Source organism: Bicyclus anynana, chromosome 18, assembly GCF_947172395.1.
Source record: "Bicyclus anynana chromosome 18, ilBicAnyn1.1, whole genome shotgun sequence".
Lineage (NCBI taxonomy): Eukaryota > Metazoa > Arthropoda > Insecta > Lepidoptera > Nymphalidae > Bicyclus > Bicyclus anynana.
In genome coordinates this window covers 8,302,309-8,539,863 of record NC_069100.1, presented here as the reverse complement: position 1 = coordinate 8,539,863, position 237,555 = coordinate 8,302,309, and the positions used below count along the sequence as shown (strand labels likewise).

Below are 237,555 nucleotides of genomic sequence, written 5' to 3'. Positions count from 1 at the left end.
TATATATATATATATATATTATAATTATTGTCACAAATAATTTATTCATTATAGGTTATGACTCAAAGGTTCTGTATTAAAAGTGTATTACCAAAATGTTAGGGGACTTCGCACGAAAACTAATGAATTTATTAGGTCATTGAGCTTATCTAATCATGACATAATTTGTTTATCTGAAACGTGGTTAAATGATCAATTTAACTGTGAGGAATTATTTGATGACCGCTACTGTGTGTGGCGCAGAGATCGAGATTATATTAGAACATCTCAATTACGCGGAGGTGGCGTGGCGATTGCTGTCCACAGAGACCTTATAGCGGAGCATAATCCAAGCTGGTCTTCCTCAGCTGAAGACATATGGATCACCGTGCGATTAAAACGTTCACTCAATGTTAACCTCCATCTCTGTACTTTGTACTTGTGCGAGGAAACCATAGGTAATTCTTTCCATACACAACTAATTAATTTCTCTGATAAATTAGAATACCTTATGGCCACTCACCCTGATGATAAGTTTTTAATATTAGGTGACTTTAATATGAGTGCCATTAATTGGATATTAGGCTCCGATCATGTCTTACAACCACATTATATGACAGCTAGAAACATTACTAACTTTATTGACACACTTAACGTTTGTAGCCTACGTCAATTTAACTCAGTGACTAATCGGTTTGGTCGTATTCTGGACTTGGTGTTGTGTAACGATAACTATATAGCTGTGTCTAACTGTTTAGATCCATTAGTTCCCGAGGACCCATATCACCCATCATTGGACATAATCATTAGTTTTCCTGTTGAAAAGCATCTTATTCCTTGTAATAGAATAGTTTTTAACTATAAACGCGGGGAATATAACAAAATCAATGAGGAGTTAGGCAGTATGAACTGGCAGGAACTGCTGTCAGTCAACGACATAGATTATGCGGTTCATCTTTTTTATAAATTTGTATATGGCTTGCGTGATAAATACGTACCTAACCGTATGAATAAACCTAAGAAACGTTATCCGATTTGGTATTCTGGTGAACTAATTAAAATTGTAAAGGAAAAGTTTAAATATCACTCTAAATTTAAGGTTTATGGCAATCTCGATGATAAATACGAATTTGAACGTTTTCGTGACAAGGCTATAGAAATTGAAAATATATGTTATAAAACCTACTTAAACAAAGCTGAAAACTCAATAATAACTAATTCTAAATTTTTTTGGTCCTACATGCATAATAAATCAAAGCACAATCACATTCCTTCATCTATGACCTATGACACACGGAGTAGTGACTCGGGTGAGGGTATATGCAATCTCTTCTCAGATTATTTTAGTTCTACCTTTTTGAGTCGGCAACCTGCCTCACTGGGCACTTCGCATAACTATGTTGCACCTGTAAATCTTGCGTTTAGCGCAAGTGATATACACAGCATAGAAATAACTCAAGATTTAGTATATAAAACGCTTAAATCACTTGACGTCAATAAATCTGCGGGGCCTGATCACTTGCCACCATTATTTTTAGTAAATTGTGCAAAATCTCTGTCCTATCCTGTTACCTTACTATTCAACAAATCACTTCGAGATGGCACTGTTCCTTCAATTTGGAAGTCTGCCTTTATAACACCTATACATAAAAAAGGTGCCAAGCACATAGTTGAGAATTATCGACCCATCTCAAAACTGTCTGTCTTAGCGAAAGCAATGGAGCGCTTTGTTTTTGATCAGTTATATTCAGTCATTAGGTCACGTTTCAGTCCTTATCAACATGGTTTTGTCAAAGGTAGGTCCACAGTACAGTACACTAACTTAGTACTCTTTACTGACTTTGTGTCTGAGAAAATGGATAATCAAGAGCAAGTAGATGCAGTTTACACAGATTACAGCAAAGCTTTTGATAGAATTGACCACGACCTACTACTAATCAAACTTTCTTTGGCCGGAATAAGAGGTGACTTGTTTCGATGGTTCTCTTCTTATGTAAAAAATAGATGTCAAGCTGTGGTTCTCAATGGTTACACGTCGCATTGGAGTAATGTACCATCCGGTGTCCCACAAGGTTCTTTGCTGGGGCCCCTATTATTTATTATATTTATTCATGACATTGACGCTTGCTTTCAAAATTCAGAATTTTTGCTCTTTGCTGATGACATGAAGATTTTCAGGGTAGTGAACAATCTTAATGACCAAATGCTTTTGCAGGATGATCTATTTAGACTTGATCGCTACTGTAACATAAATAGACTAGATCTCAACGTATCTAAATGTTGTACAATTAGTTTTACACGAAAACGTAACGTTTTTCAATCTAATTATAAAATTAAAGATCATGTGCTAGACAAGGTTTCTGAAGTACGCGATTTAGGTGTTATAATCGATAGCAAACTTTTATTTAGTGAACATTTAAATCAAATAGTTAATAAAGCATCAAAAATGTTAGGGGACCTATGCCGATCATCAAAAGATTTCACTCAATTAAAAACAATTAAAATACTTTACTGTGCTTTAGTTAGAAGCAATCTTGAATATGCATCTCAAGTATGGAACCCTCAATACGATGTGTATATTCAACGTATTGAACGAATCCAGAAAAAATTTATACGATTTCTTAAATATCGATTTAAACTACCATCTACCATGAGCTATGAATCAGCGTGTGCTCGAATGCACCTACTTCCACTACTATAAGAAGGAATATTAATGACATCACCTACTTACTTAATATTGTAAATAATTCGGTTGACTGTGGCCTGCTCCTCAGTAAATTATATTTCAGAGTCCCAATTAATACTCATCCTCGATCACATTCAATTTTGTGTAAGGCGTCTGCGCATACTAAATTTAGAAACAATTCTTATATACCTCGGTCATGTCTTTCTTTTAATAAATTGAGATTGACTGACCAAGAAATTGACCTCTTCTGTACCTCGGCTACCACTGCCCGTAAATCACTGGCCACAGAGTACTTTAACTTGTATATGTTAAGCTAGCTTGTTTACTTATCAATTTAGTTTTGTTGTTTCTGTTTTCTCTTTCGTCTTTTATATTATTGTATCTCTATTTTTTTTATATATATAGGATTATGTTTTATTGAAGTATGTTTTCCTTGCGAGCTTGCTATCTAATATGTAAAATTTATTTGCGAAAACTTGTAATTGGCTATAATCTGTTTTCTATGTTGTTACTTTTATTATCTTTGTATTTAGCTGTAAGTTTTCCTTTCTAAATAAATAAATAAAATAAATAAATAAATAAATAAATTATCTAAAAGTACTGTAATTTGTAACGCACTATTGTAACGCTAAGGATCAATAAAAAGGCTTTATTATTATTATTATAACTTATAAGCAAACAATCTTGTAAATTGAAAAAATAATTTAATATTCTATATATCACTAGTCACCAGTTGCTTCGCGGCCTCTCTTCGAAAAACATCTTTAAAAATCGAACTTTATGGGTCTTTATAGCGAAGGATTGCCACAAAGCATGTACTGTCGAACTGTCAACCTACAAATGAGGTTTTATTGTAATTTATTAAAGTAAAAACATAACTCTGGACAGTCGAAATGTCGTTCTCTTTTCTCCTAACGCAATTAGGAGGAGAGAGAGGATTTTGGATTATGTCTCATTTGGTGCCATATAAGGCGCACATACTCCAGAAAATCATCTCACCATCTGCATAATGTTCTTCCTCTAATTTCAGTAGCCGCATTAGATCATCATCATCATTATATCAGCCGATGGACGTCCACTGCAGGACATAGGCCTTTTGTAGGGACTTCCAAACATCACGATCCTGAGACACCTGCATCCAGCGAATCCCTGCGACTCGCTTGATGTCAGCAGTCCACCTGGTGGGGGCGTCGAACAACACTGCACTTTGTAAGTGTTCGTTGTCGCCATTCCAGCACCTTCGGATCCCAACGTCCTTCGGGTTCGAAGTATTCGCGAAGCTGAAGTGTGCACATAGTTGTGCACACTTCAGCTTCGCGAGTCGTTGAGCTTTTTCGGTTATTTTGATTCTTCTGCGGATCTCCTCATCTCTGATTCGATCACGCAGAGATACTCCTAACATAGCCTGCTGTGTGACTCTGAGCCTTCTTATGAGGCCCATAGTTAGCGACCAAGTGTTCGCATCGCCCAGCCCAATTCATTTATTTTTCATGGTCATATGGTTAATGCATCTTTTATTTAAAGTTTCCTTTCCTTTTGTGTTTTGTATATTTTTCTAAAAGGCGAATTTATTTTAATTAAAATTTAAAGTTTCACAAAGGATTGTGATTGTGCAACTTTAATTTTAATTGCAGTTTTTCTTTGTTAATGGCCATGTTTGTGAGCCATAGGTATGGGATAGGCCGAGCCTCGTTGTGTTACAACAATCTACTTTTCCACTACGTTTTCACGCTCTGTATATCTAGACATGGCGCAATGCTCTTACTCCACAGCTCTAACAAAACGTCTGCTTAATCTTTTTTTCTATTTTTTATTTGTTACAAGGTTTCGTCTGATTTGAAAATCATCACTCAGAATAATCTACCTACCTAAACATATAGAATTAAGATGACTTGAACATTTTGGGCCGTGATAGCCCAGTGCATATGACTTATGCCTCCGATTCCGGAGGGTGTGGGTTCGAATCCGCTCCGGGGCATGCACCTCCAACTTTTCAGTTGTGTGCGTTTTAAGAAATTAAATATCACGTTTCTCAATCGGTGAAGGAAAACATCGTGAGGAAACCTACATACCAGAGAATTATCTTAATTATCTGCGTGTGTGAAGTCTGCCAATCCGCATTGGCTTACCCCTCTCATTCTGAGAGAAGACTCGAGCTCAGCAGTGAGCCGAATATGGGTTGATGACGACGTTAGCCCAGGATCAGGCATATGACTTATGTCTGATTCCGGAGAGTGTGGATTCGAATGTGAAGTCGACCAGCGTGGTGGACGTGGACTATTGGCCTTACCCCTCTCATTCTGAGAGGATACTTGAGCTCAGCAGTGAGCCGAATATTGGTTGATATCGATATCGACGAACATTTTAATTCTCAGATGGCTACAGTATGTACTACAACCGTTCTAAAGTTATACCTTTTTTATATTTTAGTGTGCAGGAAAATATATCTTCTTCTTTTTCTTTTTTTATTTATATGTATTGATTATTGATCAATATTATATTTGATTAGATAGGTACTAAATAGATTTACCTTTGACTACAATCATAACTGATGGAAATCAATGTTAAGGTCACGGTTTGAAAGCGCTTTGAATATGCATATTTACTTTTATTTTGTAAATATAAAGCATAACAGGTCGAGGTGGCAGTCGGGTACCGAATAGATCTAATGAGTTGTGACCTTAATACTTTACTTATCTCGACCACAATATCAAGTATCAAGAGCCAAGGTAACTCTGTCAGGAAGTTAAAACGGTTATAACTTGTAATTATGTTCGTCATAATATAAAAACTGTATAAAAAGATCGGAAATTAGGTATCGTCTGTAAGGACGCTTTTTGTACTCCACGCTTCAGTTAAATAACGTAGTATGCGCCAAAAAACGAATCCGTTCGAATCACCAGAATACGAAAACATTCCTGGGGGTAATAAAAGCTACACAATAATTAAATAAATAAAAATAAAAACGTTTATTTCAGTTTCTAAAATTACATCTATACTAATATTATAAAGAGGTAAAGTTTGTAAGTTTGTAAGTTTGTCACATTTTTTAAATGGGGTAATCTTCGGAACTACTGGTCCGATTTTAAAAATTCTTTCACCAGTAGAATGCTACATTATCGGGGAGTGCTATAGGCTATATTTTATATTAGTATCATATATATTAGCCGAGTTATCACAGTTTTTGTCATACAGGTCGGACTGAAAATCCTCTTAAACAAACTTATTCGCATGCGCTGCCTTAACTATTGTGTAAAATTGAAATTAATGTATAGAGACTTTATGTATCTTTAAAAGTTCTACAAAAAAGTCCGCGACACCATATATCTATCTTCTATATATTAGCAGATATAGTACCTTTTGTGTTTTAAAAATTATTAATTTTATATACTTAGGTTTACGTCATTATTTATACAACTAAACTTTAATCCTTATTAAAATAAATTATTTAATAATCACAAGGATATTATGGAGATAAGATTTGCCCTTTACAGTATGTTAATTACTTAAATAGTTTCGGAGATAATACAAAATTTCTAAAAGACGCAGAAATTCCGCTATATGACGCCCGGCGCTTTCATTTACGTAGTTCCCGTTCCCGTGTGAATATGGGGATCAAACATAGCCTATGACACTCGCAAATAACGTAGCTTTCTATTGGTAAAACAATTTTCCAAATCGGTCCAGTAGATCCAGAGATTACCTCCTACAACCACACGAACTTTACCTCTTTATATTATTAGCATAGAAGTCTATTTCTCTTGGTCATACCACTACTCTCGAAGGACTGGACCGATTTTGCTAAGGGTAGGAGTAAGATAGAGAAGTTACAGGGTAGGGTAGGGTACGGGTAGGGAAGCGTAGGGTAGGTTTAGGGTAAGGGTAGAGGTAGGGTAGTGGTAGGGTAGAGGTACGGGTAGGATAGGGAAGTGGTAGGGTAGGGGTAGGATAGGCGTGAGATTGGGGTACGTCTGCGATAAGGGTAGGAAAGGGACAGGGTACGGGGAGGGTAGGGGTAGGATGGGGGTAGGGTGTAGGTAAGGTAGGGGTAGGGTAGGGGTAGGTTTGGAGTAGGGTAGGGGTAGCGTGGGGGTAGGGGTAGTGTGGGGTAGGGTAGGGTAGGGTTAGGGTAGTGGTACGGTAGCGGTAGGATAGGGTAGGGGTAGGGTAGGGTAGGGGTAAGGTAGGGTAGGGTAGGGGTAGGGTAGGTAGGGGTAGGGTAGGGTAGGGGTAGGGTAGGGTAGGGGTAGGGTAGGGGTAGTAGTAAAGTTGACATCGAAATTTACGCGGACGAAGTCGCGGGCGTCCGCTAGTTTATATACATGCGAAATTGGAACGTTCTTATTAGGAGTAGTAAAAACTACCTCTGTAAGTATTAGAAGACTCTTCCATATCTAGTACATAGTGTAATGACAGATTTTAAATGAATATTACTAAATTAATTGATAATGGGTTGTTTTGCACGTTGTGTATGTGATTGTGTGTCACCGACATAGCTCAACGAGTTGCGAAGTTGAAGTGGCAATGGGCGGGGCACATAGTTCGAAGAGCCGATGGACGTTGGGGTCCCAAAGTGCTGGAATGGCGACCCCGCACTAGTAAGCGTAGTGTTGATCGACCCCCCGCCAGGTGAACTGACGACATCAAGCGAGTCGCAAGGATTCGCTGGATGCAGGCGGCTCAGTATCGTGATGTTTAGAAGTCCCTGCAAAAGGCCTATATCCTACAGTGGACGTCCATCGGCTGATATGATGATGACTATCAAGTTTATTTTCCTTGAATAGCTTCATTTTGATGTGACGCTCAACTTTTTTATTTACGAAAATTCTTGTTTCTGGTAGCTAACTAGGTCACCAGGTAATAAAAATTTCGGAGCGTAGGAACGAGATAATGTACCACGCAATTTGTAGGACATTGTTGCTATAACTAGCCGGGTTACGAAAAAGATACAAAAAAAAATTACACGTTAAAACACATTGTACAGAAAACTCAGGAATACAATGTCCTCTTTGTTTAGCATTTGTAGAGTACCTATACGAAAAAGCTTTTGACTCTATCGAAACTTGGGCAGTTTTTGATTCATTGCAAGTGTTTAAGTTGTAAAAGTATTAATTAAAAAAAAACAGCCGGTTACAACTTTTAGTAACCTCGTTATTGATTCAAGTTGGGAGGATTGCAGTTTACCAGAAGTTGTTACTAACCAGAAGTTTTTTTTATTGTTGCTATAAAAAATACATATTATATGTTTTATTTAAAATCAACATAAGTTGATGTTTATGGATGATATTATGTATAAAGAATATGACGTCATAGCTATATATTACAAAGCAAGACAGTGTAAATAAACTTGATAACAAATAGGTACATTTTAAAAGCCAAAAAAGTGAACGGTGACTGGTCTAAGTGGGCGGAGATCCTTATTTAGGTGGTGTGGTGTGCAACCTTTACAGTTTATTATTATTTTGATAATACCTAAACACTTCCATCCTGCTTGGCTGGGTCATCATCATCATCATTAATAGCCGATGGACGTCCACTGCTGGACATGGGCCATGGACTTCCAAACAAAATGAGCCGCGAGCATCCAACGGCTCCCTGCGACCCACTTGATGTCCTCGGTCCACCTAGTGGGGGGTCGAGCAATACTGCTGTTTCCGTTGTGGGGTCGCTATTGCAGCACCTTAAGACCCCAATGTCCATCGGCTCTTCGAACTATGTGGCCCGACCATTGCCACTTCACAGTCGCTAAGCTGAAGTGATTATCGGCTGGGTATAGCGTTCGGAAAACTTCGCGATATCTTTTCGTCCGAAATTCCCGAGTATCTGAAGACAAAAGTCTGCGAAAAGTGCGTGCTGCCAGTGATGCAACGAAACAGTATAGACATATCTACTGTTTTCGAGGTTTCGTAATAGGTACCTAGGTAGTTTAATGCTTTTTCGTGGTTTTCATGCTTAGTGGTGTGAAATAATTCAATGTTGGCTTCGTCGACTAAATTAGGTACTTTTTATAGATGTCAACTAACCAAATATATAATAATGCTTTTGATATTTATTTATTTCTAAAATGCTCCAGATCCGACGATGCATTGCCTCTTTCCGGAGAAAGGTTATTTGAAACTTAGACGGTACCGACCTCAGACCAATTAGATAAGGACCTGCTCGCTAGACGTTACTTTTCTGTCGAAGTATATGATAAACGATCTAATGCGATTATAAAAACTGTTTCTATAGAACCGATGTTTAAGGAGCCCCTTGTAAATTTGTAAACCTTTTTGTGTAGTTCAATGGTGTAAAAAACGGTCAAAAACTTCCACTTTAGTTATAACATACATACCAAATCTAACTCGTTTCTTCAGAAAATGACAGACAATTATGTTCGTGAATTTGGGTGCGATATTAGTCCGACGGCTTATATGGCTTATAAGTGCTACTATGTTTTTTATAAAGAAGAAAGAATACCAAATAATTTCAGCCACATAGCCTAAGCACTAGACCATCGATTCTCAAAGTGGTCCAGGTGGACCCCCAGGGCTCTACGGAAGACTGGGCGGGGGTCTACGTTGACGTGACATAAAAATTAGGGTTCACGTTCATCGTAAGCAGTGGTCCACGAAAATTTATCTGGTATCATACTGAATACGAAGTTTTCTAAATAAAATAGTTCGTGAATTCATTTCTTCCTTGTGCTGTGAGTAGATATTATCAAAAATTAAAGTTGGCTGAAAATTTTGTCATCCACTCACAGCACAATCAATTATTATTAATTAACCAAGTGAAAAATTCTCACATTTTTTTTGAAAACTGTTATTTCGTGGTGGCTGTTGCTGCAACGTAAATTTCCATCACCAGGTGATCACATTTTTTGTCGAGTTTTGGATATAAATTTAAAAACTGGAAGGGAAATTAGAAAATGGTCTACCAGAAACAAAAGTTTGGGAACCTCTGCACTAGACCAATGACGCGGTTTACCTAGGGAGTAGCTATTTACAAAATATAATTAGAATTTCTTTATACTACTTAGGTATTATTAAGTACATTCCGAAGTTAATTTAGATAACAATCTTTATATTATAGAATTTTATAGCCATTTTCATCAGCTTAATTACAAAAAGAATTCGCAATTCGTATGTTGCTAGTTGATTTTGTAAATAATATTCGTATTTACATAAAACCTTGATTTGTGTAAAAATTGTGTAAAAATAAAAGGTGAGTGAAGTAATACTGGTTCGCTCTAAGGTTCTTACTTTTTATCAATTGCATTTAGATCTTTGGCAATTTGTTACATTTTGCATTTTCACAGTTCAACTATGAAACAGACTATTAGACAAAATAAATATACATAGCCTTAATAGCTCTTCAGTTATGGAGTTCTTCAATTAAATCCATAAGGTCTAGGGTTCAATTCCCAGCTTATTTGGAGTGGAATGGAAATATGTGTCTTATTTATGGAGAATAAATTATACCTAGCTACTATCCAAAAATATATGTATATTAAATACTTTTTGAACGAAGTAGTTAGCTACATATGTGGTATTGGTATAATCGTATTATGTTAGCAGTAGCTTAAAATAGTAGTCGGTACCAGCGGCGAACAGGTCATACAGTCGATTCCCGCCGGGTTAACTTTACAGAATCCGCACATGCATATTCATTATTGTAATGAGTATCAATATATGGAATTATGTATATATGAGAAACCGGAGTTTGTTAATTTCCTTCTCTTTGAGACGGCTTACCTTCGTCGAAATTCCATCCTTCGCCACTAGTCGGTACGTAACTAAGCTAAGCTTAAGCGCTTAAATATTCTTAATTTGTATGATCAGTTTAAATGAAAACCTATTCTACAGCCTTTCTTGATGAATACTGTTTAACAACAAACAAATTATAAATGAGGGTATATATTACCAGTCATATTCACACCTATTAGTAATTATAATTAACTTGTTTTTAAATTAATGAAAATAAGTTTGATTAATAAGCTTAGGACAATTAATATATTTAATATGGTTAATATATTTTATATATCATTTTATAGCCAAGCCATACATAATTTAAAATAAATAAGTTATGAAATGACATGCATTTTCTACCTTCATTTCTAATTTCTTAAAAATTATCGACTATTTCTCTGTAGTATTTAAGGCGGGTGATGTCGCGGGCATTCGCTAGTGTTCAATAGCTAATACAAATGATTACGTTACTCTGACGTCATTTTCAGTTTCACTTTCAGTACCTGTATCGTGTTTTTTCTTAGATTTTACAAAGTAGAGTTTTGTGCTACTGGGATCTTAGGTCAGATTTGCTATGTTTGCTTCCATATCCTACTAATATTAAACGCGAAAGTTTGTATGTATGGTTGGATGTTTGTTACTCTAAAACACCGCAACTACTGAATTTATTTCATTGAAATTTGAAACGTAGATAGATTATACCCTAACTCTAGATTAACACATAGGCTTCTTTTATCCCGAAAAATCCATGGTGCTTGCGAGATTTGCGAAAAACTGATGGTTATGATAGTGTGAATGTTTGTTACTCTTTCACGACGTGACTAGAGAACCGAATTAGCTAAAATTTGGAATTGAGTTAGATTATAGCCTGGATTAACACATAGGCTACTTTTTATCCCGGAAAATTACATATTTATTTTTCGCCGATAACACCGCAGGGCGCAGTACAATATGCATACCTTAAACATTCACGAAATAATACCTAACATCAGTCCACGCAATGGGATTAATAAAAAGATTTATGTACAACTAGCGGACGTCCGGGACTTCGTCCGCGTGGAATTTAGTTTTCACAAATCACTCGGGAACCATGGATTTTTCCGGTAATCACCATCAAGCGATTTAGCGTTCCGGTACGATGTTGTGTAAAAACCGAAAGGGGTGTGGATTTTCATCCTCCTCCCAACAAGTTAGCCCGCTTCCATCTAAGATTGCATCATCACTTACCATCAGGTGAGACCGTAGTAAAGGGTTAACTTGTAAAAAATAAAAAAAATAACTTCTGTACATAGATAAATACTCACGGTACTTTAGCATCCGCACCACGGAACCCCTTTACACTGTTCGCCGATAACACCTTAAAAGCATCCCCATCACTGGCTTTAACACTTTTCACCCTCTTGGCCGAGCCGGGCGCACTTTTCACCTCAAAACTATCCGCTATAGTCCTAACAACACCCTTCTCTCCAACCCTAGTCGATAAATCGAAATATCGATCCTGAGCGTGGATTAAATGCGTCACTGTAAACGAGTCTGTGTTTTTCAAATCGATTTTCGGTCCAAATAAATCGGTTCGATCGAAGAATCGATCGTTTTCTATGTCTTTGGAGGGAGACACGTCTGTGCGAGAGTCGATCGTGATATCTAATAGCGGTTGGTTGCGCGGCGAACGCGTCGCGAACGCATATGGCGTGTTCGCGAATTCTTCTTCGAAGCTGTTGTACCTACTCCTGAATAGAGACTGGGTTTCGCTGTCATCGTATTTGCCTTCATTGTCGTATTTCCCTCCGAATAAGTCGTAGTTTCCAAATCTGTTGTTTATTGTATCGAATTTTGGATCGGTGGGTTGGTCCGGTTCTACAGGACTGCTTGACGGACTCATGTCTATGTGCAAGATGCCGTGTTCGTCCGTATACTTCAGTTTCAGCGCCATTTTCTATTTTCACATTTTCTCGTTTTGTACCTGTAATGAGAGATATGGAGTTAGTTACCTTCAATTATTATTTTCAAAAAATTACAACCGACTTTAAAACAATAACATATAGGTACCTACCATGAAACAAAAAAGCTGGCTTATGCCATGCTTATGTCTTATGTTATGGCACAGTAAATATTTATGTGTATATTATTTATTGTGCTTGTGGGTGAAAGCACAGATATAAGAGGTAACTAGATTTATAAAGTGTCAAATCTTTGTATTGAAACCAGCGTACCCAGGGGCGTGGAATAAATGGCAGTTTAATATTTAGTGAAAACTGAAATATGTCACCCTTACTTTAGAGTTGAATATTATTTATTCCTTTTGTCACAGAACAAAACAAGACTGCTAGTACATGCCCGGACACGCTTGCGATGTTCCGCACACCCGGGTGTACGCGGGCCACGCCCCCTTGCTACTTCTATTACTAAAAGCGTTAGCTTTTAGCGTTGTCTATTCTGTGGGTGAAAGGGTGCAAGATGGAAAGTCGAATAAAGACTTTTTTACCTCTGTAGCTGAAAAATGGCGCGTTTCCTGATTAAAAACAGTGAGCAAAAGTGGAATTTATTCACTGTGAGACAAAAATATTCACATTCTTTTGTTTTTAGATTTGTTTTAATGCCTCACTTGCGCCACCATGATAATAAAAATTAACTGATAACTGATAAATGAGAATTTATTATAAAAAGTAAATTTTGATAAATTATTCCTTGGTTTCGGAACGATATAAAACTATAACAAATACTTAATTATTTCATTGCATATTTATTATACTTTTTCAATAATCATCCAAACTTAAAAATAACAGAAAACGTAAAATAAAAATCTTTGGCCGTGGTAATACTGCCAGCCTTCTGGGCACTTAACCAATGAACATCGATTCGGACGAATTCTACGACGCCTAAGTCCTTAGATATAATTTAAATTTAGTATATTTCCTTTTTTAGCCTAGAAGATGCCTATTCACTTTTGACTTGAAGATACCCATGCTGTAGGTGGTGGGGAAAACCGCTTCGTTTAGATGCAATTTTTTGTCGAGTTGTACGTACATACCTAGTGTTTTTATAGATATTTCTCAACCAGGCGTCTCAAGGCAGCAAGGAACTAGCGGACGCCCTTAGACGTCTTTAATCCGGCCTTATCGCAAAATCCGTTCTTAGCGAATACCTACTAATTACAGACTACCTCCCTGCCAAATTTCATTTTTGTCACATCAAGCTGTTTCCAAGATATCGTGATGATCACATTACCTATATATATATTACTAGCGGACGCCCGCGACTTCGTCCGCGTAAATTTCGATGTCAACTTTACTACTACCCCTACCCTACCCTACCCCTACCCTACCACTACCCCAACCCTACCCAACCCCTACATCTACCCTACCCCTACCCTACCCTACCCTACCCCTACCCCCACCCTACCCCTACCCTACCCCAAACCTACCCCTACCCTACCCCTGCCTTACCTACACCCTACCCCCATCCTACCCCTACCCCCATCCAACCCCTACCCCCATCCTACCCCTACCCTCCCCGTACCCTATCCCTTTCCTACCCCTATCCCACCCGTACCCCTATCTCACGCCTATCCTACCCCTACCCTACCACTTCCCTATCCTACCCGTACCTCTACCCTACCGCTGCCAATACCCTAAACCCGGCCCTAAGCCTACCCTACCCCTACACTACCCCTACGCTTCCCTACCCGTACCCTACCCTACCCTGTAACTTCTCTATCTTACTCCTACCCTTAGCAAAATTGGTCCAGTCCTTCGAGAGTGGTGGTATGACCAAGAGAAATAGAGACTTCTATGCTAATAATATAAAGAGGTAAAGTTTGTGTGGTTGTAGGAGGTAATCTCTGGATCTACTGGACCGATTTGGAAAATTGTTTTACCAATAGAAAGCTACGTTATTTGCGAGTGTCATAGGCTATGTTTGATCCCCATATTTACACGGGAACGGGAACTATGTAAATGAAAGCGCCGGGCGTCATATAGCGGAATTTCTGCGTCTTTTAGAAATTTTGTATTATCTCCGAAACTATTTAAGTAATTAACATACTGTAAAGGGCAAATCTTATCTCCATAATATCCTTGTGATTATTAAATAATTTATTTTAATAAGGATTAAAGTTTAGTTGTATAAATAATGACGTAAACCTAAGTATATAAAATTAATAATTTTTAAAACACAAAAGGTACTATATCTGCTAATATATAGAAGATAGATATATGGCGTCGCGGACTTTTTTGTAGAACTTTTAAAGATACATAAAGTCTCCATACGTTAATTTCAATTTTACACAATGGTTAAGGCAGCGCATGCGAATAAGTCTGTTTAAAAGGTTTTTAGTCCGACCTGTATGACAAAAACTGTGATAACTCGGCTAATATATATGATACCAATATAAAATATAGCCTATAGCACTCCCCGATAATGTGGCATTCTACTGGTGAAAGAATTTTTAAAATCGGACCAGTAGTTCCGAAGATTACGCCATTTAAAAAATGTGACAAACTTACAAACTTTACCTCTTTATAATATAAATATTAGTATAGATGATAACGCCAAATTATTGCCATTATAGCATTATAATAAACTAGCGGACGCCCGCGACTTCGTCCGCGTAAATTTCGATGTCAACTTTACTACTACCCCTACCCTACCCTATCCCTACCCTACTCTATCCCTACCCTACCCTACCCCTACCCTACCACTACCCCAACCCTACCCCTACCCAATCCCTACCTCTACCCTACCCCTACCCTACACCTACCCCCACCCTACCCCTATCCTAACCCTACCCTACCCCAAATCTACCCCTACCCTACCCCTACCTTACCTACACCCTACACCCATCCTACCCTTACCCTCCCCGTACCCTATCCCTTTCCAACCCCTATCTCACCCATACCCCTATCTCACACCTATCCTATCCTACCCTATCCTACCCTACCACTTCCCTATCCTACCCGTACCTCTACCCTACCACTACCCTACCTCTACCCCTACCCTACCACTACCCTACCCCGGCCCTACCCCTACCCTACGCTACCCTACCCGTACCCTACCCTACCCTATAACTTCTCTATCTTACTCCTACCCTTAGCAAAATCGGTCCAGTCCTTCGAGAGTGGTGATATGACCAAGGGAAATAGAGACTTTTATGCTAATAATATAAAGAGGGAAAGTTCTTGTGGTTGTAGGAGGTAATCGCTGGATCTACTGGACCGATTTGGAAAATTGTTTTACCAATAGAAAGCTACGTTATTTGCGAGTGTCATAGGCTATGTTTGATCCCCGTATTCACACGGGAACGGGAACTACGTAAATGAAAGCGCGGGGCGTCATATAGCGGAATTTCTGCGTCTTTTAGAAATTTTGTATTATCTCCGAAACTATTTAAGTAATTAACATACTGTAAAGGGCAAATCTTATCTCCATAATATCCTTGTGATTATTAAATAATTTATTTTAATAAGGATTAAAGTTTAGTTGTATAAATAATGACGTAAACCTAAGTATATAAAATTAATAATTTTTAAAACACAAAAGGTACTATATCTGCTAATATATAGAAGATAGATATATGGTGTCGCGGACTTTTTTGTAGAACTTTTAAAGATACATAAAGTCTCCATACATTAATTTCAATTTTACACAATAGTTAAGGCAGCGCATGCGAATAAGTCTGTTTAAGAGGATTTTCAGTCCGACCTGTATGACAAAAACTGTGATAACTCGGCTAATATATATGATACCAATATAAAATATAGCCTATAGCACTCCCCGATAATGTAGCATTCTACTGGTGAAAGAATTTTTAAAATCGGACCAGTAGTTCCGAAGATTACCCCATTTAAAAAATGTGACAAACTTACAAACTTACAAACTTTACCTCTTTATAATATTAGTATAGATAAATGATAGCATATATTGATGTTGTTATTTTTGTAGATATTATTCTTTAAGTAATACTATTGCTTGACTGGTCACCTTGGCGGTCACGCGTTCGATTCCCTCTCACGCACCATTGGCTTTGCTATAAAAAAGTTCAAGAACAATTAAACTATTATCGTAGAAAAACCTTACTCACAAATTCGTAAACTTTTTATTACTTCTAAGGTAAGAAAATTGGTGTTTTGATCGTAGGGTACTATATAACGTCGACTCTTCGATTTTTTTCTGCAATAATTGATGAAATGCTCGATCTTAAGTACCACCTATCGAGATCTTTAATTATAATACTGAATGTTATGTTTTTTTTTAAAGAGCAACTGTTGAGTTTCTTGCCGGTTCTTGTCAGCAGAACCTGCCTTCCGAACCGGTGGTAGAATCTTAACAAATAGTCAACTGAGGTTTCAAAAGTGTTTGTAAACTGAGCCTACTTGAAATAAATGAATTTTGAATTTTGGATATTGATCTAGCTGAGCAGACTCGCTAGAAAGTAGCAACATGTCTTAGTACAATGACTTACGAAGTAAATATGAATCACAATGGTTTCCCACTTAAAATTTACTCTTGTCTATTACTCAACTCTAGTCTAGTTTAGTCATCATAAAATAATAATAATCCATATTCGGCTCGCTGCTGAGCTCGAGTCTCCTCTCAGAATGAGAAAGGTTAGGCCAATAGTCCACCACGCTGGCCCAATGCGGATTGTCAGACTTCACACACGCAGAGAATTAAGAAAATTCTCTGGTATGCAGGTTTCCTCACGATGTTTTCTTCACCGTTTGAGACACGTGTTGTAATTTCTTAAAATGCACACAACTGAAAAGTTGGAGGTGCATGCCCCGGACCGGATTTGAACCCACACCCTCCGCAATCGGAGGCAGAGGTCATATCCACTGGGCTATCATGAGAGAGACTTACGAAAGTTTAAAAACTGTCGTCTTTACAAGATGAGTGAATAGAAGTAAGTCAATAACTGATTTTTTTGTGTTATAGTGTTTTTTAGATAGCATGGGTAGGGTGACACTCCGTTTCAATCTTGAATGTTTGCCGCGATTCACGATAATAGTACGTATTATGAAGGTCATAAGGCAACTGTCACCGTACCCATGCTATCTGAAAACACTTTAATAATAAGTTTTGCTGACAGCCGAATAAAACTTAGCTAGCGAATGTAATAAGGTCGCTAATTAGCTGCGACATAAATGCCATGAGTTTGTTAGGACGAAGAACACAGTGGTTGAGGCGTGGCGTAAGTGCAAGCGGATTTAATATAAAATGGCATTTCATTACTATATGAAATAAAATAAAATAAATGTATATTTTAAGAATTCTATTCTATATTTAAATGTACTCAAAATTTGTAAAGATAATTTTAACATACATTTACTATATCAATATCAACCTCATCATTATCAACCCATATTCGGCTCCTCATCTTCGTAGAATGAGAGGGGTTAGGCCAATTATAGTCCACCACGCTGGCCCAATGTGAATTGGCAGACTTCAAACACGCAGAGAATTACGAAAATTCTCTGGTATGCAGGTTTGCTCACGATGTTTTTCCTTCACCGTTTGAGACACGTGATATTTAAATTCTGAAAATGCTTACAACTAAAAAGTTGGAGGTGCATGCGCTGGATCGGATTCGAACCCTTCAGAATCGGAAGCGAAGGTCATATCCACTGGGCTCACGGTTCTCCTATAATACCTATGTATAGAATATATACCTATTTATACAATATATACCTATGTATACGATATATACCTATGTATACAATATATACCTATGTATACAATATATACCTATAGGCACTTTTTAAGCCAATTAATTGTTAAATCGCTAGATGGTACTAAACAAACAAACAATTGCAAACAATCAGTTTTACGTGCGTAATTAAAGTTTTAGAAACGCATGACACAACCCGCGTGCGATAAGTTGGTCGTTATTTATATAGAAATACAGCTAAACGCTAAACTTAATCTGAGAATATAAATAAATTTCAAACGGACAAACATGACGTTTCTTAGGTGATTGTAAACCAAGACTACTTAAAATAACTGATATAAATTTCGATTTTGAATCTGAATATTTCAACTATTGAAGCCAAATTCAAAGGCGTATAGGTATTCACGTTTTTAGGGTTCCGTAGTCCACAAGGAACCCTTATAGTTTCGTCATGTCCGTCTGTCCGTCCGCAGTTTAGCGCAGAGACTATTACTACTAGAAATTTGTAAACATTAAAACAAAGTCGTAAAATAAAATCTTAAAAAAAATACGTTTTCTCGCTTACACTGCGGCCCAAACATCTACAATAACATAAGAATCCGAAGTCAAGTTATTACGAAGTTTCAGTAACGCAACTATAATAACAAAATGCGGGAATTTTTTCTGCCTCGTACGGAATAAATTATATTCATAACGCGACGGTTTTGCATACGGCCTATTTAGCGAACCGAATTAATAAAAAAACGACTAAGGTGGCGTCCATAACTGACATAAAATCAGACGCTGATATGTAACCTACTTGTTTGTACATACATCATCATCATTATCAGCAAATAAAAGCGACCCAGGGCCTGCTTCCTTGCAGGAGAGAGGGTGTGAAGTTTAGCTTAAGGAGACACTTATGAGCGTGACGAGAGAAATTCGTCATTCGACAGTTTATACAGTACCTATTGCATTCCACAGACGTTGCTTTTTTGTAGTTCGTTTGTTTTAATCTATGTAAAGTTAGCCCTTTTTATATAAAGTCTAACAGCCAGTTTCTTCATGTAAAGCTAAAGTAACAGTAAAGGTAGTAAGTAGTAAAGAAGACTTTATTTTTCCGTGATTAAGACCGTCACTTTTGATTTATGACGTTACTTTGACTGTTACTTAAGATGAAGAAACTGGCCGTAAGATAGAAGCAAGCTTACTTGGAAGAAGTAGAAGTTATTCTACCCATACCTCTGCCGGCTTCTACGCGGCGTGGTACCGCTCGGTATCTATGTCTTTGCCGGTAGAGCAGTCGGCCAAAGCCGACCACCAGACAATACTATATTTACAGCAGGGCCATTATGTAACTCGGTGAATGCTTTAAAATCACAGTCACGACAACAAATGGCAGCGATTTTTCGTTTTTGCGATCATGTAACATAGATCTTCCACCGAAATGACGTCATCTTGGATCGTTCTCTGTCACGGTCACTTGTAGGGATTTATTCAAGTTTTAAGCCTGTTTTTACGTATCGATAGTCAGTTTAAGCGATTATGTAAGCATAGTGATCATAGAAATAGGTGACACTGAAGTTGTCAAAGTCAATCGCTATAGAAACTAATAGAGAGCAGTGTTTTAACAAAGTTTACTTGACGCCTGTGATTCATTATTTACAAATAAAAGGACTTATAAGGATTTTTTTGAATTTTGTACTATAAAGGTATTATTTTATAAGTCAATAAAATCAGAATTAGAAAGTTATATATCAGTTTTACGTGTAAAATATTAACTATAATTGTGTTATTTTTGTAGTGTTTACTGACATCGCCGTGTCCTACATGCATTTGTATTGTACGCGAGATCCACAGAGATCTAAGTGATCCATTACAGCTTTGTGAGACCGAGTTCATTGCAAAACTTTCGTGTCGCGATACCAGCAGGTTTTAGAAGAAATACAAAGTCTTCGAACAACTGCTGTTCGCAATAAACTAGAGGTAAGTACAGTTCGCGCGGCGAGAGTTTGGCTTTGACCTTCGGATGGAGGGGATTACTGCGCATGGGTACTGTCACGCACACAATACTTTTCCTTTTTTATGTACCAGGTTGGATATTTGAGTGGGTCAAAATTCATGTATAGTGATAATAATGCTAGAAAATAATACGAAGTAGATAAACTTCTTCATTTATTAAAACTATTGATAGTTATTTTACATATTTAAAATGTTTATACAGAGACAGCAATGAAAATTCTAAATAATTGTTTTTAATAAAATTATTTATTCCAAGATACATGTAAAATTGATACATAAGAACAAAAGAAAACTTAAAATAATTATTAAATACAGTGTGTCCCTGGATAATCTGCAACACCAAAAGGGGCTAATATTAATATTTAACAAAAAAACTTAAACAAACAAACTCAACAAATAATAACAATCGACAACAATTAACGAAAATAGCAATTCATTTGTGAACGTGATTGTACAACAGGAGTGCGCGGTACGTCGTTTCGGTGCGAGAGGCAGGTAACGACTGGAGCGCCAATCAGAGCACCGCGCACCCGCCCCGCACCCCGCTAATGCCCGTTGATACCCAATTTCTGATTTCTGCGCAATAACGGTCAAAGCCAAACTCTCGCCGCGCGAACTGTAAGTATTGTGGAATAGGAACCTGCATTCCAGAGAATTTTCTTCACTCTCTGTGTGTGTGAAGTCTGCTAATTCACATTGGGCCAGTGACGTGGACTATGGGCCTAACCCCTCTCATTCTGAGAGAAGACACTAGCTCAGCAGTGAGCCGAATATGGGTTGATAACGAATATGGTATTTTTATATGGTGAGCTTCCATAGGATAAGTTAGTTTAAAATTTGGAGTAGGTTTATTCAGTACTAGCAGACACACCATAGTTTGACCGGTGTAGTTCCCGTTCCTGTAGGAATATGGGGAATTAATTATAGCCCATATTACTCTGTGCTGTAGCTTTCCAATGGTGAAAGATTTTTTATAATCAGTCTAGTAGTTTTTGTGTTAGATTGTAAGAAACAAATAATATTATCTAAAGATGTGTCACTGTCATCCTAAGAACCTAAATTAAACCATTGAATATTATTTACAGGTCAATGCCAATGGATCATACAAATGTCTCTATGATGGCTAAGGCATCTTTTACCAAATGCCTACATGAGTCACTGACGCTCCTGAATACCCCAGCTGTTTAAAAAAAATGTGTTAAGTTCCCTTTGCATTAAACACAAAATCATTATAAATAAGTAAGTAAGTATGAAACTAACTTATAGCACAGTATGAAACTAACATAAGGTACCTATTCATTATATTTTTAGTCTTTTTTTTTCTAAGACTCAACTAATTTGTGTTCATTAACACACTGAATCTTTCATAGGTTGATTTTGCATAAAAACTTATTTGTATAATGAGATTGATTATTGATTGAGATTAATAAATAATACACAGAGTGCTTATTCATATCGCAGGATGTTACTGTAAATAGACATATACCCAGGTGCTTAATCTAGATTAACATCTACTTACAGATTTATGAAAAAATTTGGATTGCCCGGGTATTGATTGCACCCATGTGACAATAGTTTGGCCTACAGGCCAAGAGCTAATAGGAGGCTAACAATAAGAATTGAATAAAAGCATGGTACCTCCTTTTATTTAAACATTAACTTATTTATATATTGTCAATTAATATTTCAGATATGTGATGCCAATCTAATAATAACATAGTGGATGCTCAATTTGGTGGTGCATCGTATGACTTGTACATGTGGAACCAGTGCAATAAAACCACTTGAGGAAAACCTGCCCAATAGAGACTGCTGTTGGTTGTTAGGTAAGCTGTTGCTTAGGTATAACTGTCAGTTAATGAAACTACAGGATCCAAATCTAAATTATGAAACTGTTACTTTTATATAGGCAAAATACATAATACATTGCAATACACACTTCAATTCTTTCAGGTGACCAATGTTTGCATGATGACCCCCATCTTGGGAGCTGCTCCTAGATCCCATTAAGATATGCACAACATTGCTGTGTCAGAAATACGTTGGAGCCTTGTAGTTGGGTGCATATTGTAAAATGTTTCCTCACTCCAAAACCATGAACTCTGGTTTCCTAAACCCTCAAGCTATGCAGCCGAAGGAGGAGACTTATCACAGGTCAGTATATTATATACCTACTTTATAAGAACTTGTTAGGCAGTACCATGTATACCTACATTATGATTTATTTTTCTAGGAGAACCACTAATAACTTTGAAGAAGTGAAGAGCTTAACAATGTTTCAACCAACACCTAAAGAAGCTTTCACTTGGCTGTTAGATCAAGGGCTGGATACAGAAAACAGTAATCCTTGTGATGGCAGTATTGTCCAAGGATTCCTCACTCAAAACCATGATAACAAGTTGCTAGAACCCTCAAGCTATGCAGACAAAGGACTGGATATATTTTTTCGTGACCAAGCCTTCTGTATAATTTATACTTAAACCATACAAAGCACTATCTAGCCCCAAAGTAGGCATACAGAGTAGCTTGTGTTGTGGGTACTAAGATAGTTGATATTATAATATTCATTTACATTTATATACTACCTATAACTACTTATATAATGTATAACACACACACTGGAAAAAACCCATGCTCTTCACACAAATATTTTCCAGGTGTGGGAATCGAACCCATGACCGTGGATGCAGGAGCACTACTTACTGCGCCACGCGTATATGTTTTTATTTTGAAGCAAATTATTAAAGTTGATAATTCAAATTGTAGTCATGTTTTTAATTAATCTATAATTAATTTTTAATTTACATTTTTGTTAAATATTTACCTATACTTCAGTCTATTTTTGTTAGAGGGGGTACCTATATGTGTAAGTAGGGTCGTTTCTTGATTAAATTAAACTAAAGAATGAAAGATATATATTATAACAAAATTTGTCAACAACAATATATCTAGTCTGAATAAAAAATACCAACACAAGTAAATATATTTTTTATTTTTAAGTAATAGATGTTACACAAATATAGAGTATCTACTTTAACTACCTGGCCCTACCTGCTTAACATTAAACAACATTGTTTTTAATCAAATCATTATTTATTTATTTCCTACAATGTGGTAGGTACATGTTTTGTTCTTAAAATTATTGAATTGTATTGAAAACAACTAATGTAATATTTTTCTTTTACAATTACTTAAATAATCATCATCATCATCATCATCATCATCATCATCATCATCATCATCATCATCATCATCATCATCATCATCATCATCATCATCATCATCATCATCATTATAAACACATATTCGGCTCACTGCTGAGCTCGAGTCTCCCCCAGTAAGAGGGGTTAGTGCCTACCCGCACTCGGGAGACCCCGCACTGGAAAGCGTGGTTGGTCGGTTGGTTGGATGTTCGCGGCTCAAGGTCGTTGTGCTTGGAGGTCCATGTAAGAGGCCTATGTCCAGCAGTGGACGTCTATCGGCTGATAAGGTAAGGGAAGGCCAATGCCTAACCCCTCTCATTCTGACAGGAGCCGAATATGGGCCAGCATATTTGGATTACATTGGCAGACATCACATATGCAGAGAATTAAGAGAATTCTCTGGTATGCAGGTTTCCTCACGATGTTTTCCTTCACTGTTTGAGACACGTGATATTTAGTTTCTTAAAATGCACACAACTGAAAAGTTGGAGGTGCGTGCCCCGGAACGGGTTCGAACCCACACCCTCCGGAATTGGAGGCAGGGGTCACATTCACTGGGCTATTAGGGATAATAATAATAGTTAAATAATATTTCCTCCTAATAATAGATAATAAAACATATTTTGATGTGCAATTTTACAATAAAATTTTTATCTAATACTATGTAATACTGAAATTAACCAAATGATAATAATCATATTCTTTATATACAGTGATGTCATAATTAACTATATTAAATTAAAATGAAATTATATTTGACAATTTTCTCTCATATGCAATGTCATTATTGATAATAATCTTATAAAAAATCTGTTCATTAAATGTTTGTTTAATTCTTTCTTCATGAATCGTTCATAGAGATGAAGGATTCAGAATGACCAATTTTTTCAAGGTGTTTTGCACCTCAATGGTGACCAGCGACATGGAGACTTCCATAGTCAGTCCCTGGCACTCAAAGTTTAGAGCCCACATCTTCATGTTGATCTGAAATGTAGAAAATTTTTTTTTATTACATGAACTACATATGCCCCCGGTTTCTTTAAGTAGATCTCATTCCTGTGGGAATATTGAGATAAGAAATGGCCTATGTATTATATCTTGATTAAGAGTTTATATAAATGACAAATCTAGGGGGGGGGGGTTAATTGAAATATTTATACCTCAGGTATATTACTTGCTTCTACAATATATTTCTGTGAGATGGTGATAACAAAAATAATACTTTGTTGTATTTATGTTGAGCTTCTTTTCAGACGAAGTTAATAAATATAGTTATCACTAGCGGACGCCCGCGACTTCGTCCGCGTAAATTTCGATGTCAACTTTACTACTACCCCTACCCTACCCTACCCTACCCCAAACCTACCCCTACCTTACCTACACCCTACCCCCATCCTACCCCTACCCTCCCCCCGTACCCTATCCCTTTCCTAACCCTATCCCACCCGTACCCCTATCCCACCCGTACCCCTATCTCACGCCTATCCTACCCTCACCCTACCACTTCCCTATCCTACCCGTACCTCTACCCTACCACTACCCTACCTCTACCCCTACCCTACCACTACCCTAAACCCGGCCCTAAACCTACCCTACCCCTACGCTTCCCTACCCGTACCCTACCCTACCCTGTAACTTCTCTATCTTACTCCTACCTCTAGCAAAATCGGTCCAGTCCTTCGAGAGTGGTGGCACAGTAGATATATTACAAGCAGTATAATAACTCGGCCATATTTTTGAAATAAATACCTACAGCCGCGCGCTCCGTAAACATGTGATAGGGCTGCCTACCTCCAGCATTTTAATTACATTTGCCAACTTTGTGTTTCCATTTAGTTATGTGATTGTAAATATACTTTTTTTTAAATAAACAAATAAAATACTTTGTAAATTGTAGTAAAATAGGAAGTGATCAATAAAATGCGTGTTGTTTTTTGATTGGTAGATTTAAATAAGGCTGATACTAATCAATGATCTTGAAGGACCTTCATATATTTATTTTGGTGATGCCATCTATCTATTACCACCACACTAGGTGACCAAATAATAAAAAATCGGTCAAGTGCGTGTCGGGCCACGCGCAGTGTAGGGTTCCGTAGATTATGTTAGCACTTTAAACCCTTATGTAATGTACAAAAATACCGATAACGATACCCCCACACTATAGAATAGACGATAAAAAATTGACCCTGACTTGGCATGTAGGGAAGGAACTACAAAAAACAAATTGAGATTGACCGGGTTCGCTAGTAGTTTAATAAAAAAATCTGGATAGGTATATTGATATCAGCTGGCTCTTTACTTTTTTTATTCAAATACATTAAAGTATGAGCAACACAATAATGTTGTTAAATTCAAACAACTTCTTTACGTAAAAATAATAACTTTTTTCCTAGTCGTCATAATTAAAAAATCCAATACACTGCGTTCGTCACCGCGGCACAGTCGCAACGGTCTTCACCCCACGATCACCCCACGTACGAGCTGCGTAGGTATAGCTCGCGTTTCGACCTTTAGTATGAAGTCCAACTACTGCTTGTAATATATCTACTGTGGTGGTGGTATGACCAAGAGAAATAGAGACTTCTATGTTAATAATATAAAGAGGTAAAGTTTGTGTGGTTGTAGGAGGTAATCTCTGGATCTAGTGGACCGATTTGGAAAATTGTTTTACCAATAGAAAGCTACGTTATTTGCGAGTGTCATAGGCTATGTTTGATCCCCATATTCACACGGGAACGGGAACTACGTAAATGAAAGCGCCGGGCGTCATATAGCGGAATTTCTGCGTCTTTTAGAAATTTTGTATTATCTCCGAAACTATTAAAGTAATTAACATACTGTAAAGGGCAAATCTTATCTCCATAATATCCTTGTGATTATTAAATAATTTATTTTAATAAGGATTAAAGTTTAGTTGTATAAATAATGACGTAAACCTAAGTATATAAAATTAATAATTTTTAAAACACAAAAGGTACTATATCTGCTAATATATAGAAGATAGATATATGGTGTCGCGGACTTTTTTGTAGAACTTTTAAAGATACATAAAGTCTCCATACATTAATTTCAATTTTACACAATAATTAAGGCAGCGCATGCGAATAAGTCTGTTAAGGAGGATTTTCAGTCCGACCTGTATGACAAAAACTGTGATAACTCGGCTAATATATATGATACCAATATAAAATATAGCCTATAGCACTCCCCGATAATGTAGCATTCTACTGGTGAAAGAATTTTTAAAATCGGACCAGTAGTTCCGAAGATTACCCCATTTAAAAAATGTGACAAACTTACAAACTTACAAACTTTACCTCTTTATAATATTAGTATAGAAGTATAGATAAACAATACATTATTGTAAATGATAACAATATTCATTATATGTGATATTTAACAAATCAAAATGATGATATTTAACAAATCAAAATGTACAATATTTATTAAGCTGAACATGCACATAATAAAAGAAAATATAAAGTACAAATTATTATTTGAATTAGCAATTATTATCATTAAGAATTACATACATTGGATTAGGTAATACTATTCATTCATTCATGATTAGACCAATAGTCCACCACTCTGACCCCAAAGCGGATTAGCAGACTTCACATAAGCAGAGAATTAAGAGAATTATCTGGTATGCAGGTTTCCTCACGATGTTTTCCTTCACCATTTGATACATGTGATATTTAATATCTTAAAATGTACACAACTGAAAAGTTGGAGCTGCATGCCCCGGACTGGATACAAACCCACACCCTCTGGAATCTGAGGCAGAGGTTACACTCCACTGGGCTATTGCTGTGCTTATGGACCTATATCCCTGGCAAACCCTCTAGTCTATACTCTGCAGCAACTGGGCTTTTATGGGATTAAACTGAGCTCTTTTGTTTTTTGATTTGCCTTATATTTTATCCAGTTTTGTAGGAGATACATATACTTGTAGGATTTAACTTAACTATATATTGTAATTGAAATTTGAATTAATTATTTTAAGTGGCTAGCCTCAATCATCATAAAAAAATTACTAATCAAGGTAGGATTTTATATTTAGCCTTAATGTAACTAAAACAAACACCTACAAATACAAACAATTCTAATACATCTGCATAATAAGACAAAGTTTGATTTTGATTATTCGTGTTGTACTTAATGCTTAGAACTTAAAGGTTACATGGTGCAGGTATAGTTGTGGTTTAAATAGGCTTCTTAATGCAATATGCTAGTCACAAAACCAAGTATTATGTTAAGCTTATAATAGAAAATTATGAATTTCAATTGAATATAATTACTATATGATGCTTGACGGTTCCACCTGCATAGTTCCCACTCCCTTGGGACTATAGGGATAAAATATAGCCTATTACACTCACAAGTTATGTGACTTTCTGTTGGTGAAAGAATTTTTAAAATCGGTTTAGTAGATCCAGAGATTACCCCCTACAATATCAAAAATTTCCTCTCATCCTCTTTAAAATAATAATATAGAATATAGATATGTGATAACTTACACAACGCCACTGGCAGACGCGAACACGGAAGGTTTATTTAGTAGCCTGACTTTCCAAAGGCCCTCCAAAACAACCCATCGCCAAGTTTGGGTGGCACTCTGCAATCTCCAATTAGAGTTCCAATTGGCGATCATTGAGTTTCCCGGACATCTTTAGTTGCAAGCGATAAACTTTAATATACAAAACACTATAAAATATACTTTACATATTGTCACAACGACCATTAAATTAATCATAGGCAGACGATAAAACTTTGAAGAACTTTCGTGTAGATAATGTTTTATGTAAAAGTGGCCGTTTACTTTGATAAATTAACTATTAACACTAATAAAAATGTATACGATAAAATGATTAATTAATTACTTCTATTGAAAACAAAAAACTAGCAGTAGCAAGTACTTTGATCCAACGAAACCAATTTTTTTATTAATATTTTAATACGGCTTTGTTTACCAACAAAGAAACTATGGCACTTCACTTCACCACAGACAAACAGCAAAATCAAGTATAATGCGTATATGTGCAAAAGTATGCCGCACCCGTAGTAAGTAGTACCGGGAAAGGGTGTATTTTATTTAGTCGCATAATGTCGATAAAATTTTGCGCCTAGAACGATATCACTAGGCATTGTGGCTGTCTTTTGTCTTACATAATCGGAATTGCAAAAACACTCTAGTGTTCAATTTAGCTTTGCGTTACACAGTTAGAAGTGATACGTCGAGATACATAATCAGCCTGCAGGACATTGTAGTGTAATGTCAGCCCAATGATGAATGTCATCACACTAAATATATAGGCGTCCAACATTCTTAACGTAGTTAAGTATCGGGGGAATTACATTCAACGGATTTTTAATTTTACGGTAGACCATAAATGGCTATTGTATCTTCTTACGCACTAGGGTTAAAAGTGAGCCAGGCAGGCAGGTTGGATACATCCTTATAATACTGTACGCTTTAACAATTAAAGTAATTTAGTATTCTGCTACTTAACTTGTGGTTTACTAGAAAGTATATTGGGTTAGGAAGGTTTTAACTTAAATTATGAAATAAAATTAACAATTATTACCAACTATAGCCCCGTTAACCAAGAACCACAAAGCAAAGAAGTCAAGAACATAGCACAACGAATTGTGAAACTGAAGTGGCAATGGGCGGGGCACTATAAAGAGCCGTCGGAGTCTCAAGGTGCTGGATTGGAGACTCAATGCCGGAAGTTGCAGCGTTGGTCGACCCTCCACTAGGTGGACCGTTGGTGTATCCAACGGTCCACCTAGTGGAGGGTCGCTCCACACTGAGTTGAGTAGCTCAACACTGGTTGTATTTGGAAGTTTTTAAAAGAGACCTGTCCAGCAATGGACGTCCATCGGCTGATAATGATGTTGATTATGATAATTATCCCGCAACTCACGTGCGTAGCAGTCTATAAATATATATGTTATTTTCCAAAAGAATTCCCATTTCTTTTCCATTTAAGGAACTCTAAAAATAACAATTAAGGGAAAATGACCTCCGCAAGTCGTAATAGTCGTATCTTCAAGTAGGTAAGGTAAGGAATGTGTATGAATAATGACCCATCGCTTTGGTAACGACGGTAAACGCAATAAAGTTATTTCACCAACAATAGCCAAGGTTAATACCGTATCTATTATATCTGTGAAAGTAAGTGCTTCAGATTATTTCTAAAACTAGTTAGCATTTAAAAGCGTTAATTTGAAAAACATCCAAAAATCCAAAATTTTGTTAGAATAATGAATTATTTGACTGATTTTGATTTTTAAAAGCATTATAATAATAGCCTATCTATCATATTATAAAACAAAGTACTCTGTCGTGGCTGTCTGTCTGTTCGTGATCGGTGATTGATTTTCATTTCCACCAATACATAAGAGTGATTCATGAGGAAGTTTTATGCATATAACTTATCAATGTTATGAGTAAATTGGTTGAAATATAACAATAACTGTTTAAATTGTCGACTTCCCTTTAAGATAGCTATTAACAATTGCATTAATATTAACAAATGCAGGGTAGATTTTAATATACCAAAAATAACATGTTAAATTGTAATCAGTATGTTCACAATATAATGACAGATTACGCTAGATTAGATATAAACTAACGTATTTTACAATTTAACGGTGAAATATACAAAAGTTGCACACGAAGTTTGAAATAAATGAATTTCTATTCACGTGATTGGTAAGCGTTAGCATTCTAAATTCTTTGTTGTTCTTATGTATATGTAATTATATTGATAGAGATGTACCAATGGGATATATTGGTTTCAGATTGTGTTATACTGTGGAAATAGTAAGACGTACCTATTCATGTCTAAATAATTTACCAAAATTAGTAATAGAATATTTAGTAGTTGTAGTGACCAGTCGACTAGCCTTGGCTCAGAGCAGAGCCGCGATAGCAGGCAAGGACGCGCGCCGACCTTGTGTTGTGACGTGATTTACACGAGTCTTTAGCCTAAAATCCGTTATTATGGCTACTTTTTATAAGACGCTGTTCTTTGGTCAATAAAAAGTTAAAAGAAACAATAAAAACTTAAATTATTAAAAGGTCCAAAATTGTATGGAGCCCAGGTCTATTGTACCCTGGCGGAAATAAACTAATATATTATTTTTAACTATTTTTGATTATACAAATCTACGAATTTACTTTAATTCTTTCGAAATAATAATATCACCCAAGAAATGCAACACAATTATGGGTAGTAATGGCGGATAGATGACGTTTTCAATACATTAATCGATTTGACGTTAGCTGTCAACTGTCATGTCATAGTTGCTCTATGGGCGCCATCTTGATATAACTTGATAAAACTTGGGTTTTTATTTTATTTATTTCTTTTTAATTTAGTTAGATTGATTCACTTTAATAAATTCCCTGTATTTTTTAAATTTTAATGATATGGGGTACAAGAGTGGACCTGAAACGGATCATCTCCTTTCTTGGAGCAGCTGATTTTACAACATGTCAGTTTGACAGCTCCGCCACAGACCATATGCTGGTGACAGAATGCATTGAGCTCGACGATACGTTAGTGACAGAATGCAATGAGCTTTGAGAGTACTTTGTTAGATATATAAAACGAGGATGTACAGATTTTTTGGAAAACAGCAATATCAATATGTCTTAGAAAGTCAACTTGGGACAGATAGTAGGTACCTATCGCTACGAAAATTATTCAGCACAGCAGAGTTATTCGTCTAATTTGATTTATTGCGGAATTAAAGTCAATCGAGCGTATTTGAGAGTGCATTTTTCATTAAGTAATACAAAATATAATAAGTATTACGTAGCTTTAGGAGATAAGCTAGCTAGATAGCTACCTAGATAGATAATAAAATAAAATAGATTAAAATATTGAATATCATTCAGCAGTATGGCAGTACTCCTTCTCCAGAAGGGCTGTAAAATAAAGCCGAAGCCTCGTTTCAAACATCCCCTCCAGTATTTTCAAAATTAACCCTTGCAAAAGACACAAATAAAAGTTCTATCACTTAAAAAAGCTCAGTTAAAGTTAGGTACCTACATCAATAAGTTGTTAACAGTACAGAGCACTCCAATCAACGAGATAATGGCTGCGATTATTCTATTGAGCTGAAATACATTGCTTCAATGCCAATTGACAAAAGATACGAATGGTTCAACCTCCAAATGCTCTTTTTATGGGATCCTCATCCATTTTTTAACAAGCAGCTAAGGTTACAAATCTTATGTAACTCAACGTCATCATTTTATTTAAATGGCCCATAAACAGGCTCTTTCTATAAAATAATGGAATTTGAAAAACCATGCTGCAACATTGTAGTTAAGTGGCCGCTGAGTGATAAAATAATTTTTGATTCTGGAAAGATAACTTCATCATCATCATCATATCAGCCGATGGACGTCCACTGCAGGACACAGGCCATTTATAGGTACCTCCAATCATCACGATCTTAAGTCGCCTGCATCCAGCGAATCCCTGCGACTCGTTTGATGTCAGTACACCTGATGGAGGGGTGACCAACACTGCGCTTTCTACTGCCATTCCAGTGATTTGAGACCCCCAACGCCCATCGACTGTTCGCACTATATTTATGTGTGAAAGATACATTCTGTTGATGGTGACCGGGGCTGACATCCCAACTACCAAATTACCAACTTTTATGATACTAAAAATTTCTTATATATATATAATGATAATTATTTCACATAAATGTGATAGTAGTAATAAAAGCTTGATTGTGTTTCTATAAATAAAATATAATTGTTATTTACAATATTTTACATTAAATTATTAAATTAAATACTAAACTAAAACTTACCTATAAATAAAATATAAAAACAACATTCAACGCTATTATTTACATTTACTTTATATTTTAATAAAAATTTTAATGTTTTGCTAATAAGTCAAAAATAATATATCGAATATTTCAAATGTGACAATGTCATGAAAAAAAAGTACCAAAAAGAAATAATATTAAAGAGGTTTTCTTTTTACATCTCCCCCCCTTAAAAAAGAACTTTATCTAAATAATGTTCTCTAATTTATAATTGTTCTCTCATTAAGAACAGGATACAGTTTTGTGATATGATAAAAGTTTGATTCCGCTTTTTTGTGGCCGGTATCAACTTCATAGATTGAATTGGAAATCCTTTGTACAATTTTGAACGGTCCAATTCTTAATTCATCGGTTTTCTTTCTATTTAAACGATTTCCGTTTTCTACATATACTCTATCTCCTATTTTCAATATATATTCTTGCCTATTCTGGTGGAATATTTTTTTATTATAATTGTGAGATTTTAGTGTGTTTTCCAAAGCTAGTTTTCTGTCTCTTTCTAGATCGTCTTTAGTGTATCTTGATTTCAGTTCATTTGGCAAAATATTCACATTTTCTCCTTCTAAAAGGTATTTTGGAGCAAATTTCGTAACAGTGTGTTCTGTTTCATTATATTTTTCTACACATTTTTGCGCAATTGTACTCCATGCTGTTTTATTCTGATTTTCATTAATCTTACACCTTATTTTATTGACTAATGTTTGATTTAGCCTTTCATTAAGTCCATTTGAAAAAGGTGTATCCACAGCAGTGAAAATCATTTTTATATTTTCCTGGTTCAGAAATTCTTTGAATTCCTTGGAATTGATACCAGGGTACTGGTCTGTTAATACCATATCTACTTTGTAAGTTTCTGTAACATTTTTCATTAGTTTAATAAAATCTGTGGAGCTTTGTGTCTTGGATGTAGAAATATAAGCATATCTTGTGAAATGATCAACTAAAAGATGTAAGTATTTTTTTGTTGATCGTGATCCTCCAAAACCGCCAATGGTATCAATTGATACAATGTGAAAAGGTTGTGTTGCAGGACCTAAATGAGACATTAAACCATATTTTGATTTCTTCCTTGATTTGTTTTTAATACAAGTTTCACATTCATCACACATTTCTTTAATGTTTTTGATGAAATTTTTTGCTGTATAAAATGGTGTTAATTTATTTATCATCTGGGTCCTCCCAATGTGACAATAACTAACGTGAACATCTTTTATAAGATTTATGCTCATCTCTTCTGATAATATAATCTTTTCCCGTCTTTTATTCTTTTTGTAGTAAATTCCATTTTTGTTAATAAGTTTTTGTTTTTGCAGGTCTTGATTTCTATATTGGTCATTCTTTATATCTTGTAGACTTATTAAATTTACAACTTTTAAACAATCATCTCTGTTTTCGTGTGGTTCTAAAACTGGGTTTCTGCTTAAGCAGTCGGCTTCCTGGTTGGATTTTCCTGGGTTATATTTTATCTTGAAATTATATTGAGATAAATAATACATCAAATCTCCTAGTTCCTCATCAGTCCTTGATTTAATGTTCATATTTTCTAATGGTTTATGATCTGAATATACAATAAATTCTTTTCCCATAAGCCAGTGTTGCCAATATTTTATAGATTCTTTTATTGCTAGGCACTCTAGATATATAGCTTTCTTCTTTTTTTGAGTTTCAGTTAACTTTTTTGAGAAATAAGCAACTGGTCTTATATCCTGATTTTTATCTTTTTGTTTCAAAACCGCTCCTACACCCTTTATACTAGCGTCTGTATAAATGTATATTGGTAGTTCTGGGTCAAAAATATTTAAAACTGGTTTTGAACATAATAATGTTTTTATTTTATCAAATGCTTCTTGACATTCTGCAGTCCATATGAATTTCACATCTTTTCTTAATAAATTGTGTAATGGATCTAAAATAATTGCACTGTGTGGTATGAATTTATGATGAAAATTAACTTTTCCTAAGAATTGGCGTATATTTTTTTTTGTTTTTGGAAGTGGAAAGTTTTTTACAGCAGACAAATAATCTTTCAAAGGCCTTACTGAATTATTTTCTATTATGTGACCCAAATATTTTGCGTATTTTTCCGCAAATTTTTATTGACTTATTAGCAAAACATTAAAATTTTTATTAAAATATAAAGTAAATGTAAATAATAGCTTTGAATGTTGTTTTATAATGATAATTATTTCACATAAATGTGATAGTAGTAATAAAAGCTTGATTGTGTTTCTATAAATAAAATATAATTGTTATTTACAATATTTTACATTAAATTATTAAATTAAATACTAAACTAAAACTTACCTATAAATAAAATATAAAAACAACATTCAACGCTATTATTTACATTTACTTTATATTTTAATAAAAATTTTAATGTTTTGCTAATAAGTCAAAAATAATATATCGAATATTTCAAATGTGACAATGTCATGAAAAAAAAGTACCAAAAAGAAATAATATTAAAGAGGTTTTCTTTTTACATATATATTATTGGCAAAAATACCATAATTGAGTAGGTACTTAAGCCTAGCTTGGATGTGGATTTTTGACCATAGTGGCTTTGAGAGGTCATCTATCTATCTATACTTATAATAAATCTGTAGAGAGGTCATTTCTGTACATGAAATATATTTTCAAAATAACTATAAGGGGTGGTTAGTGATCGATACTGATGTCAAAAATGCAATCAGTAAAATTATTGTCTGTCTGTCTGTATGTTCGTTATAGAAACAAAAACTATTCGACGGATTTTAACAAAACTTGGTATAATTATTCTTCATAATCCTGGGCAGGTTATAGTATACTTTTCATCACACTACGATCAATAGGATAATTTTTTTGCCTCTTCCATAAAACACATAATTATTATGTACAGCATAATATGTGTTTTTACAGTACATATTTTTACAGCTTAAATACTATTTATCTCTGAAAAATTGTTGGCAACCCTAATAGGTCTAGACCTCCAACTGTCCAACTCAAAGGCTCTACCGCGCTTTTCGAACTCTAAATTATGTCTAAAAATGAATGTCGCCACTCACTAGATATGTTTCTTTTTTACTGTCGGTTAAATACTATAGGGGTTAGATTTTCCCACTTTCATGTCCCGACGCCATTACGGTCCGTTCATTGGAGGTAAAACTCGACTGTGTCGGTGCCTGCGCCTATATTAATGTATTATTTGTAATTTCCCCTCATATTGCCAAGGCTAGGCAGCGGCGCGGCGGTATTAGACTCGGTTTCATAAACACTGATCAAGGCAAGGGTCACTTCATCTGATCAAATTTCCTAATTAGAATAAAATTGTGTTGCCGATTAACGACTATATATTATGGAATTTAGGTATATTTCCTTAAGATTTCAACATTTGAAAATTAAGTATTAAAACATAAAAGAAAGTTGTTTTTCCTTTAAGACATACATGCCTACATTTGAAGGCCGTTTCTATATAAATTCCTAAATTGACGCTTTGCACTTTACTCAATTTCAGCTCATTTGACAGAATATTACAATTTAGTAATTATAAGAACACACTTGACATGAATACATTTAAAATATAAAACTCACACGATACACAGAAGTATATACACGTATGAGACGTACCAAAAGTGCTAGTAAACAAAGCCTACTAGATATAAATGAATTTGATTTTTTAAACTTCAAAATAATTAACTTATCCATCGGAATGACAAGCCTCTCTGAAACTGAGGTAAAAGTTTCTAATATTAAGTTGTGGACAAGTTAACTTCCAACTGTTTAGGAGCTCGTAATTAGTTCGAACTCATTTGTGGTATGCTGGTAGTGTTCCACTACTAAAACTATAAATGTTATAGCTTGTATGTTTGTATGTTTGTTACTTAAAACTGGTAAATATAATTTTGCAAACATTTTATTTCTACGAGTATGTACCTACCTATGTGTTTTAAGTTTATCTCTGAAAACTATAAACGTATTGCTATGCGCCCCTTTCAGATACATAGATAAGTTAGCTTAGAGTTTAGTGAAAGAAATTTTTAGGAGTTTCTCTGAAGGACAAAATTCGGAACGAGGAAATCTGTAGGAGAGCGAAATTATTCGACGTAGCCCAAATGATTAGCAAACTGAAGTGGCAGTGGTCAGGTCATATTTGTCGCAGAACAGATGACCGCTTGGCCAGATATTTTCTGGAGCGGAGACAACGTACCAGTAAAGCGCAGTGTGGGACGCAATCCAACCAGATGGTCCGACGACTTTTAAGAAGGTAGTAGGAAGTGTTTGGATTAGGAAGGCGGAGGATCGTGTGTGGTAGCGCGCTGTTGGAAAGGCCTATGTCCAGCGGTGGACGGATACAGGCTGATGATAAAAGAATAGTTCAATCTTAGAACCCTTCGCTTTCTAGCTTTGTGTATGTGGCATTCATGGCGAGCAGGAAAAAGTTATAAAAATATTGCGTGTTTACGTGAACATAGTCGCTGCTATCTGCTAGATGTAAACTAATGGTACGGGTAAGTAAGTTCCGGAATTTATAGATAAAGTGCTCGCATTCTTTTTAAACTCTTGTCCGGGGTTCAATCCTGGGTATTGAACTTAACGGGTCAATTGAAGATTCAGCAATTTCATGAATTTGTTCAGGGGCCGAATTGAAGTCTGAGAGGTATGGGTTCGGTCCCTGTTGTATTATTGTCGTATTCAGTATAATACAGGCTTTTGGTTATAGTTGGACATGCAATGACGACATATTTAAAACGTTTAAATTTTTTCTCTTCAAATATATCAAGGCGCATAGCGCAAGGGTTTGACGGCATGGGGTTCGCGACAAGATTTACGTAATGGTGGCCTGATAACTGATACCGAGTCAGAATTAAGGTTAAAATTGTCAAAAATTACTCCTAACATTGAATCCATTTGCGACTAAAAACAAGGACACCCATCACATTATTATGGTACTTTATGTGTTACCTTTTATTCAAATAAAAGAAACCTTATTTCTTCAACAGTCAAAGCCTCTTCAGGAGGGGGGAGGGGGGAAGTTTGAGAAACCCTGGCCTACAGGAATGTATCAGAGAAAAATATGGATATTCATTTTATGTGTGTGAGCAACTATTGTGTCAGCATTAATGTACTCGTAGCTGTAGGTCGATGTGTGTAAGAGATAAATATTGAAAACAAGTGTGAAACGCTCACAGAAATTAAATTTCCCACCATCGCTATCAATTTGTTAGCGTCCCGCATTGAGCGTACGATGAAAAGCGTTTATGGTATCATGCACCATGATTAATGGTGTCCGTGTAATACTGTAGAGTGCAATTTATTTGTCTACCCTCAATCTAGTATAGGGTCGAAATTCACATGTATATTATAAATTCTCTTTTATGGAGTGGAGAAAATTTTTAATGTTTCTTTACATTTTAAATGTTTACGAGTATAAGTTTTAACCTATTCTGTGACTCTGTCTGTGGCATGTTCTCTCTTCTCTGAAGACTGAGAAAAAGTTTCGTAGCATTTAGCATTAAGCATAATGTACTATGAAGATCGGTTAGCTAGTTTAAACGAATGAGTATTTTACATGACTAAGTAAGGAATTACTGCCACAAAAATCGACATTCAATCTATTTTATTTGGTAAATGGCCACTGAACCTTTTACCTTATTTGATTCCTCTCACCAAAAGTTGTCTGGAAGAGATCGCTTTAGCAATAAGGCCCCCTTTATCTGTCTGTCTGTCGGTTCCACTAGTCTATTACCTACATTGGTGATATAAAATACTGATAAATGAAAGCTAGCAAATTAGGCTATTATGTACTGTAGGACATTAGTTCATTGGTCCTGCAGTGACACTGAATCATCGTGAATTCCTGACTCATAGGTCATGAATGAATCGTATAAAAGACACGTATATGACATAATAAAAGTAGGAAAATGTCCGCAGTTTCGTTAAATTTTCCGCGATAAGTTCGAAACTACTGAACGGATTATCATGCGGATTTCACCAATAGATAGATCTATTTATGGGGAAGATTTAGAAATTGATAAATATGACGAATTCTCAGAAGTGTCGGCAAAAGTTAATCCTCCTGGAAATTTTCATCGAAAACCGAATCTAATCTCTTTGAAATATAACAAAACAAAAAGGGTGGGATATTCTGCTATTAAAAAAGGATTCCAAACGGGTAAATTTGCGGGCGTCTGCTGGCTTTTATTAAATAGTTGACTGACTAATCTGACGGTGCCCTTGATGTTTAGAAGAAATTTAATACAATGCCTATCTGCTAAATGCTACCTTTTTGAGAGATGGAAGTCCTAATACGATGTCCAATTGCACAAGATATACCCAAGTAGTTTCTCATCAATTCATCATCACCATCAACACAATCACGATGGGAAAATGGATATCCGTTGCTTGACATCATGGACCACAGATATAAGCGTTAGCTTTTAGCGATCTCTGTTCTGTGACATGGACCATGTAAGGACTTTCAAACACTACGGTCCTGAGACGCCTCCATCCAGCCGTGGCTGATTCACCTATAAGGGAATACTGTTTGTACCGCCAAGCGATTTAGCGTTCCGGTACAATGCCGTGTAGAAACCGAAAGGGGTGTGGATTTTCATCCTCCTCCTTACAAGTTAGCCCGCTTCCATCTTAGACTGCATCATCACTTACCATCAGGTGAGATTGTAGTCAAGGGCTACGTCCGTAGGTTCTTCGAAGTATGTAACACTGCCACTTACTCGTAACTATGCGATTTGTTGATAGAATATTATCAGTAATAATAATTGCTCTGAGCCTTCGTATAAGATATGTAGCAACCACGTCCTGGATCCGTATGTCATCAGTGGTAACACGTACTGTTTGAAGACATTGGTAATTGGGCACTGACGAATTTGGACGGAGTAGATAGGAATTATTTGGTGTACAAATATTCGCCATAAGAGCAAAATATTTTGATTTATTTATAGGAACTAGTTAAGTATGTCATGTAGACTAGGTATGTTATTAAGGTTCTTTTTGCATAATGCATATTTAATAGGTATGTTGTTCAGCCTTGTGTGTAATCACCGCCACGCCGTCTTATACTAGTCTGGCCCTTGGGCACTTTAGAATTTGGGGCCCTTTTTTGGTAGTACAAAAGCGAATTATACTAACATTTTTTTCCAAATATGACCATTTATTTTAAGTAATCAAATATAGTATGAATATATGATTAATGATATTAGTGGTACATATATGATATCATACCTTCGGGCCCCCCTGAGAACTGGGGCCCTCGGCACGGGCCCCGTGTGCCTATGGTGAATTGTGTGTATATATTGTGAGTAACTTCAGCAAGCATACTCTTCAGATCGAAATATACATATAGTCTGGCAAGTTCGTTGGTGACACTCGCATGATATGCGGGCGACGGGGGGGAAAGATTGCGCGAGTGTGAAATCGTGCGCGTGGGGAAGTGAGGTGCATCAGTCGTGGGTTTTTCATTCATCGCTACACGCTTTCCGACCCGCGCGGACCTTCGGGAGTGTTACGAACGTTACCAAGCTATAGCAATGTTGCTTTGCAGGAATAAGCATAGAAATAATGTGTTTTTTTACATTAGATACCAACCTTCCAGGACAAAATGCACCGCGAATATATATAAAATCACACAACACACACAGTTTTATATCAAACAGAGTACAGACAAACAATTCAGTTCACATTTCGCTGACACTATGTTAGTCTTTCCGCCGACGTCATTTCAACTTGATTTTGAAAATGTAGAACACCACCGGCAAATTCGCGATCATGATTGATTTTTTGGCGCGAAAACAAATAACGGTGGCCATTTTTAATTGTAATCGTCAATCGAGTCAACGTGACAACTTATTATCAAGGAACGACAGGTATCTTCGGACATGTTGAATTTTTCCAACATTTTTGTTTTTTATTTTTTCATTCACATGTATTTTCTATTAGAAATTTTCATTGTAAGCAATCAATTTGAGCGTTTTTTTATTAATTAAAAACACCATTTGACCATTTGTTTGTTTTTTTAACCATTAGCACTGTTTTAGAATGTCTTCACTTTTTGGTGGTTACAACTTTTTTAAAGTTAATTTTAATGTAAATTTAAATGAAATTTATGGTTTTTATTCTCCAAGTAGGTGAATAATTTGTTTATTTTTGTTTTGCACTTAGTTACTAAGGCGACACGGTTTGCGAGAAGGCCTGTAGACTACTGACCGTTGTACGAAGAAAGGGGGTGGTGAAGGGTGGTAAGTTAGGTGGTAGTTAATGAAGGGGGTGGAATAAATTTGCCCTTTTTAATTATGGCGAAGTGCGTTCGATTTTTGCGCCAAATTGCCAATTATGGGTGTTGTCTAGTGTTTTAACGTAGATAAAAAATATTCTAAAGGCCTTTCCTAGATTAACGTATTAATGACCAGCTATAATAATTATGACAACATCTGGGTCATGGTTATAAAAAGTGATTTACTGGTCTCATGGTATATTTTTACCCTAAAAATAGAAACATTTTAGGCTAATCTTTAACTAAAACTACCGAAATATTTAGGTAAGGACCTAAGTAACGTATTGGTTTTTTTTTTAAATAATATTATCATCAGCCTATTTTTAATGGTCCACTGAACATTCTGACTTTCTTTAATAAAGAGGATCCAGAGCTTATACCCACCATGCTACTGCAATTCGTGTTGACGGTCTTAGGATAATTTTTGACGACCTCCGTGGCGCAGTGGTATGTGCGGTGGATTTACAAGACGGAGGTCCTGGGTTCGATCCCCGATTAAGGTTTTCTTAATTGGTCCAGATTTGGATGATGGGAGGCTTCGACCATGGCTAGTTACCACCCTGCCACCGCCAAGCGATTTAGCGTTCCGGTACGATGCCATGTAGGGAGTGTGGATTTCATACTACTTCTAACAAGTTAGCCCGCTTCAATTTTAGATTGCGTCATCACTTACCATCAGGTGAGATTGTAGTCAAGGGCTAACTTGATGAAAAAAAAAATGTATGATGTACCTATAATGAAATACTTGATGCCATCCTAGGGGTACCTACGGGGTAGCTAAAGAGGAAGAACACTTCAAAACTTCATTGCTTGGTGGTAACGATGTTTTTATAAGTCGAAAGTTTCGGATTCGGTTCTATCCCTCTATGTGTAGAGTGTGTCTTGGCATTGGTTCTACGGAAGATAGAACAACCTTACGGATTACGATTTTTTTTATCCGTTGTTATTGAACGATAGCTAATCGTGAAGCACCGGGCTGCTTCTGGTAATTTCTAGAAAGAAAGAAAATCTGAATATTTCATAGTCAGGGCCGGCCCGTCATCAATACGGCGAACGGAGCAGTCGCTCCAGGCGCCAAATCCTAGAGAGTGCCTATGAAAGATAATACTCAACTGTAGACGGTACTGCGCCTGATTTTCAATCGGTCACCCCAGAGTATGGTCAAGATCTTCGCGTTCATTCTTACTTTACACTCATGATTTGGTATAGGTATCTTCATATTATTAGGAGCAAACAGGACAGGCGCCATAACTGGATCTCGTTCCATTTAAAAATTTACTTCGGGCCGGCGTTGTTCATAGTCAATACCTAGTCAATATTCATTTATTTCAATTAAGCTAAGTTTACAAGCAACGTTAGGTATTAATATTATAATAAAATATTGATAATAATTAATCGAAAACTTAATATTAAAGTTACGAGGGTTCCAAATGCGCCATGGTCCGAGAAGAGCCCACAACAATTTTCTATAGATTACGTTTAGTAAAAAAATAGCCTGACCCAGGACTCGAACCCAGAAGGTTGTGATCCGAAGACGCATAGGCTAACCACTGGACCAACAAAGAATTTATGCGGACATTATCATTATACAAATGTTTGTTTTACTTCAGCGCGATTTCCAAATACCTAACTATTGTCCCATATACATTAACTAGCCTATTAAGTCGAGAGTGATAGTATCAAACGACATCAAAACCTTCATAGATAAAGATCTTCCTTTGACAAACACGCAGGTAGGTATATAAACCTAATATTGTGTATTTTTACAATGTGATATCCTGTCTATTAAAACCTTAAATAATTATGCTATTAGCTAGCCCCATGATTACACTCGCGTAGATTCGCGCACATTCATATGGGATCTATTTCGGTGCTAAATTCATTCGTTCAGACCTCAGACCAATTAACTACCTACGACAATGATCTATAATTTGGTCTGAGGCTCCGACGTACCAACGAAGATATTCATTTAGTAAAAAATCCATCCTAACTTTATGCCTCAGTGGTAAAAGGGCCGGAATCATCGCCGAAAAGTGGGTGGTTCGAGCCCCGCCCGTTGGACTATTGTCGCACCCACTCTTAACAGTCTTTCCCGTCTAATTGGAGACGAACGGGAATATAGGTCTTATTCAAAAGATGTGGCAAATATTCTTAATCACGCATATTTTATAATTAGACGCCCGCGACTTGGCCAGCTAGAAAATCGATGACCCTTTTAGCTTTAAAGAAACAATTAATTATCATCACATTCCAACCGTTTAAAAAAAACTATTTGTTTGTTTGTTTGGAAGTTTAGAACCATAACTTACGAGTATCTACAAAATATCTTTAACGGTAGTTTTCGTTGGATTCTCGCGGAACGAGGACATGATTGTTATGCCAAGGAAAATATTTTAAAAAATACGCTTCATAATTGGACGGTTGAGGGTCTGGAATCTGCTACCTTCACAGCCAACACAGGCTTAACTCTATAATTGACTACCGTACCTACTTATCTACGGTAAGAGCATAGGCTAACAAAGTTTCACCCTTCATACAATGAGGTTTGTCTGGCTATCGCAGATTTTCAGGCCATAAGGTCGTTAAACTTTGAACGCAGTGGTGTCATCTTTTGTACGATAATCCTTAATGGATTATTTAGGGATAGACGCGGAGAATGACTTGAGTGGAGTAGGGGAGTGTTAACTAGTTTTAAAAGACGTCTTCAACCCATACATCGGTCACAAGTCCGGGACTTCGCTCAAAGTTATTCTCTGGTCTGAGGGTTTATGGTAATATTCTTAGTGGGAATTGTTAGACTTGATTTCAATCCGTTTCCGACATACACTTGACTTGAGTAGGTAAGTTGATGAATGCGTTGCGAAAGTATTCGTGCTGCCATCTACAGGCATACTGAAACAATGTTTATTATTTTAATCTACCGGTAGATGGCGTTCTTAGAGAACTTTAAAACAATCCCTTTCTATTTACCTTACGAACCTGTTGCGATGCAGTTATGCCTGAGGCTCATAGATGGCGTTATATTTTTAAATTTTTGAAAGAAGTTTTACTTCCGTCGTGTGGTCTACCTTTAATGTAACGTGGACCCGTAATATTTTGCATTTAAATTGGTCAAATAAGAGACACTTTACGAGCAAATGTGTTATAAATTTAGATTATTTTGACTTGTTACGTCAACACGAGCCGTGATAGCCCGGTGAATATAACCGCTGCCTCCGATTCCGGACGGTGTGAGTTCGAATCCGGTCCGGGGCATGCACTTCCAACTTTTCAATTGTGTACATTTTAAGAAATTAAATATCACGTGTCTCTGACGGTGAAGGAAAACATCGCGAGGAAACCTGCATACCAGAGAATTTTTTTAATTCTCTGCGTGTGTGAAGTCTACCAATCCGCATTGGGCCAGCGTGGTGTACTATTGGCCTAACCCCTCTCATTCTGAGAGGAGACTCCAGCTCAGCAGTGAGCCGAATATGGGTTGATAATGATGACGTCAACACACTCACTGTTTTTGTGTACAGTAGGCGCGTTATAATAATAGATTATATAAATTAAAATACTCATTAAATTTTTCATAATAAAATTTTAATTTAAAGCACGCATGACATTCTTAGTACATGTCATAATTATACAGTATCAATAATAATTAAATGATTAATTATTATAATTAATAAACATATTATTATATAAATAATCACAATTTCAATTTGCACAAGTTATATATTACAAGCGGATAAAATAATTAAATAAACATTGAATTTTTTTTACATAATTTACAAATATACAAAGTAAAGTAAAAAAATAAACTGAAAATTTCAAACATTATGTACCTATATGGCATGGAATCTCAAAGTAATCAAAACTTATAAAAAAAAATCCAATTATTTCCGTCGCGGTCATTCATTAATAATTCCGCGCATATAAATTCCAAGTATTATCTAGAAATGCTATAAATCATCAATAGTTAACTATATCAAGGTACGTATACAGAATATAATGATTATTTCATTTAAACAATATAATAACATTATGATAATAAAAAATAAACATTATTTTATTTACAACATATAACATAAAAATCGGCTGTACAATTCTAAAACCTAGTAACTGACATTTCGTTATAATGTGAGTATTTGCTAACGTTGATTCACGTTATTGCAAACATTGTGTAGTTCGCTAGTCGAAATGTTCAAAATATTAACCTACTGTACTAAAACTTATTTCGTAGCACCTGCTAGGTTTTAACTTTGAACAGCCGAAATGTTTTTATTTCATATAATTTTAAGGGTCTGAATGTCAAAAAAAAGGTACCTATGATGTATAAGCTTGACCAGAAAAATAAAAAACCTTGATGTAGATGCCGAAAGTATTTCTTGTCTTGTTTTTTAACTAGGACGTCCAAGGTTCGATGTTTAGTTTTGTGGCAACTTAAGAATTTATTTATTCTTTCTTGTCTGGTAGACTTCGAGAGGATAGGATTGACGATATCTTAACAATGAATGAATGAATGAATAGAACGAAGAAATCTAGCCACGATCTAAGCCTTCTACTAAACTCTAACGACGATACCTATTTATAAACATAAATTAAGATTTAAATCTCAATTCTCTTCAAAGCAAAGCGAACTTTAAATAGTAGTAATTAGGGTCACTTTACTTTGAAGAAAATTGAGGAGGTAAATCTTAATCCTTGTTTATAAAATGGCCGTAAACGATTTCGATACTAACGTCTGACAGTATAAGCATTTGGTCGACTTGATATTAAGTGGTATAATTAAAAGCACCAGATAACATAGCTTTTAAGCCTGATGCAGTTGCAATTTCAAAACAACCAAACGATTCACACGGCCCCCCTTATTATGGGAGAGGGGATATGGAGTTTAAATCCACTACGCTGCTCAAATGCTTCGGAGGTCAAATTCTTTAACGAGAACTATCATAATGATAATAACCGGGACCCACAGCGTAACATGCTCTCCGATGCACGGGGTCGTCACCTCCCAACTCCGGTCTGAGAATTTGTACTGAAAATTTCTTACAAGAAACCGCAGAATGTCATAGCCTGATTCAGGACTCTAACTCAGGACCTTCGGATCCGAAGCCACATATTTGATTCAGTTATAATTTTCTTAAAACACATACATTCAAATGTATTCCTAGGCTAACCAACGAGGTAGTCTATCCAAGCTAATCTTAAAGGTGAATGCCCATCGTTTTCAGCTGAAAATCAGCGCTAGGCATTACAATGAATGCCTTAATGCTGAGCTGTAAACCCTTTCTGTTTGGTATCACAGACAGTCATATAATATCTAAGATAGGATGTACTGTTTGTGACACTAAAAATTAATAAAGGTATTTAACGTATTTGCTCAAACAGGTCGCAGGTGTACCAAGGTGGCGAAGTAACCTTTAAAGCTGTATTGATTTTTTTTAACAAACAAACCAATCATAAGTCTTCAAAAAATGTCGTAAAACTCAGGTTGTATGGTCAACGATCTTTCGTTGTCCTATTTGTTGTGGACAAATTAAAGATGAATTAAAAATGTCGTTAAACATTGTAGCAAACTTTTTTTATAAAGTAATGATCTCATTATTAAAGTAAAAGTATCAAGATTTTTTTAGATATAAGTAATTGTCGGGCTGTCAGGAAAGGCAGTGGATGGGCATTCCCTTTTAGCTGCTTTTTAATAACCCGAGGCATAGTTATTTTGCCTTATGTTACCTATAATTTATAAGGACGAAGCCTAAGGCAACGGCTATATCCTATAATGGATTCAGTTCTGTTAAAATACATATACTTATGTATAATAAACAATATCTTTCATTAATATCACATGTCCTTTAAAACGTGTTTCAAAATGGCGCCCTCGTTATTCCGGGTCTGATTGACCCCAGTGTCTAAAGTGTTTATTGGAATGGCCCTGGTATCAGACTCTATGGAAACCTGGGATGAGGTTTCTACGGAATCCATGTTCTGGAATAGAAGGTTGTTTGAACCTGTCGATGGGTTTCTTCTGTGACCGACGTCGAAGACCGGGTGTGGTCCTGAAAAACAAAGAACGAATCAGCGAATGAATACTACATCCAAAAATTCCAGTAACAACTAAGTACCAGATTCTTTGACGACTGAATATACTTCTTATTACGTAAGACAAAATAGTAAAAAGAAAAAGTAGGATCTAGAATCGTAACATAAGGGCCAAGAGTCAAATACTTATGTCTAAATATTGCTGTATTTTTCGCAAAGGAAGTAATAGCATCCATCGCAACAAAAGAGACAGCGATAAATAGACGAATTAAAAAATTTGGAGGTTTATTATATCCGACATAATGAAAAATACATACAACTTTGGTACTCGTACTACAGCCTTTAACCAAGAGTAGACGTATATTACATTCTAGGTGGGTTTCCATCATGTTTTATCAATTGGACAATATCTATACTTATAATAAATCTGTAGAGAGGTCAATTCTGTACATGAAATATATTTCCAAAATAACTATCAGGGGGTGATTAGTGATCGATACTGATGCCAAAAATGCAATCAGTAAAATTTTTGTCTGTCTGTCTGTCTGTCTGTCTGTCTGTCTGTCTGTATGTTCTTTATAGAAACAAAAACTACTGGACGGATTTTAACGAAACTTGGTACAATTATTCTACATTCTCCTGGGAAGGTTATAGTATACTTTTCATTACGCTACGATCAATAGGAGCAGAGCAATGAAGAGAAATGTTGAGAAAACGGGAGAAGTTACTCCATTTTTTAAGCTTCCGTCGAGTGTACAGCCTTAATGGTTAAAGTTACATAGAAATCATGTATGACGGAAATGTTCTCCTTAAAATTATCTATAAAAACACAACAGCATATATATGTCTATCTTTTATGGTTGACTCACAATAACACGTGTAACTCCCGATAGCTTAGCAGTTCGGAGCTTACTAATTATATTTGTCTACTCTTATGTTTATAACACTCATCACTCATCCCTAACTAAAAAAATTAACATTATTACCTATTTAATAAAAAAAGAATCATAAAAATCGGTAAAGAAACAAGAAAGTTATACAAGAAATACGCTAAACCATCGCGCGTGAATACTAATTCATGGTATATGGATTATTTTTGTGTATAGGTTGCCGCGGTCGACGCGACTTAATTAAATAGGTAATAAATAAAGAAGTGCAGCCTTAATGAGTAGTGGTAGGATAGGGGTAGTTGAAAGTTTACAACGACTTTCACGCGGACGAAGTCGCGGGCGTCCGCTAGTATTAAATAAAATAACAAATCGCTTATAGCAAAAACGTAAAATAAAAAAAAATATATTACCAATGGTAGAACTTTTCCTTGAACTAGCGGGAGTTGTTCTGCCTCCTTGCAGTCCCATCATATCCGGCAAAGGCGCTCTTGGCCTCGACTCGTTGTGGAGAAACTTGACAAACTCCGCAGCCAAACTGTCTCCAGCATTGGCTGACCTGACTAGACCCAGCTTCTCACATTCCGTCTGGTTGAAGTCCAACACTGTGGAGAGGATGCGCAGGACTTGGGTTCTGGAACAAGAAATCGTCTTTAAAGTAAGCAAACTATACTTCCCATTTTGACGGCCTCCGTGGCGTAGTAGTGTGCGCGGTGGATTTACAAAACGGAGGTCCTGGGTTCGATCCCCGGCTGGGTCGATTGAGATTTTCTTAATTGGTCCAGGTCTGGCTAGTGGGAGACTTCAGCCGCGGTTAGTTACCACCCTAACGACAAAGACGTACCACCAAGCGATTTAGCGTTTCAGTACGATGTCGTGTAGAAACCAAAAGGGGTGTGGATTTTCATCCTCATCCTAACAAGTTAGCCTGCTTCCATCTTAGACTGCATCATCACTTACCATCAGGTGAGATTGTAGTCAAGGGCTAATTTGTAAGGAATATAAAAAATAATCGAAACAGTACTCTGTTCAGGTGGACTGTTTCGATTTTTATGATGAGAAGTATGACGGTGTTGATACAAAAATTTAATTTTCGCTTAGAAGACTATTAGTTCCTCGAAGGTAAGATTTTGGACTAGATCATCTTGCTAAAAACAGAAATGGTTAGACATTGATAGAGACTAGCAAAATAGAAAAGCTTTTTGCATATTGACCGGATAAACTTCATTTTTGAACATAGCTCTCACGAGTCTTCTTTCTTTAATTTTAAGATAATTCGTATATAAATAGTTCTTTGATACAGGTTTAATAAGCTGATTATGGTATATCGTATTAGAATACTAGGTATTCTAATAGCATAATGATTTCTATGGGTGAGTTTTTGAATATTGTCATCAAGATTTTTTTACGAAATATACGCTAGGTATGGAAAGCCATGCCAACGCATTGTGACTGCAGCAAGCAGCATTGTCATGGTAATGCAATACGCAAAACCAGTAAAACGCAAGATTATAGTCTTATTATGTTAACGATTATATAAATGATCAAAAAGCTTAGTGTTGAACTGCTTTATATGATTGTGTACTTATTCTAGATAAGTTTGTAAAATGGTGATAAACTAAAAAATATAAACCTTGGCTAAGTTTGTTTTGGGCTCCAAGGCGCTTTGGAACCCTCGTAACTTAAATTTTAAGTTTTCGACTTTACTCACCAGCAATCATGACCTAACTCGACGTTTCAAAAGTGCTTGTAAACTAAGCCTAATTGAAATAAATAAATTTTGAACTATGAATATTGAAGTACCTGTTAAGGTCATTCCTGTTAGCCGTAAGCACGTAGTTGACGACCAGGTTCTTCACCAGGTTCTTGTCCACCTTGTCCTGCTGGTTGGATATAGCGCTGTAGTACCTCTCCTCTGCAGCGGTTATCGACGCCTGGAGAGCTCGCACTGGGGTAGTATGAATAAAGTTCGTGTTTGAATGAATAATCCAGATAAGGTCTTATTTACATATTAATAAAAATAGTAATGTGGACATTACTTAATAAAGAAATCTTGGACAGCAATTTTAATGTACACTGCTTTTTGTTTATGCATACAAATTCAAGAAAAGGATCTCTTCCTTTTCAAATATACACAAAGGTAACACTTAGATATAGCTTGTGACTTTTCACAATATGCAATATGAATGTACTGGCTGACGCCGCGCGGTTTTACCCGCGTGGTTCTTGTTCCCGTAGGAATACGGAGATACCATATAACCTTCCTTGATAAATCGGCTATCTAACACTGAAAGAATTTTTCAAATCGGACCAGCAGTCCCTGAGATTAGTGCGTTCAAACAAACAAACTCTTCAGCTTTATAATATTAGTATAGATAATGTATGTACCTACATTATCTATACTACATTATCTATACAAAGGAAATATGAAGACGATTGGAAACTAACATTTCTAAAAACGCTATTTGATATAATTTATGTCAAAACCTCCCAAAAAACCAAGAATTCAAAAGCAATTGAGTTACCAATCTATTGGTGATGTGAGGTTTGTATTAATATATAGTTTATAATGCAAAACTATTTTTTATATGTACATAAAGAAAAAACTACACTAATTAATACTCTAAAATATTTACAAAACTAATAACAAAATCATTCAAGTCGAAACATACTATATCACTCAGCTATTGCGATAAATCAGTATCGCATATATTTATTATATATTATGATTTATACTAATAACGCATAAAGTAGAGCGTTGTTATCATTTTAGAGTGATGTAAGAATGTTTCCACATTTAAAATAATTTATAAAAATAAAATCCATCAATGTCTACTCTCACCATGCAGCTTGTCGTCGAAGGATGATGTAGCTCGCACGATATCAAAGTATTATTCAGACACTGGGCAGGGAACGAACGGCACTGACACTCGTAATGGCAATTGATCACCGTCACTCATACATTATCCAAATACCCAAAGCGTTTAATTTGAATTTGACAAACAATGCCAAACATTTGTCATAACTTGGCTTGTATTTGTTGTTATTATTTTCATGTCGTAAACCCTTTGCTAAATGCCCTATAAGATTATATAGTAAAAAAAAATATTGAAATTGCGATTTTTTTATTTGGCTTAGTGTGACATTTCATTTTCGGAAATATACGCCAAGTTGCATTCCAAAAAGTCTTACAGATCATTTAAATTTACAGGATTAGTATGGACATGCTCGGCTAAATTTTCTCATGTCTCGATATCTGCATTTGATACTGACATATAATGTTGATAAGTAATTGTATCACACAAATCTTTGTCACAAGTTGGTTGTATAGCCAAGATTTTTTCAACCAATTACGCGCCAAGTATCAAGAAAATTTATCTTCGTAAAATAGTCGTGACGTGGTAAATTTTCTTTCATTTCAAAGAAGAGAACGCTTGATGAGTTAAATAAATCGGGCTGTAACTTGGCTAAGGTACAAGTATGGCCAAGTGAAATTGCCAAAGTCGGCGAAAGCGCTGCCCGATCCCATTTCTAATACTCACCAGTACCTGAAGTAATACTCAGAAACAATGCGGCTATTGTGAGGGTCTTCTCTACTTCTTCTACTGGATGGGATAAAAAAAATACAGAAAATTTTGTTTCAAAACCATGCTAAAGTTTTGTAGGTAGGTAAGGTATTTAGAAAACCACAGAACAGACAACGCTAAAAGCTAACGCTTTTTGCGTGTGCGGATCATCGCAAGCGTGTCCGCGCATGTATTTGCAGTCTTGTTTTGTTCTGTGACAAAAGGAATAAATAATATTCATCTCTAAAGTAAGGGTCACATATTCCATTTTTCACTAATTTCATTTTCAAATTTTAATTTCTAAATTCGCTCATGGCGAAATAAGCATGATTTTGAAACAAAAAGAAAACATCACTGAAACAAAAACAAAAAAATAACATTCAACAACAACAAACATTTAAAACAACATAGGTGCAACAAATATTGCGCGTGATGCTGGAATTAGATTGTTTCATTATTATGACGATCTTTAATGTTTTAAAATAGTTATTCTTCATAAATTTTTTTATTACACGAAATTAACACATTGATGAAAATAGTGTATGGCTCCATAGACCACTTATTTTGACCGACTTCAAAAACAGAGCCGGTATTTAAATCATATTTATACACTATCAAAATTGAAGTAAACAATCTAATTCCAATTTAACGAATATCAATAACTAAAAACAAAATACGACACAATAAAAACAAATGGCTGTTTCATTCATGAATTTCTAGAGTCTGCGTGGAATTATTTGGGCAAGAATCAAGTTCCAGATTTAGTCACGTACTTTAAAAAAATCCATACTGTATACAGCTGTACACAATTTTCTAATTAATACTGAAATGATAAATCTAAAAGTATTACTATCCTTTACAAAACTTTTCACGTAGAAAAGGAATATTACTAGATCTCTCATTTCAGATTAGTTAAGAGATTTGTGTCATCAATAAATAAACACAATTAAAATTATTCAAATCGTAACTTTAAATATGTTATGATTTGAATGTAAGACATAAAGCTAAGGTTCGCTTGTTCGAAAATCGCCATTACAATTTAATTCATACGTTATTGCTAAAATCTTATTATGAATACTATTGATAGTTTTTTTTAAATATCAATATATATATCAATAATAGTATAGTGTTTTTGTCTGGTACTTGTACAAGGAAAGTATCTGTTTTCACAGACATATGGAACATTGTCAATTGCAACTTGATTGAAAAAGTGAAATTTCTGCCATATTTTATTTGTATTGGCAATTTTTGTTCAAGCTGACCTTAGGAGTTGTGAAAAAAAAACGACGTCACGATGGTGATACCACACTCCTCAGTCGAACCCCACATGGTAATCTGAGTGGAGCGCGACATCAGCTGTCATGACATCACTGTGACAGTGACAGCTGAGCCGCGGCGTCACGACGTCTCACAGTTACCAAATGAGATTAGACCGAAGCAGGTCTGAAGCTTCTTGAATGCTGCTCAAGCTTAACAATAATAATAATCGCTAGGCTGGATAATTATTGCTTGCCAGTGCATGTATTAATTACCGAGAAAGCGAAGGATTCTAAGATTGGACTACGGGCGAAGCGAGCGGTTCAAAATTGGAATCCTGATCGTAGGGAAGGATTCAACGGCGCTACTTGCAAATAATGCATCCGAAATACATCGCTCATTGTAGTACTATTTGAGCAAGAAAATTTCAATGTTTCTCACTTCTAACAGAACTTTAAATCGATTTTTTTTGTCTAGTACATACATTTACAAACAACAACGACAAAAATCAAAATAAACAACAAGCATAACTGAAAAAGAAAAATTCAAATATAAAAGAAAACAATACTTACTCGTACTACATACAGTGTTTCCACAATATGATACATGGATACTTCAGCTTAACAGTCATACAGTTTCTAAATGATTAAAAATGTTAGAGAGTTCCAACAATATATGGACATTTTTTCAAAACGTTTTTATCTGTATGATTATTAAAGTACGGCAACATTAACAGGCGACCATTGACAGTAGAGCACGAATGGTGATTATCTTAAATGTACTAAATCATCATAAAATTAAAGTTGATATTCCAATAGCACAATAAGAATTGAACATTACAGTCAAAGTTAAATAGTATATAGGCAGGAACCATATGAAATAACAATTTTAGAATTACATTATGGTGTTTCTTTTTTAAAATTAAATGTAATTAATTTAAATCCTGATAAACTGTCGTTCCTCACTGTCAATGGTGGGCGCTATAAGACACACGTTCAAAGCAAGACACAACGGCAACGTCAATAAAAAACGTAACAAACAAAACTTATTCGGTCGAGCACGTGACAAACAAAACTTACTCGGCCGAGCACGTGACAAACAAAACTTACTCGGTCGAGCACGTGACAAACAAAACTTACTTGATCGAGCACGTGAACTTACTTGATTGGATACGTGTGTCTGGCTAACTCTACGGAAGCAGTGCGGGGTCCAGCGTGATACCAACTGATAGTCTGGGGGCGAACCTACCCCAGAATTACCAGCTGATATTTGGCCAGCGCCCGCACACTATGCTACTTCGATGAAACTTCTTTTCAAATTAATATTAACACTACATTATTGGTGATATAAAAGACATGTAGAATTTCCAAAAATTTTAGAAAGCATAAGTATCAAAAAGAACAACCAATAATTTATATTCATGATACCCAGGTATAATCCTGGTGTATATCAAAAAATATTGACTGATAGGGTATTTATATTTGATGCAATCCCGAAATAAAGGCTAAGAAGATGATAAAATAGTATAAAACAAGAGAAAGTTAAGTTTTAATTTCAATAATTTTCTTTTCTTAAAGTTTAAGCTTTTTTTTATTGTTTAAAAAGGTTTCCAAGATCTTTAGAAATTCATTCTAAGTGTATCCTAATATAAATATGAAATATACATTTTCTAGTATAGCACAGGCGTTACTATCCGGAAGTTGGTAGTACAATGAGTTAACGAATAACAAAGTCATTTTTCACTTAAGTGCAATTTTCGAGGGTGTTTTGTCTAAGGATATGACAAAGATACACCACAGAACTTTGTAAAATTTTATTTTATTCATTGTATTTCTTGGACTTCCATAAAGTTCCGCCTGGTTCCATTCAATGAATCACGCAAAGAATTCAAGAATGGTTTTGGCGCTTGATTGCAATATCACATAACTTGACAAATCCTACAAAATAAAAAATACCAAATTATAATTTCCTTAGTTCCTTGCGTGACGTCATTTGAAAAACATACATATGGATCATAAAGTATTATTAAATTGGATGTATGACTATTTTGAAGATCACATACCCCGAATACACGTAAACTTACCTTGTTCCTTGAGATCGTTGATCTGTGCCGTCTTCGTCTCGACCTGATCGCCCAGCCTGGTAGCAGCTTTCAGGCCGGCGACAGACTCCTCTAGTTTTCCATTCAGTCGCGCTATTTCGTTGCGTAACGCGTCGTTTTGGCGTTTGACCTCCTCCATTTGGTTTCTTATTTTCTCTGTTGCGCTGTGGATGTCTCTTTCCTTGTCTGAAACGTTGAGTTTGTATTTGGTTAATTGTTTTTTTTTTTAAGAATATTTGCCATAACTTGTCGGGAAAGACTGCTAGGAGTGGGTATGACAATAGACCAACGGGGTGGGGATCAAACCACCACCCCTCGGTGATGAGTCCGACCGCTCTTACCGTTGAGCTATTGAGGCTTATATTATAAAATTGTACAGTCAAAGTCCTTATGCTAGCCACCGACCATCCGATAAGCCTTGCCCGCAGCGCTAACGGCTTGATGTTCGATGAAACTGATCGTGTGCTGGTCGCGATCTCCGTGATGTCATGCATATCGCGACCAAGACATGAGCCCAAAATTTCGCGATATTTCGTCTGCGTCCAAGTTTTTCCACAACTTATTGAGAGTTGCCATCTCTGGATACCTAAATGGGCCCAAAAACATACTAAAAAATCAGACAAAAATCAACAAAAGTATTGTTGATTTTTTCGATTTCGACATGCATAAAATGTTATCGATGTGTTATTTATAATTTTTGCGTCGACCAGTAGTCATCAAATTTCAGCCTAATTTTGTTGATATCTCCATATAGGTGAGAATTTGAAGCTCAGACCCATAATGCTGTTTTAATTCGGGTTGGCAATCCGTTGGAAATCCGATCCAAATCTATCACAAGCACAAGTTCATGAATAATTACCTAATTGGAACTGTTCCAGCACAACTTGCAAGTTGGTGAGCGCTGCTTCGCTTCTACTCCTCGCGTCGTCCGCTTCGCTCAGCTTAGCTTGTACTTCTTCACGCTGTTTCTCCAATAGCTTGATTTGGTTCCTCAGCGTTTCTACTTCTTGATTGGCTCGAATGCTGTAATGGAAATTATTCGGCATTTATAATGGAACAAAACTGACATTCTAAAAGGCGTGAATCCAAGGATCGCTGAAAGAATTATTGATCCAATACCTAAGCCACAAGCATCTAACAGGAAGAGTAGTAGGGTTATTCTGCCAGCTATTTGTGTCAATTGCTTTAGAGAAGTAGAGAATAGAAACTTAAAGATGTTTAAGGCAAGAGTAAATGGAAATGTTGGAAGAAGAATGCTTTGGGAACGTTCTCAATAGAAGCCAGATCACAAGTACCTCAAACTGACAAAGTCTCTTATTAGTCTCGATAGCTCAAATGTAAAAGTGGTCGTATTCATCATCGGGGTGGTGGTTCGATCCCTGCCCTATTGCCCTGGACTATTGTCGTACCCACTCTTAATACAGTCTTTCCTGACTAGTTGGAGGGAAATGGGAATATTGCTCATATTTTAAAGATATGGCACATATTCTTGTTTAAAAAAAAGTTGTATGAAAGGGTTAATAAGAATACAAAATGCAAGATGCGCAAGGACAAAAGGATGTATGTACCTACCCTTGGGAATGAGGCATGATGATATGTATGAAAGTGTTTGTATCATAGCATCGCAAAAAAATGGTTAAAAACAATAGGAATGATGACAGTTTTTTTAATTGTACATAAGTTAAGAGTATGCTAATAGTAAAGCAATTTTGTAGAAGTAACAGAGTGTCTGCGATCATTAGTTTCAGAGCAACAACGACTTGAGGGGTCATAGATCGCTAAAAAAACGCTTTTTCAAATGGCACGAAAGATTGACGTCGTAGTTGAGCGAGATCGCTAAATTTATATGTGCGCTAAAACAAAATTACAAATACCTTTGTTATGCATAAACGCATAAGTTATATATGTTTTATACATCATATAAAGAAAAATGTCACATTGAATGTAAGGAAGCTGAAGATGTATGAATTTTCATCTAATGACGTTAAAAGAATTTTAATTGACTTTCTAATTTTATAATCTTATTAATTTATGTTACAAACATCCAAACAATCTTGGTTTTTTATGTATTCATTTGTTAATATAGACCTTATTAACCCGAATGTCTATCAAATATATATATAGAAACCGTGTCATCATCCCAAATAACATCGTAGTATTAAATTGAAAACCTATAACACCGAAGCGAAGCGAAGCGGTCTGCAAAAGAAAAAAAGTCACGGACATAGCTCAACGAGTCGCGAAGCTGAAGTGGCAATGGGCGGGGCACATAGTTCGGAAAGCCGATAGACGCTGGGGTCCCAAGGTGCTGGAATGGCGACCCCGCATTAGAAAGCGCAGTGTTGGTCGATCCCCCACGAGGTGGACTGACGACATCAAGCGAGTCGCAAGGATTCGCTGGTTGCAGGCGGCCCAGGATCGTGATGTTTGGAAGTCCCTACAAAAGGCCTATGTCTTGCAGTGGACGGTTCATCGGCTAATATGATGATGAATAGCGATTACTATAATCCAACTTAACATTAGGTCTATAAGATTAAGTCGGATTGCCACTTAACCTTAGAGAGGATTAGATGACCGACAACTTTAATTCGACTTTTCCAACTCTGCAATTTTCAGTACTAAACCTGTTTGGGTTGGGGCATGCAACTTTTCAGTTTTGTGCATTTTAAGAAATTAAATATCATGTTTCTTCTTAATTCCCTAGTGTGTGAAGTCTGCTAATTCGCATTAGGCCAACGTAGTGGTTAGTGGCCTAACCCCTCTCATCATGAAAGGAGACTCGTGCTCGACAGTGAGCCAAATATGGGTTGTTAATAATGATGATGATGATGATGATGATGATGATGATGATGTACCTTTATAAGGAAAAAGGCGTTCTCTTCTACAAACACTAACGCTTTGAAAACATAAAAATGTATGGCATGCATCAAACAATCAACCTATAAATTGGATATATCATTGTCATACATTTTTTTAGTTAGTTTTCGAAGCGATAGCGTTTGTAGAAAGATAATTTATGTGTAACTTAGCTACAGACTTTTCAGTCGATTAAAATTACCTATTGCTGGTGTAAACGGTGCTGGTTTGCTTAGCCCTCTCCTCGACCTGATGCAGCCTGGCCTGGCACTCGCACAGCTTCTGCTCAGAAGCCATGAGCTCCTGGGTGTAGTTCTCTTCTAACTCCACGAGGTGGTGGCGCAACCTTTCCAGCTCGCGCGAGGAGTTCTGTTCTTGCTCTGACAACTAAGAGCAGGACAAGGAAACGAGTCAGAGCGAGGGCACACGGTGCGTTGCGGCGCCGCATCGCAAAGAGTTCACCGTATCAGCGGGTACAAGAGCGGTGCGGTGCCGCAACGTTATGTCGCAGCGGCGCCGTAGCAGCGTTGTACAGTTTGTAAATCATTGTGAAGTTGTGACGTATAAACAACTGAGCGGTGCCGCTCCGACGTCGCAACGCATTCACCCCTCCCCGCCTCGTGTCGGTGGTTGCAAGTACGGTGCGGCGCCGGAGCGCATCGTGTGACATGCCACAGATATTTCTATGTAAGACGACGCAGGGTAAATATGATCGACGATTTGACAGCCTCCGTGGCGCAGTGGTATGCTCGGTAAATTTACAAGACGGAGGTCCTGGGTCGATCCATGGCTAGGCCGATTGAGTTTATTTAAGCGGTCCAGGTCTGGCTGGCAAAGACGTACCGCCAAGCGATTTAGATTTCCGGTACGATGTCGTGTAGAAACCGAAAGGGGTGTACATTTTCATCCTCCTCCTAACAAGTCCACTCCATCTGTGTTCGAGATATATTTTTCAACAAATTGATTTTTTTTCACAATTCACCTACCTGTACATTTTCTGCCGTCAATTTCTTTACAGTCTCCAATTGCATTGCTAACTTTGTTTCTAGATCTTCGCATCTCTTCGTCAGATTCTTAAATGCTTCACTTGCGTTTAATAATTCCGTTTTTAACTTTTCTTGTTCTGTGACGTTTTTATTTAATGCCACTAGTATGTCATCCTTTTCTTTGAGATTTAGTTGTAATGATTCACAATTCGTGCAGTTAGTATTATTTTTTAATAATAGATCTTTTTCTTCGATAATTTTTTTAAATTCATTATTCTGTTCAAGTAGAACTTGGTTTAACCTCTGTATTTCATTGTGGTATTGTATACTTTCATTATGTTTTAAATTCACTAAATTTATAATGTCATTCTTTTCAATGGTAGCATTATCTATGACAATTTTCAATTCTTTAACTGTATTTTCTAATAACACCATTTTATTTTGTGTATCTACTAATTCTTTTTCTTTTATGTTTAAAACTTTCTCTAGTTCTACTGATACCTTTTCTATTGCCTGTTTCTCTTCTAACAATTTAGCATATTCATCGTTTGGTTGAGTGGTGTTCTCTGAAGCTTTTATTTTGTCTGTTAATTCTACAATGGACTGTTTTAATTCCTTTATTTCTTTATCTTTACTGTCTAATTGTGATTTGATTTCTGTATAGGATTTTTCTGATTCCGTAACTATACCATTCATTTTAGAAATTTCCGAGTTTTTGTGAATAATTTCATCGTTAAGAATGTATATTTGTTGGTTAAGTTCTTCTTTCTCTACTTGTAACTTACTCAATTCTTCGTTACTTTGGTTGGAACTGATTGTAACGCTGTTTAGTTTTTGTGTTAGTTCTTCCACAGTTATAACGAGGTTCCTAATTTCTTGACTTTTTATTTGAACACTTTTTTCAAGATCAGTAACATTTTGATTTAGACTTTCAAGTTCAAGATTATTTTTATTTACCGTCATGTTAAGGTCATTTATTATGGAATCTTTATCGTTAATATCTGCGATGAATTTTTCAAATTCATTTTCTAATTCCATAATTTTGTTGTCCGTGGAAGATATTTCTACTTCAAGTTGTAATTTTTTATCTAAAAGGTATTTGTTTTCATCTTTTAAGATTAAGAGTGTATTATTGGTAGCATCATACTGATCAGCTTTTACTTTTAAATCGTTAATGATCTTTTGAAGTTCAGACTTCTCGTGAGCCTCAATAAGTATCTTTTCTTTTAATAAATTAGTTTCATTAATTAATTCTTGTTGTTGGCTTTGAAGTTTTACAAAGTCATTAGTTAGTGATTTAAATTTCTCTTCAAGAATTGATTTTTCTTGCAGTAAACTATCTCGCATATTTACTGTCATCGTTACAGATGATGCATTTTCAACAATGGCTTCAGATTCTGTAGTTATTGTATCTTCGTTCAGAGGAGTATTTTCTGAGTCAATATGTGGACTTCTTTTTTTAGCTTTAATCTCATGCTCGAGTTGTTTTATCTTGTTGTCTAAATCTTGTTTATGATTTATAGATTCATCTAGTTTATTCTTAAGATCATTTATACTGCTATTTAAAGTATTGTTTGTATACTCTAATTCTTTGTGCGCATCGCACATTGACTGTTTTTCTTGTTTTAGGTCTTCAATTTGTTTAGCTAGTAATACTTTATCGTTTTCCAGGATATGAATGTCGATAGAAAGTTGTTCATTTTTAGAGTTAGCGGAATGTAAGCGTTTTTGCAAGTTATCTATTTTATCTATAGCTTCCTGTAATTTAACACTATGTGTAACATTTGCATTATTTTCTAGTTCTTGTACAGCTTGTGTCTGCGCTTTACACATCTTTAATTCATTAAGCATTGAAGTATACTTATTTTTCATATCATTAAGGCATTCTTGTAATATTTTTTTCTCATTTTGTACATCCTTTAGCTCGTTCTCTATCCTTTTTATTTCGGATTCAAATGTTTTGTTTATTCTATTACAATCAGCGAGTTCAGTCTCTAATTTTGCAAGATTGTCTTCATGAGTTTCAATGATTGGTTCCAATTTAGAGGTATTTTTTAAGGCCGCTATTTCTGAAAGAAGAAAATCATTGTTCTTTTTCATTTCTTCCAATTCACTCTCAAGGTGCTGTATATCGGATGTCAAATATTCATTTTCCGTAGTCACATCTTCAATTTGCGATTGTAAATTATTTATGCAAAGCTTTTTTTCTGATAGTTTGTTTTCTAGAGCATCAATATCTATTTTAAATGAATTCAAAGTTTTAAATACACCCTCTAGTTTTTGCATGATAACATTTTCTGTTTCTGTCGGGATTTCACCTACATAATCTACAGGTAAATCAAAATTAACGTAACGATTATATAACTGCATGATTTTATCTGGTTTTATAAATTTAATTTCTATAGTCTCATTATATTCTCTATCGCGTTGAGATAACTTTAATTTCAAGTCATCTATATCTCTTTTAAGTGTTTCTATTACACTTTTAGCATTATCGTCTATATTTACTTCATCTAGATGTACTGAATTAGAGACACGCCTATGTTTCAAATCATTTAATTCTTTTAATATGTTTTCATACTTATCCATCGGCACCATGTGTGACGGTTCATTCAATTTATTAGCCACTTCTGCATCATGTTCTAATTTAGTCACTTTTTCTTGTAATTTAAAAACTTCTTCATGTAATTCCTGATTTTCTTCTTGAAACTTTTCAGCATTTTCCCTTAGCAAGCTATGTATTCTTTCTAAGTTCTGGTATTTGTGGAAAAGAGTATCATAATCAGGATGTGCTGTTTTAAGACTTTCTATTTCTTGATCTTTCTCACTTATTTTACGTAATAATACTTTTATTTCATCTGTGTATTCATCATTGCTGTTTTTTAATTCTTGATGCTCTTGTTTCAAGACTTCAAAGTTTTTCTGTAATTCTTTTTTCAATGTTAGTAGCCTTTCCATAGCTATTTGGTGTTGGTTATCTAAGTCTTCTAAGCTGGATGTGAGGTTTTGATTTTCTTGTAGAAGCCTTATGACTTCTTCATTGTTTACATCATCTGGCAGGTTCCGATCTTTCAAGGAGGATAATTCACTTTGTAAAGCTTGTATTTGCAACTTGTATTGCTTTTCGATTTCATGGTCACTTCTAGATGCTTGTGAAGGTGGATCCCAGTACCAGCTCGATTCTTCTTCTTTAAGTCCATTTTTCCTCGACAATCTCTGTAAAGACGGAAAGAAGAATATTAACTACAGCTTTAAAAAATATATTGAAATTTTAGTTCATTGTCAGCTTAACAAAAGTTAAATTTAGAGTTAAATGTTTCTAAATCGACAATGGCATTAATGGTACCAATTTTAAAAGTTTAAAATATTTTAAATGATTGTAAAAAAGACGAAGTCACAACAAAATTATAATTACACATCACAATGACTTCATAGATAACAGTTACCTGTTTTAAAGAACCCTGAAATAACAGGTAAGTGATAATATTTAAATGGCTGATAAGTACAGTCAAGAATAACTGCCAAGTACTAAGTACTTAGTAGTCAGTCTGATTGGTACCGGGTTCGATTCCTGGGTCTGACCAAGAGGAAAATGAATACATTTTCTCTTTATTCCATTTAGTAAGTTTAATAATAAACTAATCTATACTAATATTTTGAAGAGTTTGTTTGTTTGCTTGAACGCGCTAATCCCAGGAACTACTGGTCTGATATGAAGAAATCTTTCAGTGTTAGATAGCCCATTTATCGAGGAAGGCTATATATTATCCCCATAATCCTACGGGGGTGAAACCGTGCGGCGTCAGCTAGAAATATTATAAAGAGGAGAGATTTGATTGTTTGCGTTGAATAGGCTTTAAAACTTCTGAACCGATTTGAAAAATTCTTTCACTGTTGGGAAACTACACTATTCCTGAGTGCTATAGGCTATATTTTATACCTCCATCCCTACGGGAATGGTAACTACGCCGATGAAACTGCGTGGTGTCTGTAAAGTTAGTTTAATAATAGTTAGTTAGTTTAATAATAGTTAGTTTAATAATAGTTTAATAATAAAGTAACTAACAAGTTAACTTGTTAGTTACTTTATTAAACTAACTTTACAGACACGCGTAAATTTAAGTAAGAGAAAAGGTTATATTCTAAAGACAGCATTAATTATGAAATAGTCATATTATTACGTACATAATAGAAGAAAGTAATATGTATAGGAGAATGTATGGGCGTACTACAAATCCAATATGAGATAATGAGGCCTGGCCATGTAGTTGCTAATAATGATGATGACTTAAAATCCTAGGTAGGTATACAAAGATTGTAGTTTTTTTTTTAATGAAGCTATTTCCGAACAAGTGGAAGTGGGGTATTTGCGTATACCTACTCACTCGATGCAGCACTTAAAACTAGATATACCTGTCACTTTGAAAACTGAGCTTTATGATATGTTAAATAAGATCGTAAATAGAGTGACTGGATGTAACTGTCCGTCTGTTTGTGCGCGATACGTTATCTGTATTTTACAGCGGCCTGACTCACGTTTGTAACACATTGTTAACGCGTTACAAGCACACATATATACATATATTTTATACATACAATGTGCGTAGCGTAGGTTTTTCCCTAGATTCGAAGTTTGAACCGATTTATTAGTAACTCGCGGACGCCCGCGACTTCGTGGATGGAAAATCCATCCACGGATGGAACCATGGATTTTTCCGGGATGAAAAGTAATTTATTAATCTAGAGTAAAATCTATTTCCATTCCAAATTTCAGCCAAATCGCTTCAGCGTAAAAGAGGAACAAATATACTTACACACTTACACACAAACTTTCGCCTTTATAATATTAGTGTGAAGTGTAATAGTCGAAGCAGCTCTTTGTGACGGAGTGTGTCCGATAGAGATACAGAGCTTGTCTAATTGTACTGTACCTATGTACAATTATATATGTATAATATAGGTTTTTCCCTAGCTTCTATGTTTGAGCCGATAATAGACAGCAGATGTCGGGGTCTGTCGAGTAGCAGAGAGAAAAACCCTGGACTTGTGACCAATAGGCGTAGGGTTAAGGCATTCCTTGACAGTCGATTAACACTCCCCTTTTCCTAGGTAGGTACAACTAATTTGGTAAGATCTACTAGAACAGCTTTGGATGCATGTTATAGAACTTGGTCAAGTTCTAGATAGGCAAAGATCTTTAAGCTAGTTATAGAGAGATTTTGCTAGTAATCCTCTCGCACTTACTTCTACGATTACGATATGATATGATACGAATATTATACTAATAATGTAAAGGGGTAAAGTTTGTGGTATTATAGGGTTTTTTTTTTATTCTTTACAAGTTAGGCCTTGACTAAAATCTCACCTGATGGTAAGTGATGATGCAATGATGATGATGATCTACTGAACCGATTATGAAAATTCTTTCACCACTAGAAAAACACGTTATTCGTAAGTGTCGTAGGCTAAATTTTATCCCCCTAATCTCACGAGAACAGGAACTACGAGGGTGAAACCGCGGGACGTCGGCTAGTTAGTTATCATCACAAATATCAGCCTATAGGTTACTATACACGTCGAACAATACGCTGCCCTGAAGCTGAGTTAAGTCTAATTAATAAAAATTCATCATATTTTAATATTATTATAGGTAGATTTGTATAGATTCATGTATAAAACATTTATCCCGAAGACGGTAATACAATAAAATACCAGTGTAATAAAAAGTCTTGGCATTGATTACAATAATGTTAATATTTGCTAATTACGCGCTGATGCAAATTATAAATGTACACTCGGCTACAATAATTGGATAACGATAATTATTTTATTGTTTTGTATTTTATATTCTAGCTGTTGCCAACGAATTCGCCCGTGGCAAATCCTAATAATAATACCTACCTAGAAATATGTTCTGGTTCCAACTAATAAATATTTCACTCACTTTAAATTTCTTTGTAACCGACTTCACTTACTACACTTTCATTTACTAAGTAACCTCTGTCATTCTCCAAGCTCCTATTAATATCATAACCAATTTCATTGAAATCCAGCATTCTATATTTAGTATAGAGAGGTAAACATAACAGCCCCTGTAGGCAAGAGGCACATCGATTCTCTTTCTACAATCGCAAACGCTTCGAAACCTAGAAAAATGTATGGTGATCTATGATCTTGATCACGTAACATGTCAATAGCAAATGTCATTGTTACAGGGCAACTCGGCTACAACTGGGCTACTTGGCTACAGAAGCAAAGATAAGAGTAGACAGAGTTAGTTTTAAATTTGTATAAACAAAGAACTCAGATTTGACAGGAAGATGGGAATCGATACAAGGTCGAATCCCGTCTATACATCATCAGCGAGATCCACAATCCTGTGACTAATTTAGGACCTACACTGTAATATTCAGCTGTAAAGTAACCGTACACTATTGATGATGTTGTTTTATTAATATAACTAATTGAGTTCGTAAATTGGTGGTAAACAAAAAAAAAAAGTAAACCTTGGCTGAGTTTGTTGTGGGATATGTACATCTATGGTTGTGGGTTCTTCTTGGACCAAGGCGCATTTGCAACCCTTTAATTTTAAGTTTTCGACTTCACTTAACACCATTAAATCATGACATAACTTGACGTTTCAAAAGTGTAAGTAAGTAAATAAGCTTAATTGAAATAAATGAATTTTGAATTTTAACAAAATCATAGTGATATAGTTTCCTTCCCTCCTTAACTACAAGAATCGCGAATTATAACAAATGTACATACTACCAATGTTTTTGAAATCTATCAAAAATGCAATGTCTGATCTTAGAGCATGTAAACGCGTGTCCGACTGTACGTGGAACAAATTACATTTGCCCTTGCGGACTGTCGTTCACTCTTTGGAACCGACGATTCTACCTTTGTACGTTGCTATGCTTAGCTCCGCCGTACAACATAGTATCTTGTAATATATTCTTGTGCTTCTACACCTTGGCCCTAGTAGACCTTGGAATATTGCCTCTTGGGACCTAAAAGTGCCAATATTTTAGAATTCATACTATGCGTCAGCGTAGAAAATGAAATAGAAAAACGACTCAAAATCGAATGATTTTTGGAAATTTGATCGACTAGTTTCGAACTCATGCGGGGTTTTTTATCATGAGTCCATTCATGTGACGCGTTAACCAAACTAGTTAAGCAAAATCCAACAAAAGTAACTCTTCGTTCTGTTTAAGTAACTCAGAGCCTTTCTGTGTACTTTCACGCCTTAACTACTAAACCAATTTTGATTATTTCTATAAAGATAATCTTGTCTTTGTAGAACAAAATAATCACTTAACTACTAAACCAATTTTGATTATTTTTTCTACAAAGATAATCTTCTTAACTTTGTATAAAAAGACTAATCAAAGATCGTAGGACATTGGAGAAGCATAAGCTACAATTTGTCACATGAATAAATTTAAAGGTTGTGGGAAAGAAAACTATCAATACTTTTAAACTGTCCGTTAAAACTAAAGGTGACTCGTTGGAAATGACAACAAAAGAAGATTCAACACAACAGTGTTACGTAATATGTTTGCATAATTACTAACGTGACTTTGGTGAGTTTTTCTTAGTACTCGCAGACGGAACACTGACGAAATAACCACTCAATTCACAGAGTAATAGTACATCATAGTAGTAGTGGTAGATCATACATCGGTGAGACTCGCCGTAACATCACCACAAGAGTAAAAGAACACACAACACGGACAGTTCAGCAATAGCCGAGCATGTTCTAGCTTCGGGTACGACTCATTATATCCGTTTTGATAAGGCTTCTGTATTATCAAGGGAAAAGTTTCTAGTACCTCGTAAGATACGTGAAGCGATAGAAATTAGTCGTCACCCGAATTTTAATTGGGATCATAGATGGTTGCTGCCCACAGCGTGGAAACCGCTATTTCTTTCATTGTCACATACAACAAACTTGGAACAAGATAGCATTAGTTCGGTTTGCTTACAAGAAGACGAGTCTAATGAAGATGACTTAATGAACCGTCGGAGAGTGTAACGGAACCTTCACTCCCCATCACCAGGGGGTGGAACTACTGGTCCTATTTGAAAAGTTCTTTCAGTGTTAGATAGCCCATTTATCGAGGAAGGCTATAGGCTATATATTACCCTCTTATTCCTACGGGAACGGGAATCACGCGGGTGAAACGAGCTCTACTTCTCTTGATGCACGCCATTGACGATCAATTATTCTCACGTTTCTGCAGCACCCACGATTATAACTGGTCGTGTATTGGTCGCTGCGTGCATGACGGCTTGACTTATGAAACGGCTTTGCTGCCGTTTGCGCTGCAGAAATGTGAGAATAATTGACCGTCAATGGTTAACTTTACAAGAAGCTACGACTTCTCATTAATAAGACTACAACGTTCGGGAAGGTTCGCCTTAAGTGATAATTAGTTAGGCATTATTGCGTATACATTTATGTACATACATGTACATTCGAGGTGACATTTTTTTTATATGGAAACGAGTTTTTTTTAATTCCTACTTAAGCAAACGGTGCGTGAAATAGCGATAAAGCCGTTAGCAACAATCGCTTTGCGGTTAAATTTAAAATTAAAACTTGAACGTTAATTGAAAATAATGCTTCGTAATGAATAGGTTGTCAGGTTACCATGCTGTGTTGAACATAAAATCATTAACTTCGACATAAATACTATTTCATAGGCATGTTTTTTTTAAATTTCATTTATTTAAATAAGCCAGTAGATAATTTTTCTGAAAGCGTGTGTGTCATTACTGTAATGTTAATAACTAGAAGAAAAACCATTTTTCTTTTAAAGTAAAGTCTCTCTTTCTGTGAGTCAAATATAAAAGGCTACTTGACAGTTTTTTTAAAAGGTCTTAAGTAGTTCATTATCGTTGTACTAGATATATTTCAAATGTTTCATGACGTCACTATAACAAAACTCCTACAAACGGCGTGTTTGACCAAAATGTTAGTTAACTAGCGGACCCGGTCAAGCTTCGCTTTGATGTATGCACTTCTTAATATTATAAAGGTGTAACTTTCTTTATTATATAATGATTTATTTATTTTGCTATCCTCCGCGAAAATTCGGCGAACCCATGCGACAACGTCACCCAGGTCCGACAAAATACTCTCATTTAATACTTCCGACAAAATACTTTAGAGAGTATTTTGTCGGACCTGGGTGACGTTGTCGCATGGGTTCGCCGAATTTTCGCGGATGATAGCAAAATAAATAAATCATTATATAATCATGATGAACTTCCGCAAAGTAACGCCTGCTTCTATCCAATAACTTTCTTTAGTTGTAGGGGCTCTGGATCTACTGAACCGATTTCGAAAATTCTTTTACCACTAGTAAGCCACGTTATTTGCGATAGTCTATATTCTCACGGGAACGGGAACTACGCGGATGTAACCCCTGTTCATGGGCTAGTTATGGTATAAAAATATATTCTCTATATGTTTGTTAGAACAATTTTCTTGAACTTTATGTGCGGAATGGTTTTCATCAACGTCTATAGAACTAGAAGCGCCATAAAGCAGTTCGTGCGGCAACAATGGCCTATAAAACGTTGTATAGCGGCCGAATGGTCCGGGTTCACTTCCTGGTTTAGTAAGTGACCTTAGGTCACATAACTTTTATTACTGTGCGGCCACATTGATGATTAATTTCTAAAAAGACTTGGGTATTTTGTAAAAAAATTGACAGTGATTATGTGACAGAGACATAATAATTATCTTGGGTCACTATTTTTCTGTACAATGATATTAAATACTGTTAGATGTGTTACTAGCGCATGAAAAATGAGGCGCTCAAAAAAGGAAATTTATACACAACTCAATGTTAGTTGTGGTCAACAACGAACGTTATTTAAAGAAATAATACCTAAATATCGTCTACAATGTCGAGTTATGTGTTCAGGAAGTGTAAAAACTATATATACATAAATATATAACGGAATTAAAGACAAAATTGTGCTAGTGTGTGCGCTTAGTGTTGTAGGCTACTATTCGGATCACTTTTTGTGGTGATTTTGTAGGGACGTAACCGATCTATTGTATAAATTATCATTGCTTTTGTATATTTCTACAGGCAAGCGATCAGTGGATTATAGGAATCTAGCGAATGCTCGCGACTTCGTTCTCCTGAATTTCCGTCCGCATGAGCTATGTATTTTCCGGGATAGAATAGGTATATATAATCCATATTCCGCTTCAAGGTCCAAAATTCCTCTAAATCGATTTTAGAGTGTTTAGTGAGAAGCAACAGTCAGACAGACTTACATTTGCATTTATAATATTACTTTGGATATGGATAGTATCGATCGTTGCCAGTGAAATTACAGGTAAAAGTATCATTCATCATCATCATTATCAACCTATATTCGACTCAAGCTCAGCTCGAGCCTCCTCTCAGAATGAGAGGGGTTAGGCCAATAGTCAACCACGCTGGCCCAATGCGGATTGGCAGACTTAACACACGCAGAGAATTAAGAAAATTCTCTGGTATGCAAGTTTCTTCACGATGTTCTTCCTTCACTGTTTGAGACGCGTTATTTAATTTCTTAAAAGTATGTATAGCTCAAAATCTAGGTCTCAGATATATGAATAGGTTCAAAATTGAAAACTATTTGAACTTGTTTCGCAAACCAAGTTAATGTAATATTATGTTCACAATGGTTTTACACAAGTAAACGATTCATCTGCTTATTCCTGCAACTAAACAGCATTGCTTCACCCAGTGCTAAGTTAAGCTGAGTTTGCCCAGCGCCAAGCGGTCACCGATAGCAGATAAGATAACCCCATACCTTCCGCAGTTCAAATATAGCGACCGTTATGAATGCGTTGCGTCAACTTAAATTTTAAAAAAAGATTCTATGAAAATTTTTCAAACTTTCATCATCAGCCAATTTTTGATAGCTAGCTAACTAGCTACATAACCAGCCCATGTAGCCAAATGGCTCGTCGATTCTCTTTCTACGATCGCAAACGCTTCGAAAACTAGAAAAATGTATGGGAATGACATTTGCTATCATCACGTGATCAAGATCTGTCATTCCCATACATTTTTCTAGTTTTCGAAGCGTTTGCGATCGAAAGAGAATCGACTTGACACTTGGCTACAGGGACAGGTCTCACTCCTTGAAGAGGGAATTTGGAATTCAGACCTACAACGCTACTCTAAAGCGGATACAAACTATAATTTTTGTCATGTAATTCAGAAGGCCTATTATTTTCATGTCAGTTAAAAGAGTATAAACGAAAAGTTAAAGATAGAAAGAAAGAAACACTTTATTGTCACAAAGAGAACATCTTATCTATACTAATATTATAAAGCTAAAGAGTTTGTTTGTTTGTTTGATTGATTGAACGCGCTAATCTCTGGAACTACTGGTCCGATTTGAAAAATTATTTCAGTGTTAGATAGCCCGTTTATCGAGGAAGGCTATATATTATCCCCGTATTCCTACGGGAACAGAAACCACGCGGGTGAAACCGCGCGGCGTCAGGTAGTTTTATATGATAATACGACTGTCTGTGACACCAAACATATCTTGAGTAAGATCTTAATCTTAAAGAAGCCAATCACAATATTATTTGTTAAAGTAAAATCATCAAACAAATTATATATATATATATATATATATATATATATATATATATATATACTCATATAATAAATACCTCAATATCCATATACTGGGCGGAGACGGAGGTTTGAACCATCTGGTAAATTCCGAGAAACACCGGCAAATATATCATCTTCTTTACTTTCCAATATCAAAAGTTCACTTTTTTATTTTTGACATATCATTTGAACATTTTACACTTTATGTTATTGTAGAGTTTCATCATTATCGGCAAATTTAAATAACCTAAACCGATCCTTGCCCCAGTAACAATATAAATTCCTAAAACAGTAGCGCTATCCTGTAACGATGTCTTTGTAAAAGTAAGAGTTTAGAATTCGTGTCTATCTCTTTCTATTTATAGTATCATGATAGACAGAGAAAGATAGAAACGACGACTCACACTATCGAGTTAGTTAGTTAAAAACGTTACAGAATAGCGCTACTGACCTGTGGCGCTATGGCCTAGTTCGGACTACTTTAGTATTTTAGTCGAGTACGAACGATTTTTGGGAGGTAAATCCAAAAATTGTTCGTACTCGACTCAAATACTAAAATAGTGCTAACTAGGTATTACATGCGTTCAAGTGAAGAGAAAATAGACAACATATCGTCCAATGGCGGCGAAGTTGTCCAAGTCACAAGTTGTCAAGTTTAACAGCCGCGTGGCGCAGTGGGCAGTGACCCTGCTTTCTGCATCCACGGCCGTGGGTTCGATTCCCACAACTGGAAAATATTTGTGTGATGAGCATAATTATTATATAAACGTATATTAATATTATAATATCAACTATCTTAGCACCCATAACACAAGCTACTCTGTATGCTTACTTTGGGGCTAGATAGTGATGTGTATTGTTTAAGTATAGTATATACCTATTAAGTAAGTCCCATCTCTTTCGTTCCAACGCAATGAAAGAGATAGTATTTTCGGTTGCACCGCCATTTTTTGAAATTTGTTTAATTTTTTTTCACGAGATTATCTCGTTGGTCGCATATTAGCACATATGAGCTACGAATCAGACTAAGGGACTTTCTACGGACATCTGCGGTAGATATCGTTGAAAGGAGATCATTTATTTTGGGCGTACGTAATACGTACCTAATACGTATCAGTATTTTCCTTGATGGCCACTTTCAAAAATCAATAAAATGTATGGAAATTATTAATCGTTGAACCTGTGTATAGTGAGTTTAATTCACAAAGACGCTCCACACTCTTTGTCAAACTTTGACAAACATTTTTAGTCAAATATGAAATTCATTTTGATTTAATTTTGTGTGCGTGTGCACACATTGATACTCATTGCGTTGTAATAGAACTCACACCCTTGCAGTTTTCATTGCATACTTGTACTGTGAATAACATTATATGTATAGTTTAAAAAACTAAAAACACGCTGGATTTCAAACATCCAGTCCGCCATCTTGGGGAGGCCGCCATATTGGATTTGTAATGACGTTTCTTAGCTAGTCATGTATAGTCATCAGAACTCAGAACGTGTGCAAAATTTCATCCTACACGAAGCCCGGAAATCGGGTCTAATTGGGATTCCAAGATTTGTCTTTCCTACATAGTTAAAATGATTGGGGAGACTGCCATATTGGATTTGTAATGACGTTTATTAGCTAGTCAAGTATTGTCATCAGAGCTCAGAGCGTGTGCAAAATTTTATCCTAATCGAAGACCGGGAAGTGGGTCAAATTAAGATTCCAAGATTTTCTTACATACACAGTTACAAGTGAAGATAATATAAAGCGTGTAAAAAGAGTGGGGCACGTCATCATGGATTGAACTATCTATAACTTCTTACATCCTACAACTTTTGTGCCATATTAGCTATTGCCCCAAATGGCCGGACCAAATGTATGGACCGTAAATGATCTCCCTTGTAAGTCGTTGTAACACTGTTGGTTACAAATACATAGGAAAAATAAAATATAAAACCTCTATTGATACCTATACTAAAAATACGTATTTTTAATGTGCATCACCGATTGTCCAACCGTGTCATTCGCTAAATGACACTCACACACACTTTGCTATCAGTTATTATCACGCTCTGTATAGAGTATTGTGAAGTTTATATAATGTACGAATACGCTTGTTGCAATGGTATTTGGTTTCAAATGACACGGTTTATGTGAACGTATCGATTCAGATACACCATTACAATTATTAAAATTTTAATTTTGGATTTGTAAAAATGATAATTTTAAACAATGCGTTTCCATTTACAAAATTCTTACTTTTGTAGCTCGAAATGTACTTTATCTAGTAGCGTGGAAAACATTCGAATGTGGAGGAAATTTTCAATTGCTTTTCTTGTTTATTGAATTTTCATGTGTAGTGTTGTACATAGCTCATATCATGCGTAGAATCCCTCGCTACGCTTGGGATTTGACTTTTTGAATAACGGGTCAGTTTTTACTCAGTAGAATCTCCCTTCTTTTTAGAATATGTATTTGTTTTATTTACTCTAATAAAAAACACAAAATAATTAGAAAAAATATAAATATTCCAAGTAGTTAATTTTGTAAGCAAAATGGAACACTTGGGGTAATTTTTAATAAATGGCGTTTGTGGATATATCATTTGTGGAATTATCAAGATTTTTTTATATATAAGAAAATTTACGGGTGGTTAAGGTAGGCCGGGGATGGGCATTCCCTTTCGCTTTATACTTAAGTCAAAATAATTATTTATTTATTTCCACATAAAATGCGGTCTACAATCTACATAATATAAAGGTAATCTGTAACAGGATAACGCATTACTTCTTTACTTGTTTCCCATTCCTAAACACGTTCAAAAAGTAATCGAATTTAACTAATTAGTAACTAAATCAGTAACAAATTGAATATTAGATAGTTTTAGATTAAACACTCGCACTGTTCTCGGTAAACGGACTGAATACACGTCCTAACTCACAACTGTCGAGTGACGATACAGGCAACAAGTAGTTACCGGTTCGGCTTAGTTTTCATAACACAACCCTTTGTAAACTAAGGCTACTGTTGTGACTGGACTAAGATGAAACAATTTCATTTACGAATAACAACAATTGGGTGGACGATGTTGTCATTTGTGTTACATATTACGACATCGTAGTAATGTCCAAGTAATGTCATCAGTGGCGTGCACAAGAATTTTAACTATGGTAGGCGCAATATTACATACATAATAAATTGTGCACAGTGAAAAATTCCTTCCCCATTTAATGTTTTTTTTTTATTCTTTACAAGTCAGCCCTTGTTAACGTACAATTATCTAAAATCTAAGATGAAAACGGAAAATTGCATCCTCAATTCGGTTTCTACACGACATCAAATTCACAAACAGTGATTTTTTGCATCTATTTAGTGCACGCCACTACTCCATAGTTCAAAGAGCCGATTGACGTTGGGGTTCCAAGGTGCTGGAAAGGTGACCCCGCACCGGAAAACTAGTATTGGTCGACACCCCACTATGTGGACCGAGGACATCAAGCCGAGACCATTTTGTTTGTAAGTCTATGCAAGAGGTCTATGTCCAGCAGTGGACGTCCATCGGCTGTGAATGATGATGATGACTACTCCATATAGGAGAGGAGATACGGAGTTTTCCACCATGTTGCTCCAATGCCGGTTAGCGGGCTTAGAATTTTAATGTTAAAATCTTTTACGATGGTGTAGCACCGTCAAATTCCTCAATCTGGCTTAAAATAAAAAGACACAATTTTTACCAAAACAAATCATCGAGAAAGAAATGCACCCCTTTCTTGAAGCTCTCTCAAAATACTTATTCTTATTTACTAATAACATAAAATTTAAAATTTTGAAAAACCCCCGAAGGTCATGAAATTATTAGTTACACTCTCGATCAAGTCATCAATATTCTCTTTATGTGCTTTTATTAGAAACCCCACTCGAGTATATTTGCAGACATTCGCTTTTTCTTCCCCACTTTTACTTCCCACAACTTTTAAACGGCTCATCTGATTTTCATCAAACATGTCACATTTACTACAAAAAAAAAAACTAAAATGCAATCGTTTCATCGGTTTGGGAGTTATGGTGCCACAGACAGACTGACAGACACGTGAAACTTGTAATACCCCTCTTTTTGCGTCGAGGATTAAAATATGGAGTTTATAGGAAAAATTTGAAAGTCAACGCCGAAGATTTGATTATAAGTAAAAAGAAGATGAAAACCAAATAACTTGACTAATTAGTAGGTAGGTATACCTATTGTATAATCAAAACATCTATTTTGTTAAAACGCTATATTAGAATTAGTAACAACTTAAAATAATGAGCTAAACTAAAACTACAAAATTAGGCAGTAATAGAAAGTTGTAATAGTAACGCATAAGGTTTCTGCAAGGAAGTACACTTGTACCCGGAATGTACAATATATAAAACATCAGTCCGGCGGCAATTACTAAAGATAATCAAATAGATTCAATTTCACATGACTGCGTCCTTCACGACTGCAATAGCGTAACGAGTTGCGTGCGAAATTACAAACAATCAAAATACGACCTTAACATCTGTAATGTAAAGTATTAATTTCATCAATAGAAATGTAATTATTAAGCAAATCGCCAATCGGATTTAAGCTCAATCGCCTTAAATATAGAGTACAAATTTGATTATCGATAAAAATAACCACGTTGGTGTAAAATTAGCTAAAGATTGTACGAATGCAGTTGTAATAAAGGTTATTCTCATACGACAAGTCCTCTTATTGTGACGCGAAGAAACAGTAAAAACTTCTAATGACACGTTTGAAGGACTTGCTGGAACGAAACATCTTATCTCCTTATTAGTTGGAAATGATTCTAAATCTTATAACTATGAAGATAAGGTTGATTATGAAATAATTTGAGTTGTAGTACCGACTTTTACAGATGATTTACAGCTCGGTCCATTCACAGTGCGGTCTAATGTCACATTGTCGGTGGATGATTGACGCGCGATTGTCTGAAGGTGGAATGTGTAAAACATGTACAATTTTAGAGGAATTTTTACTTTTTTTATAGGATATTTTAAATATTGAATATGTTATATGATATTTTACTTTACGGGAGATTGAAATGAAAATAAAATATTAGGATGAAGATTAATGAGAAATTCAGATTTATTCATGGAATTTGTAAAAAAGGTCTTTCCTGTTTGGAGGATTCCAGATCTTTATGGCTCTAAAGATAACCCACTACAATAAAATACCTTTTAAAAGTTATTTTTTATTTCTAATTATACTTATGATAACTGCAAATAGCAATGTACATTATACGAGAGTAGTGACGGAATGTATTTGATAATAAAACGTTAACAAGAAGCATCGCTGAATTTTGGTCTAAAGTATAAAGTATAATATATGTTTGAAATTGCATAAGGCTTAACACCCTAGATAGGCACAGGCCAGCCCATTAAAGGAACGAGGACTTGGTCCTAGCAAGTGTGTCATGCAAGATGAAATTAAAGAAAAATAAGAACTTAGCCTTTTTTAACTTTTACGCCTTTGAAGCGTGATGGCGATATACCATTGTCATTTTATAGCCATTGAAAGTTCGTTTCGTTTGTACCTGATGGTAAGTGTAGATGTGGCCTAAGGTACTTCACTCACTCTCATCTTAAAGATGCCCAGGTTGTAAGAATTAGGAAATACTGACTACCAAATCTTAGCCATGTGTATAAGAAACAAAGAAGCAAATCGCTTCGTAGGACTTCCAGGGATGTCAATGACATAGAGGTGGAAACCTACCTGGTGTCTTGCAGTGTGATGTTAAAAAGGTGAAGGCGGTACGAGCTCAAATGGCTCCTGTGCACTCTCCGAAATATATTTTGTAAAATACCGAGAGACTAGCAGGTTTCCTGCCATGACCAAGGCTTTCAAGTTTTGTCAAAAGAAGTTCAGAGTCATTAGCTTTGTCCCGTCAACTATTAGTCTAAAAAAATCAAACCATCGCCCCATAGAAGCCATAGCGTGCGTAGCGGAAAATCCGTAAGTCGGTCATGGCAGTATGTTTTATGTCCGCGAATTATCACCCGCAACCTTGGCTCCACCATCACCCGTAGATGCATACAGCACGCGTGCAGTGTGCATAGACACTTTTTTATAGTTCGTGCATTGATTGACGTAGGAAAATTTTCAACTGAATTTACCTAGACTAACTACATGACAAAAAGGGAGCCGCTGGATGCTGGCGGCTCGATACCGTTTTGTTTGGAAGTGCATGCAAGAAGCCTATGTCTAGCAGTGGACGTCCATCGGCTGATAATGACATGGCAAAAAAATTAGAGCACATTTTCAGTTCGTATAATATAAAATGAAGAATGAGAAATGTTGGGAATATTTAGAGAAATATAAATTTAAACTAGAATAGTGAGTCAGAGACTTGGGAATCTAAGAAATCGGTGCAGAATGCACACACCTTCAAGGGGTTATTGGAAGGGGAATCGCCAAAGTAAATATAAATTTAAATTATTCTTGTTTAGCATGATAAAACCAAGATGACCAATGGTTGTTCTGCGTTTTTTTAATCCTATTTTCTGTAGAAGACCTACATGTAACGAATTATTTTGAGGTGCTATTATAATAACTCCTTATTTCACGTATCGTGCTTCACCTCACGTTCAAGAAACAGTTCTTTATAGAAGTACAAGTTAAGACAAAAATCAAAAAGTAATCAAAAATTTTAATGGAATCATTATAGTCAAAACATTAATTATATTGATTTGTTCCAACTTACATTCAAACATATTAAGTGTAATAGGAACTATTCAGTTACGTTTGAAATACAATTTAGCCGATTCACACGAGGCTAGACCATAATTGTCAATAAAGACTTCAGGCCGCCAACTGTTACAAGGCTGCAATGCTCTCATGACCTGTCGCCAGCCAAGCGTCTTGGTTATTGACGAAACAACTATGTAATTTGCACGAAAATTCAATTTTAATTACAACCGTTAAACACTTTTAAGTAGGTATGATGACCTTGCCGCGAATACTTTACGAGCGATTCACTATACTTGGATTAGTTTAAGTAATTATTATTGAAACTATGCTTGCTTCTGTGTATTTTTTTTAAAACAATATTTTTGCAGGTGACCCATATTTTCTCCTCCTTTCCAGATAAGCGATAAGATTATGCTATAAAATTGTAAATTTTGGAAAACCCCACATGTCATGGAATTATTTATTACACTCTCGATCAAGTCATCAATATTTTCTTTCAGTGCGCTTTCATTTGAGACCCCACTCGAGTATATTTGCTTCTTTTGAGATTCTTCATTTATTCCCCACTTTCACGATATCAATTTTTTTTTTATTTCTTTACAAGTTAGCCCTTGACTACAATCTCACCTACAATTAACTCTACAATTAAATGTTTTTTTTATATGGCCATGATACACCATTTTGAAATCCTCTGGATAAGCCCTTGAAATTGAGTGAATTAATAGAAGTTATGGATTTCTTATAAAACTTAATTAAAGATCATATATTTTTTCCCAAGACGTCATCAGAATCAGAAAGCAGGTGAAAACCAACGGTTGATGCGTTACCAACGGACGTAGAAGGCCTGTCAACCCCACACCACATCACCATCGACGTGTGGTCGCCAGTGTTTGGTGTCTATTTGAAGGGACAGCGTACACCTCAATGGTTAACATGACACCAACAGACCAACTGACCCGGTAAGCTAACCGCATGCTCCAAAATGCCGGGACCAGTGTAGCTTTCATCCCGATACGGAAGAATGCTGTGATGCACCAGAGGAAAAAATTCAATAATTAAAAAAGTTAGAAAACCCGACTGCCTAACCTGCTCGCACCTAAAGTATAGCGATTAATAAATAACGTTTTTCTTATTGTACGTTTTTTTATATGGCCATGATACACCATTTTGAAATCCTCTGGATAAGCCCTTGAAATTATGTGAATTCAGAATTGCTTACTTTTTTATATTTAATTTAAATAAATTAGATACTAGCGAACAGCCACGACTTCGTCCGCGTTTAAATAAAGTTAAGAACTTTCTATACAAATTTTCAACCCCTATTTCACCCTGTGATTTTATTTTCGTGACAAAAAGTAACCTATAACATCATTCGTATTATGTTCTCAAATTGCGCCTTTCATTAGAATTCATTTAGTAGTTTTATCGTGATGCCCGGTCACTAAAAAGAGGGATAAAAATAAAAATTTATATATTTTTGGCTTTAGTGTCAATTATAATAATGCAACAAAAATTCAAAATACCTTGATTCAATGTACTGAATTTGACCTAATAAAGTTTTGTTATATTATGTATAGATATTCATATATTTAAGATATACAGTGTATATTTAGATAAATTCTAAATATGGTACAAACATTTGGTTTCTACTGTTTTATTGTAATATACATTATTTAGTATTTACTGTTTGTACGTGTTAGCGGTGTGTCATTATGTAAGGTTTTCATACTCGTAGCTTCGAAGGTGAAACATAACTATACCACGTAACTGCAATCTACATGATTTTAGTGTGCATATATATTGTATATACCTACTTACCTACTTGTTTGTGGCGGAACAATATAACTTTGTGGTATTGAATAATGTGCGTTTAACCGATTTCGTCACAAACAAGGTTTTTAATTTTTCTTTAATAATATTTTTTCTCAAATGGGAAACTATATATAGTTAAGGACAGCGACAGAAAAAGAACCTCTTATAAAATATAGTTATAAAGAACTGGCCAAGTGCATGTCGGGCCATGTGCCGTGTAGGGTTCCGCAGTTGTAAATCACCAATTTGGACTTAGAATGGTGGTTTTAGATAGAGTCAATAGAGTTAATAAATTCACTTGCGTAATATTTTTTTTGCTGCGTACTGCTATAATTAGGTAGTATATTATATAAGATAGTTATAATGCCAAGAAATGTGGCAGTTTCTGTGGCAATTTTATACGCGGGTAAAGTCGCAGGTAAAATCTAGTATATAATAAAATCAATAACCATAACAATTTTATACTCCACTTTTGCATACAACATCGATCGTTCAACTCAGGCGCGCAGTGTAAACAAACGTGTTGCCTAGCAACCGAGCCAACATGGCCGCCGCAACAGACCGACATTATACAGAGTGTTCTATTTGTTTAGGAATGATCAATATTTTTTATACCAGTGATTATATCAGCATATGGAAGACCATTGCAAGTTTTGCTTTTGCTTCGGTACCGATTCCATTTGAAATTAATATTTTTTAATAAAATTTAGCAAAATTTGTTTATGTTTAATCAAGTGACATTATCTAATCCAAGAAAATAAGCTAATCTAAAAAGGCAGTTAGATATGTATATATAGATAGATATGCTGAAAATGTTTATAGCTACGAATATAAACTTTATGCGTAGTTTAAGCAATATAACAAAGAAAGTTCCGTGCCAGAAAGATCTATAACACTATAAAAAGTGTATTAAATTCTTAAAAAAAAAATTCAACAACCTGTATATGTACTGGCTACGTGAGTGAAAGAGAGGTCAGAGTTTGTTGAACGATAAAGGCTGCGCGGGCGCAAAGGTAGTTCACGGTTTATTTGGTGTTAGGTTTTTATGGGGGCAATTATTACTTCCTACACCATTATTCTACGCGCCGGTATGGGAAATTAATAAAAGACTTCCATGACGATGTCAAAGCTCAATTGAAAAATAGTGTTTTTAAGACTAAACAGTAATAAATATACCTACTTACCTACACTGAGCCCCAAAGCAAGCGTCTAACCTTTGTTAAGGGTACTAAGATATTTATATAATGTATAAATACACCCATACACTGGAAAACACCGATGCCCATTACACAAATATTTTGCAGTTGTGGGAATCGAACCCACGTCCGTGGATGTTAAAAGCAGGGTCACTAACCACTGCGCCACGCGGCCGTCTAAATAAATAAACTGAACCGCACATTAATAGTCAGACTAAGTAAACTAAATCGGTTACTGGATTAATTAACCATTTATGAAACCAGAATTTGTCATTTACTATTTTCTTGCCTCAGAGAACATACATGTAAAAACAAAAAAAATATTACTTCTACTTCTGGCCGCGCCTGAATGCTTTTACTTTGAATTAAAGGAATATCCAATAACTTTTGTATTGGGATTCAAAAATTAAGGTTAAAATTATATAGTCCAAAACGTAAGATTAGAATAATCACAGAGAGGGTAGCGCACTAGGTGACTAAAGATATGGTTTAGTTGCAGACAGATTAGCAGCAGTGACCACGACTGGTCGTGAAGGTGGCAAAAGTCAGGCTTGCAGATGGTATTCTTTGTGTGAAATACTAGCTGGACGGGCTGCATTGTAAGCGAGCAATCATCATTAACGATCCATATTCGGCTCACTGTTTAGCAAGAGAATCCTCTCAGAAAGAGTGGGGTTAGGCTTAGTAGTTCCAACAGGGAGTGGCAGACTTCACACGTAGAGAATTAAGGAAATTCTCAGGTATGCAGGTTTTTTCACGATGAAACCTTCACAGTTTGAAGCACGTGATATTTAGTATGCTAAAATTGGTAAATGCCCCGGACCACATTTGACGGCCTCCGTGGCGCAGTGGTATGCGCGTTGGATTTACAAGACGGAGGTCCTGGGTTCGATCCCCGGCTAGGCAGATTAAGATTTTCTTTATTTGTCCAGGTCTGGCTGGTGGGAGGCTTCGGCTGTGGCTAGTTACCGCCCTACCGGCAAAGACGTACCGCCAAGCGATTTAGCGTTCCGGTACGATGCCGTGTAGAAACCGAAAGGGGTGTGGATTTTCATCCTCCTCCTAACAAGTTAGCCCGCTTCCATCTTAGACTGCATCATCACTTACCATCAGGTGAGATTGTAGTCAAGGGCTAACATGTAAAGAATAAAAAAAAAAACACATTAGAATCTACGACCTCCGAATCAAAGGCGTAAATGACCTCCGAATCAAAGGCGTAAATGCACATAAAGGCAAAGAGCGACCATTCATAGCAAACTATACGTAGCTTGGTAGCAAGGACCAATTCGGTTTCTATAATAAGCCTGGTAGTTGCTGCCACAGATCGTGGTCGTGGCCACATAGTGCGTAAAGTGCCTGAGTCGTTGCCACATCAGATGTAAAAAAAAAATAAAATAAATGTACAGGTCACGAGCAGGCATACAAAATTATCATACCGTTGGAGGCGAGAACAAAAAGCCACCGAAAACTTACAATAGCTCAGATGACACAGACAAAATACCGAAAGCGTTGCTAACGAACGGCGATGGAATATGGAGGAGCTAAAAAGGACAATGAATGCATAGCCAAGTGACAAAATGCTGCAGTTAATAGATTAACTGAAGTAGCAGAACCGAGATTGTTATTATTGTGTCCAAAAAATTAAAAATCCTTGTCCTGTTGCAAAAAAAAAAATATTAGTTTAAAAAACTAAAAAAAACGCTTGATACCGATGTGCATTTCAAATAGCCTGTCCGCCATCTTGGACGTCCGTCATATTGAATTAAGTCACGTGACTATTTTTTTCGTATTCCTGACAGCAAACCCTTTCATTTGATATCCATATCATGTGGGTGGATTTCAAACAGCCAGTATGTCATCTTGAATTTGTAATGACGTTTCTTAGCTAGTCATATTATATTGTCATCAGAACTCAGAGCGTGGCAAAATTTCATCCTAATCGAAGACCGGGAAGTGGGTCAAATTAAGATTCCAAGATTTTCTTACATACAGTTACAAGGGAGGCGAATATAAGCGGGTTAATAAGAAACTAATTTCTTCCAGTACTACGAGAACAGATGGCTAATAAAAAAGTACTAGTGGACCCTCGGGTTTTATATTTCTGGTAAAGCTATAATATCAAGAAATAAACGCTTCGTATGTCAATCAGAAACATATGAGCCCTATATCAGTCTAAAGACTCTTGAAGCATTTATTGGCGCTACTGGAATTCAACGTCTTCCACAAAGTGACGTATTATATTTAGTACGTCATGGTTATCCAAAGAAATAAAAAGCAAATAAACTGAAAATTGAATAAATAGCAACTGGCGTGCTATTTATTTATTTTAGATTTATTTTAGATTAATTTAGATTTATTTTAGATTAATTCACTGAAGTAGGTACATAAATTATTTGAATCATTAAAGCATGGCATAGTATATAAATTCTATGATGAGCACTGACTGTTGGTTTGAATACCAAGTTATGATAGCAAAGCTGACCTCGGAGTAAAGACACAGTTAAGCCAACTATTCGATTGCTCTGAGCAATGGTACTCCTAAACCGTAAAGTACGAAATGACTAAACAATTGACGTATTTCAACGAAAATTCACACGGTTATTGGACATTTCAATGTAGAATTAACTTTTGACCACCACAATTTGTCGTGTCAAATGCCCATATTGGGTTTGACAGTTTGCATGGTTATTTTGCTGGCACATTTGATTTAGATAGACCAATATTCTCAGACGAAAGCCAGTTTGAAACCCTTGTAGATTTAAATTTAAGTTTACATCCTTACTTACTTTATCACAATTACTCCATACTTAGAGTAAAAAAAATATAATTTTAATTAATGTTGATACAGTAATTTTATAAATAGGAATTCTCTTTTATGATATTGTTTATTGTATTCTGGGAAAACGATTTGGAAATCTGTAATGTCTTCTTAGGTATTGTTTCTGTAAATATATAAATAAATATTGTACACTAACTCTATATTTAAATTTGAGCCGTTTGTCCAGTAGTTACACGCGGTTATAAATCGCCAGGTCCTGTTTTGGACTATGTAATAATTTAAAGTTTAAAATAAACATAATATATCGATATTAATTAATAAAAGTTGTTTTCAAATTTTCCAAACGTCAAAAACGCTGTCCATTTTGTGACGTCACAATGTTACTTGATGTACTAAGCGTCAAACTAATTGTTAACTTTTGTCAAATGTTCCGTTTGTAAGGGATTTGTTGTGGGCCGCCTGGCGTTTTGGCTCGTATTGTCAAAAACACATTTAAAAACTAAAATTTTCAAGTGATCACGTCTCAAAAAAATACGAAAAAAAAATTTCAATCTAGTAGAACGATAATGAATATTTTTTAAGACCATTTAAAAAAATGTCAACTAGCTATTAGTTTTTCTTTCTTCCAAGAAAATATCAGCAACCCGAAAGTTTGTGATGATGTACCTCCGCCTTGTAGTACCTTAAGTAGTAGGTCATTATCATTTCATCTGATATGCATATTTACAAAATCAGAATAATTTAAAAAAATACGTACACCAAAAGTACTTGAATAGTGTGGCGGATCTAATTATTATCAATAGGGATGATGACAGTTTTTGGAAAAATGTCACATTTAATGTAAGGAAGCTAAAACGATAAAAAAAATTTAATAGATTTTGAAATTTTATAATCTTATTTATTTTGCAAATATTCAGACAATCTTTGCTTTTTATGTATAAATTAGTTAACATTGACCATATTTAGCCGAATGTATCATAAAAATCAAAATATTCAAACCTAGTCATCATCCCCATTCCCTCAAATATCTACCCTTGCAGTGGACTACTAGAATTGAAATGAAACTCGAGGAGGTTGAACGGATTTATCTTATTTTGGTCTTGAAATGTTCGTGGATGTATAGGGAAGGTTTAAAAGGTGAGAAAAATTAGAATAAATCCAGGCAAAACCATAAAAAATAACCCTTTTCTATTTCCTATACAATCGTTATAGAGTCAATTATAGTTCTTAAGGGTAGGGGTAGGGAAGGGGAGGGGTAGGGTAGGTGTAGGGTAGGGATAGGGGAGGGGAGGGTAGGGGAGGGGAGGGATAGGGTTGGGGTAGGGGTAGGTTAGGGTAGGGGTGGGGTATAGTAGGGGTAGGGGTAGGGTAGGGGTAGGGAAAGGGAAGAATTGCACGTAAGTGAAAGAGAAGCTTGATCGGGTCCGCTAGTAATCGATAATTATTAAAAATCACGCGAACAAAGTGACTTAATAGTAAGGTAATAGCTAATTAAAGACTAAGAATAAATTATTGGCACTAATTAGTCACATAATTAGGCTAGATCACAATTTTATAAAGTACCAAATTGGCACTTTAAAAAGAGAAAAAAAAAATGTTCATGTTACCTTAAGATTGACTGAAGATGTGACAGCAGAACTTCAGTGTCCCTTGGTATCTTCAACAAGGCAGTGTATCATCATCGGATAAAAGCACCACCTATTTGCACAAAGTCCTCAACAAACACACGACCGGATTGTGTAACTGTCGCGAAGGAAGTGAACCGATTTAAGACCGAAGACGAATAAACAACAAAACTCAAAGATTACATCACGTACTATAGAATATTCAGCGCTACAGCGTTACCTACTTACGCCAAAGGGGGGACGATTTGAATTAATTTAAATCACAATAACAGAGCATTACAATGGTAATGTTTTCGGGTTACGTGCGGGGTTAAGTCACAAAATAGATCTTCGGTCTAGAACTGTGTGGATTTGTAAAGGTGTGATTATTATCTAGGAACGTGGAACGTTTGCGGAAAATGTTATCATGGTTTTCTATAGGAGCATCAGTATTGAGAGGAGTATAAACATATCGAAGATGGCATCGGTTATGCAAAAATCTATTATGATAAAAATAATGTTTTGTTCGCATAAACTATTGTTACAAATTGCGTGTATCTTAACATATTAACATGACAAACGATCGATTCCCGATAGATGGCACCGATCGATAGTTAAATGGAACAGTCGACGACGATCTACTTGGTGTTATTCTATTGGCAATAATTATCATAATGTACAATGTGGAGCAAATTTTCTTAACCAATTTTTTAGGGTTCCGTTGAAAGGAAAACTGGAACCCTTATAAGATAACATATAAATTTTGGAAACGCGTGGAGTTAATAAGTTGGAATTTAAGCCGTGTAAGTTGTGAAAAAATCAAACTTCTAATAAACAAAGTTAACTTGTTAAGGCTTAAGACTGCAATGAAATGTTTTCCTTACTTAGCTTAGGTCCGGAATAATTTATTGACGAACAGAATTTTGAACCACTTGAAGTAAGTTTTGATTGAAGAGCCCTCCAGAAGATATTAACATTCCCAAAATATTCAGTACGATATTATTTTTTTTTTCTTAATTTTCATTTTTTAAAATTACCTGAAATTTAATTTGAAATTTTGAAGGATTGTGACTTAAAAGACGTTTTTTCAAAAGAAGTTTTTTGAACACAATTCGTGATATCAATTTCTCCAGAAAGCCAATACAATCAATATACGACAGTACCAAGTGGAAACAGTGGAGAATGAACGAATGGCTCCCCAAACAGTTAAGACATCACAAATAAAAAGATCCGCACCGAAATTGAACTGCCGACAAAGGACTTATCATTCGCAAACACGTCCGGAAGGTAAACAGAACCAAAAAAAAAAAAAAAAGAAAACATAAAAACCGCTCCGCCGGCCCACCCACCCGCATGTTCGCACTTCCCAACGCATCTCACAACATCGCACTAATGTTCTCATAAAACAAACCATACACGCGAAATGTTTCGCTACATATAGGGAGGGGGGGGGGGCTTTCTATAGTAATAATAGGGGTAGTTGATTCATTTAAAATTTAATATAAACAATATTAATTTCGTATAATACCTACATGGAATAAGGGTCCGAAATATATCGATATCAATTCATTGAAATTAAGGATTTCATAGAAAACTTAATTAAAAAATTGTGTATCTAATCAATTTTTTCAAACGTACCATTCCATTTTGTAACGTCACGATGTCATTTTATTATATAACGTCACGTCTCAAAAAACATGTCACTTTTTCAATCTAGTAGAACGATAGTGATCAATTTAAGACAATTAAAAAAAGCGTCAAGTAGCATATTACACCGGCTACCACGCCCTTCAGACAGTGACAAAGCAATGCTGCTAAGAAGTATGGCAGTAGTAGGTACTTCTCCAGAAGAATTCTGTCACTAAAAGCTCTACTACTTCTAGAGTTTATGATAGCTAGTTAGAGATATTAAAGGAGGTACATTTTCCAAACGTCAAATACGCTGTCGTCCATTTTGTGACGTCACAATGTTACTAAATGTCAAACTAATTAAATTATCTAATATTTGTTATAGTGACGTCATGAAACGGTAGAAATATAGACCATCATGGCCGACAGGCGTTTTGGCTCGTATTGTCAAAAACATTTAAAAATTAAAATTTTCATGTGATCACGTCTCAAAAATATATGAAAAAAAAAATTTCAATGCAATAGAACTATAATGAATTAGTTACCCAAGGCCATTTAAAAAATTACTCAAACGTTGGAAGTGCACGCCCCAGACCGGATTCAAACCTACGCCCTCCGAATAGAAGGGTGGTCATATCTAGGGCGTAGGACGTATAAGAGACGTGTTAGCCCAGTGGAGGACACAATACGTAGCCGAAATTAACTAATTATCTCTTTCTCTCTCTACAGTGTAACACACGGTACATGGTAGTATACACTTGACAGGTGTTACAGAAGCCCGCATGTCAAGTCAATGGCGTATGCCGCTCACGTAGTGTAAGAAACATCCATTGACAAAGTAAGTGTAAGTAGATACTTCTTTTTAAACCGACTTCAAAAAGTGCCCATTCACCTACGTAACCCACTCGTATACGAAACGAAGCACGCTACTTTATGTCCATATTCCACCAAGAATAGGATCTACGCGGAAATAACCGAGTCACAACTAGTAATTATTTTAAGGAGCTTACACACACAGGCGCTGTTAGATTACTACAACATTCAAACCAATGGGGATGATTACTAGGTTTGAATATATTGATTTGTATGATACATTCGGGTAAATAAGGTCAATGTTAACTCATTTATACATAAAAAGCAAAGATTGTCTGGATATTTGCAAAATAAATAAGATCATAAAATTTTAAAATCCATTAAATTTTTTTTTATCGTAATTAGATGAAAATTCATACAGTTTTAGCTTCCTTACATTAAATGTGACATTTTTCAATAAATGAACTATAAACATAAACGCACAAATAACAAAGATTAAGAATTAGTAATTTTGTTTGAACGCCCATGCAAACCTAACGATCAGCGAGCCAACGACGTCACTAAATCGTGCCATTTTGTATGGAGCGTTTTTCAGGGATCCGCGGCAGCGCCGCAAATCTGACCCTTTAAATCCCTGTAGCTCCAAAAGTAATGATCGCAGATACCCTGTTACTTTTACAAAATTGCTTTGCTATTAGTATACTCTTAATTTGTATACAATTAAAAAAACTGTCATCATCCCTATTCATTCAATATGCCGTCCGAAAATAGAATATTCACCAATTATAAAAAAAAACTAGTTGAAAGTGAAACCGTGCGGTTAACTACAAATTAACTGGATGCGGGTAAACTGGATGGTTTCTACTGTTGTTCAGATGTACATCTTTATGAACGAGCATTGAATTTTAACGAGTAGTTTTATTCGAAAATATCTCTTTAGATTGTATCTTGTAAACTAGAAATTTAGTTGAAATAATACGTTCTACATACTCGTCATATGCACACCTGTCTTTTATATGTAATGCTTTGCGTAATCTATTTATACTAATACTAGCGGACGCCCGCGACTTCGTCTGCGTAAATTTCGATGTCAACTTTACTACTACCCCTACCCTACCCTACCCCTACCCTACCACTACCATAACCCTACCCAACCCCTACATCTACCCTACCACTACCCTAAACCCGGCCCTAAACCTACCCTGCCCCTACACTACCCCTACCCTACCACTACCCTACACCTACATTACTCCTTCCCTACCTGTACCCTACCCTACCCTGTAACTTCTCTATCTTACTCCTACCCTTAGCAAAATTGGTCCAGTCCTTCGAAAGTGGTGGTATGACCAAGAGAAATAGAGACTTCTATGCTAATAATATAAAGAGGTAAAGTTTGTGTGGTTGTAGGAGGTATTCTCTGGATCTACTGGACCGATTTGTAAAATTATTACCAATAGAAAGCTACGTTATTTGCGAGTGTCATAGGCTATGTTTGATCCCCATATTCACACGGGAACGGGAACTACGTAAATGAAAGCGACGGGCGTCATATAGCGGAATTTCTGCGTCTTTTAGAAATTTTGTATTATCTCCGAAACTATTTAACTAATTAACATACTGTAAAGGGCAAATCTTATCTCCATAATATCCTTGTAATTATTAAATAATTTATTTTAATAAGGATTAAAGTTTAGTTGTATAAATAATGACGTAAACCTAAGTATATAAAATTAATAATTTTTAAAACATAAAAGGTACTATATATGCTAATATATAGAAGATAGATATATGGTGTCGCGGACTTTTTTGTAGAACTTTTAAAGATACATAAAGTCTCCATACATTAATTTCAATTTTACACAATAGTTAAGGCAGCGCATGCGAATAAGTCTGTTTAAGAGGATTTTCAGTCCGACCTGTATGACAAAAACTGTGATAACTCGGCTAATATATATGATACCAATATAAAATATAGCCTATAGCACTCCCCGATAATGTAGCATTCTACTGGTGAAAGAATTTTTAAAATCGGACCAGTAGTTCCGAAGATTACCCCATTTAAAAAATGTGACAAACTTACAAACTTACAAACTTTACCTCTTTATAATATTAGTATAGATATAGATTATAAAGCTGAAGAGTTTGTTTGTTTGAACGCGCTAATCTCAGGAACTACTGGTCCGATTTGAAAAATTCTTTTAGTGTTAGATAGCCCATTTATCGAGGAAGGCTATAGGCTATATATTATCCCCGTATTCCTACAGGAACGGGAATCACGCGAATGAAACCGCGCGGCGTCAGCTAGTATACTAATATAAAGAAGTAAATTTTGTGAGTTTGTGATGTTGTATCTGTGGATCTACAAAGCTGATTTTGAAAATTCTTTTACCAATAGATAGCCACGTTATTTGTGAGTGTCATAGATATTACGTTACAACCAAAAAGAGCAGAGCATCAATGAAAAGTAAGGCAAAAACTGGAAAATAAATTTTCTTTTGAGAGCTGCCGTTGCGTGCGCTGCGTAATCGATTAAAGTTCATCTTAATGAGTAAACACAAAAAAAAAACCATACTAATATTATAAAGGGGTAAAGTTTGCGATGTTGGAGGGGGTAGGTAATCTCTGGATCTACAAACCAATTACGAAAAATCTTTTACTACAAGAAAACCACAATAATTGTGAGGGAACTTTGGCTAGTATTTAATACACTTTCTCAATACAATTAATATTTTTGTCATCCTTCATAATATTTTCGACTTGTAACTTGTTTGGCGAAGCTTTTACACTTTCTTGTCGTTGGTTAGTAGATAATCCTAAATGCAAAATGGTGCCGTAGACTTCGAGTCACAATGTTCCGATGACCCTCATTAACCCAACACATCCTGCGTTGACACAACTGAGTCAATAGCCACGACACTGCACGCAATGCCGACTCCGAGTACCTACTTTCATATCAGAGACATGCCTTTACTCTATACACATTACAATCCAATTGCCCTAATAAGTTTCTAAGCCTAAGGTTGCCTGGAAGAGATCGCTACTAAGCGATAAGGACGGCTTTTATATTCTTTTTATGTTTCTGTTTTGCTTGTTTTTTTTTTAATTAATGTGGTGTACAAATAAAGAGTATTAAATAAATTAATAAATTAAAATCCTAGAAACGAATTAGAAAAATAATCACAGTTCCACCATGCTCTAGAACCGTCAAAGTACTGTACAGAGAGTAAAAGATGTTGACTAATGTAGACACTCATTACAATGTTATTTTTAATTTTTTATTTTTATTTTTAGCACTAAGCGCACACACACAATCTCAAAGCACTAGGTACCTATCAGAAAGATGTTTTATATTTTCGATTGGAATTTCAATGTTCTATGTAAGAAGGTTTTGAAAAAGCAATGTGATGTAAGAAGTTCAAGAGTAAGACTTACTATTTTTTATAAATTATATTTATTTATTTATTTAGTAGTTATTATTGGTACTACACATAGAGGTATGTTTAAAGAACTACTTCTAGATTTTAGATTGAAAGTTTAGAGTATTCATTACTCTGATAAAACAGACGTGATAGCCCAGTGGATATGACCTTTGTCTTCGATTCGGAGGGCGTAGGTTCGAATCCGGTCCGGGGCATGCACCTCCGTTTCAGTTATGTGCATTTTAACAAATGAAATATCACGTGTCTTAAACCTAAGAATTTAGTTAATATTCTACGTGTGTGAAGTCTGCCAATCCGCATTGGCCAGCGAGGTGAACTATTTGCTTAACCCCTCTCATTCTGAGAAGTGACTCATGCTCGACAGTGAGCCGGATATGGGTTGTTGATGGTATAAAACGAGAGCCTATCTATAAGCAGCGGCGTGCACTTCATAGATGCATTAACGCAGTGCATACCCCGAGGATTCATTACGTACCTGTATTAGAGAAGGAATTTTCCGTTTTGTAAAATTTGTACCTATAGTGCATACCTTAGTTAGAAACCTTGTGCACACCGCTGTATATAAGCAGACATACCTATTATATGAAATGAAAATTAATGAAACATTGTCAGCCTATGCTCACACATAGCATAAGTATTATAAATACGGTGGCCAATTATAGAAGCTAGACCATAAATAACTAACTAGAGTTTATGGCTTATAAAGGTAGCACCACTTCAAGGTTTCAGGGGACTATATAATACATACTAGCTGATGCCGCGCGGTTTCACCCGCGTGGTTCCCGTTCCCGTGGGAATACCGGGATAATATATAGCCTATAGCCTTCCTCGATAAATGGGCTATCTAACACTGAAAGAATTTTTCAAATCGGAACAGTAGTTCCTGAGATTAGCGCGTTCAATCAAACAAACAAACAAACAAACTCTTCAGCTTTATTATATTAGTATAGATTAATGTCCAAGTATAAAATATTTTTTTTTGATATTATGAGATATCATGTCTTCAGTCGCCAATCTTAGCAACGTGGTAAACCTTGGTTTAACATTCTTAAATTTTAATATTTTACGATGGTTTTAGAGGTTGTATTAAGGTGTTTCTGAGGATCTTATTTGTGCCTAAAGTAAAAAACAATATTTAGGCGGAATTGCGTATAAAAACTTATATTAATCATATAATGCTAGCCACAAACTGTCAATTCTCACGTTTCTGTAGCACCCACGACTATAATTGATCGTGTGTTGGTCATTGCGTACATGACATGTATAGTATGCCGCGTGGGTACTGCCGTTTGCTTTTCAGAAACGTGAGAATAATTGACCGTTAATTGCGAACATAATGTACTATATTATATAACCAAATACATTGAGCATAGAAAATAAATAAAGGAACCTTGTAAGGAAAGCAGTGTGTTTACGCTTGTAGTCCACACCTCTGTCTACGCGCAACATACATCAACTTTTTTTTTTTTATTATTTACAAGTTAGCTCTTGACTACAATCTCACCTGATGGTAAGTGATGATGTAATCTAAGATGGAAGCGGACTATTTGTTAGGAGGAGGATGAATAAAATCCACACACCTATCGGTTCCTACGCGACATCGTACCGAACGCTAAATCGCTTGGCGGTACGTCTTTGTCGGTAGGGTGGTAACTAGCCACGGCCACAGCCTCCCATCGTTACACCTGCTTCATTACATAAATCATGGTAAAAAAAACAGTAACAAATAACCCTGAAAACTGCAATAACACATCAATAACAATCAAATCTTTCGCAACAAACAAAGAACGGTTCGAAAATCATAATACCAAAACAGTAACAATTTGCAAATGGCGATTTATCATCAAAGATACAACAACAAAGAAAAAAAAAAGAAATACATAAACCATCAGCTTAATGTTGGTCAATAGTTCGGTAAACAGTTTTGAATTTGAAATTCGGGGCAATTTATTTGCAAACGGGACGTATCAACAAAAAAAAACATGAGAGACGGTGACTTAGCCTACGTACCGTAAAGATAAAATTTTTATACAAATCGAATATGTTAAATAAACTAAGTCCAAAATTGAACTATTCGATCACTCCCCAAACTGAGACGAATTTAATGACAACCTATCATTAAGGCTGCAGATTAAAAGCCACTTAGTCAAATCTTCGTGATTTTCAAAAGCTGAAAAGACCATAAACTTTTGCTTTAACTATAGACATATAGATGGTAGGCAACAGAAGTTAGGATCGTGGCAACTTTGAAAAGTTGCTTATTTCAAGGGTAGTTTTTCCACGTATAAAACGCAATTTTTATATTTTTCTTATAATAAGAAATTGCCATCAGTTTCAGCTCAAAACCTGTGAGCCCCGGATCGTGAAGAAAACATCATACAAATTGGAAAAATAACGAAAAATAAGAAAATGTGCTGAAAAAAGCTTGTTCAAATTATAGTAAAACGATTTTGAGTTTTGAATACAAAATATCCACTTTGAAAGTGTAATTGTATTTTAAGGTTCGCATTAACATATAATACGGGTCACATCGATGTTTTTTGACCCTCGTCGCGGGTTGCGTCAGAGCTTTTATTAAAATGGCTGACCCGGGCAGTGCCACTATTACTGAGCAATTCTTTCTCTCTTCAACTCTCTTCTATACCACATTTTCTTGCATTCAATAGCAATTAGTTACTAATTGCCATGCGACTTTGGATCATTATGTGTATTTGGGTACCAGTCCTGTCCTGTTATAATATTTCCTTGGTACATGCAGCACAATGCTGAGCTGGATCCTTTTTCAAGGTTGTGCCAATTATGACATAGTGGTGTTCTGATGTTTAGACTAAGTGGTTTGAGTGTCAAGCACTACAATAGTGTGAAGAGGCTAAGTGTGGCACAATTTTTAAAATAAATGTTTTTTTTTCTTTCTTCTTTTGTTATAAAATAGGTATTTAGTTTTTTTTTGTTCAGAGAAATTTTTAGTAGCATGCCGGAGTCGGCACTGATATTTTTTTTATTTATTTATCTTATTTCCTTACGTCAATGGACCAAAGTTCTTAACTTATTCTACCGTACCGTAACGACGAAAACAAGAATTTGAAAAATTTTAATTGAATCGACCTGAGAATCGAACCCAGGACTCTGCAATAAAGCAATGCACATCTTGCAGGAAAACACTACACCATAGAAACCCTTTAAAAATCTTTAAGTACTTTATAAATATGAACATAACTGCATTTTTGTTCACTAAATGTTTAAAAATTTTATGTACATTAAATTTTTATTGCATTATAAGAGCCTAAAGATAAATTACTCAGCAACTAGGTAAAGTAGGTTTAATCTATCACAAAACTCGAGTAAGGGACAAACAAACAAATATTCTCGGAAACCAGCGGTACCTTTGTATACCACAAACAATTTAAAATAAACCTTAATATCGTGGATTACGGTATCAAATAAAATACCGACAGGTTTACCCGAGCGTCGTTCGTTGTAGTTTGAATATAGACTCTAATACCTTGTAACAGAGTTCAAATTGAAATCATATGCTGTTATGTATATAAAGTAATAGTCGAGTAAGCGGTGTTGTATGTCCGTTTAATTCTCACACCATTTTTGCTATTTGTAGAATTTTATATCTTTCACACATTCTGGTATGAATTTTGTGTGGATTGCATTAACGTGGTATTCAATTGATAAGCTCATCAGTGTAGTAACTAGACATTATGAAACATTTTAGATTGAAATCCTACATAATATAACATTTCATGTAAAACTTGCGGACCCGGTCAAGCTTCGATTGACACATTCCCTACCCCTATTCTATTATACTCCCACCCTACATCTACCCTACCCTACTCCTACCCCTTTTAGTCACAAATAGTCTGCATACCAAATTTTAGCTTTCTACCTTGAATATTGCGGAATGCTCAATACAAACTCCCTACCCCCATTTTATGGAAGAGGAGGGTCACAAAGGGACAAAAAGTAGCCCATGCCACTAATATTAGTATGGATAATACTAATGCGAAAACATATTATAAGAAAGTTATCAGATTTCATAGAGTCAACTCTAAGGCAGGGCAGTGTATTACCGAATACTCTCCAACTCTATCTTAAAGTAGACTATCACAGCATAGACTACTTTAAGATAGAGTTGGAGTTGGAGATGGCTACTTACTGGCTACTATCAGAAAACTAGCTTAACAATAATGGTCTAATTAGTTGCAAATCAAAGAAACGCCCAAACCATTCATTGTGAATAACGCTAGCCACTCACTATCCAATAAGTCCACGTGCCTGCAGCCTTAACGACAGGGCATCCTGTAAAACTGATCGTTAGTTGGTCGCGATGCGCTGCAGGCACGTGGAATTATTGGATGGTGAGTGGCTAGCATAATATAGGGTTTGATACTAAGGAAGGAAATACTAGAGACTAAGGATTCACACAGAACGCTATACGCTACGATAGTTAGTTTACTTAGCTTACAGTGGAATTCATAGACGTCGCAGGGGCACCCCCAGGGGGCCATTCACACTCTGAGTGTCGAATTCTCAAACGGTGAACGATCCCCTGGGGGCGTCCCCTCAACGTCTATGAATTGCACTGTTAGTGTACTTTCAAGGGATTTTCAAAATATTAAATTTCATTTTGTTCGATCCGAATAATCACACATTAGCATCACTGGGCTTCGGAAAATCGATTTTTTACTGTAAGTTCCCACAGATAAAACATTAGGTACTTTACCTATACATTTAATTATTGTCACGATGAAATATATAAAATGCGACACTTAACATTATCTACCCTTCTGGCGAAACGTGACGCGCCGATAATAAAGGCGGTATCGGTGTGAAAAAAATAAATAAAACAAAATGGCGTATGCAAATGGCGGCGCATTTGGCGGGAAATGAAATTGATAGTGACGCTTTATTGAGTAACGTATTGATTAGGTGTAACGCTTTATTACCTCGAATTATTTATTAATATGTATGTTTGTTACGACAAATCAGTCAAATTAAATTTTGATTAAAACTTTCCTATAACACCTCGTTGGTGAAGCGATTATGGCTGTAAATGCGCTGCCTGCTACGAGGTGTGATTAACGATTTTTTACTACTAGACATAGTACTATCATAATAGTAAGAAAACGTAACACATCGTGTCTACAAAATCGCCGCAAAAATCTAAGCTAAGCACTAAGATGCACAAATGTACAATTTTGTGTTAACTTACATTATATATTTATGTACTTACTAGCGGACGCCCGCGACTTTGTCCGCCCTATGACCTCCTTATTCCGGCCCTATCCTCACACCTCACCTCAATTATCAGCTATATTATCAGCTAACAGGACACCTCAATTATAAGCTACCTCTCTGCCAAAATGTCTTTTTTGCACGTCAAACGGTTTTAGAGATTTCGTGATGAATGTTTCGCATTTATATTTAAGATATAGTTATTAAAAGTTGTTACTAACCAGCTGTCTTTTTTACTATTGCTTACTAAATAGTTATACAATTTAATAGCCACAATGTCCTACAAATTGCGTGGTACGTTATCTCGTTTCGATGCTCAGAAATTTTCATTTCCTGGTAAGTTAGCTACCAGAATCAAAAATTTTCGTAAATAAAAAAGTTGATCGTCTCATCGAGATGAAGCTACTCACGATAAATTAACCCAGATAAACCTACCGACCCATACATGGGTTCGTAAGAATAAAAAAATCTACCGTCAATATTTAATGTATTTAAACCAAGTTACACATTTTTTTAGAATCTTTAGTAGATACCTGTTAATTGTAGTGACAAATAACGCAGTGAATTAATTATTTTCTTGTTGTTTCACGTGATTGAATATATGTTTATTGGATATTGTAAAAAATGTCTTCAAAAAGGTAAGTTTATAATATACTAATTGTTATAATTTTAAAAATATAGAAGTAAAAATAGAAACTAAGTAACATTTCAGTATGTATGTTGAAAATAAAATAATGAAAACCTAACTTTTTGTCACTTTTATATGGCCGCAAATTTTATGAACCCATGTATGGGTCTGTCGGCACAACCATAATACATTGAAAGTTTTGACTGAATATTTTGTTTTTTCCTGTTTTAGATCAAAACCTTTATCAGTACACGAAATTTTGAACGAGTTAGAGAATGATGATAGCCCGGTCCCAGAATGCATAACATTTGAACTACCAGATAACGCTAATACTGCGGTTACTGATGAAGATTCAGGAGAAGAGGATAATATTGTTATACATAACCTGCCTGGTTCAATTTTACGTGCACCTGCTGAAGCTATTTATGCCAATCAGACTGATTCTGAATCGGAGAGTGAAGATGAGATTTCTTTGGCTAGTTTACAAAAAAGATCTCGCATTGAACAGCCGCTTCAACAGCCAAGGCCATCTACATCTGCCGAACTAGAAGATACAGTAATTCGTCCTCCATCAGTGCAAAACAAAACGTACGAATGGAGGAATCGACATCGACCAAATGATTTTCCTAATTTCCAGCCCTTAGAAGGCCCCAGAAATATGTTACGTTCTCCGATAAACTATTTTGACGATTCAATGACGAAGTTATAAATATGCTTGTGGAATATACCAATTTGTATGCTTCTCAAAAAAACAAACCAGGCAATGTAACTACCAGTGAAATGAAATCTTTTATGGGAATATTACTTTATAGTTTGCTTGCCAAGACGTCGACTGTATTAGGAAAACTCGTCCGATTGTGAATTTTCTCTAGTGAACCAATCTCTATCTCGTGACAGATTTACATACATCATGAACCATTTGCACTGTTGTGACAACTCATTGATTCTGACCGAAAGTGATAAATATGCTAAAATGCGGTCTTTATTTAGCTTGCTAAACGCTGTTTTTCAAGAAAATGCACCCGTTGAAGAGATGCATAGTATTGACGAGGCTATGATTCCTTACTACGGCGGTCACAGTTGTAAACAGTTCATCAGGGGTAAGCCAATGAGATGGAGATACAAATATTGGATTGGGGCTACTCGTTTAGGGTATGTAATTTGGTTTGATCCTTACCAAGGGCAGTCCACACAACTACCAGCTGTTTACAAGAAATTTGGACTTGGTGGCAGTGTAATACTACATTATGCAAATACTCTTCAAAGCATGTACCCTAACAATACTTTTCATCTTTTCTTTGATAATTATTTCACATCTATCCCTCTTTTCGTTTTCAACTGAAAAATAGAAACTTGAAAGCAACCGGTACAGTTCGTGAAAATCGAGTGTCCAAGTGCCCCTTGCCATCCAACCAGGCATTGAAATGTATGTATGTAAAAATGTATGAAATTGAATGTAAAAGAAACTGCAATTATATTTGCGTGAAGTGTATACGTATATACGTTTGCATCCTAAAGAGTGTTTTCTTAGTTACAATTCAGAATAAAATTGTCGCAAAAACTTAAATCTAACTAAAACAATAATAAATAATACTTTTATGCAATAAAATGTATTTTATTTATGCCTCCATACGTTGTTCAACACTTAATAGTAAATAGTATATGTTTTGCCGACCGACCCATATATGGGATATCATTTTCCAGCTTTTCCGAGGGACACTAATTTTTTTTATTATTTTTCCTGAAATACTGAGGCAATAATTAAAAATATATAAAAAAATCGCAACTTTCTAAGACAAAAATAGTTTCAGGCTTATCTGGGTTAACTTGTTAATAATCAGGTGTAAAAAATGTTCTACGGATCCCTGACTATAAATGTAACAATTAATAATAACTTATTATTTAACAGTTTATCATCCTTGTCTGCAGGAAAGTCAAGATTCCTTCTATGAAAAATTCTTTGTCATTGACATCACAACTCTACATTGTGACACTAGGGCTGAAAGTAAACCGTTTAACGGTCGGCGTTAGATTTTACGTCAGCTTTAGACGCGCCCTAAGAGATAAGAGATAACATATAACGGGTCACAGCACATTAGTTTCCCGCCGTTTCCACCGTCACCTGTTATCTATGGTAGGTGTAAACTCTATGCTCTATTTGTTCTTTCTAATTGCACTCGGAATTCGTGAAGCGTGAGCCGGCAAGTGATAATGGTTTGGAAGTACTTTTTAAAAGGCGCCGAGGTCGTAGTGTTGAGCTATGTACAAATATCGATAGTTATTTTTCTTTTCTTAACTTTATTATATTAAAATATTGTAGCTCGCGTTTACATATTAGTAAATAAATGGTGCAAATTTTAAAACAAAAATTTATTTTCAGTCGGTTTTTACCGTTTTAGTGAAAATGTCTTTTATGAGAGCGAACATTTCTCCTGTCAACCAATTTTTATCAAAACAATCTTCTTCTTGTTATAAGTTTTTATGGAAATTATTGTAAGATCGACGTCATCAGCAGTAGTCATAATTTGTTAAGTTATATAAAGCTTCAATTTTTGTAATGACAATTGTCAAATTCAGTAAACTTACTTTACGACTGATACTAAACCTGCTTATGCGGGTTACTTGCAATTTTAGCTGTACAGTGGAACTGTTCAATGAAATCGCCTGCAATAACTGTATAGTTTTTCTAAAGATTTTGGTAAATGTTGACACTTTTAACCACTACAGATCTTCAGTTTTTAAAATTGCGCGGTTTTAATCATAAGAAAAAGCTTTTGTCTACACACGGACGTTTTAAAACTTAACAGTTAAAACTGCAGGTCCCGCATTAGACGACAAGAGTGGCCGCTCCGTTAGAGATATCGACTATCGATATCCACGCCGTTCATTAAGGCTAAGATCGCACCACTAGCGGCGCTCTTGCGATAAATAGGTTCGAATCGTTAATTAGTGGCTGAATATGCATGAAGGTTTCACTCGCGATTGTTCGGCCTGACAAAGTTATACTTTAAAATATTGCAGCCGCGACTCACGTACGGAATGTGTAATACGTACATTTTACTTAAAATACAAGCCGACGCCCCGCGGTGTCAACCGCGTATTTCCCGTTCCCAATAAAATTTTAATACCTAATACAAATATAATATTAATAATAATTATTAATATTTGGTACAGAGCGATTAAGTAGAAATATGATACACATATGAATTCCAGTGACCCAAACGCATAGGTGTGACGTGAATAGACGAAATCTGATGTGGTCAGTTTTGGGGAGCAATCATTATCATCATTATCAACCCATATTCAGCTCACTGCTGAGAACGAGTCTTCTCTCAGAATGAGAGTGGTTAGGCCAATAGATAATAAGGAAAGGAAAAAGAGGAGTTATTATTTAGTCCTCCACGCTGGCCCAATGCGGATTTGTAGACCTCACACACGCAGAGAATAGAGAAAATTCAGTGATATTTAATTTCTTAAAATGCACAAAACTGAAAAGTTGGAGGTGCATGCCCCGGACCGGATTCGAACCCATACCCTCCGGAAACGGAGGCGTCATATTCACTTGGGAGCAATATGGGACATTAAAAATGCTAATAATATTGTTATTGCTAACTAACAAATACTTAAAAGATTACGAAAAATCCTATAAGAAGTCAATGATCTTCAAATAACATGGTAAATCAGTCAGTATTGTGCGTACCAACTTAAATTACGGAACCCTCTTCACGCGAGATTAACTCGCACTTGACCCATTTCATTTTTTTATAATTTATTTCTACTATTGTCTCTATGTTTTCCTTATAAATACAATAAATAAACAGATATGCAAGCAAGTATTGTGATTTGTGACGAGTACCATTGGAATAGGTAAATCAATTCAATTACGAACCTCTAGCGCGGTAATACTGCATTATAACCAACTGCCTGTAGACACGCGAGACCATTGTCTAGAGTTATAGAAAAAAAGAGGGACACATTTAATTGTCTATGCTCGGCAAGATGGTGATTGGTTACGCGTCATTTTTGTATTCTCAACTTTTTTCTGTAATAAATAAAATAATCTGTATAACCTGAGTTTTTCGTCAACTATTTTTAGCAGCTACGGAAGAATACACTCTGGGTGTCATACAACTTTTTAACTAAGCCTTTCTTTTTTTCTTTCGCTCGTAAATGCTTTCACGCATCGCTGTTTTAGCCCGGTCCGGGGCATGCACCTCTAACTTTTCAGTTATGTTTATAAGTCCGCGGGTAAAGGAATCGAGGAGTTAAGGCAAAAGCCTCTCTCTCCTCCACTAGCCCTCTAGGTGTAGCTAAACCATCCATAATTTACTACGAGTACCTACCATACTGTGGTAGTGAAAGTGTCTCAAACGGTGATGGAAAAACATTTTCAAAAATTTTCTTGATTCTCTAGGTATGTGAAGTTTGCTAGTTCGCATTATGCCAGCGTGGTGGACTATTAGCCTAACCTCTCACTAATAGCCTAGACTCGTACTCAACAGTAAGTCAAACATGGGTTGTTAATGACGACGACTGTGTTAGTAACTTATACTTTTAAACCTGCTTATACATCTACCTAGAAAATAATTATTATTACGATCCATCAGTGGTGTTGTATCAGGTGCTATCATTGTATTTCTATACAGCTGATCAAACTGCGTGCAACATTCTAATTGAGCCCTTGTGTTTATCAACTTAGAGCATTAAATGGCTTGCATTGAAAATCCCAGCCGTTGCTACGGTTTGTACAAACATAATTTTCATATTTTTTGGATGGGTCACACTTACTGCAGGCTGCGTGCATGAGAGAGAAAAAGAAGAGACGAAGAACAAAGATGTGATGTTTAGTGTATTGACAAAATGAGTGTAAAAGGAGCAGACAATAACTCTTATGATATCGCTTAAGAAAGTCTTGCATTGATTCGTCTAAATCTTTTATTTTGTATTTAGAATATAGATGATACATTGATCAAAAATATGTCTCGCACTGCCGCTTTTAATAATCTAAGAGAGGATATTTAGTCTTTTCTCCGTCATAATTTCCAAAAAAAAATTACAAAATCTTTTTTTTTTCTACGTAACACGTTGTATCACACTAGTAGTCTCGCCTGTGCAAAACCAAGGCGGGACGTTAGTACATAATATTAACCTTGATTTTATGTGCGTGAATGACGCTGTTTTTAATATTTAATGCATAATAAAAATCTTTATTGTGTTTCGCGAACTTCTTTGTTACAAAGTTCAGTAGATGAAATCTTTAACTTCAGAAACATTTAATACTCAAGATACGACAGTATATGAGTATAATTTTCAAGTTGGTATGGAGGTTATTGGTCGTTTTAGGTAAGAATTTAAGTACAATATTATTAGCAATAATTTCCAAGTTAATGATGTATAAAATGAACATTTTAGGACCAAAAATAGTTCCTTGCAGAACACCACGTCCAAAGGTAAGGCGGCGTCATTTAATACTGTAAATATGAGGAGTAGTTAAAATAACAATGCAGTATTTGCACACGAGCTATCGCGCCTTGACATCGTTGTACTAGCACGCAGGTTGTAATCCACATTACGACCAAATTCTAAATACTATAGTACTTTTTTATATTGGCCGTGATACCCTAGTGGATAGATTCGGAGTGCGTAGGTTCGAATCCGGTCCGGGGCATGACGACCACCTCAAACTTTTCGGCTATGTACATTTTAAATTTAATTTCTAATGTCTGAAACGGTGAAGGACAAACATACTGAGGAAACCTGCTGAAAGCTGAGAATTTTCTAAATTCTCTAATAAAGTCTGCCAATCCGCATTGAGCGAGCGTGGTGGACTATTTGCCTAACCGCTCTCATTCTGAGAAGAGACTCGACCTCAAAAGTGAGCCGAATATGGGTATTTACTGTTAATGATGATCATGTTGATAGTGTTTTTTTGGATTTTAAAGTGAAACCGCTTTAGCGAGCGTTAAGAAATTTTGTTATAGAAAATCTTTTAGGGTTAACATTAGTTCTAAGGGGTATACTCGTTGGTAACAATGCCTTATTATATATATACGCTTATGTTATCAAACATAACATGTGTATAATAGTAGTCAGGGGTACATAAAATTTGTATTGGTGCTGCATTAACCTTTTTGTCAGTAGCAGAAATTTAATTAAAAACCCCTGCTCCTTAATTAAACACAAGCAGAGGCATATGCCCTTAATTAACGGCTGATAATATGATGATGATGATGATCTATTGAGCAGCTAAAGCTCTTCTTTACGGTTAACCTGCGAAAGCCCTGCCAAAGGGCGAGCGGCATGAAAATCGAAAGCCAAAAATATTAATATCTACGCATGAGATATTTTATCTTGCGTAAAAAGTCAGCCAAAAAGTAACGTGGAGCGGCGCTAATAGCATATTTAGCTCTAGGGGAAAATCTATTTATTTTTTTCATACTGCCAAAAAACTCGACGCTTTTAGTTCAACTTCCAATAATGATATTCATCAGTCAGCTTATTTTAACGGCCCACTATAGGGCCAGGCCTTGATATGGATCTTAGAGCCACCACGCTGCTTCAGTGTGGGTTGGCGGGTGTTAAATTATTTAACGAGCATTATCAGATATTAGTAAGTGTTCTCCGAGGCACGAGGGGCTGAGAATTTTTACTGAAAATTCCTTAAAAAAAAGAAAAGCTCAGTATTTCATAGACCCAAGACTCGAGTACAGGACCTCATGAAGTTTTTTTCTTTCTATAATTGGAAGCCGAAGAAACACGAAGCGACTATACAAAGCGCCAGCGCTCCTGGCATTCAGAAATTGCATCATACAAAAATTAATTTAATTTCATCCCATACCCTTTAACATTATGAATACTTGCACAATCCCTAGCGCTAAAATTATTACATGGTCCCGCGTGCCAGGAGCATTGGCGTACGCCTACTTTTCACGGGACGAACCGTAAAAGTGATGTCACGACCAACTACAAAAGAACGTGACTCAAGTCAAAGTAAGAATAAGTGAAAAATAAACAAGCAAAGAAAAAGAAGTATCCCTTACTTAACCTGTGCAACCTCGCAGCGTTGCTAATCAAAAACAAATACGCTCTAAAAAGAAAATAAAAAAATGGCGTACATAAAAAAATGTAGGACTCACCCAAAATTCATGCGGATATCCTACCGAACGAAGCCGACAGTTTTGAACTAAACGACACTTGATAATTTGGTAATATATAGTGAACTTGTCAGCGTAGTATACGTCCGCACGCCGTCACGTCTGCGGATCAACTGAGCGTTAAGGCGGCGCTTGCGCGGTGCGCGCGTGGTTTTACACGCCTTCACGCACACATGGACGCGTTCAATGTGTGTGCGTAAAAAAGCCTTCATGAAAATGCAATGCGGACAAAGGTGCAAGACCACGATGTTTTATGGACATTCAATACTTCAGTAGCGGCAATATTTTGAAACTGTTTTGTTCTTTCGAATAAGTAAGATTTTTTATTTGGAATCGGAACACTTTTGATGTTATACAGCTATATTACAAATACTGGTATTCTATAGTTTAGTTTCGCAAATATGACTTTACCTTAAATCTTTATTTACAATTTACATAGAAGTCTAAAGCGTGTAACTATAATCCTAAATTTTGAAAAACAAAAATTCTGATGCGTAATAAATCCTATTTTTATTTTACATTTAAATTAAATAAAATACTAAAACACAATGCCGCTAATGCAAACATGGGTCCAATTGTACCCAAAACCGCACCAAGCAACGCGCGTAACATTCTTTGAAAATTAAATAGATATAAATAAATGTATTATTATCCTTTATTAATTGTATTTATTATACATAAAGCTATTATAGATGCTCGTAATACCAGGACGCATTCAATGCATGAAATTTACATACAAACATACACATAATATAAACCGTCGTAACCTCTGCACTTTTGTATAATTTAATGATATTTTTATAGAGGAAGCCCGATAATGTTATACAATACGGCACGTTACCACTTACCGCCACGGGAACTGGGGTCCCGACCTAACCTCCTGCCTTTCTTACAGCAGTATCAACCAGCACCTAAACCCCAATAGCACCGCGGTTAAGAAGCCGAAAATATCCTACAGGGTTCAAACTACGTCCGTTATACTATTGACGTAAATACCCAAAAAGCTTTCGGAATATTGATAATTATGTTTAATAGATATACAGGGTGCTCGGGAGTATTTCCCATAACTTCAAGGCGTTGATGAGTCCATTTATAGGAGCCGAACTGCATAACTAATATTTTTTTAACTAAAAGGAAAACTTTTTATGTTTTCATATAAAGTAGTTCAAATAATTGAGACTATATGTAACACACGCCTTTATCTATCCTTGCTTTTTAAAATACGTCAAACTTGGCTACGTCATAATTAAAAGGATGCATAAACGGGCCACAATTTAAAATCTATTTACAAAAGAAATATTTTTCTCCGAACTCTGAAAATATTAACTTTAGAACCCCTTAGACAGTTTTAATTAATTTTCCTTATAAAACATAACTTAAAGAGTTATGGGAAATACTCCTGAGCACTCTATATAAAAGCGAAATCACGAATAATCACGAAATATCGAATACCTCTTGACGTCCAAAGATGAAATTTGCACACATTTTAAGATCTATTTAAAAAAGAAATATTATTTACTCCGAAAATATTAATTTTAGAACACATGTTCCTTGAACATTTTTAATTAATTTTCGGTAAAGAATATAACCCCAGAGTTCTGAAAAATACTCCCGAGCAACCTGTATAATGATGATTAGGTATTCGTATCTATACTAATATATTGTAAAGAGAAAAGAATTTATTGTTTGTTTGTTTGCATTATTTGTTTGTTTGACTCTGAAACTACTGAACCGATTTGAAAAATCCTTTCACTGTTGCAAAAGCTAAACTTTTTCCGAGTGTTATAGGCTATATTTTATCCCCGTATTCCTACGGGAACGGGACCCACGCGGACGAAACCGCGCGGCGTCTGCAAGTAGTAAATATTTGTTCTGTAACAATATATTTTTTGAAGTTTGCTTTTAATTATTAATAGTTATATCAATGTTAATGAATAATTAGTGAAGACACTGCAGACACAATAGCAGAAATAGATTGAATTTTGGAGAAAATAGAAAAGAAAAATCTTGAAAAGTTTGATAATTTACAATTCAACAGTTGTCAGTAGGCTTAGGATCCCCTTCTCGACATAACCCCTGAAGAAAAAAGACATTGTCGACCAATAACGGCTAATGCTCCACAATATTTTTTTCTATTCACGAGAAGTGTCATTGATGAATGGATCTACAGGTCCTAGATATGAAATATTCATGGTTTTCTATTAAATAAATGGCAATAGCATGAATTAAAAAAAATCTGCTAATTAAACAGGAAGGATTTCAAGATCTTGTAGTGGAGTTCTCATATTTTCTATACGTTTTTGTATCCACTATAAATTAACTAAATAATTATAGTGACAGTTATATAATCTAGAAAAATGTATTTTTGGAACAGTAATTAGAAATTATGTTTGTTTTCGTTAAATTATACATGTAGTTAAATTAAAATGTTTTCTAACATATTATTTTTTTGCTCAATTTTGTGGTAATATTTAATTTTACTTGCATGTGACTTTTGAAAAATCTTGAGAAGATTGATAATTTACAATTCAACAATTGTCAGTAGGCTTACAGGATGCACTCCGCGACATACTCGTATGCCCTGAAGAAAAAAACATTATTGACCAATAACAGCGGAAACGAAAACATCGTTTTACCGCTATTGGTCCACAATATTTTTTTCTCTTCACAACATATATCGCTAGACCTACAGATCCAAGATATAAAATATTTTTGCTTTTTATTGTAAAAATAAAGTATGTAATTAATCGATAAATCGTCCAATTTCAAACAACTATTCTATTGGTTGCAAAAAATGAATAATGAAATTCAACATACCACCGCCGGCAAGGAGCCACCACTAAACAAAGCCACGAGCCTGTTATCAATCGCTTTTATATACTCTTATCAGTCCCTTTTGAGATCGATCAATATATTTATCTCCATACACCCAGCAGATACCGGTTTGTTCCAACAACTTACAGTTTACTACATATTAAAACTTTACTATATGAAAAAGCTTTGTCGACCACTGGCGCAGTTGCTAAAGCTGTGGTTTTCAAAAAAGGTCCTGGGTTCGTTTTTAGATCGAGATGAATGTGTTGCACTGCTGTGCTCTAAAAAAATACTGTATTCATAAAAACATCAGCAATTTTTGAGAAATTGCAGTTTTTTTTAGGGTTCCGTAGTTATAACCCTTATAGTTTCGCCATATCCGTCGGTCTGTCCGTCCGTCCGTCTGTCCGCGGTTAAGCGCAGGCTATTAATACTAGAAAGCTATAAATTAGCATGAGTAGGTATATTAAAAACTAGCTGACGCCGCGCGGTTTTACCCTCGTGGTTCCAGGTCCCGTAGGAATACGGGGATAATATATAGCCTATAGCCTTCCTCAATAAATGGGCTATCTAACACTAAAAGAATTTTTCAAATCAGACCAGTAGTTTCTAAGATTAGGGCTTTCAACCAAACAAACAAACAAACTCTTCAGCTTTATGATATTAGTATAGTGAATAAACTCGTACAATAAAATCTTGAAAAATATTTTTTTAGGGTACCAAATGTAGTGGGGTTGATTTTTTTTTACTCGTTTATTTCATAGTATGGGGTTTCTTTGAAAGTTGTGATGGGTCTTCTAGCAACATATTTCGATTAAGGGATCCGTTTGTAAAAAATTAAGTTTTTAAGAGCTAATTTTTGTTAGTTTAGTGTCCCAACCCTCTACCGGCTAAACGGTTGTTTATGGATAAGTGAAAAATTCACGAGAGTAGAATATACAGGCTGTCCCGTAAATATACACAGTACTTACTCTACAGGATGATAGCTAACATCAATGCCTACTAAAATAACGCAATATTTGTTAGCCGGCACAAAATTTGTTACACTGCGCGTGGCTCGACACGCACTTGGCCGGTTTTTTCTTTTTGTTTGGTTTTTTAGTCAAAAGTTATTATTTTCGATATATTAATAGCTAGCAGACGCAGCTCGGTTTCACCTACATAGTTCCCGTTCCGTGGGAATACTTATTATAATTGAGGGTAGGGTAAGGGTAAAAAAAATAGTTGGGTTGAAATTTTACATCGACTTGCGGACGAAGTCGCGGGCGTCTACTATTATATAATTATAGTTTAATGTATTATACTTTTTTTTTCGAAAAATTATAATTTTGTGATTATTTTCGTTGGATTTGAGCCGCAAGGCAAATTTCCATAATTAGACATCATTTTTTTTTTATTTTCTTTTGCCCAATTTTGGGAAATGGGAAATTTCAAAAGTCTATAAGAAGAATGTTTGAGAACCTCTGCTTTAGACGCAAACACTGCGATTGTATTTAGCACAAGAAATTAGCATGATAGCAAATAGGTCAAATAAGTCACCGGATGAGCTTTGTTACCAAGATACCTATTTATGATAAAAAATTTAAATAAATATAATAGTTTATTAAATATCTATTGTCAAACACGCGTTACACATTGAATATGATCTTTGACACAACTATTCATCAGCTCCCCAGATTTTATCGACTAAAGAAACTAAATTATACAAAAACACTATACCTTTTCAAAAGACGTACATTTTCAAAAGGTATCCGATACCAATCAATACGAAGTTACTTTTAACTATTTCACAATATTAACATAATAGTTTGAACTCATTAATATTTAGTATTTCCTGTCCCGGTTTTTTTAGTAAAAATTATTATTCGGATAGATAAGTTGCCTGCGACTTCGTTCGTATAATTATGACCTCCGTGGCGCAGTGGTATTCGGAATTTACAAGACGGAGATCCTGGGTTAGATCCTCGGCTAGGCCGATTGAGGTTCTCTTAATTGGTCCAGGTCTAGCTGGTGGGAGGTATCGGCCGTGGCCTAGTTACCACCCTATCGGCAAAGGCGTCGATGTCATGTAGAAACCGAAAAGGGTTTGAACATTCACCCTTCTTCTAACAAGTTAACCCGCTTCCATCTTAGATTGCATCATCACTTAATATCAGGTGAGAATACAAGGGTTAACTTATAAAAAATAATCTTGTTCAATTCGTGTTTAGGTCCAGTAATGAGGATGTCCGGCTACAGATAGTCCTGGGTTTGAGGTGGGACTGTATAAGAATATTGGGGATTTCTTTATTCTGAAAAATTTTCTGTAGCAGCCCGTAATTGTGAAGTAGCTGGTCTTACATCCACCATGCTTTGAGAAGTATTATAAGTAGTCGGTTACATTCCTTGTCATTAAGACCTCATTCGCTCGAGAGCTTTTTTAACGCACGTCAAATAAGCTTTCAATTACAACAAATGCATTCCCAAGTATATTATTTTACCACGACAGCGTTTTTAAAACACGTCTCTTTTTGCTGTATTGTTGTGTTGCATTTTAAATTGTGGGCGTTGGAAATAGACCTTCGTTTAACTTCATGCTATATTTTTTGAACGCTTTTTAACGTCCGTTAAAAAAACTCTCGTGCGAATGAGGACCTATATCCTGATTGACTAACTACTTGGAGCAATTTGAGCTCGTACCACCGTCACATTTTTACCAGCGCACTACAATTAGATACCGGGTAGGTTTCCATCCCTATATCAACGTACCTAGAACACGTACGAAGCGATTTACTTCTTCGTTTCTTATACGCATGACTAGTGTATGGAACTCTCTCTCGAATTAGAGTTTCCTTCTTGCAACCTGGGCGTCTTTAAGATGAGAGTGAATAAGCATCTTCTAGACAAGCGCGTTCTTAGGCCACATCTACACTTACCATCAAGTGACACCGTGGTCAAGCGCGGGATTATTCCATATACCTATATGAAAAAAACTTAGTTACATGGAACTTAGATCCACCTCACTGCTCCAACGTTTGGGCTAATTGCTTAATCTGCATTATCACACTAACACCTTCAACATAATATATAGCCTATAAGGATAATATATAGCCTATAATCTTCCTCGATAAATGGGCTATCTAACACTGAAAGAATTTTTCAAATCGGACCAGTAGTTTCTAAGATTAGAGCGTTCAACCAAACAAACAAACAAACAAACTCTTCAGCTTTATAATATTAGTATAGATGTGAATAAACTCGTTCAACAGTATTAAAGTGGCGTGGTGGATCTAAACATATGAATGAATAGGCATCTTTTAGGCAAGCGCGTTCCACCTTAGGCCATATCAACACTTACCATCAGGTGAGATCACGGTCAAGTGCGAGCTTAACCAATATAAAAAAAAGCTCCAGATCCCCTATTGGAGATGAGGCTTATCTTATTCTGTATGTCGATAATTTTCGTCACCAAATAGTGACAAGACTGCTTAATTTAAATACCTAGATCACAGATAACTTTAAATAAAAGTCAAAGTCAACATTCTTTTATTTCAATTAGGCTTAGTTTACAAGCACCTTTGAAACGTCAAGTTAAAAAAGTCCAAGAACTTAAAATTAAAGTTAATTTATTAGGAGTGACATTACTTTGGGCCACCCACACGTCATTTAAAATTCTAGTCTCCTTAATTACTAATTTGTATAATTATCGTTTAAAACTACTATTTAATTTAGTAGGTAATTACTAACCTGCCTGTTGTCTAAAATAAAACTAATAAATTATTTCAGGAACTTTAGAGAAATCAAAATGTATACTTCTATATCTATATTAATATTATAAAGAGGTAAAGTTTGTAAGTTTGTAACATTCTTTGTAAGGGGTAATCTTCGGAACTACTAATCCGATTTCTATAGGCTATATTTTATATTGGTATTATATATATTAGCAGTTCACATTATTATATATATTATCACAGTTATAAACCGACTTCAAAAAAAGAAGGAGGTTATCAATTCGACGGAATCTTTTTTTTAGACCTTCAATCTCGTTCATTATCATTTACATCTGAAAGTTTTCGTTACAGAATCAAAACTCATCAGCCGCCTACCAGAAATGCATTGGAGAATGATGATGATGATCTGATGGTGGAGGTGGGCCAAAGCTTCATATCACCTCTCCAGCAAGGAGGCCTAAACCTGTAGTAGGCCTTAAAATAGGCTGATGAACAAAAAATAAGAGTTGGCGAAAAGTAAAATCACATACCTCAGATTGCAAAGTGGCTTGTAATTCATCGTTTAATTTCTTCAACGCTGCAATCTGAAATGATAAAAAATACATACTTATTACTTAAATAAACAATACTAGCGAACAATTGCGAATTCGTTCGCGTTTTTAGGAACAAATCCATCATACATGAGCGTAACCATCCTTGATAAATGGAATATCCTACACGAAATAAAAACAATTTTTCAATTTGAATTACTCGTACATACGAGACTCCTAAGATCAGGGTAGGGTTGGAGTAGAATAGGGGTGGGTAATGAGTCAAAGCGAAGCTTGACCGGTTAAAAAATAAAATTTAATATTATGTATTTTTTAATATTATTTATCTACATAATATCAAGTTTCAGGGTGCAGGGTCGCCACAAAGTATCTACTTATTCATCATCATCATTAACGACCCATATTCGGCTCACTATTGAGCACGAGACTCCTCTCAGAATGAGATGGAGTCTCATAGGCTAACAGTCCACCGCGCTTGCCCACACGTAGAGAATTAAAAAAATTTTTAGGTATGCAGGTTTCCTCACCATGTTTTTCCTTGACCGTTTGATTATTTTAATTTGTTTACTTAACCTGTCTAATATTTGTATTTTTTTAATATTTTTCTGTGATGAAAACTAAGACCATTCAACCCTCTCATTCACTCATTAGAACCCTCTAAATCTAAGCAGAAGACAAAGAACAGCAAACAAAGAAAAGAACAGACATTATGCGAATACATTCCACTTTGACCTATTGGCGGTTCGCATTTAAATCGATTCCAAATTTAAATCCATATATTCCATTCCAGATTTGAAATTCAAAAGCCCACCGTCCACGAGTTTGTGTTTTTTTATGATAATCGATTTATTTCGGTGTCATTGATCAATGGTCTATTTTAACCGACTTCAAACAAAGGAGGACTAAATTGTGTTAATTGGAGTGTATTTTTATACAGACTAAAATACGGTTTCACCCGCGTAGTTTCAGTTCCCGTGAGAATACGAGGATAAAATCTTAATATATAACTGCGAAGGGTCATTCATCAAGAAACTTCAAAAACCGCTTGATACACAAAGATGAAATTTGGAAGGAGGTAGTCTAGTTAGTAGGTATCCGCTAATAACGGATTTTGCGAGAGGGCCGGATTAAAGAGGTTAAAGAATCTCGTAAGTTTGTATGAAAGTTCTTATTTTTTTTATGCTAGAAACTTGAAATTTGGCAGGGTGGTGTTATATATATAACATGCGTAAATATAAATAGGTATAGGGTTTGAACGTTTACATAAATTTTCACGCGGAAGAAGTAGCTGGCGTCCGCTAGTATATCATATGACATTCACAAATAACGTGGCTTTCTAGTGATAAAAGATTAAAATTGGTTCAGTAGATCCAGAGACTCACCAACAACACCACAAACTATACTCTTTATAATATTAGTATAGATATATTAAGGGCTGCTACTAGACAGGAATGTAAGGGGTTTTCGAAACAATTTTCTTGTCGCGCCATAGTTAGAATACACGGACAGACCAACAGTATTGCGCTAGAGGCTCTGGACACAAGGGTGTTTTTTATCATCAACATTATCAGTATTTTTAAGCATGTCTAATATTCCCATTTCTTGTAAAACTAAGCGCCCTCGACATAGTCTGCGTTTAGACCTCTTTAATCCGACCCTGTCGCAATCCGTTCTTAGCGGTCGTCAACTAACTATAAAAATGGCAAATTTCATCTTTGGACGTCAAGGTATTCGATATTTCGTGATGATTGGCCTGTCGCTTTTATATAGAGTGCTCAGGAGTATTTCCCATAACTCTTTCAAGTTATATTCTATAAGGAACATTAATTAAAAAATTCTATGGGGTTCTAAAATTAATATTTTCGGAGTAAAAAGTATTTCTTTTGTAAATTGATCTTAAATTGTGTCCCTTAGACGCATCCTTATAATTATGACGTAGCCAAGTTTTACGTATTTTAAAATGCAAGGGTAAATAAAATGCGTGTGTTATATGGATAGTCGGAATTATTTGCATTACTTTGTATGAAAACATAAAAGTTTTTATTTTTTAGTTAAAGATATATTAGATAATATGCAGTTCGGCTCCTTTAAGTAGATTCGTCAATACTTTGAAGTTATGAGAAAAACTCCCGAGCACCCTGTAATGTTATTATTATTTTACTATGAGTGGATAGTTCAGGGGGTGGGGATCGGAACCCAGGACCTTTCGGATTTGAGCCCGGTCGGTTCTAAATGATTAATGCGCGAATCCGAATCACACTTGGCACATTTTTTATCTTCCAGGACAATGCTCCCGTCCTTTGTCTACGCTATTCGTCAATGTATCACAAGATATAATCTGTGATTCTAATTCAAGCTCCCAAATTCAAAGTAAATCGCTAGTTTATGCTAAACTAGCGGACGCCCGCGACTTCGTCCGCGTGAAAGTCGTTGTAAACTTTCAACTAACTATCCCCCCCTAGGAACCCCTATCCTACCCTACCCGATCCCAACCCTACCCCTACCCTACCACTACCCTACCCCTACCCTACTCTACCCTACCCCTGCACTACCTCTACCCTACACTACCCCTACCCTACCCCTACCCTACCCTAACATACCCCTACCCTACTCATTAAGGCTGCACTTTATTTATTCCTCCCACCGCGAGTCCCGTCGAGCGCGGCAACCGTTAACCGCGGTAACAAAAATAATCCTTAAAGCATGAATTATACTAATAGCATTAACAACTGAGTCTTAGGGCCATAAATCATTTCTCTATATCTATCTCGCTTGCACTTATGGGTCTTATGGAGCCGTCTAGTGAAGGGTGTAACAATGAAAGACATATTATCGATAAGTAAAGTTTATTATCGTATCTTGTTCACAAAATTAAAAAAATTAACAATATTTGATTTAATATAATACATATTTCATATTATATAATTATTAACTAAATAAAATTAATCTTCATCTGAGTCTTCATCATCAGAATCTTCGTCTTCTGCCAAATTTATTATATATTAGTATCCATAGTGCGCAACGAGTAACACATGAATGTATTTATTTAATTGCAGTAAACACATTTATAGCAAAAAAAATACGCAATGCAATTACATTAGAAACCGACCAATCAGAATCGTCCAAATCATTATTGACTCATCATTAGCACGTGCGCAGGTAGCCGTTTATCGATAATTAGGGTGCGCAGGTAGGCGCGCTGCACATTCCTATCTTTTTTGACTTTTATGACCGGACGACTCAGATGATAATGCGCATACTATAGTATTCACGCGCGATGGCTTAGCGTATTTCATGTATAACTTTGGTGTTTCTTTACCTATTTTTATGATTTTTATGATTTTTCTCTTTTTATTGAATAGGTAATAATGTTAACTTTCTTATTAGGGATGACTGATGAGTGTTATAAACATAAGAGTAGACAAATATAATTAGAAAGCTCCGAACTTCTAAGCTATCGGGAGTTACACGTGTTATTGTGAGTCAACCATAAAAGATAGACATATATATGCTGTTGTGTTTTTATAGATAATTTTAAGGAGAACATTTCCGTCATACATGATTTCTATATAGCTTTAACCATTAGGGCTGTACACGCGACGGAAGCTTAAAAAATTGAGTAACTTCTCCCGTTTTCTCAACATTTCTTTTCACTGCTCTGCTCCTATTGATGGTAGCGTAATGAAAAGTATACTATAACCTGCCCAGGAGTATGTAGAATAATTGTACCAAGTTTCGTTAAAATCCGTCCAGTAGTTTTTGTTTCTATAAAGAACATACAGACAGACAGACAGACAGACAGACAGACAGACAGACAGACAGACAGACAAAAATTTTACTGATTGCATTTTTGGCATCAGTATCGATCACTAATCACCCCCTGATAGTTATTTTGGAAATATATTTCATGTACAGAATTGACCTCTCTACAGATTTATTATAAGTATAGATAATTTTGGCGACAATTTCTAGCTACCTGGCGATTTGGTTCATCTAAATGACTATATATTTTATACCAGCTAATAAATATATTAAGTGTTTGTCTGTGTATTGTATAACTTATTAAACAACTCTCTCAATAAAGTGGTAGGCCCATTTTTGCAGGTTTTGAAGCTAATAAAAATCTAATGATTCGTAGGTAGTCGACGAAAGTTGGGACTCTTTTTTTAACCGACTTCAAAAAGGAGGAGGTTCTCAAGTTGACCGGTATCTTTTTTTTAGAGAATTTCCTTTTCTTCCAGAGGATAATCTGGCAAACTTTTAGCAATTATACAATGACGAAGTACTTGCCCCAGGCGTTCTGTAAAGTTTTAGCGCTGTAACATCCAAGTTAGAACCAACTTCCATGGCAACTTCGTTGCTCCGTTTACTATTGATACTAATATTATAAAGAGGAAAGATTTGATTGTATGTTTGTATGTTTTGTATAGGCTCTGGACCTACTTAACCGATTTGAAAAATTCTTCCACTGTTGGGAAGCTACACTATCATTGAGTACTATACGCTTCATTTTATACCCGTATTCCTACGGAAACGGGAACCACGCGGGTGAAACCGCGCGGCGTCTGCTAGTTAGTTATATTTTAATTTTAGAATCCTATAAAGCTCAAATTTAGTAGAAGCCTCAATAGGTCTACGGTAAGAGCGGTCGGACTCGTCACCGAGGGTGGTGGTTCGATCCCCGTCCCGTTGGTCTACTGTTGTACCCACTTCTAATACAGTCTTTCCCGACTAGTTGGAGGGGAACGGGAATATTGGTCATATTTAAAAAAGAAAAAAAAACATATGGCGAATATTTAAAAAAAAATTGGATCAAATGTGTCATAGGCGAAAAGTTCATCGACGTGTGTAAAACAGCGAAATTACTCCCCAGGATCGAATCACCGACGTTTCGATAGAAAGCCGAAGTCTCTATCACCGCGTCATTACGATGATAAAGCGAGGTAGGTAATAACCCCAGTTGGTCGTGAGTACAGTGTACCAGTAAAATGCCTGTAACTCGAAATGTCCGTTGGCGCGGGGTAGATAGGGTATCTCTGTTTGCACAGTGATACTGAGATAACGGAATTAGCTTTGGGATTGAAACCTGCAGCGGGCGGCTAGTGACGTTATGAACTATTTGTAACCGACTTCCAAAATACGATGATTTTTGTCTTTCCATGACCTAACAAATGAAATAATTAAAAATGGCTATGTAGTTAGTCTGTACGCCGTAGAAGTAGGTGCGGGAGGATTACCAGCAAAATCTCTCTATAACTTGCTTAAAGACCTTGACCTCTTTAGAAGTGCAAGTAGTTCTATATTAGAACGAGTATCCAAAACTGCTCTAATAGGATTTTACCAAATTTGGCTAGGCAGGGAGAACAACACGAGCAGAGAACGGGGTGTGTTGATCGATCGTCACAAGTTCAGGACGCTGCTCGGACTTTTTCTCTCTACCACGCGATGGACCCGGCACCCGCACGGTGAATCCATGGAATGCTAAGATATTCGTCTCTCTATGACATTATTATCAGCCGATAGTCGTCCACTGCTGGACATAGACCTCTTGCATGGACTTCCAAGCACAACGGTCTCGAGCCGCCAGCATCCAGCGGCTACCTGCAACCCGTTTAATGTCTTCGGTCCATCTAATTAGAGGTCGTCCAATACTGCAATTTCGGATGCGGAGTCGCTAATCTAGCACCTTGGGACCGCAACGTCCATCGGCTCTTCAAACTATGTGGCCTGCCCATTGCAACTTCAGCTAAAGCTATGTCAGTGACTTTGGTTCATCTGCGGATCTCCTGATTTGTGATACTAAAGTGGTAAAAGGCAAGTTTGTGATGAGATGAGATGATGCGTACCGACGTAAGTATCTCGAGAAGAAAAAGCTCAGCTAAAGTGTTTTATGTTCTGTCCTTGCAAATCAAATATTACTTTTTTTAATTCATATAAAACGTCACATCCTGACAATATTATAAAATCTCTCCCACTGCCAAGGGTCACTGGCAGAGATCTCTTATAGAGATAAGTGTTTCCTTGTCCACTGTTTTTCTTTTTACTTTTGTGTGTTACTAATATTGGTACAAAATAAATTGAAAAAAAAAAAAAAAATATATTTACTCATTGAAGGACTTTTTGTCAACCCCCCTAATTTTCGATAACAATATGCGGGGGTGACAGCACCTAGATACAAATATTTATTTATATTATTATTAGCAAAATATGGGTTGTTTATCATTGGGTTTTATTAAAGGGTGTTATGAAATCCTAAAACAAATGTTGTCTATTGAAACTTACTACTTTCTAATCTATCTATCTAATATGAACAGGTCAAATTCTGTACATTGAAGATATTTTGAAAATTTTAGTGGGGAGGGCATTATAATATAATCAATACTGAAGCCAATAATATATATGTTTTATTGTTTGTGTCTGAATTTTATGTTGACCGCGTCACGCTGGAACTACTAAATAAATTCAAATTAAACTTGGCACTACTTGAACACAGTGTAATTTCCCTTGAAAATTACCTATTGGAAAGGTCCACTTGGTAAAAGGAAAGTCTATAGGAAGGTGGGTAGACGATATTACCGCAGTGGCTGACCAAGGTTGGATGGAACTCAAAAAAGAAAGGGACAAATGGAAAAAGATGGAGGAGGCTTATACCCGAAGGGGCCCATTATTAACTAGTACATAACATAATTAATTATTGAGATAAATATACAGATTAGTTAGAATAGTTTTAAGATATTGATAAGTACTATCTAAATGAGAAAAATAAAGCTTATTATTACTACTTGAACACACGTCACTCAATCGTCACAGAAACGTCACAGAAATTAAAGGAGTGAAATAGGTTTCGAAAGTCCTGCAGTTTCAAAGTTACATTTGTAAAAATTGGTACGTGTACTACCAAAACAATATCAAAAATAATGTCATTCAAGATTTCTCAAACTTCTATCCTGAAAGAGTTAAAAAAGGGGTTGAAGTTTTTGGAGTTTACTCCTTAAGAATCGATTTTTCATATATAAAGCCCGGTATGAAAAAAATATGGGCAGTAAAATTGGATGAATGAATGAAAATGAATGGTTTTTGTGCGCATTTCTCACTTTCCAGGCATGAGTATTGAGAGGTACATAGTGTATACTGCGGGGCAACATACACCTATTTAGACAGTCAACCTGAATACTAGTATTTTGTATTTTTTAAACATTGTAAAAAAAATAAGAAAAAGTGTAAATAAATGAATAAGAGATTATTTTAGAATTAAAACTATTGTGAGTGTTATTCATATTAACTTATAATGAAACACTACTAAAACTCACGTGATACAATGTTGCAGTATGCCACTTTGCAAGAACCAAGTCATGACTAAGGGTCCTATATGGGTTTTAAACTAGTCGGGCATACTCTGACGTTGTATCACGTGAGTTTTAGCCTTGTTTTATAATAAATTAAAATAAGAGATTAATTACTTCAGTAATTGTTTGTTTTGATTTATTCTGATTTAGCAATTTTGTCCTAAAACACTCCAATATTATTTGGTGGAACTGGAAACAACAGGCAGGGGGCAACTGTGAAAAATCTGCAAGGGATCGAGAATTGAGGAGAAGCTTAGAGGAGGCCTTTGTCCTATGGGACAATCACATGAACTCTGAATAAAGGCTTTTAATTATTTTAGAACGAGCGGACGTCCCCGACTTCATTGTCATGATGATGAAATATCCCATAATAGCTCATAAGCATAAAAACCCCTTCTGTTGCCTTGTTAGATCTGTGTGATCGGTCCTTCAGTCTATATAAAATGGCAAACAGAAAGCATTAAACTGATATCAGTAGGCCTAGGTAGGTCACATTGGTAGTTGATATCAATACTTTCAAAGGATATTTAGAACACTTGAATTTATATATACTTAGATGTTTATAATAGAAACCACAACAATTTTTTTTTTATTTCACGTCAGTATGACACATATGCATTGACCTCTTATAATTAAAGGATGCACAATCATGTAGAAAATTTCACTTGAAAACTGGCCAATATTGCTTTGACAGTTTTAGAATTATTGGTAAAGAAAATTATACCTAAAGGCCTTTAAATATGGTCCAATGTTTAATAAAATTCAAAATTCAGAGCAAATTCAACCTTAAGGATTGAGGTTGATTGATTTAAGGTTGAATTTGCAAATGCGACTACTTGAATTGAGTGCCAAGAAGTTGTGTTTGGCACTCATTGAGTGGAGATGTTTTTTGTTTGCTCATTGTGCATCCACTTTTTAATAGGAGATTGATGCACATATGACTAACAAAAGATGGTTAGTATGTTATTTTCGTATTTAATTGTAAGTATAGAAGAAGCCAAAAATAAACTGTATTATTGCTAAATCATAATATAAGATTTGATGTTTACACTATTATCTTATCAGAAACATATCTCCTCTACATATAAGATTTATTACTTCCTAATCACTTTTAATTATGTTTAGCGCTCTAGGTTTTAGTAAATTGAGATATTAAACTTGTTTTCTTATGTTTAAGTTTATACATTCAGTCTTTTATGCGAGTTTTAAAATTAAAAATTGATGCTGGGTATATTAAGCTTCTGGACACAATAAAATGTCTATTAAAGTATATTGAACAGCCAATAGGCTATTAAAGAAGTAACCGCTGTTAGAAAATTGATTGAATAATTAGAAAAACATAACCTTCAATCAGCTGTCAAAACCGATATTACAATGATACTTTTACACCAAGTTTTTACACTCAAAACTGACCTCAGACTCTTGGTTACTGCACTTCTCTTCAAGCTCCTTTACTGAAGATAGCTCTCCAGAAGATCCTGCTTCGTTATCTGGACTAACACCTTCAGATAACACTTCTGTAGCAAAATTGGTAATCTGCCCTTTCAGGCTATTTAAACTCTGGTTCAGATTAAGCCACGACATTTTTTAAACATGAAATCAGGACCACATATCACAGAAGAACGATTGGCGTATAAATATTATAGAAATACTGATGTAAACAGTAAATAAACTGGCATTATTTTGCCATTGACAGGTTTCGCCTAGTTGGCAAAAGTCAAAACATAGCAATTTGCAGTAAAAGATGTCATTTTTGAATTTTGACAAACTTACCAGCTGACAGAACAGACAGACTATAAAATCAGCCGTTCCTTTTTTTCTGATTGCGTCGTGTTAGTTATATATATTAGGCCTAGTTCGGACTACTTTAGCATTTTTAACCGACTTCCAAAAAGAAGGATGTACGTATGTTTTGAGAGCCGTGATAGCCCAGTGGATATGACCACTGCCTCAGATTCCGGAGGGTGTGGGTTCGAATCCGGTCGGGGCATGCACCTCCAACTTTTCAGTTGTGTGCATTTTAAGAAATTAAATATCACGTGTCTCAATCGGTGAAGGAAAACATCGTGAGGAAACCTGCATACCAGAGAATTATCTTAATTCTCTGCGTGTGTGAAGTCTGCCAATCCGCATTGGGCCAGCGTGGTGGACTATTGGCCTAAGCCCTCTCATTCTGAGAGGAGACTCGAGCTCAGCAGTGAGCCGAATATGGGTTGATGACAGGACGTATGTTTTTCTTTTATGTATGTCCAGCGGTAATTCCGTCTTTTTAATATTGTGGACCGATTTTGAAAATTCCTTTTTGTTTGAAAGGGTATACTTCCAGGGTGGTCTCATTTTTTTCATATCAGGATCCGTTAATGGAATCCTGGAGAAAACGGGGGAACTTTCAAAAATCGTAGAAACGGCTAGTGCGATTGTTAGTTTATACATTAGGTATTTTAAAGCCCTACAGTTTTATTGAAGGTCTAGGCTTGATCTGATGATGAAGCCAAAACACAGACGATGGAACTCGTAAACGATTTACAGCAGTTACCTTGTGTTTGGGCTTGATTCATTTGTATTGATGAGACCTTCCACCCATATGGGTTGTGACTGCATTAGGGGTCTGGTGATGAAGACGGAGGACAGCTAAGAAACTCCTCATTGATTATGATAACTTTTGCGTGTTTTTGGATATTCATATTACATGTGGATAAAGGGCGAGCGAAATTTTGTAAAGGTAAGTAAAAAGGTAGTAAAAGTAAGGTAAAAGGTAGTATTTTCAAAATTGGGATTGTAGGACTTGGGTACTAATCATAAGAAAATAATTTAAACACTAAAAATAAAAAAAAATAAAAATTTTAATAAAAAAATTCATAAAATAACATAAAATATAACCTAAACTAAAATGTGTAACAAAAAAACCTAAACTAAAAAGTGCTACCTTCTGATCAGTTTGAAGGCGGTGCCAATCCAGTGTCGTGTTTTAATTAAAGCCGTTTCTGATAGAATTTTGTAATATCAATGGTTTGAATTGAAACATCATTGGCTTTGCACCGCCTTCAAACTGACTCTACAGTCAGGCTGCGACCAGCCGAATTTTTTTTTCTGATTTGTTGTTGATTGTGTCGAGTACGAACGATTTTTGGGCGTTTGCTGAAGAAGTCTATAACTACACAGATTAGATATTTACTATAAGTAAATATCTCTAATCTGTGTACCTAATCTTCATAGTTCATTTGTCGTCTGTGCACGTGCAGATATCTTTTTAGCCGTTTGTGGTGCAGTGCAGATATTATCTGTCATTTGCTGTCATTGACGTTAATAAACTATAAAGTTTTTAGCTAAAATTTCTCTTTTTAACTAACCATTTAATTTAATGAAAAAAGATTTATCTTTACGCAATAAAATAAATTATAATTGATTTTCGATTATAAAAGATGAACCAGGAATTTGTGAACAAATATGTCAAGTGTTATGAGAGACTCCGCAACAAAACAGTTCTAGTCGGTAGTCAAGAAAAGAAGCAAGACGATTTCAGAGAACCTTTGACTACGAAAAACGCGGTGAAGTATCTTCTACAAGGAAGTCTTAGGTTAAGAGTTTGTCGATACTGTTTGAATATCACAAGCAGATTGTCAGAATTTGATGAAGTACTGACATTGGCGGTAGACGGAGCTCTCCATGAGGTTACCATAAGAGATATAGTTGCAAGTTTTCACCCATACAAGGTAATTATGTTTTATTACATATATGATTATAAACAGCAAGACTTAAAAAAAATTTAATTGATTATTAGAGACAGGCGAATATCTTAACATTCCATGGATTCACCGTGCGGGTGTCGGGCCCATCGCGTGGTAGAGAGAAAAACTTCGAGCAGAGTCCTGAACTTGTGACTACAGGATGTAGGGTTAATGAATTGCTTGACGATCGATCAACACTTCCCGTTCTCTGCTCGTGTTGTTCTCCCTGCTTTGCCAAGCTATTATGTGCTATGAGAACAAACTTCATGAAAGCCAAGTCATCAACATTCATTGAGTATCCCATTAAGTCTGAAGCTGTGGGGGGTGCTTGCTATTTACCAGACATGAAGATAAGTTCATGCCATTAAAGAACCTAAAAATTTCATTATCATTATTCTTGACTAAAGACTAAAGACTTCAAGACTAAAATCTTTTTAGTCTTACATTGTTATTGCTTTGACAGCAACAATAATGTAAGGCTAAAAATTTGGTGTTTCAGTGCTTTGTCAACATTCTTCTTTTTGCAATAAGCTAGTTCCCACATACAGGGAAGAAGGAGTATTATTTAACTGTCAAGGATATCCTTAACCCAACACCCCATTGGTCACAAGTCCAGGGCTCTGCTCAGAGGTTTTCTTTCCCACACGGGATCTTAATTCCCTAATCCTAAGTCATCCTAAAATTTCTCAACAGGTGGGCCTGAAAATGCTCCACCCAGTTATAATTGAGAATGCTGCACCTCTATCTCTGCATGATCAAATCAGAAATGAGGAGATCCGCAGAAGAACCAAAGTCACAAATCGGTATAGTGGTAATGGGCGGGGCACATAGTTCAAAGAGCCGACAAACATTGTTGTCCCAAGGTGCTGGTATGGCGACCCCATACTAGAAAGCACAGTGTTGGCTAACCCTCCACCAGGTGGACTGACAACATTAAGCGAGTAGCAGGGATTCACTGGATGCAGGACACTCAGGATCATGATGTTTGGAAGTCCCTACAAAAAGCCTATGTCCTACAGTGGACTTCCATTAGCTGATATGGATGTCATCCTGAAATGAATTTATTTAAAGTTGAAATTTTTAGTTTTTGATATTTGCCAAGTCATAGTTTTAATAGCAAAAGTATTTGAGAGTCAAATTTCTTTCTATATTAAAACTGTTTTGTATGTGTTATTGTTATATTATGTTATAATTATTTGTTTTTTTTGTTTTCTCACACTATCCTTAAATCTTTTTCTAGGTAGCAGACGATGCAAACTTTCCAAACAAAATATGCAATGAATGTGTAAACAGAGCAATTAGCTGCTATTTATTCACTCAACAATGTGATAGAGCAGAAAGGGCTTTACGTAACTGTTTTGATGACATATATGATAAATTTGAAAAACTGGATTCATTAGAACCTATCAAAAGGAGAGGCAAACGTAAGCTTCACCCAAACCCTAATATAATATATGCAGAACATGAAGAGGTCATTGATTATGCTGAACCTGTGATCAACATTGTTAATGTAACCAACCAATGCACTGTACCAAGTAATACAATGAGCGAACTTGAATGCCAGAAATGTTGGCAGGTCTTACCAAACGTAGAATCATTGTTAAATCACGAGAATTCACATCCAAAAAGCATGTGGTACAATTGCAGATTATGTGGCAAATCATTTGTCAAACGTTCACTTTTAAGGAAACATATTAAACACACACATAAACAGAATAAAGAAACTATTGATGAATATAATGATGAAAATTTCAAATGTGTTGTATGTGGTACTGAAAATAAATCACTCACAGAACATTTGCAACATAATGAAAATCATAAGTTCTCCTCATTGGTCAAATCGTTGCTTCAGCGGAAAGTTGATACGTTATGTACAGTTTGCTTGGACAGGAGTTCTCATTTGATGAATATGAATGATGTTGTTCACCTTCATGGAGGTTATTCAGGCTCAATGGGTGATAAGAGTATCCAGAATATTTTAACTGCAACAATTCCAGATGTAAGTATTTTTGTTTTTTATGTAATCCATACTAGGGGTAGGGTAGTCAGGGAAGAAGCGCACATAAGTCAAAGTGAAGCTTGACAGGGTCCGCTAGTTGTGCTTTAAAATTCTGTTGTCTTGTGTAATGAGTGTACTTAATAAGTTTTATATTAGGGCACTCTGAAACTGATGGATAATTTTAAAGCTTTTTGTATTTTAATTATAAGGTAAAAACAAAGTGAAAATGTTTTTTTTATACATTAGGCCTGATGGCAATGAAGTCTCACAGTAAAACATAATGTACCCTATGATAAAGATTCTTACCTATAAAGTGCTTAATCACAATTTGATGCATTAAAATTTTTACAAATTGGATTTTAAGCAGCACAGAGGTTGAGGACATTGATATCACATCAAATCTTGGCTACTTTTCATGTACTGAGATTATTAATAGTCATAGGCATAGGTTTTCATTAAATGTAAACAGTAATTTTTTTCATTAATTATTCTTGTTTTTCAACAATTTTTGTACTCATTCTGCATATATAATTGGAACTTAAATAACATAACATAAAGTTCCAATAAAAAATCACTCTTATTTCTTCTTAAAAGCATTTGTTTTCACATGATTAAATGTATTAGATGTTTTAGCCACGCAAATATAAGTATGAGGAATTATTAATTCCACGAAAGGCTGAAATTGTGAAATTAACAAAACGGATAAAGAAAAATAAAAACATGGAATTGAATTCTCAAGAGACCAATGATAATTTTGCTTTTAGTCCACCAATTTTATTATATAAAGCTGATGTTGGATTTACAAGTTCTATCACATTTAGATTTTCTAAGCCTGAACAAGGTTCAAATAAAATAAGAATTCTAGAATGTGAAACCAATGATAGTCACGCTACTGTTTGTGAAATGTCAATAGAAGAACAAAAAACTACAATTAAATCTAAATTCTTGTCAGAATTTGCTTCACCAATTGTTGTAAACAGAAGTGATTTTCCAGATAATGGAAAATTCATTACATTTGTTTTTTCAAATCCTGGACATCCAAGTGAATTAGAAGTTCGAGAAAGTGATGTTCATGAACGTGAAATTCTTGTTGATGATTTTCATATTAAAATAAATTCATCAGATATTTTATTGAAAGATGAACAAATTATCACAGATAAATCTCGAATAAGTTCGTGTAAAATATGCTGGATTTTTAAGACTGCAACTTGTAATAATTGTTTGAAAAATTCAATTCCAATTTCTCAAGATGAAAAATATAATTATTTTACGAAAAAATATGATTGTAAACATTGTTGGGTTTTCGATAAAGCTGGAAAATGTGGTCACTGCACAAAACTTGATTGTAAAAAGAAATTAGACACAGAAATAGATGTGGTACTAGATGTAAATGGAGCTGGTAATGAACTTTCAGGAAAACCACCCATAACTGATGCTAAAGTACAGAAGATGTGGCAGTGTAATGTTTGCTTATCAAATAATGATAAAAATAGATCAACATGCATTTGTTGTGATGAAGAAAAAGTTAAAAAGGAAAACGTGTTTACAAGTTTTAAAGAAAGAAATATTTTTCGTACTGAGATAAGAAATTTTACTATTGATAGTAGTATAAAAGGTTGTCCGAAATCTCAAAATATTACAAAGGAAAACACTATTTACAAAGATGTAATTGATGAGACATTGGAAATCTTAAATAGTGACACAGAAAATAATTTTCCATGTGTAAAAGAATGTGATTCAATTATCAATACAGACAATCTGCCTGACAATACTAATAATAATTTAATCCATATAGCAAAGATTGAGCATTTGGGCGATGATTCCAAAATGGACATAGAGATAACATATTTAAATAATAATTATAAGATTGTAGAAGAAATCAATGAATATAATAACAATATTTCAAAAATTGAACATATGGATACATCTGAATATCAACCACCAAAATCAAACTTGGATTTTTCAAGTATACAAGGATTGTCAAATATTAATACCGGTGTAGGAACTTATCAAAATGCTTCTCAATATACATTCAGTATAGGAAAAGGCAATTCTAAGGAATATAAAAATAGACCAACCAAAAGAGCTTCAAGGAGACTTGTGTCTTATAAATAAGATTTTCTTAATGTAAGACATTGCTCTATTATGAATGTTGTGACTAGGGATTAGCTTAATAGTAATTTTGCTTCGACTTTATTTCACTAAAGTTAAAAAAAATATGAAAAAAAAAAACATATTTTGCAAATCCCTAGTTTGTCTAATTTCTTAGTTTTTTTATATATTTATTATTTAATATCAGTAAATCTGCTGAATTACAACTACAATATTAATAAATAGTGTTTCATTTATCATAGGTTAGGTAAAATTTATTCATTTCTATTTATTTACTGAAATACTACTCACAGTCCCCAGCTTTTTTTCAATTTAGTTTAAATGCGTTTTTTTGTTTTGTTGCAGATCAACCTTACCACCTACACTGGAACTAAGATATGTGATAAATGCTATAACCATGCAATATCCTCTTATGTTTTTATTATAAAAATTCGCCATGTTAGAAGTAGATTGAATACTTGTCTTAGCGGCATGCTAGATAAACTAAGTAGTATAGATGATTCTGATAAAAATTTAATGATAGAAATATCGCAAGATACTATACTACCAATTTTTGAATTAGATGAAGTAGAGGAACCACCAAAAATTTATGATGAATATGAAATTCTAGAAGATGAGTTCAGAATATCTGATTCAGAAAGCTGCGATTCAATAGAGAGCGATAGTTTAAATGATACCGATCATAATTTCGATGTTAAACCTCTAAATAATGTGAATAAAAGTGCAATCAAAACATATACAAATGTCAAAAAGTTGGTCAACGGTTACCAAAACGATTATGGTAATAGTATATTCAGAGATGTGTGTAGTGAATTTTTAACGTTCAACAAAAAGTTTAATAGGCCTAAACATATACCGAAGTATAGGTATACATGTCCATTTTGTAATAAGCACTTCATATCAGATTATTTCCTTAAAAAACACATATTAAAACACATACAAAGAAAAGTTCAATGCAACATATGTTTGCATTATTTCAATTCGAAATTCAGTCTTTTTGAGCATAAAAAAGCAGCGCACATATTACAATTGGAAGAGTACATGACTTGCAAGTGTTGTGGCAGGACATTTAGCAATATAAAGAAGATGAAGTCTCATCAAAAGAGTCACAGGATTAAGGATTGTCAACTGTGTGACAAATTGTTCTTACTCCAAAAACATTACGACATCCATATGCAACGTCATGCGATTAAATTCAATGCATATAAAAACGAAGATGTTCAAACATGCAGTTTTTGCCAAAAGGCATGCTCGAACGAAAATGAGCTCTCTCTGCATGTAAATAAGGTTCACCTTCAAATGAAACCGTACAGCTGTGATATGTGCGATCGACAATTTTACACTGAAACCAATCTTTCGAGTCATAAAAAACTTCATAGTCTATTTTCCAAGGAAAATTGCGCTTTTTGTCGTAAAACTTTCAAATGTCGCAAAGATTTAGTCGTCCATGTTAGAAAGCATATAGGTATGAAACCACACGTTTGTCCTGTATGTAGACAAACTTTCTATTCTGATGGCAATTTAAAAAAACATATGAGGATATTCCATGGTGGTATATATTCTTGCAGGCTTTGCAGGTCAGTGTTGCCTAGTCAACTAGAGCTAAAGTCGCATATAAATCTTATACATAGTTCTATGTAGCATTTACTTTAACAATATTGCACTGAATAAAAGGGAATTTATATTATAATATAGTTATACTTAATTTTAGTTATTAACATAGTGTTACATTTGTAAATGTTCTTGGACTCTGGTAGTACCTATAAGAAAATTGTTATATATGAAATTCTTGAGGACAACATTTGAAAATTCAAATTAGATATATTTTTTTTTAAATTTTGCAAAAAATGTTCTTTGTAAGATTATATTGCAGAAATATGTATATAAATAAAACCATGAAAAGGAGACAGACTATCCATATTAGTGTAATTTAATAAAAATAAATAATTTTAGACTGCTTTAATTTTAGTTTGATTGATTTTTGCATAATCATTAATATTATCAAGTACTTGCATTATAAAATGCAGGATTTCAACAAAAAACTAGTGACAAAAAAGATTACCTATATGAAAGTGATTTATTTTTGGTGATTTTGATTTATAATAAATTAGGATAATTTTTTTCTGTAACATTCTTAGTAAAATGGTCAATCTCCTTTTTTGGTTTATTATGATTTTTACTAAATACCTTTAGGTTTAGTTTAGGTATAGGTTAGCTTTGCCGATACTGTACTTTTTTTTTTTAATTTTAGATTACAAAAATGGACTAAACTAAAGATGCTGCTGATTATAACCTGTATGTACATTTGGATGATCAATTAATTTACAACAATATATGCAAATATAATGTACAATTTATATGATTTAAGATAATAATTAGGAATTACAAAAGTTATAGCCACATATTTACTGCACAATATGTTTATTTAAGTCTTGAGGGTGTATTGTATACAGCAATCTTTATGATTCAGGTATTCTATGTATTATCTAGGTAATGTATAGATACCGGGGCATTTTGGCAATGTATGAAATATGAAATGTTTTTAATAATGGTTTTGCGGCTCTGGGTTCTAGCTTTGTTCACAACAGTAACGTAAATTGGTAACATGCCAGACTAACAAAGCCATCATTTTTCAATACTCAATACTCACCTCACTCAGGCCGCGGCAGCACACGTGGAAAGGTGCGCAGAATAGGTTGCGCACAAAAAAACGTAACGCTGTCATTCGTTCATCGAATTTTGCTGCCCATTATTTTTTATTATATGAAAAATCGATTCATAAGGAGTAGGAAAAATGTTCGCTTAAAATAAATAATATGACAGTGCCTTAACGTATGTTTTCAACTTTAGGGGCTCCGCTTAGCCAGAGAAAAAAAAATTACCTTTTTTTTATTTTATACATATTATATTTTTTTTTATTTTTCATTTTATTTTTAAAGAAAAGAGATTTACCTGCGATTTACTAATTTTGCATTAACACGTAAGGGGCCTCTGGATTCCGGGGGCCCCGTATTATACGGCTGATACGGCGGCTTGTGGCTTTGAAAGTGCACAGAAGTAAAGATTACGCAATGAAATGAACTGATTACACTGCGTATATTTCTGCCTACCGTCTTTTACATACATTACCGGCTGCACATTAGATATTGATAGAATACCTAGGTAATGTATGCAATGGACAATCATATTCGTATTATTTAATATATTGTCAGAATACCCTCGTCCCGCAGTATTATATACATCGCTTATAGCTTGGCAACTTCGTTCTTAACACTCCCGAAGCGGGAGCGGGCGGGGGGGGGGGGGGGGTGTTATAGCGATGAATGATAAACCCACGACTGACGCATCTAAATTCCCCGCACGCACAACTTCACACCCGCGAACATCTTGCGCCAAACTAGGCTTTGTATAGAACAACGGATTGTACAGATTGCCCGACATAAACAAGTGTAGGCGATAAACTTTTATATTAAACAGCATGGAGAAATCGGGAACCATAACCAATTTGTTAATATATTTCTCATTATTAGAGGAGATTCTCAATAGCTGTTTTATAAGATTATCTCCCTATAAAGGAATCATTAGCGCTGTCTGTTTTGTGATGTTTTCATACCACGATAACTCTCCAATTAGAACCCGTCTAGTTAAAAACATCGCAAGATGCTATAGCACTTAATTCGAGGCTCAATATATGTTTTCCAAGTTTTGAATTTAATTAGGTATTGCCCATCTAAGCTAAGGTGTAAATCCTAAACGATGCCTTCAAAATACTGATATTAAGAAATTATGTCTCGTGTAAGTTTAAAATCCTTTTGTTGTTAGCAAAACAAACATACATAATAAGTAAATATTCTTATATTAATTAGAGAAGTAGGTACCTACCTAAAAGTTAGTAGGTAGGTAATAGGTAAAAATATGGTTCTTTTCATAAGCACAATCTATACCTAAGAAATTAAGTATGTTACAAGAGTAATAATATACGTTACCTATACATACATTGTTTGTTTTTATTCATATTCATTCACTTACCCTCTGCCTTCAAATAATCAATGCATACCCACAGAACAAAGATGATCCAGAATGAGTCTACAAGCAGCGTGGTGAAGCCGGTGAAACCCATAAAAAAAGTCTCGCGTCTCCTTAACATCCGTTATACACCTATGTACAAACTATTTCTTAGTATTTCAAAATATAACACTACCTAATAACAATTACGTCAATTAATACAGTAATCAATAATCTATATATATATAAAAGAAAGTCGTGTTAGTAACTCCACTTATAACTCAAGAACGGCTGAAACGATTTAGCTGAAAATTGGCAGGGAGGTAGTTTAGAGCCAGGAGAAGGACATAGGATACTTTTTTTTTTATACTTTTATTTTACGGGTAGGGTAGGGTAGATACAATACAAGTACTCTTATTTTGTTACTTTTGGGAACAGTTTTAAAATATTTAAAAACATATGACTCTTTGTCTTGCACTGACTACGACTATTTGGAACGACTACGACACCGTCGAAGTTCGTGCGCTCTATCTGCCTATTATTCATTAATCTGTGTGATTAGTGTAAAAAAATGATTAGAATTCAAAATTAGGAAATGACTTATATCTTAGCTATTCATGTGTTTAAGCATTTGCAAAGAATAGAAGTAACACATTTTTTTATTTGTATAGTCCAAGGGTCATAGATAATACACTAAGATCATAGAGAAGAGAAATGTTGTACAAATTGTTTGAAAAAGCTAGAACCAAGAGCTTGTCGAAGTAATTAATAAAAAAAAACAAAATGTCAAAAGAAAAGTTTGTAAACAAAAACAAACGAAAACTTTCTTTCGAATTAGTTTGCGGAATGTAATGTATTTTCAAATTGAAATCAAACAATGGAAGGAATAAACGTTTTATTAGGTTCAATTATAAATAAAAATGTGTGTTTCTTGTGTTTTAAAGAAAGTATGAATTTACAAAACGTCTATGATAGACTCGAAATTAGGAGTCAACGTTTTAATGAAAATTTAACTTTAAACGATATGATTCTAAATTTGTTGCCTTCATTCGTAAGTATAACTGTTATTTTATTATATAAAAATATTTAAACTAAACGATAAGTATGCCAGCTTAAATGTTCTAACTTACTTAAATACCTACCTACTTAATTGATTTTATGTGGGCTCGGGGTTTAACTTTCACACCATTATTGATAGGTATGATGACAGAAATTTGCTAAATTGCCCAAAACAAATTATAAAAAATATACTTAACTCTATCCAACTATCCCAGATGTGCTTAGACCATTAATGGTTTAAGCAGATGGCGGATACTATACTAAAGTAGTAGTTAGGTATCTAAATGGTTAATGTTTATTTTCAGGAGCTGACATTTACTAAGTCCTGTGTAGACTGCGCAGACCTAATCATCAGAATGTATATTAAAATACACAGAAATAATGTCATGAAAAAAATCATTAATAACATTGTTGATACTATTGATAAGGAAATAAGTAAAAATAATTTATCCCTCTTACAAAATCATGGTAAAATAGATATAAATATAAATTTTCATAAAATTATGAAACATTCAGTTAAGATTTCCCAAAATTACAACTTATGTAATACAGTAGACGAAATTTACGATGATAACATTGCAAATAAATCTGAAGAAAAGAGTCAAGAAAACCAATGTTTAATTTGTTTTAAGTTACTTGATAATATCAAAGACTATAAAATCCATGTGAAAGGTCATAAACGAAAACGTAAAACAGTTGATTACCACTGTAATTATTGCAATTACAAAAGTCCATCCAAACAGTCACTACAGGGGCACATTAATAAGAAACATTTAAAAATCAAACCACATGTTTGCAACATATGCTACAAACATTATTACCATAAAAAGAATTTAATTGAACATGAAAAAATACACTCACAAATCAGGAATGAAATTTGCGAGGTATGTGGTGATAGTTTTATTCATAAAAAGAATTTGCTTGAACATCTGAAGCTACATTCAGGTGAGAAGCCTTACCAATGTGAAGTGTGTGACAGGAGATTTATAACTTCAGGCCGTAGATTGGAACATATAAAGAGATGTCACAGTGAAAAGAATGAATGTTGTTTACTGTGTGATAAAAAGTTTAGTCTGATCAAGGAGTTGACTCGACATATTAAGACAGTTCATTCATAGCTTAAAAATTCAGTCACAAATTTGGCTATTTCATGCTGATATCAAACGGTACATACACGGTAAATTCATAGACTGCTAAGATATTTGTAATGCAATGTTTGTGGCACTTTTTTGTATAAATCATGTATGAGCTTATATTATAGATGGTGGTTACTAACAGTAAAATACTGTTGAGTTAACAAATCCTGAAGTTTTGTCTTAGTTTGAATCTTAATATGCTCAATAAATATTTGCTCAAAACTATCTAAAAATAATTGAATAGGTGCAATCAGATTGCATTATTACCTAATTATTAGTTGGAAATTTTCTAGTTATTATATTAACAACAGTTTTTAAAATATTAAAAAACATATGACTCTTTGTCTCGTACTGATTCGACAATATATTAGTTTTTGAATTTTGTATTTGGAACGTCTACGACACCGTCGATTTCCGTGCGCCTATTATTCTTTAATATGTGCAGTGTTACCAACTCTCCAAAATATCCCTAAATTTTGTGTCAAAAACCCCTAAAAGCGCCTTAATTATTTAGTTGTCCCCCTAAAAAATATAAATTCATAAAATTTTGAAATATGTGAACATAGTGTTTTTCAGATAGGGTATGTTGACAGCTTATTTGACGATTGAAAGTTTTCCGCAATTCACGATAATAGTATGTATTATGAATGTCATAAGGCAACTGTTACCATACCCATGTTATCTGAAAAACATTTTACTATTATTATATTCTGGGAAAAAAGTAAAACTCTGCAATATTTGTTTTATATAAAAAGGTGTATTTATAAAAAAGAGGCAAGAAGGTACAAAGGGAAACTATTTTTGTTTCACATTCCAATAAATATCCATAGTAAGATTTACGATTAGTTACCTCAGTATGTTATTAATAATACAACTATACAATAAATATACACTTAAAGGCAGTGAAAAATGAGTATTTTACAATTACTTAACAGTATCATTAACCATTAATATTTAATATTGAAAAATGTCTGAAGAAAATAATGAAAAATCTGTCTTATAAATACAGAATTCTATTATTATTGTTCATTAGTGTAGATGATTGTTTTTTTATATTGCTATATTTACATATAGCTATATAAAATATTGCCAATAAAAGTATTTTTTTAAAATAGTTCGTGATAATAAAGCTACTGAATTTATTTGATATGGAAATAAATATATTAAAAGGGGTCATGACGGGCAGACTCTTGGGCGCCTTTTTTTATGGTTGCCCAAGTTATATATGTATTTTGTCAACCATAGAAAATACGTCACAGATTGGCATTGGTGTATCTATGATTTTTTGCTAGGGTGGGCCTGGCCCCCGCACATCAAGTCTATTATTATTAGTATCATAAAATAATTCCATATCGCTCGCCTACTCTAGGATTTTCCTAGAGTAGGCACAGGTCCATACTAGGGTGGGCGCGGCCCACCCGGCCGCCTATGCAGATTGATCAACTCTTAATTTCATTTTTAAATTTTTGTAGCAAGTTTTTTATTTCTATGTATACACAATGTAGTTTTAAGTTTTATTTTTATACTTAGGTACAGTACCTATAGTAAAATTGAACCCTAAATAAAAAAATAAAATCATTAAAAAAATTGTTTTTCTTTTGCTATGATAATCTTGATTTTGGTAATTTGGTAACTCTGTTGAAGCCTACATATATAATTAAATTGCTTAAGTAAGACTTAATATTATTACTATTTTATATTTACCAATTAAAATAACTTAATAGTAGGCACATTTGATGTTTACATGAAAGTATTTTTTTTACTTTACAAAGATGTATGATCTTATTCATGAATATTCACATTTTCATGTTGGGATTTATATACTACTAAGTAGCGCCATCTGTTAATAAAAGGCACAAATTATGGTCAATTATATTAGTCTGTATGATAATGAAATGATTACTGTTAGCGCCATCTGTTGGTGGATGGATCAACGATTGGTGAAAAACATTCTCAATAATTTACATTTTTGAAATAATATTCTGCAGCATAAAAATAAATCACATTTAATTATTCTAAGTGGCATTTCTTGGTCATGTTTTAAGGTTTCTAAATTCTAATAATGGTAGCCTTCGCCTTGGTTAGGTGGGATGTATGGTTGTCCGGGTCCCGACGGGTAGCCGCCTCCTTGGGTGGGCTGGTCGGGATATCTGGCTTCGCCTTCGTAGGTCACCTGAAACATTAAGGATTTACATTACCTACTGGTTGTTTGGTTTTGACATACCTACATACTGTCTAAAAATAATTTTTAGGCCTGAGCCATTTAAAAATAATGAATTTTCACCGTTTAAATTTAATCTTGAATTGAGCGAATGATTTTCAGCCAAGATTTATTTCTTTAGCGTTAGCGTTTGTCGAAAGAGAATCGATATGTTACATGGCTAGAGGCTCTATCGTAGCTGCGGATTTCACTAACATTCGTGTTATAGTTATGTAAAGGTATACACTACTAGCAAAATAATTAAAGGTCCACTGAAAATGGTCACAACCGTACCGTCTCGTCTAAGACCGTCTCCTATGAACTTTTACACCTATATTTATATACAAGGATTAAAATTGATCCATCATTTTAATTCAAATTAAAGTGGACCTAATCACTACTAATTAAAGTTCACTTTACTTTGAAGTAAATTGTTTAATCGTAAAGAAACGTGCGTCTCGGGACGCTAGACTGAAGTGATAATTTAAACCCGATGCCGTATGCGTGTGAGAAATGAAAGCTAGACATATTGGCGCCGTAACGCGTTACGTTACGAATTGGCTAACCCTCCTTAAGAAGTTATTACAATATATGGCCGATAATGAAAAAATAATAGTTCTAAAAGACGTGTCCATACCTCAGCATTGAATCCATTCTTCCAGTCTGCGGTGTACCTCACGATCTGCGTGCGACCGTCGGGCAGCGCGATCCGGTACTCGCCGCGTGTGACGTCACCGTCCGACTTGGCGTTGTGACTGTAGTCGTTGCCGTCTTCGTTGACGGCGTAGGCGAAGTCGAACGGCATGCCGGGCTCGTGGTGGTGGTGGTGATCGTGTTCATCGGTGTGGGGATGCTGGAATTCATCATTAATAATTGTCATCAACATCATCATTATCATTATCATTATTATCACTATCAACATCTTCATTATTATATTATTTTTGAGGACTCCTTACAGAACATACAGCTTTAGTAAGGCATTTGAAGACATTTGAATTTCTAAATCAGCTTACAATGGATGGAATGATTTGACCGCGGAAAAATTAGTTTTCTAATTAAAAGTAACATGATGGTGAATTTTGAAGATTATTCTCAGAACTATGTAGGTACAACATCGAACCCGGAGAAAGTAAAAAAAAAAATTAATGACCATAAAACATTTTTCATATTATGAAACGGCAATTGCGCTAAAATCTTAAAAATATTTTGTGTCAGAACTACCCGATCTCTTCACGAACGAAGATTATATAAATAAAATATCACCACATTTTAATTAGTTATTCTACCTATAACAGAAGTCTCCTACGAATAACACTGCACTCATAAATCTACGTTTTATCTAAGTGTAATATGAATCTATAAACTATGTTAGAGATTTGCGCTCCCAAAACATACAGAATCCATTTTTTTTTTACAATTATTTATATATTTGACGGCCTCCGTGGCGCAGTGGTATGCGCGATGGATTTACAAAAACGGAGATCCTGGGTTCTATCTCCGGCTGGGCAGATTGAGATTTTCTTAATGAGTCCAGGTCTGGCTAGTGGGAGGCTTCAGCCGCTAGTTACCGGCAAAGACGTACCGCCAAGCGATTTAGCGTTCTGGTACGATGCCGTGTAGAAACCGGGTGTGGATATTCATCCTCCTCCTAAGAAGTTAGCCCGCTTTCATCTTAGACTGCATCATCACCTACCATCAGGTGAGTTTGTAGTCAAGGGCTAACTTGTAAAGAATATAAAAATACTCCTGTATTGTATGTAATATCTACCTACTGTAATTAATGGTGACTAAGATAGCAAAATGAAACGCATAGTAATGGGCATTAATCTACGAAGTGAAAATGGTAAAATAATTCCGTCTCATTCCAATTATGTTGTAGGAGGTAAACAGAAGTCGTAAAACGTTTAATTCAATTCGTAAATATAATATTTTATGCGGGTTCGGCTTAGGCAATTTTATCGTAGCATAAAATTTGATGCCAGCTACGGCCTTGGCAGTGTTTCACAATACAATAGTCGGTACGTAGCGTAGCGGGAATGAGAATTGCACTGAACAATTATATCATTAAAAATGGATTTAAAACGCGAACGAAGGCTTTGCTTTATGTTTTGGTAATGTTTTTTACACTTTACAAGTTTTAATGGCTCTTTTAGAAGTTTCAAATATATATACTATTGTTTAACTTGGAATTATGTATTTTGTTTTGTTCAAATTCGTCTTTGTAAAGTCAAATCAAGTTATGTTAATCAAAAAAAGTTAGAGCCTCAATAGCTCAACAGTAAAGTGGCCGTATTCATCGGGTGGTGGATCTATCTCCGCCCCGCTAGACTATTGTCGTACCCACTCCTAGCTCCGACTAGTTGGAGAAATGGGGCTATTGGTCACATTTAACCCAACTAATTTTGATGCCCCTCTAAGGCACGCTACGCCACTAGGTACTTTTGACGGATATGGCCTTCACCTTCGAAGTTTTCAGGTACCTAATACGTATTTAATTGATTGTACGATGAAAATAATTTCAATTGAATTGGTTATATTTACATTTACAGCTATGCCTAACAAATATATCAATATACAGATGTATGAACTTAAATCACTCTGGTAAGATATTATATTTAAGGCTGGTTTTAGAATCACTGTGATCGTCGGCGCTGACAGCTCAGCGCATAGCGCGCCGACCACGGCGCTGATAGCTACCTGTTATTCTGAAACGCTCCCCAGGAGTTCATACACTTCGTCTGTCAGCGCCGACGGTCTGCGTTACTCTAAAACCAGCCTAAATATTTTGTTTGGTTCAATAATTTGGAAACTGTCTATCGTATTTATCTCATTGTTTGAACATAAATAGTTTCAGAGACTCCACGTAAAAACTGTAAGTAGGTAACTACTACCTCTGCATTTTATTACTTATAGGATACCTACCTATATTTACATATATTGTAATAATTCTGTATTGAAACCCTTGAAACAAAGATTAATAAATAATTGATTAATTAATTTAATGTCCGATTTTTTTCAATTTATATTTTCCTAAAGTTGATAGTAGATATGCAGAAATGAACGATTTCTGTCACAAACAGTCTCAAACAGTGAAGGAAAAACGTCGTGAGGAAACCTGCATAGAACCTCAGAATTGTCTTAATTCTCTACGTGTGTTAAATCTGCCAGTGTGGTGGACTAAGGCCTAAGCTCGTGGTTAACTGTGGCCGAATATGGGTTGTTAATGATGATGATGATGATAAATAAATGTAGGTTTTTAGAGCCAAGAGTGTCTGAGGTAATGGTATCAAAGTCAAACTTGGTAAACTACCCTTTAGTTTCCTTGTTATTTTTAGGAAAGCTTAAAATATTTAAAACATCTGCCACAAGTATGTTTTTTGCTATTAGACGCTAGATGGCAATATATCAATATTTGTTAAAAGTAAAAAAAAACATTTATTTTTTGGTGTAAAAAATATTACTTCATTTATAGATCCTCGTAAGTACCTTCTTGTCTATTTACATTTTTTTTCTTATAAGTATGTATGTAGGTATTATATTTATTTACAACTAGCGGACGCCCGCGACTTCGTCTGCGTGAAACCTTACTACTACGCCTACCCCTACGCTACCCTACCCCTACCTTACCTCTACCCTACTCCTACCCTACCCCTTATCCTACTATTCTTATGGTAGGGACCATGCGACGGCGACGGAAGCTTAAAAAATGGAGTAACTTCTCCCGTTTTCCCAACATTTCCCTTCACTGCTCTGCTCCTATTGATCGTAGCGTGATGAAAACTATACTATAACCTGCCCAGGAGTATGAAGAATAATTGTGCCAAGTTTCGTTAAAATCCGTCGAGTAGTTTTTGTTTCTATAAAGAACATACAGACAGACAGACAGACAGACAGACAGACAAAAATTTTACTGATTGCATTTTTGGCATCAGTATCGACCACTAATCACCCCCTGATAGTTATTTTGGAAATATATTTCATGTACAGAATTGACCTCTCTACAGATTTATTATAAGTATAGATAGATTATTTTCGAACTTTTAAAAATGCTTAGAAAATACGAAATATACTAAATTAAAACACTTTGTTATTTTAAGAGTACGGAGAAAGACTATCAAGTAAGTAAATATTCTATTTATACATGTACATAAATATATATAGATATCTACCTAATATTGTAGGTAGGTAGGTACATACTGGACAGGACTAGGCTTGCCAGGTGTCCGGCTTTAGCCGGACATGTTTGGCTTTTTGCGGTCGTGTCCGGCCAAATATGGAGGTACATGTTCGGCCTGTCCGGCTTTTGTCAGGCTTTTTGTGTGTCAGAGTGGCGATTCTCGCTAACTTAATAAACATTTCAAATTCGTAAACAAGTTTTTTTTATTATAAATATGATGTGCATCTTTTAATAAATATCGAATATGCATATATCTGGCACACTCATCGATCTCATCCTCACTTTACATCACATATAAATACTTTTTTCAACAGCCCAGCTGTAAAAACAATAAGTTTGGCAATAAAAAAAACATGTCCGGCTTTTAGGGCAAAATGTCCGGCCTTATATAGTGCGAAGTCCGGCCTTTGCATTTTATGGCCTGGCAACCCTAGACAGGACAGGTAGGTAGGTATTAGTTACTGTAGTTTTATATATTAGAGATCTAATAGAAAATCCTATATTTCAGGTATTGAGTCAACCGGTAAGCAATAGTTCCGCAACTGTATATTAGAAAATAACAATTATTAAGCAACTCTAACAAAACCTAATAGTATGAGATCAAATATAGGAGGCAATAAAATATATAAGTACCCTCATCTGTTATCTATTAGGCATAAGAAATAAATGAGAGAAAATATTCATATTGACACGTTGCGAATAGGTTGTACCTAGTAAAATTGCGGCCGAATAGTATTAAATGATTACTTTTTATATAACATACCTCCCTCATTGGATAATTGAAAAAATCGTACAGGTATATGTTGCCTGCTTCACACTACAACTTTAACTTATAATTATATCTTCATCAGTTATTTAGTCGTCTAAAATGTCAAATGAAAGCTTATTTTATGCTTAATTTAAATCTATTACGTTGCTTAATTGATCTAGATCCTATTTAGTAGGTAGTATTTTCCTAGAATTCCTAGATTGTTAAAGACAATTTATTCAGGCAACTAGGTACCTACATACTCGTATTTGCAATGTGTTACTGTAAATAGTAGGAATCTATTATTTATTTATCACTAATAAATAATAGACGAGGGTATATATTTCTAATGCCGTATCGTTAGACCGTATTCGAACGTACCGATATGTAAGAAACGTATCAAAAGTAAGGAATTACCTACCCAATAGAGTTGAAATTATAGCAAACTATTTTTATTTTTATATTATTTATTTTTATATTATATTATACTCGAAATGCCGAGGGTAAATCCACGGTTTCCACAGGATTTAGGATTAAGGCTAAACTATACTGTATACTGCACATGACTTACGAGTTGTTTCAAAATTCTTCGCAGAATTGCATAATGCCTTAAAAATGAGTAAGTATCTACTCACCTACCTACTCGTAGTTTTACGTTTCATTAAAGACATTCCACGGTTTCATCATTATCAGCCGATGGACGTCCTCTGCTGGACATAGGCCTCTTGCATGGACTTCCAATCAAAACAGTCTCGAGCCGCCAGCATCCAGCGGCTCGCTGCAACCCGCTTGCTGTCTTCGGTCCACGGTTTAACCCATGTTATTCCTGTTACCTGTTACCTTGCAGCTATAAATCGCTTTTAAGGAGGAACAAACATACACACTTACACACAAACTTTCACCTTTATAATATTAGTGTAATTAGTAAGGATGAGTTAATAAGTTATAGTATGGAATACTAATCCTACTAATATTATAAACGCGAAAGTTTGTAGAAATTCTATGAATTGTATGGATGTTTGTTACTCTTTAACGCCGTTACTACCTACTGAAGCGATTTGGCTGAAATTTGGAATGGGTATAGATTTTATACTGGATTAACACATAATATGCAACTTTTAATCCTAGATTTTCCTCTGGATTGACACATAGGCTACTTTTTATCCCGAAAAAATCCATGGTTTGATGATAATATGAATGTTTGTTACTCTTTCACGCCTCGACTACTAAACCGAATTAGCTGAAATTTGGTATTAAAATATATTATAGCCTGGATTAACACATAGGCTACTTTTTATCCCAGAAAAATGTATGGTTCCCGAGGGATTTGTGAAAAACTAAATTCCACGCGGACGAAGTCGCGGGCGTCCGCTAGTCAATTATTAAATGAAAATGATCAGGAATATGAAATATTCTTTCTACTATGAAATATTTTTTCATGATCCGGCGCACACGTGGCCATGCTCACCGGCAAGGGTTCACTCACCGAGTCCACGAAATGTACTACCAATCAACCTATTTTAGGTAAGCATGTAAATAATCATCACAAACTATAATATCGTATTGACAATAACTGACATAGCTTATATATTTACTGACAGGCTACCGTTAAAATGCCTATTTCTTTAAACTTTTGACGAAGGGACTCGCGTGATTTTAGTTGATATATTGCTCGAATTGCTCTTTTTTGAAGTACAAATATAGAATGTATATCAGTAGCCTTGCCCCACAACAAAATACCGTAAGACATTACGCTGTGAAAGTACGCAAAATAAACAAGTCTAGCTGTATCAACATCAGTAAACTGTCTTATTTTTCTCACTGCAAAAGCAGCTGAGCTGAGTTTACCTGACAGTTTTTCTATATGAGCACCCCACTGAAGTTTAGAATCCAAGGTCACTCCCAGGAAAACTGTACATAAATATATATAGATATCTACCTAATATTGTAGGTAGGTAGGTACATACTGGACAGGACTAGGCTTGCCAGGTGTCCGGCTTTAGCCGGACATGTTTGGCTTTTTGCGGTCGTGTCCGGCCAAATATGGAGGTACATGTTCGGCCTGTCCGGCTTTTGTCAGGCTTTTTGTCAGAGTGGCGATTCTCGCTAACTTAATAAACATTTTTCTCGCTAACTTAATAAATAATCATCACAAACTATAATATCGTATTGACAATAACTGACATAGCTTAGCGAATCGCGAAGCTGAAGTGGCGATGAGCAGGCCACATAGTTCGAAGAGCCGATGGATGTTGGGGTCCCAAGGTGCTAGAATGGCGACCCCGCACCGGAAAGCGCAATGTTGGTCGACCCCCATTATGTGGATGCTGGCGGCTCGAGATCGTTGCGCTTGGAAGTCCATGCAAGAGGCATATGTCCAGCTGTGGACATCTATCGGCTGATAATGATGATGATATTAGTAAAAGGTCTTTGCTAAATAGATCTTTGGTGCCGTGAAGACCAGGTCGTTCCATAAAGTCAAAGATCATTTATTTCAATTAGGCTTAGTTTACAAGCACTGTCGAAACGTCATGTAATAAATTTTTCATTTTTTTTTTATAAATTTTTAATAGTGTTTTTTTTATTACATTTTTATATTATAACATTGTTAAAAATTAAAAAAGGACAAATAAATTAATGAAAGTAAATAGTTATTAGATAATGGTGATAATAATTGATCGTAAACTTAAAATTAAAGTTACGAGGGCTTTCTAAACAAACGGATTGCGCTGGCAATCTATATAGACGTCGTAACTCATACAGATGCGTCGTCATCAACCCATATTCGGCTCACTGCTGAGCTCGAGTCTCCTCTCATACAGATGCAGTTGTTATAAATTCTGTTAAGTAAGTATTACATTTTCATTTCAGTCGGCAAATTTGTTCCTGATAGCGGTAAGTCCATATTTATGGTAATAAAATTTGCTAAAACACTTTACCGATTTCGAGATTCTCTTTTAGAAATCGTGGTTCTGTTTGGCAGATTTAAAACTAGCCAGAAATTACATTTATGCATTTTGAATGCAACATAAACATAGTTTTTAATCACTGACGTAAATAAAATCTTTTTAACAAAAAATTTTAAAGCTAAAAATAACATCGTACCGTCGATGATTCGAACTATATCAATGAGTGTTAGGAAATCAAAATTTTACATTTTCCCTTTAATGTATAGAATCAGGAGATAATCATGATGAAAATGAGGAGAATGGTATCGACAAAGAAGCCGAACAAGAAAATGAGGTATTAAGTGATAAAGACAGTTCAAATGAGAACGATGAAAGCAATCCAGGTGAAGGCAATGAAATCGATGAAAACCTACCAGAGCAAGTCAATGAAAAAAATCTAAATCTGGACGGTGAAGACACTCTGGGTGAGAACGGAGAGCAGGAATTTGAAGAAAATGGTATTATTATTTTTAATTTTATTCGAATTTATTTCTCCTAAATGTCACATGAAATCACGCCGCAACTACTGAACCAATTTGGTTGAAATTTTCGAAATATCAAATACTGAATTTATTATGTATTTTTTTTTATTCTTTACAAGTTAGGTCTTGACTGCAATATCAACTGATCAGTTGCGTGCACTTCATACATGCATCGAAGTACTGCATACCCTAAGAGTTGTCTTCTTAGTGCTTATTAAATACAGGGTTTTTTCCAGTTTGCTTAATTTTATTACTAGTGCATACCCTGATCGACAACCTTATGCACGCCACTGCACCAGATGGTAAGTGATGACGCAGTCTAAGATGGAAGTGGACTAACTTGTTAGGAGGAGGATGAAAATCCACACCCCTTTGGGTTTCTACACGACATCGTACCGGAACGCTAAATCGCTTGGCGGTACGTCTTTGCCGGTAATATATTGATAAATATAATGATGATGATGAATTATAGATAATGTATACGCGTTAAATTAAAACAACATCGTGTAAAGTAGAAATCGTATTAAAATATTTGTAAATATTATATTAAATATCTAAATCTAAATGCTATAATTAATTTGTTTTCCAGAATCATTGCCCGTATCTAAAATATACAACACACCGAAGCCGGGAAAACTGCCAGACCACTATGTTGATGATGCGTAAAAGAAAAGCATTATCTTTTAATTGAATCTCAAGTATTACAAGCAATAATTTTAAATAATTAATAAATAGTACCTCTGAGATCTTTCTTTAGTTTGATCATTTTCTTCTCTCTTTGTTAGCCTTCTCCTATCGGAGGTTAGCAATATTTAAGATTAATGTTACTTTATTTACTGCTGCCCGAGTGATCTGGTACTCATATTGAAGATTAGCGTACGTTTACGACGAACCCCTGTAGCCAAGTGGCACGTCGATTCTCTTTCTACGATCGCTAACGCTTCGAAAACTAGAAAAATGTATGGTAATGACAGATCTTGATCACGTGACCTGTCTATAGCAAATGTCATGAGAATCAAAGTGCCACTTGGGTACAGGGGCAGGCACTAGTTAAAAACCTTATGCACGCCACTGATAACCAGTGTACCAAGGTTGTAGTACTCACATCTGGCGGCGGAGGTGGCGGCGGTACGTAGGTGTTGGGTCTCGTCGGCGGCGGGGTGGTCCTGATCGGCGGGGGAGGGGGGGTCTGGAATAGATAACATAACTGTTACTTCATCATCATTAACAACAAATATTCGGCTCACTGTTGAGCACGAGCCTCCTCTCAAAATGAGAGAGAGGAGTTAGGTCAATAGTCCACTACGCTGGTGGCCCAATGCGGATTGGCAGACTTCACACACGCAGAAAATTAAGAAAATTCTCTGGCATGCAGGTTTTCTCACGATGTTTTTCTTTCACCGTTTGAGACACGTGATGTTTAATTTCTTAAAATGCACGTAAGTGAAAAGTTGAAAAAATCTATGCCCTCAAAATCGAAGGCTGAGGTCATATCAACTGGAATATCACGTCTCTCAACTTAGTTTCATATAATTTCTGTCAATCTTCAAGTTTAATCGTCTAGTAGGTGAAGTCCCTAAGCTTGCGTTTGCATAAAACGAAAGCTGTTAGCTCAGTGTTACTCATGAATTTGAATGTTAATTTTTTAAAGAGCAACTGTTGAGTTTCTTGCCGGTTTCTTCTCAGCAGAACCTGCCTTCCGAACCGGTGGTAGAATCTTTACAAATCAAATTGTAAACTGAGCCTAATTGAAATAAATGAATTTTGATTTTTTTGAATTTTCAACCCATTTCACATTAGTATACGTTTATAGAGCAATAAGTACAAATTCGGCCTGACTTAGAGTAGTTACATCAATACTTTCTTTAATGGATCCTATGTGAAAAAATCATGCTTATTAGCAGACTTCACACACGTAGAGAATTAAGAAAAATTTCAGGTATGCAGATTTCCTGTGATGTGATATTTAATAAAAAAAAATATGCGATATCTTTAAATCCTCTATACGCAATTTACTTATCTATGAATATACTTCTATACTAATATTATATAGAGGTAAAGTTTGTGGTAATGTATCTTGATCTAGTGAATCGATTTTAAAAATTTCATTACCAATAGAAAGCTACAGTATTTGTGAGTGTCATAGGCTATATTTTATCCCCGTATTCCTACGGGAACGAGAAATAAACGGTTGGAACTGCGGGTCGCCTGCTAGTTTATAAAGGTATCAACACACGGATTAGCATAATATCCAGTTCACGGCCAATAATTCGCTACTAAAGTCCCGTGCAACAGTTTCGACGTATGAATGGACGTTTAGTGTTTATCCGAAGGCTGTATGTGGCCCATTGTTCACACACAATGTTTTATAATGGCACTATAAGACAATCGGCCCGTTTTTTTTCACCGTTTACATACCTATTTGGTATTTATGCTCGATTGTATTGAGTTATTATAGGCGCTAATTGCCAAACGTATGAGTATGTGTTGATACTTTTTTCATTATAAGTAAATTATGTACATGTGGTTATAAAACTAGTAAAACAAATTACCTACCTTTATGGTTTTATAATAAAGAATAATTAATTTTATTTGATTGTATATAATTATATACATAATATTACAATCTTGATAAAAGTGGCATGCTGTCTAGTAAAACGTAGCATGCATAGCAAATGATGAGACAAAAATAAAGCCTCTTTTGTAATATAAAAATTATTTCTTATCTGTAAATACTTTATTAATTTTCTTAATACCCATTATTAAAGAATGTTTAATGGTGTCTGTCTTATACCCAAAGGTTTGAGCTTCTTTTTTTTTTCGAGCAGACGTCACGCGGTTTTACCTGCCTATAGCACCCAGGGATAGTATAGCTTCCCAATAGTAAACGAATTTTTACTGTTCAATGCAAACAAACAAAGAAATCTTTCTTCTTTATAATATTAGTTATTAGCCAATCATAGGTTCTCGCTCTACTTACTTATTTTTTAAACTTCAATCTCACTTGATGTTATGTGACAATACAGATTTTGTTGTTGAGAAAGTATAAAGAACGGTGCCAAAGGGGTTGTCAAGCATTTAAGTGAGTTTTTTTTGGCTAGTTCTATACTCACTCTGGTGGGGAAAGGTATTTTGGGTACGTCGTAGTTGTACCCCTTGCTGGGGGGGAGGTACTCGTTGGCTGCCAGCGCCATACTCAGCATACAGCTGGCGACTAAGCAGGACAGCATCATCTGGAAGAAGAGATATAACATATTTAGTACATGTTATACAAGTATTTTAGCGATCCAGTACAGATCAATTTTTAAAAAATGAAGAATTTTATCCATGGTTTTTTTTAAACAAGACCTCTCTTTTCCTCTTGAATTATAATCGTAGAACTGTGTCAAGAGTAATCGACAGTCAGGGTTTGAACCCAAGACGGTTAAGACTAGTGTTTAAGCTCAGAGCTTATTAGTTACTAGTTGAGCTTGTAGCTTCCACAAGCTCAACTAAGCTCGTAGCTTATTAACTATGGAGCTCTTTATTAGTCTTGAGATTACTCTTGTGTTTAATAAAAACAGTAATAACTCAATAATCTCCAATATCTTACAGTGAAGTTCTATTAAGATCGGTCCAGACGTTCCATAGATTTGACAAACAGACAGACAGATAAAAAGCTTGTTCGGTGTCGTGTAAACAAATAACTATAATATTAATCACACAGTAATTTTGAAGTCACAGACAGCCACTTAATTTTTTTTTAATTTAATATATATTTTAATTTTATTTATAACTAGCGGACGCCCGCGACTTCGTCCGCTTGAAAGTCGTTGTAAACTTTCAACTACCCCTACACTACACTACCCCTACCCTACCCCTACCCTACTCTACCCCTACCCTACTCTACCCCTACCCTACACTACCCATACCCTACCCTACCCTACCCCTACCCTACTCATTAAGGCTGCACTTCTTTATTTATCCCCCCCCCCCGCGAGTCGCGTCGAGCGCGGCAACCGTTACACAAAAATAATCCATATAGCATGAATTAGTATGCACGCGCGATGGCTTTGCGTATTTTTTGTATTATAACTTTGGTGTTTCTTTACCGATTTTTATGATTCTTTTTTTATTGAATAGGTAATAATGTTAACTTTTTTAGTTAGGGATGAGTGATGAGTGTTATAAACATAAGAGTAGACAAATATAATTAGAAAGCTCCGAACTGCTAAGCTATCGGGAGTTACACGTGTTATTGTGAGTCAACCATAAAAGATAGACATATATATGCTGTTGTGTTTTTATAGATCATTTGAAGGAGAACATTTCCGTCATACATGATTTCTATATAGCTTTAACCATTAAGGCTGTACACGTGACGAAAACTTAAAAAAGTGAGTTACTTCTCCTGTTTTCTCAACATTTCTCTTCACTGCTCTGCTCCTATTGACCGTAGCGTAATGAAAAGTGTACTATAACCTGCCCAGGAGTATATAGAATAATTGTACCAAGTTTCGTTAAAATCCGTCCAGTAGTTTTTGTTTCTATAAAGAACATACAGACAGACAGACAGACAGACAGACAGACAGACAGACAGACAAAAATTTTACTGATTGTATTTTTGGCATCAGTATCGATCACTAATCACCCCCTGATAGTTATTTTGGAAATATATTTCATGTACAGAATTGACCTCTCTACAGATTTATTATAAGTATAGATAATTTTGATAGTTCACGATTGTTGGGCGTATGATTCGTGTAAGATTAAAGTTGAAAATATGGAAATTAGGGTGAAAACATTATTCAATTTTATTTAATAGCCAAACAAACATACATCTGTTATAACATAATTTTTATTGACCTAATTTTTCCGTAAGTGTCATTAAAGTCAAATAAATTCAAAGTTACCTTTAAAAAAATAAAAAATATAATTACCCAGTTTAACAAATACAAAGTCATTATATCATTCATCTAATTTCTAGCATTAGTAGGTCTTAGTAAGAATGTGGCTGTACCTAAAAACCTTAATCATCTAAAACATAGATGTATTTACAACATAAAGCTTTACATACAACAGAAGTATGCAAGCAAGCCTGTAGCGACCTTGCACTATCGATGATGCATTGTTCAAACTATAATGCATCCATGTAGCGACAGCAGAACGAAATTAACTTTTATATTTTTATGATAAACTTTAAATTTATTATTGTTTGATAGTTCAAGGTTGTTGGGCGTATGATTCGTGTAAGTTCAAAGTTGAAAATGTGGAAATTAGGGTGAAAACATTTTTAACAAGCAGCTTGTTTTATTTAGCAACTAATACATATACAACAGCGGCGAAGAGCATACACACCGATTCCTGTCGGGTAAGCTTATAAAAATCTATACATACATGTTCATTATTATAATGACTATATGTATTTGTATATGTATGGATGTATGAGAAACCGCATTTTGTATCAAGCGGTATGAATTTCCTTTTCTTTGGGTCGGCTTACCTTCGGCAAAATTCCATTCTTCGCCACTGATATCTATATCTATATTAATATATAAAGCTGAAGAGTTCGTTTGTTTGTTTGATTGAACGCGCTAATCTCAGGAACTACTGGTCTGATTTGAAAAATTCTTTCAGTGTTAGAAAGCTCATTTATCGAGGAAGGCTATAGGTTATATATTATCCCGGTGAAACTGCGCAGCGTCAGCTAGTAGAAGTATATTTTAAAGTGATATTAAAAATAGTTCGAATCTGGTCTATATATATATTTTTTGTCACCGTATTCCTACGGGAAAGGGAACCACGGGGGTGAAACCGCGCGGTGTCAGCTAGTTAATTATACATACTAATTTTATATGTATAGCCAAATTTGTTGCCGTCGCTACATTTCCCATGAAGTATTGTATTCCGAGATTGTCCACATACCACACGACGTCACAACCGCTCAATGGGAGAATATAAACAAAAGAATTGTTTGAGCACCATCACCACCACACGCGATACTATACATAGCTACGAGCCAGCACAAGTTATATCAACTATTCTACATAATTACGCAGGCCTTCCCACCTGTGCTAATACGTGGCTAATGAATGCGGGACAAAGATGCAAATAGGATTAATTTTTACAACACGAGTTATTTCAACTATTCTCTCGCGTGCTTAATCTCGCAGATTTGTGCTTCGTGATTTCGCTATACGGATACGCATTAAACATACGAATCGGGTTGATTTTTACAGCTTCGCTTAGTACGAGTAGTAGTAAATTTATTAGATGTATAAGATGCAAAACGACGTCAAATTTTCAGTTCATTCACACGTTCATAGTCCTCGCTTTTCAATGAAAAGGGCGAAAACACAAAACTTCGGTGCGTCGTCGGATCGCAAAAATCTACGATGTCGCACAACGCACCGTGCTTTGCGTGCGCTCGTATGCACTCCAATATGATTGGTTACGATATCGATTATCTCGTTTCATTAATTCAGGAAGGACCTGTCCTTCGGGATTAGACCGTAGAAGAATTTAAGGTTTTTTTTTTAAAAAACAGTGGCGTGGAAGGAAGTTTATAAGAGTATGGATTCTATTTTGCAGCTTTGCTCAAGCTGGAATGCCGCCCTTACTGCCACCCAACATCGCTCTGGCTATTTGAAATATTCCACGGTTAATTTCGTAGATTAAGAGTTAAAATGTTACCGTAAAATCGTCAAGACTGCGGTATTTAAATTGAGATGTCATGGTGAAGTGATTAAATAACCAATGTGGTTGTGAATAAGTAATTTATTTTGCCATTTTCCGCGAAAATTTATATGGCGACTGGAATGTTGACTTTACAATAATGTGTAGATAGTCGTAATTTACTTGTACTAATTCACATAGATGAGTTTATTAGTAGATATTATACTTAATTTAGCCCCCTAAGTGTGCCAGCTTTGTGGTGCCAAGCTCCAGATATCCTTAGGAGTAGTAGTATTGGTAGTAGAAGAGGAGTCAAAGAGGGGATTTTGCAGTTACACGAGCGTGGCAGATGAACATAAGGGAGTATATCTTGCACGTTGTTGAATAATGTTGAAAAATATAATAATTGAATTGAAATAAATATATAAACACCTTTAACAATAGGCACAAGTTTGTGGGCGCAAGCTGCAGACGATGTGCGAAAATCAAAAATATGTACAATGTAGTGAACATTTCGTTTGCGGCCCATTGTTAGCCTGTGAAACATATTTGTAACATGCTTTCCGATCTAGACGATCTCGAATATTGGGTAATACCATAGTATACTAATCTCACAGAAGGGAAATTGGTGTAATAATATCAAGGTTGCGCTGCAGAGATTGCAACTAAGCGATAAGGCTTTGTATTCTATTTTTTAAATTGTTTCTTGATTTATAGGTTATAGCTTGCAATAGAACAATGAGTATGTGAAGAGTGTATAAAAGTATATGAATAATATATTAATACTTTTCCTAAAAAGTGTCTTTATTAACGACATCCTTATTGTTGTTTTAAGTTTTTGGTGACTAGTTATTATTATTTTTGAGAATATAGCCCATGACGCAAACAAATAAAGTAGTTTTCTAGTGGTAAAAGAATTTTCTAAATCAGTCCAGTAGATCAAGAAATTATCCTTTCAATACCGCAAACTTTACCTCTTTATAATATTTTAGTACTAGCGGACCCTGTCAGTTGATAGTCGGTTTTTTTCATTTGTCTCTCAAGCCATCTTCGTACTTTTAATAAATATTCTAAAAAAATAATTAGCTTATTAGAAAAGTGATTTGCGCTTAGTAAGAAATTCAAGATTCATTTTTATATAAATAGAAGTACGGATATATAATATATACAAGTCCGAATTTTCTTTTTCAGAATTCAGTTAAAAGAACTTACGATGAAACACGTCAACGTCTGACAGTTAATACTTCAGAACTGTAAGCTTATTAAACTGCGATAATCCGGTCCGAGAACCAAGGCATGAAATAGTCCATAACAAGATAAATTCCCAGCGTATTTCGACGAGTGGCAGCCGAACTTGCAACAGGGTAATTTATGTGTTACAGATCAGAGAGCAGGCAATAGACCATGAGAGGTGTTTTCTCACCTATTACCCGGCTTTTTATTAAATTCGTTCACAGCTAGGCGCCCTTGCTTTGTATGGCGTTTTTTTTTTTTTGCAAAACCTAGTAATCGAAAAACAGTTAATCTTAAGGGATTTGGGGTACGTTGGACTAGTTAATTGAGCCCATACGGAGGCCTTAGTCATGAGTTTGTTTATGCATTTTCGTTTCGAGACAAGTTTGGTATACTCTGACAATAATCTTGTCAGTTCAGCTGTTACTTTAATTTTTCTTTAATAGCTCCACGGTATTAGCACTGAAATGTCATGGGTTTCCCACCCGCTGGAATATTGTTGTATCAATTCCTAAATCAGTCTTTCCGACTAATTGGGGGGGGGGGGGGATATTGATCGTATTATATATACCTACACTTCACCTTCAGTTCAAAGAGAGAACGGAACCTAGAATTAATAAATTTAAGTGACAGTAAATAGAAGAAAAGGAAAAAAAAAACATGGAATTTTTTCCGGCAGCAAGAATTTGCAATTATTTTCGATTTCGACTTTCAGCAACGGATTTTGTCAAAATTCTAAAAGGAACCTTCCACCGCCCTAAGTTTAAGTTCGTGATACCAGTTTCACTTCAATCATAACATTTATATTAATTCTGACTATGAATAGATTCAAGATACGTATTTATGATCAACAAATCACGATGCTTCATTTAATAAAAAAAGATAGATTAACTAATGTCGTTGTCACGTTTCTATAATAGTTGAAATCAAGACCTATCTAAAGAGATTCCAAAAGTTATTGTACCTAAGTCAGGTGTCTATTATGTGTTGCGGTTGTGTATGAAATGTTCCCGTGGCTCAGTCATCAGGCGGCGAGTTGGAACACCGTGGGGTTTTAGTCGGTTGAAGTCCGACATAACTTTCTTGCGTCCCCGTGGCGAGAGGGTATCCATGAGGATTTCCCCACGTAAAAAAAAAAGGTGTCTATTATGTCCACCATTTTGTTTTTTTTTAGAACTGCAACCATTTACAGAACCTATGTTTACGAAGATTGATACATATAGGTGAGTGTGTTTAAGAAATTAAATATCACGTGTCTCAAACGGTGAAGGAAAACATCGTGAGGAAACCTGCATACCAGAGAATTTAATTCTCAGCGTGTGTGAATCGGCATTGGCCAGCGTGGTGGACTATTGGCCTAACCCCTCTCATTCTGAGACGAGACTCGAGCTCAGCATTGAGTCGAATATGGGTTGATAAGGAAGGGACGGAAGGTTAGTGTGTACTGTTTAGTATAGCTGATATCTACGAACAACAATAATTTTAGTAACTACTTCATGAAGTTACGTTTCCAAATTAATAATATATACGAGTGTTATTTAGAACGAACCGAATCAACGCAGTCAAAGAAATTAGGAGATCTGCAGAAGTATCAAAGTCACTGATATAGAAGAAGAAGAAGAAAGAAGAAAGAAGAAAAAGAAGATATAGCGAGTCGCGAAGCTGAAGTGGCAATGGATATGGCACATAGTTCGAAGGCCGATAGACCTTGGGGTCCTGGAATAGAATGGAAGGTGCTGGAATGGACCCCGCACCGGAAAGCGAAGTGATGGTCGACCCTCCACTAGGTGGACATGGACACAGTCTTTGCAAGAAACGTCTCAAGAGACGTTTAGGTGTATTCACGCCCATCATTAAGATGATGATGATGATAAATGATGAATGAATGAATGAAATATACTTTATTGTACATCAAAAAGAAGAATAACAAGCAAGTAATTAACTTAAAAACGGCCTTATCGCTAATGGGCGATCTCTTCCAGACAACCAATCGAAAAAGAGAAAATAAATGAGAATGATGATGATTTAAAAATTAAAAACAAATAATATACAACATTAGATTTTCTAATGTTGTTGAATTTGAATCAAGTGAAATGTTGAAATTAAAGTAAAATGAAAACTAAGATGGATCCCAAATTAAATTTCGTGACCGTAATAGTACCAAATGAAATGAACAAATCTAGATTTCTTATACTAAGTAGTAGTTAGGGGACATTTTGACATTTCGCGTCGCAGAACGCAGAACCGCGGAATGCTATATCACGATGGGTGCAACGGCATGCCGATAGGCGTTGTCTCTCACGATGGATTCGCGAAATGTTAGGTACTCAGCTGTATAACTCGTGCGCATTAACTTGACTCCTGGCTACCAAACACAACCATACAAACAAACGTCATTCGAGACAAGTTATTCCGCACATGCTGTATCTAATAACCCTTGGCTGAGTTTGTTGTGGGCTCTATTCGGACCGAGGCACGTTTGGAACCCTCGTAACTTTCTTTAGTTTTAAATTTGCGCCTATTATTACCACCATTAGCTTAGATTAAATTATGACATAATCTTGACCTTTCAAATGTGCTTGTAAACTAAGCTTAATTGAAATAAATGAATTTTGACTTTTTTTACTTTTAATAATTACTTTTAAATGCTTTTAGTTAATGTTAAAAATGTAGCTGCTAGTTAGTCTATGTGGTTTTCATCATTCAATTCATCCGCATAGTTCCCGTTCCCATGAGTATACGGGGATAAAACATACGTATAACACTCACAAATTTCAAAAGCTTCTTATCACATAGATCCAGAGAATACGCCGTGCAATACTACAAATTTTACCTCTTTATAATATTGCTAGCCCTGCGGTTACATTCGCGTAGTTCCCGTTCCCGTGAGTATACGCTCATAAAACATACCTATGACACTTCCAAATAATATGGTTTTTAGTGGTAAAAGAATTTTCAAAATCGGCTTAATTAATCCAGAGATTACCTCCTATAATACCACAAACTTTACCTCTTTGTAATAATGGTATAGATAAATTAATATAGATGAGAAATTGATAATTTAACTATGCGTGGTGGGTCTAAACTCTATATTATTTCTCCTTTAAGGAGGGAGGCCTGAACCTGTGAGTCGTTAGAATAGGCTGATAATAATATTATGTAAGTTTTACTTAAGTTTTGTGCGTTTTGTGATATGTATTGGATTCATTTCTATTTGAATTTTATTTATTTGACTGTGAAAAAAACATGTCATTCACAACGGATGGCAGGTGACGTTTTTTTTAAATGTTATTATTAAATTTAAAATTTTTATTTAACTTAAGTTGATTGATATGTAAAAAATATTTATAGATACCATTTTTCGCCAACAATTAGGTATAGCTTTGGTTGACGGACATCTTTATTCTCACGCAAACTCGTATAACATAATTTAAATTAGAATCGCATTGCAACACACCACACAGATAGTGATCACCGCAGTATTGTATGAACACATTACAATGGTGCCATCCCACAGAAATTTTACCATGTAAATATTATAAGCATTTGAGATTTCGCGGTTTAACCGCCTTCTGAAACATGAGGTCCTAAATCCCACGAGTGGTAGGTTTCTTTGTATTAATAATAAAATAGTAATAAAATAGTTTCGTTAATAAAAAATAAAGTTTGTAAACGTAACCCGTAGTAACCCGACTACGTAAAAAAGTGGTCTAAAAAGGACGAAACAAGTAAATATTTCTGATTTTTGATTTTTTTTTGATTGATTTGATCAACCCATAACAGGCTCACTGCTGAGCTCGAGTCTCCTCTCAGAATGAGAGGGATTAGGCCAATAGTCCAACACGCTGGCCCAATGCGGATTGGGAGACTTTACACACGCAGAGAATTACGAAAATTCTCTGGTATACAGGTTTCTTTACGATGTTTTCCTTCACCGTTAGAGACACGTGATATTTAATTTCTTAAAATGCACACAACTGAAAAGCTGGAGGTGCACGCCCCGGACCGTATTCGAACCCACACCCTCCGGAACCGGAGGCAGAGGTCGTATCCACTGGGCTATATATTTCTGATATAAATCGGGAAATGCATAGGTACAATAAAAAAAATTCATAAATTAATTGAACCGACTTCAAACTCAGAAATTAAACTAATAAGCGAAAAATAACATCGTACGTGCTACCTTTTGAGCACTTTGAAGGCGGTGCCAACACAGCGATTCATTAACTCAAGCCTTTTAAATAATAAAGGTTTTCGATTTTCAGACAGTTCTTTCCCGTGGTTCTTTCAGAAACGGCTGTAATTAATACGTCACTGGCTTGTCACCACCTTCAAAGTGGTCAAAAGGTAGCACATACGATGTTATTTTACGCTTTTTTGTTTAATGTCTGGGTTTGAAGTCGGTTAAATTTTTTTATGATTTTTTTTTTATTTTTACATTTTTAGTGATAGGTACTCTAGAACTAGCTTCATTTTCTTTCCAACAAAAAAAAAATATTTTTAAAATTGGTTAATAAATGGCGAAGTAATGAGGTAACAAACATCAAAAAAAACATACGTGTCGAATTGAGAACCTCCTCCGGTTTTTGAAGTCGGTTAAAAATGATTAAGGTCGTGGTCGAACCCATTTTATACCTACCGCATACTTTCTGCATAATCACAGTAGATATATTAGTAATAGATGCGACCACGGCTCTACGTGGCTCTACCATGATCATTTTTGTTCCTATGAAGTCTGCAAATCCAAACCATTGGGCCAGCCTGGTGGACTATTGGCCAAACCCTCATCGTGAGAGGATACTCGATATCAGCAGTGAGCCGAATATGGGTTGATGATCTACCTATGTCTTGGTTTAGTTTTTTGTTTGAAACATTCTCAACGGTGTCTTTGAAAGACTTTCAAAGTTGAAACCACTATATATTTTATTCAATATATTGTTTTAATCTGACCAAGGAATCTTATTCCTTATTATTAATCTTATATAAATAAATAAATAAATAAATAAATTCCTCTAAGGTAAAAGTAAAGCTACTGGATTAATAAGAGAGTTCAATATTAATGTAAATGTATTATGTTGAAATAACATTGCTACAACATAGACCTCAAAAATAAGTGGCCCGTACCGAAAATTATCTCAAATCTATCCAATTACAGACCAGAGATCCATCTTAATGGAGGCATATGTTACGAATATGGTGTCATTATATACAGGTCAAGTACTATACTTATGAGATGAACTTTTATGGAATAGCTTACTGCTTTTGATAATACAAACTAACTAGATAATAGGGTAGTTGACTCATATCAATGATGGTGATGATGAAAGATTTCTTAAAAAATTTAATTTAAACATCATGTATTTTATTATATTTTCCAAACGTCTTAAATGCTGTCGTTACTTGATGTAATAAACGTCAAAAAATTGATAGCTAATATTTATGTCAAACGCTCCGTTTGTAAGGAATTTGTTGAAGTGACGTCAAGAAACAGTTGAAAAACACTACCAGGTGGACATCAAGCGAGTCGCAGGTATTTGCTGGATGCAGATAGCTCTGGATCGTGATATTTGGAAGTCCCTACAAAAGACCTATGTCCTGCAGTGGACGTCCATCGGCTGACATCATGATGATGATGTATCTGATTGTGTATTTGCTGTATTCATAATATTCGTCGTATTTCGAGGGTTTTGACGAGCACAGAAGCTCTGCTTGAGGGCTTGATGAATCTAGGCAGTGGATATTAGGGAGATAAATGGTCTTGATGGAGATGTAGACAAAAGAACAACAATGAAAAAAGTGATCCTGGTATATATTTGCGTATTTTCCGTTTGTGGTACGAAACTCTATAAAGATTCCATGATATTTTAACAAGGCTTTTATTAGAAGCTCGGTTTCTCAACGACCATTCTCCTTTTTCGCAATATAAATAAAATAAAAACACTTAATAAATAACAGCGCACAAATCATCCACAAGCGATTGACTGACCGTTTGTTTTGACAACTTAATTATTAAAGATTGCGTTACGCGCAGATTAAGCTAGACGCACATTAATTACTTTTACACTGTGCACTGTGTTATTATTTAATTAAATAATAACTTATGGCTTAGTTATTAATAACTAACTAATAGTATATGAAATCGAAGAGCCGATGGACGTTGGGGTCCCAAGGTGCTAGAATGGCGACCCCGCACCGGAAAGCGCAGTGTTGGTCGACCCCCCACTATGTGGACCGAGGATATCAAGCGGGTTGCAGGGAGCCGCTGGATGCTGGCGGCACGAGATCGTTGTGCTTGGAAGTCCATGCAAGAGGCCCATGTCATGTGGACGTCTATCGGCTAATAAGGTATGGATATGAATTCATTTATACTGAACTCTCAGTTCATTGGTTTATGTAATTACATGGTTTTTTTATTCTTTACAAGTTAGCCCTTGACTCCAATCTCACCTGATGGAAAGTGATGATGCAATCTAAGATTAATTTGTTAGGAGGAGGATGAAAACCACACCTCTTTCGGTTTCTACACGACATTGTACTGGAACGCTAAAACGATATGTCTTTGTCGGTGGTAACTAGCCACGGCCGAAGTCTGCCACCAGCCAGACCTGGGCCAATTAAAAAACCTCAATCGGCCCAGCCGGGATCGAACCCAGGACCTCCGTCGTGTAAATCTACCGCGCATACCACTGCGGAGGCAGTGAAAACACAGCAATGGTTAATCTAATAATTTCTATCATTAGCAACCCATATTTGGCTCACTGCTGAGCTCGAGTCTTCTTTCAGAATGAGAGGGGTTAGCCAATAGTCCACCACGCTGGCCCAATACGAATTGGCAGACTTTACACACGCAGAGAATTAAGAAAATTCTCTGGTATGCAGGTTTCTTAACGATGTTTTTCCTTCACCGTTTTAGACACGTGATATTTAATTTCTTAAAATGCACACAACTGATAATTTCTATATCATATATAAATATACATATCATATATAGTATGTAGGTAATGCAATATTAAAAATCTAGACATTGAATAAGTACGAAAGAAAGGTATGAATAACGATGTAATGCAATACTAAACAAAATGTAGACTTGAGGAAATCTTTTGCAATAATAATAATTACAAATTGGTATTAAGTTTCGTAGATTATGCGTGTTTACGAAAGTCCGGTAGGCATTGAAACAAGTCGGAAGGATAATCTTATCTTCGTTTAAAATAAACCGGATTCAAATGCATTTAGGTAAGTGTTATGTCGGAGAGTTGATTAAATTTTATGTGGAATCTGTGGAAAGTAACGTGCAGTCGAGGTTTTATTAAAAAAAAGAGAAATGTCAGACAATTTATTAGCACAAAGTTCGAGATTCCAAAAAAAATCTTATCTTTATGGTTGTAATAAAATATTAAAAATAATCAGAGCATTATATTTTTTTGATAATTAAAATGTAAAAGTTCAGTTCCGACATTTTAATAAAAGAAAAGAACTGTACCATTATTTTTGTTTTAAGTGCGAAAGTTATTTTTAATTTATATTACGTACGTCAAAGCTGGTAAAAGTAATACTTTTACCAGCTTTGACGTACGTAATATAAATTAAAAATAAAACTTTAAAAATAAAATTTGGGTTAAAACAGAGGTAATAACATTTTATTAAAATTTTAAAGTTGAGTTAAAAAACATAATGCAAGAAACTGCCGACAGAACAGTGAAGTTGAAAGTACCAAACAAAAGGATTTATTAAAAATTATGTATTTTTTGTAATACTACAATTTCATTAAAATGGACAAAATTCTTAAAAAATATGTCTTAATACAAACATTTATGTAGGTTTAAAAAATTAAATATCACGTGTCTCAAACGGTGAAGGAAAAACATCGTGAGGAAACCTGCACACCGGAAAATTTTCTTAATTCTCTACGTGCGTGAAGTCTGCCAATCCGCATTAGGCCAGCGTGGTGGACTAATCGCCTAACCCCTCTCATTCTGAGAGGAGACTCTAGCTCAGCAGTGAGCCGAATATGGGTTGATAATGATGATGATGATGCAGGTTATATACGGGTAGATCGCTATTTTTTGAAGTTGGTTTATAATGTATAGTTAGTTAAAAATATATTCCACTAATCTCATTTTGATCGAATCAGAAATGAGGAGATCCGCAGAAGAACCAAAGTCACCGACATAGCTCAACGAGTTGCGAAGCTGAAGTGGCAATGGGCGGGGCACATAGTGCGAAGAGCCGATGGACGTTGGGGTCCCAAAGTGCTGGAATGGCGACCCCGCACTAGTAAGCGCAGTGTTGGCCGACCCCCCACCAGGTGGACTGACGACATCAAGCGAGTCGCAGGGATTCGCTGGATGCAGGCGGCTCAGTATCGTGATGTTTGGAAGTCCCTACAAAAGGCCTATGTCCTGCAGTGGACGTCCATCGGCTGATATGATGATGATGATGATGAATCTCATTTTACATGCGTAGGCATACAATTTCCTTTTAGTTCAATAGGTCACGTTAGAGAAACAAAAATATTACTCAAGTGCGTTAATCTATAAATAATGGATGAACGTTCATAAATAACCATTGCCTACAATATGTTCTCATAATATTATGATTACTATGTACACGAGAGCTGTTTCCTGGTCATTACAGATTGCCGACAATATTAAAGTAGTTCTTTGGGTCATATGTTTAAAAAATGCGTCTAACGTTTTAACCCTAATTATGCAATTCAAAAATTGTTTTACTTCGACAATAATAGTTAAGGGCTTATATCCCTCTTTCCTTATAGGAGAGGAGAGGAGTAGTATATACTTTGAGTGTTATATTATTTGAGAGGAGACAATATGTAGCTTAGATTCACCATGGTACATCAATGCCGGTTGGTGAGCTTAGGGTTAGATTAGGGTAGCGTAGATCGTGCTGACTGGGTTGCGGTAGAGTACGAAATGTTCATGGCTCTGGTGACGAGTCAGGTGACGAGTCGGAACACCCCTACAAAAAAAGAGTAGCGTAGATCGCGAATAGACCATATTTGACTTTGTCACGATAGCCATTAGTCTTTGTCATTTTCATATGTTAATGAAAATGACAAAGACCGTCTTATTGTGCTCTCAGAGACTCTTTAATGGCACTTAGTGCCGCATTAATATAACTCGATGCCCATAGCAATCTTACCCTGTGGCCCCCCTCCTTAAGGAAACTACATATAATCAAAATGTGTTGGTGGTACTTAACCTCAATTTAAAACGATCGGATTTTTAAATTGCTTTTACTTTGATGCTCTGGTTTTTTTCTCGGTCGTCACTGGTGCCCACCTAGATGTCTTAAGTAATTACTTAAATAGTATATAGGCTAATCCAGGACTGATATCTTCACAAACTTCCAAACTCTGAAAATTTTAACTGAGAATTTCTTTGAGGAAAGAGAAGCTTAATTTTAATGCAATATAAAATACATAACTAATTAATTTTGGATGTTTTTAGGAAACAATAATAAATTGTGTCATGTAATTTTTATTGTAACTATCCAGTATACGCATGTGCGGCCACCTTTACTAAATAAAAAGATTCGCGCCACAATTTTGACACATCATTCAAGATGGCTACTCATAAGCAAACGCTTGCAGTTATACAGCCTACAACCTATAATTAAAATCATTACTTTTTATAATACTAACGCAACTAAACTCTCACGGTGAATTATTTTCAAAACGGTTTAGTAGATTGACCTTTGAAAAGATTATTATCTGTGCTTTGTTTTTTTATTACGTGATAATTATTATGTGACACAATTACTTATATAATTTTTAATTAGTAATATTTGAATAATGGTATGCGTATGTAATCTACCATATTCTTATCTTTATAACCTTGTCATTCAAAAAATTTTTAAAGTTTATTATAAACAAAAAAATATAATATGGTAAATATTTAAAACGAATTACTGATATCCTTTTTTTGAGTTCTTTTTTCATATAATCTTAATATATAAATGCAAAAGGTCATTAATCTTGAAACCACTTGACGTACAAAGATAACATTTGGCAGGGAGGTAGTTTACAGTTAGTAAATCTCCGCTAAGAACGGATTTTGCTAGGGGGCCGTATTTTACAACAAACCGACGCCCCGCGGTTTTATCCGCTTAGTTACCGTTCCTGTGAGAAAACGGGGACAAAATACAGCCTATGTCACTCACAAGTAATGTGACTTTCTATAGGTAATAGAATTTTTGTAATCTGTTTACTTGATCCAGAGATTACGCCCCTATAATTACACAAACTTTATCTCCTATTAAGAACAAAAAAATCAGTATAGATATTTTTTTTTAAATAATATTTGCCATATTTTTTTTATAATATGACCAATATTCCCATTCCCCTCCAACTAGTCGGGAAAGACTGTATTAGGAGTGGGTACGACAATAGACCAACGGGGCGGGGATCGAACCACCGCCCCTCGGTGATAGGCCGACCGCTCTTACCGTTGAACTATTGAGGCTTCAATATAGATTATATTACCTGAGATAAAAAATGTATTGAAATGCATGAAATGAAATAAATGGTTAGACCATCCAAAGTGCTTTCCCAAGTTCTTACATACTTTGTACAATATTTCGGAAAACTTTGTGCATGAAATTTAATTTTTTAAACTTGCATTAATACCTATTTTGAAATTGCCACATTTTTTCCCTACCTCACTCTATCAATGCCAAATCCGTAAGACCTTAACTTATTTAGCATACAATGTAAACTGCAAGTCAAAATTGATTATATAACATTATCATAACCTAAATACCAATTATAATGGATAGAACAAAAACACGGGTCAAGGTGTCACATTGTGTAGAGTACATTGTAGTGTACTGTATTATATGTAATTATAACATCTACATATTATAGAATAGATTCGTCATGCTATGTGGATCTAATATCTACTACAAAGTCCTAAAGTTTGTGGTATTGTAGGGGATAATCTCTAAGATATACTGAACCGATTTTGAAAATTCTTTTACCAATAGAATGCCACGTTAATTGTGAGTGTTATAGGCTATATATTATCTCCGTATTCTTACGGGAACGGGAACTATACGGGTGAAACCGTGGACTAGTATTTTATACTTCGAGAGCGTTTACACTAGACTTAAAGTAATCGACTATGAGCTTGATCATCATCATCATTATCAACCCATATACGGCTCACTGCTGAGCTCGTGTCTCCTCTCAGAATAAGAGGGGTTAGGCCAATAGTCCACCACGCTGGCCCAATGCGAATTGGCAGACTTCACACATGCAGAGAATTAAGAAAATTCTTTAGTATGCAGGTTTTCTCAAGATGTTTTTTCCTTCACCGTTTGAGACACATGATATTTAATTTCTTAAAATGCACACAACTGAAAAATTGGAGGTGCATGCCCCGGACCGGATTCAAAACCACATCCTCTGGAATCGGAGGCAGAGGTCGTATCCACTGGGGTATCACGGCTCACTATTAGATACATCATCATTATTAGTCTATTTTAAGGGTCCACTACAGGGCCAGGCCTCCTTTCTCATAATAGAGAGGATATGGAACTTAGACTCACCACACTGCTCCAATGCAAGTGGCGGGCTTAAGGATAATAATGTTCAATTCTTTAACCACCACTATCAGGTGGTAATTACGGTGACCGCGATCGATGTCTTAGCTTTATATCCATCATATGCCAACAATGAGTCTTAACAATCTAAATAAAAAAAAAATAACTATGCAACCTAAAAAGGAAGGGACATGCGTAGAAGATGCCCGTTCTTCACATACCTGTTTACTAATAACTATCAAGTACTAATTAGTAGATATTCAATCCTTTATTAGTAAGAAATAAAAAACCTAGTTATCCTAGAGAAAAAAATATCGTTTGCAAACCTAATAAAGAAGACATAGGAAAATGTAAATGCAAAATGCCTATGTAGTTATTTAAGGGTATGGTCACCAAAAAAAAATTAAAAATAAGTGGAGATAATATTACTAGAACTATTTGATAAATTGATTTGAGAATAATCATTTTTAGGATGAAGGAATAACAATAAAATATATTATAAAGCTAAAGAGTTTGTATGATTGTTTGTTTGTTTATTTGCTTGAACGCGCTAATCTTAGGAACCACTGGTTTGATTTAAAAAAATCTTCCAGTTCCAGATATTATCCCCGTTTTCCCATGGGAATGGAAACCGCGCAGCGTCAGCTAGTTTTTAATGTAATGAAAGAAAAATTATTGAAATGTTTAAAAAAGCTTACGCATTTGACAACTCTTTTGAAGTTTAGTTAACAAATCGTTTGAGCAGTGCAATATATGAATTTAAAAATATATATTATATAATAATAAATAATAATAAAAATATAATCTAATAGTGTTACTTAATAGGAACCGTGGTTTCATTATCAACCCATATTCGGCTCACTGCTGTGCTAGAGTCTCCTCTCAGAATGAGAGGGGTTAGGCTAATAGTCCACCACGCTGGCCCAATGCGGATTGGCAGACTTCACACACGCAGAGAATTAAGAAAATTTTCTGGTATGCAGGTTTCCTCACAATGTTTTCCTTCACCGTATAATCGGCTCACAACATTTGAAGCATACTTGAACTAAATGCATTATGTTATTTTTTTTCAATAATATTTTTGTTTTGGCGACAGTACATGAGCAATTTAGCAACAATAGTCGACTATTACAGTAATTGCGCGCCCTGACTGACCGACACAGGCCGATTTGTTTGCGTATTGTACTTACATAACTGAAAACTAACAACCAAGCTTATTTTGTTTATATAACATCCGTAAAGCGTGGTAAAGCTCTTATTCTGAAACCGAAGTAGCTTCGTGGTGAAGCGACCAAGCTTAAAGCGGCTAGGTTCTATTCCCGATTGTTCGCTATCTTTGTATTCCACTACTATTACGAGGTTTTAGTTAGTTGATGAGAACACAAAACACTTGACAATATTCACGCTTCATTTTCATGAAAAGTTGTTCAAAGAAAAGTTGAAAAATAAAACGTAAAAATGTTCGTATATGACTTTCGCGCCAGTAGTAAATCATTCGGATTAATTTAACAATAACAAGTAGCGCAAAAAATATAAAGATATGTAAATTTACAACAGTTTTTGTTTTATAAAACAAGTAAGATAATAATTATTGTTATTTTTTATTTAATATTAGGAGTTCGTTTATGTTGTATGAAATATAGCATGTTAAATAAAACGTAAGTATTTAGGTAATTAAAAATCATACCTTTTTTGTTGAGTAGATCATTTCTCTATTCTACACCTGAAAATAAACAATATAAATTATTACTTTTTTTTATAGCACATTAATTTTGAGTTCAAACGCAAAATTGTAGAATCAACATATTGTGCTGATGATGTTCGGCGTCGGAATAAAACGTAGCATCATCATCACGATCATTATCATCATCATCATCGTCAACATCATCGTCATCATCATCATCATCATCGTCATCATCATCATCATCATCATCATCATCATCATCAATCAGCTGATGGACGTCTATTGCAGCACAAAGTTTTATAGACACTTTCAAACACGGCAAAAAATACGTAATGGTTCTCGATTTTCCATAAAATGGTTTTTGAAAAATTCACAACTAGTTAAAATTTATCGTAAATTTTAAACATAAAGACGTCAACATTGCAAGTGAAATAATAATAATAATAATAATAATAATAATAATTTATTTACTTCAGGTTATACACCCATTTAAAATATACATAAATAAGTACAGATAATAATTAAATATAACAATTAAATAATAAATCTATAGAAATTTCTGAGAGCAAACATATTTATTTTTTTTATTTCTTGTTCCTGTCGCGATGCACGGCAAGCCAATATTTTAGAATAGGGTTTTCAGGATACTCGGAGCATACACTGAGCATTTCATTATCAAATAAAAGGTTTGTAGAAAAAAAATGGTGATTTTTCGAATTCTTATTATCGTTTTGCACTAAAATGAAGGGCAAAGTGCATCACTAAATTAAGTTTATAAGGCGACGAAACTTTACGATATATCGCTCGTAAAGTTGATGTTCTTACGAAAAGGCTACCTAAGGGTATGAACATACGTGTAACATACAACAATTCTATTCTACAGGTGCCATTGGAAACTTATCATCATTTTCTGCCTGTTTTAAAGTCAGGCCTCACATACATTATTTCTTTTTTAAAATAATATTTCCATATGTTTTAAGAATAATACTGGTCTTAACAAAAGTGTGATGGAATATTAGATAGTCTGTTAAGGCTCAGGGAACTCTAGGAACTCTTATTTTTTAATAATTAGGCTTTTTAAATGCTATTTTGTATATAAAAAAATAGGTTAGGTTATGTTTTGAAAGAACACAATAAGGTACTTAATCTAACTTATCCTAATAACTATACAAATCATGCCCACGTGGAATGGTGGCAAGAATACTGGCTGCATTTCCGCGCTGGACAGCCAGGCTGATCTTTTGCGTAAAAAATGAGCCAGCCCATCTGTCACTAGTCGAGGCACCTAGTCGCGGTGAAATGATTCGGTGAAATTATTTTTTTTTTTGTTATGTTTTAAACGTACAGAGATTTAAATGATATAAAACCTTTAAATGATAATTACTAAAAATGCAATAACATACGTTTTGCTTAAAGTCAAGTCAAAGTCAAAGTTCTTTTGAAACGTCAGGTAATAATATTATTAGTTAATGGTGATAATAATTAGTCGAAAACTTAAAATTAAAGTTACGAGAGTCCCAAACATGCCTACGTCCAAGAAGAGTCCACACCAAACTCAGGCAGAGTATATTTCTTGTTTATCACCATTTTACAAATTTATCTACAACTAGAGAACACAATCGTATAGTGCAATTCAATGCCAAACATTTTAATCATCTAAATAATCCTGAACACTATAATAAGATTTTCCTATAAGCTTGCGTTTAATAAAAACCTTAAGCATAAACAGCCCACATGATACCATGGTACACAGACTTTGAAAAATTAAAAATATATTCCTCAGTTCCCCACATCTGTTACGAGTATAATACACTCGCAGTTGATATGCCAAACTCGTGATGCGGTGGAAGGTCGTGTGCAGAGCGTTTAATTATCTTAGGCTAGTCTGGGACTTAGACCTTAGCTTGGAATTTGGAACGGTTTTGTAAGTAGAACTGGAACTACAATGCTAAAAAAACAAATGTTTAGATTATGATTTTAATTAGCTAACAGCGACTATTTTGATTTTTGGAGTTTATTAAGAATCGATTTTTCATATATAGCCCCCGGTATGAAAAAATATGGGCAGTCAAATTCGATGAACGAATGACAGCGTTACGTTTTTGTGCGGAACCTATTTTGCGCACCTTTCACCATGCGCTGTTGGCGGGCACGCACGCCGCAGCCTGCTGCTAGGTTGCGCACCTATCACTTTTCAGGCGCGAGTATTGAGACGTACATAGTGTATGCTGCGGGGCAACATACACCTATTTAGACAGTTGAACTGAAAGAGTAGTTTACATATTTTGTAAATTAATGAAAGAAACGATATGAGAGAGATTCATAGAGTTTCGTAAATTGGGTGACTATATTGCTGTAAAACTTCCTTACGTGACATACGTCCGCTGTCTCTTTGGAGTTTCCAAAACTTTTTCTTATTCGTTCGTTGCGGCACTGATTTTTCTGTACTTTCCTCTGGTGCGGTACGAGGTTTTTTGACCTCGTACTAGAACTTTGTGGTGTGGTACGAGGTCCATCAACCTCGTAACCATTGAAGACGCTAGACGTACGAGGTCAACTGACCTTCTGTTAATAAATTAGGCATTTTCCAAGCAGAATAATGCTAAAATTAAATATGATCTACGTATCCTTTCTTACAATTTCTTGAAAGAAAAAACTAATTTTATTCCCGACCTGACCCTGAACTCGACCCATGGACTTCTTGACTCCGCAACCGAACAAGCTATAAAGGGGAATGCCCATCGCCGGCCCAGGCCTACCCTAACCACCCGGCAATTTACTTATATCTAATAAAAATTTTGATAATTCTGATAATTTTAACTCATCTTCATTTTCTACACAACGGGGACAAGCTATGACCGTTGACCATACAGCCTGAATTTTACGATATTTTTTGTAGAATTATTATTGGTTTGTTTGTTCGTTTTCTTGTTTTCTAAGCTTAAGCACCGGCGAACATTTTTCCCCAGAAGAGTGATAAAAAAATGTATTTTTCCTCAAGAAACGTACTTTTATATATCCAATTATTTAACCAGATCCTTATTTATACATCGTATTATCATCTCCATATACTTTTCAGGAAGTATAACTGGGTTCCTTGGGCCGACGTTGTATGGGCCGGTGGGAATTCCCCTTTCAGTTTATTACCTAGGTTATTTTAACTAACAAAAACTTATGAAATACTCATTTACTTACAAGGCTAGAATAACAAAATTACTATGAATTTAATAAATTACCTCGCATTACGGTGAATCGCTATGAAAATAAATAAATGAATGAGTGACTTGTATAGATGCAGTTCGGTTCGTGATTGAACTTGAACTTAAAGAGTCAAAGGCCTTGCAAAACAGTAGTAGGTATCATATAGCATATGTATAACTTGTTAACGCTTTAACAAAACTATTGTTACCGCGTTACCTTATTTTTTATTGTGTTAACCTTCTTGAACCCTGTCTTTTTATACGAATAGTTGAGTGAAGCAAATAGCCAATTTATAAATGAAGAACTATTACCAGTAACAGAGTTTGACTAGTCCGTCAACTTGAGGTATAGGTCTTTGTAGTTTCATCAGCAACCATACACTTTTTATGTTGCTCAGTGGCAGGCACAAGGTGTTTAACTAAAGTAGGCACTGTTGTAAAAAAATTACAACAATAAAGATTACTTCTGCAGTACAGATTCGCAATAAGTCCTCAAAGAAGGCAGTGAATGTTTTTTATTTAAATGCACTAGTAAGTTGTTGCTTGCCAGCTGAAAATATACCTACTAAGCTTGTCTGAAAAGTAATGTTACTTCCATACCTTTATAATCTAATTCTGTTTTTAAAATTTGACAAATATTCCACTCTCTTCTCTAACTAAAATTCTCTGTTGTCTATTTTTAAGGTATAAGATGACTACAACTTTAAAACGCAAAAAACAACTAATTGGTGTAACCAATATAGGCCTATTAGAATTATAAATATTTGGTTTTTAATTTTTATAAGGCAGTTAAACTAATTAACGTAATTTTGATAACCTATTTTATTATTTATTTATATTGAACAGGAAGTGTGATATAGATAGAAACAAAAAAAAATATAGAATCCAATAACATACATAATTATTGTCAATCAATTTGACGCTCAATTTATAAAGTCACGCTCATGACTCGCTTAGTTTAACAAATATTTTTTAGAAACTTCAATTAAACATTTTATTAGTCATCTAAGATTACTTTTATATTTTTTGATTAAAAAAAAATTATGGTGAAAAATGGAGCAAAAATAAATAACAAAAAAGTAATATACTAACTAAAAGTAGTCCTTTCTTTTTAAGTTATCTTAGTTACTTCAAGGATTTTTTAGTATATTGATAAGGCGCTGGAAGGGACGACCACGCACCAAAAAAGCGCAGTTGTTCACCCCCTATCACCCCCACTAGGTAGGCTGACGAGATCAAGCGGGATACCGGCAGCAATAGGATACTGGCGGCTTAACACCGTGGTTTTTGGAAATCAGTATAAGAGGCAATGAGGAATGGCGGCCCCGCATCAGAAAGCGCAGTGTCGGTGGACCCCCCACCAGGTGGACTGACGACATCAAGCGGGTCGCATAGATTCGCTGGATGCAGGTGACTCAGTATCGTGATGTTTGGAAGTCCATACAAAAGGCTATGTCCTGAAGTGGACGTCCATCGGCTGACATGATGATGATGCTATGAGGCCTATGTTCAGAGGTCTATCGGCTATAAATGATCATGACATGGATTTTCATGGGGTTTTTATACGTAGATAAATCGTAACTTAGAAAACAAACAGGTATTTTTTGGTATCGAAAAGTTCTAGAAAGTATGGAATTCCGCGCAGACTTAGTCTCGGGACTATACTATTACGAGTATCCTTGTATCGTAGACTTGACTTGATGTACCTATATGGACAAGAAAGCTTCCTTTTGTTAAAAGCTATTGTCATGTTATAGCAAACATGACTGACATGATTATACCTGTCTAGCGTAGTGTATCATTTATAATTTTTAAGCCTGAATAGCTCAACGGTAAGAGCGGTTTGACTCATCAGGGGTGGTGGTTCGATCCCCGTCCCGTTGGTCTATTGTCGTACCCACTCCTAGCACAGTCTTTCCCGACTAGTTGGAATGGGAATATTGGTCAATGAAAAATTTTACCCGTCATTTCAATACATTTACATATTGAGCTTGAATGTGTTGTCTATGATTGAACGAGACTTACATAATCATTATCAGCCTAAGTCCGCGAACTTGCATTAGAGCAGTGCGGTGGGTGTAAGCTCCTTTAGTAAGTATCATATAGCAAGCCCTAGAGAAGTCTATTTTCGATAACCATGTAATGTAGGACTGTAGCGTGCACTTCATACAAGCAAAAATGCACTGCTTACCCTGCATACGCATTACTATATGAATATTATTATTCAAGTTTGTGTGTCTAGGTCTAAGTCCTACTCTAGGTAAAATTTTATACACTACATGATAGTTAAGATATTTTTTTTAATATAGAATAGACTCGCGCTTGATCACTATCTTATCTAGATGGTAAGTGTAACCTAAGGTGAAATGCAGTTCCTTAGAAGATGCCAATTCACTTTTGGCAAAAATTCAATTTTGGGTGTTGGGAATCTTCGGCCGTGGCTAGTTACCACTCTACCGGCAAAGACGTACCGCCAAGCGATTTAGCGTTCCGGTACGATGCCGTGTAGAAACCCAAAGGAGTTTGTATTTTCATCCTCGTTAACCCGCTTCCATCTTAGATTGCATCATCACTTACCGTCAGGTGAGATTGTAGTCAAGGCCTAACTTGTAAAGAATAAAATAAATCACTCTCATCCTAAAGATGTCGAGGTTGTAAGAATAAGGAAACATTAACTTTGGGAGAAAATTCCATAACCTAGTTATGCGTATAGGAAATAAAGAAGCAAATCGCTTTGTACTAGGGAAAGAGTTCCAAACCTCTCCCATAGCCATGCGTATAAAAAAAACGAAGAAGCCAGTAGCTTTGTAAGAGTTCTTAGGACGTCAATGACATAGGGATGAAAACATACCCGGTGGCTTGCAGTCGATGGTAAAATGGTGACGTTAGTATGAGCTCAAAAAGCTTCTGCGCATAATATCATACGTGAACAAAACCATCTTTTCTCGCAGTAGGGTAAACAAAGAGTAATTTGCAAACCATCTCGTTTCGTCACGGTCCCACGCTAGGCGCTTGTTCAACTTAAGTAGATATAGGTATATACCTAAAACGCCTGTTCAATTATGCTGCATACCTAATTATTTCTAGGTTGTGTAGGAGCTTTTTCTAGGTTGTGCCACATATTACAGGGCATTCTTTAGTGCTCCACTGTTTGAGTGGACAGTTAAGCCATAATATGTTATAATTTAGATTTTATGTGATATGTGGCATTACTTAAAAATAAAGATCTTTTCTTTCTTTCTTCTTCTTTCTTTCTTATTTGAGTTACATCTTTATATCTTTAAGGGCCGGCACATTCCTAAACGGAATGATGTCGTTAGTACTATACTGATGTTGATATAAATATCGTTACAATTAAGTTAATTAATATTGACTCGATAACTAAATAAATTTCTGAGAGGAACTAAAAAGTGTTAATTAAATATCGACTTTGTTTTAATGTTAGTATTGTTTACAATTGTCTGAAAGCAACAATGCGGTTAGCTTATTTAGTTATTATAAAAAAATGATGGCAAATATTCTTTTTTTTTTTTTAAAAGTTGTACCTAGCCATATGCATCGGCCCTTAGGAAATGTATGTGCCCAAAGTAAAACAGTTATGTCGTATCAAAAAGTGTGATTAAACTCAATGTAGAGTAAAGTTTTACAAGTATGTATAACCACGAAACACTTGCTAATGTTCAAAAACATTGCAAAACTGCGGTTCGCTTAAAAAGTATTTTAAGCGCACGAGCCGCAAGCGCGTTGAACTCGAATCCAGACCGAAATTTTAATCAAAAATTAAAATGAATTTTACCATTATCATCATCAGCCTATTAGAATATCCTGTCACAGGATCATGCCTTCCTTCTTATCGAAGAGGTATTGGAATTTTGGTTTGCTTAAAATCACAGGGAGAGCTTTTATGTGGGCCAAGAGGTATTATCACATCATCTTCTGATTGCAATCGAAAATTATCTTGGAAAAAAGAAAAACTCAATATTTAATTTGCAATCTAAAATTCGAACCCAGGACTTCAGGATTCGTATAGATTAATAATTTGACCAATGAGACACATTACCATTTTTACCTTTTATGCAACCATTTAAATGCAATACCTTTACACATTACAATTTTTTATTTTATGTAAGGAGACCATAGTACCATTATGAAATACATTTTTGGCAGATTTGATGAATAAACCGTTACAATGACCAAATTACAGAGTTTCTCTTAAAAAAATATGGGACTTAAACATATTTCTAATAAAATATTGATATTTGTATAAATACTAATATTATTGAATGATGGTGTTTATTATAATTTTTTAAATAATATATTTCTCATTCAGTAATGAATCAAATGGATACAACATAATATATACATAAGGATGTATATATTCATAATACAAACAAATAATCAAAGAAACTATAAAAAAATTAACTGCCAAACCAAAACAGAAAAATCCTGCCTCATTTTTTATTTACATAGAATTTTCATATTTTTCCTTTCACTCCAATTTCATTCACTGCACATCTATACATCTCGCACTAGCCGCGGAACTCTAAATGAGAAAAAAATAACAATCACCTCTATACAGAACCCGTCACAAACACTACACTACACGGACACACAGCACGCGACTGCCGGCGTGAAAGGCATCAACATCTTATATACTATTGTCCTGTGAGTTTGACAAGGATGTGCATAGAGGGGACCATTTCCGGGGTTTTTCGGTCGAGTTTCTTTCAAAATGGAGTAATCATCATCCTGATCATTATCAACCCATATTCTGCTCACTGCTGAGTTCGAGTTTCCTCTCAGAGTAAGAGGGGTTAGGCCAGTAGTCCACCACGCTGGCCCAATGCGGATTGCCAGACTTCACTCACGCAGAGAATTAAGAAAATTCTCTGTTATGCAGGTTTCCTCACGATATTTTCCTTCACCGTTTGAGACATGTAATATTTAATTTCTTAAAATGTACATAACTGAAAAGTTGGAGGTGCATGCCCCGGACCGGATTCGAACCCACACCCTCCGGAATTGGAGGCAGAGGTCATATCACTGGGCTACCACGGCTCTCTCAAAATGGAGTACGCTGAAAGAATCATCACCATTTTCATCATCATCATCATTATCAGCCGATGGACGGACATAGGCCTCATGTATGGACTTTTTTATTATTTTTTACAAGCCTTTGACTACAATCTCACCTGATGGTAAGTGATGATGCAATCTAAGAAATGTATTACATGACAGGCTACTTATATACCTATTGTTAAATGGTGATAAACTAAAAAAGGAAAAGCCTGGATGAGTTTATTATGGGCTCTTCTCGGATCAAGGCGCTTTGGAACCCTCGTAACTTTAATTCTAAGTTTTCGACTAATTATTATCACCATTATCTTAAGTATAATGTCGTTTCGAAAGAGCTTGTAAACTAAGCCTATTTGAAATAAATGAATATTAATTTGATTTGATAAGATGGAAGCGGGCTAAATTGTTAGGTGTACCATGAAAATCCACATCCCTTTCAGTTCTACACGATATGTACCGCTAAATCGCTTGGCGGTACGTCTTTGCGAGTAGGGTGGTAGCTAGCCACGGCCAAAGCCTCCCACCAGATAAAAACTGCCAAAAACAACGGTACTAGGGGCTGTTTTATTTTGGATATATCCATGAGGTTAGCCCCCATAAAATGACCACGCTGGGCATGCGGGTTGGTCATTCGCAGGGACATGGATTTTTCCGCACCGGTGTCACTGCTGACACCGGCCTGTGCCATTTATTAAAATCCAGCCAGTTGAAAATGGTTATACCGCCATTAGTCGGTCGCCAGAGTCTCATCAATCAGTCTACAGGGTGCACAACGAACAGGTGAGGTTGGCAGTTGAGGAGGATGACTGGCCTCCCTCTTACACCCCAAAAAGATTTATCACTGTGCGGCCAAGCCTCTGTTCTTATATTGATGACTAGCAAATGCCCGGCTTTTATCCATACGGAGTGTAGATAAAAGCCACCAAGACAGACATCAGATATTTATGTTGACTGAGGATATCAAGCGGGTTGTAGGGAGTCACTGTATGCTGGCGGCTCGAGAGCGTTTTCTTCGGAAGTCGATGCAAGAGGCTTATGTCCAGCAGTAGACGTCCATCGGCTGATAATGATGTATCTGGTCGTATCGATAGCGCTAGGCCCGCCAGCCGGCATTAGAGCAACGTGGTGGATCTAAGCTCCATATACCCTCATTAAGGAAGAAGGCTTGTCCCTATAGTGGGGTGTTATAAAAATAAGATTACTTAAGCTAGTTAACGAAGTCGTTCAATTTTAAAGTCAGGGCACAAAGTCGTGGTAACAGCTAGTTAAAATAATTATAACTGATGATTAAAATAAATGCACGGTTAAACGCATAACGCAATAAATATAATCTACTTAAGTAATAATTATAAACGCAATTATTTATGCAGTTAATTGTGAGCATCCGACAACGAATGTTATTATAATTATTAATAATATCATCCTCTGTTATTATATCTTTATAAAATTATGGATGTTTTATTAAGTGTTTATCTTTTATTAAATGACCATTAAGTGGTTATGCGACAATAATTGTTTAAAATAGTTAAAATATAAAAGATTGACGCCCTGCGGTATCACCCGCGTGGTTTCCGCTTCCGTGAGAGTACGGGAATAAAATATAGCCTATCATACTCACAAATAACGTGGTTTTCTAGTGGTAATGGAATTTTTAATATTGGTGTAGATCAGGGTTTCTCAAAGTGGGATACGCGACGTACGCAATGGTGGCTTGATAACTGTACAATTTGACATTTTTTTTTCATTTCATTTGACATTTCTTTTCGTATTTTATGTCTTACCTTTTATTCAAAAAAAACCTTATTTTCTTCAGCCAAATTATTTTTTCTTTGGGGGGGGGGTCCATTAATTAGTAAGGGGTTCGCTGTCACTTGGAAATTTTGACAGGGGTTCGTGGAGCCGAAAGTTATTGTAGTTTAAAAATAACAGCGTATAAAATACAGACCAACATAAAACATAATTATCAATTTGATTTTTAAGTACTTATACAAATGTTACACTTTCTACGCTAATTATATTTTTTTATTTACACATACATTACATAAACCTACGTAATAATTTATTCATTTAGAAATAAATAAATCCACAGAACGCATAATAGTTAAGTGAGTACGTTCTATGTTAACCACCCGTAACAACATTTTAATATGAAATATAGTAATTCTGCTCTTAGTAAGATACTATCAGTAAGCATTTTATTAACCGACTTAAAAAAAGGAGGAAGTTCTAAATTCGACGCGTATGTTTTTTGTTTTGTTTGTTTGTTACCTCATAACTTCGTCATTAACCAATTTTGAAAATTCTTTTTTGTTTGAAAGAGTATACTTCCATATTAATTGATTATGAAACACGGCTAAAACTCATGTGATATTAACGTCAGAGTATGCCCGACTAGTTTCGAACCCATACGGGGCCCTTAGTCATGAACTGGTTCTTGCATCGCGGCACGATCCAATCAGTTTAGCTGACCGAAACTAGTCGGGCATACTCCGACGTAATATCACGTGAGTTTTAGCCGTGTTTCATAATCAATTAATATGAATAACACTTACGATAGTTTAAATTCTAAAAAGTATACTTCCAGATTGGACAAACGCCTTGACAGGAGAATTTTAATTATCTGCGTGTGTGAAGTCTGTCAATCTGCATAGGGCCCGCGTGGTGGACTATTTGGCCTAACCCCTCTTATTCTGAGAGACTCGAGCTCAGCAGTGAGCTAGGGTTGATTACGTATTCTGTGGCTAAAATTAAATTCCTGTGTAGTTGACTCATTACAACTACTAGTAGGTCAAGTGTTTTCAAAACACAATTCGGTGTTTAGCAAGTTTTATGTAAATTATAATTTCTAATGTGCTCGCGCCGCCATAACAATTCCAACAACTATAATTATTGCAGCTATAAACATCTTCTAATCTCTGCCCAGAAATTACCTGATTGCGTATAAAATACGCAACATTCATTCATTTTTATTGTAATTACTATGCCATTAAAAACCCTTCAATATGTGACGTGGGTAAAATATAAAAATAAAAGTTTATCGGCTTTTAAGAAGTTGAGTAATTTACCTATATTTAGTTACCTATTTCACCTGCAATAAAGTCAGACCGCGTTGGTGCATCGTGGTGGGTCAAATCTCCAAATCTCCCTCTCCATACTAATCCTTACTTATAAATGCGAAAGTAAGTCTGTCTGTCTGTCTGTTACCTTTTCACGGCTAAACCACTGAACCATTTTAGATGTAATTTCGTATAGAGATAAATTGGACCTTGGAGCAGAACATGGGGTACTTTTTATCCTGAAAAAATCCATGGTTCCCGCGGGATTTATAATTGTCATGCACACGCAGTCGCGGGCATTTGTTCGTCTTTTATGTACAAACTAGCTGACGCCGCGCGGTTTCACCCGCGTGGTTTCCGTTCCCGTAGGAATACGGGGATAATATATAGCCTATAGTCTTCCTCGATATAGCTATGTAACACTGAAAGAATTTTTCAAATCGGACCCGTAGTTCCTGAGATTAGCGCGTTCAATCAAACAAACAAACAAACAAACTGTTCAGCTTTATAATATTATTATCTTGATTCAGGGGTTTCTACGAATGACGTCGCGGACATTCGCCAGTTGAAAATATTTATGTATTTTCCTTTATAGTTATTGAATCAATTTTATAGTAGGATTTTATAGTATACCTACTGGATAAATTAAGACGTAACCAGCCTTGAAGCTTTAGACAAATCTTTTATTACCTACTCGTAGTCTATACTAATAATATTATAAAGCTGAAGAGTTTGATTTGCTTGTTTACTTGAACGCGCTAATCTCAGGAACTACTGGTCCGATTTGAAAAATTCTTTCAGTGTTAGATAGCCCATTTATCGAGGAAGGCTATAGACTATATATTATTCCCGTACTCTTACGGGAACGAGAACCACGCGGGTGATACCGCGCGGCGTCAGCTAGTAATGTAATATAACGCATAGTATGATGTAAGGTGCAGTGCAGTGTTTTTGTCCGCACTAGAGGTCTGGGACGAAAACATTCGAATGTTGTCATTATGCTTTAGTGAGTCAATAGAGTATGTTTTATTTTATTTTATTTTATTGTCTTTTGGCGCTTTTGTGCTTTAAACTGAGCCTACTTGAAATAAATGAATTTTGAATTTTGTTTTGAAAATGTAGATTGTGGTGGATTTTGGATGGTCCAAACCACAGGGAGTACGTAGAAATAAAACACGTAATTTCTTGATTAGTAGAGTTGCGTTCGCTTGTCGCTTCGAGAGAGAAATGCTTGCAAATGCTCGGTGTAGCCGAGTTTTATTAGCTATAAAGCGTGCGCAATCTTTATTGTTTATTTTAACTAAAATACATTGTACAAACGAGACAAACTTATATGTTAGAGTGGGATGGATATATATGAACGAAAGAGAGGTATGCTAGACAAAGATAGCTATATACCAGTCCCTACAAGGTCGCTGCATAGTTAACAGCTAACAGATATTATAACTTATTCTAGTGGATAATAAAAGCCTGTTATATAATATGTTTATTTGTCGCTTATATCTAAGGTAAACTATTTCAGTTATACGAAGGCTAACAAATTGGTATATCCTATACTTATTATATACTTATCTTAAAGGAAATATCTTTAGTGCTACATTATTACGTAACAATCAAAGTTATATACTAAACAATCAGGCTTATATACTAAAACAATCTTCAACAGTCTCCCCCTCGTGCGAAGCGGTAGCCCGAAGCACTCAATTCAGGGAAGAAGATTGTGATATCTTAACCAAGCGGGTAGCGAGTCTCATCAGGATTCCCGCGGTCGTCCGAACGTCTACGATGCGGGTTTTTCCATCTTGTCCAGGGCAGGTCACGACGATATCTCGGGGAAATGAGTGGTCGACAATAATGAAGATGACCCCGACGGTTGAATTGAAGAACACGTTTTGTTGTGTTATATCGAGGCGTTATCGTAGATGGGTATTCGATAAGCCTTCGATTCGAGAAATGATTGGCGAAGCGTTGTACGTTTTTCCATGCAGCTGGCCCAATCAATTCATGGACCGTGAAGTCTCCCATATGGTAGGTACCCCATGATCTTTCGGTTACGAAGTCGTTGGGTGTTAAGCTCTTTTGGTCGTCTGGGTCTGGCGATATTTCTGTTATCGGTTTTGAGTTTATTAAATGTTCTGCTTCAAATAGTAGGGCATGCAGTGTGTCTTCTTGAGGAAGTCTTATGGCGATTAGAGCGGTAGGTACATATCGCCATTCTGAGGGTTGGTTGAATTTCTGTATTTTAACCAATCTGTGGGCGACGAAAGAATTGACAATGCGTGGTTCAGATATGATCCATGCTAGTACGGTTTTGGAGTCTGACCATTCATGATTTTGTTGGATGGTGGTGTATATTTCATTGGCTATGTTTGACGCGAGTCTTGAGCCCAGTAATGCGGCTTGTAGTTCCAATCGTGGAATTAATGTAGGTTTTAACGATGCTATTTTTCCTTTCGCAGTCATTAGTTTGATTTTAACTTCGTTGTTGCAGGAAGTTCTCCAATAGGCAGTAGCAGTGTAAACGGTTTCGCTCGCGTTGACGAAATTGCGTAGCTCCCCCTCGTTATGGGAGTTTGTGCATTGTGGTACACTGAGTTCACTCAAGCGATTTAGGTATTTTAACCAGTAGTTCCAATGCTCTTTCAAGGTTGAAGGCACGTGCTCGTCCCAGTCTACATCGGTGCGCAACAGTTCTTGTATTACAGTCTTTCTTTGTATTAGGTCCGGAGTCGCTAGGCCCAAAGGGTCAAAGACAGACGTTACGGCGCTGGCGACTTCGCGTTTTGTAGGTAGTTGTTTTTCATTGATGAAATCATCAGAAGTGTGACGTAGATTTACGGTAAATCGTAAGGCGTCGTCGTTTGTTGGCTTTATTATTTCTAGTGTCTTGCCATATTTTTCTTGGTACCCTATGTTATCGGGGCGATTTGAACTGAATTTCTTTATGATGATGGGTTCATTTGATGCTCTGAAGAGTTGTTTTTGCAGGTTAGGATTAGAGAGTACAACATTTAAACTTTTGACGTTTAAGTTTTCAGCGGCAATATATACAATTCTTTGTTTTTCATTCAATGTATGTATATTCAGTAAATGAGTTAGATACTGAGTTAGTGTCGGGTTATTTTGTATAGCAGGTAAGTGAATGTACCTACTGGACATCTGAATGGTGCCTTTCGTCATGAGTTCTTTGTAATTGTGTAATTTAACTTGTCGCAGGTAATTAGCTATGTTAATCCTCTTTGTTTTGTCATCTGCTTTTCGTAAAAGGCTATTAAATCTTCCTTCACATAAGCTGTGTATTGTTTTCTCCAAATTGGTTAGCGTTCTTTGTTCTCGGTCGTTAATCGGCTTTCTTTGTGTTATGACTAATGAGTTCAGGTCATAATTGTTTTTTATTAGTTTATTGATGTCTTCTGTCCCTTTTTGCTTTACGTGGTTGACAAACAATACGGGTTTTGGGATTTCCGTTTTGCAACCGTGTAATATCCAGCCTAGGCGAGTGAGTGATGCCACAGGCTTTGATGAATGACCGGTTTTTATTTCTCTGGTAACGATAAGGTGCCAGTTGTCTTGTCCTATGAGTAGCGAGGGTGGTGTCTCGTCGTATATCAATTGGTCTGATATGTTGTCTAAATGCGGACAGTCTTCCAGATCTTCCTGTTTTACTGACTGTGGCATGAGGTTGAGTTGGCTGATGGTGTGAGCTTGAAGGCTATCATAATGCCTTGAAAATAATCCTTTAATTCGAATCTTGATATGTCTTGATCGTTCCGTTATCATTTGACCACTTATACCTTCGATTGATAGGCTTTTTTCGGGTCCTTTAGCTCCTATAATATCGGCTACTTCGTCTGTTAATAAAGTTACAGTTGATCCTTCATCCAGCAATGCCATCACGGTTTCTGTGCCATTTGGTCCGCTGAGCTCAACAGGCACTATTTTCAAAAAGGTCTTGGAAGTTCCGACGTGGTTTACTGAAACTATTTTGTTTGGTTCTGGGGTTGATTTATCTTGATGCAACAGCTCGTGATGTGTTCTTATACAGCCATCCTTGCCGCACGGTTTTGATTTGCATTGTATGTGCCGGTGGTTAATCTTGAGACACTTAAAACACATCTTGTATTTCTTTACTATTTCCCAACGTTTCTTAAAGTTTTCTTTTGTGAACTGTTGACATTTTGCTATTTCGTGAGTTTGATCACATAAGAAACATTTTCTTTCATCGACTGTGGATGCGGCTAAGACGATTCGCATCTCTTCTTCGAACTCGCTATCGTAATTGGAGTCTTCGTCACTTTCATAATCAATTTCGTGGTTAGTCGTGTTGACTCTTCCTTTTCCAGTGGGTCGTGCTTTATTGTTTTCGAATTTGGATTTGAAACATAAGCTTGGTTCATCAAACTGGTCTGAGATCATGTTTAGAAACTCAGAGAGTACACTGAGTATTGGTTCGTCTGTTCTAGTACATTTGTACTCTTGCCATCTGAATCTGACTATTGTATTCATTTTATCTATTATTCTGTCAGATATATCGGTAGAGTATAGATACTCTTTTCGATTCAGTTGTTTGATTGTGTTTACACTGTTGAATACAGCGCTTGCGAAGGCGCCTATTCCTTTGATGTCTTCCGACATTCGTGGTAGTCGATCGAGCGTAGCTATTTCGCTTTTTATAATGTATGTAGGTTGGCCAAATCTTCTTTCTAATTCTTTTAAAATTATATCTGGTGAAGTACTAGTATATAGTAGTGACTTGACTGTATCTTTTGCTAGTCCTTTTAGCGCTTTTCGAATGCGTGCAACATTTTCTATGCCACTAAAGAATGAGGCGGTATCTTTGTAGTGGCTAATGAATGGTATCCAATTAATTGGGTCTCCGTCAAAAAAGCACAATTCGCTCATATATGTTGGTGGTTTTTTCGGTGCGTCTTCATTCTTTTCTTGTTTTAGTACTGCTTTTGATAACAGTGATAACAGTGAAGCATTGATACCTTGATTTAAGTCGGTATTGTTTGCGGTTGAGGTAGGTGGTGCTTTATCCATCCATTCATTTACTATTGTTGCTTGATTGTCAATGTCTTGGTCGATTTCTTGCTCTGAATCGAGTTGTATTAATTCTAGCTTGGCACGCGCTATTTCTTCGTCGGCGATTGCTCGTTCTTTTACTCGTTGTTGCAGTTCTATACGGGCTTGCAATTCGGCGCGTCTAGTTTGCGAAGTGTGACTTCCACTTGGTTTATTTTTTGATTTTTCGCACATCGTTTTATCTGTCCCTTCGGAACTGGTTGTTCTCTCATTACCGGACGATATTTCAGTACTAGTTGTACGTTCTTTTCTGGATGAGTCTTCTGTTCTTGATGAGCCGCCTGACTCATCGCTCGTGTTTTCTTTGGACTTCTTGCTTCGAGTCTCCATAGTACTCGTCTTGAGTTTTCTCGTCCCTAAGTCCCTATTTCCCTACTGCCCTATCAGCCCTAACAGTCCTGCTTGAGGGTCCCGAAGGACACACTCTCCCAGGGATGGAATGAGGATTAGGTGAGGTGGGAATCGCCCAACAGAGGGTAACACGTGAGGGTTAGAGTGCTCAGGTATCGGGAGGAACGCCCGACACCCTCGGCTGTGCCTACTAGGAGGACCCCTATCTCACGTGCACCGTATTGGCGCGATCAGACTGGTACAGACTTATAGCCGGTTAAGGCAAGCTGGCAGTATCGTCTGGTATACTGCTCCCGCCGTTAAGGCGTTAGCTCACTGTTCACCGTTTGACACCGTTAGGTGGTGAACAGATGAGTCGCGGCGAACCGCTTAGTGTCTTCTCCACGCGACGAAGTGGCCTTCCTAAAAGGCCTTGCGGTCTTCAGCAGCTTCTTCTGAGCTTCGCCTCAATGCACCCGCAGTGACGATTGGTGCCTCTTCGTTCTTGTGGTCTTGACTCTTCTTTAGTCTGTAGTGCGGCGAAACGATCTTCCCCACAAGCCTCGCGGTCTTCGGCAGCTACTACTGAGCTTCGCCTCAATGCACCCGCAGCGAAGGGTCGATGCCTTTTCGTCGTACTAAGGCAGACTTCTTGACGTCACTTCTGTTCCGTGGCCCAACCGAACGATCTTCCCAGCCCGCGGAACCCTGTTCAGCGGCGATAGGTCGATTCCTCTTCGGTTCTTGCCCGCGGAGACACTCTCTTGCGTGAGCTTTTCTTCAACGGATGTTTGCCGGCTCGTTGGATCCGGCTCGAAGGACCATGCACTGTGGTGGATTTTGGATGGTCCAAACCACAGGGAGTACGTAGAAATAAAACACGTAATTTCTTGATTAGTAGAGTTGCGTTCGCTTGTCGCTTCGAGAGAGAAATGCGTGCAAATGCTCGGTGTAGCCGAGTTTTATTAGCTATAAAGCGTGCGCAATCTTTATTGTTTATTTTAACTAAAATACATTGTACAAACGAGACAAACTTATATGTTAGAGTGGGATGGATATATATGAACGAAAGAGAGGTATGCTAGACAAAGATAGCTATATACCAGTCCCTACAAGGTCGCTGCATAGTTAACAGCTAACAGATATTATAACTTATTCTAGTGGATAATAAAAGCCTGTTATATAATATGTTTATTTGTCGCTTATATCTAAGGTAAACTATTTCAGTTATACGAAGGCTAACAAATTGGTATATCCTATACTTATTATATACTTATCTTAAAGGAAATATCTTTAGTGCTACATTATTACGTAACAATCAAAGTTATATACTAAACAATCAGGCTTATATACTAAAACAATCTTCAACATAGATAATTATTGAGAGACTTACTGTGATTTAATTTCATCATTATATTAGGCTCACTGTTAAGCAAGAGTCTCCTCTTAGAATGAGAGAAGTTGGGCTTTAGTCCACCACGCTGGTCCAATGCGGATTGGCAGACTTCACACGACTATAGAATTAGGAAAGTTCTCAGGTATGCAGGTTTCCTCACGATGTTTTCCTTCACCGTTTAAGACCCGTGATATTTAATTTCTTAAAATACACACGGATTCGAACCTACGCCCTCCGAATCAAAGGCAGAGGTCATGTCCACTGGACTTTCGTGTCGTGATTTTATTCGGCATTTTGTATTAAAAATTTATTTAATTGCATAGCAATTTTTGTACCTATGCATTTCTCGACATCAATCTGAAATATTTACTGGTTTCGTCCCTTTAGATCACTTTTTTATGTAGTCGGGATATAGTTTTTAAACTTTATAATAGTGCCTTTTATTATATTGTTAAAAATAAAAATATACAAATAAATAAATGAGAGAGAGAGAAACAAACTATGAAAATATTTTTTTCATTATTTAAATATTACTTTCTTTGTTGTAATTTAGATATTAAATAGTATTAAAAAATTAGGCAAGACATAAATAGTTATATTACGACTTAAGTATATTTACATTATTATACTTTTATACAACTGTGGATTTAAATCCGTTAGTAAAGAATATTATTATACATGAACTAGCGGACGCCCGCGACTTCGTCCGCGTGAAACTCGATGTAAACTTTCAACTACCTCTACCCTATCCCTACCCTACGTTTAAATTTTTCCTGAATTTTCTTTGCTATAAACCTCACGGAGCCCGAGACCTTTCCAACGAATGCAAAACCGTGGAAATAAGTTCGTGCGTTCTGGAGTTATAGCGTCAGGAAGGAAAACCCGACTTATTTTTAGATTTGCAACTGCACTGTTGACAACTAAATGTTCGTCAGAATAAAAAAAAGGGTTATTAAAATAAATTCAATTAACAGTTTATGGCATAATACCGACCTAATCGCTGACCAATGAATAATAGGTATTCAATTGAATAACAGTTTGCTATCCATCACTGCGCTATGTCAAAATATGACCGATTTGACTTATGTGACGCGTCAGACGTTGACGTCAATTATTATTCTGTCATACGTTTATCTTCTATCTATACATATATCAATTGTTTTATATAAACTATCTATACACATAGAGAATAATATTCTATTCAATTCAATTTATTTACTTGCAGATTGTGTATTATATCTGCCAAAGTCGTTTCAATTGTGTGTAACAATTCAATATTTTAATTAAGTACATAAAAATTCTCATCTGTCTAGACTCAGACTTATTACATGAGGATCTGCCTCGCTACATGTTACTTTTCTGTCAAAGTATATGATCAACGATCTAATGCGATTATAAAAACAGCCTCTATAGTATCGATGTTTCGTAGTTGTAATCGTGTTTGTCGGTTAAAGAGCTCCGTAAAAATACCATTTTGTGTAGTTGAATGGTGTAAAAAGGTTAAAAGCTAGTTTTCATCAAAAAATAACAGACAATTTTGTTCGTGAATTAGGGTGCAATACTAGTCATTCTCCACTGGGCTATCACGGCTCCATATGATATATAATATATATGATATATGATAGCCCAGTGGATATGACCTCTGCCTCCGATTCCGGAGGGTGTGGGTTCGAATCCGGTCCGGGGCGTGCACCTCTAACTTTTCAGTTGTGTGCATTTTAAGAAATTAAATATCACGTGCCTCTAACGGTGAAGGAAAACATCGTGAGGAAACCTGTCGTGTGTGAAGTCTACCAATCCGCATTGGACCAGCCTGGTGGACTACTGGCCTAACCCCTCTCATTCTGAGAGGAGACTCGAGCTCAGCAGTGAGCCGAATATGGGTTGATAACGACGACTAGTCATTATGTAGTTAGTCTCAGGTCGAGAAGTATCGGAGAAATTTTGTCTATTATCATTTTTTTAAACATAAATATACGCATAGTTGCTCATTTTTTTTAATACAATTAACAAATAACCAACAAACAAATAACGTGGGTAGGTAAAGATATTATTTAAGTATTAATCAAACTTAAGGAACAGGTACATCTGTGATGTGTAACATCAACAATAGTTTAATCCATCAAAGAGATGATTGACAGGCAAAGGTCGTGGATTCGTTCCCATGCGATACAGAAGGACGCGCCTTTTAGAGCGGAGGAATGTCGTATTGATTGTTCTGTTATGACAATACCTCCTCCTCTCTATGACAGGAATTCAACGTTTGAAATTAGAAGGTAGTTTGAAAGATTTATGATATCTATGATAGTTTGACGGCCTCTGTGGCGCAGTGGTGTTCGCGGTGGATTTACAGGATCCTGGGCTAGATGGCTAGATGTCGTCAGTCCACATTTTAGGGGGGTTGACCGACACTGCGCTTCGGTCCTTGGTCGCCATTCCAATCCCTTGGGATCCCAACGTCCATCGGCTCTTTGAACAATGTACCTCGCCCACTACCACTAGAACATTGCTACTCGTTCTTCTGCAGTTCTAATTTCTGATTCAATCATGTAGAGATACACCGACTGTCGTTTGTATTCTCGAAGAGCACTGTATGTTCTGGTAATCGTACGAAGCCGGTGATGGTCACTAGTACAATATAAAATGCGTAATATATTTAATTATAATAATTTATATATTAATGCTAAGTGTATCTCGGTGCGTGAGCAATTTATTGCCCCGTAACTGATGATATAGTGTAATTACAAAGGTCAGAGCGAATCAGTGAATTCCAACGAGACGGAATTGCGTAAAGTGGATTGAAAGTGCGTGCATTAGAATCATCTATTTAGCTCATCGTCCGTGATCTAGCTAATGTGTTATATTATTTAAAATATATTTTATTTATCTATACTAATATTATACCAATGATTGTTTATTTGTTTGCATTGAATAGGCTCTAGAACTATTAAGCATATCATAAGTGCTATATGTTCTATGTTGTCCAACGTCAGCTAAGCCAATGATTGTTTATGTGTTTGCATTGAATAGGCTCTAGAACTATTGCACCGATTAAAAAAATCTTTCACCCACTTAAGCATAGCTTAAGTGCTTTATGTTCTATGTTGTCCACCGTCAGCTAATGATGTTATACAATGTGCTAACTACAGACTTATGTGAGTAATGCAAACTTCTTTTCTATATATCCGCTAATGATCCATCATTACATTCGATGATTAATTCAATGAATTAATTTATCTTCATTTGATAAATGGTATTTTTTAATGGGTACATTATGGGTGTACTGGATTCTTATTGGTACAGATGGCTAAGCAGTCATTATTGAGGTATTTTCATTGATTCAGTTTTATTAATTTTGATAATTTAATGGTGGAATTATGTGGTCTAAGATATATATCTATATTATTTATTAGTAATAAGAAATAAATAATAGATAACATTCACACGCACATTCATACTAAATCTAGGAAACCATGAACTAAAATTGAAAAATACATGATTTTTAATTAAATTTTACTAGAAACCCTATCTTTTAATAATTAATATCGATCGGTCGATATATTTCGGACCCTTATTTCATGTAATACAGGAAATTAATATTGTTTATATTAAATTTGATATTTAATACTTAATGGTCAACTACCCTATTCTGCTGGGTATAATATTTTAACTAGTGTACAACTTTTTTTAAAAAACCAATAAGAGAAGTAGATTAAATAAATTCAACAAAAACAAAAAATCATAATTTAATATATTTAATATAATTTTCAGTCGATGGACATCCTGGATATAGGACTCTTAGGCTGCCAGTCCACAGAAGCGAAGCAAGGCAGCGGAGCCGAGAAACGGAGAAAAACTAGCGAATAGGATTGCACAAAATCTCCGCTCCTCTTAAGTGGACAGGGAATTGCGAGCTAGTTTAAAAATTCACATAAAACCGGTAAGCGGAGCGGGGAAACAGAGCGGGGTTAAAAAAATTAAATTTAACATTTATTTATTTAACATAGTCTGCAACGCCTCTCCGCAACCTCGCTCCGCTCCTCTTAAGTGGACAGGGACTTGCGAGCTAGTTTTAAAATTCATGTAAAACCGGTAAGCGGAGCGGGGAAACAGAGCGGGGTTAAATAAATTAAATTAAACATTTATTTATTTAACATAGTCTGCAACGCCGCTCCGCAACCTCGCTCCGCTCCTGTGGACAGACACAGTACGCAACTTCGCTTCGCATTAGTCCGTTTCTCCACTACGCTCCCTCGCTCCGCTCTGGTGGACATTCAGCATTAAGGAATTCCAAACAACACGGTTTTGTTCCAAAAATATCCGAAGATCATGGTATCTGTAATTGTAAGCCCAAATTCCAACAACGCGTGGGATGTTAAGTGCAATTAAGTATCAAGACGTGTTACCACGCAGTACCTACAATTCAAAACAATATCTACCCACTATTACAATTGCATTCAAGAATCAAGACTAATGATACTTGTCTATTTTATTAGTGAGTAACGCTGCGATGACGTCATCTGACAGACTTTTGAAGGTTTTAAGATAATTAAGTTGATAGTAGATATAGATTTAATAACAACTGTAGAAGTGGGACACATTTTAGCAGACTTAGAAGTGATTACAAAAGTAAGAAAACTAATGTCGAACAAAGGTATTCACAACATTCGTAAGGACAACTTAATTAACAAATCAAACTGCAACCAAAATAAGACCCTAGAATGGCACAGAATGACCTTGAGTGAAGTCACGCACTTGTGAACGTTGTGTGCAGGGTTAAAGGTACCTTTGACTGTTAACAAACACTCCCCTTATCCACTCAAGTCACTCTCCCTGCCTAACCCAAGGAACCCATAAAGAATTACACAACAAGAGATGTGGACGGCTCGAACGCCACGAGCACACTGAAGCCGTCCGTACCGCAAGTCGTTGCTACGCAGCGATAACATTTGGTAATTGGGTTGTTTATAAAATAAAAAATATCACAACCTCACAGCCGATTTCGCAGAATAGATAAACTGGTATTTATGATATAATGGTAACCTTGTCGGATAATTTTCAGGGGGTACATTTGTTATTAGACGCACCATTAGACATTAGAAAATGACATAAGGAAGGAAAACGTTCGACCATTATTGTATTAGATTCTTTCATAGTTTTCTCCGACTGACTATAAATGTCCCACACATAAAGTTTGAGTAGTATGATTGTATAATTCCTGGGCTCAAGAACTAAAAATACGAGAGAAAAATTCTATAGTTACATGTGCAGAAAAAGGTCTAAAAAACAAAAGAGGAAGATCTATACTGTACTGTACAGACTGTGAACTGTCATCAATGCTATAAATAAAATAGTCTTCTTTCTAAACCATCGTAACTTATACATTACATTGTAAAAGACATAAAATATTGTTCTCAACAAAGGTCAATAAGACTTGTAGGAAGCCTATAAATATAGTATAACTTTGATTCACTAGGTCTCACATTCCGCGTGTAAGTAATGTAAGATGCACTAAGATAAATGATTTTATTATTTTATTTAGTACCACATAGTTTCCATTCCCGAGGGAATACGGGGAAAATTGTAGCCTGTATTAGTCTATATTTATATTAAGAAGAAGTTTATGGTATTGTAGGGGTAATCTCTGGATCTACAATATCGATTTTAAAAATTATTTTACCACTAGAAAGCCACGTTTTTTGTGAATGTCATAGGCTATATTTTATCCCCGTATTCTCGCGGGGATTGTAACTACGCGGGAGAAACCACGGAACATCGGCTTGTCCATGTAGCTGTCGGACATGACTCATCTTCAGCGTTTTTATTAGATAGATCTTTGATGATAACAAATAAGTATGGAGATAATGATCGGAAGTTGAAAGGTCAATAAAAATGACTGCTAAGTGTTAGTTATTGCAAACGCGATGTCCGCATAAACGCGTATAATTACATTATTTGCATGTAATCATTGATAATGCACCGGAGATATATCTACAGCTGAGTGTATGTTCTATGTAAAAGGATTTCTATCTCATGTACCGAAAACTCAAGTTTACAATATTTTCTTTCTAGAGGAAGCCCGAGACTTTTTTTGTGTGAAATTCATCGAGTTGTACCATGAACCAATTTAATTGTACATGTACTGTACATATGTTTTCTGTGCATGTATTAAATATTGAAATATTGTAATCTTCGTTCGTGAAGATATGGCATCTTTCTATACAATTTCAACCTATAATTGTATAAAAAATGTTTTTTGGTCAATAAATCATTTATTTATTTATTAAGCAAAAAATTTATGGATATGGATATATTCTGGAATAAAATATAATAATTAATATAGGTATAGGCCCAAGTTGTAATATAGGTTTACAGAGCAAGTAAAAGGCCTATGTTTTTTAGTTTAAAACCTTTTTGATTACCTCAAACCATTGTGTAATTATCTAAACTTTTTCTGAGGGAACTATTTAGTTAAAACCTACAAAAAATTTATAATAATTCATATAGACATAGGCCTAAGTGTTAATATAGGTTTACAGAGCAAGTAAATGGCCTACCTTCTTTAGTATAAAACCTTTTTGATTACCTCAAACCATTGTATGTTGATAACTTATAACATATACATAAAATGTATGGTAGTAAAAACCTACCTACCAGTATAAAAAAGTACCTATTCGAAAATGGCTAGAGTTTGTAAGGAGGTCTTTTGGTGCAAATCACCTTTTCAACACCTTCTTAATTTTAACGGATTGCTAATATATTATTACCAGTGCCCGTGTAGAATTAAATCAATGGCCCTTTGATTTCCTGTGATGTATGGTTTCTGTGAAACTACGGAATGAGGAACGAACGGAGATAATTAATTAGTTTCAATGAGAAATAATAACAAGCTAAACATCTTCCCGATGCGTATGCGTGTGTATAGATTTAGCTTATATTGAATGTCATAAATTTCTTGTCCGCTGTATAAATTTGTATATTGTATATTTGATAAACCTTAATATTATAATAAATTAATATTATATTTATTTATCTGTAGGTCTGTAAAGCTACCGCCTCTGACAATTTATTTCTTACATTTTAAATGTTAGAAAAAGATTACCTACTTTAGTAGCGGACGCACGTGACTTCTTCCGCCTTTCATTATCAACCCATATTCGGCTCACTGCTGAGCTCGAGTCTCCTCTCAGAATGGAAGGAGTTAGATCAATAGTCCACCATTCATAGATCAATAGTACAGTAGTAAATACTAGAGAATTAAGAAAATTCTCTAGTATTTAGGTTTTTCACCGTTGAGAACCGCCTTTAGACCTCCTAATCTGGCCCTGTCGTAAAATATGTTCTTAGCGCACAACTACTAACTAAAAACTACCTATTTACTAAATTTATTTCATCTTTGTATGTTAAGCGGTTTTTTATAATTTTCGTGATTACCTTTCGCTACTAAATATAAAACATATTTTATAACATTTAACCCTTATTCGCACGATAGTTTTTTTAATGGACAGATATACTTGGATTGCATTTGTTATATTTGAACGCTTTTTTAACGTCCGTTAAAAAACTATCGTGCGAATGAGGGCTAAAAGGCAGATTGGTCAGAACAACGTCTGAAGGGTGACACTATCATTATTACATTATCATTATCATTATTCTACGGTTATATTGATTTAATAATAACATAATTGTCATGTATGTAGGCAATCAAAAAGCACATAAACATGTCATTGTTAATGATACATTGCACCCATATATCTGCCTGCTTCATGATCAAGACCTATGACGTCAAATGGTTTGCTTTAGCATCATGTGACATTTTGCGGTGGTAAGATGGTGTCATAGTAGTATTAGTAAGGGCTCTTTGTCAGAAGATTTGTCCAAGGAAGTATTAGACCTATAACCTGTTTTTTAGGGGGGGAGATAATTATAACAAATATATTTTTTGAGTTGAATTTACTACACCAATCTATATGTTATCTGTGTCTGTATCTACTAATATTATAAAGCTGAAGAGTTTGTTTGTTTGTTAGTTTTAACGCGCTAAGATTAGCGCGTAAAGATTAGGAACGCGCTAAGATTATTCTTTCAGTGTTAGATAGCCAATTTTATGTTTTCTGTGTCTATATCTAATAATATTATAAAGCTGAAGAGTTCGTTTGTTTGTTTGTTTTAACGCGCTAATCTCAGGAACCACCGGTCTGATTTGAAAAATTCTTTCAGTGTTAGATAGCCAATTTATAGAGGAAGGCTAGGCTATATTTTATCCCCGTATTCCTACGGAAACGGGAACACGCGGGTAAAACCGTGGAGGCATCTAGTAGTGAAAAATATGACTCAGACAGGACACGCAAGTGATAAAGGATTTCGTTTGTACTCGGACGTTTGGAACCCTTAAAAACTTACCTACGATGTATTAAACTTTCAGTATCTCGCGGACGAAGTTGCGGGATTTTTCTAGTAAGTTAAAGTTAAAGTTTTGAACGTTATCCTGTCAACATACAATCTTGCAATAATAATTACCATTAAAGTAAAGTGTTCCGGGTCTGGCCGGATGTCACATCTCTATAAATGTATGTACATCCTAGGTATGTCGCCCGCCACGCCTTTTAACAGGTCAACCTTAATAATTTCCTGATGCGTGATGGGCAAAAAATGCACATTAAAATGCATCGTCGATCACAAGGGCGTAGGTTAATAAATATTTAACAGGTCAACGCCTTATTAAAATGCTCGCACTGTTTTTTTTATTATTATAAGTATTTTTATATTTGAATTATAATGTTTGTTTGTTTTTATTTAACTTTCTATGTTGGACAATGATATTAAATACTGTTAGATGTGTTACTAGCGCATGAAAAATGAGGCGCTCAAAAAGGAAATTTGTAGCAACTCAATGTTAGTTGTGGTACAAACAATGCTTAAATATCGTATACAATGTCGAGTTGTGTGTTCAGTTCAAGAACTACCTATATATACATAAATATACAGGGTGCTCCGGAGTATTTCCCATAACTCTGGGGACATATTCTTTACCGAAAATTAATTAACAATGTTCAAGAAACATGTGTTCTAAAATTAATATTTTCGGGGTAAATAATATTTCTTTTGTAAATAGATCTTAAAATGTATCCCTTATACGCATCCTCATAATTATGACGTAACCAAGTTATACGTATTATAAAATGCAAGGATAGTCGGAAATATTTAAATAACTTAGTATGAAACATAAAAAGATTTTTTTTAGTTAGAAAAATATTAGATGCCCAGTTCGGCTCCTATAAGTGGACTCGTCAACACCTTGAAGTTATGGGAAATACTCCCGAGCACCCTTATAATGGAATTAAAGACAAAATTGTGCATGTGTGCTCTCAGTGTAGCCTATTATTCGGATTACTTTTTGCGGTGATTTTGTCGGGAAGTAACCTATCTATAGTATACAATTATCATTGGTGTTAGATTATTTTTCATTAAGACGTCGGTCTTGGTCATTGTCATACATACTCAATAGTGATTATTCGTGTCATTGATCGTTTAACGATTGTCGTAAAAATTATTTATTTATGCTATTTTTAGCTGTGCAAGCCTTAGATAGGATATGTGCCTTCGATTCAAAGGGCGTAGGTTCGAATTCGGTCCGGGCATGCAGCAACTATTCAGATTGAATATCACGTGTTTCAAACTGTGAAGGAAAAACATCGTGAGGAAACTTCTCTACTTTAAAATTCTCTATTTGTTTGAACTCTGCCATCCTCGAACCAAAGTGAGAGGTGATAGCTCAGTGGATATGACTTCTGCCTTCGATTCGGAGGGCGTATGTTTCAATCCAGTCCGGGGCATGCACCTCCAACTTTTCAATTGTGTAAATTATAAGAAATTTAATATCATGTGTCTCAAACGTTGAAGTAAACATCGTGAGGGAGCCTATATACCTGAAAATTTTCTTAATTGTCTAGGTGTGTGAAGTCTGCCAATCCGCATTGGGCCAGCGTGGTTGACTAACGCCTCCCATGCTGAGAGGAGACTCGAGCTCAACAGTGAGCTGAATATAGGTAAATATGATGATGTTACGATGACAATGATGATAAGCTCACCGACCCGCATTTATTCCAAGTTTAAATTGATGGACCAGGTAGATAGCATAGCATTGACGGCCTCCGTGGTGCAGTGGTATGCGCGGTGGATTTACAAAACGGAGGTCCTGGGTTCGATCCCCGGCTAGGCCGATTTTTCTTAATTGGTCCAGGTCGGGCTGGTGGGAGGCTTCGGCTGTGGCTAGTTACCACCCTACTGACAAAGACGTACCGCCAAGCGATTTAGCGTTCCGGTACGATGTCGTGTAGAAACCGAAAAGGGGTGTGGATTTTCATCCTCCTCCTAACAAGTTAGCCCGCTTCCATCTTAGACTGCATCATCACTTACCATCAGGTGAGATTGTAGTCAAGGGCTAACTTGTAAAGAATAAATAAAAAAATTCGGTTAGTGGCAACCATCGCCTGTAAACGGTCTGTTTGGTACTTAGTCCTTACAGGAGGCCTATGTCCAACAGTGGACGTCCATCGGATTTTGGCTGGTGGGAGGCTTCGGCCGTGGCTAGTTACCACCCTAACACACAGGGACACATTTTGAAAAAAGAAATATTATTTACTCCGAAAATATTCGTTTTAGAACACATGTTCCTTGGACATTTCGACGGCCTCCGTGGTGCAGTGGACTTACAAGAGGTCCTGAGTTCGATCCCCGGCTGGACCGATTGAGATTTTCTTAATTGGTCCATGTCTAGCTGGTGGGAGGCTTTGGCCGTGGCTAGTTACCACCCACAAAGACGTACCGCCAAGCGATTTAGCGTTCCGATACGATGTGTAGAAATCGAAATTAGTGTGGATTTCGTCCTACTCCTAACAAGTTAGCTCATCACTTACCATCAGGTGAGATTGTAGTTAAGGGCTAACTCGTAGAGTATAAAAAAAGGATTTTAATGATGATGATGATGAAAAGTTAGTGAAATGAGTATCTAATATTATCAATTTATTATATTATAACTATTAATAAATCATCGCATTATTAATAAGTACGTTATTAGGTAGTAATTTGACGTCCGCCGAACGTAATTTATTTAGTTCTGTTAATGAAGAACATGATTTATATTGCACCAAAGTTCAGGATGGACTAATGACCGTTGTCAATCGCAGAAAAAAATATATCTATTCCCGTGAACATAAATTTAATTTTACTTCTGTAGTGAAAAATCAAGATAATAATTATAAAATGAAGGTAGAAAACCGTTTGGTGTTTAAGTTTCGTGTTTATACGAAATTTAATACACTACTTGATAACTAAAGTATTGAAAATGTTGTGACTTAAACGTAACTAAAGTAAAAATTTGACTTTTATCATCGATAAATAATTTTTCAACAGAAAATTATCGTTTGCAAAGTATATATATTAAAACAATACCTATTAAGTGACAGATACTAAAGGTTATACCTTAGAATTGAAACTTTCTCATAAGGATCGTATGCTAGATTTACTAGACCCGGTTTAAAAATATTGTTGTCAAGTGATTTTTTTTTTTTAATTTTATATTATTTACAAGTTGGCCCTTGACTACAATCTCACCTGATGGTAAATGATTATGCAGTCTAAGATGGAAGCGGGCTAACTTGTTAGGAGGAGGATAAAAATCCACACCCGGCATCGTACCGGAACGCTAAATCGCTTGGCGGTACGTCTTTGCCGGAAGGGTGGTAACTAACCACGGCCGAAGCCTCCCACCAGCCAGACCTGGACAAATTAAGAATATCTTAATCTGCCCAGCCGGGGATCGAACCCAGGACCTCCGTCTTGTAAATCCAACGCGCACACTGCGCCACGGAGGCCGTCAAGACGTGGTGGACGTTTATCAAAGACTTCATACTTGACATAAGTGGCATGAATAAAGATCTTCCATGGAACGTGAGTTAGTGAGTCCCATACTTTTACATAGCATAGAATTCACTAACGTTAGTATATTTTTTTTTTCATTTTGGTCTACAAATGTGCTAGATCAGACATTTTGCATTAATTACATATTCCCTTCTCATGTATAAAACTGATTTCATCCATTGTTGTTTTCCTTTCTCTAAAATTATCTCAAAGTATTTTCGCAATGTGACCTCTGACTAGATGATTATCATAAAGTGAGGAGATTTTTTGACGTGTTTTTTTTTCTATCTGTACATCATCATTACAGCGCGACCTCGAGAATAGTGCAACTGGGTTACACTCTACTCGTAAAATGTTTTTTTTTTTATAATAAAAAATACTAGGCAAAGGTGTTAATATTTTTAGAATTCGTTTTACATTATTTGCTAGCAGACGGTTGCGACTATGTCGGCGTGGAATCAATAGTTACTAGTATACTAATAACTAACTATACTAATAAATAACTGCCCCCGTAGCCCCCGTAGCCCCGTGGCCACGGGGAATCGCAAACGCTTCGAAAACTAGAAAAATGTATGGGAATGACAGATCTTAATCACGTGACATGTCGATAGCTAATAAGATAAGATAAATATACTTTATTTGCACACCACAAAGACAAAAACAAGTGAAATAAAAAACAAATTAGGAAGAGATCAGCATACAAAAGGCGGCCTTATCGCTAAGTAGCGATTTCTTCCAGGCAACCTTCGGTTTAGGAAAACTTAAGGACAGCTTAACTTAAGCTGTCCTTAAGTTTTCCTAAACCGTTTTAAAAACTTAAGCAGGTGGCGTAAAACAAAAATAACCATAGTATTAGTAATACACATACATACAAATAATATACATCCTAATACATAAACAATATTACACAAATACCTACAATAATGAATAAAATACATATCAAAATATACTAATAAATACCTTATATTGAAAAGAAATAATATATACAGATCGTCTTTACTGCACCAGATAATGAGTCTTTACGGCATTTTTAAAAAGCTAATATCATTCCCATACAGTTTTCTAGTTGTCGAAGCGTTTGCGATCGTAGAAAGAGAATCGACGTGCCACTTGGGGGCACTACAGGGGCTGCTTCGTTAGGCCAGATGTAAGCCTATGTGTATGTATCATGAGGTCCTGGTTCTAATCCGTGGGGCTATGAGATATTTAGTTCGGAGTTGGGAAGTTGGTGATGTTACACATCACCCACCACCTCACCTGTCACTTCACCTACCACCTCACCTACCGCATAACTTACCAACACCTTCACCGTGCCTCTCAGAGTACGACAAGCTATCGGTTTTCATCATCAACATCTGATAGTAATCGTTGCATAGTCGAACATTTTCAAATAGATCCATTCCTGTAGATCCATTCCTTCAAATAGATCCATTCCTGTAGATCCATTCCTTCAAATAGATCCATTCCTGTAGATCCATTCCTTCAAGGAAAGTCTTTCCTGGCCGTACAGGCCATAAAAATATACTGATAATGAAGAGGAACAATCAGGAATTCTGTAGGTACAATTCCTACTATCCCTTAAATTCGCATGCGACTTTCAATCTGAAGAAGAAAATCATTATCATTATAAACAACCCATATTCGCTGCTGAGCGCGAGTCTCCTCTCAGAATGAGTGGTATAGGCTACCACGTTGGCCCAATGCGGATTGGCAGACTTCTCACGCGTAGAGAATTAAAAAAATCTCTGGTATGCAGGTTTCCTCACGAAGTTTTTCCCTGACCGAATGAGACACGTGATATTATTTTTTCTCAAAATGCATTGAAAAGTTGGAATTCCATGTCCCGCACTGGATTCGGACCTACACCGTCCGAATTAAGGGTAAAGGTCAAATCCACTGGGCTAAAACATTGTTAACTACTCATATATTCAGTACTGACCTAATTTCAGTCACTTTAAGAGACTTGAACCTACTGCCGTTTTAATCCATCGCTGATGCTTATCGCTGTATTGACGAGGCAATACCATGTAAGTACCCTGCAAAGGTTATATAAAGCGTATCTAATGGTGCGTTTAAATAAAAATAACAGTTGAGGCTTCGCAGCGCGCTGGCGGGCGCAATTTTAATGCCACTACGGAGTGAATCCCATCCATTACCCATTCATTATTACAACCACAGCACACTGGCGACTTTAAGTTTCACGATATTTTGCCTTATCGCCTATACAGGGTGCTGGGGAGTATTTATAAGAACCGAATTGCTTAACTAATATTTTAATAACTAAAAAAAAATCGACTGTCTGTAAAGTCGGTTTACTGAGGATAGTTGAACGTGACAACGTCATTAGAAAATAGTGATGGAATGGTTGCATTTTTCAAAAGAAAATGTTCGTTTTTCTAAAGTACTGTTTAATAATCTTCAAAGACCAGAATAAACTCAATTTCTTGTAAAAAAAGTTGGCAACCCTAGAACGAGGGAACGACGCATGACGTCATCTTTTTTCGAGTGTGCAGCCGACTCTATTGAATTATAAGACGTTGTCACGTCAAAAAAATTTTTCATACAAAGTAATTCAAATAACGCTGACTATCCTTGTAACACATGCCTTTATCTATCTACGTACAGGCTACGTCATTATTATAAGCATGCGTATAAGGTCTATTTACAAAATAAATATTATTTAATCCGAAAATATTCATTTTTGAACAAATGTTCCTTGAAAATTTTGAATTATTCTACTTTTTATACTTTAGGCAGCGTACGCAAAATAAGTAACTTTTCTGATTGATTTTGTACACCTTGTGTCCGAAAAACCCAAATATTTTACAGAATCCTATATTTTCCAAAATAAAATTTAGCATATGTTACTTGTGGATAATGTAGCTTTCGAATGGTGAAAGAATTTTAAAAATCAGTCCAATAGTTTTTGAGCCTATTCATTACAAACAAACAAACAAACAAACATACAAACAAAGTTTCCCTCTTTATAATATTAGTATAGATTGTGAGACCTCTCTGACGCAGTGTTTCTATGGTTTCCAAAGAAGTCTTGGGAGCCATTCCTAGCTCGGGTTAATTTAGAATTTTATAATTTAATTATTGGCTGTCTGCTTTGGTGGTAGGTAAAGACAGCGTCGTGTGATTTACCGTTTGAGAATAATACCGCTAAAAAACCGCCGCAGGAAACCTAAGGCTCCAAGTTAGCCCACTTTTTCCCTAATTTTCCAACTACCGACAGTTATTGAAAACTTTTTGAAAATAAAGAAAATCTTTTGCATTTTGGACACCGATAGATGGGATTTTGGAAATAATTCCCATTTATTAGTCTTTTTTCTTCCCTAAGTACATACTAGGTACCTCATCATTATCAACCCACATTCGGCTCACTGCCGAGCACGTGTCTCTCTCAGAATGAGAGGGGTTAGGCTAATAGTCCACCACAATGGCCCAATGCGGATTGGCAGACTTCACACACGCAGAGAATTAAGAAAATTATCTGGTATGCAGGTTTCCTCACGATCCTTCACCGTTTTGAGACATGTGATATTTAATTTCTTAAAATGCACACAACTGAAAAGTTGGAGGTGCATGCTCCGGACCGGATTCGAACTCAAACCCTCCGGAATAGGACGCAGAGGTCATATCCACTGGGCTATAGCGACTCTTATATACTAGGTACCTTATTGTGCAGTGTAGTAGTTAGATAGGTAACATACTACGTCATGTCGCACAACATTTTGTCTTAAATAAAAAGTCTTTAGCGTATATAGTTTTATGACACCTAAAGCTAACTTTATCTTTAACATCGGTACAATTCATTTACTACACAACCACTATCATCTGAATCGCCAATCTAATTTATGTAACAACAAATTAGCTCTTATTTTGAAAGAAGCAAGGTTTAGTTTGGTTTGTATAGAGTGCGTGAGAAAGCGTAATGTTACATAATACGGTGGTCAGCTTACAAACGATATCTTATAAAATGGTTCAATTTTATCATGGAGGTTTCGGCCGTGGCTATCTACATTGATGGCAGGTAGTGGGCACGGGTCAGTTTAGGCAAAGACAGCGATTTAGCGTTCCGGTACGATGCCGCGTTGAAACCGTGTTGCATGGATAGAATAAACTTAGACCTCTTCCAAGTTAGGCCGCTTCCAGCTTAGACTGCATTGTCACCTAACATTAGATGAGACGGCAGTCAAGGGTTAAATTGACATTAAATAAAAAAACGACTAGGAGAAGATCACCATAACGCTCTGAAAAGTAACGCTAAAGTAAAATAGCGCTGTGTAAGTTTTCTATCGGAATACCAACGCGAACATCCCAAAATATTATAAACTAGCTGACGCCGCGCGGTTTCACCCACGTGCTTCCCGTTTCCGTAGGAATACGGGTATAATATATAGCCTATTGCCTTCCTCTATAAATAGACTATCTAACACTGAAAGATATTTTCCAATCGGACCAGTAGTTCCTGAGATTAGCGCGTTCAATCAAACAAACAAACAAACAAACTCTTCAGCTTTATAATATTAGTATAGATTTTTGATATTGAGTGGATTTTAAGAAATTTCCAAATACTCTCTTGTATTATATTAGTTACGAGTACCTAGAGGGAGATGTTACAAAACTTTGACCTCCCCAATTTTGTATGTATCGCTCTACAAAACATAATATAATAATAGTCTAGGAGATGGTGAACTGTTCAAAGCTCCATAGTTTTATTTTAAACAACAAAGCTATACAGGGTGCTCGGGGGTATTTCCCATAACTCTAGGGTTATATTCTGTATATATGTCACTATGTTTTGACTATTCAAAATTAATATATTTTTTTCTATCTGAAAATTTGAGTTTAATTGTTGTAATTGTGAGCCTTCGATAGCTAGACATTTTATGATGGCTTAAAATATGTCAGCCTGTGGTTAAATACGGTAGCCAGTAACGGAGTTTCTAGTTGGCGACGAGGAGGAATCAAATATCTGGTAGTAGAGATATAATTTCTCATAATTAACATAGGACATAGGCCTCTTGCATGGACTTACAAACAAAACCTCCCTCGATCCATCAGCATCCAGCGGCTCCCCGCAAACCGCTTGATGTCCTTAGTCCACTGGGGGTAAAATAACACTGCGCTTTGTAGCACCTTGGGACTCCAACTTCTATCAGCTCTTCGAACTATGCGCCCATTGGCATATCAGCTTCGCGACTTCCTCATGATATCCTATAAAAAAAAATTATAAAACAAAGAAAATACTATTGAGAATCTGGACCCTTGAGACCTGCTACCTTCCAAAGCTACCATGGTCCAAACTTTGGCTACCGTACTTAGGTATCTATGGTAAAGCTTTCAGAGTGTTGCCTACGTAATGATTATTTAATTTGTTTAGTATTGAAATAGTAAATTTCTATGATTTGACAATTCAGAGCCCAACGAATAAATTTATAAATAAATGAGTGCTAGCTCATAGCCTATAATCGCCCCAAATTGAACAATACAGTCATTTCTTTCGGCGCATCTCGATACAGTTCTTGACCCGTCGGGTTGCGACACTACAATGGGTTAGACAAACAAACACATCGGACCATTGTCTCGAAAAACAATACCTCCTTTCTACGACCTTGGGTTGTCGTCCAAGATATTTAATGGCGCATCCATACTAAGCGTACTACGTCTATATCATTATCTTCTTATATTAGTTTTTATAACCTGTGATCAGTGACAGTTTCATAATCTACAAATTATAGTGTAGGTTATTTGCCTGGGAAATTTCTAGCACTTTACATATATTGATTGTTGCAGATCGACACATTGTGACCTAAGAAAAAATAAAAGCACAAAAAAATTTAAAAAGTTAAGTTCGTTTTCTTCTAGAGGGTAACAAAAAATCTATACCAATATTATAAAGCTGAAGAGTTTGTTTGTTTGATTGAACGCGCTAATCTCAGGAACTACTAGTTCGATTTGAAAAATTCTTTCAGTGTTAGATAGCCCATTTATCGAGGAAGGCTATAGGCTATATATTATCCCCATATTCTTACGAGAACGGGAACCATGCGGGTGAAACCGCGCGGCGTCAGCTAATTGGTAAAAAGCAAATCAATAAAACTATAATATAATTAATAACTAACTCATAACTAGTTGTATAATAATAAATAACTTAAAATAAGCAAAGTCAAAAACTTATTCAAAAAATATGTACAAAACTCATCTATTACACATCTTATCTGCAGAATAAATTTATTTTTATTGCAACAAATACAGCCTACTTATTCATAAGTGCATGTTTTCTGTCATTATAATACAGTTGCTTCACTAATATTGAGTGCTTGAGTATATTTTATTTGTGTAGATCACTCACCGATACACATTTGAGAGACGGAAAAGGTTTTTTTCAATGACAAGATATGTGAGAGTGGTATCTTGCTGGCTGTGTTATTTGTTAACCATACTAAACTAAATTAAATATTTGAACCATGGTGGTGGTTCATTTACCTTCCAAGCTATTTTCCAGACTGTAGTGCTTCGGATAGCAAATTTGTACCCAGAAAGTTATTGTCCCAAAAGATTTTTTTTTATTCTCTACAAGTTAGCACTTAACTACAATCTCATCCGATGGTAAGTGATGATGCAATCTAAGATGGAAGCAGTTTAACTTGTTAGGAGTAGGATGACATCCACACCCCTCCCCCCCACTTCAGGGGGCATACTTGTTATCGGATGCACCAAAGTCTGAAATATGGCGTGCCAGGATAACGCCTTAATTCACTGCGTTCTTATATTTGTCTGACTCGCCATGAGTATTCACGTACTAGCTGACGCCGCGCGGTCTTACCCGCGTGGTTCCCGTTCCCGTAGGAATACGGGGATAATATATAGCCTATAGCCTTTCTCGATAAATGGACTATCTAACACTGAAAGAATTTTTCAAATCGGATCAGTAGTTCCTGAGATTAGCGCGTTCAATCAATCAAACAAACAAACAAACTCTTCAGCTTTATTATATATATAAGTTATAGGATATTTTTATCGCAATAAATAAAATCAGAAGTTGGTGAAATAGGGGTTGAAAGTTTGTATGGAAAGTATTCGTTTTTAAAGTTATATATTTTCAAAAGATTGGTATATGTGTAAATCGTTTAGGTTTTGTTTTATATTTTTATAAATTGGACTATTCACTATATATAAAACACAAAATATAAATAGGACGAGTGAAATAGGAAATTAATGTTTAGGTACATCGATTTTCCGGTGGAATTTAAAGTTCAGGTAGATATTAAATTTCTGCTCTCTAAGTATTAACTTATAGAAAATCACATTATTGACATTGACCTGAGCTTCATAGACCTAATCATTGAAAAAGCGAATTGCACGTTACGTTATTCAACCCGGCAATTATACTACCTAATACGACAGTCCAAGGTTCAATCCCGTTCGAACTATAAAAGGTAAAAATTGCTTAATATTGCATAACTATACCTGTTTGTTTATAAGATGAGTAACCCACTTATTTGGTATGTATTTTACAGCTTATTATAGCAATTATTTAGGATGTGTTAAATTTTTAACTCTAATATTCTTACAGGATTTATTTTGGTACAGAAGAAGGAAGAGCACAGTTTCTTTCTATACCTATACCAAAATTATATTATGTATTAATCGAATACAATAAGAAACTTAAGCTAACTCCCATGTTAAACAAATCATGGTCAATTTCGGCGTTTGTTGTCAAACGGAAAATGGATCATGCAAAAAAGAGCCTTTTTTGGCACTTTTGACAAAAACTTTTTCCACGGCAAAAGAAACAAAAACACGACTCTTGGTCAGAGATACTTGCGTTGCTTACCGGTTTCAGATTTTCCTAATAACAAAAATCTGGCTGGGATTTCCAAGAAGAACAAAGCCTCTCAAACAAACTACAAATGTTTCTCTATAGTTTTCATAGTTTTCTCGTTTTTAATATATATAAATTGTCTTTACACATTCTTATTAATATGTGTTATTACTCTTCTTGAATGGGGATGATGACTAGGTTTCAATATATTGATTTTTATGATACATTCGGGTAAATAGGGTCAATGTTAACTAATTTATACATAAAAAGCAAAGATTTTCTGGATATTTGCAAAATAAATGAGATTATAAAATTTCAAAAACTATTAAAAATATTTTATCGTAATTAGATGAAAATTCATACAGTTTTATCTTCCTTACATTAAATGTGACATTTTTTAATAAATGAACTATAAGCATAAACGCACAAATAACAAAGATATTAGTAGTTTTGTTTGAACGCGCATACAAATCTAACGATCATTACATTGCCTATGACGTCATTATTTCGAGCCATTTTGTATGGGGCGTTTTTCAGGGATCCGCGGCAGCGCCGCAAATCTGACTCTTTAAATCCCTGTAGCTCCGCAAGTGATGATCGCAGATACCCTGTTACTTTTACAAAATTGCTTTACTATTAGCATACTCTTAATTTATATACAATTTAAAAAACTGTCATCATCCCTATTGTGATAGGCGCAAAGCTTCCGTCATTGTCATCTTCATTTTATTTTGTCGTCTGTGATTGTCATTTGTCTTTTATGATTTGTGTTGGTGTTGGTTGGTTGATGTTTTTGTGAATTCGTCACTAATGCAAGACTTCTTGATCTGAAACCTTACCCATAGACAAACCGTTATACTTTAGTGCCCAAGACATTACGCTTACACGCATGTCACAGTTTGCCAGTTTTATAATTATTGTAATTGAAGAAATTAGATAATATAATAAATTAGATAATATCTCCACCTGAAACCTACGGATCGTATATTAATTATTTTAACTATTAGTTAACAGTAATTAGAAAGGCATCACGATTTACATATTACATACTTTAGAAACGATCGGAAGCTTCAAAAAGGGCGATAGTAGGTACAGAGGTCTTCTATTCATTAATTCGCGCGTTTGTAATATAATAATTAATTATGAAAATATGATTTCATAGGATTTCGTAATAGGCGTTCCGTAGAGCTACGCGTTATTCCATCTTTATATGCTTAAAGGAATTAAACAATTAAATAATAATCACAGAATAAATAATAATACAGAATGAGTCTATACAAGCAGCGCAGTGAGGCCGTTGAAACCCATAAAACAAACGTCACTTGTCTCCTTGACATCCACACGAAGATTTAATACACATAACAATTACGTAAATTGATATCATAATAGACTAGTAATCAATAATTACCTATAAAAAACTAGCTGACGCCGCGCGGTTTCACCTGCGTGGTTCCGTTCCCGTAGGAGTGCGGGGATAATATATAGCCTATAGCCTTTCTCGATAAATGGCCTGTCTAACATTGCAAGAATTTTTCAAATCGGACCAGTAGTTCCTGAGATTAGCGCGTTCAATCAAACAAACAAACAAACTCTTCAGCTTTATAATATTAGTATAGATACTCCATCTTAATTTGTTTAGTTTTTGTCGACAGTTTTTAAAATATTTAAAAACATAAGACGCAATTTTTCTTGAATAATATTGAAAATTAAATATTTAATTAATAATTATTAATTAAACTCAACTGTCTCTGCTATAAACTGTGACCTTAGCGCAATTGATATCTGGAGCAGACAGTATGGGCTCAAGGTAAATCCCCTAAAATCTAAGGCCATTATTATTGGTAGTCCTGCCCTCATCTCAAGAGTTGATTGGGTAGATCTCCGGCCAGTTTTGTATAATGGTACCACTATTCCTTTTTGTGACACAGTTAAAGATCTTGGGGTACATCTTGATAACCAGTTGTCGTGGTGCGTGCATGTCAAAGAGTTGAGTAAAAAGATGTTTGCTACTTTTGGCTCACTGAGACGTTTAAGATCATTTTTACCAATTCCTACTAAAGTTATGTTAGCACATTCTCTTCTTCTTTCGGTTTTAGATTATGCGGACGCGAGCTATCTAAATATAACTGAGGACCAACTCAATAAACTTGAGCGACTTCAAAATCTTGCTATTCGGTTCATATTTAGCCTACGCAAATATGACCATATTTCTGAATTCCGTCAGAAGCTCAAGTGGCTCCCTATTCGTCGTCGCCGGGATCTGCATGTACTTTCACTTTTGTACTGTGTGTTGTTTAATCCAAAATCTCCTGTGTATCTGAAGGAGAAATTTACGTTTCAGGGAGTGCAGTCTGAACTGAGACAGTGTCGATTACTAACTCTATGTTTACCCGTGCATAAGACGAAATTTTATAAACATTCTTTCGTTGTGCAAGCCGTTAAGTTATGGAATGCTCTCCCTTTAAACATACGGCAATCAAAGACACTGGACATTTTTAAAAATGCCGTAAAGTCTCATTATCTGGTGCAGTAAAGACGATCTGTATATATTATTTCTTTTCAATATAAGGTATTTATTAGTATATTTTGATATGTATTTTACTCATTATTGTAGGTATTTGTGTAATATTGTTTATGTATTAGGATGTAAATTATTTGTATGTATGTGTATTACTAATACTATGGTTATTTTTGTTTTACGCCACCTGCTGATGTCCTTAAGTTTTCCTAAACCGAAGGTTGCCTGGAAGAAATCGCTACTTAGCGATAAGGCCGCCTTTTGTATGCTGATCTCTTCCTAATTTGTTTTTTATTTCACTTGTTTTTGTCTTTGTGGTGTGCATATAAAGTATATTTATCTTATCTTTATCTTAAAATTACTGATGCGAATTGCGACGCTTCGCGAGTCGTAGTGACTCGGGAAAGTATTCGTTTTTAATTTGTATTTGGAACGGCATGCCTGCCGTGTTCCGGGCGCTCTATCCACCTATTATTCTTTAATCTGTGTTAATAATATAATATAATAATTAGCCGACGCCCCGCGGTTTCACCCATGTAACTCCCGTTATTGGGAGTTTGGGGATAAAACATTCTATGACACCCACAAATAACGTGACTATCTATTGGTAAAATAATTTTCAAAATCGGTTCAGCAGATCCAGAGATTACCCCTACAACCTCACAAACTTTACCTCTATAAAATATTAAGTATAGACATGCTTGGCCTTGACTACAATCATTCCATGTACATATTAGTAATTTTCTCAAGAAGTACTTTTTTTTGCCGATAACTGTATCCCAAGCATGTTCGCCTCTTGACACTTAAATATATTAAAAAAAGATCCAATTATTAAGATAAAATAGTACATCCTTTTCGATTATTAAAATTCGTGTACTGAATCTACTCAATGGAATGCGAATCGAATTAGGTGTGACCTGTTTGTATAGATATTGCCAACATTATACTTTTTATTCAACTACAAGTTACCATTTGACTTACGTTCTCACCGTATATACTAAGTATATACTAAGTACTAAGTATATACTAAGTACTAAGTATATACTAAGTATATACTAGTATATACTAAGTATATACGGTAAGATAGTGCGTGTTTTTGTTGTGTATTTGCAAGTGCCTTTGAGTTCTTTGTCGGGCTATGACAAACTGAATTTTCTGCCTTTCGGGAAACTCTCAGTAGTTATCCAGAGTCAGGATTTGATTTTGGGAACTAAAATTTCGGATGTCAAATTGGGATTTTTTTTTATTCTTTACAAGTTAGCCCTTGTCGCGTTTATAATATTAGTAGGATAGTAGAATTTATAAAGCTGAAGATTTTGTTCGTTTGTTTGAACGCGGTAATCTCAGAAACTACTGCTCCGATTTGAAAAATTCTTTCAGTGTTAGATAGCCCATTTATCGAGAAAGGCTATAGGTTATACTTTATCCCCGTATTCTTACGGGAACAGGAACCACGAACCGAGCGGCATTGTCCGCTAGTATATACTAAGTACTAAGTATATACGGTAAGATAGTGCGTGTTTTTGTTGTGTATTTGCAAGTGCCTTTGAGTTCTTTTTCGGGCTATGACAAACTGAATTTTCTGCCTTTCGGGAAACTCTCAGTAGTTATCCAGAGTCAGGATTTGATTTTGGGAACTAAAATTTCGAATGTCAAATTGGGATTTTTTTTTATTCTTTACAAGTTAGCCTTTGACTACAATCTCACCTAATGGTAAGTGATCGTGCAGTCTAAGATGGAAGCGGGCTAACTCGTTAGGAGGAGGATGAAAATCCACACCCCTTTCGGTTTCTACACGGCATCGTACTGGAACACTAAATCGCTTGGCGGTACGTCTTTGCCGGTAGGGCCGAAGCCTCCCACCAGCCAGACCTGGACCAATTAAGAAAATCTCAATCTGCCCAGCCGGGGATCGAACCCAGGACCTCCGTTGTTAAATCTACCGCGCATACCACTGCGCCACGGAGGCCGTCAAATTTAAGGGGGTATCTTCGTATATTAGAGAGTATACGCATGTTAAGTTGTCGATCTTTTAAGTCATTATCATTGAATATCTGATAGCGATCGGCACAAAGTTCAAAGATTGCCACCATTGCAAAATACCTGTCATTTAAACTGAAAAAAAATATTTGCTTTAGCTCCTTAATTTGACCTAGCAACACCGGTGGCTTGGTTTAGCTGGTGGTTTAGTTTAGAGAAGCTCTGCCAGAGTCAAGTCCTAGAGCTACAAGAATAAAGGGAAACGTAAAATCTCTTTAAAGGAGTCTCCTGAGCGATGTTGGCACCGGTAACTATGTGTGAGTGAGATTCGTCGTGGTACAGACCCCAGAATGAGATTTTTTGAAAAAAGAATTGGATATATTTAGAGTTGTTGTGTTTTGATGATATTTTTAAGGGCATAACTGGTAAGGGCATAACTGGGCATAAAGGTTGTAATCAAACCTCCTTTAACAGATATATACAAATTGCTGTTAGATAAATAGGCCTAAACGTAGGAATACCAGTGAAAAGACGCCACGATATATCAGTTCAAGGCGACGTTCACGATCTGTACTATGTTACAAGAATAACAAAATGCTTAGAGTCGTCATTTGTTATAAAATCTTTTTTCCTATTTATTTTGTAAATCACAAATGTTTCATAGTTGCAAAGATTAAAAAAAAGTGAACAGACAGACATATTTACAGAAAAGCGTTTGTGTTCCTTTCCTCTTCTATTATATTTGTTATGCTTTGTTTCAATATTTACTAAATATGTTTAATGTAACAATCGATTTCTCTTGTTATTTATTGAATAGACAATATATTTAGTATCTCACAATGTCATACCAATACAATAACATCTTGGTATATTTTATCATTTTTGTATAGAATAAAAAAATCATTTAATTTTGTCATTTTCTTACCTTTAAAACTTTTTTAATGCTTAACCTCGCTTAACTGCATCATAATATCCACAAAAATCCATTGAATTGAGAACCATTTCCTATATTGAAGTCGTTAAAAATATAAAAATAATGTAAAAAAAAAAATTACAAAGTATCTACTTTATACGTTTTCTATTCCGTAAGCATGCGCTTCCATTCGACCGGTTAACATTTGACAAAGGTTAAGTTTACTGCGTCCTAACCACATTCATAATTATGTGTCTTATTCCTATAAAATTAAAGTTTAAACTCCAGTGACAAATGAAATCGATCATGCTCTAATATTAAATCCTGTCAAATATGTATCTATGTCTTGTTACATAGCCATTAAAGTTCAAATTTGAATGAAAAAATAATTTTGAAAATAATTCACACGTCAATATATTTTAAGCTCGTGTTACTATTATTGGTTATTACAGACATATTTAAGGATAATGATTTGAAAATTTGCAATAATTTAGATGCAATTTTGAGTAACAGCATAGGATCCAGGTTAGAGGGCCCTAACAATTCTTCAAAGCTATTGGATCGACTCCTGAATGATTTCAAATTAAACTCTGTTATTTACGATTATTATAAAATTCATCACTATTTTTTTTAAATTGTCCAGTTAATTCTAACGTTATATTACGATCCCCCCGAAGCAAAATTCTAGATCCGCCACTGTAGAGTGGTGTCAATTTTAAAAGGACAATTCTAAAGTGACGAAGCATAATTTATGCTGAATCTAATGGCCTTATTACATTATTATTGTAAAACGTGACTGCTTACATATAGGTCACGGGTTCTAGTCAGAGGGTTTTAACAATAAAAGTGCGATAGAATTTTGTTCCGGGAGAGTTCTAGGTATTGGTGAACACTTTACGGATTTTCCTTAACTATATATTTATAAGAGATTACGTAAGTATAGGATACTAGCGGACAATGCCGCTCGGTTCGTGGTTCCTGTTCCCGTAAGAATACGGGGATAAAGTATAACCTATAGTCTTCCTCGATAAATGGGCTATCTAACACTGAAAGAATTTTTCAAATCGGAGCAGTAGTTTCTGAGATTAGCGCGTTCAAACAAATGAACAAAATCTTCAGCTTTATGCGGACGAAGTCGCAGGCGTCCGGTAATTATAAATATTTAGTCTGTCAATCTGCATTGAAGCAGCATGGTGGTTCTAAGCTCTAAGTTCTCTCATATAAAGAGAAAGTTTTAAAAATTGGATAGGAATATAAAAATTAAAGAAAACAAATTAAATGGAAAATTAGGGAATATAAGATGTAATAACTGCCGTGATAGCCCAGTGGATATGACCTCTATCTCCGTTTCCGGAGGGTGTGGGTTCGAATCCGGTTCGGGGCATGCACCTCCAACTTTTCAGTTGTGTGCATTTTAAGAAATTAAATATCACGTGTCTCAATCGGTGAAGGAAAACATCGTGAGGAAACCTGCATACCAGAGAATTATCTTAATTCTCTGCGTGTGTGAAGTCTGCCAATCCGCATTGGGCAAGTGTGGTGGACTATTGGCCTAACCCCTCTCATTCTGAGAGGAGACTCGAGCTCAGCAGTGAGCCGAATATGGGTTGATGACGACGAACTAATAACTACAGTCCGTTTCATGTAGAATGGTGCGGGTGACAGTTCGTTTCACTATTAAAAGTTTGCCGATTCACGATAATAGTAGCTACGTAATATGAACGTTAAACAGGCTAATGTCACCGTAACCATGCTATCTGAAAAACACTGTAACTGGTAATTTTTAATAAAACAAAATTCTCATTTGTATATCAAAACATTTATTTAAGCTGATTTATATTTTTTTTTACGTATTTTTTTTTATTATTTAATTAGCCTTCAAGGCTTCTCACGATATTTCTTTGTGCTTTGTTAAACTAGAAAAATAATATAAGTATTATGACAAATTATTTAATAATAAATAAGTTTGTTCATAAATAAATTATAAATAATTATTTAAAAACTTACGGTGTAACTAACTACATCTTTACTGATGAATTTAATAAATATAATATTACATCAAATAATACTAATTATTTTTTTAAAATGATACGCGCTTAATAATTAAATGAAGGGTGAAAATCAATCAAATTACTAAGTACAGGAAATACATAAAATATAAATAAATAGCACTTTAAATATTAAATGTCATGTTTAGGATGATTCAATCAGATTTTAGTAACATTTACAAATTACTGATGCTATTACTTTACAAAATGTCCAGATTTTGTGGGATATTAATAAAAAGTTCATAGGTTAAAATACACGATTTAAAAAAAAAATTTTTCATTAACAGTTACATCTTAAATTAAATAAAATCTCTCACACAATATAATAAATCTTAAACACAAAAAAACAAAGTTACAAAAAGCGCCATCTGTTATTGAGTAGGCGAACCAAAATTAGGTGTCCATGTTTTTAATACAAAATCTGTATTATTAAAAAACAAACAAGTGATGATTGTCTATAACATGAACGCCTGCAGTAATAAAATAGCAATAACTCACCCTAGTATAATTCCAACAGAATTTCATTATAATAATTATATTGCACATAATATTGATCACATTTTGCCTGTAATACTTTTAACTAAACTTTAATGCCTAAGTAATATTATTTTTAACATATTTTTTTCCTTTTTTATAACGGACAGGCTAAGATCGGGGATACAGCCTATTCTTTAGTAATAGCTACTTAATTTGTTTTTATGTTGAATGCAAATAGCCACGTGTAAAAAATTTAGAATACCTAAATAAAAAACATAATTTAAATAATGCGTTAATATTTTAATAAAATTAATTTTTATAATTAATACCAGTCAGTATAAATTAAAATACTAAAAATATATTTTTGGATTAAATAATAAATTAATTAAGTACATATTTTAACACAAAGCGTTTCGTGAGCATAGCTGAATACTTATATCTTAATTCTATTAAGTTATTTTATCTATGTAATCATAAATTTTATCGTAGTAGGAACATTGAAGGATCGTCGGCGGGTAACTGATTGAATTGCCTGGTGTCGTTCTTTTTTAAACTGTAAAATAAGAGGAATAATATTGAAATGTTTAAATAATTTAAATTCTTCTAGTATAGTATAATAGAAAGGAAATGGTCCAGGTCAAGTTTCAGGTCCATCTTGTACCCCGTATCATTAAAGTTTAACAAATACAGGGTATTTGTTAAAATTTAAATAAGTGAATAAATGTAACTAAATAAAAATAAATAAATAAAATCAAAACCCAAGTTTTTGAGTTACATCAAGATGGCGCCCTTATAGCAACTATGACATGACATTTGACAGCAAACGTCAAAACGACTATTGCGTTGAAATCGTCATCAATTCGCCATTGTTACCCATATTATTTCATGTATTTCTTGGCAGATAATGAATATTATTTCGAAAGAATTAAAGTAAATTCGTTTATTTCTGCAATCGATAATAGTTAAAAAATATTTTTTTTTTTATTGCCGCCAGGGTACAATGATTGATCCTGGGCTCCATACAATTCTGGGCCATCTCCTTTTCACATAAATTAAATTTAAATTAATGCTTCTAAATTTTTATATTTTTATAGTGCTTCTTTGTGCTTTAAAAAGTCGTACGATATTTTCTTATTTATCAAGATTATATAATATAACGCACGGTCGAGTTACGTTTTAGAAATCATTATAAAATTATTTTTTTTAATGGGAAAAGTCGAAAACATTATTTTTTTTTATTCAACAATTCTGCGTGGATTATTTGTTAGTGATTTGAAAAAAAAATGTGGTTTGCTTACAACGAGTATGTTATAAAGCCGAACTAACAAGGCAATGCTACAAATACAAAGCTAGTTATAGAGAAATGCGTTACCTCTTGCCCGTACCGCCATTGGGTACAGGAAAGTGCCAACAGCTTCCCTGCCATATGCATTCTTCACAGAACAAGTCCACACGCCCATGTCTGGCCATTCGACAGACTTGATATACAGATCACCCGATGGCAGCACCTGCAATAATCATTATTATTAGCATTTTTAACCTTATTTGGTTAATATAATAGAAATTATTTAAGAAAAAACTTCAAGAAAATTCTAAGCGTTTTGAAATTTACAGTCTAGTACAGTCACTAAACCAAATAAATTATCAACAACATAAAAAAACTAGTTTTTAGCGACTTCAATGTATTTTTTGTACTCAACTGAATACGTAAAACAATACTGTCAATTATTTGACCCATATTATGCCTTACATAACGTCAGGCTTCATGACAACGAATATCGAATTTCCTTGGCTGAATTCATGCTCAAGTTTTCCTATTTTTTTTTGTGGGAATGGATAATAACTATTCGTTTATTTTTCTAGAAACCGCATTTTTTGTGGTCTAACATATTGCATTTTAAGGTCATCGAAATAAAATATATACCATGGTGGGTAGGTATTATGCATTAATGCAATCACACAAATATAGCAAACTAGTGAATCCGACTGACTTTGTCCGGAAAGTTGACTTGATAGCATGCAATTAAAGTTCTACATATTTTCATCAACGAAACTGTTACATACAAAATGTATTTTTATTACAATATCTATAGATTAACTAGCGGACGCCCGCGACTTCGTCCACGTGAAAATAAGTTTTCCACAAATCCCTCGGGAACCATGGATTTTTTCGGGGTAAAAAGTAGCTTATGTGTTAATCCAGGCTATAATATATCTTAATACCAAATTTCAGCTAATTCGGTTCAGTAGTTAAGGCGTGAAAGAGTAACAAACATTCATATCATCAAAATCATCAGTTTTCACAAATCGCGGGAAACCATGGATTTTTTCGGGATAAAAAGTAACCTATGTGTTAATCCATAGTAAAACCTATTTCCATTCCAAATTTCAGCTAAATTGCTTTTAGTAGTAGCGGCGTTATAGAGTAACAAACATCCAAACATCCATACAAACTTTCGCGTTTATAATATTAGTAGGATAGGATGAGACGCTTATAGATAGTGGAATACTCACTCTGATTCTGCTGTTGTCGTTCACAATTCTGTTCTGGTTGTCCATCCACATAGTGTGCGACGGGGTGGCGCTGTATCCCCGGCAGAGCAGTGTGGCGGGCGAGCCTATGTTGAGTAGCAGGTCGGTGTAGTACGCAGTCACTATCGGCTTCGGGGGCGTCACCTCGTTTATGCGGGTTTCTGAGGCGTCACCTGGGAAAAAACAAATATTTTAGTTCTAGGCGACAAATAAAAAATTAAAATTCGGCGTGTCACTTTAATAATGTTTTTTATAACATTACCATATTACATAATGACTATGCCAGATTGGTAGAAAACCATCGTCTATAAACAGAGCAATACTTCGCAGGGTATGCGCATTGGATACGTAAAAAGTGCTGCTATATGCCCATCGTTCGAAGGTAAATATATTAAATATTGTGGCAGAAATAATAAAAAAAAGATAAATAAGCCTTACTTATTATTTTTTTATTTTTTACAAGTTAGCCCTTGACTACAATCTCACCTGATGGTAAGTGATGATGTAATCTAAGATGGAAGCGGGCTAACTTGTTAGGAGGAGGATGACAATCCACACTCCTTTCGGTTTCTACACGACATCGTATAGGAACGCTAAATCGCTTGGCGGTACGTCTTTGTCGGTAGGGTGGTAACGAGCCACGGCTGAAGCCTCCCACCAGCTAGACCCGGACCAATTAAGAAAACCTCAATCGGCCCAGCTGGGGATCGAACCTAGGACCTCCGTCATTATATCCACCGCGCATTCCACTGCGCCACGGAGGCAGTATTTCTGAGGCTTCCTGGGATAATATATTATGTAATGATTCTTCAAAGCGTTACAAAAAAATACAACTTATACGCGCACCACGTACCATCAACAAAAACAGTGGTGGAAGCGCTGACGACGTTCGCACTGGAGGAGCCCACGCAGGTGTACACGTCGCCATTGGCAGCGCTGCGCACCACGTGCCGGCTTGACAGGAACGCGGGGCTGAGCTGGTCCACAGGCACGAACTCCTCATCCTCCCCCTGAAATAGTTGCCATTATATTAAGACCCCACTGCCAGTGATGCAACTGGCAGAGCTGGCCACGGACCCACAGAGCGTTGGGGCTTAACCAGCGAAGCCGTGAGCTTAGAAGTAATGTTACTTTAAAAAAATAATTGACTTTTCTGAGTAATCATCCAATGATTTAAATACAGGCCTCTTATTATAGTCATAGCTGGGCACCGTTAATCAAATAGTTAACTTCGTTAATCGTTAATCCGCTACAAAAAAAGTTAGCTTCGTTTAACGTTAAAGCGTTACATTCCGGAAGAATTAACGCAAGTTAACGTTAATCATTAATCCGTTAATATGACTGGTTAATAGTGCATTTTTATATCATTGTGAGAGATCCCCATTGGAAATTAAAGATGAGCACTGGGGAAAAGTGCCATAATTTGTTTTTAGTTGATTTTATCTATAATTTTAACATAAATTTAGTAATTTGTTGATTTCTTTGAAAAAAAATCTTTCATCATTTTTTACTTGTCTAAACCTGTTAATCGCGTCGCGCGGTAAATAGTAGGCATTGGATTAACGATTAACGGACTTCTGCATATTAACGGAAGTTAACGGGTCCGTTGACATTTTTAAAAGTTAACTTAAAAGTTAACCCGTTAAACAAAATGTTAACGTCGTTAATTAACGATTAACGGATTAACGAGTTAATGCCCAGCTATGATTATAGTATAGTCACACCTAAAGCCAAATCAATTGCATATAAATGCAAGAATGTCCTGCCTACTTTGAAGACTCAATACGAACATGGATTGGAGAGTGACTTTACGATTTTGAGTGAGTTTACAGTATGCACGTCATAGTGTTCTAGGTAAAAAAAATGTACGCAACTGCTGCAAGGAGAGTTATGTTTCCTTGCTTTTAATGTATATGTTTATTATGTGTGTTTGGCATGCTCAACAGACAAAAATGTTTGACGAACGACATAATTATTTGCCTATTAGAATGATCCCCTAGGAGTATCCTTGTATCTTAATTAACCAGGGTTTTAAATTAAAATTACTTCGAAACAACAAAATTAGACTGTCTGTTTATTTTGCATTTTTTTCAACACAATGGATTCTACTTCAATTAGAGATCTAGAATTATGTAATAAGGAAAAACTCACGTCAGTGACAGGTACGCCATTTTTCAGCCACTCGACGAAGGGCGCGGGGCTGCCCATGATCTCGCACTCCAGCAACAGGGTAGTGCCAGGCACGTACCGGGCCGTCTTCGGCGGCGGAGTCGATATTTTGATGTAGTTTTCAACCGCACGGCGCTTGGCAGGTAAGTCAGATAGATCGGACAGATCTGAAACAAGTAAAAAATGTATATTAGGTATTATTGTAACCTATATTATATATGATAGGCAGCCGATATTTTTTTTTGATGTAGATATCCGTTATGGAAAGATTTTCCAAAATTAACCCCCATAAGGCAGTTCCCATGGGTTAGTAAAAATCACTAATGTAAGCTTACGAACAACGATAAAGCTGCGAGCATCAGCTGGTTTGAAAATAAAAATAATTTTTAATGCCAACATGCGCTATTACGTCGTTTTACGTCAAAAATAAAATCTTCAAAAGTTGTAAAATCGTAACCTAAAACTAAAGTTACATATCTAAAAGTTCGTAAATCTACAGGTCTTGGGATTCATTTCCAGCCATTACCTATTTCTATCATGAAATTTTCACGATGAAAGGGAATATTGGTCATATGAAAAGAAAATGTTTGCGCTTATGTACAAAGTTCCACATATTTTGGTGATTGTAAGTTTTTTGCTTTAAATTTGGATTATACTTTAAAATGTCCTTCCAGTAAAGTCGATGTGTTTGAAATTCAATAGCGGTATGCCAGATGTTCAATGTATTCTGATATTTGAATAAACGATCGCGCCACACTTTTTTATTTAGCAATCTTATTAAATGTGACCGATTTTGGCCTACATTCGACTAAACTGAAAAGGTAAATTTTACAAGACTTGCACACAAAGGAAAATGTATTTTTATAGGTAATTAAATTATACGAATAATACCTTCTACATTTGGTAGTTTATAACCCCACAACCCTTCAAAAAGAATAAATGAAGTTGAAATCTAAATGTTTAAAAATTGTCTTCGTTTGTTATCAACCCATACACGGCTCACTGCTGAGCTCGAGTATCCTCTCAAAATGACAGGGGTTAGGCCAATAGTCCACCACGCTGGCCCAATGCGAATTGACAGACTTCACACACACAGATAATTAAGAAAATTCTCTGGTATGCAGGTTTCCTCACGATTCCTTCACCGTTTGAGACAAGTGATATTTAATTTCTTAAAATGCACACAACTGAAAAGTCGTCGATGCATGCCCCGGACCGGATTCGACCCCACACCCTCCGGAATCGGAGGCAGAGGTCATATTCACTGGGCTATCACGGCCTATTGTCTTTAAATGGCTGTAAAAATATCAGTGCTTCGTTCAAAAGTCCCTTCAAATCATGTCGCTTGCATTATGTTTAAACTATTTATAAATTAATTGCGGTTTACGTAAATTTATCACTTACCGTTTGGTAAAAGTTTGTTATCTAATTCGAGAGACGATGATTTGTCTAACCGCGCGAAGGCGTTCGTGCCTTGCAGCGACACAATCGCCACGGCGGCGAGTAGCGGTACTATATTGATCATTTCGGCTTTTGGTAGATGGCGCTGAACTGGTATCTGAAACAAATGGTCCATATTATTTAATTTCATCAATATTACTTACCTTTACTTGTAATAACAAAAAATTTGCATTAATTTCATTAAAATGAATTTAAATCTGAATTGGTTAAATATTTTTCTAGACCAAGTTTAATCTGTCAGTAAAAAGTTAACATGAAACTGAAAACTCCAATTGAAACTCCAATGAAAAAAAGCGAGTGTTATTGAAAACTCTAAAATATTTTAAATAAAAATATAAAAATTTATATATCATTAAAACCGAAAGTAACGTTAATTTATTAACGCATTATTACACGCTTATTGTGTTAGTAGGTAGGCAAATAAAATAATATCTATAAAATTCCCGACCGGTTGTAAATGTAGCGTAATTATATGGAAAACTAACCTATAGGTTAGTTTTCCGTATAAATAGAATAAATACGAATGGACTACTAACCTATAGACACCCAACAATTTATCACTCCAAACGTAAGCCACTTCTGTGATTTACGTTGATTACGTTGAAAATTATTTGGTTATTTCCCTATTTTATGCTAGCTGGTTGCAGTGGCGGTTTAGGTTAGACTAGGGGTGCACTTTGCAAGGCTTGCAAGGGTGCGAGGGTGTGGATGTTCTTAACAAAAATCAAACAAAAATAAATAAATCAAATAGACTTAGAGTAATAACCTATAGACTCGCAACACCTAACAATTTTTACGCCAAACGTAAGCCACTTCTGTGAGCGTAAAAGCTAAGCTAATTACACTCGCCGACCCGCACACAAGCGTACTTATCGTAGTGTAGTGATGCGTCAAGGGCTCCCATTTCGGGGTATATAAAACGGCTTACGAAGTCTGTGACTACACACTGTCTATGTGATATAAATCTATGTGCTAACTCCAATTTGTAGTAACCTCTAACTAGAGGATGCCCGCGACTTTGTGCGCGTGAAGTTCATATTTTCAGGGCGCTAGAGGGTGCTTATGGGGTACTTGCGTAGGGCGCTGTCTAGATTTAATACCTTCAGAAGCCCTAGTAGCTCAACGGTAAGCTCGACATACTGAAGTCGTAGGTAGGCTGAATAATTGAATGGATCTATTTATGGTATGAATAGTAGGTACCATAAATAGGTACAATTCTTACTAATAGGTACCATTCATACCAATCTTTACAGCCAGACTGGACCTAACGAATTTTTCAATACTTTCTAAATAGTTCTCTGTTCAAAAGTTTCAAATTACAAAAAAATATATATCAGAAAAATCTATCCTAATCTAATAAGGAAGAAATAATATTCAATTAAGGAAGATCTTACCTAACTTACCTAATAAGGAAACAGCAATCTAAACTGCAATAAAGGACTACTCAGAAGTATTGCATTGCGTATATATAATTGTCTAAAACTAATTATGGAGATGAAATTTAGTGTGTTTGTCTGTAGAAAGTAATCTCCGTAACTGCATAACGAAAGTATCAGTTTATTTCAGTTACCGTTTAGAGTAACGACTATTCGAAAGAAGCTGAATTCCAGGTGGACATAAAACGCAGGTAATGAAAATGAGAATTTAAGGATTGAATTTAAGCAGGTGTAAATTAGTGAAAGTTCTTAAGTTATGAATAAAGTTGACTTCACAATTAAACATTGTGGTACTTAAATCTAAGAATATGGATGATTAAGAGATTTTAGAAAAAAAAGGACTTAAAGAGATAAAAAATCAATTTCTATTGTTAAAATTTATAAAAAAATTAAAGTACACATTATTAAATAGTATTAAAATTATTCGCATTGCAAACGGATTAATTTTGATAAAAGCTGAAGCGGTATTAAAAAAAAATACAAGGTTTATTTTACTTTTGAAAATGCAAATTGGAATACAGGATGAGCGAAAAGTCATAGAAGCGCTGCGACCTAAATAGCTCAATTAGCCTTCGGCTAGGCATGATTGTACTGAAAAGTCAAGTTAGTTTGTAGTGAATCTACCACCAGTAGAAAAGCCGAATTCAAAAACCAAAAATTCAGGAGTGAAAAAAAAATTACGTACCTTTTAACACGAGTATCTCTTCTATCACTGTTTATAAGTAAATAATCACAAGTAATTTTTTTTTTATTATTGAATTATTTCGTTTATTACACTAGTTAAATAATACGTCTATTCTAGATGTGCTCAGGGATAAGGTTATCATTAGAATACGTCCGTTCGATGGAATTCATCCCCTTTTATACCGGAGCGGTCGGCTCACACGGAGTGGTTTTTCATCATTATTGTTTTAACAGATAAGGGACATTTTCATAATGTTCCGCGGATTGACCTTTTATTTAATTTAATTCACTTCGTAATATAAACTAGAATTGTGTTTGTCTGTCTGTCTCAACGTAATTTACGTAAAAATATTGTAAAATATTTACAGTTATGGCTTTGTGTAAATTCACTGAAATTTTAAAATGATTGATAAAGAACTTGCAAAAATTATGTTATCCATAAATTTGGTCACATGTGATATTGTAAGACAAGGGATGAGAGGGTGAGAAAATTTCAAAATACTTTGGTTACGTTAAACTAGAGGAAGGAGTTTCAGGAATGTGAAAATGACTCAGATAAATGAGTAATTAAAGGTAATAATCATTTTTGATTTTCGTTGAATTTATAAATTTTCCGATCAACATAGTTTTGAAATGTAATAATCATTTTAAATTTTCCTTGAATTTATGAATTTTCCGATTTCAAGGTGTTTTATCTAAAGTAGAGATATATATTTCTCCTTCAGTACGATACAATGGAAAAAGCTTACGCTTTGCTTTGTAAGCTTTGAGCTAAAGTAATCTACTAGTGAGCTGCCTGAAAACACGTTTACTTGTCTCGGAAAATCCCATAAATAGATAAGTTAACTTTTAAAGCTTTTCTTTGCTAGATGAAAGGAATCGTACTTTTTTATGTACATAGCCCCTGTATTAAATAGTCCGAACCGAAATGGGGACCTCCTCCTTTTTTAAGTCGGTAAAAACAGACAAATGTATTTATCACATGTATGCATGTATTTACCATTTATATAACAATATCGTTTAATTGTGAGCAGTAAGTGCGAAAAAATACGTGCAAAGTCGCGAAATGCCATTAGTAAAACAGCGTGGCTAACATTGTAAGGAAGTCAATACATCCAATTGGTTTAAACATGTCACAATCGTACAATCTGTCACTGATATGCAACCATTCGCTTTAAATCATACAAATTGAAAAAAATCAATGACTCACGAATAAGGAATTCGTTCGTCTATTCTGTGAAAATTTGTATGATGTAATAATCTAGTAGATAGTGTAACACGTGGAGGGATAAACGAATGAGGGCTGCCTTATTTGTATGAACCAATAAGGCAATCCTAATAACATCAATATCATCATCATCTTGTTTTAATAAGTATGATGACTAGGTTTGAATATATTGATTTTTTATGATACATTCGGGTAAATAAGGTCAATGTTAACTAATTTGTATATAAAAAGCAAAGATTGTCTGGATATTTGCAAAATAAATAAGATTATAAAATTTCAAAATCTATTAAAAATCTTTTATCGTAATTAGATGAAAATTCATACAGTTTTAGCTTCCTTACAGTAAATGTGACATTTTTTAATATATGAACTTTAAACATAAACGCACAAATAACAAAGGTAATTTTGTTTGAACACCCATACAAATCTAACGATCATTATGTACCTACGACGTCATTAATTCGTACCATTTTGTATTGGGCGTTTTTCAGGGATCCGTGGCAGTGCCGCAAATCTGACCCTTTAAATCCCTGCAGCTCTGAAAGTAAGGATTCAGCCGTATTTCATAATCAATTAATTAGTTATTGAGTTAAAATGTAAATTTCTTTTTTACTGATATGAGTAACTATTAGGTATTTAATTTTATACTTATACGCCGATACCTACTATACTTAAACATGAGTTTATGCAAATTCGTAATAAACTGGTAAAACGTAGTTTGTAATTATAAAAAAAAAGTTACAAGTAAAAAAAAAAGTACAAGTTATGCGTATTTAGTCTTCTTACGTCAGTGACACGACACGTGCGTTGAGTGACGATTTCTGAGAAAATTTATGTCAACGATCATCAAAAAAAAATTAATCACTTTTACAATGTACTCTGAACCTTACGACTTAAACAATAAAGTCGGAAACTTCTTATTGGTACAATACTAAAAATTATGATTAGTATTAAATGTAACTAAACTTGCTTCTGTCGACGACTTCGCTTGTATATATTTGATACTTGTTTCTCTTGAAACGTTTTTTTTATTCTAAGAATAGCAGATGGTGAATCTAAGTTTAACTGGGACACCTATATTGAACATCGCTTCGTAGGAACTGTGTCTTCTATTGCCTGCACGTAATAGGTCCTTATAAAACCTCATGTGTCGGTAATTTCACCGATAACTATACCCTTCAGCCCAAAACAATGATTTACTATGAGTTTTTGTGTGTTTTTTATTTTTTTTAATTTTTTTCCCCCTTGAGGAGGCATAAATCCCTGCGGACTCTTGTCTGTCGACAGTACATGTCCAACTTCCACGGACTATATACTTTTTTTTATTTTTATTCCCCCTTGAGGAGGAAAAAATCCCTGCGGACTCTAGAGCATGCAAGGACTCAAATAACCTTCTTTGTACTTCAAGGGTGGGAAGGGATCGCAATGCATTACTTCATTCCCCCATTTACAAATCTCTCTTCCTCTTCTTATCTTTTTCTCTAACCTCTCTTCTTATTGTTTCTCTTATCGTTTGTGCGTATGCCAATCTTCTTACGGCATACGGCATACACGTTATCAAATTTTTAAAGTTTTTGTGATATAGCTCGTCCTGGGAAGTACTAACGCACTGGGTATTTCTACCGTCTATATACCAGTTCGAGACGTGATTGCCCAGGATATGACCTCTGCCTTCGATTCTGGAGGGTGTAGGTTCGAATCCGGTCCGGGGCATGCACCTCCAACTTTTCAGTTGTGTGCATTTTAAGAAATTAAATATCACGCGTCTCAAACGGTGAAGGAAAAACATCGTGAGGAAACCTGCATAGCAGAGAATTTTCATAATTCTATGCGTGAGTAAAGTCTGAAAATCCGCATTGGGCTAGCGTGGTGGACTATTGGCCTAACTCCTCTCATTCTGAGAGGAGACTCGGGCTCAGCAGTGAGCCAAATATGGGTTGATAATGATGATAATGATATTCCAGTTCTATTATCTACATCTATGAAATCTGCCAATCCGCATTGAGCCAGTTTGGTGGACTATTAGCCTAACCCTTCTCAGTCTAAATTGAAACTCATGCTCAACAGTGAGCCGAAGATTTTTAATGAGTTGATGATATTCCAGTTTATAAGACAGTAATTACAGTCACATAAGACTTAATAACTAGGAGCTAGGTATATCCTGCAATATTAGATACAATATAAAATATTATGTTACTTGGCGACTTTGCTACATAGAGCTCCTTGAACGGACTTTGCTACAACTAACCATATTACGCAATATATCAGTTTCTATATTGTATATGTAGAGACAGAGTCGAATAAACTTACACATACAAGCACCATGTAATATATAGTCAAAGTCAAAATTCATTTATTTGAAATAGGCTTAGATATTTTTTTTTTTATTCTTAGTTTGCCCTTGACTACAATCTCACCTGATGGTAAGTGATGATGCAGTCTAAGATAAAAGCGGGCTAACTTGTTAGGAGGAGGATGGAAATCCACACCCCTTTCGGTTTCTACACGGCATCGTACCGAAACGCTAAATCGCTTGGCGGTACGTCTTTACCTGTAGGGTTGTAACTAGCCACGGCCGAAGCCTCCCACCAGCCAATATATATACCATAAGCCTTAAAAATCTTCAGGGCACATACAAACATTTGTTACACTTTTACTATAGTGACAATAATTAATACCTTGTAAATTATTCGTTAAGAATTTCACACGACAAAACGCACAGGAAGTGGATTTTAGTTCTGAGAAGTTGTTGGCAAGAAATCTGTACATAAAAAAATACATTAGAAACCGTTTGTCTATACATAAAATGTAACTGCCGAATATTGAGTGGCCGTGTAGGAAAATAAGCAAAGACCGGCAAAGACGTACCACCAAGCGATTAAGCGTTCCGGTACGATGCCGTGTAGAAACCGAAAGGTGTGTGGATTTTCATCCTCCTCCTAACAAGTTAGCCCGCTTCCATCTTAGATTGCATCATCACTAACCATCAGGTGAGATTGTAGTCAAGGGCTAACTTGTAAAGAATAAAAAAAAAAAAACAACAAATTTATAAAATAAAATATATCCCTCCCAATAAGGAGGAAGGTGGCCCTAGTGGGGAGTTATATGCTGATGATGATGATAATATCTGTCTGTCTGTCTGTAAGTTGACAACGAAACTGAAGTAGATTTCATAAAGATTTTACAGTGAGTTACCTAAGTCAGAAATACATCGTTTTTGGGTGCAATTTTACCTATGTAGCTAAATTTTATTATCCTATCCTAGTAATACTATAAACGCGAAAATTTGTATGGATGTTTGTTACTGTTTAACGCCGCAACTACTGAACCGATTTGGCTGAAATTTGGCATGGAAATAGATTTTACTCTGGATTAACACTGGCTACTTTTTGTCCCGAAAAAATCCATTGTTCCCGAGAGATTTGTGAAAGACTAAATTTCACGCGGACGAAGTCGTGGGCGTCCTCTAGTTCATTATAATGTTTAAATGAGGTAAAAGCGATGTTCTCCAGAGGGTGGGTAGCGTAATCAACGATTGTGATTGGACGCAAAAATAGCGAAGCTGCTTATCAAATTACAATCTATACTTATACATCTGTGGATGCATTGGCTGATTAAGATGGATTAAGATGGTGGATGGATGGTAAGATGGTATTGATACTGATAATATTTATATTAGGATAAAGTATTTTCATTGTACATCTGAATACCAATGAATGGCTTTTTTTTTCTTTTCTTTTCTTTATTCTTTACAAGTTAGCCCTTGACTACAATCTCACCTGATGGTAAGTGATGATGCAGTCTAAGATGGAAGCGGTCTAACTTGTTAGGAGGAGGATGAAAATCCACACCCCTTTCGGTTTCTACACGGCTTCGTACCGGAACGCTAAATCGCTTGGCGGTACGTCTTTGCCAGTAGGGTGGTAACTAGCCACGGCCGAAGGCTCCCACCAGCCAGACCTGGACAAATTAAGAAAATCTCAATCTGCCCAGCCGGGGATCTAACCCAGGACCTCCGTCTTGTAAATCCACCGCGCATACCACTGCGCCACGGAGGCTGTCGCTGTAAAGCCTAGAAAATGGCAAGACACTGAAAAATCCTACCCATAGAACAGCAATAATGGGGTATATGTGATCCAACCTCAGCATTTAATTTATCATGTACTCTATTGTTACTCTATTGTTTTTAATCGGACAGAGAATGAACCTTGTACCTTCAGGATTCACAAAGGTCCTTGGATTAGCTAGCCATATTCCTAGGTTCAATAAAAACCAATTTTTTCCTGTAATTAATTTGTAGTTTAAATATTACCTATCGATGTTCGTTCCATGGAATTCACCCGACCAGATGTTGTAAGATCTAAAAAGTTACATGCCTGTAATTACACAGTATTCCGTTTTCCTGTTAATTTGACGTATATTAAGTTTGTTCTGCGTAATTTATGTTGAAATGTGCATGAAAAATTACATGCCGCCTGGGATTATGATCTGGGTATTTCCTTTTAGGCATATTTTATTTCACAGGGTTATACCATAAGACGTGAAAAGTAGAATGAATGCGGGATGGATGAAATGGCGACAGGTCTCAGGTGTACTATGTGACCCGCGAATGCCTCTTAGACTTAAGGGTAAAATATACAAAACGGTTGTAAGACCTGTCGTGCTGTATGGATCAGAATGTTGGGCGGTGAAAGGAATGGATAGTAAACGAATGCATGTGAACGAAATGCGTATGTTTGGATGGATGTGTGGTGTGACAAGAATAGATAAAATAAGGAATGAGTATATAAGAGGAAGTCTGAAGGTGGCGCCAGTGACAGAAAAATTGAGGAGTAGAAGGTTAGCTTGGTATGGACATGTAATGCGTAGAGAGGAAAGTCATATTACTAGAAAAATGTTGAATGTGCAAGTGGAAGGTCATAAGAGGAGAGGAAGGCCAAAGAAGAGATGGTTGGATTGTGTGAAAGAGGACATGTGTGTAAAAGGAGTGGATGATGAGTTGACAAGTAATAGAGACGAATGGAAAAGATTGACATATTTTTCCGACCCCACTTAAGTGGGATAAGGGTAAGGAGATGATGATGATACCATATGACTTGAATCAGTGACCGAAAAATAAATAAAAAAAAATCAAATTCCATTTATTTCAATTAGGCTTAATTTACAAGCACTTTTGAAATGTTTAGTTATGTCATGATTTAATGTAATGGTGGTTAGTAAAGTCAAAAACATAAAATTAAAGTGACGAGGGTTCCAAAGCGCCTTGATCCGAAAAGAGCCCACAACAAACTCAGCCAAGGTTTATTTATAAAGCTGAAGAGTTTGTTTGTTTGTTTGAATGATTGAACGCGCTAATCTCAGGAACTACTGGTCCGATTTGAAAAATTGTTTCAGTGTTAGATAGCCCATTTATCGAGGGGCTATAATATTATCCCCGTATTCCTACGGGAACAAGAATCATGCGGGTAAAACCGCGTGGCGTCAGCTAGCCATTTATATAATCAAATATGCATGTATAATATATTTTTAATTGTTATAATCGAAATCGACATTGAAAAAGCACCCACTATAAGTGCCCATTCCAAGCAGTCTTTCCGACTAATTAAAAGGCAGTGGGAGTATTAGTCATGTCTTAAAAGATATATTTCAATTGATAGGTAGTTAAATTCTATTTTTTTTATCATTTTAGGTAGCCACGGCATGTCTTTTTAACATAAACTGAAAATTTTTTGTATGTCTATCATACACAGTTTATGTTAATAAAAATTCCTCCTAATATTGTAAATGTGAAATTGCTACTAACAAAATTACGAATATTTCTTGTTGAATAAATTTTTCTTTCATAAAAACTTCATTGGTAAACAAAAATAAGAAATCACCTAATGTGTTGCGACAGTGGTAGGCACTTAATGAGAAACAAAACGAGGCGATAATCGTCTGATTCAGATAAAAAAGTCACAAGTCAAGGACATTCACTAAAAATTTTCAAGTTCCTATATTTTGTCCGGTCTAATCTCTGAAACGCCTGAACCGATTATAATGAGACTTGCACCGGTAGATAGAGGAGGTTATGGAGCAACATATAATCCCAAAATGGTTCCAAAATACAAGGTTCCCGCGGGATTTGTGAAATTTTAACGCGAAAGAAAACGCGGGCGTCCGCTAGTCACACTCACACTAATATTATAAAGGCGAAAGTTTGTGTGTAAGTGTGAAAGTGTGTAAGTATGTTTGTTCCTCTTTTACGCTGCGGCTACTGAAGCGATTTGACTTAAATTTGAAATGGAAATAGATTTTACTCTAAATTACCACATAGGCTACTTTTTCATCCCGAAAAAATGCATGGTTATCGCAGGATTTGTGAAACACAGTATTTCACGCGAACGAAGTCGCGGGCGTCCGCTAGCTAATTATAAAAATGTTTAAACGAGATTGTTTGTTAGAGACGTATTCTTTCAAGAGCACACTTTTAAAAGTCACGTTTTTTCATTGAAAGCTTGGAAAGTTTAGCTTTTTATAATTAAGTTAGAAACATTTTAAAAGAATTAACATTTTTATTATTCCCTCAATTGACATGTTTTTCAACAAACGTTAAAAAAAGAGCTTTTATTCTTTATAAAGTTTTCTTTTCTACGATATTAGGATTCGAAGACCATCTCTGACAGGGCTCGTCTACGAAAGCTGGACTTTTCCGAACCATAGTGACCAACCGCTTATCCATGTAACTATTGAAAATTATTCATTCGTACCTAAAGCATGTCCTGATAGAGTACCTACATGTATTTGCATAATATCGAAGAAAAAAAAACGTAGGACAGTCAACAGCCTAGACACAACAATGAACCTTTTATCTATACTTCGATGCTAATATTATGAATAAGTCGCGATAGCCCAGTGCATATGACCTCTGCCTCTGATTCCGAAGGGTGTGGGTTCGAATCCGGCCCGAGGCATGCACCTTCAATTTTTCAGTTGTGTGCATTTTAAGAAATTAAATATCACGTGTCTCAAATGGTGAAAGGAAAACATCGTGAGGAAACCTGCATACCAGAGAATTTTCTTAATTCTCTGCGTGTGAAGTCTGCAAATCCGCATTGGGCCAAGTGGTGGACTATTGGCGTAACCCCTCTCATTCTGAGAGGAGACTCGAGCTCAGCAGTGAGCCGAATGTGGGTTGATAATGATGAATATAATGAATATACCAATTGAAAACCACGTTATTAATTGTGTCATATGTTTATCGCCAGAATAGGAAACGGAGGTAAGAACGGGTGAAACCCATGGCATCTGCAATATAGGAAATTTCGGTAGATTTACAAGACGGAGGTCCTGGGTTCGATCCGCGGCTGGGCCGATAAATAAGTTAGCCCGCTTCTATCTTTGATTATTCAAAGCTTAGCCCGGTTCATTATCAATATCATTTTGACGGCCTCCGTGACGCAGTGGTATGCGTGGTGGATTTACCAAACGGAGGTCCTGGGTTCGATCCCCAGCTGGGCAGATTGAGATTTTGTTAATTGGTCCAGGTCTGGCTGGTGGAAGGCTTCGGCCGTGGCTAGTTACCACCCTACCGACAAAAACGTACCGCCAAGCGATTTAGCGTTCCGGTACGATGTCGTGTAGAAACCGAAAGCGGTGTGAATTTTCATCCTCTATAACAAGTTAGCCCGCTTCCATCTTAGATTGCTTCATTATCAACAGGTAAGATTGTAATCAAGGGCTAACTTGTAAAGAATTCAAAAAAAAAAACAATTAAATAAAAAATTTCAAATTAAAGCTTGAGCATCTTGATAATGTTGACTCTACAATGCACAATTGCAGTCACACTATAAAATTTTACAATGACATATCTAGAGATTATTTTATCGGGTCTGCTGATCTATTCACTATTTTGGACTTTATTATCAACCTATTAAAATAAACAAACAAATCATTTGACAAAGTGTCTTCTAACTACCAGATATCCGCCAGTAAGCACCGGATGACATTTTTACATAGAATCTCAATTTCGTATATTGTCAACTAGCATACGTCAAAGATAGGGAAAATGCTAGTTGAACTGAGGTTGAGGTTGAGATTTAGATGATAGTTTGTATGAAAATCTTTTTTCAAGAAAATTGAATTTTGTATCCTATAGTTGGTATAATATAAAGAAATTTATAGATACTTTATCCGATAGCAAATGGCTATAATTACCTAACTACCCCCTGTAGCGTTATTATTGGCTAAACAGCCTCTAATGAGGTAACTCGAATTGATCTATCATAATTTAACTCCTGTGGAGTTACAGATCATTTATATCAATTTTACTGATAAAAACCAAAGACATATTTATAAATACTAATAGAGTTTATACACTCTATAAAACAAATTAATGTAAATAGGGGTGAAAGTTTCTAAATAAAATATTTTAACCCCTTTCATTAGCAACCCATTTTCGGCTCACTGTTGAGCACGAGTCTCCTCACAGAATGAGAGGGGTTAGGCCGATAGTCCACCACGCTGGCCCAATGCGGATTGGCAGATTTCACACACGTAGAGAAATATGAAAATTCTCAGGTATGCAGGTTTCCTCACGATATTTTTCCTTCACAGTTCAAGACACGTGATGTTTAATTTCTTAAAATGCACATAACTGAAAAGTTGGAGGTGCATGCCCCGGACAGATTCGAAACTACGCCCTTTTTTTGTTTTAATTTTCGCGTTAAAAAGTAGCTTATCCTCTGTTCCATGGTACAATTTATCTAGGAGTATCTAGGTATCTAAAATTCACCTAATACGGTTTAGTTACGAAAATGTTTAGACAAACAGACATTTACTTTTCCATTATATTAGTATGGATACCAAAATATCCACGAACGATTAGTATCCCAGCAACGATTGATTTCTGTCGACATATTTAGCTAAGGGATAATAGATTTATCCAATGGTGATATTAATTAGCTAAACATGACGCCATTTTGCAGATTAACTCTGTAGTAATTAATGCGTTAATCTTGGGCCCAATTATGTTGCAATAAAGCTCGCTGAAGACGTAGACAAGTCATTTTCTTTTTTAAGACTTTGACTTTGACCACTTTGAGTGAATACATTATGTACTCTGTACTTAGATTTTAGATTTAATGATTAGTTAGACCGCTTCCACCTTAGATTACATCATCACTTACCATCAGGTGAGATTGTAGTCAAGGGCTAACTTGTAAAGAATAAAAAAAAATGCCTATTCACTCTTGTTCTGAAGATGCATAATCATAAGGCATTAGGAAACACTAACGCCGGTAAGGCATTCTTCTTAGCTGTTCTACTTTAATCAAAATAGCCAGATAATATAATATTTGTAATTAATTTTATTTTTAAATCTGTATAAAATAACAGGTTATTTTAGAAATAGAAAATAATACCCTCCTACTTTGATATTATGAATCTAGGTTATTAATATTCTAGCGTAGTACTTAAATCCCACGCGCTCTAGAAAACATTTTCCAGCAATTTTCCCTTTAGTCTGTAGGTTCACTTAAATCGATATTAAACCTTATTATAGTTTAAGAGGCAATGGCTGGTAAATTGATATAAAAATAACTGGTCTGGCCGTTTCAGATTATCGCAACTAAAGTACGCGCGTTAACAACTGAGTCTTAGGGCCATAAATCATTTCTCTATATCTATCTCGCTTGCACTTATGGGTCTTATGGAGCCGTCTAGTGAAGGGTGTAACAATGAAAGACATATTATCGATAAGTAAAGTTTATTATCGTATCTTGTTCACAAAATTAAAAAAATTAACAATATTTGATTTAATATAATACATATTTCATATTATATAATTATTAACTAAATAAAATTAATCTTCATCTGAGTCTTCATCATCAGAATCTTCGTCTTCTGCCAAATTTATTATAAGCGGCGCGTGATCTCTAATTAGAGCTTTTTGTAAATCTTTGTTTTGAAGTTCTTCGGCATGCCTAACACATTTGGCCCAGTCTTCTCGTGTGACATTTTCTATGGCTCGGTGGAGGTGATTTTCGACATCTGCTATCTTGAAGGTATTATTATTCTTCGCAACTTCTCCCTTTACTTGTGCCCAAATTAATTCTATTGGGTTATATTGACAGTGATATGGAGGGAGCCTTATTACTTCATGACCTCGTTCATTTGCCAGATGGTCTAAAGCGTAGACCTTCTGCGGGTTACTGGCTTTTACTTTTCTTATTAATTCTTCAATAATTTCGTTGCTGGAATATGGAATCTTTTTCTTTGTCAACCATTCTTGAATTTCAGCTTTCCTCGTGTTTCTTGTGGGTATCTTTTCCAACTGTATCGAATGATAGCTTGCGTTATCGACAATTATAACTGAGGGCTCTTCAAGTAGATTCAGGAATTCGGAAAACCATGCCATATATGTTTCGCCATCCATTTCTGTGTGGTAATCAGCATCCTTTGATTTCACCGCTTTAAATATTAGCTTCGCATCTGGAACGAAGCCAGTCCTTGCAGAACCCGCATGGCAAACTATTAATCTTTGGCCTTTTCCCACAGGCTGATTCTTGAAACCTCCTTCATCGTTGCTTCCAAGCCACATCCTCTTTCTTGCATGGTTTTGATTAATCCATGTTTCGTCTAGATAGAAACGTGGTCGCTGATCGTTAGTTCTTCTAAGTAAATCCAATTTCCTTAAAAAGTCCATTCTAGCACAAACAATATCAGTTCTTTCCATTAAATATTTACGTCCTTCGCTATTTTTCTTATACTGGAACCCAACCTCCTTCAGTAGTATTCTCATTGAAGTGTTGCCGCATTTAAAATCGGGTAATTGTTCACGGAATTTTTCTAAAATTTTCGCCACGGATGGATACTCTCCATTCTCATAAAATGAAGCTACAGTTCGCTTCAACACACTTTTATCAAAATCGTCAATATTAGTGACGGTTTGTGGTTTCTTAAAATTTGTTCTTGGTATACAGGTACTGCCTGATTGTGATACTTCCGTCTTGATTCGGTCCACTGTCGCTCTGCTCACACCACAAACAAATGCGGCCATTTCACGTGGTTTGTTGAAATTTAGAGAAGCCACTTTATTCGGATCACTTTTCAATTCATTGAGAAACAGGAATACGTTGTGAATCAGTGTTCGAGCTTGAGGGCTAATATCGCCATGTAATTTCTTCAGATCAACGTTAGAAAATAAAGTATCCATAGTGCGCAACGAGTAACACATGAATGTATTTATTTAATTGCAGTAAACACATTTATAGCAAAAAAAATACGCAATGCAATTACATTAGAAACCGACCAATCAGAATCGTCCAAATCATTATTGACTCATCATTAGCACGTGCGCAGGTAGCCGTTTATCGATAATTAGGGTGCGCAGGTAGGCGCGCTGCACATTCCTATCTTTTTTGACTTTTATGACCGGACGACTCAGATGATAACGCGCATACTATACAATTACCTATGGGTAGGTATTATTAGCTTTTTGCAGGTCACATCTTTACATTATACCAACCGACTCGCCGCGGTTTCACTCGCGTAAATGTAAGGACACGGAGATAAAATGTAGCCCATGATATTCACAAATAACGTGGCTTTCTAGCGGTAAAAGAATTTTCGGTTCGGTTCAAAATCGGTTTATCTGCTGAACCGATTTTACCGTACCGAATCAGAGATTACTCCCGACAATACCAAAAACTTTACTTCTTCATAATATTTATATCTCACTAATATTATAAAGGCGAAAGTTTGTGTATAAGTGTATAAGTGTGTAAGTGTGTATGTTTGTTTTTCTTTCACGCTGCGGCTACTGAAGCGATTTGACTGAAATTTGGAGTGAAAATAGATTTTACTCTGGATTAACACATAGGCTACTTTTCATTCCGGAAAAATTCATGGTTCCCGCGGGATTTGTGAAAAACTGAATTCCACGCTGACGAAGTCGCGGGCGTCCGCTAGTTAGTATATATAATCTACACTAATATTGTAAAGAGTAAAGATTTAAAGCTACTAGACGATTAATACTACTATATTATCACCATGTATCAACATGGATTTCAGTTAAGCATTTTAAAAAGTTGCAAGAAATATAACAGAATTATAATTACAATGTATCCATTAGCTCTTTGACTATGCTCTGTTATTTCATATTCGTCACTTAGGTTTAGGACTCGTAGACAGTGGAATACGTGCTCAAACATACAATGGCTTGATTAGTGTACTTAATCTGTGTTAATACAGCTGGTTGACACTGTTGCAAATGGAGTTTATCCGTTGCTATGACGAAATGTAAGTGGTACAAAAAGATTTCAAATTATATTCTTTATATATTTAGTACAGGCGTGATTGCCCAGAGGATATGACCTCTGCCTCCGATTCCGGAGGGCACAGGTTCGAATTCAGTCCGGGGCATGCACCTCCAACTTTTCATTGCGTGTGCATTTTAAGAAATTAAATATTACGTGTTTCAAACGGTAAAGGAAAATATCGTGAGGAAACCTACATGAGAATTTTCTTAATTCTCTGCGTGTGTGCCAATCCAATCCAATCCAATCTGCCAGCCTAATCCCTCTAATTCTGCGAGGAGACTCGAGCTTAGCAGTGAGCCGAATATGGGTTGATAACGACGATATAATTAGTAACATATGTATAATTCAGATATTCTATACAATGCCTAGGCAATGTATAAAATATCTATGACTTTTTTATTTTGTATAAGCAAGAGCTTAGCTTATTTTTTTTTATTTTGTATAGGCAAGCGCTTAGCTGCAGTCACGCCTGATGGTAAGCGATGATTCAGTCTATGGTGGAACGCACTTGCCTAGAAGATGACTCTTGACTTAAAGGTACCCATATTTTAGGTGGTGGGGAAAACTAAGTAAGAGTGTTGATCGATCGTCAAGGAATTCCTTAACCCTACATCCAGTAGTCACAAATCCTGGACTACATTGTGGTGAAAGAGTTAGTGCTCGTAAATCAAATACTAAAGAATTTTTCGGAATTTGCCGTTCGTCTATCAATTGGGACCCCCAAACTAATTTTGATACAGAGCCCCCTAATGGCAGGCTACGCCACTCATCTCTGCTATATCTAGCAGTCCTGTGGTAGAACGGCGAAGGTGGCACAAGATATAATACGTATTAAGGCATAGGTAATAAGTAATTCTAATTAAGGGCAGATAACAAACAAACTTATGGAAGTATGGATATCATGCGTTTTAATGGTTAGGTTAGGTATCGCTGTCAAGCTTGCGCAGTCAAAATTAATACGTCAGGTCTCGCCCACACTATTAGGCGCTATTAGCTATCATTTCGATATCAATAAACGTCTGCGCGAATGTATCGACATCGATACCCGTCCGATGGTCCCGCCCTAAAATGTGTACGAATCGAAACATTACATCGATATTATACTTCACTACAGATACACTATACCTACCTGTGAAACATGATTTTATATTTATTCTAATATTACAAATGCGAAACTGTTTTTTTTATTCATTACAAGTTAGCCCTTGACCACAATCTCATCTGATGGTAAGTGATGATGCAATCAAAGATGGAAACGGACTAACTTGTTAGGAGGAGGATGAATATCCACACCCCTTTCGGTTTCTACACGGGTTCGATCTCCGGCTGAGCCAATTGAGGTTTTCTTAATTGGTCCAGGTCTGGCTTCCGCTGTGGATAGTTACCACCCTACCGACAAAGACGTACCGCCAAGCGATTTAGCGTTCCGGTACGATGTCGTGTATAAAACGAAAGGGGTGTGGATTTTCATCCTCCTCCTAACAAGTTAGCCCGTTTCCATCTTTGATTGCATCATCACTTACCACCAGGTGAAATTGTAGTCAAGGGCTAACTTGTAAAGAATAAAAAAAATAAAATAATAATAACTTTATCCCAGTATTCCCACGAGAACGGGAACTACGCGGCGTCTGTTAGTACTCATAGTAGTAGCACGTAATATGTTTGTCGTGATAATTTTGTTTTGTTGCCAAGTTGTTTAAATTGATTAATTAACTACAAAATCATTATTATCATGATCATTCTGACATTATTAGCTTAACATTGTTACGGACCTTTGTAGTTAGTGTACAGTGAATACTCGTAGTTATAGTGTAGTGCTAAGTGCCACCTTAGAGAGCTTGGACCTAAGTAAATATACTATTGATGTTGTCTGTATATATTAAACTAGCGGACGCCCGCGACTTTGTCCGCGTAAATTTCGATGTCAACTTTACTACTACCCCAACCCTACCCAACCCATACATCTACCCTACTCCTACCCTACCCCAAAACCTACTCCTACCCTACCCCTACCTTACCTACACCCTACCCCCATCCTACCCCTACCCTCCCCGTACCCTATCCCTTGCCTACCCCTATCTCACGCCTATCCTACCCCTACCCTACCACTTCCCTATCCTTCCCGTACCTCTACCCTACCACTACCCTACCTCTACCCCTACCCTACCACTACCCTAAACCCGGCCCTAAACCTACCCTACCCCTACACTACCTCTACGATTCCCTACCCGTACCCTACTCTACCCTGTAACTTCTTTATCTTACTCCTACCCTTAGCAAAATCGGTCCAGTCCTTCGAGAGTGGTGGTATGACTAAGAGAAATAGAGACTTCTATGCTAATAATATAAAAAGGTAAAGTTCGTTGTAGGAGGTAATCTCTGGATCTACTGGACCGATTTGGAAAATTGTTTTACCAATAGAAAGCTACGTTATTTGCAAGTGTCATAGGCTATGTTTGATCCCCATATTCACACGGAAACGGGAACTACGTAAATGAAAGCGCCGGGCGTCATATAGCGGAATTTCTGCGTCTTTTAGAAATTTTGTATTATCTCCGAAACTATTTAAGTAATTAACATACTGTAAAGGGCAAATCTTATCTCCATAATATCCTTGTGATTATTAAATAATTTATTTTAATAAGGATTAAAGTTTAGTTGTATAAATAATGACGTAAACCTATGTATATAAAATTAATAATTTTTAAAACACAAAAGGTACTATATCTGCTAATATATAGAAGATAGATATATGGTGTCGCGGACTTTTTTGTAGAACTTTTAAAGATACATAACGTCTCCATACATTAATTTCAATTTTACACAATAGTTAAGGCAGCGCATGCGAATAAGTCTGTTTAAGAGGATTTTCAGTCCGACCTGTATGACAAAAACTGTGATAACTCGGCTAATATATATGATACCAATATAAAATAGCCTATAGCACTCCCTGATAATGTAGCATTCTACTGGTGAAAAAATTTTTAAAATAGGACCAGTAGTTCCGAAGATTACCCCATTTAAAAAATGTGACAAACTTACAAACTTTACCTCTTTATAATATTAGTATAGATTAATTAGTATAGATAATATAGATAAAGTATGACCTAATTTATAATATCTACCTATGTTATAAAAAGTTTTTGAGGATATTTGGAACCTAATTTGAAAATTGTTTTACCAATAGTCAACTTTAGTCGCAAGTTATGCTGAACAGTTTTTGTTTACTTATCCTTTCTTTGTATGTCATTGGCGGGGTGTAATTAAATACTATACATCAATATTAAATATTGCTTAATTTAAATACTAGAAGTGATTAGCTTCCATGTATTTAAATTCATATCTCTAATTTATATTAATATACTAATAAAACAACTTTTCTTTTCGCATTATTGTTCTTTGTTTTTGCCTTTTATCGACAATTTAAAACAATATTTTGTCACGTAGTACAATCGATTTATAGTGATAATGTAGTCAAATATGGTAGCTAATAGCTATAGGTTTATAGACGGTAATAAATAAAGACCAGCCCCTGTAGCCAAGTGGCACGTCGATTCTCTTTCTACGATCGCTAACGCTTCGAAAAGTAGAAAAATAAACATGGTACTCATGAAGATACACGACCATTTTTGAACCCCTATTTGTTTCAACCTAAACTTATAATATATCATTATGTACTCACAAATCGTTAAGCAATGCTTATTTTAGTATTGTTACTAGTTGGGGTCACTTTCATGTGACCCAAGCTCTCTAACGCGACACTTAGCACTACACTATAACTGCGAGTATTCACTGTACACTAACTGCAAAGGTCCGTATCAATGTTTTCACTAATAATGTCAGAATTATCATGATACATACGCGACCATTTTATCGACGCTAACACAATTTTTCTCGAAGACGAAGTCGCAGGCATATCTAGTAAATAAATAAATTAACCGTTATGTTATAGAGGTTTTGATACGTAATTTATACCTATACCTACCTATATTTTTTGTACAATTTTATCACGCGAAATGTGAATGTATCATTGAGAGAGGTATTTCCGGTGATTTGATGTAAATTGAATAGTGATTAATTTGAGATTTCCTGCGGACAGCGCGATCGTGGAGTCGTATATGCTACATAAAATTAATAATTCATATAAGGGTTATTACATACTTATTTTACCGCTTTTTTATTTTGAAGAATATTTTTTTTTTGCAAAAGAATATTTACCATATCTTTTAAATATGATGAACGAAATGCGTAGGTATGTTGAGATGGATGTGTGATGTGACAAGAATAGATAAGAAAAAAAAAACATACATACAGCCGAACGTAGAACCTCCTCCTTTTTGGAAGTCGGTTAATAAAGAATGAGTACATAAGAGGAAGTCTGAAGGTGGCGCAAGTGACAGAAAAATTGAGGAGTAGAAGGTTAGCTTGGTATGGACATGTAATGCGTAGGGAGGAAAGTCATATTACTAGAAAAATGTTGAATGTGCAAGGGGAAGGACATAAGAGGAGAGGAAGGCCAAAGAAGAGATGGTTGGATTGTGTGAAAGAGGACATGTGTGTAAAAGGAGTGGATGATGAGTTGACGAGTAATACAGACGAATGGAAAAGATTGACATATTTTTTTGACCCCGCTTAAGTGGGATAAGGGTAAGGAGATGATGATGATTTTTTAAATATGACCAACTTCGTCCGCGTGAATTTTAGTTTTTACTAGTCGGGAAATACTATAATTATTTTTACTATAATTTTACTATAATTATGGAATGGGTACGACAATAGTCCTTTTGGGCGGGGGTTGAACCACCTCTCGGTAAATATTGAACCTAAATTAGTTACAGCTTTAGCAATCTAGTTACACTAGCGGACGCTCATGACTTTGTCGACACTTAGCCTTTTTTTTTTGTTTTTTTTTAATTATTCTTTACAAGTTAGCCCTTGACTACAATCTCACCTGATGGTAAGTGATGATGTAATCTACGATGGAAGCGGGCTAAATTGTTAGGAAGAGGATGAAAATCCACACTCTAGACGACTACACGACATCGTATCGATACGCTAAATCGCTTGGCGGTACGTCTTTGTCAGTAGGGTGGTAACTAGCCACGGCCGAAGCCTCCCACCAGCTAGACCTGGACCAATAAGAAAACCTCAATCGGCTAAGCCGGGGATCGAACCCAGGACATTCGTCATTAAATCCATCGCGCATACCACTGCGCCACGGAGGCCGTCAAAACTTCTTTAATCCGACCCTTTCGCAAAATCCGTTCTAAGCGTACGTCTACAAACTATAAATTACCTCCCTACAAAATTTCATCTTTGTTTCAATCAAGCGGTTTCCCATATTTTGTGACCTTTCGCTTTTAAGAGTATATATATTACTAGCGGACGCCCGCGACTTCGTCCGCGTAAAAAATGATGTAAACTTCTCTCCCTCTACCTTACCCTGCTCATAAACCTACCCAACCCTACCCTACCCTACCCCTACCGCTAACGGTAACCCTAACCTCCCCCCACCTCCCCCCTACCCTAACCCTACCCGTACCCTATCAATACCCTATCCTACCCTACCCCTAATCTACCCCTACCTTACTCCTACCCAACCGCTAACACTAACCTTTCCCTACCCCTACCTTACCCCTACCCTAACCCTACCCTACCCGTACCCTACCCCTACCCTACCTTACCCTACCCCTATCCTACTCCTCCCCTACCCTATACCTTCCATATCCTTCTCCTACCTCTACCTTGCCCCTACCCTACATTTTCCCTAAATTACCCCTACCCTACCTCTATCCTACCCCTTCCCTACCCCTATCCTATCCCTACCCTCAGCAAAATTGGTTCAGCCTTTTGAGCGTGGTGCAATCACCAAAAGACTATAATTTCCCAAGCGACTTCTATGCTAATACTATAAAGAGGTAAAGTTTGTGTGGTTGTCGGGGGTAATCTCTGGATCTACTGGACCGATTTGGAAAATTCTTTTACCAATAGAAAGCTACATTATTTGCGAGTGGATAGGCTATGTTTGGTCCTCGTATTCACACGGGAACGGGAGCCACGTAATTGAAACCGCGGGGCGTCATATAGCGGCATTTCTGCGACTTTCAGAAATTTTGTATTATCTCCGAAACTATATAACTAATTAACATACTGTAAAAGGCAAATATTATCTCTATAATATCCTTGTGATTATTAAATAATTTATTTTGATAAGGATTTATGTTAAGTTGTTTAAATAATGACGTAAACCTTAGTTTAAAATTTAAATAATTTATTAAAGTACTAAAGGTACTATATCTGCTAAAATATAAAAGATAGATATATGGTGTCGCGGACTTTTTTGTAGAACTTTTAAAGGTTCAAAAAGCCTCCATACATTAATTTCAGTTATACGTAATGGTTGAGGCAGCGCATGCGAATAAGTAAGTTTTTCGGTCCAACCTGTAAGAGAAAACCCGCGGTAACTCAGTAGTTATACATGATAGAAATATAAAATATAGCCTATAGCACTCCCCGATAACGTAGCATTCTACTGGTGAAAGAATTTTTAAAATCGGACCAGTAGTCCCGAAGATTACCCCATTTCAAAGAATTGTTACAAACTTACAAACTTTACCTCTTTATAATATTAGTATAGATTTTGATTATTTTTTTTTTCGATTAACTAGACCTCGGACAGACAGACCGACGCGTCAAACGGACATAATGAATCTATAGGAGTTCCTTGTTCACTACGGAGCCCTAAAAAGATTCGCTGGCATCCGCGAGTCATACAAAGAACAAGATAGTACTAGTAGTAACTCGTATTTATCTATATTTCAACGTGATAAGCAAGCAGTGCGCACGCGGCCTATAGTTGCTATCTGCGAGATAAACGTCAAGCTATGACGTCACGCCACGCCCCCACGCCGTGCCGCCGTGTGACTAGTGAGGGAACAGTCGATGACGTCTGCTATATTATCTACACATCGATATCTCTCATCATCATTAAGGTCGCCACTGACGGTCA

The 237,555-nt window shown here is 35.6% G+C and overlaps 5 protein-coding genes and 1 long non-coding RNA gene across 9 annotated transcripts in view; 2 read left to right on the top strand and 4 right to left on the bottom strand.

The window, feature by feature from the left end:
- Window positions 1–23,039: 23,039 nt before the first annotated feature.
- LOC128198949 (uncharacterized) lies at window positions 23,040–28,503 on the bottom strand. The gene is made up of 2 exons (XR_008251652.1): window positions 27,789–28,503; window positions 23,040–24,249 (listed from the first exon to the last, which is right to left on the bottom strand). It is a non-coding gene; the product is annotated as an uncharacterized LOC128198949 (long non-coding RNA).
- Window positions 28,504–43,971: 15,468 nt separating this feature from the next.
- LOC112055658 (thyroid receptor-interacting protein 11) lies at window positions 43,972–118,902 on the bottom strand. 2 transcript variants are annotated; one of them, XM_052886899.1, is made up of 9 exons: window positions 118,589–118,902; window positions 109,809–109,862; window positions 58,083–61,298; window positions 57,299–57,483; window positions 55,100–55,263; window positions 54,223–54,426; window positions 49,120–49,264; window positions 47,730–47,950; window positions 43,972–46,446 (listed from the first exon to the last, which is right to left on the bottom strand). In XM_052886899.1, the coding sequence occupies exons 1-9, from the start codon at window positions 118,757–118,759 to the stop codon at window positions 46,232–46,234; spliced, it is 4,575 nt and encodes a 1,524-aa protein (XP_052742859.1). In that variant the 5' UTR covers window positions 118,760–118,902; the 3' UTR covers window positions 43,972–46,231. The 2 variants fall into 2 exon arrangements, with proteins under 2 accessions (XP_052742859.1, XP_052742860.1); XM_052886900.1 differs by lacking the exons at window positions 109,809–109,862; window positions 118,589–118,902 and adding an exon at window positions 102,737–102,873.
- Window positions 118,903–120,432: 1,530 nt separating this feature from the next.
- LOC112048263 (zinc finger protein 91) lies at window positions 120,433–129,009 on the top strand. Of its 2 annotated transcripts, XM_024085737.2 has the most exons (4): window positions 120,433–120,888; window positions 122,144–122,902; window positions 123,536–125,029; window positions 125,360–125,493. In XM_024085737.2, exons 1-3 carry the CDS (start codon window positions 120,598–120,600, stop codon window positions 125,015–125,017), a joined length of 2,532 nt encoding a protein of 843 aa, XP_023941505.2. In that variant the 5' UTR covers window positions 120,433–120,597; the 3' UTR covers window positions 125,018–125,029; window positions 125,360–125,493. The 2 variants fall into 2 exon arrangements, with proteins under 2 accessions (XP_023941505.2, XP_023941507.2); XM_024085739.2 differs by lacking the exon at window positions 123,536–125,029 and having other exon boundaries at window positions 120,442–120,888; window positions 125,360–129,009.
- A 781-nt stretch (window positions 129,010–129,790) lies between these two features.
- On the top strand, window positions 129,791–131,206 carry LOC112048272 (zinc finger protein 891). The gene is made up of 2 exons (XM_024085750.2): window positions 129,791–130,070; window positions 130,384–131,206. The coding sequence occupies exons 1-2, from the start codon at window positions 129,897–129,899 to the stop codon at window positions 131,194–131,196; spliced, it is 987 nt and encodes a 328-aa protein (XP_023941518.2). The 5' UTR covers window positions 129,791–129,896; the 3' UTR covers window positions 131,197–131,206.
- Window positions 131,207–131,951: 745 nt separating this feature from the next.
- On the bottom strand, window positions 131,952–170,741 carry LOC112048277 (cuticle protein 19.8). Its single transcript, XM_052886928.1, has 6 exons — window positions 170,672–170,741; window positions 162,906–162,941; window positions 144,883–145,002; window positions 142,875–142,958; window positions 134,052–134,267; window positions 131,952–133,387 (listed from the first exon to the last, which is right to left on the bottom strand). The coding sequence occupies exons 2-6, from the start codon at window positions 162,924–162,926 to the stop codon at window positions 133,271–133,273; spliced, it is 558 nt and encodes a 185-aa protein (XP_052742888.1). The 5' UTR covers window positions 162,927–162,941; window positions 170,672–170,741; the 3' UTR covers window positions 131,952–133,270.
- A 37,274-nt stretch (window positions 170,742–208,015) lies between these two features.
- The window catches only part of LOC112048273 (neural/ectodermal development factor IMP-L2), a 33,176-nt gene continuing 3,636 nt past the window's right edge, over window positions 208,016–237,555 (bottom strand). Inside the window, exons 1-7 of one of the 2 annotated variants that reach the window (XM_024085752.2) lie at window positions 217,021–217,161; window positions 214,843–214,996; window positions 213,421–213,605; window positions 212,123–212,279; window positions 211,252–211,442; window positions 210,110–210,245; window positions 208,016–209,290 (exon numbers count right to left, since the gene is read on the bottom strand). In XM_024085752.2, coding sequence (XP_023941520.2) covers window positions 209,286–209,290; window positions 210,110–210,245; window positions 211,252–211,442; window positions 212,123–212,279; window positions 213,421–213,605; window positions 214,843–214,963 — 795 coding nt within the window. In that variant the 5' untranslated portion in view covers window positions 214,964–214,996; window positions 217,021–217,161 and the 3' untranslated portion in view covers window positions 208,016–209,285. Of the gene's footprint in view, window positions 209,291–210,109; window positions 210,246–211,251; window positions 211,443–212,122; window positions 212,280–213,420; window positions 213,606–214,842; window positions 214,997–217,020; window positions 217,162–237,555 lie in introns of those variants that run through there. The other variant, XM_024085751.2, reaches the window with a different exon arrangement.

Bases quoted from the DNA above. Each gene is read 5' to 3' on its own strand.
- LOC112048272 (XM_024085750.2), top strand. From the start codon at position 129,897: ATGGAAGGAATAAACGTTTTATTAGGTTCAATTATAAATAAAAATGTG. The intron at 130,071-130,383 runs GTAAGTATAACT...GTTTATTTTCAG, and splicing joins TAAATTTGTTGCCTTCATTC to GAGCTGACATTTACTAAGTC.
- LOC112055658 (XM_052886899.1), bottom strand. From the start codon at position 118,759: ATGTCGTGGCTTAATCTGAACCAGAGTTTAAATAGCCTGAAAGGGCAG. The intron at 49,265-54,222 runs GTAAGTTTACGT...ATACTACCCCAG, and splicing joins CAACGATCTCAAGGAACAAG to TGCGAGCTCTCCAGGCGTCG. The intron at 47,951-49,119 runs GTACTTCAATAT...TTCTTGTTCCAG, and splicing joins AACAGGAATGACCTTAACAG to AACCCAAGTCCTGCGCATCC.
- LOC112048277 (XM_052886928.1), bottom strand. From the start codon at position 162,926: ATGATCTACTCAACAAAAAAG. The intron at 145,003-162,905 runs GTATGATTTTTA...CTCTTCTTCCAG, and splicing joins TGATCTACTCAACAAAAAAG to ATGATGCTGTCCTGCTTAGT. The intron at 142,959-144,882 runs GTGAGTATAGAA...TATCTATTCCAG, and splicing joins AAATACCTTTCCCCACCAGA to ACCCCCCCTCCCCCGCCGAT.
- LOC112048263 (XM_024085737.2), top strand. From the start codon at position 120,598: ATGAACCAGGAATTTGTGAACAAATATGTCAAGTGTTATGAGAGACTC. The intron at 120,889-122,143 runs GTAATTATGTTT...ATCTTTTTCTAG, and splicing joins CAAGTTTTCACCCATACAAG to GTAGCAGACGATGCAAACTT. The intron at 122,903-123,535 runs GTAAGTATTTTT...TAGATGTTTTAG, and splicing joins TAACTGCAACAATTCCAGAT to CCACGCAAATATAAGTATGA.